A 283,347-nucleotide genomic window follows, 5' to 3' on the forward strand; every position below is an offset into this window, starting at 1 on the left:
AAGTGATCATTTACAGTCAACACCATAGGTATGGCTCATTTTACCGTCTCAATTAGTTCACAAGCAGTTAATCTCTGTGGCATGCAGGTATAAGCATGATACAGTACTGGTGAAGCAAAAGCAGAGAGGCTTTAGGCAACAGAACAGGGCTTGGTTGTCATTGAATGTCAGTCATTGTTATCTGTGGGCCAGCAGATGAGAGAATCAATACTATGTGCCTTCAATAGTTCCCTACGGTACACTCGCAACTCTTTGACAGGTCTGACACGTCTATAATGCTCAGAAAGGCTTTTTGTCTTATTACCCAGAGGACTACACACAACATAGCCCAGAAGTAGAGACAGTATGTCTGTATTAAGACAGATAGTTTTTGTTCTTAGTCTGTTTTGTTCTCAATAAAATAAATTGTTCAACTTCATGGAGCATGTAATGGAAATTTTGGTCATATGCATAGATGTATGTGTATGAAATCTATAATCTTCTATGTTCATTGGTAAGAGACAGGAAGGGAAGATAATTAAGTTGAGTTCAAAGGAATGTGAGGTGCTGATGGCTCTGTGGGCAGCTTGCCCTGGGGGATGGGTGAAGCATCTTATATGGCCTTCTGTCCTCTGGTTACTGTAAGGGGTCAATGAGACAGTTGCTCTGAACTTTGGCTAGAAGGACTGTGTCCTGTTTCATTGTTTGTGTTAATTAAAAGTATTGTTTGAAGATGGTCACACAAAGGACAGTTGACCATTTGACTGGTCAACCCCTGTGGCTTTATTATCTACTGGTCTGGAGAGAGCTGTGACATCAAAGAACTTTGGGACACACCGGAGATGTATTGTTTTAAACTGTCACTAAGTTGAGTTAGCCAATCACAGAGTTTGCTACATTGATTGATTGACCTTATAGAATGCCATTTGATCTTAAGTTTATATAAGGCAGTGCATGTGTGATGGTTGGCATCACTCTTGCGAACGATTTGTGGCTAGCACACCCTTCGTCGAGACTGATCACAAAGTACTTTGTTTAAATCATATGTAATTGTATAATCTAAATAAATTGTATTAAAACCATATCCCTTGACTATTCAGATCTACACAGTGCCACTCGAATTCTTCCTTAGCAAGCAACTGCAGCAAGGTACGCATCATTTATCATGTGGATTGGTGCTTGTGCTGTGTTGTGATGTGAGAGAGATAGCAGACAGCGTGTCTGCTGCCAAACAACTGTAGAATGATGACGTCCCCTGACAATCTTCTAAAAACGAAGCCTGCTTAAACTACGCAATAGGGGACACAAGGCCTCATGTCTCACAGCTCTACGCCTGAATACTTGCCAGGGAAATGAGCCAGTACCCACATTTACATTAATTTCTAACCATCCTTTCAAGAACGTACACCTGGGATAGCAATTCCACGAGAGGAGATGAACAGGATGCTTGGATTTACCATACTGAAGCAGTGTCTCACAAAAAGATAGTTGGTCATGAAGAATACAAATCTATCTTTGGTTGTTATTGTGCACTTTATGCAATTATGCAATTTTGAACACCAAAAGAGCATGACAGTGTATGTTGTTATTTTCTTCTGGCAAAACTAAATCTAATGTTGATGTACGTAATATAAACAATTAGCTAAGGGCAGTTATCGGAGACCAGTTGTGGTCGAAACTATAACAAGCCTACATGTACATCCACGCCACCTGTCATGTTAACTGACCAGGGGGTTCAGACAAACACCTTTTTCATGTTCAAAATTTTCCATTTGCCATTTCCTCATTTACCCCCTGCCTGTTCTGAGGGGAGGTGAAAGGGGTGCCTGGCTCAGGGACTCTGCCCTCTGCACATCAGTACTTAATTGATTCCTCTCTCTGTGGGGAGGAAGCGCACATTGAGAGTGACGGGGGATTAGCTGAGACTGGTGGGATGACAGACTGGTGGGATGACAGAGTGAAAGGATGACAGAGTGAAAGGATGACAGAGTGAAAGGATGACAGCGTGAAAGGATGACAGAGTGAAAGGATGACAGAGTGAAAGGATGACAGACTTGTGGGATGTCAGAGTGATGAGGTGACAATGATGGAATGTACAAAAAAAATCTACTTTAGCAAAATATGCAAAACTATAATTATCCTGGAGCAAGACACCTTACAGTTTGTGTTCTGAAAGAGACAAGCGTGTGACTTTCTCCTGCAGCAATTACATAGTGGTTCTGGTTGTGTTGCTATGGACACAACACGATGCCTTTTCCTTCATTGTGGCTGCCTTTTGGAAACCCTTATAGAAATGTCGACAATCAGTGAATGTCATTTCTCCAGCCCCAAGGCTAAATTGCTATATATTACTGGTGACCTATTTTTGATTCAGCAAACGATGATTCTCCTACAGGTGACAGCAGCAAAACAGACTAGTATTATGATTTTATATATATTATAGTATGTATTATTTATAATTGTTAACTGCACAGTTCTGATCTGGTAAAAATGAGTCTAACCAATATTTGTATTTTTTTTTTTAATGCATGATCATGGATTATTAGTATTTTGTAATATGTATGAACACTCACGGCAGTGGGGATTTTACTTAACATTTAACATTTCAGTTGAATTGATTGGACTTTGTGTGCTGTGAGAAATACACCGTAAACCTTTCTGGACTACTTATTATGATACACTTATCTCTGACACTAAGCAACACATCCACTTTTAGGTAAAATGTCCTGCCAAAGTTGAGTTGCTTAGTTCAAATTACAGCACAGCGTTGCCGGTCTAATTTGATTGTCTCAAGTTCTCTAAGGTTGCTCTGATGATAATACTGTAACTACAGTGCACTTATTTCCCCATTGAATGCTAGTCATTGCTTATCCATGTCTCAAGACCCAATGAAAGATATGCTGCATAAGAGATGATGAGAATAAGTGCAAAAATGTGCCCTATAGGACATTTACATAAAATACGTGTAATCGTTTTTTTTTTTTTTTTTTTTTTCTTACCCTGTACAACCATCACCATCTGATTATTGATCTGGGTACATTTGTATTCAAGTCTTTAGTGGCGGGTCAGACACCAACTCATGACTATCATTATAATCGGCAGGGTGAAACAGTGAGCTCCTCTTATCATGGACAGCCACCAAGGGCATGAAGGATTCTTGTTTACAGACCGCCACAGAGCCAATAAACTGTCAAGAACCAATAACATACCAAAGGTTGCTTACCAACTCCACAACCTTTCCCCAATGACATACACGTACCCCACACCCCAAATGTTAAAGTGTTCATTTAACACCAGGAATGTTCATTTTACTTGTGTGTTTATCTAGGTCCACTATCAGGAGATGGACCTATATAAACACTCTTGTGCATGGTGTGACGATGTTTTAGTACTTAGCTTGAGGAGCCAGGCTACGTGGAGAGGCAGTAGGGACACGAGAAAGCCCCTGGATACCCTCGTGTGTGATCATAACACCCACATCTCTCCCTCAGCTGCCAACAACCTGCCAGATTCCATCAGCTCATGTGGAACACATGAGAAAAATACACCTGAAATTCATGCTAGTTTTACAAGCAAGAGACAGTGCAGCCTTTTTTCCTGTGGCACAGAGTAAAACTGATCAACACAAATGTAATACTATTCAATCCAATAATCCATGAAGCAGATATGATTTCAAGTACAGAATATTTGAATTAGTAAGGTGGGTTCTTTCTTATAGGGACTGCATACAATACTGGCTGCTGTGTTTGTCTAGTTAATGGCATACATCTAAAATTGTAGGAAATCATACTGACAGTAGAACATATATTTTTATACTGTGCAAATCATTTTCAACCCACATAAACTGAAACCCTACAATCCGATAGTTTGGTTCTCGACCAAGACAGTCTCGTCCTCTCCAATCTTTTGATGAAAAGCATGAACAGTAGACATAAATTTCAATCTGCACATGATAAACTCTGGGGTAGACTATCAGACGTGTAATATACATCTGTTAATTTCCTAGTATGAGCACTAGATGGCAGCTCAGTTTTAATAATCAGCTAAACTCTAATTACTGTAACAACTACAAGAACATCCCATTTTTTCTTTAATTCACGAGAGATTAGACACTACACTACTTTTGATGTCTGTATAACACTGATACAGTTTGTAGTTGGGGGGGACTATCGTTTTTAACACAGACTTTTACATCATTCTCCATTAGTAATTCTTTGCTCCATGCTTGAGGCTTGCGTAGATTTCTTTGAAGTTGAACCACGAATAAGGAGTGTGTCTGATTGTTTCCTTGATCTTCAGTGTTCAATGAGATTGTCATCCTGAGCTGTTTGTAACAGGTACACGTTGTTCCCTGCAGACAGCAGTGGAGGGTCTGCTACTCTAGCAACACTTACAATTACGGTTGCAATTACGCACACACACACACACACACAAATCACACATTTCAAGGCATTACAGATGGGCTTTAGATACAGAAATGTCTTTCAAGAACAAGATAACTGTTAAAATGAAAATAGGTATGAATAAGGGTGAATTAGCATACATCAACGCTACAGTGAAAGCTGGCAACCCTATTACTGTTTCATTTCAAAAGTGTATTTTGTTCAAATGAAAAAATGGCTTTAAAACCGACATCTATTTTGCTGCAGTGAGATTGGATTGGAGTCATATGGAGACTGTATTGTGACTGTTCCACTTTGTGAGTTATTAAACACTTCTAATATGGCTTATGCAATTTAAGAAAGCTTTCTCGGATGGGATCATTTTGGGGCTTTAGAGGATCAGTTAGCATGCAAGCGTTAGGCTGTTTTAATTTTCCTCATAGTTTGCTGTATTAGCACAGGGGCCCAATGTAAACATGAACCAAGCCACGGAAGAGGAACCTATTTTTGACTGAATAGTCCCTTATCTGATTTCCTTTATTCAACATTTACTCAACTTTTCAGTGTTATACAAGTTCTTATATAACCTGTTTTTTAAATGTTAAAGTGAATGAATGTGAAGCTATGAATAAAAATGAAAAAAATTGAGTATCAAGATAAGGAACCGAGCATTGTGAACCTGAAAGTTAAGTGGAAACAACTGTTCAAAGGGGAAGTGAGAAGTCCACACACTGCCACACATGCAAAGGTGCCACCTTGTGGTCCTGTTCGGTCCACCCTTGGCAGGGAGGCAGGATAGTGTTGAAGTGTTGATAGTGTGAACATTTAACTTGTCTAATATTGCATCTTCGTCTATTTTCAACCATCCTTTGACCTAAATCTGACCTGACAGCCAAATGTGTTTAAAGGGCCAGTGGAATCTCTTAGAGGCTTTACACATTTAGTTTTACTTGGAGAACTTCCCAAAAGTGGAATAAATGTGTTTGTAATTCTACTCCTAGTCCCACTTATCCACTTTACGTCAGAGGGCCCTACCTATTTCACATAGCTGGCCAGGCACCATCCAGCGGCCCCTGGCCACCTTCCTGTCTCCCTTTGTACGGCTCCACGGACCAATAATCTCAAACAGTAGCACTTGTTTCTCTTTCCCCCCACGAGCCCTTTTTAAGAGCCTTGTGTTTCTCACTGCTAATTAGTGTTCTGACCAAGGAGCTTGGCAACTGTGACACTGTCACCTCAGGTCCTGCACAACCCAGGGCTCCGACCCCAAATCAGGGTGACCCAAGCATGTGACATATTTGGTGACTGTTTTGGACGTCTGTGCAATGGAACTCTTCTAATTACTGGCTGGCACGCAATAGGGTCGTTAGCCAGCCGGACGAATTAGCAGGTTGCATGCGAAGGACTTGGGGTCAAGCCAATTTGCAAAAATGGTTTGGTAATTTTCTTTTTTTTCCCTTTTATATTCGCTTCCTCTGTCTACACTCTGTGAGGGAGGGAGGCATAATCAGAGTTAATCCTGTTAGTAAAACCTAACTTTTGTTAGAGCTTTAGCCTAACTGACTGAACATTAACACAGTAGCTTACATTAACAAACACTGATGCACATCCCAGGTAGCTTGACTTGAGTGAGTGGATTTACTGTCTTACTTACTAACATATCAAGATCATTTTTCAATGCAACATTGTTTTCTCTTTCCATACTGCTGATTTGTTACTCATAGCATGTGATCCCTGTGTGGGATTCCTCTATGAAACCTTTATCTTGACTGTATGTGGTTGCTGGGACATAACAGAAGAGGGTCTAGAGCGGGGATGTAGGTTATACCTGAAGGTACCAGCCAGTCTCTAATGGTGCCAGAATAGGAAGATTTCCAACTGTGAAGGGCAACTTTTCAAAGAGGACAATTCTTAGAAAATAGAGGATTGATTTAATAAGGAATGGTAAATCTAGATTAAAACATGAATGGCCCAAAATGTGAATAACATATTGCCGGCTTTGCACTTATCACATGTGTCACATATGAGACATCAAGATATTCTGTATTAATAGACTTATAACTGTAGTATAGTTCCAAGAATTAGCAAGTAACCCTGCTATTTATGCCTTATCGCATTTGACATTTAGAAATATTTTTGGAATGTTCCAGTTAAGTTGTCAGACAAATCTCGGTGATCGAGGCCTGGATGTGGTGCTGGGGTGAACAAATGTGAAACAAATGTTAATCCTCTTTGACTGTGAGTATTTATCGAGACCACGGGTGTTTCCAGACTAGGATCACCTCTGGGTGTTCTTGATCAAATACAAGTTGGGTTGTGAATCAATCAATCAACCATTGACTTCCTGCAAACACTAGAGGGCACTGCTAGCCAGTTGGGTGATTCTGCATTTAACCCATTACAAAGTATACTGTAAGTACTGTAGGGCCCATTGAAGTACCAAGTATTTCTTCACACAAGTCAAATCAAGTTGGAGAAAAACTGGCATAAGGTGGTGGTTTTTATTTAACCTTTTGTTTGTTGTTTTTGCTTGTGATACATGCTGTGCTATAAGTCATCATCAACACAAACAAGACAACTGCAAAACGTGTCAGTGGCCAACAAATAGCCTCCAGGAATCTGGAAGGGTCTGTTAGAACACCATGACCTCTCCTTGCCCGAGGTAAGGTCAGAATGTTCTTCACACGTCATTCAACTGGACTTGAGCAATCTATCTTTGGCTTCTTCTCAGAAAGGCATCCTTCACCAAAAGAACATGCATCTGGGAAACCTCACCTCTCCGTTTAACCCTTTAGGTCTTTTGGAGAGTCTTTTTTTAGTCTTTTGGAGAAATTCGTTATGTAAGAGCTGCCCTCTACATGATGGATGTCCAGTATGACTTGTCAAATTTGGAAATACATTTGATATTCCCATGATGGTGACAGGAATATCATTTTTGTATCTATAGAATTTGTGATATCATACAACATACCTACTGTATAGAGAGCTAACATTAAGCGGTTGACATCTCAATGTATGTGCCATATTCCTTCAACTATATGAGTAGAGCATTGCATTTGCATTTAGTCATTTAGCAGACGCTCTTATCCAGAGCGACTTACAGTAAGTACAGGGACATTCCCCTCAAGGCAAGTAGGGTGAAGTGTCTTGCCCAAGGACACAACGTCATTTGGCACGGCCGGAAGTCGACCTGGCAACCTTCATATTACTAGCCCGATTCCCTAACCACTCAGCCATCTGAGAGCCTGAGGGTTCTCTGGCTTTTGTACCGTGCACTGGCTGTATATTTGATTTATAATGCCTAGTACCAGTAAGTATTTTCTAGCTCTGCATTTCTGTCCTATGAGTCAATACCCAGGACACATAGGAACTCTGTGTCCCAGAGTTCCTCAGGTTTCATCCAGACCTACCCCATGCTGACTTCCCTTAAGAGCTGGACCACACCACTCTTAGTCCTCTGCTGTGATTGACAGGTCAAGGGTAGGGACCAAATAGTAGCTTATGTGTTGTCACTTTTTTATTATACACTTACATGTTTGCATGTGCAAACTAGAAACATTTAGCAGACTTGCTTTACTTCACTTTATGTTTCCAATGGAGGCACTCACATTCAGTTAGATCAAAGTTTACTGTGAGATAACTTATTTATTAGCCTCACGTACACAGTTTCTGTGTGCAAACCAAAATGTATAGCCATCAGCTGTGGTCTCATCGCGAGGCCAGAAGAACCTGCCTGAAATGTCTCGCAGAAGTGACTGCATGACAGCTCAGTGACAACAACTTACAGCAGTCTGGGGCTACAGAGGAGTCCCCTGAAGGAATAGGGATCAGGAAGAGGAGAAGGAAGAAGAGAATCACAGAGTATGGTCTTACCTTAAAAGGCAGAATCGGTGGTCTGCAGGGCCATAACAGTTGGAATGCAGCCCGCTGACCTGAACACTCCATTTTGAGATGGGAGAAAGGGGCTTATGTCAAATCCACATTGTGTGCGTGCGTGTTGCAGTGGATTCCCTTTTTCATGGTCTCAATATTGGCTATGGACAGTAAGATGAAGTGATCATTGCAGGTAATTGCCAACAACATGCTGTGAATTATTCACAGTCTAAAAAAGTATGGTTATAACAAAATATGAGCCTCCATTGTGGAGTTGGTGTCTCTCATTTCAGAAGCTATTCCATACATGCTTACAGAGCACACTAAGTTGATAACTATCTCACCACTCCACTTTGGGATTTAGAAAGGTGACACTGGGGCCTTCTTTACAGTAGTCCAATAAGAGTGACTGAAGTGTTGCTGTGCTCAGTGATTGCTGCCGAAAGGGGGGTGAAGGGAAAAGAGAGCAAGTGATGTCACTCTGGCAGGATTTAAACTATATTTATAAGTGGACACTTCCCCCTGACAGTCTACAAACCTTCCTGTGGTTTGGCATTGGTTGAATTCTCCGGATGGATTTTGAGGAACCATCTCAAAGAGCAAAGATAGAAATACCTCCACTAATATCTGAATATAGGCCATCTTATTGGACAGACTAGGCCTACTTGAATTAGGCATCTGTTGCCCTGCAGATGAGCAGAGCAATTCAAAATACTGCATGTCAAAATATAGCTGAGGATGATATTAGAATGCATCACATGGCCAGAGCTGTCTGTGCCAGTCTCTTGCTATGCCTTTTGAGGACAGTTCAGATATAGTCCTACAGTACTGTGCATACATTACCTCCCTCTGATTCTGTCACATAGCCATTCTGTTTGAATGTGGGATAGACATGAATTATTCATGCAGTTTGCAGTGTGAGGGATGTCATAAATGAAGCAGATTAGCTGGCAAGGAAGAGACATTAAGCACGACTGCCGCTGTGTAGTGTCTCACCAAAGCCTTCTTGTATTAATCACCATGAGATGACAGGTCTACACAGTGGGGCTCTCTGTGTGTCGAACTGCAGCCAGAACTTGATGGTACAGTGACATGCGTCTGGGTGAGATGAAATACAGGTCATGCAACATTGGAAGCGCAATGCTCTGTGAAATTATAGTTCTGTTGAGTTGCGCCACACACTTGTAAAGTCGAGCTTGTGCGTTATGGCTGATGCGATGGTAAAACTCTCACATTTAAGTGCTACTGTACAGTTCATGACTATGGGGCTGGATATGGCTCAGTTTTGTTTCTTCGGACACGTCTTCATCGATGTCAAGGGTTCTTGTGTATTTAAGTGGTGCTGTTGTTTGGGATGTTTTGGGGAGGGCTGGACAGTGAGATCCTCCTCTGGAATGATGTCTGGTTCTCGTCTTGAAATCTCGCCTGCAATCGTGACACTGTTCCAGAGATTGACCTTCGACCTCCAACCACCCTCAGAACAGCATCCACGTGCCAAAGATACAAAAATCCCTCTCCATGGAAACATGGAGCAAAACAGTCATCAACACTGTACGGCTGCAAGTGTTCATGGCCTGGATACCACACTGCCCGTGTGCTCGCTTGTGTCTGCTCTGCGTCGCTCCTCTCTCTCCTTCTTTTCATTGGCCCCCCAGGGCCAGCATACCACGCTCTCTCTTTTGTTTTTATCAGTCTGAGGTGAGCCTGGGGTTTCAAAGTGCTGATTTAGCAGCTTTTTAGGGAACACTTGATCCCAGCCTTCATGCTCTTCATCCCCATGCAAACTCTACAGTACACTACCCTGACCTGACTCCACATCCAGGCATTACACTCTGCTGTACGTCCACTTCACTACAGTAAACAATATCTCTGTCTCACGTCTATACCACAACCATAGTCCCTTTCCTGATTGGACAGTATAGGAGTCAAACATTTCTTGTAGTTTTCCCACCTGAATAAATAGAGAGCAGTCATGTTTGGGTTCATGTTGTGGCACAGGGGTTACGATGGAGAACAAGAGCACCTTTCTCCTCTTAACTGTCTGCTGTCTGTATCGAGGGCCAGAGAGCAAGGAAATGTCCTGTTAAAGTTTTCCCCACGTCTGCGCTACCCGGCATAGCACCGCTATGAGAGGCTTTCTTAGTATTACCTCCATGCAAGAGACAGTGTGCACATTATTCTGGACTCTGGTGGAGCTGGGTTGGAAAATTTCCTTAGGTTTGAGTTATGCTTTCTTTGGCACCCGCGGCTACCGGACAGAGCTTATTCATGTGAAAGCTGACAGCTACACCTTGCCTCCGGATACTGAACTGAACTCCCATGATCTCCAATACAGGACTGCTTGAATGTGACTCTGGGCTGTTTTGCCTGTTCTATGGTATTGATGTTTTGAATTATAAAAGTAACCAGTTAGCACATCTTTTGTGCATTGAGATGTTTAGTATGGAGTGATTTATGGGTTACCATGGTGTCTTCCTATCTAATGTATAGAGTTGACTGTATGAGTTGTCTTTTAATGACAGAAATACTGTAGCTATTGGTAAGTTCCCACAATGTTTGCTCATGTTTCCTGGCCATGTGTCTTGTAAGAATCCATGGGATAAGTGAGGGAGTCAACATATTTATCCACTCGTGCTCTGCTTATTCCCAGCTCAGTGCCACAGCATCGCCAAGCCACAGCAGCAAATTCACAGAATTTAGTCACTTAGAAGTTGCTGTTTTCACACAGCGAGTGAGCAAGCAGTCTGGGTAAATGACAGGGGACCAGGTGGGGCCAACGCCCCTGCCGCCTCTCTCTTTCCCTTTGGTGGGTCACTAATCTGACTAAGCCAATTATGATGCCCCCTGTCGTTCCGGCAGCTAAAAGACTGTTTGGCTCCCAAGCAGTCAAGTACGCCAACATGGGGAAGAAATCCTGAATATAGTCTATTGTAGTGATCACCATTTCAGAGGTCAAAATTCAAGCTGAAAACAATCAGGGAATTCTGGATGGCGAGAGAGAAACAATTGGGGACATTGTTGTGGTGTGTCATATGTCTGTGGGTGTATCACAAGCCAAATGAGTCCTTGTGCTGCCTACTTGCGGTTTTCTGTTTAGTTTATGATATTCAGGGGTTTTCAGGACAATTATTCTGTGGTGATGAGGAACACCGAGTTCATCCAGGTCAAACCCTGGCCACCTTGGCCCTGGCCCTCTTCCGATAAAAAAAGCTCCAACCATGCTATTTTCAACCCTGCATCTATATATAGACACGCAATCTCTGGCATTCCCAGTTTTTTTGGGGTCTCTGAGAAGTCTAGACCTCCAGATGGAAAGGGCAATCTGGGGAAGGCGACTTGCTGTAGCACTACAGTCTAGCTGTAGGTTGGGGTTGAGATTGAAATCCTGAAAACTGAAAGGAGGTAATGATGGAAAGCTCAAGTTTTGACAGTGACGCCCTTTTACCATTTGGTTGCAGAAGAGCCACATGTTCAAGAACACAATGCTTCACTACTAGAGGATAACCACAGAGAAAAACATTTCAGCAGAAGTATTGGCACTTTTAAAACCAGATTCACATAAATTTGATCTAAAGCAGTTATTTAATACATGACATATGGTGTGCTTTCAGCTGTAATGTGTGTGAATTGGTTTAAACCATTTCTGGTATTTCCTTGAAGAGTTTTCTTCATATAAGCACTTAGAACATGAACGTGTTACATAACATACCAAACTTTGGGTACATTATTGTCTGTAACCAATGCTTGCCAACTTCACATACGTAGGCCCTCTGAAGACAGTCTTCAACTCAATGACGTATCATCCCAGGTATAAACACAGTCATTATCTCCAAGCCAAGGTTTCTATTACTCGTTTTTAGAAGTTCCAGATATACAGTGTGTGAATCCTATACCCTTAAAAAAGGGATTTTCCAGAGACGGAAGCCTCTGCTAGTGCATGTTGGTTCATGTCTCTGCTCACATCTGCTTCCGGCTTGTTTATGGACGTGGTGAGGTTTTGATGTGAAGAGGAGACTTTTACCATATTGATAAAATGCCTCGACAGAAATGAAGTCAAACACACTTAAGCCTTTGCATGTGAAATCAGTCTGCAGACACGAGCACAAATGTTAGTGCGGCATGTGGAGAGCACAGGAAGGTCAGTCCTTCGGGGGGTAAAGAGCCCTATATGTAGGCACGGGCAATCACAGCTGTTTTGCCCTTTCAGCCTGTTGCATCAACACTGCTGGGTCAACACCTTTTTATCGCGGCAAGACAGAAGAGAGGGCCCATCCATCTCCTTGTAAGTTTTTAGTTTGCCTTTTACAGCCCCCTCCACATACATCCAAGGTTGATAGATGAGTGACTCTGAGAACAAGCCCCTCCCCTTCCTCTCGAAACAGCTGATTTATGTCCGGTATCGGACGCTTGTTCTCTGTAACTGGAATGCTGGGAATTTTAAAGACCCCCTCCTCTGCTTGTCCTGTCCACACGCAAACAAACGGGCCAGGCGCCTGCATGGGCGAAATAAGGACTGCTATCCCAACAGCTCTTCCACTGTAGGGCAGAGTGGGAGAATGTAAAGAATGCCTGAGGCAAGACAGAAAGCCATTCTGTCCTTAGCTCTGTCTTTCAATCTATCTTGACCCCTTCTCTTCTCTGTGCTTGTCTACCTCATGGTCTTTCTGCTTCACCTATCTGCACTCACATCCCCATACATCCTCTCTCGCTTAAAAGTACTTTTCATTAATTTTTCTGGAGTGTTCTGCTTTTCCTACCTTTGAAAAGGAATAATGGGACAAAATAAGACAAATGTATTTATTCGTGCCACAAAACACAAATATATGCATAGGATTTTTTATCGGTTTAAAATAGTATGTGACGATATAATAATGTGAGGAACAAAACCGTGCTTTTGCTAAACACATTACAAGTCACACAAAATGTATTAACATTACAGGGAAAACTGGTTGTGTATCAAAGCAAAAGCAACCACAGAACACACTCTAAAAGTACCCTTTTCAGGTCAAGTTAAGAACATAATACTAGCCTTTAATCTTAATTTAATTGCGAAATCAAAGGCACAATGGGTGTGTTTTAGCACTGACTCAATAGCACATGCTTCACTCATGCCTGCCAACACAAAGGAAAAACCAGGTAAAGCATCAACACTCCATGGAGGCAATAATTGTTTCTTGTGTTCAAAGTATTAACATAAGGAACTCTGCCTATTTAGCTCATTTTCACCCCAACGATATGCAGGCAACGTGTCCATTCTTTCTCTCATGACAAGTTCATATATATCCCTTTCTCCTTCGCGTCTGTACACAGCACTGATCATGGCCTGCTCTTGGCCTTGGGATTGTCCATGATGTTGAGCACATCGTCCAGGATGGACGGCCCCAGATCCAGTTCGAGAGACAGCAGTGACCCTGTGATCTGGAAGAGGGACTCCTGTGACGCACTCTTTTCCTTGGGGAACTCAAAATCCAAGTCGCATATGCGGCCCTCTTCCACCCCACTGTCCCTGTCCACCCAGTCTCCGTTGCAGTCAGACATATCTTTCTCACGGCACAGAGTAATGTCACTGTTGAAGCTCCCATAGCCATTGCAGTTGCCATTCCCGTTGAACCCTCCATTGCCATTGGAAATGTCATTGTTCTGCCCCGTACCATTGAAGTCTCCATTGGCATCATAGGTCATTTTAGGGCTATCTTTACCAATAACGTTTCCATTGCGGATGTTTTGGATGTTGGTGTTTTCACCAAAGTTCCCATTCCCATTGTAGACACCATTGCCTCTGCTGTAATCATTGAAGCTGTTGTTGTCTTTGCACATTCCACTGTTGTGTATGTAACGGGAGGGTGGCTTTTTAATTTCGTTTTCCACATTGTAAATTGTATTGCTTTTTTGAGTTGTTTTCATTGATGGCTTCTCGGGTTTCTCCAGTAGATCAAGCAGGACATCAGGTCTCAATTGGTTGCCGGTTGTTTTGGGGGCGTGGTCACTGCTGAAGGCCTCCATGGAGCGCAGCAGGGCGTCCATCTGCAGGATTTCCAGTTCCCCAGGGCTGTCTGTGGCCCTCATGGGAGTCGTAGGCCCTATCATGCCCTCCAGTGGCTCAGCAGGAAGGGAGAACATGGTGGTGGATAGGAGGGGCAGGGTGAGAGCTTGGCATCCTCCGATGGACGGGAGGGAGATGGCGTTCTTCAGAACGGGTGAGGGGGTCTCTGCGAACGAGGCGTCGGACGCACTGTTGGCTCGCAGAAATTCACAATGGGGGCTGTACTGAGGACGGGCCATCTCGCCTTTGCCAGGGAGAAGCTCAAACTTCCCCTGAAGGAAGGACATGTCCCCAAAGGCATCCCTCTCCCCACCCCGGCCGATGTGGATGGTGTGGCGGAAGTCCCCCAGTGGAGGACTGATCATGTCTGGGGAGAGGATGTCTCTCAGGCGACATTTCCTGCCCTTCTTGCTGTTGATGGGTTTCAGGTAGATGGGTGCTTTGGCTGGCATTGTTCTTGCTATTAAACTCAGTGACGCTTGAGAAATAGCAGAGGGTATTCCAAAACAAGGGGTTGGGAGGTTTTGCCACTCAGAAGATCGCCAAAGATGATAGAGTCACATTCTCAATGTTAGGAAAGCTTTGTGTTTTCCAATGATTGCCTCAGTGTGATTGTAGGGGGTCAACAGGGGGTTTCTTTTCTGAGGAAAGAAAGAAAGGAAAGCCAGAAGTTAGATTCTTTTTTCCAACACACAGTAAATAAGGTACACTGTTTGCCACATACACATCTAGTATCTAGAGTGCACTATGCTTCTGTGGCATGTTGCATGCAAAGATGCTCACGCAAATGTAGCAGTTTACATTCCACCCAATATTTATGTGACAAACTAGAAGTCAGCATCAACAGATTTTCCAACATCTCCCTCTCTTTCTTCCACACTGATCTGCCTCTAGAGCTCTATGCTCTCATTCCTTGTTCTGCCAGATAAAGATATTGAGTTACTGACACAACGCTGCAAAAATAAACCTTCCAACCCCCAGGAGTGTCCTCATCCCCCCCTCATCTTCATCATCCCCCTCATATTAATCATCTCCCTGCATCTGGAGAGAGTAAAGAGAGAGCCAGCTGAGGGGACAGGCGCGTCATGCTGCTGGAGCTTGGCTTGAAGGGCCAGCTCCTGCACTGGCTTCAGCTCCACTGATGAGACTCTTTCTCCCTCCACCCCCAGGCTCCCCTCCACTCCACACGTGCTAATGTAGAACAGCTGGACGGCAGATTGGGTGAAGAGAGGCAAGAGAGCTTTAGTGGGACCAGAGCGAGGCAAGCGATAGAGGAGAGGGCTACTGCACAGACACGCACAAACACAGAGGGTGAAGGAGAGTGGGGGAACATTACAGAGTAGGGGTTGGGGTGCTTCATGGAGGACTGACACAGATTACTGGGGTGTATTTTGAAAATACAAGGATAAAGAGGCTGCTTGGACATGGAATTGTATACAGTGCCCACCAGAAATGAGTTCCAACAAAATGTGTTTCCAAAATATTTTGTGACCAATGTTCTTTTGTGTATGTGAGAGTTTTTTTTATCATGCTAGTAGAAAGATCAATTAGGATGAATTTGGAGAGGGAAACAGGATAGAAAGGGTGCTTGACAGAATTTATCAGCTTTGGAGAAAGGGAGTCGAGGATGAGTGTTGGGGGCAGGGAGAGAATGAAGCAATGGAGAGAAGGGAGAGTGCTTGCCCATTTATAGACTTATTTACGTATAAGAGGTCTGTCAGTAGTGACCCTCTCTCACAGAGTGCACCGCTGCACAAAAGTGCCTGGGCGGCCAAGTCCACCCAAAAGAAGTCGGACTAAGGAAACATCCACATTCCAGCTGCAGCAGAGCCCAGCCACAGCCGACACACTCCTTATCAGAGCCCTACGAAATGTGGCACATTTCTCCGCCGGACACTTTTAGCAGGGCGTGCCACAGACACTTGAGTGCATATTGGTCTGGATTACAGACCGGATGTCATGGTGACTCTGAAAACAGAGAGAGCATAATCTTTTCCACAACTCATAAAGTCAGAGTTTTGTTGTTTGAGTTTTTGAATGGTTCAGAGAGAGAAGAAGGGATTTTACACAGCCTGCGCTGCGTGGACTGTACTACAGGCATGTCCAGGACCTGCCTGTGGTACATTTCCTTATTAAGGGATGGATGTATAAATCGATGAGAATAGGTTTTTAAACTCAAATTGTCCTGAACGTTATCGAGAAGTTGAGAACATGGTGGCAGTATACTGTAGTACTAATAAACTTGTCAATACTAAGTCGTTTGCTGCTAAATATACCCATGACACACATGATGGAAGGATGGAGAATGTGTGATTGTGTTGAACAGCAGCATGGCTCTCCAAGGGGCTGTGTGTGTTTGAGTGTCGGAGTGAGTGTTAGTGTTTGGATGAGGTGCTTTACTAGGCTTGTGAGAGATAGCAGTTTGAGCGTGTGCCATGCGTGCGAGAGAGGGAATGTGTTTGTTTTGTTACTGCTGTTTCTAAGCGTATGCAGGAGAGAGAGAGAGAGAGAGAGAGAGAGAGAGAGAGAGAGAGAGAGAGAGAGAGAAAGAGAGAGACAGAGAGAGAGAGAGAGAGAGAGAGAGAGAGAGAGAGAGAGAGAGAGAGAGAGAGAGAGAGGGAGCCCTAGAGAGGCTGCTGCAATGCTGGCCAAGGTAACAAAAGAGAAGGGATCCACTGGATTACAGGATTGGACCACTTTTACTTTTTGTCTCATTGTTCCTTCCTCTTTCCTTGCTTCCATTTGACCTTGGCAGTTGAAGCACACTGCAGCTGTGAATTGGGCCCCACGAGCAAGTAACAGGGCCAGACAACAGCCAAACCTCCCGAGCCAGCCTCCCATGAGTATCCACGTGCTTTTGATGTGCAGACTCCAGTCATGTCATTCAATCCGCCTAAAACCCAAACTACACAAGGTCACTGGAACAGACAGCAACAGTCAGACATGTCTATTGATTTTCCGCCATCTCTAACATGAAAAAGGCAACCTACGGTGTCCAGGAAAAACCAATAACGACCTCCTATCCTCATGGGGCCTTCCAAAATGCACAGCTCATGTGTTACTATGGAGGATAACAATGTTTTGAAATCGATACTATAGATGAAACCTTTTGGAATTCTCCATCCAAGCTCAGCTCGCCCACTTCCTCAAACACCTCCCACAGCGACATCTGCGGGGCATCCCACCCAAGGTCAACAGGTTGGGACTCATGAGATGTCAGCTGGTGTAGGGAAAGGCTGACCTTTGTGTCCACCATCCTTGTGTTCTCGTTTGGGTTCATGTGGCAAACATGATCGGAATGTCAGAGGCCACCAGTAAAAAAACAGGACGCTGAATGCTACTCATCTGACCGTTCGCTACCCTGCCATCCTCTTTGTGAGGCAACTGATGATGAAACCGTGGTTCTGTCAGTTCATTGGCCAGTCACACCAGTCAAACTAGCTGCTGAATGAACCCATCTGATCTATGCTTTGCTGATTTCCAGCAGTACAGTACAAAAATAAATCTAATTACAGAAGCATCTGGGGGGAATGCCTTAGGCCGGCTGACTCCTACTTCATCTTGGTGAATGTGTTAGAAGTTGAGCAGGTGTTTGCTGGTCTGTCTCGAACACCAAAGGCCAGATTTACACTTGTGATTTGGAATGCGGCCCAAAAAGAGCAGGGGGAGAATGGAATTGGCACGTGCTCCGTGCCCCGGCCAGGCCCAGCCCATGACGCCTCTGCAGAATGCGGACGTGGATTTCATTTACACCTCCAGGGAAGGAGGGATGCAGTGGCGCCGACCTCACAAGTGCTTGCTGAGCAACCATCCAACCAGTCAGAGTGCTGGATAAAGTCACTGGGTCAGCTGTGTATGTGCGTGTGTGTGTGTGTTGTGAGATGAGATCCGGAGTTGCTTCAGACTCTTAGAGCAAAGATGGTGCTGAGACTTGTGTCATAATCGAGGAGGTTATGAGGGGGGGTGGGAGTCTGATGATTAAAGACTCATTGCTCATCTCATCTTAATCGTCTGTTTTGGAGAGTCCTCCCCTAATCAAGAGTCACGTGCGGCCTATCAGCTTATTCTTAGAACAAGTGTAACGGTGTCATGGTCTAAATAAGTGCAATGATGACACCGTGCAGTTAGGTCTCACGATACACAGAAAGACACAATGGGCAGGGATGGCTAAAGGACAAAGACGTTGGTTCGAGCAAAGCAACTGCTACAATTAGGACCAAAATAAACTGTTACTATCCACCTAACTATCCAGCCTTTAAAGTAATTTTGGCCTCACAGCATTCCATAGTATTGACTCTACCTAAACTGAGTGACAGTTCCATCCATTCAATATCATGATGGATCATAAATCATTAATACAGGAAGGCATGACAATAAACTGAACTCATAACTGAACCATTTCATACATAATGCATTTTCAACCTGTAACCCATAACCCCTCTCTGGCATGTCCATGAATAGACCAACGACCCTCTCTTTTGGGCTTGTTATAAAAAGATGGAGCACATACCACAGAGAGTAATGGTAGCCTTACAGAATGGTCCAAGCTGTTTTGTTACATAAAGAAACCTCAATTATAGGCAAAGTTCTTCCTCCTGGGGCCTAGTGGTGGGCTGGAAGCGTAGGGAATGGCATGGCGGAGTGTGTGTTCTCCTTGACTTTCCCTCCGCTGTGCCACCCCACCCCTCGCACCCAGTCACCAAACGCCACCCACTAGCCTGAGCACTGCTCTCCAACTGTCTCTCAGTTGTCCTTGGCAGAGAGGGGTGGGGGACGACGACAGGAGGGAGGGAAACCATATAAAAGCATATGAGACATGAAGGAAACGTCAACACCACCGCACATGGGTGATGGGAAGAGCACCGACGCTGCTCACTGGTGAGGTGAACACAGAGCAGGCTCGGGAGACCTCGCAGCCAGCGGGAAGCCGGACTAAAAATGCCCCTCCACCAAAGTGGCGGAGGTGTCCGGTTGCCCCGAGACGCCGGCTGCTTGTCATGTTATGCCAAAACCTTCGCTGAGCCAACATGTTGAATACATTTTGCAAACGGTATATCTTGTTTGGCACGTATTTCTCACCTGAGTTGTTAACGCGCACATATTGACACTATTTATACATGTAACAGGACAGCTAACCCAGCAAGCATTGCATCTAGCCAACTAACTCATACAAAGACAAGCAGCTCATCAATGAAGGTAAACCAGACCATCTACTTAAATTCTAGCACAAAATACTGAGGTAATGTTCGTTCTCACTGCAGGGAACATAACCGTTCTGCTATCCCATACCCATTGTCTCTCACCTTGTAGTGCAGCAGAGATGATCTCCGGGCTCCAGGCAGTAGAAGTTGTAGAACAGAGCTGTGAGCTTGGCAGTCCTAGAGTCCTAGATGTGGAGATGGTGACTGTGAGATGTAGGGTTTTCCTTTTTTGCCTGTCTGACACTGATTTGTCTTCTGTACACGTTTCTGTGTGTAAGTATGTGTGTGTGTGTATGTGCGTCTGTGCGCGTCTGTCTGGTAGCTCTGTTCTGGGGACTTATACCGGACAGCTGTTTAGGAATTCCACTCAGACGAGCTCTAGTCCTCTCCAGAGCAGTCTCCTCCTACCCTTAAACTCTCTCTCTCTTTTTCTCTCTGCCCCCCCCCCTCTCTCTCTCTCTCTCTCTCTCTCTCTCACGCTCTCTCACTCTGCTCTGTCTTTACAGTCTGTCTCTTCCTCTCTCTTTACAGTCTGTCTCTTCCTCTCTCTTCCTCTTTCCTCGCTCTCTCTCTTATTCTGCAGCACCTGTGCCTGTCTGTCTCCTCCCTACCCACAGATCTGTTGGTTGAACCCTGCTGTGGATCCTTCTTGGTCCCAGGTCCTCTCCCTGGTGGGCCACTTCTCTTTCCCCTGGGTGGGCAGCTGTCGGATGGGATGGAGGCCGGTCAGGAGGACACTGTCTGGTTCTGGGGCTTGTCTCAACAGCTATTCAACAGTCCTGTGCTGTGGTGAGGTAAAGACGGTATGCTGCCGCTCTGTCAGAAATCCCGCCTCTCCAAAACAGGGCTGTCTGTGCTCTGAGTCCCCTTCCCACTTTCTCGTGCTCTTTCTTTCTTTCTTTCTCTCACTCTCTCTCTCTCTCTCTCTCTCTCTCTCTCTCTCTCTCTCTCTCTCTCTCTCTCTCTCTCTCTCTCTCACTCTCTCTCTCTCTCTCTCTCTCTCTCTCTGTCTCTCGCACCCTCACACACTCGCTCACCTTCATCTGACAAAAGCTGTCATGTAAATCTGAAAGTTAAACAGCAAATACTTTATTGTCTCGAGTCAGGGGGCTGTCTCTGGCTCATTCTCATGCTCACGCTGTCTCTCTCTCTCTCTCTCTCCTTCTCTCCTTACCTTTGTCGTTCACACGTTCACACTACTCCACCCCCTCGTAACTCCCCTGTAAAATGTTGAACATTCTCACGCTGTTTTCCTTCACTATCATCTGAACGCTCTTCACTCACTGCTCCTGAAAATAGTGTCTATTCCTCCCACATGTGTTTTGTGGTTAACATGGGCTTCATGGCTGAATTAGTTAATTACTGCAGAACACTGCAGTACTGCAGCACCAGAGGACATTCATTAATTGGCTGATGGGCAACACATGAGATTCTGTTTAAGGAGACAGACTTGTGTGTGTATGTGTGTGTGTGTTTAATTGTCTTCTCTGTGGTCAAGTGGCAGGGGTGACCATGAGTTTCACTGTTACTGTGTAAAATCTGACACCCTCCAGTCAAGGACATAAGGAACGTGTTCCACAACATTAGTAGATTATCATGCGGCTCTTCACACCCTGCTCCATTCTCCCCCCAAAAAAACCTGTCACCTAGGAAACCAGCTCTGCTCCACTGTGACGTCATCGGAGACAGAGTGCGAGGGAAGGAGAGAGAGAAGGCGGGTGAAGCAGGGTCACAAAGAACATTGGTGTGTTTAGTTTGTGATTGTGGAGAGTTTGAGTGTTTTTGCAAGTCTACATTATACTGATATTCCTGTCATGTTGGATGTAAGCTGTGTCTGAATACACTCTTTAACACTCACCACAAATTCCCATTCCTCTTCTCTAAATGTGACATGATCAATTATTCTCCAAACCTATTAAAAAAAATCTAATGATGTCTTGTGAGATAGATCTGCCAATATACTGACTTCTTGAGAATAATGTGTATTGCATAAGAGTATTTACTGAAATTATATATATGCTTGTGTGTTTATGTGTGTGTCTATGTGTGGGTGTGTGTCTCTGTTTGAGTGTCTGTAGACAGCTTACAGTTGCAGTCACCCTCTATTTAAGTTAAGCTGCATCATTTGGCACTGTTTAAACAGCAAGCCTTTTAGAATGGTGGTGCAATGCCGCTCCAGGGTGATGTCACTGAGCGGAACACATGGCCAGCACATGATCCCAGATGAGAACGCCACCCTGTCTTCTTCTTTCAAGACACCGTGAAGGAGCGGAAACTCCAGGGCTGGAGGGCTTGCTACTGCACCAACTAAAAATAACTCCTCCCAAACGATAAACTGTAAGAGAGGGAGTAACAGTCAGTCTGTCAGCACAGACTTGAAATTATACTCACACTCAATGTTTTTAATGGGGCTTCAGATTTGCAGATTTGCCGTGTATTAATGTTGTTGACACTGTAGCGTTTTCTAAGCATACTCTCACAGGCAACCGTTTGAATTGAGGAATGGGCTTTTTCCACTGCCCTTTAGTGCTAGTCTTCCCATTTGGCAACATCCTTAAATATAAATATGCCAAACACCAACTTCTTTGAAGACATACTGTACTGCATATAATGCCAGGAATAAAGTTGTCAAGTGTCGTTTGTTTTTTTTCCATCAATGTTATGTTTAACGTTCGTTTAGGCTGTGTTTTGGGAGAAGTTACTTCATTTCATCCATTAGGTTGCATTTGCCTTGGCTAGTATGTTTGTACCTTGAACAAGCAGGCTCTATGTCTGTGTGGTTTGTCTCTGCAGCCCTGTATGTCCTGACTGAACCACTCTACTGATGTCACTTCCCAAAGACAAACACACCAAACACTGGGCTCTCGGGAAGTAAACAAGCCTCACAGGCCCATCAAACTGAAATGTCTCGACAAAATATATTATTCAGCTGTCAAACCTCTTATGTTTACTTAATTATACAGTCCTTACACTTTCCTAGTCAAATTCCTTCATGTTAAATACCTATTACTTTCATGTTTTTATGTCCGGCTCCCTCTATTCCTAGTAATCAAGTCTTGCTCATCCTCTTTACAGAAATACTTGTGATTCTATGAAACCTGGATTTTGCTGAATGAAAAATGACTGCATCAGAGGAGTAGCCTGTTTCTAGTGTTGCAATGAAGCTGCCTAACCCTTTTTGTACAATCTCAGTATTGGATTCTGATTCTGTCTTGACAGCTCATCTACACTCAGACAATCAACACGTCCCCTCCTTTCTGTCTTCCACCTTCCCAAGCCAGCTGCAGAAATAGAAGCACTCACACCAGCCAGAGTGTTAGATTCATTGTTATCACATGGTAACTGAGGGAGTAAAGTTGAGAAAACGGAGGTATTTGGAACAATAACAGAAGAGGCCGTTATTATGGGATGAATGGCCTTTTAAGAGAACAGCACTGAAATAATGCAGATATGTCAGGAGATTACAATGAAAATCCCCCCCACATTCCCTTCCCTCCTGGGGCTAAGAGAAGAATGTTCTCACCCATAAACTGGTGACATTCTTGAATAAAATCAAGATTAATTTAACGAGGACAAAATGTTCTCTCTGTTTTCTTGTTTTCTTTGCCATCTCTGTCTTCATTGTACATAATAGTTGCCTATGCTGAACTGCAGAGTCTTAAGGGCTGATGAAAGGCCACTCAACAATGAGTAATTTTTTGTCTCATCGGACCTGCTCTAAGGCTCTTGTCTACAAACGTTTGTCATGTGAACATTCATTTCCAGATTGATGGTAAACATTTCATTTCATGTTTTCATCTTCACTGGGAGGAACCCATTCTGTGGGTACTGGCCAACTCTCTGAGAGAGAACTAGAAAGCAGCTCAAAGACTTGTGTGGAAAGATGAGGGCATTGTGGGTTGCTTAAACACCATCTTGCTCTGTGGCCATTTTCCCTAAATGATTCTCATGTGCAGATAACGGTCAGGAGCTGTCTTTCAGATCACAGGCGAATGCAGTAGACCACACACTGTGGGGCAGAAGACTTCCGGTATTGTACACAATAAGAAAGATTAAACTGTGACCTTCACCAAAGAAGTAATTGCCTAGACAGCTGTATCAAAATCTTACTACTGCTGAGAAGAGATCAGAGAACCAGAGATGTTTGGAAGGAAGTCCAGTAGGCTTGCCTCAGGCTGTCCTGCAATCAGTTTGTGGTTGTCCGGTAGTACCAGCCCTTAATTGCTCCAAGCTCAACCACAGCACTATCTCTGCCATGGGAACATGAACTGGTGGCTTACTCTTGTCTATATTGATAACTGGTGGTGACAACAGGCAGTGGTAGGTCATAGACTGGAGTCGAATGGAGGCCAAACCAAGACCAGGGATTGATGGCAGTCCAATACTACACAGGCTAGAGTTAAGTAGGAAAGAGAAAGACACATTCTTATTTTCATGAGATAAAGCACATGGAATGAAATTCCTGTTTTGATGCCATTACATAACTCATCCCCAGTACTGGAGTTTGAAAAGGAGGCCATCATGTGACCTCGTACAGTACCAATAACTTCCAATTCTTAATAACAAAGTATTTGAGCGGCCAACCGTGAGATAAAATCAGTTTTTCTGACACCAGTTACAGATGGTTGTTGTTATGTCGTATGTGGCCTGTGGGGTTGATGGAGCTGGAAGAACATAGTGGAATTTCTGTGCCCCTGGTAGGTCTTGATTTATCCTGTGAAAGACATGGCCCCTGTCAGAGCCTGTTTCTCATTAGACTCGTGCTAAAGTCTTCGGGAACATGTTCTACAGCCTAGGAATTCTAAGAATGTACACACTAAAAGGTTATATAATTGTATTTACCTCATCGAATCATCTGAAGAGAAGAAACTGTGAGATTCAGATGTCAGTCTCACCAACAGTCAAGAGTGTTGATTGCAATAAGGTAGATGGTGGGGAAGCAATTGGACACAGGGGAAAGTGAAAAAATAAATCTAAATCATTTCATGTGTGATATTATACAAATGACTGTTTTGCTTAAGTCCAACTCCAAAAACATGCCACATCTAAAAGATGAATGTTTCTTGACCCTGCCAGTAAGAATGCCCTCCCATGACATGCTTCAGTGTGTCAGTTTGTCCGTGCAATCTGATCATATGAGAGCTTCCTGTTTTTCTGCATCCATGATAGAATGTCCATAGGGAATGCATGTCTCTCTAGTTGGGATTTCCAAAAGTCTTATCTGTGTGGTCAGTAAATAAACATTCCAAAGTTAGAGAAAATGACCAGGAGAAAGATTTGGTTTGAACTTTTGGATGTCTGCTGTGTGCCACTCTTGGCTCTCTCATGGCTTTTATATACTGCCCTAAATCGGGAATTATTGTTAATCCCAACTCAAACATAGGGTTACATTCAGAATGTGTTCTTTGCTGTACTGAAGAGTCACTATATTGCTAAAATCACAAAATCACATGTTCCCATACAATCAGACTGTGCTCATAGACTCATCTGCTTTAAATATTGTAGACATCCAGTATCTCATGGTTTTACTCTCAGTGAAGCAATATGCATGTGACATCTGGTGTTACATCCCCATCAGCTTTGACTCACACAGGCTCAACAATTTCTTAGAAGCCATGGAAGCTCCCAGCTGTCACCTAAAAGATGGTGTCATTAACGTTCTTGCTTCAGTAAAATCATCATATTGACTGAATTCATAGGAATGTAGTGTAAGAATACATAAAAAGCGTTTACCAGACTAATATGGGACAGCCTAGTTTCTGACAGGTGAATGTACGTAATATTTCATAAACATCTCTCAAAATTATGAATATTTCTCTAACCTGATATCAGAACCACTAAGCGCCATCTGTTGTGTTGGCACTCATTAGTCCTTAACAGTAAAAGCTATCATCTAAATAATAAACCTGATTAAGAATACAGCTCTCATCTAGAGCTTGTCTTCTGTCTCCTGTATCTCTACCGGCCATCTTCAGCTAGTTTGGTTTAAGACACTGGGCGTTCACTTCCTAGTCCAAAAAGTGATCATCTACTTTACTGTTGCTTTGAAGTAACTGGTGGAGCTGGTTCATGCCCTCCGAGATGTTCTCAATGTGAGTCAGCTATCATTGTCATATTACTCACATTCATTACCACCCCTCCAATTCAAGGTGGTCTATTTAAAGACCAATGACACACATACTCCGACACTGCTTCTAGTGTGACACAGGAAGTGTTTAGCTTCAATTACATTTAGTCATTTAGCAGACGCTCTTATCCAGAGCGACTTACAGTGAGTACAGGGACATTCCCCCCGAGGCAAGTAGGGTGAAGTGCCTTGCCCAAGGACACAATGTCATTTGGGGCGGGGAATCGATCCGGCAACCTTCTGATTACTAGCCCGACTCCCTCACCGCTCAGCCATCTGACTCCCAATTGTGTTGCTTCCACCTCCGTAGCCTCCACCCTTGGTTCTGTCTCGCTCTATCTCCTGGGGGAATGATGGATGTCATAGCTCTCTGCCACATATGATAAAACATGGTCTCTATTGGATTTCTTTGCAAAGATCCTTTGTGAGCAAAACCATGCTTCCATAACGAAGTGTCTTCACTGACAATAAAATGTCCACAACTAACTTACTTCTGAGTCTTCCTGCCTGAACCAGTAGGAAAGGGGAATTTCTGATGGGAAATGTAGGATGTAGGTTCTACCTGTCTGAACTTGCCTGGTGAACAACAGAACATTTAGAAGACCAAGAGGACCAAACCCTGACTCTTTGACAGTGTAGGAAGACAATATAAACACTTTCTTGCTTTCTTGTCCCATTGTCTTTCAGGTTTGCTCAAAGCAACAGACTGATGTGCTTTAAATACAGGTACAGGGGTACTGCGCCTCTGTGCTGACAGTCGGTAACGGATTGGTAATAATTCAGTAGACTTGGCAGACTGAGGGTTTAAAGGGCTTTGAATGCAGTGTGTTTTCTCAGAAGTTCTAGCCTGGTTAAGGGGTTATTGAGGCGACTGTGGGGCTAAGGCACATGCCACAGATACTTCAGCCTTTATTGTATTCAGAGCCACTGAGCGTGTGCAGAAGAATAGACACTGAGCGCGAGCAGAAGTACAGAGACACTGAGCGCGTGTGGTGAAACTGAGCGTGTGCAAAGGTCCCCAGCTCGGAGAGGGAACAAAGGAGCTGACCATGCAAAAGGAAGGGGCTCTGATGGGCAGAGGGCATTAAGCTTGTGTCATCAACACAGGCAAAGAAAGAACTCATTGATTGTGCGTCTGGCTTATAAATGGAAGACAAATAGGCCTTTGAAATCATTTGATAACTACGCAAGATGCAATGAGCCATGCATGATTCTCATGATTAGACTTAAACCATTTCTTGATGGTGTAAGACTCCTCAGTTTTGATGTAATTGTTATTGGCATGAAGTGAACTCTGCTCCATGGACACAAGCAATCAATTATTCAACACCATTCAAACATCACCATAATTAAAGTTAACCATATCCCATCTACCAAGCTTGGAACTTAGTTTAGGTAACTCTCAACATTGGGCAGAAATTTTAGCTGGGTAACTGTTCACAAGGAAAAAGGTGAATTATATGTTGAAGGTAACATCCTAGGAACACAGATTTATGGCCTCATCTGAGAACGTACTTAGAGCTATAGAACATGTGCTGTTGGCTTGGGAGTCAGGTAACTCATGTCAAGCAACATCTAGAACCACAGAATGTGTAGAACTGCGCTCAGAGGCTGAGAAGAGATTGATGTCTGTGTTTGAAAAGTCACATAAGAGGTTGAGTTTATTGTGAAATGGCTACAAAGGTACGATTTATAAGATAATAAAATATAGTAAATCAAAATAGTGGAGGAGAGAATAGAAACAGCACTGAATTTGCAAACGTACTGTAGATATGAAGCACACAGGATGCAGATTGAACATTTCATGCCTACAATCAAATCTTTGATGGGTTGAACTGAATGTTTCGTCAGATGGCTCTGCTTCTATCAGATGATGGGTTCAAGTGGGTAACCTACAGTTCAAAGGGGCAGCAAAATTTAAGATTGCAACCAAACCCTTTAATCCCAGAGTCTAAAGAAAGGCTATCACAAATGGGAGAAAAGAAGGAGCTCACTAGAGGGTATATCTTGGTTCTTCCTCAGGATAGATAAAAAGGAGATATGCACCTTTCCCATGTGGTTTGGATTTCTCCTGGTGGGTTATGGGACTGAGGAACGGGGAGAGTTGTGATACTGGTGCAGGTCTGGTTCCCTCAGCCGACTTGCCTGTCTCAGACCCAGGGATAAATCATGCAGGCAGACACCCCAGTCCAGCTCCATCTGGGCCTACTTATCTGTCACTGTACAGCCAAGACACAGCATTATCCTTTACTGCTTTTACTAGAGACAGTCCACGGAGAGATGTATGCAGCGGTTGAAATGAACAGGCCTGACGCTGAGAGATGAGAGAATGTTTGTGTTAGAGAGTATGCATACCTGAATATTTATGTGTGTCTTTGTGTATATGAGTCACAGGGTGCTTGTTTATCTAGGTGGACATTAAGCAGGAAAAATCCCACTAACGTCCATATTTACTGAATGCTACTCTTTTGAGTCACCCAGGAATGCCGAAGAAAAATATGTTAACGTTATCTAAGTTCCTCTTCAAACAACAACCACTCTGTAAAGAGTTGAAGCACTTTAGAATCATTTTATAGCCTTCTATTTCTTTCTATGTTATATTCAGTTTAATATGTTTAATTCAGTTTAGTCTCAAGAGAGCACATCACATACTGTGTTAAACAAAAGGGACGGTTACATCTTCTAAATGACAAGAATATTCAGTTCTTACCTATGCTTTGTTTACTTAATTCACACTTAATTCCTAGACCATTTCAATTGCCTAACATCTGGCTAAGATACTGTGCATAATGTATTAACTGTATAAATACCTCAGAAAATGTATTTACAATAATTACCATGTATTCAATTGTCCTCCTTCCTCTCTCTCTCTCTCTCTCTCTCTCTCTCTCTCTCTCTCTCTCTCTCTCTCTCTGTCTCTCTCTCTCTCTCTCTCTCTCTCTCTCCTCTCTCTCTCTCTCTCTCTCTCTCTCTCTCTCTCTCTCTCTCTCTCTGTCTCTCTCACTCTATCTCTCTTTCTCTATTTCAAACTGTGTGTAGAACAGCTGGCTTTTGAGCTGGAGGAAGAGAGGCAGAGAAGGAAAGAGCGAAAGACATAAATAGCGAAGGGTGTGTAGGCCGGCCCCTGACCACTGGCATGCAGGACAAAGCAGCCTCCATTCCCCTGAACAGATCTCTGGTTGAGAAATACTGAGGAGCACTCAGCATAGTGGCTAACACGCTAGGTTGTTGGCCTTCCCCTCCCTACTGCTATTCTGGGCCCCACTACCACTGTGGCATCAACTGTTTGAGCAAGACATGATAGTTTACAATTCTTAGTTGTTTGCTAATGTAGAAGCTTAAATGTAATTTATTATCAGATACCGGTATGTCTCACAAAAGCCACATGCAGCAGATATGGTGATTTTGAGCAGACATGACTTCACCTCAGTCTGCAGGTGTTCAACAGAGGTTAACGATTTACACTGACACAAAGATGGCCTGTGTGTTTACGACAACCCATCCTCCACCTTCCCTGAGGCAAGACCCTGTTTGGTGCTCACCCATGTCCAATTCCTGGTCGCCATACCTGAGCAGAGCAGATATCCAGCAACAACCTCAAGAGGGCTGACTAAGACATACTAAACCCATACAGACAGGCATGAACTGAACCAAAGGGAGAGGTAGCATGGAAAACTATGCAACGCTTCTGAATCAGTCAGCATGTTGACGTGGTGTAATTATTGTAATTATGTTCTGAGTCGTGGGTGAACAAATTATTGAAGTATGTATAGGCGTAACATAGTAGTAAATAGGAATATTAAACAATATGTGTACCTTTTTTCAATTTGTCTTGTCTGTTTCGCATGTCCCAAAGACAGCTCTTTAAGCGCCATCTGCTGGCAAAGATTAGGACTTCCAGACTTGTAAAGAATTTGTTGATTAGGAAGGATGGAAATATTTAACAAATTATCTGATTTAAATTTCTCCAGAACATCTAGCAGTCAAAGTAAAGAATCTGGGACATTATATAAATTTACGGAAATCTTCGTAAATTTTATGAGAACTAGAATGGGATTGGCCACTGAGTCACAGGTTTGACACCTATTCATTTTAAATGGACTAAACATGATGGAAAATGTTGTGAGGAAATTCTGAATATAAATGTATGATTGTGCATCCCTTGGGTGGACTTAACACCCAGTCAAAACACCATGCACATTCCAGGAACGTCATTGCGCAAATGGACTGGCTTGAACAAAGTTCAAGGCCAGGAACCAGTTTCCAGTAAACATGTGCTATAATATCACGTCTCATGTAGTAGGCTTTCAATAAATGGTGCTTGCATACCAACGGTGCCCCAATGAATCATTAACCAGTATATTTACAAAAAAATAAGCATCAATTATATAAGAGTATGATGATACAGAAGAAAATGCTGATTAAACTGCTGTAGCATGTGTGTGGGGATTATCTGCTACAGGAGCTCACAAGGGTATATCCTGGTTCTCCCTCAGGATAGATAAAAAGGAGATCTGCACCTTTCCCATGTGGTTTGGATTTCACTTGGTCTTCAGTCATGTGCAGCCCCAGAGCCACTAAACTGAAGGCCTCTAATTCAAACAACAATTGACTATCTAGTCACTGTGAAATGTAGCCGTATTGTGTTCCTCAGCCGGGGAATTGAAAGTCAACTGTTGAGGCAAAGCTTCAAAAGAATGTGTCCATGTTCAATTCATTGCCACAATTTTCAAAGTGAAAAGTATCATCATATCATCGTACTGTATACTGTCCGAATCTATCAAGCAAATGTAATCTTTAGGTCTTCAACCATAGATTGCAATACCACTGATTGACTGAGGGGCAGTGCTGTCTTTGTTCAGCACCACAAACATTCTGTACCTACTCCAAAAATGTTCTCCGACTGTTTCAACATCAAGTTGTAGGTGTTTGCTTCCTTATGTGCCTCCCTAAATTTGAACATCAATGTTTTTTTTAAATGTTTGTAGAATAAACCACACACACACACAATATCTCTTACCCCAAATCTTTTTTGGAAGGTGAAAAGGACACATCACAATCACACCAAGTGCACAGTAACGCGTAATGAAGAAAAAAATGACAGATTAAGCTGGTTGGGGGTTTATAAAGCACAGCAGTGGAGGATGGGGGTGACTGCCATGCCAAGCAGTGCCAAGAGCCTTGGGTGTGCGAGCCATGGAAATGCACATGATGTGACCCTGTAGCAGAGAGACTACTAAGAAACATTATTATATTTATTTTGGTCTGGTGGCAAAGGATACCGGAGAGCGAGTAGTCAGAATCATACTGCACTCCAACATAACAAAATCTAAAACATTAGGTCAATGTTACAATAAAAAAGTACTCATTTTACCACCTGATATACGTTTGTCATATATCTGCAAGGAACGGGATTTACACAGTTTTATATGTTTATTTTGATTATATCTTCTACGTTTCTTCCATATGCATAACTGGCAGAAAACAGTACACTGTAGCTCAAGAATGGACTGATACTGTGATAGACATCACCGGAATTGTACTTCTTTAAAGGCACTCAGAGATACATGCTGATGATAACGTGCCTGCTGTTATGCAACACCAACTCCTTCCTTGTGGCTGAAAATGTCAATGTTCTGGCAATACAGGTTAGGAACGCTAGGGTGGTTTTTCCCTCATCTGAGATAGCCTGTTTCGTGTAAGTTGTCAAAACCTCCATAGGACTTTGAGTGGGAACAATTTAAACTTTGCGGTCTCCCACCAGGTGTCTGATAGCAAAGACTGACTTCACCCTATTCCTTGTCACAACAGCAAGGAGCCTATTTCTGTGCACAAAGCAAATCCAAGCCTGCTTTTCTCTTTTCCTTGTGTGGATGGAGTCCTTGGGCAGCTGCGGTGGGTGTATAATAGATCAGTGTTGATAGTGGGCCCTTATCTGCAGGTTTTGACCTGATGGGAGCAAGGCCACGGCTGGATGGTTTTCTTTTATCGTTACGCCTGTGTCTGTGAGCCCAGGGGCGCTGGCCAGTTGGTTTTGAGGCAATGCCTATGGGTTGTTCCTTGTCCTGCTGGGAGAATGCAGGCTGTGGGCTGGAAAATAATACTCTTTACTTCAAACACTGAAGAAACTGCACGTAGCTATCCTAGCATCACCCATGGGAACCACCCCCTATCCCACACCAAATCACTGTTCTTAGACTTTCCCCTCCTCTGCAAAGTCAAGTAGACCCTTTTATTTATAACTTCAACGTAATATTACAAACCACATTGTCTACACTATTAAGTTAAGTATGTAAAAAAAAAAAAAAAAAGTTTAAAAAAGTTTTTAAAAGTTTCCCTTTATCTTCAAAGGACAAAACAGGATGTAGTCACTCTGTGGTGCACTACATTGTAGTAACTGCTGCTGAAATGTTAATATTGTGGTCTAATTGTCCTCATTCTCTGAACTAAAGTGATGTAACAAATGTTAATCAAATGTAAATATACTAACGTTGCTCTAGACAAAATTGGATAAATGAAAGATAAGAAGATAGTCATGGTTACACATGCATGAAATACTTTATAATTTTGTTTTACTAAAAGATAAAGCCAAATAGGAGAGCTCCACTAGCTGTCTACAAGTTCAAGGTTGATCAGATTATACGTGTATTTGTGTACCTTGTCTGCATACTCTGTAAAAAAACAAAAAAAAACAAAGCTGTAAAAGAGAGACAAACATTCCGGAGGTGAGTGAGTTAGCATTACTTTTTGCATTATACATTACACGACATTACATATTTTTATTCCTAATCTAATAGTGATGTTTTTTTATGAGCATGGTCATTTCAGATCTAGGATAAAGATCTCTTATAGGCTACACTGCTAAGAGTACATTTACTATGTGAGTGCACGGTCAAGTAAAAATAATAATACAATTAAAGTACTTTGTTGAGAGCTAGGGCTGTTTTAAACTGTCACAAAGGTTGTGGCACAGGTAAATGATTTAGTCCAGTGAACTTTAGTCTTTCAGTTAATAAAGGATTATGTGGACACATTTGTGCTTGGCATCCAGCACCTAAAGCCAGCTTTCCGATTTACACTGCAAAAACTGCATGTTAAGGAATGTGACTGCTGCTTAAGCACCATCCATTAATATCATCTTTGTATTTGTATTTTAACTATTTTGGAAATTTAGTTTGAGGAGATTGTGATAGTGCGTGTTTTCAGACAAACACTGAGACTATCTGAATAGTACCCTTTAACATTTTGGACGGTTTGGTGTATATTTCTGCTGTCTAATAATTGATGTTCATCTGAAAGAAGATTACCTGTGTGCTCATTAGCTGATGTTATCGGAACGTTTGAAAAGAATTGAGGCGCCAGGCAAATCTTACGGAATGTTTTGGTAGTTGCACCGAGTGCTGTCAAACTGCCTTAAACGGTACTTTGAAAGCGAAAGGTTTTCCCCAGTAGGAGCGGGCTGCTCTCCACCCCAGTAAGGTTTTCGTCCGTTCAAATTTTAGGCTTTATTGTGAACATATTCGTATGACGAAATACATATTGCTATGTGTCATGTTATGTCATTGTTTTGAATGTAAGCGGTCCTCCCTGGCAGAGATGTTGCTAGTCTAATGTCCTAGCAAACCAGCTAACTCGACCCTTTCAAGGTCTGGCTCTGAGATTATTCATGCAGAAGTGCTGACATGCCTGTTTCTTGACTGTTGTAACATGTCATAAATTAGCTTAAGGAACCCCATTCAGTGAAACTCATTGTGACTGACAAAGTTATTTGGCTAGCAAACAGATAAGCCTCATTCGAGACTGTAATCCATTTAGGCTACTAGTAGTGGTGCTAGTAGTCCTTCATAAACTGCGCCGTGTACAACACCAAGAGGTGAATGGAGAACATTACACTAGTAATCCCTCATTAGGTTGCCAATTTTAGATTTGCTGTGGTAAGAATATATAGCTACAATATGTGGTCACCTTGAAAAGTACACCTTAGTTGTGCCAGTGAAATTGATACGCTAATTTAACTGATGCCATTGAATCAGTGGAAGATAAATGATTGCAAGAATGCCAAACAGTAGGAAACGAAGTTTACTCCCAGATTTCATGCACGCTGTCTGTGACTCACTGGTTTGATCAAATAGTACTCTAACTCTTGAGTGGCCAGTGCATGTGTATTGTTTTGTAAGCTGTGGAAATAATTGTACTTCATACGTAGTAGGAATACGTCTTTGAATAAAAGCATAATGCAGTAAGCACTATTTTCTACAGTAAAACCTGAACTGTGAGGTGTACTTGCATACTTGCATTGTACTTGCATTTAACCAAACTCCTCTTTACATCCTAATCTTCCATCCCTCACTTTCCAGGTCTGCAGGATGACCCAGTCGTCAGACCACAGAGTGCTGGCTCTGGGGGTCTTGACTTGTGCAACAGGGATCAGTTTGGCCATCATGCTGTACCAGACCAGGAAGAGCAGACGGAGAGCCTCTTGGCCGAAACTCCACCTCAGTTCCAACGATGAGGGTGGAGTGGGTGGGCTCGTGGTGGTGGACGGCTCTGTCGTCCAGGGGGGGCAGGCCGAGGTGCTGGAACGTCTCGGAGCACTGATGCAAAGTGTGTCGGAGCTGAAGGATGAGGTGCGGGCGCTAAAGGATGCCCTCCCAATGCTGCAGGACCATGTGAGGGATGAGCTGAGGGGGCGTGGCGGGCAGGTGGCTACTGTGCGTAGGGCCAGTCCCCTCCACCGGGCCATGCCCTCTCGCAGGCGGAGAGTGGCAGGGGCCGCGGCAAGAGCCGAGGGTCAAAGTTCAGAAGAGGCAGAAAGCGAAGGGGGGTAAGTCTGTTATGTTTACATTGCATGCAAGTTAATCATTCATAACCTTTGAACATTAAAAAATAGTAAATGTGAAAAAGGACTCTACATCAGAGCTAAGAACCCTGACTTCCATCTGTCTGTCACCCATCTTAGATATCTTTGCTTAATCTTACTATTATTACCAAATCCAAGACAGCTGTGCTTTGGTGATCTAGCCAACTCCACATGCTTGTTCAACACATTTGCCAAATTGACCTGCTCAACCATTATGTGACTTAATGAGAGATATGAGAATATGCCCGCGGTGTGAGAGACTGCTTTTAGAATGTTCCACGACACGCCCAGTCATCCTCCTCTATCTGCAGCCAAATACCTTCATCACACGCCAGGCTAAAATAATATAAACAAAAGCTGTCTTTGGTTATAGTATATGGCTCCTCGTGACAATCACACTGACTGACACAATAGGAAATATTAAAGAAAGAACCGCAAGATATGTAGGTGTCAAATTTCTCCTTGGCTTCATTTTATTCATAATGTCTTTTTGCTAGTGCATTTAAGGAGCATTTAGTCCAGAATCAATACAACAAATTATGAACTGGATTAATTTGGGACAGATTACTATTTATTTCAGTGCATTCAACGCCAAAATTCTTTGTGGTTGACATGGAAAGAGAGAACATGAGGAGGGGTATCTGATAAAACACGATTAAGAACTTGTCCTGGTATTCTCTGGTCTATTGCCCTGGGATGACAATAACCCTGTGTGTATTTAGTTTACATACCTAATATGATTTGCCAAGGGTGGGAAATAACACCACTTCCAGGATTGGCCCGACCAGTGGGAAGGGAGGACGTGTGTACCTGGGTGTAAATCAGAGGTGATTGGGGATCTTCCCAGGTGTGCTCCAGATATACTGTAGTTCCTGTCAGAGTTCTTTGGAACAACATAAACAGCAGGCCAACATATGGCTGCTCTGGGTGTTTGCCTTATCAGTAGTGTATGCTTGTGTCATGCTGCAAAAGTAATTGGCCAAGTTTTCTTTTGGTGTAGGCTATCATATGATTTGTATTGGTTGTTGAGGTCATATGGGTTTACTACATTCCTCACCTCACCTGCCCCTCCCTTTTAGATAGAAAGCCAAATTCTGGAAGGAGGCCGCTCTATAGAACACAGAGAAGCTTGCTTCAAGCCACATCAAATTACAGCCCAGGTTATTACACTTTGAATGGAGTCAAATCACGCACACCTCCTATAATTAAAGAGCCTATGCTTCTGCACTAAGATTTGTTAGAGCAGCAGGGAGAGCTTGGCCCTCGCCCAGACGTACTGAGCTACGCTGCTACCGTAATCCCAGCATCCATCTAAAAAGCTTTACTTGTCTGTTGTGCCGTCTCGGAACTCTTGAAGATCCTAGCGATCATAGATCATTAGTTGCTTAGCACCATCACGCTCTAGCTTACATGTTGTTGTCTGGAGATCCAATTGTTGCCAAATGTAATTGGCAAGACCGTGTGAAGAACTCTTACCAAGCTTTTGTATTGAGAAGTAATCCAAAATATTGGTAAAATTATATGGTAATACCTGGTACTTTAGCCTACAGTTATTGAACAGATCTATCTTTAACTGTCACCTTTTGTGCTTTTTTTCATGTGAAAGTTTAATTCATACAAAATTATTCTAGTTCTTGTAAAGCATGATTGTAAACATTCAGACTGTGATTGGCAAACTTGGCATCAAATGTGCTGATCAGGACAGGTCTTGCTCAAACAAGCATGGCCTAACAGTTCTTTGAAGAGCGGGGCAGAAGTAGTGTCAGCTCAACGCCACAGATCAATGCAAGACAAGGGCTAGTTGAATACGTCAGCTGGGTTACAAAAGTAGCTACTGTACACACACAAGGTGAATCTCTCCCACAGTCAGCGGTGTTTAGTCTTCATCTGTCATAACAGCTTCCTTACAGCTTCCTCCCCAGCCTTACAGGGCCATCAATCCCTGTACATGTGTGCCGAGCTGTCAGTTGGTTCATTTCAAAACGTCTTGTAGGAACTTGTAAATCCTCCCTACAGTTCCCACTGCAGTTTATTCACGTCACGCTGCTCTGTGTAGCTTTAGGACATTCTAACTTTTGTGTCGATGACATTGGATAGGTGTTGATTTAAGGAGAAGACTTTTGTTTATTTAATAAAGGGCATGTCTGATCATCCACTAAAACAGGTTTACGAAGAGAAAAAGGAACTCATTGTCTACTTTTGTATCAAAACCATGTTTTTCAGAACCACCTTGCATCAAAAACGTTTCCATTGACCTTGTTTCGCTGATTTTGAACCCCTCTGAGATCTGTGGTCTACCGTCCCAGCTTGCCCACACAGACCTACCGTGCAACACCATATCCGTGTACCGCTTACCACAGTGATCGTGACCACCCACTACTACCACCCTCCCCCATTATCACGCTTTCCTTTCATTTCTCTTTTAGCGTGGCACTGACACGCTAGGCTCCAGGCTTTCCTTCCACGCACCATTAGTAGGCCTTCAGTCACCTGGCAATCAGAGTACAGCCCTGTAGAAAGGATTCTTCTGGAAAATGAGGTCACATACGAGATGTGTGAAGCTGGATAACTCGTTCCACCTGCAACACTGACAACTGCAGCTCACAGATGATGCAACGCACCAAATGCCAGCCAGTAGTTGGCGAGCCTCGTTATTTCCGTTCCCATGAGTTCCAGTCTGGAGAGGAGAAAGCACCATTGCTGTCCCTTCGCATTCCTTTTTCAAGAGAACCTTGTGTAAGGCCAGTCGCCTATCTTTCTAGTATATCACTGATGGTTTTTCTCTATTGCTTTGCAATCAGTGCAGGTGCAGTCAAGTTGCAGTCATAAGCACCTGTGTGTACATTTTTCTCCCTCTGCCTTGTTTGTGTGTTGTTGGAAAGAATCTCTTGCCTAATGGTCTTTTGGCAAGGTTCATTTACGAGCCTAGGCTTCCTATGCATACAAAGAGGTTCCTTGTGCAGAAGTGATCTGAGGTCACAATGCAGTCTGCCAGACTGAAGGGACGGATCGCTAATCCATTCACTTCCCTGGCAAGTCTCCATGAAAGGAAACTGCTTTCAGCCCCTCTTGCTCAATATCACCAGACAACAAAGCAGAATTCTGGACCATAATCTTATAATGATGTTCCACAGGTAATGGAAGAAAAGTCACAAAGTCATCAATGACCTGGCATAACTTTTTCCAATGGACCAAGTGAGCTAGCGTGATTCGTCCGAAGCTCTTGGAAAAGCCAAGGGTCACTTGGTCAACTGCAGGGGTGCCCGATGCATCCTAATGAGCTGGTGTCTAAGGGAGACCAGAACCCAGGTTTGGGAGTTCCTTGAGTTCTCTCTGCGTTCTCTCCCTTTGAATAGCCCTGACCACAGGCATCTGCTTTATGCTGAATGAGGTGGGCTGAATACTATAAGAATTTTAGAATTCCTACTGTGTACCTCAGATCTACACTCAATACACCGGCCATGTTAAACTGTACCTGCTTTTGAATGCTCAGTGTAGGCTTGAATCTTTCTCCACTCCTGACCGTGTCCCTTCCTACCCGTCAGACTCGTACACCATGCTTGCAGGCTTCCAAGTGGAGCAGGGCCTAGTGTGTTGACTTTTATGAGTCGGGCCTTGTGATGTCTTTTCTGTTAGGGCGGGGAAGTACATCTTGAAATGTTGAAATTATAGGACACACACTCACACATATTGTATGCACACACGTATCCCAACCTGCTTTTCATCCTCTTAACTGAAATGATTCATGGGCTGTGGAATGATGATTTGGAATGTGTTGTTCGTGCTGTAGTAGTTGAGCTGGCTTTCTCACTGTCTACTGAGGTGGGAGAGAGAGAGCGAGCGCGAGAGAGAGAGAGCGAGAGAGAGAGCGAGAGAGAGAGCGAGAGAGAGAGAGCGAGAGAGCGAGAGAGAGAGAGAGAGAGAGAGAGAGAGCGCTGAAAGAGTTAAAGGACAAACGGAATGGCAGCACTATTGAATGAAACCCTGGAAATGAATGAGTGACAAAAAGTGAACTCAGTGTCACAGACACAGTGTAACAGTCATTGTAGAGTTTCGCACGTTTGCCTACCACTAGGTTGGGTTGAGCTGTGGCAATGAAATTGTATAGCAATGGGAAAAACAACAACAATGCTTGATGGAACACGGCAATTCAAGAATGAATGCCCACGGCCAACAAATGGAGGATCCCATTCAGATTTGTAATCCCTGTTCAAATACCTGCAGGTTCAGGCCCTTCTGTGGGGTCACTACACAGACACAGGGATTAGTAACCTGGATTTGCATCCCTGCATTAGCGTACACCAGTCAAATCACACCGATGTTTGTCGATAGAACATTTTCCTGCCATATGTATTTCTGAAGACAAAGGGTATTTCTCATGAATGATCTCACGTGCGGCCTAAACTGAGAAGCAGGTGGTCAGTCCTTTGGAAGGTCAAGTCGGCCTAATTGACACAGACAGAGGGATTAAGTCCAGGTACCAGGACATTTTCCTGATTTAAGTGTGCTTGTCTTCTGTCAATGCGGTGTGTGTGTGTGGATAGATTAGGACATTGGGTCTCGAGCAAACAAGGGCATTAAAGCAGCAAGCTCAAGGAGTCAGTCTCAGTCAGGCCTCCCTACTGGGCCTGCCGGCCACACAAACAAACAATAGGACGATAGATTGACTGACAACTGTGTAATCCCTTGAGAAAGCACTTCCATGAGTGGGGTGTGTCTTCATTTATCAGAGGGCCTCGTATTAAAGATATGTATAAATTGGGCCTGAAGCAATGAAAGTTCCTGCAAACATTCTGCTTGTGTTGCCGATCATTGCGGTGACTTCAAGACAAGACAGCTATAAACTTCAAGACCAAAACAAAGTTACCCTAAGGTTTTCTTTTACAGTATATTTGAAGCTCTCTTGATGGTTTACACGGCAATGGTGCAGTGATCCTAGATATTGTTGTTGGTTAGCAGTTGCTAAAAAACATTCCACCATTGACTAGTCATTTACCTGGCTACTTGTCTCAGCAGTGTTACTGTGTTGCTGCTAGGAACCAAACAGCTAGGGGCTAAGACCAGAGTTATCAGGCTGCTTGGAGCTGAAGGGGTGTAGGCGGGACCTCAATGGGGGCCTCTGGCACCTGCTGGGCCCAAAGCGCATCTGTCAGGAGCCCGCTCCAACACATCCCCCCCAGAACCATCCCTCGCAGACCCGAATGTTCCCTCGACCGCCGGTGACGCACACGCAGCTGCTGCCAACACTTAATGGAGGCCTTTCATGTTTTCACTTTTCTCGATGCCTTTCATTTCTACCTACCCATGTCATTAATATGGAGCTTTTTCATCGCCTCTACTCTAAGTGTTAGTTGAGGATGTTGGTACGCAGTTAAAAGTAATTGAAAAGGGGCTTTTGGAGACCGTAAATGCAGCGCTAATGCGGCACATAGCGTGCCTCTCCATGACAGGGATAAACAAGACGGCTTGTGTTGCCCCCGGCAAAGCCTTCAGGTATCCACGTTAGGACATCAATCGTTCTTAACAACCAGCAAATAAACTAGGCGACCCACTTGTGTAAACAAACATAAATCTGTTTGCGTGTTAACATGCAGTGAATGTTAATCCTGCGATGGCACACGGCAGAGAAGAGTTTGAAACGCTAGGCCCTGGTTAGGACTTGATTATGATTGCTCATGTGCCTTGCCAGAGGGATTCCTCCATTGAGATGTTTTCATTCCACCTCACAAGAAGAAGAAGTTTGTGCCTTTAGTGAATTAGACCTTTGAGATACTCATGTGACCCAAGGGAACTGGTGAAGCCGTGTATTTCTTAATTATTCTCATCTCAAAGCTTGTGGAGCTGCCAGCCCAGGCCAAGGATGTAGCTCAGGGCTGTGAGGTGTGGAGGCAAACCGCTCTGGGGATTTGAATCACATGCACACTCAGTTCATTATCATTCCTCCTCGATTAGCCACCACTACATGTGCCAAAAGGAACGTTTAAAGAATGTGTCTGTTTTCCAGGTACATGACAGCGTTGACAGATTCTGAGGAAGGGGAGCAGAGCGAAGGAGATCAGAGTGGGGAGGAAGAGGTTCCTGTGGATGAGCTGTCTGTGCTCCTGGGGAGGGTTGATGTTCTGCATAAAGGGACAGAAGCCGACAAGAGAGAGTCTCTCGCTACGCTGCTGGAGAAGAAGGAAGAGGTCAGTCACATCCACCACAATGGCCCACTGTCAAGTTACTGTGGCAGAGTTTGCTCCCCAAATGAACCCAAAAGTATGTTTTTTGAAAACTTGTATCGATTTGTATTCATTGTTTGTACATAGTTTGGACGCAATTCTCAGTTCTTATGGCGATTCATTCGTGCCTACTCTGACCTTCATGACATCAGCTCCAACACAGAAGAGAAGAAAGCTAATGCTGAAACTGGTAAATGCACACTCCCCTACAAACCCATGTAGCATACCAAAGATCCCATCTTCCCAAGGAGACCGGAGACTTTCAGGGCGTGGTCCAGCTGTGGCTTTCAGGGCGTGGTCCCAGCTGAGGAGTTCAGCAGTCCACCCACATGTCAGTGTGACAAGGTGAACCCACGTCTGGATATCCCAGTCGACGTCCAGCTATGTGCAGCCGTGTCGTCCATCAGCCACTCTAGGGATAAGGCCACAGAAATCTAGCTGGAACTGTGACTGTGGAGCTTTGGCCAAGTTTGACCACACAGCTGTTTGCCATACACTTGGTTCCTAGAAAGCTCTGTGAAATACATGGTAAATATAATGCGTGTTGAACACTACCTCCACTATACCATTGCTAGTCTTGTATACACACAGTTTAGAGGGCTAGTCATACCTTTGTATGTGCACTCGCACAGTATGACATAATGCTGCTCTGGCACAACAGAAACCCCCCTTAAGAGCTTCTGTAAAACAGCCAGTTCAAGCACACCGGCAGTCGTGTTTGCATTTCTTATCCCTGAGTGCAAGCACCACTACAAAGTGGACAGAGAGCCTTGAAATCGAGAGTTCCTCCAACGAGTTCAAGTTGCTGTTTCTTTGCATACAGTACTCCTGCCAAACACTGTGTCCCCGACAGCTCTTGTAATCAAGCCACAATAACTTTCCACACTGCGTGGCTTGTGTTGCACTGTAACAGTAGGAACCATGAGCACACAGCGAAGGAAGTGCAATATTATACCGCATCATTTTTTTCCTCCTTCGACGGAGACTGTTGTCTGATTGTACTGAAGTTCGGACAGGATTGGCCTGTTCTCTCTGTAATCTTTCCTCATTAATGAGCCTTGAATCAAGGCGAGCCTGGTGCTTTCCGCAAAGGTGCTATTGTCATGGCTCTGGAAACAGAATGATGCTGCTCTCGTCTATTAAAAGAAAAGCCAGCGTCAGATAAGCCAGCGTCAGATAAGCCGGGCATCATTTGAGTACTAATAGACCACGCAGGGTGAGACTGTCACCAGAGTGATGAAAGGTTTATGTTCCTTCCTGGATTCAGTTTCATATCTTGTTTGTTTATTGTCTTATCCTGATTCTAGGTATTTCTGATGTATGTGTGTGTGTGTGTGTGTGAATCCCTTTGTTGTTTCTTGTATTAAAAATGTTAACGACCAGTACAGGTGTGTCATTGTTTGTTTTCTTTATACTGTAATCCTATAGATGTCATGTGTGAAGATTGTGCTGGACGGATTGATATTATCTGGAGATGCCCTGAACATTTTCTCCTTTTATCTCCACATTAGGGAGGAAGGTTGGAGAGGAGGCTGTAACGATGGACCCCACATGTGCTGAAATCCACCAGTGGTATGTCTGTTGTCGACACAAGCTCTTTCCTCAAACCCCTTAATAGCAGGCACACCACAAGGACTATGTATAGCAAAGTATACAACCCCCCCCCCCCTGCCTAGGTTAACCTGGGATAATGTTACCAAGTCATAATTTTGGTGATATGTTGTATTGTAACTGGATCTGTGGTAGGTGGCCTCTCTCTCTTCACAATGCCTGTGTTCTCTCCCAGGACCGAGTTAGAGATGATGGTCACAAACTGTACTGTACTGTGTGGGGTGTAATTAAACCAACAATACAGGGTTCAAAATCAGCTGGAAACAAACTGAAGCTTGATTTCACTTCCCACAAAATGCTTTACACAGCCCCTCCTGGAGTGCTGCTGTCTTTGGAGCACCTTCTTGACATAAATCAGTCAGGGTTGAGTTCAGATCCAATACAGCTTCCTGGTTGTTCTGAGACCTGAGAGAGGCTTGATGTTTGCAGAACAGTCAGTTTCCCCAGGAGAGAGGGTGTTACCAGGGTCTGCCAGGGTTGCAGACTAGGCTTGAGTATGTTTAGATTGAGTTAAAAACCGAAAGAGAACAGTCATCATCACTTAAATGGAGCTACATGGAAAACAATTTCAGGTTTTCCTCTGTACCAATGAGCAGATCTGATAGGTGGTTGTAGCGCTGGTTACATGTCAGTGTTTACTATATGTCAACTTCATAGTAGTAGTGAGAGTAGAGCCTCTACTCTCTTACTCTCTTGGCTGTAGAAACCTGCACAACTCGGCTGTCATCAGTAGGTATTGTTGTGTAGAGGGTGGGGGAGCAAACACACACACACACACACACTAAACACACACCAACATACAGTAAATATACAGGTGCACACACACACACACACATACTTATACATGCACCCATACATAGACACACACACACACACTCTAATAGATCATTTTACTGAAACAAGAAATATCCAAACTTAGTGTTCAGTTTCCTCCAGCTGATATCATCACATCCCCCCCAGGCCCAGGAATGTAAACAGGTTTGGTATTTTTCAGATATCCTGGGTACAACTAAATGACACTCGTCGGTAGTCAGCTGTTAGGATTGCAGATACTATACAGTATTGTTATGGCTAGAGTCGGATGCATGTTTTTTTGAGACCAGTGATAAAGACAGGTTCTCGACAGGCGCAATCCCACCGCCCTGCTCCCCTTCCCTCCATTTTGATTAAAAAGTCGTGTCATCTTGGTTTCTTAGCGATCAAAGGAGAAATCTCCTTGCTTTTAATTAGTTCTGCAGAGCGAGCCAATGATGTGCCTCCCATTTGTATTGGTGGAGGTCCCTCTACTGCATTGCTCATCTGAAACATTGCTCATGTCAGGACTTGACTGCCCATCATACAGAACACTAAACACCTGAATGGGGTACAGCTTCAGTAGATAGCCAGCCAGTGACTATAATACTGCAACACCTTCCAGGCTCTGTGGTTGCCACAATTTAACACTGAAATCGGTGTGACCAATTCACTTTTGTTGTTATGTGGCTAGACTTCAGTATCTTTATATCGTTTAGTGTTTTACAAAGCCTATGCACATACATATTTTCCCCATTGGAAGGGATCCTTGTGAGGGTCATTACTGTATCTCCAGTGCGTGCTCTTGAACACAAGACACAGGGGGTCTACATTTTCTCATGGAAGTGTCCCGGAGTGCCTTGTGCTCTTGTGTGAGTCAGCAGTCCTGTTTGCCAAGCTCGTTCCAAATTAATTTGCGTTAGCTCATGCACATACCACTGCTCTCTGGATATCAAGTGAAAGAGAAGTCTGTTGTTTTAGTTAATTAACAACAACAGCTTAAAACAGCTTAATGCTTAATCCTATACGCACTAATGGAATTTGTAGGAATCTTAAACCACTTGGAGACGGTGGGTTTGTTTAACAGACATGGGGGAAAGTACATCAAGCTCCAGTCCGAGGGAGGAAGACAATGTATTCCCTGTAACTGTTGAAGCACTGTAGCACAGCTGTGAGTCACTTCAGAAACCTACGGCAGTGTAATTGAGCTGCCCACAGCAATCCACACTGACTCTCCTCCAGTGTTTAACTTTTCCCTCTTGCACACATAGTAGAGCTACTTGACAGTTCGACAATAGAACTAGTTTCAACCACAAGAACAATCTACCCAACACAGTATAGTTTGTGTGAAAGGCTTCTTTTAGCAGCTCTGAAGCTGCTGGGGCCACAACATGCTGTAGTTGTATGATGGGGTATCATTGTATGTGTATTTGGATAACCTCAGCAGGCAGACAGGAGGCATAATTGCATTGTGGCATCACCAGCTTTGTTTCTGGGTGCATTTTCATTGATCCTCGTGTTTGAATTTAGCCCATGTAAATCCCCAACGGTAAGGCCCCTAGGCCAGTACAAAGGCCTGAGGATTACTGGTCGGTGCCTGTCAGGAGCGGGGTCAATCTGACCTCTGGGACAGCCATTTTCAACTCCACGCAGGCCTTTGTTGCGGCGCTCATCACTGGTGTTTCCGTGACACCGTTGCATTCTGCTCTCGTGTGTTACTGCCCGCACGCCACCCAAACCTGGTTTGATCAGATGTTCCCCTGGCTCCACGTGTTCTAGAGCATCCGACGGCGACTACTGACGATTCGCACTTTCTCAAGCTGTCAAAAACAGTTGTGACAGACAGTGTCCAACAAAAAAAATCACACGCAAAGCACAATTTGTTCCATCTCCTTTGGCTAAATACATTAGCAAACACCACTCTCACAAACTCCGAAACAGGTTGTCCTGAAACCAGAGTTCCCCCTCTTGTTGTTCTGCTGTTTTTTACCCGCGGCACTGGTTCTCCCTGTCTTTACTTAAATTAGTTCTCTCTGTTTGGATTTGAAGACTGAAATTAATCTGCTTCTTCCGCTAAGCAGTTGACATGTAGACCCTTCACTTATTCGCCCTGTAGACCAGGGGAATTTTTGTGTCCATCGAGGAAGATAAAGAGCAATCTTGTGCAATCCCCCTTTTCATCACTCCTTGCTGCCTCACCGCCACACGGAGAGGAACGTTTGTTATTTCAGCAGAGGGAGGAAAAAAGGCTGAACATGAGAAAGGCCCCTGAGGCTTAGCACACCCTTTCCCATCCCCCGCGTTCTCACCAACCCACTCTCTCTCTCTCTCTCTCTCTCTCTCTCTCTCTTGCTCTCTCTCTCTTTCTCTCTCTCACTCTCTCTCTCTCTCTCTCTTTATATATACTTGTATCAAATGTCTCTCTCTCTTTCTATATATACTTGTATCAAATGTAAACGTTACATAAGCAGTGGTTTCCAATTCTCCTAGAAAGAACGTGAAAAACAGATTTGATTTGAAAACTGCTTGACAAGTGACAGGTGAATGTCTGCAAGTAGGGTGGAGGAGTAGGAAGGGTTAAGAATATGTAAATGTGACGCAGGTTAAACCTAATCTGTTCTCCAGATCAAAAGTAGCCACCATTACACTATCATTACTCCATTTTACCTACATCTTACATACTGTAAAACAGCCATGTACTATTTCGACACACTTTAAAACAGCCATGTAGTATTTCTAAATATACTGTAAAACAGCCATGTAGTATTTCTACATACTGTAAAACAGCCATGTAGTATTTATACACACTGTAAAACAGCCATGTAGTATTTCTACATACTGTAAAACAGCCATGTAGTATTTCTACATACTGTTAAACAGCCATGTAGTATTTCTACATACTGTAAAACAGCCATGTAGTATTTCTACATACTGTAAAACAGCCATGTAGTATTTCTACATACTGTTAAACAGCCATGTAGTATTTCTACACATTGTATAACAGCCCTGGAGTATTTCCTCACAGGGGAACTCCAGCCCTTCTAAAAGACATGATGAGCCAAGATCATTTTGTTCTTTTCAACCCCAGCACCCCTGAATCCACACATACCTCTCATTTGGCACTGCCAGACTGCTTATATGCTGAATAATGATACTAAGCTCACCACTCAGAGCAGGAAAACATGCCCTGTGGTAACCCTTGAGCAACATCCCCCTGTCCCTCACCTGTGCAGAATCAGATCCACGGTTACATTCAGATTCAGACAACTTTGTTGATACCAAGAAGGGCAATTCATTTGCAGCTTAGTCAGTCCCTACAATCAATTTAAAAACTAAACAACTTATCCACACACGTGCTAAAAACTACACACAACTTAAAAAACACTGGTATGCCTCTCAGTGTTCTCCTCTCCTGTCTGCACACTATAGTGCAGAGTATTGCAGTTAATCACATTATATTGACTTAGACAAAGATTTATTGTTTCCCATGTCATTCTTTACACATTGCAAGCTACAAGTGGAGTACTGTCTAGGGGTGCTAGACAGTACCTCCTTCTCGTTGTCTCTTTAGGACATTGTTTATTTTGTCAAGTATTAATGTTAGTATTTCTCAAGGTGCTTAGCCCCCCTCTAGTCAGTTTCTGACCCTGAACACGTTTTAATTCACAAAGTATGTCTCAGGGCTCGACAATAATGATGGCCCGGGGAAAGTAAAAAATAACATTTGGACAGTTAAACTAGCAACTCACTGTCCCAATCGGGCCACTGCAAAGCATTAATTGAAAGAAAAAGAATTGCATTATATAACTTAACATCTTGCATGTTTTGATATCTGATAAATGCATAAATAACTCTGCAGCGCGTGGGGCACACTGTTGGCCAATCAATAGTTGAAGAGTGAGTAGTAGTCAAATTGTAATTTTCTAATCTCAATTAAAAAAAATACAACTGGGGCGAGACACTGAAGTGAAGATGGCATCAAAGGAGAGCTATGAACTCAAACGGAAGCGACTTTTTTTATGGAACTAAGACGCACTGTGTCGTCTGTCGTATGTTACCGTCTAAAGCAGACAAAAGTGGATGTTTTTACACAGGCACCGACAATTTTTGAAAACAATCCCTGACCAACCATGCTAGCAGACAGCACCTGGTTTGCGTGACAGCTAAGCGGGTGGTTGACAATCCATCTTCTGGGCCGTTGACTGTGCTGGTCAGAATTTAAATGCAGATGCCCATCGTGTTATTGCACGACTTATAACAACAGCATATCACTTAATTAAGACGGACCAGCCGTTCGCCTTGTTCCCCGGGCAGTTCAATAACTGCAGCAGAATAGTGTCGACTTATGTACTCAGTATCATACTGATGAAATGCTATGGAAGCTTTTATATTTTAGCATTGAGGGACCAGAGGTTTCACAGTTTCAGCCAGACAGAGTTTTACAGAGATGGCTGCAGATGTCAGCAGGGGAGAGAGCACGTCATGTTTGAGGTTAAAAGTCCATTGTTTTGCTGACTCTGTCTGGCTTTTGAAAACTCTGTCTGGCTGAAACTGTGAAACCTCTGGTCCCTCAATGCTAAAATACCTTTGGTTTTTTTCCCACAGAAAGTGATTTCATTTTAGTTCTTTTTATATCCAGGATGTGTTTAATAAATGGTTAAACATGTTAACAGAATAACATAACTTATAGTCTTTGGTTTTAACGTTGAGCCCTGGTGTATGATTGGCTAGTTCCCAGATTAGGAAAGTGAACCTCAACAAGGTTAGGGTGAGACCAGATAATCATCCATTGGTTTGGTCACAACTAACTGTCTAACTGTTCACAACTAACGTCCAGCTGCTAAGACCATCACATCCCACAACAAGTTTTCATTGGAAGCCTGTCGGCACAACTGAGCAGATAACATCTGAACGTCTGTTGTTGATCTCCCCACTCCAGCGAGTGTCAGCTAGCGGTTCTCTGGCTGCACCCCATGCAGATCTATTAAAATAAACAATTCAGAGTAACACTTAAACAAGCTAACTTCTATCGCCCTGGAGGAGAATTAATGGTAAAGACACGCTTTTCTTTCTTTTTTTTCTTCTTCTTTCATTTGCAGTTTTTTTTTTACCACCCACTTGTGGAATAGCATACAGTAAGTGTGAACTTGTCTTCAGTGTACATGCTTTAGCTATAGCCAAGGCTGAAGCTATTAATCTAAAACCGTCGGATTGGACAAATACAGGCAAATCATGTTTTTAAAACAAGTGTTTCTTAGTTGACTTAACTGTAGACACAGCCCAGTCCATCACACTTTTGTCTTTTGGGCTTTTTTCTTTTGAATATCAAGCAACACACACCAATCTACCATCAGTGCCAATAGCCTCTTCACTGTCACATGAAACCCCACACACACCCCACCCCACCCCCCTTTCCTTTGTACAAAAGGTGTTTGTGTCCCGCTGTAGTGTTTGACACTGAGTACCAGCAGGATTACAGCAACCTTGTTGTGAAAGGACTTTGATCACCTCACCACAGAGCCCAGCTACCCGCTGGGAGCTGGTGGCCAAGTCCCCCTGTACACAGGCTAGTATTATCTACCCCTCAGTCCCTGACTGGCCCTAGCCACCCCTCATTAGTCATTTGGAGGCTGATCTTATCTCTGATGCAGTTGTGTAACGAGGAGGCTGTCGGGGGGGCGGGGGGGGGGTTGTTGTGGGCGTCCAGCGCCTCTGGGTGGAGTGTTGGTTAGTGACCCAAGGAATGGGTGGTGTTAGGCACCCACCCCAGTGCCCTACTCTCGGCTCACCCTCTGTTACCACTCCTGTGGGAGCGAGGTCGAATTACTGTACAAATCTGTATTACAAGACAAGTGAGGCCATGACTGTGTGTGCTAAATTAGAACACTTTTTTGTCCTACTTTTTGTTCATTTCCCTCTCAAAGTAACGATCACAGGCACCACTGTGTTTGTCTCTTTGTTTAAAGGTATGCCATCATGTGTGGTATCATGGCAGAGTATGAGACTGTCCAGAATAGGATAAAGAATGGTTACATCTTTAAGGTAAGTACTTTTGACAGTAACCACACTATATGCATCTCAACTGATCACTTATGCCAGCTGAATTTGTAAGAACTAATAAATACAAAATGATTCATGTAAGAAAGGTTTTGTTTTTGACGTCTTAACCCGTTTAGTCTGTCAGATATGAATGATTCTGTGCACCATTTACAAATGAACAGAAACAACTGTGCCTGTGCACACAAATGAGGACAGTGCTTCTATGCGATACAGGTGTTCAGTGCCCGTGGGCTATTCAAACTACTTCCATTCTGCCACTCACAAGCTTTCGGTGTCGGTTGCATAACGCCGTCGTGAGAAGAAACGGCACGTAGCATTTATTTTAGCTGACAGTCATTTCCCAAACACTGTTTACCTGCAAGGCCTAGCATGTGAGCCGTCTAGGGGAACAAACAAGGAAGGAGGGTATGAAAGAAGAGAGAAAAAGACTGGGGGGGGGAGAGCAAATGGAGATTTCATGATAGAGACCGAGGGAGTGTGTGGGGCTTTCGTGCTGTCGCGTGTGTGAGTGATGATTGTTAAATACCTGCGATTGCGTGTAGATGGACGGCTCCTTTTATTCACAACCGCTTTTTTTTCTTTCCAGGAGCATCTAGATAAAGCCATCGAGCTGAAGCCTCAGGATCCCATGTCCTACTACTTGCTGGGTCGTTGGTGTCATGCGGTATGTGTTCTACCCCATAGACAGAGACCACTGCACCAGCACACCTATTATACTTAATGTCACTCTTGATTTCTATATCGTTTTTTGAATGGCTCTGCTATTGGCCAAACCCCAGATTCATTTGCACCGTTTAGCTATCCCATGGCGTTTATTTGCCCTCTATGGTATTGTTAGCCTTAAATGCACTTTTTCTCCCAACACAGTATGTTTTATTGTGTTTCTGTCCAATAATGTTATACGAAGGTGAATCTAGAAGTGTTGGTATATCAGTACCTTCCTGTTCAACAATGTTCTTCTGTTGAAGCTCAGGCAGCGGCCTTGTTAAAAGGCTGCCGCTGATGCCAGGGCAATACTACACCTGCAATTACAGGTTGCTATTATGAATGGGAGAAGGAAGGAGCTCTGCGTGTGTTTGACCCTGGCCAATAATCTTGTTCCTGGAAATGTCCCTGTGGAATAGAATATGGTGCCATGGTTCGCGCGCTGCTAGACGATTCTCAACTAAATTCACTAAATGTCAAATTGAGCATGTCTGTAGAGATTAGAAGCTTTTTCCTGTTTCCTGTTGTGTCTTCTAGGATTTGGAACTGCAGCCTTGTTCATCAGTCATACTTTTGTGGCTTTTTTGACTCTTTTCAGGTGGCCCAGTTGTCCTGGATTGAGAGGAAGGTTGCAGCTACATTGTTTGGGGAGCCTCCAAGTGCCACAGTCCAAGATGCTCTGGAGTACTTCCTCAAGGTACTTTAATTCACCATGCTGTACAGAGCACACGGGTACAAACTTGTACGATTTAGGCGGTATATACTAGACACACGGCTTCTGCAAACCTTGTCCGTCTTCCATTCAAACATACCTATAGCATAACATACCTGAAAAAAATATGTTCCAAAACCCCAGGTATTTAAAAGATGCTTCATCTGTGTGTTCCGTGCTTCATATGTTTATATAGAGAACTAAAATTGCTGCTGGCCAAGATTCCCCTTCATGCCTTAGCCTCACACCTTGTGTATCTCACCAATCTATTGGATTGAAGTGGTCTGTGTTGTGACTTGTTCCTCTTGGCCACAAGGAGAGCACTCCTCAGAGGCTGTGTCTCGCTTCCACAAACACATCCTGATGGTAGCGACAGCCTAAAACAAAAACCCTGCAACTCAGGGCTCAGGTGTATATAGTACAGGGGCTACTTTACCAATTGTGCAGATAATGTAACGTTTACGGGGTGGGTGGGATGGGGGAGGTATAACTGTTAGTAGATCTGGAGAGCTGTTGTGTTCCAGACAATTACCTTTCAGAACCTACCTTAACTTATTTTATGAATTCATGCATCAAAGTGTGTTCTGTACAGTTTTTATCAACAAAAAGAAGTATAATAAGGTCATGTATAACATGTGTTTTATTTGGGGATTTTTTTCACAGGTGGAGGAGCTCAGTCCCAAATATTCCAAACTCAACTATGTGTTTTTAGCAAAGGTAAGGATTTGGCATACTTTTTTTCTTTCATGCCTTATTGGTCAGATATGTAAGATACCCTGTTGTTTTCCATGGACAGTAACACAGGTTTTTTGTGTGGCCAGTGTTACAAAGACCTGGGTCAGAAAGGCCAGGCTAAGAAGATGTGTGAAGCTGCATGCTTAATGGACACAGTCTCCAAAGAGGTATGTAGTGACTTACTACTGCACTTTGAGGCCAAGGGTCCATATTTTGGACACAGTGCTCCATATGCAAGTTGTTTCTCTGTCTTATTTCAAGGATGATGAGGCACAGAAGGAGCTGGACTTACTTCACCCATCGCTAGGTTAAGGACTTTGAGGACCAAAGGCTATATGTAACTACCCACAAGACCCTGAACTTCCATGCTCTTTAAGGGAACCAAAAGTCTGTCCTCAGTAGCAGTATCCACAGGGACCCATGTGACAGAGGGGGGACAGAATATTTGCAGGTGCACTCTGTGAGTGGAGGTGACTGAATCAGCTGTGTGAAGGATCACATTATGTACAGTCTCCAAACACAAAGGTCTATCGCTGTTATCTGGAACAAAGTTTACAATGTCTCATTTGTATTCATCTGGTTGTGCAGCAAACAATAACATACTTGGAGTTCCAGGTGACATCTTTGATCAGAAACTACAATTACCTATCAAGGGACCTTGAGGTAAATTCCGGCACATTAAAGCATAATCAATTTTATTATGTAGCTAGATCACAATTCTAATGGAAGGTTTTAACTGTCATTTTACTGTTTCCATGTTGGAGTCCCATATCATATCACCAACACATATGGATGCATATCAAGCAAGACTGTATGACATTGATTATTGCACTGATCTTACCTGCATTGGCATGCTCTACAGTGTGTTTTATAGATCCCAAAGTTCCTCTTAACTGTCTGGTTTTGACTAAATTATATTCAAGTCTTCTTGTTCTTTCTCTTTCCATGTCCTGTTTTTGTTTTGGCTGACAAATAATAACTAAACCACTTTAAACATCAATGCCCAAACAAGACTGCCACAATGGCCACTAAATTACCCAGTATCCCCTATCTCTGACATCCTTTGAAACATTGTCATTTTTAGAAAACACCTGAAAAGACTTCAGGGTCATAGCAAACTGTCTGTAGTGGAGCGACGGGTCTAGTACCCGTCTAGGGGAGATCTAGACTTCTGGACGGTTTCAGTCTTAACTGATATCATGGTGCTGTACCTTGTATTCCAACAGCATTCATTGGCGTAGAAATTGATAGTGATTTTGATACGATATTTTTTTATTTTAAACTTTGGATAGTGGATTATGTATGTCAGTTTAACGTTGATATCTTTTAGGATTATTTTCTGGTCAAATATAATATTTTGGTTAATGGCTGCTGATAAGTTAAGGTTGTATAACCTTGATGGTGTGCATGATGGTCCTCCAATTTAACATTATGAATGATCAAATGTCTTGCCCGCTGTTATTTTTTCTGTTTCAGAAAAGGCAATTGATTTTGTTTTTGTCTTGACTTATACTGTTTGTTGTGAAGTAAATTATCTTCAAAATACAAAAAGGATATAATAATATAATCTAATCAGTACACGATGTAGAAATACTACATCACAGACACTACTACTCAATGGCAGTGGTGTTTCTCCTTGCCATTTAAGTCGATAAATATGTGCAATCCAGATATTTGTCGCATGTGGTCATTAAACAAAATACAATCCTTTTAACAACAGTTTCCAACTGTTTGTGTTTTAGCTGATGAATTGTCCACTTGATTAAACCAAACCAACCAAATATTTAAACTGGCTTCATACCAAATGCAACAGAAATGTGAGGAATTTAAACAAGTTCTGACTTGAGATGAATGTTCAGTTTTATTTATAAGCCCACCTTACTTTTTTTGACAGTCATTTGGAAGTTGTCATTGGATCAAATCAATTCCTAATTCCCGCCAGTCTGTTCATGTTGCAAGGTATCTTTGGCAGAACCATAGACACAAGTGTTTACTCAGAGCTAAATTTGAATCAGAAAGATTCTTGTAAAGGTTTTTTGCCTCATATTTGGACCCATTCCACTGTGACTAGTTTTTGTGTGTACTAGCTGCATTAAAGTCAACTATCACAGCAAATGCTGGACTATGAATTCTAAGTTCTTGTGAACTTTCAGTTGTTCTTCAAAACTCATTGTTTTTCTTCTGCTGCAGCTACTGATATCTGAAAAATTGGGAAATTAAAGAGACCAACACGGACAGGGCTTGTGAGCTTAGAGAGTGAAGTATTGCTGACCTTTGATGTAACAAAATACAATACTAATTACTGTACCTTTTCATATTGTGTTGTATGTGTACAGCCAGAGATCTGGGTTTCCTTTGTGCCTGAGCTGGAGCTAGGACCAAAACCAACATAAAACTGAAGAACCTGAGCTCTTTGCCCACCCTCATTATTCCAAAAGAGAACAAGAGAACAGGGGGAGTCCTCGTGAACCCCTGTGGCGGGGGCTAAGCAGGGCATGACAAATGCTGGCCAGTTGCCCGGGTTTATCCCCAGGTCAAAAACATGGGTATAAGCAGATTTCTAAATGGGAAAAATGTGCCAATCTTGAAACATTTGTTAAAAGTCAATTTCAGTGTATCAATTGTGTGTCTGCCTTCACTATAAAGTATTTTTTGACAAAATCTAAAATCGCTGGCAGGACCTGTAACCTAGAGGTGAGGCCTACCAGGACCTTCAACCTAGAGGTGAGGCCTACCAGGACCTGTAATCTAGTGGTGAGGCCTTCCAGGACCTGTAACCTAGTGGTTAGGCCTACCAGGACCTTCAACCTAGAGGTGAGGCCTACCAGGACCTGTAATTTAGTGGTGAGGCCTTCCAGGACCTGTAACCTAGTGGTGAAGCCTACCAGGACCTGTAACCTAGTGGTGAGGCCTACCAGAACCTGTATCCTAGTGGTGAGGCCTACCAGTTTGTGTAACCTTGAGTTGAGGCCAAGAAGGACCTGTTAACAATATACTTTAGTAACTACTGATGGGGATGACATTGTCAGGCAACATTCCGTGTTCAATTCTCACGAGTGGCTTTATCTCAAATGTTCACAAAACTAAAGCTAGCCAGCTCCAAGGCTCACCAAGATAAACAGTTAGATAAACGTGGCAAAAGGTTTCTACTAAATTCTTCAAATTTTTCTTCCCACTTGCTCTGATACTTACTAAAATACACTGATGCTGTGCTAATTGAGGATGTTCTTAATTATACTACCAATCTTTCTTTGACTCTGTTGGGCAGTATGTTTTATACAGGATGCTCTACTGCCATAAAATGCTGTTTTTCACAGTTACAAATTAGAGAATAAAAGTTATTTATTAAGTGTTGCTATACAGTTTAAAACAAAATAAACCTATGTCAGTCTGTTCTGTATATAAAAAAAACATAAGAGAGAAGAGCAACCTCACATCATTGCAGTAGAAAGCATGCTTCTATGTTCTATGAAATAGAATGCATATTTTGTAACTGGCACATTAAGTTGAGATTCAATTTTAGGGTTACTGTTTACCCAACAGTTCTGAAGAGCAGCATCTTGCACATTTAAAATAATTCAAAGTGTAACATACAATCAAAAGTAAGCAAAAATGATGAGTACTGTGTAATAAAAATAACCATCTCTAAATATGACTATATACAAGATAACACATCTCATAGATCTGATATTAGTTTTTAGATTAATCAAATGTAAAGAGCTAACAGTTCACAGAAACCAGTAGCATTCACAAACCGTACTAGGGGATTGTACCCTTGATCTATCCTATCATTGCCTTTGGGTTGTCATTTGAAAGTAGAAGTTAGTTAACATTCAAAAACATAGGTCATATATTTAAACTAACAGGGAACTAATAGGTATAACAACAAAGCGCTGTAATAACGTAATATTGTACTACACATATAAATGTGAATTGAATGTACTGTCAAATCTAGAATAATTGCATGTTTTATTATTATTTGTATAGCTGCTCAGATAGGCCTAGAGTATGTGATAAATATACCTATGCTATGTATTCATCAAAAGCTTATTTGGTCCATTCTGTTTCTGTTGTTTTGTAATGTAATGAGATATGCTACAGTTACAGTATAGAAGTCATGGGCAGGCTCGGACTGGCCGCCGGGAGAGTTGGGAGATTTCCCAAACGGTCAAACGGCCGCGGCATAATGCAAACATTTTAATAATTATATATATATATATATAATTATTAATTATCACGGCCGGTCTGTGTTTCAAAGTCACAGGCCGTTTTTCAGTCCCAGTCCAGACCTGGTCATGGGTGTCAGTTGCGACAAAAGGAACTAATGATTTCACTGACATTCCTCTGTTATATTTACAAACCATTTTATGGGGAATACATAATAATAACAATTTTTTATCAATCACCGTAAAAACTAAGATTGCAAAGATTGTACAAATGTTGTACTACCACACAACATTGTATTCTGCAACACTTCTGATCATATCTCTAATGTTAAGATTTAGTCAGCTCCATGTGAGCCTAATAATGATATATGTCTCCATTCAAGACTGAAGATTGACATTTTGTGTTGGCATGATGTCAGCACTACACATAGTGAACAAGTTTAGGGGGAAACAAGCATAAGGACAGAATCAAATACATGCTAATGCAACTAATGCATGCTAATGCTAATGCTAGAACTTTTCATTTGATAAACAACCTATCGTAAACTGTAGTACTTTAGAATCAGGGTTTCCAGTGAATGAGATCATCCAGCTTAACACTGAAGAGTAGATCCTGTACATCAGGTAAAATGCAGATGTGTAAGATATGTGTTTAACCTGAGATATTTGAGTCCATTATTACATTTATGAGCACATTTAGACATTGCATATTTTTCCTTATCCTTAATGAGCTCACTTAGCTTAACTATAAACTACCTGATGGCACTCAAGGATGAAACTGCAGTTAATAAGACTACTTCATTGTCCTTCAACCTTCATTAATTGTGATGCGGTCTTCTGTTATCTTGGCCCTCTACATACGGGCTACCTGCAGACCTCATCCAGAAGATTCATGTTATCTCGTAGCTTCACTGCCACAGAGTAGACTTGAGGCTTCAGGGTCAGGCCATATATGCTGTCCATGGTGACCGGCTTGTCTGGGTCTGCACTGAAGTGGCACTGGTGGACCAGCAGTGATGTGAATAGGAAGAGCTGCATCTTGGACAGCTCCTCACCGATGCACCGTCTCTTGCCCATTGAAAAGATGAGCACGCTGCTTGTCAGGTCCTTGTTCAGGTTCCCATCCATGTCCAGGAAGCGCTGGGGGTCAAAGGTTTCTGGATCGGCCCATGTGTTTGGGTCATGGTTGATGGACCACTGATTGATGAAGACCACTGTGTCCTTAGGGATGTTGTAGTCCATGATGGAGGTGTCGGTGGTGGTGCTGTGAGGGATGGTGAGAGGCACAAAACTGGTAAAGCGCATCACTTCATAGATGAAGGCCATGACATAAGGCAAATGAGCCTGGTCCTCGATGACTGGCAGCCGACTGCGTGCCACCACAGTGTGCACTTCCTTCTGGAGACGCAACTGCAATTCCGGAAACCTTTAACGTCAAAGTAAAAGTAACAGATTTAGAAATAGGGATGTATTTTGATGCTCTATACTTAAGCCGCACTGTAGACTTTCAAGCTTTTTTTAATGTTCTTGTTCAGTTTCTGGGAAAGTGTTCATGGATTGTATAAAGACGGGGAGGCTCAAATGTATACAATGTATCGACGTGACGTGATGTCTCTAATGGGTATGAATCTGATACAGCTGTCTGTCTTTTCTTATTTAACTACCTAATTTATTCCACTGAAATTCAACAGTAAAATTCAAACATGAAGTGGCTCAAAATGACCATCTTTTCTACTGTTATAATGTTTCATCTAAGCGGCTTTCAACTGTTACAGCAGAATACTGTTCTACCGAGGTATATGCACGGGTGACGTACAGCCCATTTCATTTTAGTATAGATTCTTATTGACAACATACCTCACGAGAATAAGGACGATCCACTGAAGTGCGGTTGACAGTGTGTCTTGACTTGCTCCAAAAATATCACCTATAGTGGGAGACACGTAGTCCTTCCAATGAGGATATAAATCGTTCGTGTTACCGCTGATATTTTTAAATGCCAGAATGAAAGCATCTGTCATGTCCCGAATTGTGCTTAAATCAATTGTCTTTCGGTGCTCGACTACTTTCTCCACGATGAAAATGCCGAATTCCCGATTTAGAGCCTTAAAATGATCAAATATTGTTTTGATTGGGTTGGGAAAATATTGAAGGAAGGGCATCACGTCCACAATGCTTCCAGCCCCCACTGTTTGGCTGAATTGGTCATTTCGTCCCACCACTTGCTGAAACTCAGCGTCGTCGTAGGAGTATCTCTTTCCAAAGCACACCGCGCTCATTATGTTAGCCGTTGATACCACTAGATATGCAGCAGGTTGGAAATATTTTTCTTCTTTGGTCTTTTTAATGAACAGTTGAAGCAGCTCCCTGACTTCACAAACTAGGTGGTTCTCAAACGCTTTTTTGGTGTTTATATTCCCTGTAGAAAACGTCCTTACAGTTGACTGAGCAATTTTTCGATGAATTTTCCACCACTCAGTGAATGTGTTAAAAGCAAGACTATTGCCATTCGAAACGTATTTAAAAGAAGTAAAGTCTGGTCTTCCCGCAAAATCATGTCCTTTCTTTACAAGCGCCTGTCTGATTGCGTCGCCGTTCAGCACCACCACGGTCCGGAGGCCGAGTTTGATTTGAAATACATTCCCATATATCCGTGACATGCGAGAGAAATAGAGGTGAGGCATGTTGCCTATCTGTGCAGCATTACCGATAACCGGCCACGGGAAGGGTCCTGGCGGGTGGTGTACGTCCCAGTACTGCCGAATGCATCGCCATAGGTAAATGGTAAACAGTGCAGTAAAAGACGCCAGTAGAATAGCTTGTGTTGATAGGCGGTTGACCTCCTGAAACAGAACTAGTACGTTCATGATGAAGCCTATAATGAGTAAATATAAGATGTCAGAAATAACCAAATATCTGTATTTATATGACACATATCTTCCATTCTGTCAACCTTTTTTTGTTGTCTGTTGAATGAATAAAATGTCAAATGTAATGTAAAAGTGCATTTACAGGTTACAAAAAGTCAGATTTCGAAGTGTTTTACAGGGGTTATTATTAGTATTAATAATATTCATATAATTTTAAGCAGAATGCAAACCATGCTAGACATCAAACAGGCAATTATGAGTACAGCACCTTGCAGTTAGCCTAAGTTGCGTCCTTAAAGAAAGGCTTTGGGCTTTGACACAAAGTTTCTTAAATGCGAAGATATTGTGTCTGATTAGATATTCGACAATTATTTTGCTGTTTGTAAAAAGTGTATATCCTTCACTTGAATTGGTAACATTTGACGATCGAGATGTCCGATTCTTCTGTTCTCATAACGGATTAATAAAAAGTATATAGCCAGTAATTTTCCAATGTCTCGACAACCATCTTCACCTAACGTATCGCAAAGTTCCAGGCGCTCCACTCGTTCTCCACATGTAGTCTATCAAACACCTGACAGCCCTGAGTCAAATGATTTATCATAAACAGAGGAGTGTTAAATAGCATCATTGACCGTCACCGTCGTGGTTTGTTGTAATGGGTGGGTTGCATAGTGTCAGCCCCCTCAGCCCCGTTACCACCAACGACTCTCTCCCCCCCCCCCCCCTCTCTCTCTCTCTTTCTCTCTCTCTCTCTCTCTCTCTCTCTCTCTCTCTCTCTCTCTCGCTCTCTCTCTCTCTCTCTCTCTCTCTCTCTCCCTCTCCCTCTCTCGCTCTCTCCCTCTCTCTCGTTCTCTGTTCTCTCTCAGACAGTTGTACTTTCCGACAAGCAGCTGCACAATACTGTCCTCGTGGAGCTTCGTTTTCAAAATACTTGCCTCTTCCTATTGCAGTTTCTGTTCAATGTCTCTTTAATAACAAAAATGCATTTAAAACGTTTGCATATGTTTGAATGTAGGCTAGCCCCCTTTTGTAGAAAATTTAAGGTACAATATGGCATACACAATCTTTGAGCTCAATTGTAGGCTTATGCATTTGGTTCATATTATTTTTAGCACATTGTTTATCATTATTATTATTATTACTAGCAGTGTTATTCTATTGTAATTTGTATTAATAATGAACAATTATAGTTTACAGTTGACATCTTAATTATTTGTGTTATAACTTCAAACGTTATATGACCATTAAATAACTGAGCCAACTGTGATTGAAATGTAATACGGAGGATATATTTACAGTTTTTATTTGGTTAATTTTTTAATTGGTTGTGACAAAATGCTATGTGCAGTCATCACTGTTTATTTCGTTTATTTCGTGAATTAGCCTACAGTCAACTAGTAAAATATACAAGGATATGGCTAAAGCTATGGCGTTTAGCCAGCATTTCTATTCAAAATCCACAATAATATTGCCCCATAGGCTGCATGCATCTAATCCACGCCCCCCCCCCCCCCCCCCCCCCCCCCCCCCCCCCAAAAAAAAAAAACCCGAATAGATCCTATTTAAAGCTAAATATGTTGTAAAATGTCTTCATTTCTTTTTTCAAGTTATACCTTTCTCTCGTATGCACAAAGACCAATCTTTTTTATTTAGTAGGTGATATTTGATCATGTGATGGGAATTATTATTATTGTTATCAGGCCCTAAAAACACATAGGTCTATTGGCTAAACACATCAGGCAATATGTGACCCACGTTAGCCTACACAAGCTAGCAACCATAATGTCAAGACGGCATTCATTAAAATGTTTGGCAAAATATAGCCTACTTTACCATCATCTTTAAGCAGTTTTATTTTTTACAGAAGAAAAATTTAATAGCTGTTATTATTTTCCTTGCCTGTGTCTGACTAATTATGTTTGTCTAGATAGAACTAAAATATCGCTTAATGCGAAAGAAAATCCTAATCCCGTGTAGCGACCTATATTGAAGCCTGTGTAAAGTTAACTTTACGAACATAGGCTACTTTTACAGAATATTTTGTATGAAAATGTATGAGGTAAGGCATGCAATGTTGTTCACAGCCTTCTTATTTATAGAAAGCATCGTCTTTCTATAAACACCCAGCATCAATATTAATTTACACAAGCATGAGCTCGGTAGGGCACTTGTTAGGACTTGTTGAGGATTTCAGTACCACGGACAGCGCATACGAGATAACCTCTTCTTTATTTTTAACATGGATTATATTACCTTATGCTATTTAAAACCACAGCCATAAAAAAATGTGTATAGATAAAATGATTGACTAGTGTGTACATTAACTGTTGGGCATGTGCCCAGTCAGCATAGCCACACTTAATTTTGCACACCATTCCATGAACCTTGTATAATTAATATACTCCTACAACTGGTTTAAAGTGGGCCGAATCTGATTTACAAAACTAAATTTCCTCGTTGAAAGTTTGGGCTGCATTAACTTCAACCTATGTGTTTTATAATTACTGTCAATGTTTATACAGTATATGACACCCTCATGATACCTCGACAATACCTCACCTGGTTAGACTATAAATGCAAGTGTAATAAATATGTGATTATACATTTATATTACATTTAGTCATTTAGCAGACGCTCTTATCCAATGCGACTTACAGTAAGTACGGGGACATTCTCCCCGAGGCAAGTAGGGTTAAGTGCCTTGCCCAAGGACACAACGTCACACGGGAATCAAACCAACAACCTTCTGATTAATAGCCCAACTCCCTAACCGCTCAGCCTTCTGATCCCGCACTATAAACACTATCTGCAAGATTTTAAAATGTGATTTGAGTCTTAGAAGTACGTGTATCAAAATTGGATTAATCAGAAGCCCTATCAGAACCCTTTTTATTGTCAGACATCATACCCAACATAAAAGCTTCTTTTGGAGGTCCAGTAGATTTAGTTATGGATTCAAATCTTGAATCCTGAGTTATTAAGAATAAATGAACACTTACTCAAGTACAGCCTTCTATCTGTACTGGTTCTATGGAATTCCTCCTGGCTTGGTGATTGTGTGCCAGCCTGTAGTGTTCCTTTGGTAACGGCACTCATAAGGGCGGAGAGAAGTAGATAAACACAGACTATCCCCAGCCCTTGTCATTGGAAAAGCCCATTCTTAACCTCAGTAATTGGAACTACATCCACACACTTTTTTCTTTGTTGGACTCAAGACTCAGGAAGTGAGCTGAACCATGACAGAAGGTTATGTGTGTGTGTGTGTGCTTATGAGCTGGATTTGGCCAGCTCTGCTCAGTCAAACTGGTGATCCTGAACATCTGCGGTCATGAGAAAGGGTTCATGTGGCAAACAACACAGTCAAATCCAATTCCGAAGACACATTCTCCTTTGACAACCTTTCTCTTCTGTACCTAGTCCGTTTAATGCACTGCAATCTAAATTAACATTTAGTTTCAAATCAAACTCACTTAAGCTAATTACATTTTGAAATTCCTCACAAAGAAGAAGAAATCAGGGTTCCACTACAACATTTTGTGATCTCCCTTGGCACCAAGCTGTGTTATATTGACATCTGTCAGCATCTCAGTGTCGGGCAACCTATATTCATGAGGTCAGGGACAATATGCCTGTCTGTGGACCTTTTCTATGCAATGAATCTTGACCGACTTAAGCATGCCCAAATAATCTATGGGAGATAACTCTTTCACTATTGACTTAATTGTAAAGCTAGAAATGATTTAAAACACATTTTTTGACTATAGAGTACATAGTCTTATACTACATTATCTTGTGTCCCTAGACAGCAACGTGGATTTTGGTCACGTATGCCCTCTGATGGACCGCACAGAGCTCCTGGTTCTTATATTGTTATCCTCTGGTGTTGTGCTCATTTTGTACTTCCAAGCCCTTTAGCTGACCACGTCCCAAACTGACAAACACCAAAATAGAACACTGCAAATGCTTTACTTATTCAGAACTTTGCATATCTGTTACTTGCAAAATCTTTATTATTATATATATTATTACTGCATAAGTCTATTCAGCCTATGGTCTGCACCTCTCTGTATCATCAACTGTCTCTAGAGGAAGAGATCTGTTACCGAGTTGCTTTTTCCAAGGTTTCCAAAAGAAATTCTTCCAGGATTTCAGTTTTCCCTTCCCTTATCATCCTTGAGGGTTTTAGGTTGGGTATAGGTGTTGGGTATAGATCTATGGGTGTCTGTGTATCCCTCCGTGACGTTGCATATAAAGAGGACGGTAACAAATAAAATGTGATGTGAGAATGTATCTTTAGGGTATGCTTTTCTGTACAGTAGACTAGACAGTTCAGGCAACTGCTGAAAGCTAGAAAAACACACAATGGGCAACAACATCAATGATACAAGAAAAGGCCCATTCATTGATTTATGTAATTAATTAGTGGAACTGTTCACAAAGGTGTGTACTTTTCTGCTCTCAGTTGGCTTATCTTCATCTTCAGATTGATGCTGTGAAAGTCTGGTGGAGATAGACGACCTGAGAGAATGGCCTTAGGCTGTTCCAAACATAGAGAGCAGTCACGCAAGAGCACTCTATCATGAGAGTGCGTTTTGAGGGGAATTCTGTTGACAGCTTCACTAAAATGCAACGCTGCGTGTGGTTTGGAATTGCATTGCTTACTGAGTGAAGTGTGTGGAATAGGTTTTGCAGTCAGCATTTAAAAAAGCATCTGAACACATCACACCAGCTTGGTACGTGACTTCAAAAACATCCCATTTTTCAGTGTCTACTGCATTTATTCAGAAGAGGCCAAACCCGCAGGCCATATAGGCACTGTGTAATAATGTGTAGTGACACACAGGTTATAAAGTCCTTGATACATACCAGTGCCTATGGCATATATTTGTCAGGCAGACATGACCACTGAGTAATGTGCAATCCTACATTTACATTTAGTCATTTAGCAGACGCTCTTATCCAGAGCGACTTACAGTAAGTACAGGGTACAGTACAGTACATTGCCCCCGAGGCAACTAGGGTGAAGTGCCTTGCCCAAGGACACAACGTCATTTGGCTTGGCGGGGAATCGATCCGGCAACCTTATGATTACTAGTCCGACTCTGTCACCGCTCAGCCATCTGACTCCCCACCATTCCTGAGGCCTTTCAGGTTCACGCAGTATGACATTGATCAGATATACTGTACTGAAGCCATAAACCAGTTATGATCTTGTGTATATTGAAGAACATCGGACACAAATGTTAACCAGAATGCTGAAGACCTGTTACACATACCTGAGGATGTTCTTCGTGCAGTTTTATTTCAATACAGGGCCCAAATTTATTCATGGATAACTACTGTTCTGATGTAAATGAGTGGGTTTACATATGACCAGGTTAGTTACAGTACAACTGTGATTGGAGCACAACACCACGGGATGATAAACCCTGTTCTTCTCACAAGTTTCTGAAATGTACGCACACACACACATACACGTGCCTTACTGATACAACAATATAAGAGTATCTGTCGGTATGGATTTATCCTGCCTTTCTCTGATGTGAGAGGTGAAGTAACCTGACGCTCTGAGGTTGTTTGACTACCAGGCGAGTAAAGCATCCCTTGGTGTGACTCAGCAAGGGTTAAACATAGAGGCATACCCTGTTCCCGTGGCCTGCTCTCTCTTACTCCTCATTAACCGAATGACCTCTTTGACTCCCAATGTCAAACTGCCCCACAACTACACCCTCCCTCCTGCTCCCCCCCAGACACGACCCAGAGAAGCACAAATCCAGTGTTTTGCTGAAACAGACAGGAAAAAAAACCTCAAAGTTCATGAAAAGGGAACCATGCTAATGAGTGTTAGTATCCTAATGACCTTGCGGATGAACTGAGTGTTCATTGAGGTATCTCTATGTGAGTGGTCTTTTTTGTCTGGCCAACTGCTGTTGAGGCCCTTTCCAAAAGCGTAGCCAGCAGCCCGTGAAGGCGTCTCACTCCATCCCCACACTAAAAGGGCATTTTCCCTCTGAATCCTGAATCCGATTTGTTGTTATTTTGAAGGAAAGCCATTGTCACAAGTCTGGGAAGGGCAGCTGAACTATTGGTACTTTGGGAAGAATGGAAGCCCGTCTGTATAGCGCCTGTCAAATCGCATGACTGCGCTTTCTGGGTAAAATTGACGCATCCTCACTACTCCTTTTTGGTTGCTGTCATTGTTTTTATGTCTTATTTAAAGAGACAAATGTACTAACTTCATGTAAAAGGTTTCGTCAATCAAAGCAAGAAAGAAAAAACTCATAATGAGTCTAGAGATATTTAGTTTTGTCTTGTGTGACCTGACAGGGGACTGGATATATTCCTTGTAATCACAAATTACAATTGGCCTGTACATAAATAACTGTCCAGATAATATAAAACAATTTGTTGTGTCAATTCTAAGATAGATACAGGATGTGTATTTTTCGGCTTCAAACCACATAGCATAAACATTTCCTGTGGTTGCGGGAATCTTTCAGGCATTTGAACACTGGGAACAGAGCTGTGTGGAGAACCAGGCTTTCTGCCCTGCTTCTCTACAAGATGACAGTGTTGCTATTCCAACCCTTAGGAAGTCTGTCATTAAAAGTCACTGAAGCTTAGCAGCACACCCCCCCTTCTGTTGATCTGTTTCCCTTTGTGAGAGGTCAGAGGTGAAGCAGCATTCAAAGACAAGCAAAGCCTCCCCCGTACCCTCTTCTGAGGCCCATCTTTGTGTTTTCACTAGCAGGTAATGATGACTGAGCGTCACATATGATGGGCATGAGCCTGCAGCATGCTAGTCACGCGAGGTGTATTGTCTGCTCCATGTTTCAGAAGTCATGGGGCACCTTAGCGTGGCTCAGCATGGTGTTGGACAGTCATTTGTCCGACTCTAATAACACCAGCTTCTTCAAAGCGATTTCTGAATGCTTTTGCAGATCTCTACCAACTTTTACATTTCCTGTCAAGTTACCTTTATTGTGTGTACACAAACAATAATGGATCGCCTCCAATTCCATGAAACCCTAATGATCAACCCATTGCCATTGAATACATTTAATTCATTTGACATCAAGTTTTACCTATATGCTTCTTTTTACAATCTCTGCACAGAGGGGACCCAAAGTGTATATAGAGTTTAAAAGTTTAAGGTATTGGGAACAACCTGCAATAGGCCTGTCAGACTGTTCTCTGGAGCATTAAACCGTGACTTATCTTGCCATTCATGCGAAAACCAAGAGTGTATACAATTTGTTGCCACACAAACGCAGAATGAACTTAGTCTTTTTTCTCTGATTATCGTATTGTCTATTATTGGTTCTAAAAGAGACTGCAGGAATTATTCTTAAATAAACCTTTAGGACCAAATTTTGTCTCAACCACTGAGGACATGGAGGATTATGTTTTCCAGTGATCATCTTTTTTCTCACGATGACTCACGTGTGTCAGGGTGTTCCAGTATGTCTCGAGGCTTGCGTGACTTCGGCACACTGGAGGAAAGAGAAAAATTCCCCTTAAAGAGAAAATTCCTTGACAGTCTCTTCTGGGTCCCTGCATTTTTCAGTGTCTTGTTTCATAGAGGGTTTGGTATTTCCTCTAAGCTTTTGGTTGCTGTTGAAACGTCATCAACGGTTTATCCAAAAGTCTTGTGGAGGGGAATTTGTTGAGGTTCTGGTTTGTGTTGGTCTTAAAGCTATTGTTAAGGTTCAACCTCTAAGATGAGGGGACATAGTAATAAGTCAATTAAGTTAAGAAAAAGTTAAAAAGTGTTTTCAGATGACTGTATGTCTTTGACCCGTCTGAGATTTTTGTGTCCATTAATTTCTCTTCTCTTATTTCTCTTCTCTTATGAACACAGTGTGAGAGATACCCGGCGGTCATTCTTAGAGGCCGTTTTAATTGACAACTTAGTTTAGTTAGTAAAATTGCAATCAAGATATTCTAAATGTTCAATAATTCAAAGCGTCTCTCAAGCAGAACTTTCTCACTATGTTGCCACAACATCAGCAGAATGTGACAAGTGTCAGGTAGACAAAATGAACCATGAGGTTCAGCTCATTATGGCAAATAATTGGGCTGCATTTGTCCTATCTGGGCACAGACCATTATAATATAATATTTTAATATATGAAACAATGTCCTAAAACAATAAACCAACGTACAGTATTTTAGAAAACTGGTCCTGCCAAAATGTTCCTTTCGGAGATGATTACAGTATTTGAACAATTAGTGTAAACACTGCTGATTTAGAGTAATCCAAATTCCTATTGTCCATTTTATGTCTTAAAGTAATTAGGGTGTACATGTTTACAGATTTCAGGAAGGCTGCAAACTGTTATCCCTGTTTACGGCTCCAACAAGCTTCAGCCCGTAACTACTGTGTAATGTCATGTTGTGTGCAGTTCTGCTGTTCTAACTTGTTACTGTATGATGTAATGGAATGTTTGAGGAAGTCTTAAAACCCTCATGCTAACAGAGGGGTGTGTTAAAGGGAAACAGAATTATAGTACCAAAATAATGTCCAACTGTCTTTTGTCCAAGATTCTCTCCATCTGTATACAAAGATGAATACATTTTCTTTGAATGACCGTACTCAACGTATTCAACAGAGCCTTCCTTTGCTGAGAGCTCATCTCCAAAATAAATGTGGATGTTTCCATCAAACGAAAGGCCAATTTAGATCCCATCAGCGATCAGCCACAGTTTGAGTTTCCTAACCGTCAAAGCCACAAAGACGGCCATGCTCCAATAATCTGAGTAGATCTCTAATGAGTTTTCTTTATTGTTTTGGTCTCTGTCCTGCCCGTTGCTGGAGCCATGGACTGACAGAAGGAGCTCTGTAGGCCCGCCTGCCAGGAAGACCAGTACAGCTGTCCTCCTAGGAACCCCACCAGAACTAGAACCCATTCACCTACCTACCCCAAAAGAATGCCACACACCCATCTGCCTTACCCTGACCCCTAGAAGTAGGTTCAGATTTAGGTTCAGGTTTCTTGATTTGTACCCATAAGTAAATATGGTGTATGTTTCCATTTCAGTTTTTAATGACATTTGCAGCAGACATGAGTTTGAGCAATTATGACTGTTTATGACATTTACACTCTAGCGGGTGATCTGGCTGCTTCACTCGTGTTGAGTGTTACCGTGTTGTTTTGATTTTTGCATACATGTTTAGAGCCAAGTGGGTCTGGACTGGGACTGAAAAAAGGGCCGGGACTTTGATACGCAGACCGGCCCCCACCTTGTATCTTTATTATAATATTTTTTATTTTTTTTTGCATTATGCCGCAGCCGTTTGACCGGCCGTTCAGGAAATCTCCCAACTCTCCCGACGGCCAGTCCGACCCTGGAGCCAACCGTTCCGTTCCCTTGCTGTGGCAGTGGTTGCTAAGGGTTTAACAAGACGTCTTGAGTTGTGCCAGGGTTGTTCAGGGTTGTTTTGTTTTCGCAGTTGAAGAGGAATTAAGATGGGCTGTCATGGAGTGGGTACTCCAGCATGTAGGTGAGGGCTGGCCTGTCAGTTTGGATTACTTCTGTCTCAGCAGGCTTTGATGTGTGGTGACAGCAGCAGATAACTTTGACACGCTGAGGAACCTACGCTTCCTTTTTGTGTTTGGATTGGCTCCTATAACTAAGAAACAACCCAGAGAAATGCTGTAGTTAATTCTGTGCATGCATGCATAAGTGTGTGTTGGCATGTTTGCATGTGTATGTGGGTTTTACCATGTGAGATCTTAGAGTATTTGTAAATGACAATGTGACTGAAGTGTCTTTCAAATTTTGGTCCAAGTCTAACAATGATAAGATGATAGAAATTGAGTTACAGCAGGAGGGCAGTTATACAGGAGACGGCTTGGGCAGCAAAGTTTTCTACAGTTGCTCATCACTGCACAGACATTTGGTAGACATTTGTCACTCTGTGAGATATTTGTTTGGGAATATGTGACCCAGTAGATGAGCACATTTGTGTGGATTTATGAATGGTATGAGAGACAAAAAAAAAATCCCCTTCCATTGATAAAATCTTGTGTTCTGTAAAATGTGACTGAGTGCCTTTTATTACAGACAGGCCCATTCCATTCTTTCTAGTTTACATTCCTTTATGTAACCAGGTAATGGAGTGTGTGTCAGGCTGAATGGAACACCCCAAACTGGATTGGCAAGGTTTCAGCTGTAGGAACACACGAGAACTCTGTAATCTCCAGGCTTTCGCACGCAAACACGTACACACACAAGCCAGTACACACCCCTTTCTTGAGCTTGTACTAGACAGACAGACTAGGCAGTTATCATGGCATTGCTGTGTTTATAAACAGTGTTAGAAATTCTGTTTACTGTGGAATGTTGACAAAATAATTATAATATGGAATGTAGGCTTTGTTCACAAGCTTATGCTTCGCTAAATTAAATTAATAATGTGTGGTCTGTTGGTGAATGTTTTTTTTTTTTACTTGGGCAAGGCCCTGTTCCTGGTTCCTGTGGGAGAGTTAAGTAGAAGCAGTGTGCATAGATGTAAGGTGAGCTGCTGTTGAGTTATTGTTTTAGTACAACCCTTTCGTGTGGCAGCTCTGCCCAGACAACTTTTTGTTGTACTGTCTTGTCACAAAATGATACCACGGGGGAGGGGAATATGTGATGGAAACCAGGCAGAGACAGTGACGGATCTTATAGACAAAGTATGTTTAACTCATGACTACTTTTGGAAACCATAACACTAAATTCCACTGGATATGTCCTGAAATAAATGTGTTTTATTCAAATAAATGTTGCTCAACACTTGAAAAATGATTGTTGTATATCATAAAATACTGTTAGAAAATTGTATTAGGTGTTGTGTTTTCAAATACTATATGAAGCTCTTGTGTAACTCTTAACAAGTTGTGCTGATTGTACTGTTTGCGAAATTTTTCGCAAAAACAAATGAGTGTGTTATTTGTATTTTGAGTTGGTTGTTTACAGCTTGGTGAATCGAAACCGCACTTTTGATTTTGACAAAGATATTCGTACAACAATTGGCCTTTAATGTATCCTTCCTGTCCTCATCTGTCCATTGTGGCCAACAGCTACAAGGTGGTGGTCCACATGTGGATACATTAATGTTAGCTCAAAACAAATTAACAATCATTCTGCAAGAGAGAGAGTGAAGGGTCAACTGCTTATGGAGAAAGCTCTGATTCCATATGTGAGACGGGGCACTATTTTCCAATCCAATCCTGAGCAATCCATCTTCCCAGCAGGCCCACAAAACTGTAACCACTGTCTCGGAAATACGTTGTCTGCATAGAACACTTATCCAGTTAATTGAATGATTGCACATACTGTTTGCAAAACACAAACAATGGTGTGGTTACCTAAATGGCAGACAGAAATAACAGTCTGTAAGTAGGCCAAGAAGGGTTCTCTATTTACCTGGGGAGCCTAGCTCTCTTTTCAAACTGTTGGCAAACAGCTTGAGTTCGGATTAAAATTATAATCCAATTGAAATCTTTGTTTTTGCCTTTATTTGTGCATTTAGTATTTGATCTTCAGAAGGCTTTTTACAGTGAGACTCAAAGCTGTCCTCCTCAATGCAGTATTGGATGTGTGATTTAAGCCCCTCAGTAATTACCGGCTTGCTGAAAGTGCCATTGACAGCTTCCCATTGTGGTGTGTAAGCCTCACCATTCCTTCCTTGCGTTTTGAGGAGGGTGCAGAATTCAACACATTTGGCAGGACTTAGTGACAGACCTTTGTTTTCATGTGTTTGCGCGTTGCTAATTGATGTCAACATTTCAAAATCATCTGGGATTGTTTTTTGCCTTTGCACAGATATTTGTGAGAGTTTCAAGACATAGATCATGCAACATCAGAAAAATAGTGAGCCCTATTAAGGTTGTATTATTCAATTGTTTTGGCTTTGCTTTGATTCCTTAAGTCACATGCCGTTGGCTCCCACTATGACTTGTATAGTATGTAGTTTCCTACACCATCCCTCAGTTTGGCCAAACAAAGGCTCTTGAATTCATGTTTAATTAGGGAATCGACCTCAAATCATGGCAACCCGCTTTCTTATTGAAATTTGAAGTTTGTTTAAATCTCCACATATTGTGACAGGGTCTCTGAGACCAATGTCCTCACTATAGATGGATCAATCCTTGGTTTTATTTAAAACTATTTAGACATATTGGGTGTGTTTCTGTCCCACCCAGGAAAAATGCTGACATCAACTGGAGCTTGACTTGAGAGTGTGACAGAGATTTGTTGTTTTCCATCACAGCACTGCTGGTCCTGGGCAACGTGTCTGCAAAGCAAAACCCTACTGACGTACATTACTATATTATGTATGTCTTTTCCGCATATTGAAAATCCAAAGTTGTCCCCTTCACTTTGAAAATAATGGTCATGGCAGGAAATTGAAATGGTAACAGATCTGCTGTAGGAGATGTGAATTTGACAGGGAAATCAACACACACACCTTTTTCGCCAAACCTACACCTCAGGAAGTGTAAAAAACTTTGTGGCAAGGAGACATTGTGTAAAGAACATTGTGGTGCCATTTTGTCTGAAATGATCAACATTACATCCTACTGGTATTTTGCTTAGCACTAAGCTATGTGGAAATGAAAAATAAAATATGTCCTAGATTAGTTTTCATGCAACCAGTATCATTTTCAAGGCTGTTTCACTCACGCAACTTTGATAGCTACATGCAAGAGTGGTGGCAGCTACACGCAAGAGTGGTGTCAGCAGCATTGGCAGATGTCCAAATACCGTATGCAGCAGAAATGATTGGTTGTGTGTTCCATAGCCTAATTATAGAGCTACATGACATTGTAGTTTTTGTGTGGTAACACACACCATGTAAATTAAAGTTCATGTAAAGTTCTATGTTCATGAAGTAATAACAGAGGTTTACTCAATATGACACGAGACATACAGACAAGTCTGACCAAGCAAGAGGCCTTAATTATTATTTGTGCAAAAAAAAAGAAGGTATACACCTCCATGGACTGGGTCATCATTAGCTCACCTGTGAACTGTGCCTGTGGGCACACAGCAACATATCATTACAGTCTCAGTAGTCATCCTTAGTCATGGGAAAAACGTATCAAGAAAAACCAAGTCTATACACACATACATTTTTGGTAACTGACATCAGGCTGTATCCTCATTTTTGTATAATTTCTGATGAAGCCAGTGTGTTATGTTCCTATTTTGTGCAGGCTTTTTGAAGACTAAGGCCTCTGATCAAGCATGCAGAATCATGAAACAATGGAAGGTTTGGTAGACTATATCACAAACGTTGTGCTCTTTCTTTTTCAAATATAACATAGAATTGGATATTTTGACATTGACCTCGGGAGGAAATCATTTAAAAGGTCATTATGACAACCTAGAAGAGAGCAAGCAAAGTATTACCAGTCATTTGATCCACATGTTGATAATCCACAACAGGTAGGTGTTGTTGAACTAGTCAGACTCTACATTCTCCACTGTTTGGTGGTCATACACTAGAGACACAGGTGGAATTGTTATATAGAACCCAGTGATGAAAGAAGTAAATTGAGGCTCATTGGAGGGGGCCTCTTTGTTAGCCATGGCAAAAACAAAGGTTCCCTTCAGGTTCTGTGGGCCAGGTTCCAAACAGAGGGAAACAGAGGTCCTGTTTCCATCGGGCAGGTGAGATAAGAGAGCCAATAGCCTAGACCATCAGTCCTCTTAAGGGATGGAGACATCTGTTGACAGCCTTATCACTGCCCTGGGAGGATCATGAGATAGACCAAGCAGAGTCCCTGGGACATCTAGAGGAATGTACCAACTGGAGCTAGGACCCTAAACCCCTCTTGAATGGCTTCTCTCTTGCTCTCCACACTACAGACTTCATAGTAAAGAATTTATTGTACCGTAGTATTGAAAGACTCTCAATGGAATCAAGAGGCTAGGAGGTTCAGAATGTGTACAATCTTTGATTTCATACTCATAGGCAGACAATACGTTTTTTCACCAGTTTTTCCAGGATTTGTATATTTTGAAGCATGCTTGCTTGCAGCACCCTGGTAACTAAATCCAGTTGATCCCAATTATGCAATGGCATAAGCCATTTAGTCACTCCTAAAAGGAGGATAGTTTGCAGACTTTTCCTCTTGCCAAAATGGAAAGGATAGAAGAAATACTACTTCAAGCGTGGACGAGCACTCCTTCTCCAGCAACTATACACCATTTCGCATCATCACATTAATCCATGTATGCATTTTTCATGGACCAGCTCTTTCCAGATGTGTGTGTGTGTGTGTTCCACTTCAGAATAAATGGCCTCACAATGATATAATCAATGGTGAAAACCGCCCACAAAATGTCTACCTCCTTGTCTCCAACTGCAGTCAGATGTCAGGCGTGTGACACACATCCACATGGAGTCATGTCTGTGCTCCAGGCCAAACCCAGACTCCTTACAGCACCATTCTTGACACTTGGCTTGTCTAGGAACCCCCCTTCTCTCTAATGACTGAAAAGGATTCAGACGGAAAGCATTTGCACAAGTGAAACGTAAAACTGACACACCATCTCCTTGCCCAGCCCAGCCCCCCTTCACCCTCCTCCATCTACCCTTCCATATATCAATGATTTGATGCATTGAATCGATTTACACATCTTGATCCAATTACAGTGTGTAAAAGCAACTTTACTTGATACTGTGTGTTTTCAGATCTGGAGTCCTATAGGTGTAATGGGCGTAATTCACAGCTACTCATACATAGATGGGTAGAAAAGAAAGTGGGAGGCCTTATCAACTGGTAAACCAACAGCGAAGAAGACCTTTGATATGCAAATAAACCCCATTAACTAGCTGCACAACAACATGTGAAGTATATTTCCATAGCAAGTGACTGTGGTCTGTTGTGCGTGCCTGGTGGGTTGCATGTGTAGGTGGGGAGTGTGGAAGCCTCTGAGACATGCTGTACACCTCATCCCTGTCTGAACCTGTCCCAGTCTTGGCCAGTCGGGCCGAAAATTGTGCCCTTGGGATGCAGTGATGTGATCCTGTACCGCTGGTGTTACTCTTTCCTAAAAACTGAAACATCTCCTTCTCCTGTACTTACACACCCCTTGACCATGTACAGGACACTCTTGATATCCTGCTTAATATTTTGTGATTTACCGGTGAGCTTGCTTAACTGAAATGGGCTAAGGGAAGCAGAATGTGTTATCATGCTACAGTTTTCCAGAGAATAGTTTAATAAAATGCAATCTGACTGTTTCTATTTATTATCTTTGAACATATCTTATGTCTAATTAATTGTCCCTCAAATCTAACCATCAGCAATTCCCTCCTCCCAATGTCCTCTCCTTGGTTGGAGTCCAGATCTGAGTACACTGAGGGATTACAGGCTGGCTGTGTGCAGTAGACCAGGGTCCCTGGGCTGTGCTCCATGTGACCACACATATTTGTACAGTAGGAGAGAGGGGTTATCCCTGTTGCTGTCTCTATGGTTCAGTGGTTGGTCAGGAGAACTCGACTGTGGAGAACAGAGAGAGACAGAGAGAGAGAGAGAGAGAGAGAGAGAGAGAGAGAGAAAGAGAGAGAGAGAAAGAGAGAGAGAGAAAGAGAGAGAGTGAGAGAGAAAGAGAGAGAGAGAGAAGGAGAGAGAGAGAGAGAGAGAGAGAGAGAGAGAGAGAGAGAGAGAGAGAGAGAGAGAGAAAGAAAGAAGAGAGAGATAAAGAGAGAAAGAGAGAGAGTTAGAGAGAGAAAAGTAGAGAGAGGGAAATGGAAAGAGAGAAGGAAGGATATAGATAAGCACTTGCAGTCTGCCAGACCTCTCCGGGAGGTTTATCTTGTGACGAGTAACCTCAGTTTACAGATATATCTCCTATTTACATTAGATGTTATAAAGACGGGATATCACTGCATCAACATACAGTAGCTCTGTTATACAACCACCTGAAGAGACTGACCTGCCCCGGATGATTTGTTTGTGTGTACGTGCATGTTCTCAGACTCCCCAAGTTACCCTGACAAACAGAATTAGCACTCTTCTATTGACTGTGGTTCATACATTCCCCTGCCCTTGATAAAATCTCGTATGTGTGCATGTGTGTGTGCGCGGCCAGTGTTTGTACGTTTGAGTGTATATCAGAGGCAAGCTGGTTTGATCAGGACCCTGACAACAGGAGGTCAACAGAGTGCATGGATACGGTACAAACAGTTGCTTCACCATTCTATCAGAAAACTAAGTAAGATATCATGGTGATCTCAAGCATATACAATTTGCAATACACAACATTTTTTTAACTGTACTTACTTGTTCTTTAGTTTTTTTTGATGGTCTGGTTGATTGGTGCATGATGAAAGACATTCTGATGATTGGGCTACATTCAGAAACTTGCATAAACCCCCTTAATGCTAGTTGCACGAGCCTGTATAACTGATAGGGTTAGGGCAGGACTGGAGCGCAGATAGGGAGGGATGAATAGAGGGTAGAGGGCTGAAGGGCACTCAGAATTGACAACTGCCTTCCCTCTACAAGAACTGTCATCTAAAGCCTGGAATGGCTACACAATCCGCTGAATCCAATGCACGAAGCTTTCCACTTTACATTTAGTTATTTACATTTAGTTATTTAGCAGACGCTCTTATCCAGAGCGACTTACAGTAAGTACAGGGACATTCCCTCCGAGGCAAGTAGGGTGAAGTGCCTTGCCCAATGACACAACGTAATTTTGGCACGGCGGGAAATCGATCCGGCAACCTTTTGATTACCAGCCCGACTCCCTCACCGCTCAGCCATCTGACTTTGGTGGGCTCCAGCCTTTCAGGATCACTGGTCCCTTAGAAGGGCCTTCAGATCCTCACCTTGACATGGCGTCACCACCAATGAGAAATGTACATGGTCATTTACCCCATCTCTGTTTATTTTTACTTCCAGTAACAAACAGCACCTGTTCTTATCACCCTGATGACCATGACCTTTTTGTCCCCAAACCCATGCCATCTCAGTGGCAGTCCAATAGAGGGAGATGCATAGGCATAGCCAGAATGTTCTAAAGGGGGCATTGTCTGAGGTGATCTAGCAGTATTATCAGTTGGGGATGGGGGGGAGTGCCCGTGTAGTTTAGAGATAGTGTGTAACTATGCAGACATGGCCACCCACAGAGGTAAAAGAGATTACGGTAGTGTCTGTCTGCAAACAGAGGACAAAAACACTGGGTACTAAAATTCCTAGTGAGGGCTCAAATATGACTTATCATACTATTTTTACAGGAACTTCGATTTCAGGTTCATATATGTATCTCAAAACCACTGTTTATATTGCTGTTTATAAACCTCTTTAGACAACATAAAGCTTGGGTCAACTTGCTAGAATTGTTGGTTTATGTAGTCATACATTTCCTTCACATGCAAACTGCAGGTGTGGTTCATTTCTAGTACTGCCAATCTCTTTGCCTTTCAGCACAAGATACTTGTGGTATTGTTTGTGTGGCTTTTCAGGGATTGGTATACAGCCAATCATCTTAGCTATGAGAAAGATCCACGTATGAGAGAGATGTGTTCTATGATTGAGTTGAGGTATGGCAAAACCAAACAAAATGTTAGCATGCAAACTTTTGGCACTTGGCCAGGTGTGAGAGCACGCAAAGCACGGAAGAAAATACTGATGGTTACATAATGTACATGGATTGGTGGGTGTGTGTCTGTGTGGTTGGAAGATTTAAGTTTAGCAGTGAGCCAATACTTACAGTACAGTCATGTTTAATTGAGGTTATTGAATTTATTTTAGATGGAGCATTGCTGAATGGGCACCCATAGGGGGAAGCCACCTGCTTCTCTATTTTTGCAACATGGCATGAAAAGTAGGCCACTAACTTGTTAATGGGTTGTCACAACATGAGTGTTTGTTATAGCTATTTTAGTTCAAGATTTACAGCTTCTGGTCTCGCTTCAAGTCTATGTTTTCAAATGACACCGGTTCCGTTTCGTTCAGTACTGCTTAGTCTCTCATACTTTTTTGTGTGCGTGTGTCACACAAAAAATAGAACAGACACTGTTAGTCTCAATCGCAGTTTCCATATTTGATACATTAACGCCCTCTAGGGGAAGTGATTATGGTTGCTTTCTCCTAAAACCATAACACCCATAATGCAATATTCAACGTATTCCCTTCCCTTCCGCATTGTGCATTGAGTTTCCGATTTTGTTACACGTGATTCATTCTTATAAACCATCACCAATAATATATGTAGTCTGCAAGAATGGACCGTAACAGTTTAAAGGCTATATTGTTTGATCTGGACAACACGCTTATTGACACAGCGGGAGCAGGAGTGGTGGCCATACAAAAAGTAAGGAGATAAATATATAAACATATAAGTGCAATTCAGAACAGAGCCTGCACACTGAACTACATACAACACCATTGACCACCAACCTGTAATGGAAATGCTAATAATGTACCATGTCCTTCCACAGACAAGTGAGCTCCTGAAAACCGCTTTGGGCCAAAATGACCATTGCACTGATGATATCTGTGACAGGTTCAAAAGGAAGCTTCTTCACGAGACTTTTGACGCTGCAGAGGGAAAGACCATTGATGAGGTGCGTGTCAAGCATTGGGACGAGAGTATCTTGGAAGTATTGAGTAGCTCATACCCTAGCCTGGGACACAAATGCTATTACCTCTGGAAGAACACTCGCCTGGAGCTTCTAACCTTATCACCTCCAGTGTGTAATCTACTGAAGGAGCTGAGGACCAGCTATAAACTACTATTGCTGACAAATGGAGAGACCCAAACCCAGAGAGAGAAGGTGGAGGCAGTGGGGTGTCGGGGATATTTCGATGCCATAGTGGTGGGGGGAGAGCATGCAGAGGAGAAGCCCTCGCGATCCATATTTACCCACTGCTTCACCCTGCTGGAGGTGCAGGCTCTTGACTGTGTGATGGTGGGTGACTCTCTGTCCACAGACATCCTGGGGGGCTTCAAGGCAGGGGTCCGTGCCACCGTGTGGATTAACAACAAGGGTGGCTCGCCACCCAAGGGTTTAGTCAAACCGGACTATACCATTTCCAGTGTGTTAGAACTACCAGACATTCTGGCTCATTTCAAACAAGGCTCTTGAAAAGTACCCGATATGGAGAGTGCCAAGATTAATATAGTCCTAAAATATTTTCCCCCAATAATCTGTGTGGTGGGTGCACTCAGACAATTAACACTAACATTCCTATTCTGTGGGTGGGTGGGTGAACAATTAAATACAAATAAACACAGGATTTAATTCTTAAAAAGTACTATCAAACTTTGAATTCTTTATTACAGTACGTTATTGTTTAACCCCCCCATGTCCCATTCAAGATGCATCATCCAATCATAACTTAGTCTGTCGTGATAATACAGTGTCTCTTTCTCAACTCTTAGTCTAACAATCTGAAAACATCTTGTCAACATAAAACACTGACAGTAATAGCACAAACTTTTTTTGACTTTTTTTATGCTGAGAAAATACCATAAGAGGATGCAACATTATTCCAGAATCTAATGTTTATACTAACCAACAAGTCCTACTCACATTGTAAAATAAGATAAGCATTCTGTGAAAGGCACAGATATGCATAGATGTGTGTGTGTACCGGTGAAAATCACTTTACTTCCAATTTGACTTTGATATTCATGGCGGCCAACTCTGCTACAAAGTACCGGAAGACATAAGGCACAGACACAGTGTCGATGGAGTCGCTCTTGCCACACAGGGTGCAGACAGTCTTACGGTGGCGTGTTGCCGACCAGGATGGTGGGGGCTTCTCCAGCAGGGGCGACAGCAGGCTGCCGCAGTCCACACACACTTGGGCCACCGAGCGGTCCGAGCAGTTGAAAAGGCGGTCGTGGAGCAGGAAGGAGGTCCCGTGGGCCAGCAGAGCGTCGCGCTCCATCTCCCCGAAGCGAATGCCCCCCTGGATGTTTCTCCCTCCCACCGGCTGGTTGGTCACCTTGTCTCTTGCCCCCGTGGTCCGCACCTGGAACTTGTCGGACACCATGTGACGTAGTCTCTGGTAGTAGACCACGCCAATGAAGATGTCTGCCTCCAGCTCCAGACCGCTCAGGCCGCTGTAAAGGCGCTCTGTGCCGTAGTGGTTGTAGCCGGCTGCTCGCAGCATGTCCCCAAAGTGCTCCAGTGCCGAGTGCTCCTCAGAGAAGGTGAAGGGCGTGGCGTCGTGGGCCAGGCCGTGGAGGGCGCCGGACTTGCCGGCCATGCTCTCGATGAGCATGCCGATGGTCATACGGGAGGGGAAGCCGTGGGGGTTGAACAGGATGTCAGGGGTCATGCCGCTCTCTGTGAAGGGCATATCCTCGGCGGGCCACAGGCGGCTCAGGATGCCCTTCTGACCGTGGCGGCTGGCAAACTTGTCGCCGATGGTGGGGTTACGTGGCACCCGCACAGTTATGCAGACACGCTTGAAGCGCCCTGAGCCCGAGTCGTTGCTGCAGACCTTGATGTTGTCTACAATACAGCTCTCTTGACTCCTGGCAGACATATGGTAAACAGCGGATTAAAGAGCACATCACAACAAGCATAAAGAAATACATAAGATGAAGCATTTAAATAAAAATAAAAAGCCTCACTTGTAGAAGTTGACAAAGCCCTGGCCGGTGTTTAGGTTGACGTAGCTGTAGAAGGGGTCTCCATAATGTAGTAATGCCCCAATGGGAGGGAGGCCATCATCGTCCAGTTTATCCATCACCTTTAGGTCTCCAGGTTTAACACCAAAGACCAGGTTGTTTTCCCCCTTCATCTTCTCAGCCAGGTCCACAAGCTCAGTCTTGTACACACTGCCATATGCAAAACCTCTTTCCCACGAAGACTTGTTCAGGATCTGCAATGAAAACAGGTATGTAGCATTTTTGTCTACAAAAACACACTCACAGCCAGGAAATGGAAGACGAGTTTGACAAGCGTCTCACCATAGCATCCTCCATGTCATAGCCAGTGTAAGAGATGACAGCCACAATGGCGTTGGTGCCAATGGGGTAGTTGTCCATGTTGTAGTGATCATACATTAAGGGCCTGACCAGAGGGCTCTGGGGGGTCTGCAGGCGATACAGCTTGTTGTCAGAACGATCCTGGAATGAATGGAGGGGGAAGCCCATGGTCTGCTTACCTGGATAGGAGACACAATTTTATAGCCTTCAGATGACTTTCTTTGACTTACTGGTTAACAATACTACTCCATGGGGAGTGGGGAAGCCTTACCCATCTGACACTGGTACATGTTCCTGGGACTCTGGTTGTGGTCTGAGTAAGGGATGAAGTTGGCGACCACACTCAGCATACTGTGGGGGAAGAGCTCCTGGTGGGTTGTCACGCCTGGCTGTATCTCATCCTCACTGACGCCCACGTTGATGTACAGCTGCAGGAAAGGGAGAGGACCACCCTTTTACAGTTGTGAGCCCCAGTCTAGGGATGCTTTTCCATCAACTACTTTTGCAACCACACGGCCATAGAAGTGCTACTCCTGCTGCACCTGTTCAAAGGTGCCAATCAGCTCCTGCTTGCCCAGCGCCAGGTTTCTGACTGGGCGCACCATGCGGCAGGGTGTGGTGAAGAGGAAGAGGCCAGGGTACATGCTGGCCTTGCCCGTCTTAGGAACCAACACAATCTCCGTCCAGGGTGGGATCTTCTTCTCTTTCAAGACCTGCAAGAAGTTTGACACTATCGAGTCACATCCCACATAAGTCACTGATGGGTGCTCAGTACATCAAACTTGTATCCCCATTTTAAACATGTACTGTAAGTAATGGGCTTGTGACGCTCGAGGTCTTACCTTAAATCTGCGGAGAGAGTCTGCCAAGATGGGCGCCAACTCGCTCTCAACCCAGCCCACCATGGTTCCATCCAGGACCACGGGGTAGCAGTCAGAGAAGGCCTGGCCCGGCGACCCATCCACAGGCGTCACACCTGGGTTACAGAGGTGCAAGTTGTGGGATTCTGAGCATTTCTTCAAAACATTAGACCTCCCACCTTAAAAAGCTCAGACACAACATTAGGGGAAAAAGGTATTCCTGTGGGATTTTTACGAGACAACTACAACTGTGGCACATCCTCTCATAACCTGTGTATCACAAGTGGTTATAAAAACCGATGTTTTGATACTCGTTTGTTTTGTCACTCACCCAGGGAGCAGAGCAGGGCTGGCAGGGTAGTGGTAAGGTAGGATTGGGCCACAATCTCACAGTGTGCCGTCATGTGGTTCATGAGGCCGCAGGGCTCCCCGTCAGGGGTGTGGACAGGACACATGAAGCCCCAGGACTCAGGCAGCAGCCGACGCACAGAAGTGGTCCTCATCTTGGCGAAGGCTGCACCTCTGTGCACGCAGCGGAAATGAGACAGGTAACGGATGAAGTTGAGCTTGTCGGCCACCACCGACAAGCCTGTGTCCTGGAGCATACCCAGACCTGAGGAGTCAAGACGTACACTCAGTCACAATGCAGTGTCACACATCCAAACAAAACCAACAAGATTTTCACACATTGCACAGATAATCTATTGCAGACACTGACATACAGACACAGACCTGTTTTTGATGTGAGATTCCCTGTGGCCAGAAGGTACTCGAATGCCTTAGTGAGATCAGTGCCCTGGTTGAACATCTTGATCAGGTGGTCAGAGCTCACCATTCCAGTCAGCCTGTGTGCTCTCTTTTCCATGGACAGCTTTACAGAAACCAGCCAGGAAGCCAACTTCTCCTGTAGCCATAAAAACAATGATGAGATTAATCACGTCTGCTGATAGACGTGATGGTACACAGTTTAACACCATTGTCACCAACCATCTCCATGCCCACCTTCATGAACATGAGGTAAAGCCGTCCAGGCGTGAGAACCTCATGACACATGAGGCTGTCAGGGTTCTCCTCCATGCACTCCTGCTTGGCAAATGTGAACAGCTTCCTGGTCATCAGACACAGCATGTAGAACTTCTCCACATCGGACTTCAGGTGGATGCAGATGCATTGACTGGAAGCAGGAACAACAAGATCATCAACGCGTTTGTCCTCTGAGAAAGAAATAGGCTCATCACATTTGACAGTTTTGTTCTAACGCTTACTCTAGCAGGAAGTTTGCACACTGCTCGTGGGTGTTCCACTCTGGAAGGTTCATCTTGACCCGGAATCTCTCGCCAAGATAGTTGAGGACCTTCACCTGGGTGGTACAACCCTCCTCCATGACCAGACGCAGCATCTCTGACACACAGCTCTTGTAGAAGGAGTTGTCTTCTCGACCCTTGATCAACTCCTGGTAGATCTGAAAGTCTGTAAAATTCACGAGCGCCTGGGAAACATATAATGGTCACGTAGTTGATATCCAAATGCAAGATCAGCAATATCGTCGACGTCATGTCACCATTCATGTAAAAAGGTGCAAGTCACCTTCAGTGCAAAGCCCAAAGGCAGGAAGAAAAGCTCTTTCTGGTAGATGAAGTTCAGCATTACAGTGCCGTTATCCAGATAATGCAGGTTCATGTTGATGGCAGTGTGCTCCTCCTTTACACAATGCATTGAGATACCTTAACACAAATGTACACAGTTACCCTGGTGGCATCCTTGGTAGTAAATCACAACATACAAAGTAGCTCATCTATGTTGTTTTCTTTTAAGCATTAAATAACTGCCAGATACTTACCATACTGAGTGTATCCCTGGCCTCTGCTCTTCCACTTTGGTCTTGACATGGCTATGGGGTAGTTTCTCCTCGGCATAATTAGCATACGGATAACCTTCTCAATGCCATTCACTATGAAATAGCCCCCCATTTCCTGTAGGTATAAAAGAATACGAGTAAAATCAATCATTTCCAACATTATTTTAGAAGGGATTGATTAAATGTGATAAGTATGCACTGGTATAAGGTCCAGGCCTACCTCAGCCTCTTCGTGGTGCTCAATGAGCTCTTTGGGGGACAGCCCATGTAGGTTACACAGCTTGGACTTCACCATTATGGGCACTTGGCCCAGAGACTGTTTTATAATACCTTTAGGAATCCCATTGACAGACCAGCTGACATCTGCCTGCAAACCAAGCACAAACAAATATATGTGGTGGAGAGAAAACCGGTTGCTCTCCAGGAACAGGGTTGGAGACCCTTGCCTTCCATTGACGACTAAAGAACACTTCAAAAACATGAATGCGCAGGTCACGCTTACCACCAGTTTACCCCTGTAGGAACAGCGTCTGCCCCTGCATTCTGCTGGGAACACGTTCAGGTCTCTGCAGATGCTTCCTTTGGCAACCGCTGGCTTGTAGATAATGGCCTCAATAAATGCAAGACTGATCCTGTCATTTTTGTACGTAAACTCCAGTGGAGGAATAGCCTAAGAAAGAGACGTGTCATGTGTTTATGTCAGCTCATCTAGCATAACTGCCAGTTTTATCAACTTTTCATTGGCTGCTTTGACAGCACTGCACCCACGTGAGAGCTACAGTAGCTAGCTAGCACCACCAACCTGCACAGCGCGACACAATCCATCCGTGACTGCCTGGTCAAACGACTCGATGTGGGCTTTGGTTAGATCTTGAACGGCAGCATGTTGTTGCGTCTTTGGTTGACCAAAACCTGGCTCTGTCAAATTCTTGAGACTTGGGGCGGTCGGTAAGATACTCCACTTCGTTGTGTAGTCCATGCTCACTCTTGTTTATCACATGGGAGTAGTGACTTAGGAAGTGAACTGACAGGAAGTTAAAAAGAACACTAATAGTCATTTAAAGGGGCCGCACCTCGTACAAGTCTAACTCTATGGTACTAGTGATGTGTCGTTCGTGAACGATTCGTTCATTTTGAACGAATCCTTATAAGGACTCGGGAGTAACGAGTCCTCTCAACGAGTGATTCGTTCATTTCCCGACTCGGTCTTTCTACGAGTCTTTGGATCATTTTTCACGTGACCTGCATAGGCTCTGTAGCTAGAGGAAACGAACGATTCGTTCCTTTCCCGACCCGGTCTTTCTACGAGTCTTTGGATCATTTTTCACGTGACCTGTATAGGCTGTAGCAAGAGGAAACGAACGATTCGTTCCTTTCCCGACTCGGTCTTTCTACGAGTCTTTGGATCATTTTTCACGTGACCTGCATAGGCTCTGTAGCTAGAGGAAACGAATGATTAGTTCCTTCCCCGACTCGGTCTTTCTACGAGTCTTTGGATCCTTTTTTCACGTGACCTGCATTGTATTTTTTAGTAGAGGAAACAGTTTCCTTATTCCCTTTCGCGTGGCCGCTGTTTTAGTAAGACGTGAATGAATTATATTCGCTCAAGTCATCATACTGACTGGTTTTGTTATTTTCACTCTACATTTACACCTACAGTTTAGTGCAGTGTTTGACGTGATAATTAAATGCTAGTGTGATAATACATGACCAAATCATACAAACTCATGATACATTATTTTAATGCAGGAATTTATTTTGAAATAGTATTTGCTGGTGCACATGTCATGCACTAACCTACAGTGGACGTATAGGGGCTATACGTCCTTTGCAGTGGACGTATAGCCCCCAATCCCCCCCCCCCCCCCCCCCCCCCCCCCCCCCCCCCCCCCCCCCCCCCTCCTGAAATGAACAAATGACTCGAAAAAAGATTCGTTAATTTTACTGAACGAGATTCAAAGAACCGAATCAGTAAAAAGAACCGAACTTCCCATCACTATATGGTACAAGTGCAGAGGGGATATATAAATTGCCGTCTATGTCAGAACATCTATCAGTAGGATTTAATTTAAATTCATAGATTGTTAGAAGTCAGTTTTCGAATAATGCGCCTATTATTTTACTTTTTGTTGCTTAAATTATTACGGAAATAAGTCACTTTGTCTTTAATATGAAAAGAAACATCAAATCACCCACATTAGATATTTTTTATTCTACATGAATAAACAGACAATCAGGTTTTCGTGCAAGAGTTTGATAAAACATTAGGAAAACACAACATAGCATCCCTCCGCCTTTCGGTAGATTCACTAGAGGTTTTTAACCTTTAATGTTTTTAACACTGAAAAGAACACAAATGGGACAAGAAAACAGTGTCTTATTCACAATCAGTTGTTTTCTTTGGTAAATAATTGGATTACAGAATATACCAAGTCACCACTGTCCGGTCAAGCAGTAAATAAACATTGTATGAAGATAAAAGCTACATCATGAAGGACTTGAAAAACAATTAACAGCTACATAGGTTTAACAACAGTCAAATTCACTTCTTTCCAAACAATCAAACAAATAGAAGGTGCATCTTTATGCAAGAGGTCAAATTCTTCTTTAAAACATATTAAAGAGTCAAGTCCTGCTAAGGCACCTCTTCCCTTTGATGGCAAGAATTGTAAATTTGATAATAATGCTGAGAATTTCTTTTGGACATACATTCCCAATAATGTGCTGAGTAGAACCATGTTCTTTTTATTGTTTAGCAAAATATCTAGAGATATGTTCTGTACATAATCTACTCAAACATTCAATCACAATTATGCATTTCAAGCAATTGTGTCCCCTGATCATGCATTTTAAATAAATGCCGTCAGTCACACTTGCTTGTCCTTCATTCTCAAAGAAAAAAAAAAGAAAATAAAATTGGATATGTGCCAACAGTGTCCCTCAAAACATAATGAAGCACAGACTCAAATTGCATTATCCTGGGACAGACGAAAAGTTGGTGGAAAAGGGATAAACCTAAATGAAAACAAACTGAAAATGAACTAAAACAAACTCATGGGATTTAAAACTGTTACAATGCTATTAAGGCCATGTACAGACTATGTGGTCAGATGGTACAGTGTTCCACAGTGCAACTTGAACATACAGGACTAACAAGCAAAATTATATACTGTATATAACCAAGCATGCAGGTGAGTAACTGAACAGGCTTTCAATAAATTAACACAAAAAAATACATAATTGCTTTGACATACAGGTTTTGTGGTTAGTTTTGCAGTATTCTCCATTTATGGTATCTCTCTACCTCAAAATTACTAACTTTTTACAGGTCACTATCATTATTAAAAGCACTTGAACAGTACTGCAAAGCTAATCCATACACGAGAAGTCTGCAGAATTACACCAATCTATGTTAAAACAAACACATTTGCAGTTATTAAATAAGCATTAAATGGATCTCTTAGAAAAAATTAACAAGAAAACAACAAGCTGCCTCTAGGCAGCTCTTTATTAGCAAAGAACTTTCAGTACACAAGGCCAAAAGGGTAAGCAGTCCTAATTGAAATAGATCAGCACAGGCTACTACTTCATGCTTTCACAACATGCCGTCTCTTCTAAATGGATAGAAACCTGAGGACAGAATTGGGAACTTCATACAAAAAAGAACACTGACATAAATGAAATGTATATCATTTTATGTAAGACCTAAGTTACATGCCCACTTTGTAAAGAACAAGCATTAAAACAAATCCGATAAACGTACTGCTTAGCAACAATACCTACAGTAGAATACCTACACCTCTCTCTGACACGTCACCCAATGATATGAGGTTTGCCTTTTTATAATGTCTGTTATGGTATCATCATACAGGGAAGCGGAATGTTTATTGCAGTGCTAAAATTTGTGGGTAAAACCAATAGATTTACATACCATACATACTCCGGACCAGACCACACATTGATACGCACTTGGCTTCCCGACAGCACACATAACACACACAATAGCAGAGGCAAGCGATAAACATTTTGCATCTTTTAAGGAGATAGAGATGTAAGGCACTACAGTCTCAGAATAGGATGCAACTCTGAGCCTCTCTCTCCACCAGACCCAGGGAGACCCAGTGGCAGCATTAGGGGATGGAAAGACTCCTCGTCTCATTCTGGAATCTTCTAACTTATCACTCTGCTGTTTCATCACTCGCCTCAAAATCAGCAAAATCTCTACAAACGTGTACTCTGGGTGGCCAAGGGGTTAGGGAGAAGAGAATACGGAAGAACAAATCAAGAGGTACCAAAAGCTGTCCAGATTCCCAAGCCCATGGGACCTTTCAAGGAGAGCATGGGAGTTTGCATGGGATAGAGGGTAGAGATTTAGGCTATTTGTAGAAGAGAACAAGGATTTTGTGTGCTTACAGTCGAGTGAAAGGGCCCACATGGAGGGGCCCTCTCAATTTCGGGGAGGAACAAGAGGATGTTGTGATTGTTGAGAAGGAAGGGGAGGACGAGTAGGGGGAAGAAGAGGCTGAGGAGGAGGAGGAGGAGTCACTGTTCAGGGTGAAGACACTGGATACTGCTACATCCACAATACCCTGGCAAAGCTCTGGATAGAGTTTCCTAAAGGAAGAAGCAATAACAGTGTTGTCATGGCTGTTAAGAAAAGCAGCTAAATCAAATACGGTCAAAAGACAAGCAATAGAAATCCAAATGATATATTATCCAGCATGCAAAATCAATTCAAAGGAAACTTTACACTTCTCGTATAATTTAGGTTCACCAGGAAGTCGAAGCTAAAAAACATAAAATAAAATAAAAGAGCCATAGAGAACACTGGCAATATTTTCAAAATAGATCTAAGGGGCGAACTCTCAGTGGGGAAACAAACAAGCATGAACAAACAAACGAAGGTCTGACTAGAGTATGATCCAGGACTCAGGGTTAATTTGATCTCATCAGTGGTTTCTTTACATCAAAGCTTGCTTTTCTAACGCTGTGATGAAATTGAAATAATTGTGCCTGCGGGATAGGAAAAAGGACAGAAAGGAGGACAGAAAGATCTAAGGAGTGGTACTGACTGTGCGCAAGCCGGAGCCCCGTTGATCTCGATCAGCCACACCTTGAAGCTCTCATCCAACATGAAGTCAAAGCCAAAGAGCTGGAAGCTCTGATAGGACAGGTGCTTGGTGCTGATTGCTGGTTCAATACATGACAGACAGCTCCTGATGTTGGAGACAGGATCAGAGGTACAATACAATTAATCACAATCAAGCAGAAGTACAGTTCAAGAATAAAAAAGGACATGCAAAGGACAGAGGACTAAGGACTGAACAATTGATAAGGCTTGTAGCCTCAATCCAGCTGTGGTATAGATGAAAATGGAAGTAGGCTAAGAGAAAAACATACTTTATGATTTGCTTGATCTGAGGTAAGATGGAAGTCTCCAGGGCAACACTGTGAGTGGAGAGCAGGTACTGCCTGAACTCGTCGAAGAACATTTCGTTTCCTTCCTCGTAGCGGCCATAGTTATGAGAGTGCTCCTTCTGAATGCAGTGATTGGTCAGGTGGCTGGTCATGTCCTGGAGGTTGGAGCTGTTGTAGGGCTCAGAGGAAGTCCGCAGCACACCTTCTCGGTAAAGGTAGATGTTGTACTGATGGTCTACGAGCACCCAGCTCCTAACAACATCAAATGTAATGTATCAGAAACTTTACTATCCTGCAGTATTAGCTTCATAAAAATAAATAACAAGAATACCTTACCTGATGTCAAACTTGCGATGGCCCGGCTCAAGAAGTAGTGGCCTCTCTAGATATTTCTGAATGACGTGAACTTGACCCTGATTATCAATGTATTCCAGCAACTGATTTGCATCATGGGATATAAAAATTCCAGCACCTGCAATAACACAACCAATATAACCATTAACCGTATTTTACATTTAGTCTCAGACACAATATCGCCCTCTCTAATGCTTCCTTCACTTGCATTGAAAATGTATCAGAAACTTAAACATGAAAGAAGTATTAAAGTAGCATTGTAGTTTACCTTTTGCCCCAGCAGATGACTTGGCAATCCACACTGTTCCGTCTCCGCTTTCTTTTTTTGAGTGATAGGAAGCCAAGAAGACCTCGCGTTCATCCGTCTTTGGGTTGCTTTTCATGTGGCTAATCCCATTAGTCGCAGGAGCAACAGGAGTGTTGAGGTTGGTTGGATAGATGATGTAAGACTCAGGGAACCAGTTGCATGAGTCTCTCAATTCTGGACTGGTCTTAATTAATCTGTGATGTTGAGAACAAGCACCAATCATCTAACACCAAACTATTGACTATTTTACAGTGACTGTGATACTTTTCACACAAAAAAACAATCCTTAGCTAATTTGATTCTATGAAAATACAGAAAAGCCTACTTGACTAATGATGCCTTGCGGCACAGCTTGTCAGCTCCCCTGTAATAATTCACCAGTTGCATCAGCCCGGGTTCATGGCCTGGGGAGAAAAACAATGAAATTAAAGTAAGATAAAAGAAGAAAAGCTAAAATATTAAAATGAATAGTTTACAGTGCACATGACTTGACAAATATGTAAATGCAATACTGTATGCTTGACAGAGCAAGGTCTGGGGCTAGGCCTAGCTTTAATAAAAGGTCAGTGATCAAGGATGCAGTACATTTGCCTCCAGAATAGACAATGCAGGATGGGAAGAATGCTTCGAAAATTAGCATATGCCTCCAGCAGAAAGTTCCACCCACTGAAAGTGGTCTAACTTATTTTAAACGTGACATAAGGCAAGGCACACTGGATTTCGTCTCTAGTATATCACATGACATCATTCAAAATTAATTATTTTACCAAGACGTCCAAACGGCAGTCTGTTCCTTTCGCCCAACATCAAGTTGAATCTGGGATTGTCCCTTTTCAGCCTCTTCCATTGTCCAGTCGAGACGAGAATCTTAGAAACTTCAGCGTAAACGCTACTGTTGTCATCACGAGCGACAAATGTATACATTGTAGAATTCATTATGAACTATAATGTTCTGTCAGATAAATGAGGACAATAATTTCGATATTCACCCACTTCTAAATCATTGGAAGCAAGCTACGTGGGTCGCTAACCCGACTATCCAACACTACAGCCTGGCGAGGGGTTATCTCCGCAGAAGTCTGTGTGGCATGATGATTCAGTCATATCCAGTTTAGCTGGAAAATACTGAAAAGGTGTCGTATAACTGGAAGTCGTGGAACAGCCAAGTGAATGCCAGAAAGCCTAAAGAGTCATTGTAAATACTTAATATTACATGACAGACATGTTCACTCTTGGGTACCAAGATTAGGGTGTGCCTGGGCTTCTGGGTTGTCCCTCGATTTTAGATCCTCTGATTCCACACAGACACAGCTCAGACAGTGAAGACTGTGCTAGTGTCGGGACGGCAACTGCCTACGCAAAACAAATTAACTGCTTTCGTATTATCTACTTTCACAGATAATCATTTGGTTTGGTAATTAGCACATAATAAATCTACTTAAATGTGACTGTCTTCCATCACAGGCTCACCCCCGTTCCTTTCTTTATTCTCCGCAGCTGTCATCCTCGACCGTCAGGATAAACAGGAACTTCACAGGATTATGGTAGCTGTAGTTTTTATCGTCTACCATTGCTCCTCTGGATAACGCTTATAAAAATACTTTCTTTTATAAAAGTTTCCCTTTGGTATTTTTCAAACATTTGTATTCAATATCAAACGTTCATCACAATGGTAGTATCGTAACAATGTATTTAATAAGATTAACACACATATTTGATACTCAATATCCCATCAAGCCTAGCGTCAGTTTTAGAGGACGGCTATATTTTCCTCATTTCATTACTTTCGCCGCTAGGTGACGTAGTCAAGTCATTTTGGATTTAAAAACGTTTCTGTGCTGTGGATGTTGCATTTGTATTGTTAATTTATAACTTATAGTATAAATAAATAAAACAAATTGATGCATACGATATTTGCAGTTAATCCAGTTATGCTTTGACGTGAAAATAGAATTGGGTGTTCAATAAGATTCCCAAATTGTTGAGTGCACCTTTAAGATTAATCTGGCGGCAAATTTAGTGATCTGAATGACAGCCTGACTCTTCGTTAGAACAACGTTTTCCTTCTCCTAAAATATTTCATATATGTTGTAAGGACTTTACGTTGTACGTCAATCCAACTCTCTCGAAGCGAAGGCATAACTGGCTAAAGTACCAAATTGCAGGATCTTGTAGAAGTTGGCACACTGGTAAGCTAAGCTAGCTAGCGTTAGTTACTTGTATAGCCTACGGTGTGAAACCAGTTTGCCAGCTAGTTGCTTGGTCAGTTCATGATGAAAACAGCAGTGTCGCAGATTAGTAGCTAGCTGGTTATGCTACAGTATGTTGCTGACAAATGTATTCAGAAAGACTGTGTGACTCTTGTTCAAGTTTTCATGGACTGATGAAATGTTGACCACACATACTTCCAACGTATTCTTACAGGAGTTTATTGTTTGCCTGGATGCTTCTTGGGTTATGCATTGTTAATGTCTCCTGTCCCCACTCCTTATGCAGGTTGGAGCACGCCAGGCATGAGTGGTCCACACCTGGGCGAGTGGCAGAGGAGGTCCTTTGACATTTCATCTGGCACCTGCACACCTGAACAGACGGCAGACTCCTATCGGGCACATATCCTCGCCATTCAATATGCATGGGCGAGTTCCCAGCTCTCTGAGGCGGGCGCAGACAGCCTGCTCAGGACCTACTCCGAGCGCTATGCCGCAGTGCTGGACTCTGACGACCCTTGCACAGGTCTCAACAACTATGCAGAGAGTGCTCTGCACCTGGCTCGCAGTCAGAGGAACCACAGCGACAAATGGGAATCGTCCCTTACCAAGGCGAGTGTGCTGGAGCTGCCGTGCGTGCAGAAGATGATTCAATCTGGGACAGACGGTGGAAAGTCCCTTGTGGTGCCAGCAGATGTTAACATATCTGTAGGACAAGACAGTGGATGCAGCTCCCAGTCTCTACCCTCTACAGAGACTTTGCCCCTACTATTCAAGTCCACAGGACCCCCATTGCCCATGGCTGAGGGAAGCAGCATTTTTAGCCATCCACTGGGTGGTGCTGCAGACAGACCAAGGGGCTTTGACAGAATCTTGAGTAATGCCAATGCCTATGCTTGTCCACCACCACAAGCTCAGTCTCTATTTGGCCAGAACTCCCCAGTTTCCGTACAAGCAAACCCAGGCCCCACAGCAGGCTCACACAGTCACCAGTCTGCCTTCTTCCCTACCTCTAACTCCTGTAAGAGGAAGAACTTCTACAGCTCAGGTGGGGATGGGGGCAGGGAATCTGGGAGGGGGGCATCTAGCGTCCAGGCAGTGTCAGACTCACGGAGTGGTACTAACTTTAAAACGGCGAGGGAGAAGTTCATTGTTGACCAGCAGAAAAAACATTCCCACCAGACCCAGAGAGCTCAGCCGCCAGGTATGGCAGCTGCCATGAAGAAATCCCTGGGAGCCAACAGGCCACGAGGGACCTTCTCTAAGTTTGTGTCCCCTATGCCAAAGCAGGACGAAGATGAGGGTGGACCCTGCAACAACGCGGCTCAAGAGAGTCAGGTTACTGATGAGCGTCTTAAAAACTTTGAGCCCAAGATCATTGAGCTTATTATGAGTGAAATCATGGACCACGGACCACCTGTGGCCTGGGATGACATAGCAGGCTTGGAGTTTGCGAAAGCCACCATTAAGGAGATAGTAGTGTGGCCTATGCTGCGACCTGACATCTTCACTGGGCTCCGTGGCCCCCCCAAAGGCATTCTCCTGTTTGGGCCACCAGGAACAGGTAAAACACTCATCGGGAAATGTATTGCTTGCCAGTCAGGAGCCACCTTCTTTAGCATTAGTGCTTCATCGCTCACTTCAAAGTGGGTGGGCGAAGGGGAAAAAATGGTAAGAGCACTGTTTACCATTGCCCGCTGTCATCAGCCAGCAGTCATCTTCATCGATGAGATTGACTCCCTGCTGTCTCAGAGGACGGATGGGGAGCATGACTCATCCAGACGTATAAAAACAGAGTTTTTGGTTCAGCTGGATGGAGCAGCTACCTCCGCTGAAGACCGTATCCTGGTGGTGGGGGCCACCAACCGCCCTCAGGAGATTGACGAGGCTGCCCGTAGACGCCTTTCAAAACGCCTGTACATCCCCCTCCCAGAGGCTGCTGCACGACGACAGATAGTGACCAACCTCATGGCTCAAGAGAAGAGCCAGATAGGAGAGGAGGGGTTAGAGAGCGTTGTTACAGGAACAGAGGGCTTCTCTGGGGCAGATATGACCCAGCTGTGCCGAGAGGCAGCGTTGGGGCCCATACGGAGCATCCAGTTATGTGACATGGCCACCATCACAGCTGACCAGGTGCGGCCCATCCTACACTGTGACTTCCAGGAGGCTCTGAGGACGGTGCGGCCCAGTGTGTCACCCAAAGACCTGGAGCTGTACCAGGACTGGAACAAGACTTTTGGATGTGGACGTTAATCAGGGTTGCAACATGGACTGTTGTAAATATTTAGTGGTCCCTCCAACTCCTTACTTATATTTAATTGGACTTATGTCTTGAATATGTATTCGAGAATGTAAAATGATAATTTTCATCAATAAAATCTGCACACAAACAAAAAACTGTATATAGTACTTTTTTTACATTTACATTTCTGTGTAGATTGTACATGTTACCAAGTACATTATGACCAATCTGAAGAAGTTGTAATATGTTCCTAATAAAGTTACTTAAGAATGCACAGTATGTGGTGTGTTCATGTGGTGTAAAGCTACGGAAATGTGGCAAAGTTTTAGTTAGGGATGGGTGGGCTATGGAGTAATACAGCATGTTCCCTTTTCACTCCAATCTATCCTCTGCAAAGACAGTAGTTGCAGTCGGTCTTATAGTGTATCAGCATGTTTGTCATGCTTATGCAAGTATGTCAACGTCTTCTTGTCATTGGTATTCATGAAAGGCTTACTGAAACAGACTCCAACTATTCCAGTTTTTTTGCCAGGATCTGTTTTGCAGCATGGCAGGGGAAGTTGGGCAACATGGAGTATATCCTTGTTGCCCACAGATTTGCCCTTGCACAGTCTCTTTTCCTGTCACGCAACAACAGGAAAATGATAACGAAGAGGGCTTTTGAGTATATTCTTATAGCTTTTTATTGATACAGTAGCTACGAATTTAGGCAGGTTTTGGTATAACTGTATGGCAGAAACTTTGGTATCTGGCAGCCAAGTCTTGGTCCTTAGATGAATGAGGAGTTTTCAACAGAGAGTTTTAATGTAGTTGATCTCCTTTTATGTTGAACGCCTCTGGTCATACACTGCTAGTGGGTTAGAGGCAGACGATTATAGATTGTGCGCACATGAAATGAAATTGTCATGTAATTTTTATGAAACAATCTTTGAGAAACTGGAAGACCATGAAAAAAGGGTTTCATTTATTTTTCATCTTTTTGTCAAGATGCTAATTAATATTTCAGAGTTCTGTGGTTGGCCACAGTATTGAAACTTTGTTGAAGACGCCAGCAATGCAAGTAGTGAGCATATCCCCCATGGCTGGTGGAAGAACTCAGAACAGCAGGACTCCTCCCAGGTGGATCTGGACAGATGCATAGCATTCCTCTGGTACTGGGATTGGATGCAGGTCCAGATTCTTCCACAGTGGAGAATATGTCCACCTAACACATATTTAACACCTCAACTTCTCAGACAAAGAGTGATAAATGTTAAAAACCTGAGCTTTACATGCAGCTGTGGTATTACTAATGCACAGAGGGAATTATCCTTAGCCAAGACAATATAAGCTGACCATCAAGCACACAGTAAACATGCTGTATTTGCCATGTATCTGTGGGACAAATTATCTTATGTAACTATAAGATTTAAGTTTAAGTGACTACCCTGCAAAGATTCCTGACCTAAAACCCATCAAACACATTTGGGATCAAATCTAACGCCATATGCAAGCCAAGTCCAATCACCCTACATCAGTGCCCAACCTCCCTAATACTCTTCAGGTAGAATTGAAGCTAATCCTGCATCCATGTTCCAACGTCTATTGGAAAGCCTTCCCAGAAAAGTGGAAACCAACTCCATAGTAGTGCTCATGATTTTGGAATGAGAGGTTCAACAAGCAGGTGTCTGTGAACTGAGCTGTGTCCTCATGCTATTGGCCATATAGTGAACATTGTAGATCGTTTACCCTCAGTTCAAATGAAGTTCATAATATATGTAGTCCAACCACATCAGACACTTCTTTCTTAAATTAAATCATAGTTACAAATGGGAAGACATTTTCCCTTGATCTGAGACCCTGGACATAACCTGGCATGGTCAAATAGGATCCTCCCTCTTGAATTGGTGAACTCTCTGATTCTTAAATGGTGGAGTATTTTAGTAACTGGCCGAAAGGGGAAGTGAGATTTGGGATTCTGGCGGGGTGTGAGTTTGTTGGCCGGATTATCCCTCTCATGCAAATGTCCTCCCTCCCCTATTAGGTCCCAGTGAAGCGTGGGGGGGCTACGCGCTGGCCACAGCTGCTTCCCATTTCTGCAGAACGCCACAGCCGCCATCTGGACGAGACCGTCGCTGCGCAGCCCTGATGAGCTCCTCTGCCGGCCTCTGTGTCTCTCCAGGCAGGCCTGGTCCTTTGAGCCCTGGCCCCAGCCTCATGCTCCACTGCCTGATCCCTGCTGTCCCATCTCTGCTGCAGCTGCCTGTACTCCTCTGTGTACTAGCTGTCCACTCGCTTGCTCCGAGAGTCCTGGCACCTCTCACTCACGCTGGTCCTTTGGGTGATCGAACTCCACTAGGTCCCCTTCTCTGTGTACAAGCATTCAAGCCCTTGATCTGTATGCAATAACACTGTCTTTTTGTGTTTTGTGTGTGTGTGTGTGCATATGTGCGCCAACGCACTTATGTCTGTATAAGATACGGAACTTTGGTTGATTTTAATTTCATGGGATATGTTTCAGTATCCAGACCTGTTTTTAATTAGTGCTATTTAAATAATAGTGCTAATAGTCTTTTGTACTTATTATTAATAGCCAGACTAAAGTTTGGTTTTGAAACATTGTCCTTTATTATTGTGTAGACATGAAATTGTATACATATTTACTCATATTCTCTATCTCTACAGTTAATGATGGAGCAAATCCAAATCATCAATCTTTTGACATTCAAACGTACAGTATATATAGAACCACTGAGTAGTCATATATTCATTATAATTCAAGGTTATCCAAACCACCTGTATGTTTTAGAAAATGTTTATTTTTTTACATGAGTGTGAATGTCAATCACTCAGAATCTCAGTTTTTTCTTGACAGGTAAAAACAACACCTTGAATAACATTTTAGCTTAATGATCTCTGAAAGTTTCAGAAAGTGAACTTAGGCTACAAACTACATACCTATATTAGTAACCTACTGAATTAGGTTGTGTGTAGTTTGAGGTATGCTCCACATAATTCCAATCTGAATCAGTGTCCCAGGAATATCTATAATTTTATAAATTGTCCATCCATAAACCTAGGAATATCCTAAATTAAAGTATCTTAAATTGCTTTACAGTAGTTTCCAGAAATCTCCGCTGGACATTGTTACTTTGTGCTTCTTTTCTGAGGGTGTTACAGTAGAACACAGTACAACCTTGTCCAGGCAATGTCTAGCCACATGTACTGTAATTAATTAGTAATTGTACCATTGTTTTAGTAATCATAAATTAAGATGCAAGTACTCTGTAGGCTTTCCTGTATATATTTTAATATTGGTTAGCATGGAACTTCTCACATCTTCAAATGTACACAATGTGTGTAGATTTGTGCTGGCCAATCATTAGACATTTTCAAGAACAAGCATTCAGTATACTTTGTATATGTAAAATATCGTTTATTGATATTTTGCAAGCATAAATGAGTCAAACAAAAAATGTAAACACCTCAAAAAGACCTGTTGTAAAAGACTGCAGACAAAAATAAACATCTTTCAGTGAACAGTGGCCACCTAGGTATTTAAAACTCAAGTCCACTGAATACATTAACGAGCTGAAACATGATATATGTTTTACGATATAGGATACCTGGACCAACTGCAATAAATTACAAAAAGAGACATGCATTTACACAGCATAAATAATGTATAAAATGTAATACAAAAGAACAAGAGGTTATAAACAAACTAAAAGGGTACTATATAATCTCCAACAGTGATGTTTACTGTAAACCTACAAACATCTTGCATTTAAGGTTTAGAAAATGATTATTTAATAACAATTTGCATTTCAAGCAGTTCCTTGAAAAATGAATTTAAGATGAGACAATGTTATTCTTTTATTCACAATTACACAACTCAGTTGCCTGGGTACACTGTGACATTTATACATTCTAAACAGGTTTTCGAAAGGTAAATGAATGTATGAACAATACAGTATGTGACATGATACCTACTGCTGAGGCACACAGATTTTGTAGGTTCTCTTGAATTCACTGAAGAATAATCTTAATACCCTTTTACTCCACTAAAAAAGTTGATTCTCAACTTAGTTTTCTCTGAAACATAGTTTTGTCTCAATCATGCATCATGAATCATGTTGTTGAAAAAACACTCAATTCAAAGGGTATCTGAGTGGTTTTTGTAGGGTTATCCATGATCTGTGTTTGTGTGTGCGTGCGCTTGTGTGTGCGTGCATGTGTGTGTGTCCATCTCAGTAGCGATGCTCCCCTCGCGTCATGTGCGAGGAGAACTCGTAACGGTCCTGACTGCGGTGGCCACAGAGGTTGCACTCAAAGGGATCTCGGAAGCCGTGGCAGCCCATATGGATGGTGTACATGACGTGGTCCAGGAAGAGGACACGGCAGTGTTCACACCGGTACGCCCTTATCTGTTCCCCATCCCCACCCACCACCTTGAAACACTCAGAGACCATCTCCATGTTGGCCCGTATGGCCTCGTACTGCCGCTGCTGCTCTTCTTTCACCAGGGGCATGACGCCATTGCGGCCCCCGGAGGTGATGTGGTTGGTCAGGTAGATGAGCCCTGGGCCCCCAACACCGGCTCTCTCTTCGTTGTTGCTCTCTGTGTCGGTGGAATCCTGGCCGCTGGGGCTGGGAGAACCATCCTTCTCACTGGAGGCCGACTTGGACTTGGACAACAGCAGCAGGTTCTCTGCGGCGCTGTCTTTAGCTGACAGGCCATGGTTGGCTGTTGGGCCCTCGGAGGGGGGCTTGTGGAGGGGGAACATGGGGCCCGTGGCCACGTCAGAGGAGGAAGCTGGGGAGGTCTGCACCAGCGGCCGCAGTGACTCAGCTCCCAGGTAGCTGATGGCGCTGTTGATAGCCTGGTCGATGACATGCGGCTGCATCAGCTCCCCCCCACCGCCCGCCTCAAAGGAGAGGTCCGACAGACGCTTCTCACCTGCAAGAAACAGAGAGAGAGGATGAAAATTACACCAAGGCTGGCATGTGACACAACAGGCCCTGAAATGTACATCCACACAACATCTTATTTTGACTGATGAGAATCCTCACTTTATGTTTTTTCCCCAGTAATTCATGGAATTACTGTGATGTTTTGTTGTTTTTGATACACTTGAAAAGTTTCACTTTCTTTTTTCCCCGGATAGGGTACTATTAAAGGTGCATGCTCTTCAGGAGCAATCTAAAACAATTGTTTTCTTCATAAAATAACCCGTTTAAGCAATTATTTTGACACATTAACAGCATGAGCATGATCAGATGATGCCATTTTAATACACAGGATGTACTTCTGCAGAGCCAAGGTGGCAAAAAAGTAATGCAACTTATGTACATACAACTTTTTTTTGTCCACAAAGATTGCTCACACTTTCAAATAAAGGCTATTGACTGTACACAAAGAAAGCAAATTTTGGCCCTTACCCACAAACTTCTGTGGCATAGTGCTCTTACGTTTAGCTACATTATTAGCTAGTCTGTCTAGCACCAAAGCTCTGTCAGATCCCGTCTGGGTTAAGTCTTCCCTCTGCTCATTCTGGTTGCTTTCTTCCTTTACTACTGGAAAGCAAGACAGAGAAGTAGATTTCAGAGTCAAAAGATTAGAGAATCTGACCCACTAAAATGTTAAAATTATGTGTCATGTTCTTTCATTGAGCAGAAAAGGAATGACTGATTTTTTTTTATTGAATGTGTCAAGGTAATTTTGAAAAGTGCTTGCCACCAGCACAACCCAGTTGTACAGGTGGAAAAGAAAACCCATCCTTGCATTGCAACACTCATCAACAGTTTTGATGATTACAGTACAAGCAAAGCAGGAGGATCAAACTCTGTATTTACAAACATATCTTGACAAACGCTTCACTTTCTACTAAACTCATTAAGATTCATAAACTCCAAGTGTATTTAGTGTTTTTTTTTCTTCTTTTTTTCTTTCTTCATATTTTAGACATTCAGCTATAGTCTTATTTTAAGATGAATTTCCCAAAGCTTAGTTCAAATATTGTTACATTCTTAATAAAATAGAAATTAGAACAACACAAATGAATAACATAAAATCTGACCTGTAGGTGGAATTAGCAATTGCAACATAGTTCATACATTAAAGTTGCTGTCATGGAGAGTGAGTGTAGGGTAAAGTAGGTCACCAGTGGAGTGTGGGTGTATGTGTGGGTCCTGTGCGTCTCTGACTAACCTGTATAGATGCTGTTCTGCAGCCCCATGCACTCGAGGTAGTTGTGACAACGCTCCTTGTGCTCCTCTAGAGAGCTGCGCTGCTTGTAGCTCCGCCCACAGTATGCACACTTGTGGGGTTTTCCAACTGCAACAAGATGGACAGATTCAAAACTGAGTTCAATAAGTCAGGGGTAAATTATTAATTTTGATGACATCAAATCCAGCAATAAATCTAAAGGATAAATCATACACGTCAAACATAACCTACCATGGTGCCAGTACTCACCAGAGTGTGTGCGAAGGTGGCCTGTTAGGGCATCCCTCCTGCGACAGGCGTAACTGCAGAGGTGACACTTGAAGGGCTTTTCCCCCGAGTGCAGCTTGATGTGGCGAAGCAGGTTGCCTTTCTGGGTGAAAGAAGCACCACACTGGTTGCACTGGAATGGTCGCTCGCCTAGAGACAAGGAACAACACAGAATATGCTGTTAGTACCATCAAAGAGTGCTTACATTACAATGTTGAACGTAAAGTCTATCTGGCCAATTTGAATTCAAATTTGGCAGGTATTAATAAAACAAATGGTATTAATGTTGATGTAAACATCTCTTGAATGGGAATATTTGGTTACTACATTTGACAATCATTCTGTAGTAACGAATCTAATGTGAACACAAAAAATATAAATTTTTTAAAGAATCGCATTGTTTGTGAGTTTGTTTACCACTCAAGATTTTAGCTTAGCTCAACAGAGAAGCCCCTGACAATAATCAGTGAGGTGTAGGGCCATTGTCTGAATCCTACTCTGCAGAGGCACGATCTAAACAAACACCCGTCTCCCCTATTGTACCACTGCCGTGTGAGTGTGGGGTCACTGTACTACACGAATCCCAAGCACCAGGACATCCTCAATGATAGGGGGGACTCGGGGCAGAGCCCAATCAAACAGTGTGAGAGGGTTGCTGAGCGGAGTGACACTCCATTTCCTCGTGCTCTCTCTGCCCCTGTGAGCCGCCTGGCGCTCTGATCGAACAAGAGCCTTTCAGACTCAGGCTGCCAGCTCCGTAATGCACCACTGCCTAGGTCAATTTGATCTGAAAATCTCATTTTTTCCTCTTCTTCGTCTCTAAAATAAGAGCCACACATCACAATGCAAATTCAACCTCATTTGAATAAAGAGAAGGAAACACTTTGTGTTGAGAGCCAGTCTTCCTGATCAGCGCTTCTGGAATAAACCAATATCCAGCCTCTCCGAGTGTTGTGGCATTCTGTGAGAACGTTTTAATATGCCTTTTTTTTTTTTCAAAGGCACCCATAAAATAAGAGTCACCAGTGAAGCAGCAAAAATATATAAAAAAGAAAACTCATTAAAAATGCATTTCAGGAGCAGAGACTCACCACTGAATATTTTCTATTTAAATAGGAGGCACTTCATTATATCTTTTATTATATATTCTTTTGCATTTACATGAGTCTAGTGTTCCTTTCTTCCATTTTGGGTTTCATTAGTTTCTAAAGCTTGGCAGTTAAGTGCCTTTTTGAAAAGTGTTCCCCCCCACTGGTTTGGGTCCATTACAATAGAATATCAATTTTGAAATTTAAAAAAAACTTTAAGTACTCTGATAATTGTAATTTTCTGAAGATTCCATTTAATTGGTGAATATGTTGTGTTTCAACTTTAAAATATGGAAATGTATAGAGTTTTTAGTCTTAAAAATTGATCTGACAAATGTATCAGAAGCTAAGACCCTATCGGGATAACCTGAAAAAAACAAAAAAGATAATTACTTAATCCTCAAAATATGTTTCACATTTGTTTAAGGTAAAAACAATCACTCATTGGGAATATGTTATTTGTATATAAAACTGTACTTCCAATCTTGACATCTTTTTCAACAGGATTCCAAGCCAGATGATACATTCCTCAACACAAATAGTCACATCTATCACGTAAGTGAAACCTAACCAATAAATGATTTTAAGATACCTGCTAGTACAACTGATCTTTCTTAGTGAAAAAACTAAAAAGGTAATGGTAAGTTAAAGTGCTGCCTCCATCAACCACTTATTCCTACAAATTCAGTTCAATTTGACTGGAACGTTGCGACTTAATAGTTGTGCTTCTGTAGTTTAATGGATGTCAAAGTGAGAACCCCAAAACTGAGGGATTTGCATCATCATTGAACATCACCAAATACACTTGTGGAATAGATAGATAAATGAATAAACAACTAAATAATCAGTAATGACAAATTTACACAAGACTTGAATCAGTAAGCTGTATTGTTGAAAGGAAAAAAAGGAGTGAGCCAGACCAACCCTTAGAATGTTCTAGAAAACTTTGCTGTCACTTCCTACAGGACAGAAGCCACAGTAGAACGCTTTCTGCTACTTCGACTACTCCACCACTCACATACAGCAACTCCCTGTAAGGCTAGCAGTAAGCATGGGGGCAAAGGAAGGGGGATAAGTATCGCAGATGGCTTACCAGTGTGGCTTCGCTTGTGCACCATCAGCACATTGGGACCAATGCAAACTATCCCACAGATATCGCACTTGAGCTTCCCGTTGGGCAGGCGGATACCCCCCGCCGAGGAGTAGGCCTTGCTGTCATGGCCTGCGTGCGAGCCGTTCACTTTGGCCCCCGAAGCATCGAGCACGCGCAAGTCTTCCGCACCCTCCTCCTCCTCGCCATTCATCTCACAGGCGAGCCCATTCTCCTCGTCACTGCGAGCCTCAACTTTAATATTATAGGCTGGAAAAGAGGGCAGTGGGCCTGTTTAGAATACGAGCATGCTTCTGGACAGCTGTACTTGACTATGATATATAAGTGCATGATTGTACAATATGTCTTAATGTTATAAAACCTATGGACGATTGTTTAAATGGTCATTTTATTTGGGGAATGTTTCGATTCCCTTATATATGTATATTTTTTGTCATGTTAGTCTACGCTATTGTTTAACGAACAAGGAAATCAGCTTGAACTGGTAAATAGTATCAGTTCTTTTCAAAAGATGCAATTGAATGTGTTCATATTAAAATGACCTATATAGTGACACTGTAATGGCATAGTGGTGTAAAGCACATCATCGTAGTGAAGTACCATAGCAATGCTTAAAGCAATGACAGCAATGCCATACAAGTGATCCTTCATTATCTATAAGCAAGGAGATCTCACTCTCATCATCACACTTCTGTGAAACAAATGACAGCCAGATAAACAGGAAACAGAGACACAGGAAACAGTGTGAAACTAGGGACAGCAGCGGTGTAAACCAACAACAAAGTATGGTAAATGCACACCCGAACACACACAGAGAAATACAAACAAGCTCACAGACACACATAAATAACCCCCAAACAACAATAAAACATTCTTCTGAAATTTAAGATCAAGGAAACTTTCGGATGCACATAATCATACCCTAAGATGTCTGTCAAGTGTTACATGAAGAAAGGATGACATATTTGTAGTCAATTTGTTGTATGTAAAACGTTGTATCTATGTCCACTTAAGTTAACTGAACTGTCCTAAGGGTCAATCAAATCATACTGGGGACAGATTTTATTCTTATCACCATAATGAAAGGACAATCCATAAGTAAGAACTGTGGGTTCCCTATCTTGCAAACCCAACTACTGGCCTGAGGTTTGCATGCCATGGCGGTAGCCTGATTTCCTCATGTCTCTAACTTTGTTTGTACAAGTTAAGAGGAAGAAGTGGAAATAATGAAATATAGGAATCTGAGGAAAAGGGGAAGCATTTGAAACAGAGCCTGTCTAACTGAAATACTAAGAATTATGGAGAAGTGACAGAAAGGGAAGCATATACAAGGATTTGTAAAACAGTGTAACTGAAACAGGCTCTTTGTGGGAAGCCTGTTTTCTCTAAAACAACAAGGGAACAATGTTCCCATCATGCATGATTCATCAAGTAAGAGTGCAATGGACATGTGCGTGTATGTGGGAACTAATGTAAAGGGGAACGAGATACCTTACGTAGTACTAACTTTGTCCTACTGAAATCAATTTGGCAGTGTTTATCATCAAATAAATGTCCCAATAATTGGATCTGCTTGATTGGCCTGAGTTGTGTCAGCATACGAACACATACATTTGCTGCAAATGTGTGATGAAGAGAACCTAAACAACACAGTATTTTTATCAGCAGAAAATGTAACAACAGGCAGGATACAAAATCCAGGACTCGACCTCTTGTTACATGGGATGAAGAGGTCACTGGGGACCACAGAAAGACTGCACACTAGTTAAATATGTCACATACAACTCACATTGTCTTACTAGATAAATATGGGGTGCTGGACACGATTAAAATAATGTTTCTATTAAAACTGTATTATCATCCTGGATCTTTCGAAAAACATAACTGCTGTAGATGTTACCCGATTTAACAGTGCCTGAAGCTGAGAAAAAATGTACTACAGATACTATACATAACTTGGTTCTTGTTTCTGAGAGCAGTTATTTATTCGCTTAAAAGAGCGCATTGGCTCCAGGTATTTACAGCCGTGTGTCAGAGTGGTTCTTTGGGGAGAAACTGCACCTTCAGTGGTCTATGCTGACCCTGGACTTGTCCCTCTCAGTCCCTCTCTGACCCACACGCTAATAGCTGCAGTAGACAGTGCTATTGACCCCTGCCAGCCATACAGAGGAACTACGAATACCAGGCGGCAACTTCTCAGGGATATGGGGAAGTTGTGACTAAATAAGTGATGGGAAGAAGAGCTTTTACTTATCATGTTTGTCACACAGTAACACATCCTGATTTTCTCGTTTTGGGAAGCGTGTCATATTGCAGAGGGAAGACAAACAATGAAACACCATTAAAATTAATTACAAGATGAACATATATGTATGAATGTTAGAAATTGACTTAATGAGAGAATGAATGACCATAACTCAAAACCACATGGAAATGTGAGCTTTGGAAATGCCATAATCAACTAAAGGATACAAATTAGCGAAAGAACTTCACACAATGTGTGTATTGTGGAAGTTAAGAGAGCAAGTTGGAGGTTCCTGTAAACTTGCTACTGTGTTCACTGCCTTAAAAATACCTCAGTGTGCTAGCTAGGCTGGGGAACCACATATGTGTCAAACCACTCAACCCCAATGCTACAAATTGTCGATGACAAACATAAAAAACTGAGTGCACTTTTCCTTACTCTTTTTTTTAACTGTGCTTTGCAGACACCGAAACAGCAACAACTGTGATAAAGGATAGTCCATGCATTACTTACATACACACATAAATAGTATCAGCAAAAATATACATGACTTGTCATGCCTATACATATGGTACGTAAATTTGATACACTGACTGGATTGTTTAGAGATACCAATTTTCACCCATGAAAAAAGTGGCCTTGCTTTCGGGTGTCGAGCTTCCACATTATGGCTCCCTGGCCCATATTCAGCATCCTTAGCTCATCAAGGCCTACGTAGTTCAGGATCCTGAGAGATAATTATACCTCCCTGATGCATTCGGGGGTTTATCAAAGCCCCAGTGATGCAGTGCAGATATATAACAGTCACTTCCTCTCGCACTGGTGATTAGATCTGCAGGGAGTCTAGAGCAACACACATTCACACCCTAACACACGCACAAAACCATACCCTCCATTACCCTTCTCACACTTGCTTTCTCACATACAAAAAGGGCATTTCAGCATTAATACAAAACCTACATAGTCTATATCTTAAACTAATTATTGACATATATTCTTGCAAAAGCTTCTGCCCACACATCCACAGGGTTGCCTACTTAGCTGTCATGACCCCTCAGTTGTTACTTCTCCCTCCATGCTCATAACTATCTGATAAATGCAATTGTTAAATTAACTTGGAAGTTGTAAGGACACTCAAATCAATCATATTTGGTTCACACAGATTACCAAGTTTTGTTCATTGTTCCCAGGAAATCTTGATAAATATTTGCGTCATTTGTATTTCAGTTTTTAGCTTTGATAATGTCACTGACTCATCGCAGGTTTAAGAAGAGTCATAAGGAGAAAACAAGGACCGACTGGCTGAACCACAACTGCCTATATCTGCTTCCATGTATGTTCCTTTCTCATCCAGATGGACTGAATGAAGTCAAGTAAGTGTCATTTAGATCAGGATGTACATGTAAAATCTTTCGAAAGAAAACTTGCTTTCATGTCAAATCAATTCAACAAATGTTACGGAGACTTAACAGCGGGGAGTCATTGTGCCATAAAAAGGACTATACCAGATCCTCTGGAGTTCTAAAGTCAAAGTCTAGTTTCTAGAGTTTAGAATTATGTTTCACAGTGAGCTTGAAGGAACATGTGAGAATGATGTTACAGAGACAGCTGAATAATACTTCATGTAAAGAGCATTGGTGAGGGGTGGAGATGACTGTGTGCGCTAAAAGTACAACAGTTGAAGAGTGAAAGCGGCAGTGAGGGAGTGTGTGCAGGTGCATCGCCTGTGCGGTGGTGTGTGAGTGTGTGTGTCTGTAATGATCTCCGAGTTTGGCTCTGCTCCTGAAGACTTTATCTCCAGGAGTGTTGAAACTGCCTGATGGCAAGTTGTTCTTAGGAAACTCTTGCACATCGTTTTTTCTGTTTCCTGTTGCTTCTTACTAAGTGAAGCTTCTTCATGACAAGATTGCAGTGGCTGCCCACAAGTGAACACTGGAAGAATATTCCAGCTTCATTTGTCAAATAAACAGATTTTACTTCATCTTCATGTCAGGACAGCTGTTATATTGATGTATTTACTTAATCGTCATAATATCAATGGTATTCCCTGGTTTAAGGTTTTACTACATCATCTTATCAAGACTCATTAGTCATTCCTTAATTTTAAGTATATCATTAACAGAACATGGATGAGAGGGACTTTCTTTTCTAATGCCAATGACCTAAATTAATATTTTTCCATCAGTAACACCAAGGGATTTGTGCCACTGAATATCTCCCATTTGACAGGAACATATAAGTTATTCAGAAGGGGCAAATAAGTTAAAATAAAGGAAAGCTAAAATGTCTATTTATATTATTATTGTTTTAGTTTTCATTCCATTTTTGTATTGCTGTTGTGGATATTATTACTGTTTGAGAACAACCTTTTATAAGGTTATGCTGATAAAAATGCAGGTATTGACTTCAGGAAATAGTGGTGCACAGGGCAGTCTAGTTGTGGGAGTATGGTGTGACTGTGAGAGGCTCAAACCTACAGAGAGCAGCTGTCACTCACCTTGCAACCCCTTGTCCCTGTTGTTCTGTTGGTGGGCGGAGCTGGCAGACAGGTCCTCTGGAACAAGCATGGCCTCCTCCCCATCCTCAGATACCTCATTGGGAAGGGGGCTGTCCCTGCCTGGGAGGAGGTCCATCAAGTACAATTAATCACTCACCACAAAATGGAACAATTCCTCAACTTAAAAAACTAACTTGATCCACTTTGTGAGTCATCCGTTCCAATGTGCATTAGACTGTGGTCTCCGTGTTTCAGTGTGGTGTACCTGGCATTTGGGACATCTCGTGGGCCTCCTCCGTCTCCATTCGGTGCAGGTACTCTAACAGAGAGAAAGGAACATGTAGGTGTGATTCAGATTAAGCAACAAACAGACAGAAAATACTGTTTGTCAGAAAAGGCAAAGCCAACTAAAGGGGTTCCCTTTTCTCTGTACAACTCTGTCACCCAAGTAAGATAACTCTTGTCTCATCTGCAGACACACCACTATCTTCCACATTACATTACAAAGAATTACAGACATTTTCATTACGAGTCTTGACAGAGAGGCTTGGGTAGAAGAGTGGCTGGGCGTAAAGGTGTGGGGGGGTGGTGGGAAGGGGGGCTGTTTGGGGTTGCTGGGAATGAGCTTTCAGACCACATTTGTTATTTATTGTTAATTTCCTGCCACGTAATCATCCAAAAATGCAAACTGACTGCCGCAAAATTAAGCAGAAAATTAACTGGCCCCAGGTCACTGAGGATGCGGGTGTTTGCTGTGCCCAGCTGATCGGCGCCCGTGTTCACTCTAATTTACTGAGCATGCATCACTGAGCCCGCGGCCCGAACACAGACGTGTGTGACTCCCAATCAGAAACAAAGAGAGAGAGGGAGGGAGGAGAGAGATGGTGTGGCAGTGAGAGGAAGATAGAGAGGGAAGGGAAGCAAGTCAATGAGTGTGCAAGAAGGGTGAGATGGGGGTGGGGGGTGAGAGGAAGATAGAGAGAGATAGAAAAGGGAGGGGACCATGACAGGGAGTGTGTGAGAGGGGCAAGACAAAGAAACAGAGTGAGGTTGGACAGGAACAGAAAGAGAGAAGGAGCAGGCTGAAGGGCCGGCAAAGTTACTTCTTTTTTTTCTGTACGAGGCAATTTAGTGAGGAGCGCATCCTGGCCAGGCCTGCATATCTGAGGAGTCACCAGTGCGCGTGGCCCCATTAATAATGGATGGCCCTCAAGCCTGCAGCAGATGGGCCCAACAGCCTCAGCCCCAGCTCCACCACTTCAAGAAGCCCTTGGTGGAGCCCCTGCCCAGCCCAGCCAGCCACACAGGGAGAAGTGAAGCTCCCTAAAATAGCGAAACAAGCCCGAGGGAGAAGGGGAACCTAGGCCTTCCTGTTTTACTGACAGATGGCTCCACACATTTGGAACAAATAGTGGGAAGCAACCAGACCCTTCTGTCGCAACGCACAATGTTGTGCGGAGCAGAGACTTAAGTCAGATGTTTGACAGCCACAGACACCCAGGGCCCAAGTGGTAGAGGAAGAAGGGGCAAAGGTCACTGGTGCAGATGATTTGTAAGGCACAGAGGGCATTGCGTGCCACTATGTTGAAGGAGAGGACTCTGTGCTGTACCACCATTCTTAAGCATCTGGAGTTGGGAGGTCAGGAGGGGGTGGTATTCTCATGTGCCCTTTTTTCTAGGCAGATGGCGTGAGGGGAAATAGCGACAGTGTTTGCAGGGGGCTGTGGCAGAAGCAAAACATTAATTCATATATTCAACCACAACCCAGTTGTGTAGGCATGTGGAGAGAAAGGTGCACAGCAACTTTCAGGAAGTAGATTATTTAAATCCAAATACAGCATTTTCAGTTTTTGTCATAGATGACTGGACTACAATTAAATGTTTAAGGCGTTACATAAAACATAAGATGTCTTTACTGTATGGTAGCTTTTATTCTATTGTTCAAGATGTTGTTCAGCTTTTATTGTACATTAAAGCTTAAAAAAATGTTGTTTAAAATGTCATCAAGTAAAATTGTATTTGTAGATGCTTTTTAGAGACAAGACGAGTTTTTGGTTATTGTGACATTGCTGGTGTTAGCTTCTATAGTAAAGGGTCTTAGTATGCTTGGTTAGGGCAGGAAGAGTCTTGGCCATGGGTCTGAGTTTTCTCTCTTTACAAGAAGAGACAGGAAGAGGGTTGTGGTATAACACTCTTAGTCCCAACTCAAGGGTGTAAGTGTGTGTGTGTGTGTGTGTGTGTGTGTGTGTGTGTGTGTGTGTGTGTGTGTGTGTGTGTGTGTGTGTGTGTGTGTGTGTGTGTGTGTAGGAGGGGTGGATTAGGGTGGGGGTGAGGGGGCTGCTCAAATCAGGTTGCAAACCTACATGAAGGAGCAGGGTGGAGACCAGAAACAGAGCAAACCGTTAAACAGTCAGACGCAGAGGACTACAGAAGAAGACTTTGGATACATGAAGGAATTTGGCATATGTATTCATGACCAAATTAATATATAAAAAGGCTATCCCTAAATGTGGATCCCTAAAAAAAAAAGTTTAACTGAGTTTGAGCTTGAAAAGAGGGTATCAACATACAACATCCCACTTCTTCAAAGGGGCCCAGTCCAATGAAGCTTATACACATGACAAGTTACTAAAGCAGAGCATATTGGCTTTAGACAGCATGTTGATACTTTTAAATTGATATATTATTATGATATTTTTAAGAATATATGTGTTTAAAATGTTTTTGCTGTTACCTATTTTTGCTAGAAGTACAGATAGAGAGTTTTGAAAGCAGGTTGGGAATGTTTTATTTAAAGTTTAAATTTGATCCATCTACATATGTTAAAAATACTGCGAAATTCCCTTTTACCAAATACTTGTAGATTACTTCATCTGAGTCATGGCTGTTCCTTCCTCCTAAAACCATCTGTTGTAAGGCATATCCTAAGCCAACACCTTGTTCAATCCATCTAACAAAACCACAAAATGAAACCCTGCTGTACTTGTGCTGTACATGCTGTTGTCATAACTAAGATTAATTAAAATCACAAAAAACAATCAGTGACCCACTTGTAGGTTTTTAATTAATATGACTGAATGATTTCCATACTACCTCTATCCATTTAACGGATATTTTTTATGAAATGTAAGATGTAAATAGGAAGATATTTTAACAGAGGTGAAAGTTCTGTGGGAATAGCTATAGAAATTATAGAGGCCTTAAGTTTCCTTAACGGGTCATATAAGTTAAACAACATTCATTTGCATTTGACACACTTCACCAGTCTGGTATTCACAATCATTTTAATAACTGCCTGTCTTCTTCTGCCCCCTCCTATTTCTTTTATCACTGACAAGGAAGCTGATGCCTCCATCTAGATGTATTTGTTGTACCTTTTTGCATTTAACACGAGTCCGTTATGTGATGTATGTAATGTGATTAAATACAGATTGATATTTTTCCCGAGAATAATTTGTTATTCAAGCTAAAACACTTTACTTATGTTATGCTCTAAAACCGAACTTGAAAACTGAAAACTATGAGACGCAGGCAAATGTCGTCTAAAAGTCTGCATAGGGTGCCTGTGTTAAAAATTAAAAAAAAAGTCTAAACATGCACCAATAAAAAGGGAAATTACTTTGGGCATATGATGCGTTTCTCCTATTTAGCAAGTATTTCATGAGTGCTGTTTCATGGAATATTGTTTGCTACTCATCTCAGTTTCACAACGGAGCAAAACTATAGTGAGTCCTGCCCACTGAAAAGTTATTACAGTATCAACACACGGGTTCAGATCAAACCAATCAATGACTAGAACCGTGGATTGAAAGCATCAAAGAGTAGCTAGTGTATTTTATTTCTACAAAGAAACTTTGGGTTACAATCACTCTGACTAATTATAATCAACGATATAGGTCATTTCCTGGTTTTGTAAAAGATGTGCTGGCTTATGTTTAATAATCATAAATCTTTTAGTGAAAGTTTGAATTTAACTCAGGCTTAATGTATAGTTAACTTCAGAAGGATAAAATCTATAACTTTGAATGGAAATATTCTGGATGCGAATAGTTGCAACAGGTGGCCTGGTAGACAAGAATTCCGAAACTGATAGTAGCTACCCTATCCAGCTATCCTGTACTAAAATAAATCAAAATAAGCATTGCCTTTTTTGACAACAATATTTGTTTTTAATCAGAAGTCAAATATTAAGGGAAATATTTATTGTTTTCAAGTGCTGTGCTGCTTATTCCCACATTTCCAAGGAGAAAAAGTAAGGAAAAATAGGAAAATATTCCATTATTTTGCTAGAATTAACATTAATCTTAACATACTTTTTTAAGTGATCACACTACGTATTAAAATGTACACGCAGAGCACTCATATTTTTTCTTTTTTTTTTGCAAAGTCCGTTACATCCGCCCTACTGGATATTAGAGACGCTCGCGCACCTGCTCCGATATTTGGATAATGTTTTCCATCAAGGTATACTTACTGTTTTTATATCAAAAGTAAGGCCTTTTGTTGTACTATACAAATATAAACAATTTAAAAAAAGTTTTGTTTCATTATCAGCGTGGAAATCACTCTACCTGCTATTCCTTGAGTTTGCAATATGAAGTTCTTCCAACTCTCCCCCGCTCCATGTGCAGAAGTTCGAAGCGCCGCGGCAGCACCATGGAACTCTGCCCTCGGTCCCTCCCCTCTCCACTGTACTTCCTCGTTCCAGCCCAACATTTCTATGTCTCTGTGCTCGAGTGAGACATTTTGCTTGCTTTTATCCAGAGGCCGACTCTGCTCAGGGAGTCGAGGCACCAGCCCTTGGCACTTTCTTTGTATCGTGCCAATAAAAGCTGACACCCAGTAGACCATTACTGGCAGCCATGCATGAGATGGGATGAGGCGCGCGGGAGACTGGACCATTCATTGTTTATTTATTTCTTTCTGAGAGGGATGGACGGGGACTCCTCACTTGCATATGGGCAGCTTCCCCTCTGTCACCTGTTCTGGGACGCTAGACCAGTTCTGATTACTCTGACACATAACATGTTTATAATTATCTTTGATAGTAACCTATTATATATCCCACTTTTGCACACTATGACGATATTACCGGTTTACAATTAATCTGTGTAAAATTAAAATATCATTCCATTACTTGTGTTTGGGGGAAAACAATTCCTTTTGTGATTCAAACTTGAATTGCATTTTGTACTTTCTTTCAGCAGCTAAACTGAAGGATAGAATATAGTTTAAACTCTGGTCTTCGGGTCTCAGTAAATGGTCATAAACCTTGAAAATTCCTGTATTCCCTTATCTTTGCTGTTAATTGTTACTGTTGTTGCATATGAACATAGATACACTACGGCCAATTGTATACGGACAATGTTCAGTATACTGACACCTGCTTGTTGAACCTCACATTCCAAAATCATTAGTATGGAGTTGGTTCACTTTGTTTTTGATAACTGCTTTTACCTTTCTGGAAAGGCTTTCCAATAGACAATGGAACATTGATGTGGGGTTCTCATGATGAAACATGAAAAAACTTTGTGTTGCAAAGTTTGAAGCACAGTTCTCAAGAATTACTTTGTATGCTTTAGCCTTAATATTTCTACCAGTAGAATTAAGGACTCTAGCCCAAAACCATGAAAAAACAGCCCCCATTGTCCAAACAGACAGACAAAACATGTTTTGTTGAGTTTGGTGTGAAAAACTTGACTGACCTGCACAGATCCCTGACTTATGTACCATCAAACACATTTGGGATAAATTGTAACGCCATCTGCAAACCAGATCTTTTCACCCAACATCAGTGCCCAACATCCCTAATGCTGTTGTGGCTTACGGGCACACATTCCCACAGACACACTCCCAATATCTTGTTGCAGCTGTTATAGCCACACATGGGGGGGCAACTCCATATTAATGCCCATGGTTTTGGAATGGAATGTCCAATAAGCTGAAATAGGTGTAATGGTCAGGTGTCCACACATTTTGGCTATTATGATCTATTTATAATATCCATAAACTGATCATTTAAGGTCAATGTGACAATATGACAGAATAATCATTTACACAGTTTCAAAAACTTCAAAAACTTGAGGACTTGCAGAATAATATGAAGGCAGTGAGGATACAGACAGAAAAAAAACAGTCTTTGCTCTAACATTCATATTCATTTAAGACAATTCTGTTAAAACTCCCCATGCTCCCTGCCCCGTCCCACTTCAACCCACCTCTACCACCACCACATACTAACCAGAAACAGAGCCAGCCATTATACTGGAGGGCCTATTGACTGACCAAATGAATACTTTTCAGTTTTGTTCCGGTAGGAATTCATTCAAGTGCATATTTAACTACCTAAATCTTAACTTGTTAACGCATTGGTGTATTGCAGTATTGAGTGCACAGATGCAATTTTGCTTCCAATTATTTTTTGAGATATCATTTCTGGATTAATATTTATGGAAATAGTCAATAAATGATGAGTTATATATCCAGTTTAATTTATATAATAGACACATTTCTCATTCATGTACTGTCATTACATCCTAAATGAAGTTTCTGGTACAGTGAATCTTTTCTGTAAGTGCAGTGACAAGACTTTTCTCCCAATGCTCTGTGTAGATGCTAAGTCACCTAGTCTGGGAGGCAACCCTTATCTTTACACAAGCACAACATTCACAGGCAGTTGGTCTCTGTGTAAAAGAGGAACTTTTGGCAAGAGCACTTTGGTCAGTTGTGTCCTCATGGAAACATGGATTCCTCTACGTTTTCCCAGTAGTCAGACATGGTACCTGTAATTGAGTCCGTGTATGTGTAAAGTGTGTCACGGCAGCTTAGAGGGCCCTTCTATAGGCAAGCTCCTGAGGCCAGGCTGAGGGAATACTGGAGCAGAACAGTGACTCAGCAAAACGTCCTCTCCAATCGTTAGCAGCAGAGTTGCATGGCCTTCCCAGCCTCAGAGATACCACCATATCCCTGTGACACAGCATGTTCTGTCGCTGAGGACACATGAGGCAAGATCAGGACACATGGACAAAACATGCAACAGTTAAAAGACCAAGGCATACAATCATAGACAGTCCAGTTTGGCAGGTGCCTTTTTTTGTGCAATGCCAGTACTTAGGACATTACTCTATATTCCAAGCATATGAATTGTCAGCTACTTATGGAATGACCAGGAAACCCACATCAGCCTGTACATAAAACATTGTTGTCTATTGTGGAAGGTTCAACCCTGGGTGACACATGTTGTAATTAATATCATTACCCGGATTACATCATAGCAGCATCATGCAACCTAGCCAGTAGACTAATGAACAATGGGTTTAGCCCGTTTCTTATTTCATGGATCTTTAAGCAGTATTCACACTTTCAAATCTGGAAGCATGAACAGCATGTATGCCTTAATTGGTTTCAACACCTTAATAAGTCAAAGACGTTCAAGACTGGTAATCACATTAAATAGTCCAATTTATCTAAAAAGTCAATTGGAAACTCTTTCTTTTGGAATGCATTATACTGCAGGATGTCAGAGTAAATTAAATTCCCCTCTGCACACTAAAGCATCAATTTCCTTATGGTAATTATCTGCTGGAATGGATGTGTCACTAGAAGGAGTCAGGCATGCTTGACATTTACCCTCTTTATGGAGAAACGAAGAGTAAAAATTAAGATGAGGGAGAGAAATCAATCTCGGGGCCAGGCAGCCATTCAGGAGATCCTAAAGGATAGTGGCTGAACCAATCATTATTGTGACCCTGTATTGAAAAGGTAGCCAATAATGAGATTCAAGCCATTGGCAATGAGATGGGAAAGGGGGAAAAAAAATAGGGGGAGGATAAAGCACAAATATAAATATGATAGCACTGAAGACACATGACAATGCCAATTATTTATTTCTCGAAGTAGGGGACGTATCTTCTGAGTAAACAGTTTCCATAGCTTTAATGAGTATCTTCGGGACACTTAGCTCTTTGAACTTAGTGAGGGAAGTAGACCTCAGCAGACTGCTAGTCTGATTGTTATCAACCAGTGATAAAACAACATTCTTAAATAAGTCTGTACTGAAATTCATTTTTGTTGCTGAGAGATGACAGAGTCTTGTGAAATTCTATCATTTTACCTCTACATGGGGTCATGACATTCATGCTGTGTTGTGTCCTGGGTTCCTAAGAGAATGGGTCAAGCATTTGGTGTTGGCTGGATCAGAAGGGATTGTTGTTACCACATGCCCATGCCAGTAGCCCCACAATCACTTGATAAAGTCCTTCCGCTTTTACTGAAGTCAATGGGTTAATGGGATGTGTGTGGAACATATATTACAAGTTCTTATTATAAATCTAGTATAAACATATCACAAATATTTTCAAGAGGTTAATGTGGACTATTTCAAAATCTGTTCTGGTGAGATGATTTTCACATAGAAGAGGAGAGACAGGAAACTAGCTCATCCATGTTTCCTGTTAAAGCAGGAAGCTGCACTAACTCTGTCTTTAATGACGAAACCACAGGTCTAGGGTAGTGCATGCATTAGGCATGCACTTCAAAATGATCTTGATCAACTAAATAAAAATGTATCTTCAAAATGAAAATGTATCTTCAAAATAAAATCTTTGTGTAAATTGTTTAATCATTCTTGTCGTGTTCTACAAATACTTGAATTGGAGCAGTTTTTTGTTTTCATTTATGATATACTGTATAAAGCTGTATATGTGTACTACATACAATAATATAGTCTCTAAAGTATTACAATAATGTGTAAGTAAATGTGCTGCTAGAAATCGTCTGTTTTGTTTCGTTCGGTCTTTTCCTCAAACACATTTACATTTACACACCTTAAAACTGCCAAACACACACACACAATGTATTGTATATGCATACACACACAGTATTTACCAAGACAATGACTGCAAGATCTAAGAGCTCACAAGCCCAAAGTCACAAAACCACTCATCTAAATCAGGGAAATTATGCTAATAGAGCATCTCATTATTCGCAAACTCACCCAGAATCCGTCACTGACATCACATCATTATAGATCTATTCATAAATACAGATTGAATGGCATAGAAGGGTAGCTGGCACCTTCAAAACTTTCTCATATGCTGTGTTTAATATTTCTTCATGCATTCTCCAAGTGCCATTAAATGAGAAACACTGGTCGCTTCGGCTGCCGGAATGGGTTATGAGGGTGGACAGTGGTTACCATTTTGGAAAGAGGTGCAGTTCGACCATAAGCAGGAACCCATGGATCCCGAGTGGCCCTGTGCAAGCCAATACATGAGTAGTTAGGAACATAAACAGTATAATTTTACAAGAGTTAAAATGTGCTTGATGCTGTCCATCCATTTAGACTATACTTTATATAACTACTCTTTTCTGTTAGTAAGAACATCAAGAAAACCCTGGTTTTAAGAGCATACAATGGCCACAATGAACGTTGGGGGGGATAATGAATCAATCCAAAAAACTTGTCTTTTTCTGTTTCAAAGGAAAAAATATGGGAGGCCAGCTTAATCTTCAGAGGAAACAGATCTCAGAGGGTGTTGGGCACCAGGAAAATGGATCTGGGTTGTGGAAACCACGATTACCACGAGCTGCTCTGGATTCAACCATCTGGAGAGAGGTGCTCCAAAAGTCGGTAAAATTCGCTCAACTGGGGCCCAACTAGGAAACAGGTTTCCACATACTCAACAGACACTCAAAAGTCCTGTCCCTGGGGGACTGTTTTCCTCTGGTGCTCTTAAAGTATAGTTTAGGAGTATGTATGATATATATTTTCTATATCATAGAAATGTTATATTGCCCTATTCATACTCATTTGATTTTGTTTGCTGACGTTTTCCAAAAACAGAAAAATGTAATGGAAGACTAATTTGACATTAAAACATTTTAACACCTCACTACATCTATATCACTGGAGCCATGAGTCTGGTGTAGAGATAAAAGATAATTTCTTCCTGATTTTGTCCCACACTTCCCTCTGTCATGGTGTGTTTCTGCTCCCTCTGAGCCAATGTCACCCACTGTTGCAATCACAACAGATGTCATATGTCCAGTACAAGGTGTCAAGGTGTTTTATTGTATCCATTCTACCCAATTTCTTTCCCAAAAAATGTTTTCTCAGAAGCTGAGGAGAGCTGATTTTATGCTATTCAAAAGAGCGAAAATTGATTTTGAGTTAACCTGCAGTCTTTAATTTACAAGCAATGGTCTGTGCAGCTCCTAAAAGCTAGTACATTTTAAGGAAGTATGTAGTGGATACACAAAATCTTTGTTCCATCGTGTAAATTATGCTAGGGACATTTTATCTGCTATTTAATGAATGTAGTTTTTTGTATTACGTAATTGATCCCCTGTGAAAAGTCTAACACTATCTATAACAGTATGAACTCACCACTACAATGAAGTAATGTAGTTCAACCAACCTTTAAAATACGTCAAAGTGGCATGACTGCATTACTCCTCCCCATCACATTAAAACTACATTAAAACAATAACATGCAACTGCATGATGGTACTACTTCAGAAGTCCAATAATAATTCACTTATTTAGCAAAAGGGGAATCAACCCAGGCAACCATTTACAGCTCCGGTAATCTTTAGGGCTCAATCGTACCCCATGCTATTTTAGTGCTCAGTATGCCCTCTAATGGATTTCAGTGGTAGTCCAGTGTGAATAAAACCATTTACTGTCAGATAATTGTTCTACATATTTTTACCATTGTCAAACAGATGGGGTGGTGTGTTTGGTCAGGGTCATGAACTGAGCAGTACAAGTAATAAAGACTGACCAGGAGTTGTGTGCAGAGCTGGGTAGAACTGGGAGACTAAAGCCAGAGTTTAGAGTAACGTCGTAGTTTGCCTTGCCAGTGTAACCAGGGATAGTAGGACGACTGCCATGAACAGAAGATAGAAAATAAGGTTCATACATTAACATTGAGCACTGGGGAAATACATAGAAATGTCCTTAAATCAATCAGGGGTAATATATACACTGTATGTCCAATGGTATGTGGACACCGGTCTGTAAACGGACAACTGCTTTTTGCTTTCATTCCAAAATCTCAGTTTCTATACCTGTCTTTGCTTTCTGGTCTAATCATCCAACATCAATGCCCAACCTCCCTAATGCTGTTTTTGTTGAATAGGAACAAATTCCTACAAACACCCCAACATTTTTTGGACAGCCTAACTTGTTTTTCTTTCTTTCTGGGGACTGCCCACAAATGAGGCAGCAATTGTTGCCGCAAAGGAAATGCCAACCCCATTGTCAGGAGTCCACACACTATTGGCCATGTAGTGTATTACTGAGTAAGCCTGATGAACATACATTATACATTAGGTTAGACACTGGTGTTGTTTGTGGTCATGTGTATCTTACTGTGTGGTTGGGGTGTAGGGAGGTAAGGTGGTCCTCTGCATAGTCAGGGGATAACAATCTTGGTCCACGTTGTCTATATCATCAATGTTCTTAAAGGCGACAACACCACTGCAAAGATACAGAAAGGACAAACACAGTGGATCTAGTTCAAACTCACAAACAAATATTATCCAGTTATTTGAACACGCTGCTTACCTGTATAGTGGAATTTGGCCAGATTTTGGACATGGACTGGTGCTGTGAATTAAAACAAGATCAAATCTTAGAACATTATCACAAAATGCCTTATTTTTCACACATCACTTTCTTGGGACAATGTGTGACAGTTTGCATGAAGAGTCTTTGTTACAGTATTGAGATGCATCACAAAGTTCAAAGGACTCACAACGATATGGGCTTCCTGACTTCATTTTTAACTCGAAGCTGGTGTCTCTTCCATTGGGCTTCAACACTCTTAGAAAGAAGTAAGGAGGCAAAAGGTTAACAATACTTTCAGTTCTGTCAACTACATATTTAACATTTGCTTTTTCAAGACAGCCACTTGAAATGATATGACTGTAACTCAATCAGTGTCACTGGAGAGAGGAATATATCAATCTCAATTTTCAACTATTACTCTTTGCTGTTATGTGTATTGTTATGTGTACATGATCCCACCTGCCAAAGTTCTGGTTTGCTGTTGTAACGTTTAAGAGTGAAATGTTGATTCACAGGATCTGCCATTTTCTCAAGTGTGGTAGCTGGGGGCTTCAGACGTTGAGGTAACTTGATGTCCCAACGAACATCTTCAAAACTTCTGCAAGTCCATATTTGAGAGCCAAATGACTCATCCTGCACTCTCATTATATACTAGATACAGGTTAGTTTCAGATCATTTCTATTAGACTGTTAGAAAGACATTACTTTATGATGTATTTGTACAATATTATACATACAGTAGCCTAGATTAAAATGCTTTGTAAATGTTGCATTTAAGGTGCATGTAATGTGTGCATGTAAGGTGCACACATAATCTTAAAAAAGAAAAGGACCCACCTCTGGGCTGAAGAGGTGTAAATGAAGCGGAGAGCTGCCTTGTCGATCCACTGAGTCGGACCTGACGAACTGACATCCTTCAAAATCCATCACAAGTTAAAATGTCGAATAATTCTTTAAAGGTCGTTGTGCAAACTTTGCAGCTCATTGTAATAATAAATAACTATAGAAAATGTACTAGCAAAAACTAAAATGTTGGCCAAAGGGACGTAGGCCTACCGATGTAGTCTCTGGTCCAGGGGAAAAACTGAAGAACTTCAGAGGACATGGAACTTTGTGTGGCGCTGGCCTCACTTTTGCGTGGCTAGTCCATCCTATGACGACATTATACTGAAATTCATTAGACCTGAATTATTCTACAACACAACAATTACTTTATAAGACTATACGAATCCACTCGTTGGAGGCTTAATGTTGTATATTACAAAGGCCAACTTATGTATTTGGCCTACAGTTGGCCTAGTTGAACACAACGATCAGATTACCTCCAAGGTCTGCTCTCAGGGCAGAATCAATTTTTTTCCTTGAATTCCATGCCTTATCTCCCGACAGGTCACAAGGAACAGCTGATGGCCTCGCGGGTGGCGTATGTGGTATATCTCTGTAACCTGGAGGGACCCGTAAACCAGACGGCACATGATAGAAGTCTATGAATCTTTGTCTACCTTTGGTTGCCAAGTCTACTTCTGCACCAGCACTTAGATGACCAGAGCACGGATCTATTAACACGACTTCGTCTCGCAATGGTGCAAGTGGTGCGTGACTAGCAGGTGGAAAGGCCAGTGGATTGAATTTTGAGAAACCCGTCCCAGTTGTCTGAAGTAAACTTTCGACGTCATATCTTGCCTCTGGGCCACGCTCGTAAGGCAAGTTCATTTGACAACGAACGCATCTGTTTGAACCAACTCGGTTTGCATTTGCATTCAGTAGTAGTCTGACCCGGTGTGAATCCGCAGAGGACGTTGGATCGCACACTTCAGTCATGGCAGCCATGGACCGAGTGATTGCGTTGACATCACTGATTAGGGTTCGTTTGAATGTTCCAGACTATGACGAAGTAGAAGGAAGGTATATGGGGCATACTCGCGTCTTTGGTTGCCTGGATACTGTTGGCTGTAGGGTTCAAATTACTGATTGATGGCAAGAAGGGTATCTGAGACAGGCTACTGTATCTAGAAGTCTGCTACACACCACGGTTCGCTAAAATGATCACTCAAGAAAAAAAAATCTGAAATGTGGAATTTTATAGTGGGTGTTGTGACATACGTAGGCTACTTTGCGTCAACTTCCACTTTATTGCATCTGCATCTGTATAACATCCGCGCAATATCTTAAAGTGGTCGCTGGAGGGAGCTATGGCCTAGCATTCTAAGTTGCTGCTGCGGCAGGCTACTAGCTAGTAGAGCTAGCAAGCTCAAGCTAGGGTACAGCAGAGCCATAGAGAGAACCGTCTCTTTCTCTCTATGGTATGTGCTGTACAGTACCAAATGATACTTGGTACTTTTTCACGGGGAACTTTAACATTTTCTGTTTTCAAGGATGGCAACACTTCCTAAAACGATAACGAAAGGCTTTTCACTGTAGCTATATGCAACTGTGTGTCAAGTTATATTTTATATTCAAGGTTGATGTTTCTATATTGGCGCTCACTGACCTATGTTTTTAAGTCACAGTCATCATTAATTAAATCGGAATAGAAACTCTACAGACAACAGCTCGGTTAGAAATGACTAGAGCTAGATCTGGTCTTCCGGTTGCGCTGACTGCAAAGGACTGTGCACTGGAGCAAATGTCATATGCAGTGTGCTTCAGTGCACAGAATAATAAGGGATGTTTGTTTAAATAGTCAACTCCACTAAATGTTTCGCTAAATACACGGACAATTATTAAGTAACCAATCATATTGTACAATTATATTAATATTGTAATTGATTACAGTTTATTTTATAAATGTACACAATGGTGAGATATTTACAGGGAGATGTCAGTGATGATGTTGATGTCTACTGAAGTATGAGTAGCTCAGGCCGTCATTAGCTAATGTAAACATCTCAAGTGCTATGTTAAAAACTGCCGTGCTAAAATTAGCCTAATTAGAATTATTCTGATAACTGAGTGCTGTGAATAACACTGACTCCCACTCACTGTTCCTTCACTGGGGGATATTTCCAATGACTGTGAATTCAGTATAAAGCCTCCTACACTTAAGTTAGCATCTTACCATTACTATTTGTACCTCACTTCTAATTTTTAATCACTGAGAGCCATTCAGTAGAGCAATGGTGTAGCGTCAGTCGTATTTGCCAGAGCATACTTGTAGTGAGAAATGCTGTGGATGGCAGTTGCTCCAGAGATCTAATGATTTATTGCATCTGCAACCCATTTAATTACTCCCATATCAAAATTCTTGGAACTGTAGCCTGTTGTTTTCCAATTAATCAAGCTTTTTTCATTTATGTTGAAAGAATTTCCCCCTGCCCCCAGATGAAAGTATTTTTGGCAAGGACATGGGTATTTCTGGAGTGAGAAATTATTTCCGTCAAAGCAGTCCTTGTTACTGGATTCTCTGTTATTAGTCAGCTTGTCTGCCTCTCCTCTCCTCTGCAGTCTCTGATGAAATTATTTAAATCTCATATCTATCCCTATGGTGCCAGACCTAACACTGCTGTGCCGCTGCAAGTCATTAGAGCAGGCTGCATTCATCTGGAAGAATATGCAGCTTTGGATCGTAGAGCTTTTGTGTTACAGAGAGTCATTAAAGCAGTGTCAGGATTTCAGTGTTGTTTTTGTTTGTTGTTGAAAATGTGGATGGAAGACGTTCCTTGGGTAAGGATTATTTTGGGGATATCAGCCAAACTGGCTGGACTGATTGTGACCCGAAATTACATTCCAGGATCAGACTCGAAAGGGGAAAGGGAGAAGAAGGGAACGGGGGGGGGGGGGCGGGAATCACCAGATTCTAAAGTCTAAAGCCACAACCTAAAATAAACACACTCAGGTTCTTTACTATAAGTAGGCTACAACTGGAACACATTTATCTAAAGTAGGCCTGAGCTAACTTTAATTGAAGAACAGTTGGAGCCATGTGAAAAGTTAACATGTCAAGAAACTTTTTTTTACTCTGCTATTGGTGTATGTTTCATAGCAATAAAGTTAAGTTCTGTTTCAGAGTGAACTATTTGACTTTTTTGAGTATCTGTTGATCGTTGAGGTACAGCCTGCTATAGGCCTACTTATGACCATCCATTTTGATGCATACTGCCCATAAGCAAATACTTATGTGGCAAAAAGCTACAAAAGTGACCACCCACCTATGCTTTATGCATTTACTACTTTCAAAATGTGTTGTAAACCCATGAAAATGGATTGTCACATTTATAGCTTTTTGCCACATAAGTATGTGCTTATGGGCAGTATGCATCACACAGCCAACACAGTGAGAAATGATCAACTGCTCCATGTACATTAGCATGGAGGGAAATGTAAGTTTAGTAAACTGGGTCTCATGCTGGGTAAAGCACCTCCTAGCAGTTAGAACAATCCAAACAGAATGTTGAGATGAACCTCCCATGATCACCAGGGGCAGTCATGTCCTCTGAGACTGGCTGAGGGCTCTGTTGTGCCACTGCTTCTATGTCCTCAGTCTCTCCAGCTCCATGCTTGTCACACTCAGTTAGCTCAATGGAGTCATGAATATGCCGCTGTACATTTTTCATGAGGGAGGTGGGGGCGAAAAATCAGCACTTTATAATACTTCTAATATGGAGCTTTTCACACAACCCTGCAAACCAGTCTTGAAGCTATCATGATGCTGCATGGGCAAAATGCCTACTGCAAACAGTGCCCAAGGGGAAATATTACAGAGAATCAGCAGAATACAGTATCAGTCCTTATGATGACTATAAAGACTGTTGCAAATACACAGATATCAGGGATCAAACGATATTGACTCTCTACTCCTTTCCAAATACATGAGCGAGGGAAGACACTGAGGTGCGCCTAGCTTGGGGATTGTATTGAGTTACATCATGAAGGCTCATCATCAGACACATCAGTTATTTATCAGCAGAGTCCTCTCTCCCAGTACAAGGTTGTGGGAGTCCAACATGGGACTGAGACATGATTTGGAAAACATTATTTTTGGCTTTGAGGGGAAGGACTCCATCTCTGTGTGACGGGTATGTAACAGACGTGGTCTTGCAAGTTCCGTCAGAGTTCTCCGGACCGTGTTCATCCTTCACAGAGGATCGAACACGCCAACTCTGACTTCCCAAGCGCCACCACTACCAGCTACGCCAAAGAAAAGCTAGCTATTCAATGACGCGGGTGGCCTGTTACATACTTGAGGAGTGAGTTTCACCGATTCACACTGGCTACATTCACCCCTCTGAAACTCACTCCGGCGGTTAGCTGACACTAACCTAGTGAGATCCGGGTCATGGCACCAATGTGACGGGTATGTAACAGCTGTAGCCACACTCCGTAATGACAAGGCTTGTTTGCCACTCACTGGGCTCGAACGCACAACCTCCGACTTGCCAAGCGTGAGCACTACCAACTACGCCAAAGAAAAGCTTGCTATTCAATGATGCGGTTGGCCTGTTACATACTTAAGGAATGAGTTTCACCGATTCACAGCGGCTACACCTGCAACCCAATGTTGACAGTTATCCAGCCTTTTCATTCTTGTCAACCAAATGTTAAAGAAAGAAAAACATAAAACATTTGAAAAGCACACAATCATACCTACAGAGATTTTTAAAAGAAATCTGTTTAACTGCCAGAAAGGGAAGTACTCTTTTAATAATTTGATTTAATCTCTGCTCACAACAATATATTTAGCCTTTTCTGAAGGTGGCACAGATGTAAAAGGCTCTTTAACTCTGGTCAGGCTCTTATATCTGCCTGCTATAATGCAACTCTGATTTTTCATTTACGAATAAGATTTGGCATTAGACCAAGAAACACTGAAGGTAATGGACTTTCTCTGTAGCTTAGAGAAATGGTCTCCCCCGGAGACCTTGACTTACATTATTAACTAACTAACGCTGTCATGTGTGTGTTGTGTGTATATGTATATATACAGTATATATTTGTATATGTGTGTATATACGTATACACATACAGTATATGTAATCAAGCTGTGTTTGTTCCATTGGACAAAAGCAGAAATGATCTGCTTTTAACTTTTTCATTTAAATGTTAAATAAATATTTTCATTAAATTGTCTGAGTTTGAGCTAAGAACCTATAATTGCTGTCACCTATCTACATATAGTCATTTACCAGACGCTCTTATCCAGAGCTTTCTCAGAGCTATCTGATATTGACATGCTTTGGGGCAGGAGATCCTTTAGACAAGGTGCCAGGTGTTGTTTGGTTTCCCTCTGATCCCTTGGTTGGTGTTAACAGGCAATGGACACAGGAGGACCATGGCAGTGACATAGTCCTCCAGTGACGTAGATTAACTATTGGTCTACTAATGCATGCACTGTGCACTCTGACAGCCTGTATCAAGAGTTGGATGATAAATTACAAAAAAGAGTCTGTGGAAAATGAAAAATCCCCAAGATGAATGGTCTGTTGCAAACACAAACACTTGGTATTCAGTAGGGTAAAAACAAAAGCTGCTTTCTTTATGATAACACAATCCTGCCATCTGACTGTCTGACAGCTAGTTATGCAGATGTGCGTATCAAAACGCTGCTCTCCTCAATTGAACCCCCCTGGAATGCATTGAGTAATCAGGTCACACTGGAGTTTGCTGCCTCTCTCCCGGATGAGACAGTGAGATGGCGTCCCCTGGAAGTTAACTCTATCTTATCATTTACCTACCTGCACTGAAACTGTCTATGATGGATAGGGCTAGATAGAATCCTAATCTAGTCTGTTGCAAATGGGAGATGTGTTTTTCTCCCTTCAGTGTGCCCTGTATTTATTAGTGTCGGATGTTGATTTAAGGAGGTAGAAGGTTGTGTGTTTCCAATAACCCAACCATTGGGCTCAATTGAAGTCATGTTTGGAAGTTGAGACTTTAAGGTGCATCTCGAACTTTTGCCATGGCCCATGGTAATGTATGTATCAATGATGTTGGAATTGAAACACAACTCTCACTACAGAGACTGTCAAACTAATCTGGAGCCAAGTGCAGAAATGTGAAATTGTGAAAATGTGAATGTCTGGCTGATGGCAGTGGAGGAGATATAATACCAAATCTATAAAGGACAATTTCAGGCCTTAAACTCTTGGGAGCCCAGCATTCAGTCATGAAATGAATCAGTTAGATTGATCAAGAGGCCCTGTAATCACATGGGAATGTTACATGACGCTCAGATGGGGCATTGCAGGACCAGCATGGTTGGATCTAATAGATTTGAACTGATGTGCTTGGAAATCATTAAAGAAGGAGCAAATAGATTTCTCCAAGCATTTTACCCACATTTAGCAGCTGTCTGATGACATCAAGGTACTGTACTACACAGTGTATCAAGAACAAAGAGAATGACATGAGTCAAAGACACAGATATGTAGGAACTTGAGATGAATGCAATGATTTTATTTATACTTGTACTGGTGGGTGGCCATGAAGTTAAGGTTTGTTTTATTCGTATTAGTTATAATGTAGATGATATGATTTAATAAACATTCTATGGTATTCCCTGAACCGCCTACACATGTTGCACACGTTAGTTATTTAAACTGAATCCCAACAGAAAAAAAAATCTGTGGACATGGCTGGCATAAACACAACTACAAATACAGCCCCAAGCTCCTTTAAATATCCGCTGCAAGCATGTTCAGAGTACAGCAATGTTACGGCTCATATACTGAAAACTGACAAGTTGCATGAGATGCACTTCTACCATTTTTCTCAACAGACTGCCTAGACACATCTTGGCATATAAAAAGGCTGCATAAACATGTTCAGGCCAGTCTGTTGAAAATCCCCCAGTGAACTGAACTCTAGTTTCTTCCGATAATCTGCAGCTATCCAATGTCCTTTTGATTGAATGGATATAAGAGCTCCAGGTCTCCAATAATATCTTGCTTTCAACACCAGTGAAACTTTACGGTAATAGGTTTTATTCAAAAGAAATTGACCACTATTGTGAATGTGAGTTGTTCCTACTGCTGGATTATGAAGCTTTCTGGGGTAACAAAAAAACGGAAATGTCTAAAAGTAATTCAGCTTTAAAATGCATGGCTACCAAGCAGAGATTTAAGGAATGTATTCTAATATTTGTATAATGATTCTCTTCATGAACACTTGACGGCAGTAATGATGCTTCAGACCCTGCAGGCACTGACTGAAATGGCAGTAATGCATAATGAATTTCATCATTTTAACATGGTGGACATAATAGACACAGACCATATTTCTGAACCATGTATTGTACAAAACTAGGCCTTTATTGTTAATGTCCTGTTAGTAAGATTAAGGTAATCTCACTTGGCTTTCTGAGGCAGATGTGTCCAATTAATTGACTTTCTTTGAAGGGAGACCAGTCAGTCTGGAAGCCAGACACTAGGAATATTTTTTCAAGGCAGGAGATACATTTATTCACTCTTCAAGTATGTAAACAAAGATAAACATTTCTGATCACATTCTGATGTCTTTTTAGCGACATGTTCAATATGTCTTTAGTGACACCATTAATCATGCTACCCTCTCCGTTTCAAAATACGAATTATACAGTACATCCAAAGTTATAATCAAGTACGGTCTGATTGCATCCACTGCAACAGTACCCTCTACACAGCAAGAGCTACTGTGGGACCTGGAGTCCTTGGAAACACTAGACTACAAGACCATATTCTCTCCCCTTCTCCTACACTAAGAGACAGAAAGTGTGTGTGTGTGTGTGGGGGGGGGGGGGGCACACCCTTAGCACAGTTTATTACCATTATGTACAAAATTATTAAATGAGCATTTGAAGCATTTCACACACACCTATACCAAAGCAATAAAATAAAATAAATATTTTGTAAATTTGAGATTTGACTGCATGGTTGTAGTATTCTATGGTAAAAAGCTGCGGTGGGTTAAGATGCTTACGTGTGACACTGCTTCCCTGCTGCTATCTTGAGCAAAGCACGTCATGTATGTGCACGCAACCAGTCCTATTTACCTCAATCCTACAGGCTGGCTCAGAGGCACGTCTCACTGCTGGAGGCACAGAGTCGTTGTCTGGCAACCCTTGATCAAAGAGTGCTGCTGTGTGACCAGCACGTTAGGGAGTACAGCACTGAGAGCCAAGCTGAATAAAACCCTCTATAAACAAATCCCCATCTGCATCCTCTGATCATGAAATGTGCTAAACTGTTACTCTAACAAAAAAAACAAGGATTGTTGTGTCTCTCACCTGTGGTGCAGAGGAGTATGTGTTCACCTGTACTAGAAAGCCTGGTGTTTGGACCTCTGCCATGGATATTAAACCCTCACTGTTTCTCTGATTAAGACCAACTTCCTTCTGTCTTAATTGGCATGACTGAAGCATGGTAACATTTTGAACTGACATATTCAAGTCAGCTGACCTTTACAGACTGGAATTCCAGCAAAAGGAAAATGTGAATCAATGTAATTGGGGGGCTATGGCTACTGCTTATTCATTCTATTGGAAATAGCACAGATACAGCTTTTGTCCTTGGGCAAATATGGAAATTCTCAGTTTTCTATTGGGCCTTGTCATTATAATGCTTAACTGGTGCACATTCATTTGCACAATTAATAAATGATCTGACAGACTCTTGACTATAAATAAAATATTTACCAAAAAAACATAAAAACTGTTTCCGAAGCCAAGAGTAGCAAAATACCGTATTTGCATCAATGAATGTTTTCAAAATAGAAACTGGGTTGCGCAAAGCCTGCTTGGTTCAATGTAAACATGCTTTGATTTCTGAAATGTCAGCGCAGTTACAGAAAGGGGCAAAATAATACTTTTTGTGCTTGAACTGCTGATCTTCTCGTCATTGTCAACCTTTTTTGTATGGATTCAATTAAATCAGCAAGAATGGAACTATCTTGAATTAACATTTGAACACCTGTAATGCACAGGTGGTGCAGTATTTATTTTAAATGCAAGTACACCATACCAAAATAACTGCTTACAAAATGCACCTCAAATTAAATCACATTGATACAAATATCAAAATAAAAAACAGTTAATCATTAAACAGTCGAGTAATTTCCTAAACGTTTTTACATATTTATGTAATCAATAAAGTTTCTTAATTGTGTTCTCAAGTGTTTGCTTTTTGTTTTACATCAGATAGCAAGAGTGTAGTCTTCACTTTGGTGGTATAAGGACTTGTGTCACATCATGTAGGAGTGACACCTGTTGACAAAGACAGCTGTAGGTGTTCTATACATTCCATGATGTGGGCTGACCTTTGACCCCATATATAGCTTAATAAAATACAGTGCCTATATAAAAAATATGTTTTCACTAATTCAGAGTTTTTCTTATAGATGTCCATAAATAATTTCATACATACATAAATAGATATTCTGTACATGGATTAGAAATGTTCTTACAAAGGTTTATTCAGTAGTACATGTGGTACTAAATGCAGAGATGGTCCTAGTGTGGGGTTCTGACCCTGCTGTCCGGTGGACTCCAAAGGCAGCGTGTTGCGTGGGCACTAAGAGAGCACTCATGGCTCAGGCCCAACCCCCCCCCCCCCCTCCTCCCCCCTATCCTCCTCCCCCTCCCACCCCCCGAGGCAAGTCTCTAGCTCTGCTGGCATTCATTCTTGCTGCAGGTGGCCTGACGCTCGATCTGCCACGTGCCCTCCTCGTACGTGCAATAGCAGATTGTACACTCGTCAATCTTGACCTCTCGTCCAGCTGGTATCACTGCTGTGTCCGCAAAACAGTTTGGCCCTAAGGAAAAATAAAGAGTCATGTTCAATAAGTCTCACTTACTCTAATTAAGTGCTCAGCAAGCGCAGTTTATTCTCTTTCAAACATACAACCTTCACCGGACTATATTGTACTTATTAATCATATATGTTCATTTTGGGACTATCTGAATATGTTTGAGTGGGCTAGGAGGACGAACTTGGTTAAAATGGTGTAAGGCTGATGCAGAGGGAGTTGCCGTGTTCACCTGTTTTCTATGACCTACATTATAACCTACTTTGGTTCTCCAAAGTGATATAAGGGGCAATTGTCTCAAGAAACTCCATCTGTCATCCACCACTGGCAACATTTTATTCTCATAAATCATCCACTATCTCGGAAGCACTCACAGAAATACAGAGCAGAAACTCCTCCTAAACATAGGATTTAGCTGGAAACGAATCATTAATTAAACAAGGGTTTCAGACACACATTTGTGGTAACAAGGTGCTGATAGATTGGTGGTCTTTCATTTGCACCTAAGACATATCATTGGACGCAAACGCCACATGAGAGCCTGTTGGCACATCAATCAATGTGAACAGTTTGCAGAGGCTGTCAAAATGTCAGCACTCACACATTTATAAGTCTTCGGATGAGCAGAGACTCCATATGAATAACAACTCATCACATGCATCTGTCACACTTGATTCATCAATTGATTCAACTATTAACAACATACTGCATCACATATTTCAATTTTCAATGTGAGTTGCACATATTCTGTTTGATAATGACTTAACCATGATTGCACAAATGAGCAAATAATCATATATTTTAACAAAATTAATAGGAGAAATGACCTCAAGAGTTAATGTTATGCAAAAGCCTGTCAACCACTTACACACAGATGATTTGCATGGCATCTGTTAATTTATGCATTGAGTGTGCTAGTGTGCTTACTCATTGCTGTCACCCTATTATTCAGCGGATCGCTTCAACACCCACCTTTTTAGTCATAGTTGTGTTAATACAATATCCCTATTCTCTTGGACAGCTTCTATAATTCAGTAGACTACCAAGTAGCTACCATTATCCAGCTTCAGACTGAGAAAGCACAAACTGACATTCCTTAATGTGCATAATGGTGCTTCAATCAGCCGATGACTGATCAGCAGGGTTGGACAGTGAAAAGGAAATAGTCATTTGCACCTGTTGCTCTGCATTGGTTGTGAAAGATAAGATGGTGAGACATCAGGGACACATCCTTATCATTAACACTGCTGTCACACCCATTGTAGGCGAGCGCCAGAGTAATGGAAACCGCTGAATGGCTGGAAATCAGTTATCTTAATGCAGTTCTTTAGTACACATGCATTATGAATGCTGTACTGTAAAATTCCCTGGTTTTGTGAAAAGGCTAGGTGGAAGTGCTTTGAGAGGAGAGACTTGGGAACAGTGATTTGGCAATCGCATGAATCATTTACTGTTCTACATGTCACACTTGATGAGTGTGCAGTTAGGGCACTAATATGAGCTGGACATGTTAGTGGCATGTTCTTAAGGTGGTACAGTCAAGGATTTATTGCCTATAACAGCGATTTGGTATCCTATTCTGATCTCTTCTCACAAGCTCACTATATTCCCATAATGTTATTTTAAGATGGTTTACTGAATGAGGTGTGTTTATCATGCAAGCCTATTGTCTTCTGTCTACAATCAGGACAGTCCAGTGTGCCTCAAATGGATAATCAATCAAACCTACCGGACAACTGGACATACACACTCCTGCACCTTTCAAAGTGTACTTGTATTTTTTGCAGCATTTGAAAAGGCTCCTCTATGAATATTTTTACCTCTCTCTACCACCCTGGTTTTAAATGAGATCTTGGTTCCCTCTGGCAGCAAAGCTTCTTCCTCTGTGTTGCGATATTTGAAGTGCTTTTGGCTCCGGTTCAGGCTGTTTATCACAACCTCCTCAGATTAGTGTCGACCCCAATGTCTGAGACTTCAAGAGCAGCACTTGTTTCCTCATGCGTTGCCAAGGCGATGGCCCTGCATGAGCTAAGGTCGAGAGGGAGGAGCTAGCACTGAGGTAGAAAGAAAATGGAGAGCCAGCATCAACTTCTCATCTGGCTTTCTTCTCGCGTTCTTGGAGGCAGAGACTGTGCCACTTTTTTTTATAACATTGTGGTCGAACCACAAATTTCATTCACACTGGTCTACAAAACATGTTCATAATAATATATCCAAGTCTAGATTTATTGGTTCTGTTTACATTAACAGGTAAAAGATGATGTGAACCTGCCTTCATTCACTGAGGTGACATTCACAGATGTTCTTTGATATTCATGAACAACTGTCTAGGGTGGATGTTAGCGATACCTCTCCCTTTCATCCCCCCACCCCTCCTGGCTCTTCCTCAAGTGTCTCCTTTTATAAAGCCTGAACAACACATCTGAGACATGTTGCTCAGCCACAGCAGACAAGGCGCTGCATGCCGAAAAATCCCTAAATTCAATCTGCATAATTGATAAAGTTATCAAACTGCATAACACTAACCTTTTGTCATATGCCTTCCCACAATATGAATAGATAATATTGATGGCTGATGATTGTTGGATTTAAAGAATCCAACAATCAAAAGAGAGTGGCATTGACATTAAAGGTTTCTATGACGGGTTAACTCTGACCTCTTTTCTAGATGCCACAGAGTTCTTCTGAACTCCTCCACCAATTCTGAGGTACAATCCTGAACTGTGATCCTGGATCTTTGAGTCTCTTCTCCTGTCTCCTCCATGGAGGCCATTAGCAAGGAGAGAGGCTTTGATGTTGTACTTCAGATGTACCAAACTCTCGGGAGGCTTCAACAGCTGTCTGCTCCTCAAACAACATCTGCAGATCCACTAACAACTATTACAGAAGAAAAGTTTGAAACAACCTCAAATAAATGTTAATTACTTGGTGAGCAACGTGTAACCAAAACGTGTCCACATTTGAATAAGGAACCTCTGGAGTTGATTTAAATGACATTTGAGTAATGGAAAGACAAAAAAAGAGATACATTTGATCAATATAACCCTGAATGATTCATACAGGTGTTTGGAACTAAACATGTGTTCATGTATTTTATTCTCTCTGATCATTAACAACATCAAAAACACTCCAACCTTAACAGTTCCATCAAGTCTACAGAACGGCCCTGGGTCAATGACATAAACATAAAGATGGTAACTTCAAGGCCTCTAATAATAGAGCTTCTAGCAGAAACAAAGTCCCTTTTAATTCTGCTGGCATGGAAGTGAATGTGCAACATTACCCGATACAAGCAAAACAAATCTATATTGGAGCTTGATCCAAGAACCAAAATGGATATCCAATATGCTGACAACAGTTCTTGAATACATTCCAAAAGAATAAGAACGTTATTTACGTCAATTACAAGTGGTCAGCAAAAATGCCGTAGAACAAAATAATTAGACTATTATGTATATACTATTCTGCTCTACTTCACTAAAGCACTGGATTACAGATTCCACTTGCAATAGTTTCTCATTTATGCTCTCATTTATTATAATATATATATATATATATATATATATATATATATATATATATATATATATAAAATGTGCTTGAAGGTAACACTTCCCAATTCAAGACATGGTAATCTTATGGTAATGGGAAACGGATTCTGCATGGTCTTGATTCATCTTAAAACCATGAATCCTTATTGCCTGAATGAGCACATGGATTTATTTGGATCCTTGAATATACATGGATCCTCTGCTTGTGCACAGCAGCATGCCTCTCCTCCACAGACCCACACCCATGAACATCGAGCCAGACTAGGGAAGATACTGAGTATTGGTCAACGTGCACTGAGAATCAAACAGTCTAGGATCAGGGGCAATTATCCGGAAAGGTAATGCTCCCCTTGAGTAAGGCCACACCTAATTTACAACAGTAGTTAATTTCCCAAGTAGCAGCTAATCTTGTTTACTAAATAACACATACTTTACATTTGTGCAAGAGCAGAGGTGCGGTTACTATGGCAGCATTTGAGATAAATATCCTGTTGTTGTTTTTTATGCAGATTACATTCCTCTTATTTACAGTAAACAGGCCACAGCACATTGGTGATACATATCTCTAGCCATCATTCTTTTTGCTGAAGGAGGCAACGTTGCTGACATTGCCATGTTGAATTACAGTCAGAACGAAAACAAGGAGACACAATCTAGGACATGCTGTCTGAAATGATCTGAAACACATTCAAATAATCCACTGTGACCCAGGGAAGTCCTGCTCAGACAGGGCCAAGCTCTCAAACCAGTGGGATCTCTCACACAAACCCCAGGAGTGGAAATCTACCCAAACCAGAGAAATACACATCAGAGGTGGATCTGAAGCATATGCTTGCAGTGGAAACATTTGTTTAGGGAATTTGAGAGGTAATCTTATTAAGCTCTACTGAACATACAATAATGAAAGGAATCTAACTATAAATAACATGTTTATTTCCAAGTTGCTGTTCAAGTGATGCCTTTGTGACTACCAAACATCCATTGCTGTTTGCATGCACTCACTGAAATAGACTGATGTAATGGTTGAATCATATCATTGCTGATTGACATCTTTGTGCCATGTGTGATCTGATTTTGTGTTTAGCTACTGTATTTGGACATAAACCAGGTGTACTCACCAGTCTTACAGATGGGACAGCACTGATCAGGCTCATACTTAGGGTCCACACACTCTGTCAGAGGGCAAGCTGACACTGAACACAACACTTCTCCACTGGGCTCACAACGGCATTTCTCACATGGAGACACCTAGGCAGTGGGAGATGTGCATTTTATAAAACACAAACACACGTCTGGCTGACTGTTATAACCCTAAATGTTTGTCTTACAGCACTGGGAAGTTCCATATTACAAAACTTTATTGGAAAACAAATCTTTCCTTTTAGGGACATACTGTATGAATGGTGGAATAATTGTAAGAGTACAATCAAGAGAAATAGGGAAAATCTGTCTGCTGTCTACGTGCTTAATGGGAAATGGAAGAAGGATGTTTCCAATTTCTTCGCCTTGTGAGAAGACTTGTACAATTGTTTGTTTAATGAAGCTTTCTGAGTTTGAAAGTATACAAAATAAAGTGGAAGGCAGCCAAGGTTGATAAAAAAAACCCTCGCGAGACATCCCTCTTAAGAGGAGCTGTGTCAGCAGGAAGCTGTATTTTGTAGCCCCTTGTGACTAGGTGCGCCACCCTTAACCTGAGTGCAGAGGTTTATCCTAACCACACAGCTCTGGAACGGATTGCAAAACGGCAAGTGCTGCCGCATGGCACTTCAGTGAGAAGTGAATCAGCTGCACCTACTGGACCACCCAAGAACACTGCAATCAACCAGCCTTCCCTGCCTGTTGCTTTGGTTCTAATCCCTGTGGAAGCTATTAATTTGTTTCCCCCCTTTTACTCTCTCTTTTTTCTTTCCTTCTGAGAGAGCAACAAGCTGGGCTTCAATAGCTGCTTGTATTAAGGCGTTTGGCAAAAATGAATCCCATATTACCCACAGCCCCCTGGTATGACCCTAGCAGGAAAGAAGATAAGCATTAAGTAGTGACATAATACCATATAGCAACAACATAATGCAGGGCTGATATTATACTGTAGTTGTAAAAGGAGCTTTTTACAGAAATACAGAGATGAGCTATATCAGGTAACATAAGGTGATCTTAAATACTGAATAGGCCTACTTAAAACTAAACTGAGTGTATCATACTGAATGTAGAATCAGTAGATTTAGCCTCTGATCATATTCAAGCTTTTGTGTGAGTGAAGGAAATGCAGACATTGCCGTTAAAAATGTGCTTGCTTAGTTGCTGAACTCCAAAGTAGCACTGCTTCTGTGTTTGCTAGATTAACTCCATTATACCCTGTATCCCTTTATTCTTAGACAGAAGCAGTTTCCAAATGTTATATTTTGAACAGATTAAGAAAGAAATGAATGGTTGCAGTTACAAGCTCACCTTAAACTCCTGTAGAGATGCGTAGATTTTGCCTCGAAACTCACAGTAGTTTTTCTTCTCCTTGCACTGAGGGCAGCACTGGCTGGTATCAACCCTGATGCAGCGAGGGTGCACTTTGGGACAATCAGGCTTGGCACACAGGGGACCCTCATCTGTGCAGAGGCAAGGGCACGTGGAGGGGCCTGGGGTGAACTGCTCGCCGATGGCGAACACAAAGCCACTCTCATCCATGCAGCCTTTCCCTCGGTAGTCTGGGTAGGCATACTCATCAATCGCATCCAAGGAGAGGTTGACATCACTGGTAGGACCCTCGTCTATCTGGTTCAGGTTGTCCTCGTCTCCAAACTGTTCCAGGGACTTCTCTTCCTGGGCCCCTCGTTTCTGGTAAAGGGAGCTTGGCCTTGACCTATTGACTGAGGTTCTGTTGACCTCTCTGCTGCCCTCCAGGCCCAGGGAGCCAATCTCCTCAAGAGAACTGTAGTTCAGTGGCCTGTTGGAAGTCTCCTTGTCCTGCTGTTTGTCCTCCCTGGCTTGGGTCAGTACCTTTTCCAAACGTTCCCGGCTGGCTGACAAGGGCGCAATGGGGTTGCACTGAGCACCGGTCATCAGGAACCACAGAACAAAGAGAACTTCTGCTGTCATGGCAACAGAGAGCAGCATATCTCCCCACCACCTCCGAGGTGGGATGACACCTTGGCTCACATAACACACTTCACATCTCAGGTGTGAGCCAGTCCATCTGGAAAAATAAGATTAAACCAGGATTAAGTCCATAGCATTTTGTCAGATTTGGTCAGCCACATTTAGTCATTGGTGTCAACACCATCGGCTTTAATAACACTCATCACCAAACTGTTTGTCAAGTCACAGAAAGCCTACAGAAGGCAGTAGAGAGAGAAATGGGTTTCCAGAAGCGTGTGGATTCACATGCCCTATGTTAAGAAATCAATATGGTTTCTTACTCTAACACTACCTTCTATCAATTGCTTCCAGCAGTGACAGACTGAGAAGAAGATGGGTTAAAAATGGGGCTGAGTCTAACACAAACTCTTTTCTTGGAACAAAGAAGATGAATCAATGCATACTTTTTTAAATGAATGAGTGAAACTGTATATAATAGAGAAGAAATTGATTAGTAAATAGATCACAACTCTTTTTACGCATTTATTGAAGCCAAAAGTAAGTACCAGAAGATGATGTATGATGATCAGTGACTACAGAACACAGACTGCAGTTCACAGAAAGACAGATATTTCGTAATGGCTCCAATTTAGCCCTTGCATTGGCTCCAAGACCCCTCGCATTCATTATTCCACTTGGTGTTATATTTAAATGTGTAGGTGCTTTATGTTTTTTTTTGTTAAAATGTACTATCCCCAATGCTTCATAACATGGGACAGATCAAGTGTCCACCTAAAGCCAAAATTGAAGACTATAGCCTAAGATTTCAGCTAGTATTTCAGAGTTCACTTACAACATTGACGTGAAGAGTACATATATAGCCTGGTGTGAAAGGTACTTTTATGTTAGACTGACTTCAACTCGAAATGTAGCTGTAGACTTGTCCGGCTCATTTAGGCACAGTCCATTCTGTATTGATTAATATGTCAACTACATGAAACTGAATTTGTTTTCATTAGACAGGGATAGGTAACACGGTTCAACAACTGGTTTCCAAATGATTCTACGAAACATAAGGTTTATCGATACTTAAAGCTGTCCGTGAGCATGTATCTGGGGATTAACTAAAAAGGATCAATATGAAAAGAAATGAGTCGGATTCTGCAGTCTACCATGCCACCTCAACGTGATCAATGTGGAGAAAAAGGCTAGATAAATTCCAGCTCAATTCATTTCAAATCTGAACATGAAAACTAAATGTCACTTCATGCATAGCAAGGGAAACATAACATCTCTGTGAATTCCAATACTTTTCAGAATGAAAGGCTTGAGTGAATTGAGATGGGAATCTGTCTTGCCACATTGCCACACTGGCAGTAACTGAATGGTGGTTTATTTGAATTGCTATGTTAGAGGCTGAATCCTTAGAGCCAGAAGGTGAATGCGCTGCATACCGATTGCAGCAGAAAGAGAGAGTGCCAGAAAAGCCCTTATTAGTAAAAGGACATAGTTTGGCTCTGTTCATCCTAACCTTGCTATCTTAACAGCAGTTACAGCCTGTTAGAGTGCTACTGCTGCAGCCTGTCCTCCTTTTCTCTAACTGGACTGTGTGTGGCCCTCAGGCAAGTCATCATATCCTAGGCTCACGGTGGCCACGGCCTGAGCTTATCTGTCTCATTAGAGATGGATGGTCAACTGAATGTGAAAGACGCCAATTTTATAGCATTTAAATTGCTACTTTAAATCACTGCTATCACATTTTAAAATTGTAATTAGTCATCTCTAATTACATTTTCATTGAGAGCGTCTTCAAGAGTTAACTACTTTTGTATACAGTGTTTGTTTTGACACCGTTTCGGTCACTACTAATAACGTTTGTTTATGGGTGGAAAGATCTCACCGCAAAAACAGATGTCTTGGGGGTCCAGTTTAATAACAACTTGGTGAATACAGTGCTTTTAGAAGACGTCCACTTAAGTAAAATGGTTTCTAAGTTGATTGTTATTATATATTGGTTGACAAATGTATAATTTTGCAACTGATTTAATTAATCAAGGGCAATTAAAAAGAACAACACCATTCAGCTCCTTGTTCAGTGTCAGCTAATATGGTTCACCCATGGCGGGTTGCCTTTATTGGGTCAACACCAGTGTAAATAGTGGCAATCTCACTCTCTCTTGAGTGGAGTTCCTATTTCTGCTGAAATATTCTGCAGCTGTCAAGAGACTAATTCTTCCAATTGTTTATTTATGACATTGACTTGATGTAAATTGATGTCAATGAATAAGCATTTTGAAGTTGAACTTCAAAGCTGACCAGCATTATAACAGAAACTGCTATCATGACCTGCAAAAGATAGATAACCGCACAGCCAAGAGCCATGTCATCTCATAGAATTAAGGATAATCTTCTAAATTAATTTATGACATGAGCAATGCACTTCTCATGTTTACTATACAATTTAATGTTGATCCCTAAACATAATGTATTCTCAGAGTGAAATGCATATCTTTTGTCTATGTGCTTATAATAATATAAGAACATTTTTTTTATGTTTTTTTTTACCAGGATGAATAATCTCCTCTGTACAGATGACATAGGAGCAGATCAACATTTCGCTTTGAAGCAAGCTTCATTTAGTGACAATGCAGATCAACAAAGATTAAACTGAAACCCTTGAGACAGTAGTGGCTAGTTTGACAGAGTTAAAACAGCATTGAATTAATGATCCTTAACTTGATGAGTATCAATTTATTTAAACAAATTAATTATTTGAAACGATAAAATCCAATTACAGAAATAAGAATGACCATGTTAATCTCCAAGACATTCTAAAGCTGCCAGGAAGTGAATAAATATTGCTTTGGGCTGTCTAGAATAGAATTGTATCCCTGACAGTGATACAATCTGATGACCCATAATCCAAACAGACACATAAACATAAGACTCTCCCATTAAGTCAATGTGTCAAAATCATCAACAAAAAGTAAAAATGTGTTGCAACCCAAACACCTGCAGGCAACAAATACTGTGTGCCATTCTAATGACAGCCAGCATCCCCTCTACCCCCACCCCCACCCCCACCCCCACCCATTCGTACACACACACACACTCATATTGTATTTGGGGTCTATGTATCCAACGTGTGAAATGTGCACTTTGTGCAAAAACAGCCAACTTTACCAACTTTCCAAAGGCACTGAAACTAGGTTATCATGGCAACATCCTGCAAACTGTGCCTTTTAATAGAAATGCACGTTGATGCATTAGATGCTTGGCAGTTAAATAGTCAACATGTGATCTCTCAATCAACACACATAATTATACTTAAATAAAAAATAAAAATGTGATTAACAAGTTGAGATGTTGATGATGGAGATTATTACGGAGATGATGATAATGATGATGAACGGAAACGTGTTTGCACGAGCTACATTGCTATTGCAATTACAAGATTACTGCAAATCGGCAATATACTGATGTATTTTTCTTTGTGCATCGTGTATAGGATACATTTCACATTGCCAGCACCTGTAGCGACGTTGACACATACTGTAGTACGGATATCAGCATTTGGTAAGGAATCTATTTAAATGCATTTAAATGCTTGCTAATAAGTTCCATTAAATGCATTTTAAACGTTAAATAACCTATATACAGTGTGAGAAGAAGCTCAACAGCTTTTGTACATGTACATGTTTTGTAGCATACATGTTTTTGTAAGATAGGCTACACAATATAATCATGCATTTACTGAAATACCCCTAGGACTTGTCCTGATGTGTACACTACATGTTGCGATTAATTTACCGTTTACTAACGGTAAATTAATCTAGGCTGATCAGATGATGATCTGCTCTAATTTAATCTGACATTTGAGGAACATGCATTTAATATTGAACGCATTTTCAGTTTTCAAATAAAGTTGTTAAACAACAGGAATACTACGTGAAAGCTTTATAATTCAGTACCTGTGGTCCTCCAAATGTACCGGTATCCGTTAGTTGACTGTTTGGGTTGATGTAGAAGTCAAATAAATGAGCCTCACATTAAGGATGAAAGGTGCCCACGAGAGCAACAAATAATCACTACTGGTAGGATATCTGGCGCGTATCTCCAATAAAGTAGATCTAGCTCCGGTAATCTAAGAATCTACCGCAACTTGGACCTACCTCGTTCGATGAATGCTACTGAGTAGCGAAGCAGCAAACGCTTTTCCTTGTCTATATTGTGACTTTATTGTAAGGGAGGGTGAAAAAAAACTGTTGAACCCTACGTCACATCCAAGGAATCAATGAAAATGGGACCGTCGACTTGACCACTAGATGGAGCAAATGGTTACTGGAGTGAAGAGAACATGGTTGACGACCACTCGCTCGTTAGAATATAACGTTTTAATATCCTAGAATAAGAAAAAAAATAAAGTAGTTTTTTGTGCAAACAGCATCTTTACAGATATAAACCTCGTGAAAGGCACACAGTCTCACATCATACATCTGAGTAGTGTACAGCCAAATGTTCAGGGATTTAGAACAGGGTAGGCTATGTCTGTGTGTAAACCTCTTGAAAATGTGTGTGTTGATCATATAATTCAAAAATGAGGTAAATTAAAATCTAAATTTGGTACTTTATTCAGTAACATTTTAAATCTCTGCTCAACTTCCTCTACTCTTGAAAGATGAAATCATTAATGTAACATTAGCGAGAGTCTGTGAACTAATAACTGCTCAAGGCACGCAGCAGAAATGGAGCAGTGTAACTCCCCCACAGTAACCCTCAGGTTGAAATGTAACCTCTCACTGTCATTATGTTCCCATCCCTATTAACTATTGATTATCTCCAACAGCATTTTAGACCTTAATGTGGTAATGTCCCAATATTGGTATTTTAGACATGTACATAAAGAGCTTTGTGCTTTAATGGGTTTGGACTGTGAGTGAGAAATTTCAAAGTCGATAAAGCTTTACTGGGGAAAGGGGCATTTAAAATGCAGCAGGCAGGAAGCAAGCTTGCAGTGGGGTATGAGACAAGGGGCAGAGGAGCAGGAGCCACCTATCTGGCCATTAGCGAGGGCCATGCCTCAATGGGTTCCTGTAGCACTTGTGAGGAAATTCTAAAGGATGTCTTGTGTTGAATATTTACTGAATGAAGGTCACACTAAGTTCATAGAAAGTTAGAAGTAAAGTCAGAAAATATTTTCCCTGACGTTGTGAAGCACTGTAATGTTAAGGAAGACACTGCACCCCTTCAACAAAAGTAAGACGAGATACAAACGTTCCACCCCAGTAATTCCATCCCCATGTCTGTTTATAAATTATGCTAAGGGACATATCACACAGCGCAAGTAAATTGAACATGGAAAGTGTCCTTTGTTTTCCCCTCTATATCTTGTCATAGTATTGCTAGTTGGGTCCAAGGTTTAAAATCCACAAAATTCAAGTCTGCAAAATCATGGTCATGTTGGATTAGTTTTTTAAACGAAGAAAAAAAACGGACTTTCATAACTAATAAATTATTGATGGGGATTACAGAATGATTGAAATGTTTTTGCACCCTGATTATACTGTGTAGTGTAGGTTAAATACAGGTGGGCTATGCCATGCAATGTAATATGCTGACTCCTTTTAGTTGAGTATCTACATAGTATACATCTAAAATGTACTATTATAATTTGAATTACTCTATTTTCGTAAACTACAACATTGTTCAATTGTGCAGTGCAAAACAAATAAAAAATAACACTTTGTAATCATAAAAAGCTCTATTTATTCCAAGGTAATTCTGCATATGACAAAATGTAACAAATATGGAGAGCTCATTACCAAAACCAAGGGTGACACTGGCTACAAACACAAAGACATATTTTTGTTAGAATTTGTTCTTCATCAACCATAGACATTGAAAGCAGATCAAAATATGAAGCATTGCAGCAACTCAATTCATATGGATTTTAGAGAATAACAGCTACAGGAGTTTGGCCAGTCCAACCCTACATGATTATTGTGTAGAGTCAAATCCACAAGAATCCATGTGGCTTTAGGGTAATCCCGCCAGAACTGCAACTGTGAAACGCTACTACAGAACACCCAAGCCTGCTACCACTGAGGAGAGCCTATTGAGAAAGGACAAGAGGAAATATGACAGAGGAACAAGGGAGTGGAACAACTGTCATTAAAGTAAACTTCACAGTAATTACTAATTTACCAGAAAAATGCATCAATACGTTCCTGGAAAGGTAGAAGTGTAATTTAACATGACACTGTCTGTTCTAAAATCTAAATGACTGGTTAACTATTTATACCAATACAAAATAAAAAGTACTTTGAGTAAATTGTCAGTACAGCTCATATAAGAAAACGTTTGAGCTAGAAATTCCATGAAAAATTATTTTTGTAAACTTCAGTGGGACACAATTCAGGCACATAAAGAAGATCTGCTGTGCTTGTTATTATGCTGCTGATGAGCTTCTATAGTCCCTGTGCTCTGCCATGCCATACATGTTCATGTCTATATAAGAGAAATGCTTGACTTGACATATAATTGCTTTTCCCTTTATTATGTAGGTCATAGATTTTACCTGTAGCAGGTAACAAAGCATTGCCCTACTGACCTTAATATGCCGGTAAGTATGCAATTAGTTTCCGACTGTCTCTCTAGACAGTGCTTGTAAGATCAGTACAAATGAAACATCGGTTTGTGTTTGCAGTTGAAACATGGCCAATACAAAGACCAAGAAAGCTTGTATATCAATACGGCGCAAACTTTTGGCGGTCAGATTTTTTCATCCCAGCAGTTTGGATCTTAGCGGTGTAAGGGGATAGACCTTGCGGTAGACCAGAGGCTGGGTGGACTGCCAGCACAGGGAGGGTTTTCATGCCAAGCAGACTGGAGACAGGGACAGCATAGTGCTGTGGGGTGGGGATGGCCGGTAGGGTGGAGGGAGAGTGGACGTTAATGGTGTTGGGGGCTTGGGTGGAGGCAGCCAGGACAGCCATAGAGGTAGGTGTGGAGACAGTAGGAGCAGATTGAGAGAAGCTCATGTTGAGGTCAACAGGGTTGCCAGCGGAAGCAGTCTGCATGGTGTATTTAGCCATCTCTAAGCTGCAAACAAATACAGGGAGATAGCATTGTGGAGAGGGTTGGAGGTGGGAGGATAGGGTGAGATAGGGGTGAGCAACAAAGTTAAAGAGTATATCCATGGAGAAGAGAAAACAGGCAAGACATGGGGGGAAATGAGAGAAAGGAAAAAACAAGAATCAAAGTAGGAATGTTATGTGTTAAAAAACACAGACAATAAAACAAAAGGGGATTTCATGCTGTTATGAGAATGGAACAATGGACTGTCAGGGAACTGAATGTCAGTTCCTGAACGGAACAATTCTAGTTCACTTCAATATTGACTACTAGAGCCCAGATCCGAGGATTCATGGATGACCTTATTGTGGGTAATAGGGCGGGTCTTACCTGGCATTAATGAGGTACTGAGCCACACTGATGCTAGCTGGAGAGCCTGTGATCGTGACTTGGCGCATGGGGGATCCATCAGTGGTGCTGGCTATTTTGATGTGAGCTCCTGATACTTGGCGAATCTCATTGATCTTACTGCCCTGTCTGCCAATAATGCAGCCAATGAACTAGGGGGAAAGACAGCAGAAGTAAAGGACATATATGGAATAAGCTTTATCACTCTTATCTAAAGGCAGCATTTGATTTGTTCATCAAAATAAGTAATCAGTTTCAATTTCTGTGATTTGTGATGCAAACTCTCATACAGATTAAGAGAGACATACGTCATTAGGTATAGCCAGCTCTTGAGAACTAGTGGGGATAGAGGCATCCATTCCTGTAGAAAGAGACATGAGATAGTTACTAATATACAAATAGTTTTAAATGTTTGCGCTCAAGACATGCACTGAAAAATACTAAAGCATCATCATCCAGTCCTTCTGGTAACAGTAAATGCCTAAATTGTAAATTGACATGTAGACATGGACATTAATAATAATATAATTACATATTTTAAACATTGTTTAAAAAGCCATACAAACTGGAAATAAAATGTCTCACACAAATTTAGAGACCATTGCAAACTGCTAATGTATCATTTGACATGTTCATTCCACAGCAGAAAGGTTTTCACAAACCTAAAATCATGTCACTAAGTGCTTTTCCTACATCATGGCCAGACCACAATTCAGCCTGTTTGCTCAAAGTCATTAGCTTTCCCATTGTTAGTTGGCAGACAGAGATCATGGAATGGTTGGAGCTCAGGGACGGTGCGGAGGATGTCAGAGACACAGGCGAGACATGGCAGAGGTCAAGGGGAGGTTTTAGTGAAGTGAGAGGGTATGAAAAGAAGGTTAGGGGGAAAAGAAACTCAGTAACCCGGGACAAGAGCTGCTACTAAAAAAAGTGTGTGTTCATTGTGTGGTGGTCCAGATAGGAGGTGGATACTTTAAGGATGTGTTTTTGTGTCTCTATACATTGTCTCATTGGGTTCTGTTGTTATGTGAAAAAACAAGGAGCAAAATGTTGGGAGACACTAAAAGGAAAGGGGTTCCTCTCTGAAGCAAAAAAGGTGTTTTTGATGGTGTGATGAGAGCAGGAGGACAAACAGAGGGATAGATGGACTTCCCCAGGGAGCCTTGGGTACGTACCAGGGAAGGTAGGGTTGCTCTGCCCAAGGGAAGGGAGGGGGATATGCTGCATAGCCAACTGGTGAAGCTTGGTCAACTGCAGGGTAGGAAGGAAGTTAGAACTAGCCAATCATGGATTATTTCAGAGGAGCTGACAACTACAAAACAGAGCCCATCTATCATTCAAACACAAAGATAGGTTTCAAAGAGTGTGCGCGTGTGTGGTTCTGTGTTATGTTTGGAAATAATTGGAAATGTTCCTTCAAAATAATGCTGGCTTCTGAAGGCGTTATGTCATAAGTGCATGTGAAATTATCAGCAAGAAGGAATGTGTGTTTCTGTTTACTGGACAAATATTTGCCAACATTTTTTTTACAAAGTAGGCTGCTATATTAGTCATTATTAAATACTATGGTTTAGGGCTGTGTTAATGTTTAATCCTTGCTGAATTGGGTGCACCGAGGGTAAAGTAGTGGCCTGGAAGGTGGAGGGCAGGACAGGGGAATAGGAATAGGAGTCATTTGATCAGACAAATACACTTACATCTTGATGGGGGAAAGCATACTGTCCTTGAAAAGCAAAGGCCTGAAAAGCAATTCAGATTCAAAAATGTATATTCCTTTTTATCATTTCAAAATATGCCACATTATCTCTTGAATCAATATACTGTAGAAATCCATGATCTTCATTAGCGCTTAGTTGACATACTGAAAATATAATTCAATGATGTCCCATTTTCAAATAGCTCTTATCTAGATCCATGGGTTCGATCCACCTAAATTTTTATAAAGGTCATCTGTAAAAATGTTGCCGTGGTTAGAATGTTCAATTGCGTAAGCATATGTGTGACAGTTCATAATGTAGCATGCCAACGGCAAAGGGAGAAAAGGGTTACAGTCCATGAGGATTTCACATGACAGCATGAAAGGGTTTGTGGCCATTTGTGTTGTCTAGCACTGAAGACCATTGAGGCAGCTGGATAGGAAGAAATGCTTGCTCATGCTGCTTTTGTCTACACATCTATTTCAAAAGTTCTGACCCAAGGCTATAGACTTGTATTTCATCTGTCTGCTACAGCGGTTCCACCACCTCTGGCTACCTACAACCTTATACAAAGGTTTCCTTATTGGAAATGCTCTCATCTCCCTCTAGTGGTGGAGTTGTTAAACATTGATGTGAAAATGGTTACTGACATAAAGCTGGGATCAATTTAATAAATCAACACTCAACATCATCAAGACTAAAAGCTTCAATGTGGCTAATTATTAAGCATACATTTTGTAACTGTTAGATAGACAACAATAATAACCAACAGTGGCTAAATTAAATTGGTACTCACTGGTGCGGAGTGTTGATGTGCTAATACTGCATGGTTTTGTCCCGGCGGAGCCTTAGGACGGTATGGGATAGTTGCTCCTTTGGGTGGTGACTGGGAAAAGTAAGGTAAAATATAGTCATGTAAGTACTTGTTCATGTAAGTAGGTCTCAATAGTTTTATATTCGAGAATGAAGTAATCCATTAAATGTCATTCAAAGTGATACAAATGCTTACCTCCAGCATAACAGAGCAGATGTGTCTCACACACTGTGTAATAGCCGGAGGAGTGCCTGAGATGGTGACAGCTCTTTCTGTGGAGTCTGGCAGCATATCCCCAGCCACCTGCACCTGGGCTCCTGTGGTCTAAACACCATTGGAGGAACACGAGAGAGACAAGACCTTCAACAAGAATGTATTTGCTTGAACATGCGGGACGTCTGTGATATTGACAAATTCAATTCTGTGCATGCGTCGATGGGGTGCACACATAAATAGTTCCCATTCACTCAACAGAGACACCAAGTTGTTGTTCAATCCCTGCAAATAAAAAACATTCTGCTCCCCATGTATGCATGTTTATGACTCTTACATGAACCTCTTGCATGGCAATTTGCTGAAAAAAGATGACATTAGACATGACAACATTGAGTACATGAAACAGAAGACCCAGAAGATATGACACCTACCTCTCTAATCTCTTTGATCTTTGAACCTCCTTTGCCTATTAAGGAGCCACATTGACTTCCTGGAAACACCAGGCGAAGTGTCACTGGCGGCTTACTCGTTACTGTGCTGTTTGTCATCGCAGCTGTAATATCCTGAAATATATTAGTATATTTAAACGATTGAGTGAAACTGTGATCCAAGAATGAACATAAAAGTATTCAGATCAAATTCCAGTGCCACTGGTTACCTCCTCAAACTTCTCTGCAATCATGGAGAAAGCTCTGAAGATGCCTTCAGTTGGTCCAGTGATGGTGACTATTCTCTCTGGAGAGGAACCCTCTGAGATGTTGATGCGGGCCCCACTCTAAAAACATACATAAAGTTTACCAGACATCGGCATGAAGACAGGATCATTTCATTTTTTAGGACAGATGTAACATTACTCACGTCCTCTCTCATCTTTTTGACAGTTTCCCCTTTCTGAAAGGAATTCAATAGATAGACAATGTGAGGTAGAGAGAATGGCACAAAGATACAACTGATTATGCACGATAAAATCCATATACCTTTCCAATTATGCTTCCCACTTCCTGTGAACAAAGGGACAACAAAAGATGAAAGGAAAGAAAAACATTTCAAAGTATGAATTATTGTTGCTCTTTCAAAGTGTGCATTTACCTTGCCATGCATCAGGAGTCGTAATGTGAGAGTAACATTTAACCCTCCATCTGAGCACACTTCCTCCTTGTCAGACATCTTTACTTCAAACAAAGGTCTTGAGACTGCTAAACTTCACACTAAATGCTCTGTGAACACAACCGTTGAACCATTTAAATCAATTATTCCATAATCAAACAGATGTACTGTATGCCCAAATGAAATCAATCACAATAATTCTGTAGACTACACTGTCAATTGTTCCTACATACAGGTATAGTAAATAGTTCCATCTTCATGGTAAAGACCTCTTGTTGTGGAGCTGGTATTAAAACATTGTAGATGACACAGTGGTTCCAGTAACCTGTGTAAAATCAGCATGACCACTAATGTTCTCTACACATGGGACTTCCTCATTAGTTCTGGCTAAGTTGAACTTGTGACTCTTTCAGATAACAACTAAAGGAGCTGCTTGTGCCCATCGGGCCTAGATCAAGTGATGTCTGTGTGACCCTCTTTAAAAAGAGCTTGCAAATATCACACTGAGAGAGCACAATGTCTCACTGTTCACTTAGCGTAATTTGTCATACTTGCAATAGCTATAGTGGAATCTCTCTGAACACAACACATACAAAAGTGAAGAGATTCCATAATCTGATGTGGGATTTCTCCTTTATACAATCCATAATTCAATGTCTTCCTTCACCATGTAATTTTGCTGTACACACTGCACAAATATGTAGACAACAAAAAGCGTGATGCATGACTTTGACTTTTTCAGTTACTTACATCAACTAATGGAGGAAGATAACTCTCTGCCGCCATGCCACACCTAAAAAAGACGTGAAATTAACACACTGGACCAAATGTATTAGACAATGACAGAATAAAAGAAAATGTGGCGCCTTTTTCTCAATACAATCCTTACTTTCTTATATGTATGAAAACAAATATTTGATCAATATTGAATTTCCTTTAAGCAAATGTTGTGCATTCTAAAGGTTGTCAATTTAAAGCAAGAATGTCTAGAAGCTCAAGTCTATTTACAGCAAGCAACGTAAACGAGTCACTATTGACCATGCCAGACAAACTAGAAGACCTTAATCCAGACAATGGTATTAGGGACTTGAGGTTGTAGACGAGCAATGGGATAGAATGCCTGACAAGAGTCTTCCTTTCTCTATGGCATGATAAGGTTACACTAAATGCATCAAATAAACAGAAACATCACAAGCCTAATCCTATAGGCCTGGATTGGTTTGCTTAATGCTAAGACCCTTTTGACCCATTTCTGTCACCTCTAGCATGTCAGCACCCACTCAAGACTTCAGAATATAACATCACCATGATTTCAGATTCAGATTATCTCATTTAACATCCCATGCAACTGCAACCAAAATCATCCCCTGCCAAAAAAATTATGTTAATAATCCTAATCATGATCAATGAAATGGAACATAATTTTTTTGTAACCCTGGTTTTGAGAACAATGAGACGGAATTTGATCATTAACGTTTAACGTTTTAGAAAAAAGATTACACAATATTGCAGCAAACATTTAGAGGTATGCAATTACTTTAAATAGACTATGTTTTGTGATCTCATAAACATAGGGCCTAGCGCTTGGTTACATCATAGTATTACATAGTAGTAACAAATTCCTTTCATAAAATAGAGGCAGATTACGGCACTGTATCTAAAAATACATATTTTACAAAACCCTGGTGAAAATGGGCAGAAAACAGATTTGACTTTCACAAATGCAGTTTAATTAAGTCAACTGAGCAGAAACAACTTTTCAAACCATATATTTTTCTTCTATTTATGTTTATTTGGAAAACTACTAAACAACATTCACAATGATGATCTGACCATTGATTGCTCAGTCTAGTGGTTTAAGTGTACTTCAACTCAAGGCAGCAAGCTACCAAGACCACTCTGCCTTAAGGTGAAGGTCTGAGATATTTCAGCCCCACTTGAAAGTTATTTAAAACCAATGATTAAATATAAAATGTGTTGAAGCAAACCTCTATAGCAGTCTTCTCTGACACAATATTACCAAGAGCAACACATCTATTTGAGAGCCATAATCCTGTTAGTCCTGAGGATTGGATGGCCTGTAATGTGACAAAAACAGTTAGCATGAAACACTGACCTTCTATTACAGTGAAATGGTCCCTCGTCTCTCCCCTTGTCTCTCAAGAATGAATAGTCCTCTATTTTACAGTCCTTGTTAAATGTTTGCCCCCTTTGTTGTCAGTTATTGCACAGAGAGTGGACAGATGGCTGCCTGTGCCCTCAGACCGGCTGGAGTGAGGCTGGCTTTGCTATTAGTCCGTCCCCTAGCTTAGCCCAAGATAAGCCTCTACACAGGGCAAGTGAACCCGCATCCCTCGCCTAATTCTCCCTGTCAGTGCTACAAGAGAGGCGGTCTTCAGTAGAGGGATCTGCTTGATGGTGAGGCCTGAGGGCAGGGCAAACTGTCTCTTCGTCTGGACACTAGCCAGTACAGATACAGTGCTAGTTACAGCCACTAAGGAAAGCTATGGAGGTATATTTTCTGTGGTCAACAAAACCAACAAACAAGCCAACTACAGTGGGTAACCCAAAGGGGTCGGTCTGTGACAGTTTTTTATACCATTAGCGTGCTAACCTTTTAGACTCTTTAGATTAAGTGTGGCTCTAGTACTAAAAATAAATCCTCCATGTCAATTTTTATTTAGTTCAGAAGAGCACTGGGCATGCCCATCAACAAAATGAGGGCAGAAGTGTACAATGAAGTGTTTAGTTATGTTTGGAATGACACAATGTCTTCATGGGGTGCTTTGACCCCTCTCTGCCCCTCCCCCACGCCAAGCTCCTCCACCCAGTAATGAGGCCATAGTGGACACAATACAGCACTCTGCACCAGAGATGCATTCAACTGAGATCTTAAATTGTAAAGGGAAATGAATCAGCGAAGCATAAGTGGCATATTTAATTACTGTTCACTGCAAGGAGACAACAACATCCTTTGTTAGATTCATGTCAGTCTCTTTCAGACCATGTGCTTAACCTTCCTACATAGAAAACAGGCTGCAGGCTCCCTCTTCATAGCAGCTTTATGCTGTGTGGGTGTATTGAAATAAGACAGACCATAGGATATCTGGATAGGGCTACATGAGTGGCTGATGCAAAGACAGACATTTTTAAGTACATTTACCATTTATTTCCATCTAGAGGAGCTGTGTCCTCATATCCAATAGAGACCCATCTTGTAGTATTATAGCCACAGGCCTTCAGATGTCAATTCCATTAGTTTAGCAATTGGTGATATGGATTTATTACTGTCAAGGCTCTCAAATTTTATACAAAGTTTGGCGTGAGATTAACATACCTGTCAACGTTTGGGTAACCATACCCTCCCGGGAGTGTGTGTGTGTGTGTGTGTGTGTGTGTGTGTGTGTGTGTGGGGGGGGGGGGGGGTGATGTTTTCTGATTGGTATTTCACCCTGTGTAAGTCAAGACATCTATCATCTCAGTATGCCTGCGCCTCGTCCATTATATAGTGGGACAAGTGATCCCTTACTTCTCAGCGTGAGACATGGCTGGAATCTCACAGCGAATGCGTGAGACTTGAGAGCACTGACTGTTACTGTGCAGCAACTAATATTGTGTTTATGGAACTTAACTAATTTATTGCCCCCTACCGAACCTCCTGTAGTTTCTAAATTCGATTAAAACAAGTTAAATCCTTCGAGATACACACACTTCAGAATCGGACAGATCGATGTTTCCTGTTTAATGTTGATGGTTGTTAAAATAAGGAATCCATGTCCTTCTGAAAAGAGGAACTCAAAGTAAATCGTTTCGATACATTTCAACTCGTGAGCACCAAAGAGGTGGGCCTGTGGGTGGACTTCGAACTTTGTAAAAACCACTGAAACACTTCAACACTTTACATCATGCATAACAACAACATGCAGGAGAAACAGCTGGATTTTTCAAAACTATGCACGTTTGACAATTACAAGGAAGTCTGGAAGAAATACGGTTACCCAAGTAACTTGTCTGATGTGTTACAACAGGACTTCAGAAGGATTAAAGGTACACTACTGGTGTTACCGATTGTTGCTTCAGCCCATTTCTTATCGATATGGGCCAATTTTTTGAAAAAACATTGGACCAAACGGCTACGAAATATTTCTTGGAGGGGAACCGTTTTCCGACTCGTTTTCTATTATCGTATGCCAATGATCACAACGCTGTTTCTTACATAAAGATGCCGTTTTACACTTAGAAAAATATAGATGTGTAAAATTATTCCATCCCATGTTTCACAGGAATAACTTACCTGGATCACGCTGCGGCCACTCTATATCCTGAATCGCTGGTGAGAAACTTCTGCCAGGATATCTCCACAAATGTGTATGGTAAGACTGTGAAAATAACCTACCTTTGTATTGCAAATATATTTCAGCTCTTACTACTAGTGAATTGCTCTTGTATATATGTTCACAAGGTCACTCACTAGATGAATATATGGGTCTAGCCTTGTAAACATTTCAGACACGAGCCTATGACACTATGGGATCTTTTAATTTAACAGAATGTTTACTTCTGGGCTTTTACATTGTCCTCCATAGGCAACCCTCACAGCCAAAACCCCAGCAGCAGACTAACATATGATACAGTGGAGCGTGTCAGAGACAGGTATCTTTATTGCCTTACATAGCAGACCTTTACTCTGAATGTCTCAGCTAACTAGGATAAGTAGTGAGTAATAAGAAGTGTAAACTCATTTTTAATGTCATTTTTCTAAAATAGACTTTCAATTTATTTCAGGGTATTGCAGCATTTCAATACCACATCTGAGGAATACTCAGTGATTTTCACTTCTGGCTGTACAGCTGCACTCAAATTAGTGGCTGAGAGTTTTCCCTGGAGGTCTCCTACTGCAACAGAGGCAGGGGGCAGGAGTCAGTTCTGCTACCTGACTGACAACCATACCTCAGTGGTGGGCATCAGAGCAGTGACTTCAGCACTGGGAGTAGTTACTCTCCCTGTCTCACCACAGGAAGTGGAGACGAGAGCCAAAGATGGGCCACAGAATAAAGGCAATGGTTGCCAGACTCCACATCTTTTTTGTTATCCAGCTCAGAGCAACTTCTCAGGCAGAAGGTATCCACTGAGTTATGTGAAAGGCATCAAGGCAAGAGAGCTCTACCCAGCAAGTGACTACCAAGGCTTGTGGTTTGTCCTGCTGGATGCTGCCTCCTATGTCAGTTGCTCTCAGTTGGACTTGCAGGAGCACTCTGCTGACTTCATTCCCATCTCCTTCTACAAAATGTTTGGCTTTCCCACTGGTTTGGGGGCTCTGCTGGTGAGGAATGATTGTGCAGCCTTTCTGAGGAAGGGTTACTTTGGAGGGGGGACGGCTGCAGCCTACCTAGCAGGCGATGATTACTACGTGCAAACAACAAACATTTCTGACAGGTAGAAAATTAGATAAGTAATACATTTATTTAATTATGATGTTGGATATGTTTACAAACGGTTAAGTCTATTTTACTTTTTCTTGGTATAGGTTTGAAGATGGCACTCTATCTTTTCTGGACATCATTTCTTTAAATCATGGATTTGATGCTCTGCAGACAATTACAGGTATTGCAAAGCCATAACATGACCCATTATTCACACTAGATTTGTCATCGTGAGTACACAGTTAAACAGCAACCTTTTTATTTTAAATGTTCTGCTTCAGGTGACATGGACAAGATCCAGATGCACACATTTGGTTTAGCACGCTATACCTACATGTTGCTATCCTGTCTTCATCATAACAATGGTAAACCAGTTGCTCAGATATACACTGCCAGCGAGTTTGAGAATCCAAGCACGCAAGGACCAATCCTCAATTTCAACTTGATTGACTGTCACGAACATACCATTGGATACTCCCAGGTTAATTCAAGTGGTTCTGTTTTTATTCAGTGGCACTAGACTGTATTTTACATACAGATATTATCACCAAGTTTAGTCAACAAATATTTCATCTAGTAACAGTAAACATGAATGCTTACAAAAATGTCATTCCACTTTCTGATGCATTCCTCCGATATCTTATTCTGTTCAGGTGGAAAAGCTGGCGAGCCTTTTCAACATCCATGTGCGCACAGGTTGCTTCTGTAATATAGGTGCCTGTCAGCTTTTCCTTGGTACATCAGATCAAGAGGTGAAGAAAAACTTACAAGTGAGTCATGAAGTGTGCCTTTTATGTACCTTTCACTTAAAGCAGTGAAAGGTACACAATCATCAAACATGGTTGTGGTCCTATTGTTTTCTTCACTGCAGTGCAGGCATGAACAGGCAAAAGACCATGATTATAACTAATCATACATTAAGGGGGGCCACAAGGGGGTCCAATCTTGTTGTGTCCAATCCAATCATTGTAAAATATTTCATATATGTTATATATTATTCTTATTTGCTTCTGCTATTTACCTCAAGGTTGGTCATGTGTGTGGAGATAACATAGACCTAGTGGATGGCCGACCAACAGGATCTGTACGTGTTTCCTTTGGCTACATGTCAACCTTTCAAGACTGCAAGACATTCCTGAAGTTTGTGGTAGACTGCTTTGTAGAGAAACCTGTAAAGATGGATCAAAAGAGATGGAAAAGACTGAAATCAGCCACTTCCTTAGAAGACTCCAGTCCAGATCTGATTAGCAGAACGACTGAGGAGAAAGTTGGAAATGTTCACAGAGGAGCAATAAATGTCACTACAGAACCTTCGGTAAACACTTTTGAAGACAATGCCACAACCAAGGACACCAGGACCCATGGGAAGGGCCTCACTCTGGTGAACATTTACATATATCCCATCAAATCCTGTGCAGCATTTCAGGTCTGTACGTTTTTCTTCTCTGTATTGTTTTCTGGGCAGTCTGTAAATCTTCCAGGGAGATTACAGTTATCTGGAACCTTCAAAATCACATATCTTTCCGACTGCTAGATCCTTTAGATTGTATTTCAAGAATTGCTTATTGCACTGACATTTTCTTCCACAGTTGTCAAATGTTTGGTAACCAAATGATAGTGACTTAACACTTTATCTGTCTAAATATCTTACTATTTACAAAGAGTTGTAAATGAATGAACAAGGTAAAGATAATGAAAAACTGAACATTTCATTCTTGGTTACTTATAAAGAATAGTCAAGAAGTACAAATGTAATTTCCATGGACTTATTTCCCTCTAATGTACAGCATGAGGTAATCAAGTCTTAACATGGCGTACAAGAGTGTAAATCTTCGGCCTTTATATAGTGTACCATAACAATACTATAACTCATTATACACTTTAAGTCTCTACCATCTTCTAACCATCTCTAGTTGGATGCTTTGTGCTATAGATATAGAACTAAGTAATGTCCACCAAATGACCTAAAACCTTAGCACTGCAGGTCCCAAGTGAGACCAAAATGCACAGTAATAATGTGTATTGGCCTAGCTGTGTCGTCATGGAGCTGTGTGTATCATTTGCAGGTCTGTGACTGGCCTATGGGACCTCAGGGGCTGCTTTATGACAGAGGCTGGATGGTGGTGAATGGAAATGGAGTGTGTCTGAGCCAGAAGAGGGAGGCACGCTTATGTCTTATTCATCCTCAAGTTCACCTTCCCTCAAACACACTCCACCTGCATGCCTCAGGTTAGATGGTACATTCTATTTTACAAAGCTTTAGCAACAAAGATGGATTCTAATTATACATTTTCTGTGTCAATGGTCTTGCAAAAAAAAGTTGTTTTTGGTTGTAAGGAATGGATTCAATTTCTGTTCCCTTGAATATCCCCAATGAGACCCTCCAGAGAAATAAGGTTTGTCAAAGCAAGGTCTGTGGTGACAGGTGAGTTAGACTTTTTATCGTACAAGATTTTATAATAACTTTCAAGTCATTGCAGTTATACTGATCATTCCTATACCCAAGGGTAAAGACAGTGGATTGTGGCGAGGAGGCAGCATCATGGCTATCAGAGTTCCTTGGACAGCCTTGTCGCCTCATTAGACAAAGTTCTGATGTAATTCGTGACATGAAAAATGGTATTGAACAAGGTGCATTGAATTTTAGTGTCTATAGAAATGGATCTGTTCAGTTATTCCCCTATGTCCTATGTAATTGATTTTGAAAATGATTTTGGCTACCCCTGCTATTAGGCATGCCCTCTGCCCTCTCATTGGTGAATGAAGCCCAGTATTTATTGATCAACCGTGCCAGTGTTGAGTTGCTTCTGAAACACATCACCAGCAGGTACATAAATCAGTTCAATAGACCATGTTAAGGCAGACAATAATCAAAATAGAAACCTGTTTAATACATAGTTTGTTTATCTGTTATATGGTTTGTTTTCACTGTGATACAGGCAGGAGAGCACTGAGGACCATCCGTCGTTCAATATCCAGCAGCTCATTGGTCGCTTCCGAGCCAATTTAGTAATTGATGGGATAGAACCCTTTGAAGAAGATGATTGGTCACACTTGATTATTGGAAACACTCAATTTCAGGTGGGATTTATTTTGAATTGGATCAGACCTGTGTGACTGATAAACAACAAAAATGCTAATGACCATGCTTATGGTTATCTTAAAAGGTAGCAGGTCGATGTGGCAGATGCCAGGTGATTGGGGTTAATCAAGACACAGGTGCAAAGACCAAGGAACCTCTTCTGTCTCTCTCTGCATACCACAAGGGAAAGGTCAGGAAAAAACTGTGTTGACGCAAATACATCTCTTTCTCTGTCTTCTCATACTTTAATAACTTGTCTCTTTTTGGCATACATATTTTGTTCCATAAACTCATACTGTTCATTCTCTTCAGGTGACCTTTGGTGTTTACCTCAACCATCAATCACAGGAAAATCCCACTGAAGCCTATACTTTAACTATTGGTTCTTCTGTAATGCCTGATATGTTAAAATAATGCTATTATTATTCTATATTTTCTTCCACACATTTGTAGTGTCAATATTGTCAGCGTTTGACTTCAACATTGTAATTTTTTGTGTGTTGTTAATGTTAATAACACTTTAAATAGTTGTTAATGTTAATAAACCTTCATGTGATACAGTCATACCACAATGCGCTGTTTTAATGTGAAAATTAGTAGAGCATACGTTTCATGTGTTTCTTTTCTTTTTAAAGTTAGCTAATGTTAATATTTCGTTATATCTCGAGTGAAGTACACAAATTGACCGTACTCAGGTGTATCGTGTAATGCCATGCAAATGGAGAAATACATTCCGATTTAGTCTATATTTAGGTCATAATTAAGTGGCGAGTGTGTAAAGGTGGACTCCAAAAATCCTAGGTACATATTATATGTAGGATTTGCAAATCACAAAGGACTACCTTAAACTTTCATCCATTCGATTTTGCATCATTTCCTTATTGGTTGATATTGATTCATTTGGGTTGTAACTGCAAAGATTACGTCCCAAAGACGCAGTCTATTCATAGGCAAACCCATTGCATGGTCTGAGTTTCAACTGTTGTAAAATTGTAGTTTACAGCTACACATTAACAAAAAAAGCTGATAGTTGTTAGTTGCTGAAAAGTCAAAGCAAAATGAGGAAAAGGACCAGTGACCGTGTCGATGTTTCCAAACCGTCAGGCTCCAAGGTCCAACCTGTGGAAGTTGCCTCATCAAATGTGAAACCGTAAGTATGCTAAATAAATACTAGTTATTGTTTTTAAGACTCCTCTTTGGAAACAATGGACACAAAATGAATTAAACTAAGTGAGCAAATATTTAATTTAGGAATAACGTGTTCTACCTCTCTCTCTCCCCAGCTCCAGCTCTTGGTTGTGGTTTAAAAGAGGTTTATTGGCACTAGTTGTTTTATACATTTCCGTGCCTTTAATGTTGCGACTCTCCCCTGACTTGCTGACACATGTAGTATATTCCCACAGAAGTAAGATTTTAAACATCAGCCTAGTCTATTAACATAATAAAATAAGAAGACGTAACGGAACCCACTGAGTTTTGCTCCTCTCTTTCAGTCAGGGTCCCATTCTTAACTGATCTCAGCCAACCTGCTGAACTTTCTCTAAATCATACTGTGAACCTGTACCTTTCACCTGAAGAAGGAGTATCACTGGGTGTATGGTGAGTTACTACTTTATGATGAGGCTAATGGAGAGATTATTTGGTCCATCTTGCCTACTGCTAGGCTAATAAACTTAAGTGAAATGTAATGTTGTGTCAATTTGTCACCAGTGTGCTCTATTTAAATTTTCAGGATGTAATCCATTTCCAATGTGTCATTTTACTCAGGCACACAGTTCCTGAAAATCAGTGGAAACAGGCTCAGGGGAAGGACTTGGACTGGTATCAGAGCTCTTTGGGAGGTGGAAGTCCAATTGTTATTTACCTCCATGGAAATGGAGGTACAAGGTATCAGGATGATTGTAGGCCTATTCTTTGCTAAACATACTGCATATGATAGACATTGCAATACTTTTTCACACTACAGGAATGATAATTAAGTAGTGTTAGTTACTTATACAACTGTTTGTGATCTTTGTTACCTATATCTGTGCTCTTTATGTTCATTCAAACAGGGCAGCAAGTCACCGTGTGGGACTAGCTAATGTAAGCGACTGCTTTTTACAAAAGTCAGTTTTCTACTACATATTATAAGCCTACTATTTAAAAATAAGTGATTTATCCGCTGCTACGTCCATAGGTTCTGAGTGCAGTAGGTTACCATGTTCTGGCTTTGGATTACAGAGGTTGGTGAATTCAATCTATTTAGTGAAGCTATTGTATGACGTAACATGTTTTTGCTTGGTTTGATACACTGCTCCAAGATATTTCAGATTTGTCCTGTCGTAGGGCTGCCACTTAACTATTTTTGACCTCTCCTTCTGATGTTGGTTTCCATCTGACTGGCTGCCACCTTGTGGCCACACTATTTCATACATGAGTTGTGTAGCCATTGACATTGGAAATTCTGTCAGGATTTGGAGATTCCTCAGGGAAACCCACTGAAGCTGGACTGACTACTGATGTCCTTCATTTGTATCAATGGGTGAAAGCCCACAGCGGTAGCAGTCTGGTCTTAATTTGGGGACACTCCCTTGGCACTGGGTCAGTGGTAATCAATTATTTAAAATTAGGCAAATGGATGATCAGTGTTTTCTGGTTCTGTATTGAGAGCTTTTACACATTTTCCTTGAAAAGTCCATACCTGGAACCTTACCTTTTACGCATACTGAATTGGTATAAATGAACAAAGGAGATTGCCCTGGCTACCACTACTTGTCTAAACAATCGAAAAGGGCCTGAAGTAACTTCCCCTAATGCACCTCCTTATCTTAATGCAGAGTGGCCACAAACACTGCAGTCAAACTAATGGAGAATGGTAGGTACAGAAATTCTACTTACGTTATGATTTGGGTTTTTTTCAGTAACAAAATGGAAAGGCATCACAAAAAAATGTTAACAACCCAAAACCGAACAACAGTCATAAATTATCATAATATACATTTCCCGAATACTATTCTTCTGATAGTGAGAATGTAACTACATTTTGAATTTTAAAGGGGTGGTGGTTGATGGTGTGATTCTTGAGGGTGTATTCACAAATATTCGACAGCAAGGTGCCCATCATCCTTTCACCTGGGTAAGACACAGTATTTATATATGTATATATTTATAAAAATATGTGTATATATATATATATATATATTATACTTATTCAATTATATATATATATTATACTTATTCAATTATATATATATATATATATATATATATATATATATATATATATATATATGAATACATAAATATGGGTTAAATAGGACTTGTTCCAATTCTAATGTCATCTGTTTGTTAACATATTTTATATCTTTCCACCCTTAGTTTTACTGGAGGTTTCCAGGCTTTGATTATTTTTTTCTGGACACATTGTCAAAGAACAATGTTATCTTCCCTAATGATGAGAAGTAAGTAAATTGCACGTTTTTTATTCAAACTCCGCCCATTTGCCTGTTTTTGAGAGGCACATATAGAAATCAATTCTGTATATGATCCATATACCATAACATGCACCATTTAAAATATTGTTGCAACCTGAGGAAACGGTCATGCTATTTGTTGACAGTCTGTGCTGATTAGTGCAAGGGTTTATGGGGCTGTTAGTTTTCATTTAATTATGTTTTCATAATGCTGTGTTCACGTTTTAATCATTATTGTGTTTCATGTTGTATGGGTTTTGGTATTTGTATGTCTAGGAAAGTGTTGGGGACTGTTTTGTAATGTCACCATGACCTACTTTGGGATGGGAATTGATGACATCTGGTCAGTTTACCGGTTGAAAGTGTTAATAAAGTGTTAATAAACAGCAATCCTGTCGTTTAAGGCATAAAGGTTTGCTTAGAAAAAACTGAGACATCTCAGTCCGCATGATTGCTTCATGCCAGATTGTCACAATATATTTTTTTTTAATTCACCCTGACTTTGAAAATAATTACATATTTTTTTTTTTGTATAATAATATTTGTATCATTGTTGGTTTTCTGTCTTTCTGCAGTTTAGAAAAAATAAGGAGTCCTCTATTAATTCTTCATGCGGAAGATGATCACATAGTCCCTATCCACATGGCTGAGCAGGTGAGATGAACATTTATCAACAGAGTCTTCATTTTTGTCTTCTATCTGTTCATGTTTATAATAAGCATAATTCTAAGGCTGAATTAGCCTCTTTTCAAATGAAACTCTCATATCAAAAACTCTGATATTGTCTAATTTCACAACTGCTACTTATTACACTCCTTTAAAGCTGTATCAAATAGCGCAGAGTAACCAGAACTTAAAGAATCATGTCAAAATGGTACCATTTAGTGGATCCCTTGGGTATAAACACAATGGACTATACAAAGACCTTCACCTGCCAGACATAATTCGGTGAGAACATTTTAAAGTTTTAAATGGTTATTTTAATGCTATGCATTCCTGCAATGTTCGTAACTGTTTATCCTTTTCACAACAGGGAATTTGTTCTGTCACTGTCCCAGTAATTCACCAGTGAATACACAAGACTCATCAGATATCACGATTCAGGTGATTTCAGAACACTGCCTGTTAAGTATTGCTGCACGGTTTTATACTACTAGGCAACCCCTATGTATCAGTGTCATTGATCACCAGATTAAACAAACTTTTAGTAGCCACTTTTAGTAGTCAACAAGTTACAGCCCTGAAAGCATTCGGATTCAACTTATTGTTATGCTGTGTAAATATGGTTGAGAATAACATGGTAAAACTGCAGCCCTCTTCTATTGTTGAAGGAGTTTGGTGTGTCTGGATGAAATACCAAAAAATAATTAAAGTGTCGTCTAAACAAATAACTTATCATTAAAAAAATTCTGAGAGAATGCCTGACTCAAGGAATTTGTTTATATCTTATGAAGTTCTGTAGAGTAACTGTTTCCGGTCTTGATCACTGGAAAACTCGGTTTTCAAACGTTGCTATGTACATAATCAACCTATTTGTTGTGGCGTGAGTTAAGTCCGGTTTCATAAAATCACTTTACCAAAGGTAAAACGACTTAGTTCAAGCAATCAGATGACGTGGCTGAAGGTGGCGGACAGCGCAGCACATTTGTTCAAAAATTCAACAGCTTTTTCAACGTTTTTTCCTTTGGTTGGAGGAGACATACCATGTGACATAATTTCATCAATCAGGAGTGAGTGCGATTGTAGAGTGTGAGGCATTTACGCCATTTGCGTCTGCAAGCATCCTAAAAAACTGCCACTGTCATACAACCAGGAAGAAGGTGGGATAGCCCTAACAAAGCTAACATCCCAAATCTGTGTAAACTTTCCCCGAAAATGATGGGGTCTTCCAGATGGAAGATTGCAGTGATGGTCTTCTCTATTGCGGGGCTATTAATGCCGGTCGAATCTGATGAACACGAACACACGGTAAGAACAGTAAGAACATTTGAGGCCGATTGCAAATGGGAAGCCTTGCGTGTGCCGAAATAATGGTCAGTTTTAGCTATAGTTAGCTACATACACTCGCTTGATTGTGATACTGGCAAAAGTATCGGTATATCGCCAGCTAAAGCGATGCAATTGGTGACTTGTCACATCATACGTCTACAAAGGGTCAGTGGAAACTGTTCTGCCCTAACTGATTTGTTAGCATGCTAGACGGTAAGCTACCTCGGTCGGGTTACTGAAGCGGCAGCTAGCTAACGACAATGTTAGCTGCTAGATAGCTAACTAGCTAGCACTGACAGGTAGAATGTAAGGATTTCGAAATCATCACAGATTTAACCAGATGCATGCACATACTCACTTGTAGTTGCTTTAGCTACATGGTTTAAATGTTGTCATTAAATCAACTTATTACGTTAGTGGGCAGAAGAAAACTACTGTAATTAGCAAGCGCACAATGTGAACGTCAGTGCAAGAAAGCAACCAGGCGTTCGGGTCTTCGGGCCTCCCTCTCAAAAGCCACTGCAGTAGCCCAATATTAATACATTGTGTTGTGTGAGGAAGTTGAGTGCTTCTAACGGTGGTAGGTTTACACAAGATAGTCTGTTTATGATGTATAGCCATAGACGCATCAATTTCTTTCAGGTTTGTCAAGACAAGTTTGTGTAGCGACTTTACAGGTTGCTTGCTAGCTGCAGGAGAACTAACACGATCCAATGTTATATTTGCTATCGTGACCATACTGATTAAAAAAACAGGCACTCTAAAGACAATTTTGTGTTTACATACATTGAATAAACGGTTGCGTGTTTGACGATATTAAACATAACAATTCTGTAGCTAGTCTACCAGTCAATGCATGTTCAACAATAACTGCATTTAGTGTTGCCATACATTTGAAACATAGAATATTTAATCATTTATAATGACCTAAAAAAGTTCCCAGTATTTAAATCAAGAAATATAAAATAGAATATAGTTTTGTCTGAGTCTGTACAGTATACTATAGTTATTATGGATTGACTAACATGTCTTCAAGCTTTATGGAACCAGAAAGACAATTGAAACGGGTGCAGTATGTGTATGTATTTAATGTTTTCTTTTTTCAACAGTACATAGATAAAGAAGAGGTGGTTCTATGGATGAACACAGTGGGGCCTTACCATAACAGACAAGAGACGTACAAGTATTTCTCCCTACCCTTCTGTGTGGGCACTAAAAAAACCATTAGCCATTATCATGAAACACTCGGAGAGGCACTGCAGGGAGTGGAGTTGGAATTCAGTGGGTTAGACATCAAATTCAAAGGTATCTAATTTTTCACCATGAAGTCAGTCTTTACAAACTTGCAGTAAATGTATGTCTTATTTACATGTCTTATGCAGAAAATCATTATTGGAATCCATCCCGTGGGAAAAGGTTTCTTATTTATATGCCGTGTGCTATTTTGTGTATTACCGCATACCATTGTTTTTCTCTCAACAGATGAAGTCATGCAAACCACATACTGTGAAATTGAGCTGGACAGAGAGAAACGGGATGCTTTTGTGTATGCTATCAAGAACCATTACTGGTACCAAATGTACATTGATGACCTACCTATTTGGGGTGAGTGATGTTGGATTACAGGCCTGTAAAGTTACAACCTACCATTCCAAGTTTTAACACTCCTTGTATGCTCTTGTATGAGCTTATCTTAACCTTTTGTTGCTAGTGGTTGACATAGAACATTGATGAACATGATACTGGTGGTTCTTGTGTAAAGCTGATTTAACAATGGTAGCCAATGAAGATGAGTGATTTTGTTTTATAGATTTTAAGTAGGATTTAACTATGTATGTTCCCTTTTACATGGTGCAGTTTATTGCATTGATCATTTAACATACCAGTGCCTCATTCTCCAAATATTTCTCATATCTGAAATAATTTCTTACTTTTAGACAAAGTCAATCAAAAGCCATGACCAATAACTCTTACATTTATATACAGTAGCAGCATCTGTTAAAAGGGTTGGATATTGTTCAAATTTTATCTATTCAAATTCTGGTTTAAGAAAAGGATAAAAGACAATTTTGCTTTTTTGTTTCCTTTTGTCTGGCGATAATTTAACGGAGAGGCAGTAGTAGGCTACACACTTTTTGGCTTTTATATTTGACACCAATCAGCCTGTAGCCAAGTGAAAGGCTCAACTGGGGGAGAACACGTGACAGTACAGAAGAAACCTCTTGCATATTAGCATTTTTTTTCTACGGGAAAAAAAACACAAAAAAATCGTAATACCCTTCGTAATAAAGTTAAGAACTGAAGTGAGGAATTGAAATGTGTGTGTCTTATCAAATCCACGGGTATTGGAAATTTGGAACCGGTTTTAAAATAGAACTGGTTCTCGATACCCAACTCTAATCTGTTATTGAACCAGATGTTTGTGAACTGAAGGTGGGTCTAGAGGCCCTTGTCTAGTTATTACATACAATTGGAGTTCAGTACTTCCTTATGGTTTACTCACTGAGAATCAATATAGACTTTGGCCCTAAATCCATTTGCTGTGTTTTATACTAGCACCTTACTATTACCAGTTAATTCAGCATTGACTGTGTTGCAGGAATTGTCGGAGAGGCAGATGAAAATGGAGAAGACCATTACTTGTGGACTTACAAGAAACTGGAGATTGGCTTCAATGGAAATAGAATTGTTGATGTCAACTTGACCAGTGAAGGCAAAGTCAAGCTTGTTCCAAACACAAGAATTGCTATGTCTTATTCTGTAAGTGTTGTTATATTTCATATTCATTGTGTAAAATGGGATGGTACCACATGGCAAGAAGTCACAACCATCCATCTCATCATAGGTGAAGTGGAAGAAGTCCGACGTGAAGTTTGAGGACCGGTTTGACAAATACCTTGATCCATCCTTTTTCCAGCACAGAGTAAGTTGCTTTTTCACAGTGACATGTATGTAGATACTCAGCCTGCCAAATATCTGCTCCGCTGTGAAATCTAGGAAGGGTTTTGATATCTTCTGAATGTTAATAACATTTGTAAATGTATTCTTCATTCATTTATTATATAGATTCACTGGTTTTCCATTTTCAACTCCTTCATGATGGTGATTTTCCTGGTGGGCCTGGTATCCATGATCCTGATGAGAACACTCAGGAAAGACTATGCCAGATACAGCAAGGAGGAGGAGATGGATGACATGGTAACTGTGTTTTTTATAAACAGTACTGATGATTGCATATTATTTGCAGTAACAATGTCAAATCCTCCTGTGTGTCATTGGGCTTTGATATAACCTGATGGTATAACTTTGTATCATAGGACCGGGACTTAGGAGATGAGTATGGGTGGAAGCAAGTCCATGGAGATGTGTTCAGACCCTCCAGCCACCCCATGATCTTCTCCTCCCTCATTGGCTCCGGCTGCCAGATCTTCTCCGTCTCCTTCATCGTCATCCTTGTGGCCATGATTGAGGATCTGTACACAGAGTGAGTCATAAAAACAATGAATCAAAACCTTATGGACGCTGTATCTTACTCCTTACTCTTGTATGAACCCTGTGACATACCATTTATCTCTGCAGGAGAGGATCCATGCTGAGCACAGCCATATTTGTGTATGCCGCCACCTCTCCAGTGAATGGGTACTTTGGTGGAAGTTTGTATGCAAAACAAGGAGGTGGGTTGGTTTCATATTAGTTCCAACGTGCCAAACCTTGACTTTCCTTTGAAAACATGACAGTTCACACCCAATTAAGTGGACCTAACACCTTATATATTCATGTCATCGTGTAGGCAGGCGATGGATTAAACAGATGTTTATTGGAGCCTTCCTGATCCCAGCCATGGTGTGTGGGACAGCCTTCTTCATCAACTTCATTGCCATCTACTACCATGCCTCCCGAGCCATCCCCTTTGGTACTATGGTGAGTATTAAAAGCCAAACCCCTCCAGTTATGACCATTGCACAAACTGCAAGAAGCCCATTTAAATGAACCAATCCAGGGAAAGTCAACGTGGAATATTCACCAAACATTTAGAGGAATATTTCCTCGATGCTCTCATCAATTTATCTGCTACTTTTCCCTTCAGATTGCTGTTTGCTGCATCTGCTTCTTTGTAATTCTGCCACTAAACCTTGTGGGGACCATTCTGGGAAGAAATTTGTCGGGCCAGCCTAACTTTCCCTGTCGAGTTAATGCTGTGCCCAGACCGATCCCAGAGAAGAAATGGTACGATAAGACGTGTTGTCATTTGTTTGAGTTTTTGTTTCATTCAAACTTTAATCTCAAATAATGTTATATTCATGAGATATGACCTTTTATTCTTTTATTGAACGTATATATGACTATAAATGACAGACCACGTCTTCCATGTCATTTTTAGGTCTTATGAATGCAGCTTTGACTTTGAATGAATTCAGGTTACATGTCTATGCAAAACCAAATTGTGGTCAATAAGAAATGAACACATTGTTTTCAGGTTCATGGAGCCGGCTGTCATTGTCTGCCTTGGAGGAATCCTCCCATTTGGTTCCATTTTCATTGAAATGTAAGCCAGTCCTACACCTGTCAATAGGCTATGCAATTCCCAACATTTACAGTATTTTAGACATTACATAAAGAAATGTATATTTTCTGCTCACCTTTCAGGTACTTCATCTTCACTTCATTCTGGGCCTACAAGATTTACTATGTGTACGGGTTCATGATGCTGGTCCTGGTGATCCTGTGCATCGTGACTGTGTGTGTAACCATTGTGTGCACATACTTTCTCCTCAATGCTGAAGACTACAGGTGGTGAGTGAAGGATCATAATTAGTCAATTTGCTTGTCCCACCATATTTACATTTACATTTAGTCATTTAGCTGACGCTCTTATCCAGAGCGACTTACAGTAAGTACAGGGACATTCTCCCTGGGGCAAGTAGGGTGAAGTGCCTTGCCCAAGGACACAACATCATGTGTACTGGCCGGGAATCGAACTGGCAACCTTCAGATTACTAGCCCGATGCTCTACCGGCTCAGCCACTTGACTCCCTTGCCATTTAAAATGGCACTGCTATGTGCAGATTAATATCAATTCATCAATAGAGGATTGTGTGTCTTGCAATTGAATGTTCTGTGTCTTTTTCTTACAGGCAATGGACAAGTTTCCTCTCTGCTGCATCCACTGCTGTTTATGTTTACATGTACTCCTTTTACTACTACTTCTTCAAAACCAAGTGAGTTCAACTGAATTTTCCCTTATTTCTTGCATGAAAAGTAGTTATTTTGTATTTGTACTGGTAAAGCAAATATTCTGTCTGTTAAAATAATTATATTCAATCCCAGTGTTTTATTTTAACTGTAGTTATTGTTGTTGTCTGTAACTAACCACTAAATCCTCCCTGGCTGTTTCAGGATGTATGGTCTGTTCCAGACATCCTTCTACTTTGGCTACATGGCTGTGTTCAGCACTTCCCTGGGAATCATGTGTGGTGAGTTCTGTGGACCCTTATTCACTTAATTTCAGGCCCCCAGACTGGCAGGGAGGTGCCAAGTATTCTAGCTGCATTCATGATTATTATTCATGTCTGGGGTTTAGAGTGTTTTCAGTAACTAAAATAATTTTGATGATTCAGTGTCTAAAAATCATAATGTACCTTACTTTTTCAGGGGCTGTTGGGTATATGGGAACAAGTGCCTTTGTGAGGAAGATCTACACAAATGTGAAAATTGACTAAGAAGCAAGTTACCACAGAGATCCATGGATCAGCCTAGAGCTTTTCCCAACTGAAGCCGAGGGCACAAATAATTTTTTTGTTTGCAGGAAGAGATTGTGCTATCTCACTTTGTACAAATGTAGTTTTCCATTTTCTGAATGAATTTCAATGTCGCAAAATGAAATCCACCTTGATGAACAAGAGTATGTTTGCCGACAATACATTAACTTTGGTTCTGTTTTTATCGACTTCTTTCAAACAATATTGTGGAGAAAATGTAACATGGCTTCTTAAATCTTTCAAACTCAGTCCCACCCAACACCGAGAACACAGATCTTTATTGATGGTTTAGTCTAGCTCTCTTCAGTGAAGAGGCCGAAGTGTATAGAAAGCCTTTGTTCTATTGTATTAGAATATTGGAAAGGTGGGTTTGCGTCCATGCTCTGCTTTGATTCTATTTTGTATTACGGAGTCACTCAGAGTTCCGTGTTGTTCATGTATGTTGGTCTCCACATACAGCTACACCCGACACCTTTTCATAAAATGTTCATCCATGGTAAATCTGGATGTTATTTGCAGAGTGGACACTATTTCCACAAACTGAAAATTATATCTTAGTTCCCAAATACAGTAGTGGACATCCATCCCAGCTAAGGAGAAATATTTTAGCTCTGTTGTAGTTAACTGTACAAATAAAAGAAGTAAACCAGTAAAAACAGGATCAATGCTTTTGAGGTACAGTTTAAATGACAGATTGTTTTAAATGGATGTTTGATGTGATCCAATCCCTGTTTAGTCTTATGTTTTCTTAATGTTTGGGTTTGAATGAAGTCTACTTGTAAAGATAATATATGGATAGGGGGAAATGTGTATATAACCTTAATAATGTACCTTTAGATGTAGATCCCAAATGTATTTTGGTTGTACAGATTTACTACAGGGTGTTTTTTTTTATGAATCATTCAGTTATAAACAAAAACGATTTTGGTTTGGTGCGTTGGGGATGGGGTGGGGGGCATTCTTTCATCTTGCCTGAACTTGCATGAACCTCTCATTAAATTGTATTTTCTTTGCCGGTTATAGTTTAGTCGTTTTTTTTTATTCCCTGGTGCGTGCATCTCTTGTGCTCTAGCAAGTTCAGAAATTAAAGGCAAGTTTTGTTGACTTTGCTCTGCTTGCAGAAGAGGTGTATTGACACTTCTGTTATTTTGGTTATGTATTTTATTTAAAGCTTTAAAAGGCTTTCCATTTTTGGTCAGCTGTTTTCTCATCTTTTGTTACCATAAACTGAAACATCATTGTGAATGTCAGATGGAATGAGGCAGTTGCTGAATTTCTGCATACTGTACAAAGTGAAATTTATGTACACTTAACTAGATGTTTTCATAGCTACATACAGTGCTGCAGAGTGTTAAAAAAGCTTTTTTCCATTTTGTTGTGTAAATACAGTATGTTCCTTGTATGAGAAGTGGCAATGCCTTTTTTTCTAATTTCAATTTTTCCCCTCACTGAAGTTGATTTTGGCACCTCACGTGTACCATGTCTGGCATTTTGAACCTGCATATTAACTTGCTGTAAAAAATAAACAAAATAAACTTGTTTATGTACAGGGGTTATATAGGCATGGTTTATTAATGAGTGTTATCAGGCACCGAATGTTTGAACCAGTCAATTTTTTATACATTTTCTTTCTTTAAAAGCCAGACTGTAAAACACTAGGGGGAGGGTAGAGACATTGTATGGTCATATTTTGAAGAACAGAATTAAACGGCTGGGATGTATAGATATTTCATAATATAATTCCATGTAAGAGGTCGGCATTTTTACAATTTAGACCATAATCGGAAAATCCAACAATGCATCTCAATTTGCTTGGATCTATAAAGAATTTAACATGTATATAACAATTACAGACTATTGAAGTCTTAGCATTCACCCACTGATAACCAGAAGAATGAGAGTAACTTAGCCAAATAACTCCAGTCATCTATTTGCATACAGGTAGCAAGTCTTGCACTAGCCATCCGAAAACCTGAAAAAAATCTTAAAAGGTGCCGGTTGCTCCTGCTAGGTTGTCACAAAATACAATGCATCATTCTAAATGTATTTCGGTCCACATTTGATTTCAGTTGTGGGATGGGTGTCTAGTTAACTTTTTCAAAGTACTCCTTGGAACCATCAGGGGTGGGCTTGATCTGAAAGACACATGAAACAATATTGTAAAAGGGTTTTCAATTTGTGTAAGGCTGTGGCAGAATAGCGGCTGTAGGTCAGCTGTGTTCTCACCGTGGGGGAGTCTGGAGTCCAACTTGCTGGGCACACTTCACCATGGGTCTCCACGAACTGGAAGGCCTTCACCAGACGGAGGGTCTCCTCTACACAGCGGCCTACCGGCAGGTCATTCACACTCATGTGCTTCACCACACCGTTAGGATCAATGATGAACAGACCCCTAAAAAGAACAATGCATGTTTCATCCGAATGTGTCTTTATTGTTGACACATTAACTTAAATTGCATCAAGCTAAATGCTCTACCTCAGTGCAATGCCTGGACCCTCTAGAAGAACTCCATAGTCTCTTGAAACCTGTTTGGTGAGGTCTGCCAGCAGAGGGATGTGGATGTGACCCAAGCCTCCAGTCTTCAAATGGAAAAATTACCAATTAGAGAAATACTGTTGACATTTAAGTCATTTGAATTTTCAACACGTACCAATCTAGGCTCTGTCTCTTCTAATGCTGTGAGATGTGTGTGAGTTAAAAGTAAGCACCATTCTGCTTTTATCAACCAATATGTCTGCCATTTAGGATGATGAGGTTTGATGATGGACTGGTTCTCAACATACCTTACGTGGGGTGTTTATCCATGCAAGGTGAGTGAAGTGAGAGTCCACAGACACACCCACAACTTCACAGTTGACGTCATGGAACTCATTGGCCTTGTCACTAAATGAGATGATCTCTGTTGGGCAGACAAATGTGCTGAAATGGAAAAAAGCTGCAGTTAACATACCTTAACATACACAGACATCACGCACTTCTGCAGATAAGTCAACAGCACTCACAAATCGAGGGGGTAAAAGAATAGGACCAGGTATTTGCCCTTGAAGTCATCTAGGCTCATCTCCTTGAACTCTCCATTGAGGACAGCTGTTGCTTTGAAATGGGGTGCATGCTGAGTGACAGCTGGAGCCCACCTGGAAGGGACTAAAGGAAAGATCAAACCAAAAGAGTAATCACTCGCAGGCCTACTTCTCTAGCAATATACTAGTTTATAAATATACGTATACATTTAAAAATGAATGTGTCATTATATGTGGGACATTGTTGGCAGGTGTCATTCCATACTTACTGGTTGAAAAACTGGCTTTTTTAAGAACAGGAAAACTAAGACTTCCTGCGGTGCCATTTACTAATGATGTTCCATGTGGACAGGTGCCGACTTTAACTCCTGTAGCAACCCTTGCCTAACGCCATGAGTGACACAGATATTGCATTATGGTCGAGCATTACTTGGATGACTAGACTGTTTCTAAATGTTATCTAGCAGACTGTATACTGAACAATGTGTATTTATGTATTTTTACTGAGACACAAATTAGAAGCGGAATTAATTCAACAAACGCTATCTTACTGCTTACTAGCATTAGCAATTTGCTGCCTGCCATTAGGCTAAACTTGACTCCGTTAAGAAGTAATTGTTGAATGGAGCTAGATATGCGTAAACATCTGATATCATACGCAACCAAAATCAACTGTGACAATTACAAATAATAACAGTCATTATTACTCCAAATTATACTTTCTGGTGAGTACGATAACTTACAGAGGTCCTCAGTAATCTTCCAATGGTGGCTGCCATTTTCTGCTATGACAAGAAGAAGAGTTTAATGGAGTTGTACACATCATACACTTGGTTTGCGCAGAGGGTTGTTGAATAACGTTGCTATTTCGTAAAGCTGCGCAACTTGTATGTTGACTTGACGCTCATGAATCTGATGTAAACACGCCCACTAATCACGTGTTTTTTTTCAGGAAGAGGTTTGTAAATAGAGGTTGACCTCAAACACATGTCCTGCTCCTGACTAGGACCCCACTGAACAGTTAGTTGTACTCCCGTAAAATAATGCCATAGGGTTATAAACAGCCAGAGAGTTGGCCAAAAATAATCAATAAAGATTGGTTGCAAAAATGGATCCTAACTTGCAGTATTGGAAAAGCCAAGGCAAGGTAGTTAACTTGCAACACATTTTTGGCAATTTGGCAACAATAGCGTACAGTGTTCCGAAAGAAACATTTTCGGCTAATGTCTGGTTTAAATGTGCATTCTTTGGCAGTCGTTCTTCAGTCGTTTACGCCTATGGTTTGATCTTCTTGATCCAAGTTATTTGCTCTCCTCCGACGTGAGTATCCTTACTGGCCCTGTTGATGGATTTCTCACCGACACATGAAGTGGCGTCAACCAAATAGTTGAAATCATTGTGTTTTTTTAGGATGAAATAAAAAAGGCTCGTGTCCTCATTGCCAGTGGGGGAAAATTGCCGAATGATAACACGGTAATTAACTGTTCATAGTTTAATTTAACCACGCATTTTGTGTCGTTATACTGATTAAATTAAGTTCATTATCTTGGTCTGTTTTTTTTCTCTAGATAGTAAATGCATGGAAGCTTTCTCTGGTAAGTGATGATAGTTCATGACCAATATTTATTTATTTTGATTATTCGTGTAATTTGTTAGAAATACATTGATGTGTAACTGTTTAATAGTTAAATGTATTTATCAGTGCCTGTATTTGCAGTCTTCTGTTCATGCTGATACTGGTGCTGTACTACCAGTTGTTTTTCGTCCTCAAGGTATTGTAGGAAAAACCTCCAAGTATGCTGCATTTATTGAACTGGATTCTTACTAAGTGTGGTTGCCTAATTAAGATGTACTAGTGATGCTTTACTGTGCCACTGCTGCATTATGCCTGACTATTCTATATATTCTCCCCAATATATATATATTTTATCATCAGCACTGTTTCCTATATCAGCCCCTTTGGTAAGTAACACTTTTATTGAAGACATTTAACTATGAACTCAGCTGTAATATCTGAAGAATAACAGCTAACTCTGCTAATGTGTTTTCCATTCTTTAGATTGTGGCCAGTTTTTTGCCACATAGTGGAGTTAAACCGGCTCTGTTTTGGCAGGTGAGGAATCTACTGCTGATCATCTATTCCACATATAAAGATAAACCATAAAATCAGCCCAGTTTTTTAATAATCAAAACATGCATTTTCTAGTTTATGTTGCAGAGTTACAATGCTGGATTTAATTTTGCTAACAGAAACTCATCAGCTGAGCAGGTACTATTTTTTTAAATCAAGATGTCCCACTGTGTTTTCCTTGTATTGTACCATGCATTATATTGATTATGTTGTCTCACTGTCAGGGAAAAAATACTGCAATGAAGCAGGTTTTGTTGCTTGTTGGATCAGTGGCGTATTCAACATGTGCAGGGGTGCGTACAGCTTGACCAAGCTTCAATTTATTTTATTTTATGTATCGTATGTTGTCCGGTCATTTGTCCACTTCTTATATTAAACTATTTGACACAGTATTGTCAATAGAAGGGTAGAGTGGATATCAAATGCCTTTGGTTTTTAGTGTTGTGTAATGTGTAATTGTCATGTTTTTTTTTAGGCAATTCCACAAATAGTTGTACAGCGCCTTGGCGTGATCAACCCACCTGCACAGGTGTTTTTTAGGTCAGTATTGCCAGTGCCCCTCTCAGGTAAGTTCTTTGTATTTATGTAAGAAACTCTTTTTAATCCACTTATCCCTCAAACATGTTATAACTATACTGGCAAACAATATCTGACACTTCCTTAATTTTGAGTGATATTAATCTACTGACTGTGTCTTCATTATGGTTGTAATCTTCTAGTTGCCCTGGCCTACTTTAATGTGCATGTTGTCAGAAGTGAGGAGTCTGAAAATGGAATTCTGGTGTTTGATTCCAATGGAAACGCTGTTGGTACCTCCAAGGAAGCTGGAGCAAAGGCAAGCGAAGATCATTCAAGTTAAATAAATAAAAAAACATGAGAATAAATGTTAAAATGTTACTTTTTTTTGTTTAGGCCGTGCAGGACACAGCTCTGTCCAGAGCTATACTTTTAGGCACTACGGCAGCTGTTCCTAATCTCCTGGTGTTTTTTTCAAAAACGTGAGTCTTTCTTATTATGTTAACAGCTCTGTAATTCTGGCACGGACATAGCTATTATTGTCTTGTCTTGCATTATGATATAAAGGCATTTGTTTACATTCTCAGCATATCAGATTGTATATATTGCCTTTAGCCTTTCATAAATGTTATCTTTGGTATATTTTAAAATGTGCTATTTTCCTGTTATTTCAGAGCAAAACTTTTGACCAGTAGGCCTCTGTTGGTTGCCCCTATTCGTCACATCAGCACTGCATTAGTCCTTGGCTTAATGATCCCAGTATCCTTCAGTCTCTTTCCTCAGCTTGGAACTGTAAGTCTTTGTAAGTCTTTGAGAACTGTTATATGTGCCACACTGGGGTACAATCCTCAATATAATAATTTTTGTTTTACAGATTAAAAGGGAAAAGCTAGAAAAGGAGTTGCAAGCTGCTACAATTGATGGCCAGCTATTCTACCACAGGGGGCTGTGAGGAAGGATAATAAAGGCCTCACATCAAATCATCACCAAACTCTGTAGACTGGGTAAAAATAAGAATCACACCAATGAAATTAAGACACCGTTTATGGCTGCTTTGTTTACCTGATAAATACATTTGTCATATTTCCCAGTAACAAAATGATAAAGAAAAAAATGGATTGTTGAGTTATGACACTTGCTTTTAATAAGAAGACATTACATTTTACATTATTGTTACATAATGACAGCTTGGCATCACCAGACCAGTTGCTAATGCGTATTAGTTTGGAACCTCTCAATTAATCTTCGATTTCTTTGAAGGTGCGTTATAAATGGGTGCAAATCAAAATGCCTCATGACGCGATTGGATACAAGCGATGAAATACAATTGTACAACAATTAATCTTTTAAGATGTTTCTCGTGTTGGCAGGATTGTTTAATTCTGTTATTGCTCATTATTTATTTGTAAGAAACATGCACTAGTAAAGGGCTGGAAAAACATGAACTCTTTGAACAATCTTCGGTGTCCAATAGTGTGATATGCTACTTAGTAGTAATGTTAATACATATTATGCCTGTAAAATGTCTGAAAAATACAATAACTTACTACTAAAACAATTATGCACTTACATATTGGACTGCTTCTTAGGAATTGACACATACAACTTCTGGCAACAATTGTAGGATAAGCCATAAAGAAACTTGGCACTTTTGTGTTCTGCACAAAGCACATACCAAATTTCATTTTTAACAAAGAATCATAATTGTAACAATTACAAGCAGTGAATAAGTGATCAACAGGTTGTGTGATGATTAGATTGGTTATGACTCTTTTGTCCATTTACATTTCCAAACATTACTTAATGTATATAATTGTAAGAAAGTAATGATATTGCATACGGTATGCAATTACCAAATATGTAGCAAAATATGCATTATCCATATATTTTGTAAAACATTTCTATCATAAGATAATCAAAGGTATATGGAATGTTTAGAAGTACATCCTTGTTTTCAAGACTGTCAATTTCACTGCAGTGTTGCATTTCTGTGCTTGGGGGACTAGCAAGTGATTTTAAGCATGAATGTTGCTCTTACCACAGTGTAGGCACATTATTATTACTCGAATGATCAATGAAATAGCCACATTCCACTATGACATCACTTGCACTAAATACATCAATATGACTTTCTAAGGATCTGCTACTCTTCTTTGAAAGCTGAAACATCATATTAGCTTGTATAAGGAATTCAAGAGTTTGGAAAGAAAAATGATGTCCGTAGTACTTGTTCACAATGCATTCTCACATTGACGAATGCCCATGCTGATATTAGGAGACATTGCATTCAGTAGTTAAGTAAAGGAAGACAGATGGTCATATCTTCAGGAGCTGCTCAGCAGCTGCCAGGTGAAAGAGGAAGTTCTCAGTTGCAGGTGGGAGGTGATGACGCTTTAAAGTGTCCAGGGTGATTTTTGAGTTGTCCGACTCGTCAGCAAGGGCCACAAGATTGGTAAGGATCTCTCTTGTCTTCACAGAAATGTCCTGAAAACAAAATTAAGTACAAAATGAATATATTGTTTCCTAAAATATAAAAATGCCACAAAATGCACACAAAACATACTTTAGTCCTGTCAAGCAGTGTATAGAACCAAAGAGATTATAGAATATTATTTGTGTGAAATGTCACCTTGATAACCTGCCCATCTGTTCTGTCGGCATCCTCTGCTGACTGAACAATAAATTGGCCAATGTCCTTGTGCAACTTCCCCATAGCCAAGGCTTCTGTGGTGGGAAACTAGATCTCAACACAAAATCCTGTAACCAGGGTCTACTAGTTCCAAAAGAAACCTCCATAGATGTACTTCTGGATATCTGAGTCTAATCAACTGATATCTCCATACAATAAGACGTTATGGCTAGTTAGGAGCTGACTTGTGGATAAGTTGGTAAACTTTATTTGTTTTAGGGCACAGTCACAAACCTTTGGCATTATGAGATACTGTGATCTCGCTGTCTGGGAGGTTCACATACACATCAAACAAATCGGTTCTGTTGCTGACTTCGGAATCAACAAATCCTGCAACATATCCTACACAGAAAGGGAGCATATGGGTGTATTATTACTTATTTCCCTCAGTATGTTTTTTTCCAGGATCCAAATGCAGATCGTGGTTTATCACTGAGCACTAGGACTCTCCAATAATGATACCCATTAACCTTTCTAACCTGTGCACATCTTCAAATCTTCAAGCTCAATGTCACTCAGGTGGACATAGGGGTGCAGGATGGACCAGTCTTTTCGGTGCCACATCAAGGCTGGAAGAACTCTAAATATTAGAAATAATTTCTCATTAATTTGCCAATAGGGACAAAGTAAACATGCAGAAAAAAGTGTATTTTAAGTCCATGTAGTCACCTTGTGAACTCTAAAAGTGCTTCAACACGTGGATGATGGACCACAATCCTTTTCTTCAGCATAAGGGCTGTGTACAGTATGATGGTCTCCATCCCAAACTGGGACACCACATCTGAAATGTAATTACATCAGATGTGACTATTTAAGTATAGCTGTGCATTTGAATCTCTTTCTCTGTTGATTTGATTTGGCTCCTTGAAGTGGATTTAATTGATATTTTAATAAGTGTGATATTTACCCTTAATTGAGCCTGCAGAGTATGCCTTTCTGACATCGTAATCTTTTATAAGAAAGGAGCCATTCTCATCACTCTGGCAAATGCCTTTGGTGAGGACTGCAATGTACCCCTCCATCATTTTCACTGGGCTGCCATGTTTGATGTACATCCTGACAAACAGTATAATAGTCATGAGTGACATTGAATTTGATTTAAGCTGTAAGACACGTAGCATAAAAACTGGTGTAAGCTTTACCTGCATAGTACTCTGCTGAATGCTGCATACTTTTCAGGGTTGAAGTCTTTAGATGTGACAACCATTGAAAAATGGGTGACCTAAATGCAAAAAATGTGTAAATCAAATATGACATCAACAAGTAAGTAATGCGCCAAGTTGTTATCCATCTGTGTGTAAAACCTAGGTACTTGTGTATGGTACCTGTGTGGCCCTATACTGACCTTTTTAAGGGCAGTGGGTTCTTGCACTTCGACAGTGGATATGTAGTACCAGGTTCGGCAGAACTGGCCAAAAACAAAAGTGTGTAACCCTTTTCTGCCCTGTGTCAGACAGCACTTGCTGAGCAAGACCTCCCGCAACTCTGGTCTGACTGATGGGTAGCACCAAACCCACAAGGTGTCTGCGTTGACATCCTTCTCTATGAAAGGTCGAAACAGGTATGCAATCACTACACCAAATATTTTTCCCGATAAACAGTCTTATTTAAAGCTTGTAACATTTTTCATTAATCGAATGGATGTGAAAGTTCTATCACATTGTAGTCATGTGATTCCGACTGCAGAGCTGTATAGGCTAAATCAGAATTCTGATTTCGTTTCAACACGCATCAATCGTTAAGGTATTCATGCTTAACAGTAAACTTTACCTTACCAAAATCCTTACCAATCAATCCAACACTTAGCATCAGCTGTGCCTCAGGAGATGCCATATTCCATATGGGAACAGTATCTAATACAGGAGATGTAGGAAGATGATGTTTTAGGGTAGAGCTATCTAGCTGGCTTTTAACTCACGATGAACGTGATTGTCAACACCCGCAAACTCAAATAAAAAGATAAACGTATTTAATATTAAAAAGTTTCCGTCTTCCTTTGAACACGAATTGGTGCAAGTGATGTAAATAAATTGTAAATATAGCTCGTTGTCCAACTTTCTGAGTCCAGCTCGCCTTCCTTCTTCCTGAATCTGCTTCTTCTACGGTAAATTTGAATTTTTGAGTTCTACGATCGCATTTAAACAAACAACATTTTAAAATTGTATAAGGTGCCCTTACAAAGTAATACACATTTAAAATGTGTCAATGTTGACATTTTAATATATGGCACCGAAAAGAACACGAGATAAACACATGACAATGCCGCTTTCTGGTCAAGAAGCTATGCTTCTCCCTGCTGTAGTAGTGGTGTAATAACAACCTAGATCCAACATAATATTAGGTAAATTAACTCTAACTCTAGTACACGCACAAAAGAAATTACAATCCAACTCACGGACCTTAAACTATATTTATTCAACAAAAACAAAGCGTTTTAACCTAGCTGAAATAGCATCAGTAAACGTAAGGGTACAATATAAAAACACCAAGTTATACTGACTAACCTAACCTTAAATTCTAGAATTAAAAAAAAATATTTGACAATCTAGTTTATATACATCTAGCTCCCCCAACGCATACCGGAAGTCCACCACGGATGTAGGCCGCTCACGAGGCAGTCCTTTCCCAGGAGCTTGTCGGAACGGGTGAATGCCTGGCGCGGATGGACTGGTGAAATAAGTCAAATTCACCTAAGTCAACCCAGCACTGTGTCTGTGATCAAGTCATAAACATGCCGGCATATTTTCAACGACCGGAGAATGCTCTTAAACGAGCAAACGGTAAGTTGAAGGACGTTACTTTAGACACGTCAACTTAGCCAGTTAGCCTACCTGACATGCATTGTTGGAAGGCTCGTGCCAGGATGTAGCTAGCTAGCATGGCGGGGAAGCCATGTTGCACTGCTGCTCCATTGGTACAGATTAATTTAGCTAACTAGAAAAGCCATCCACGCCTTGACTGTCCATCCCTTTCTCCCACCGAAAATAATTAAGACTGCATTATTACTATATCTTGGTGACTAAAAGCCTGAGTAGAATACATATCTTAAGGTTGTTGCGAAAGGCATAGACAAATAAACTGTCAAGACGACTGTTTCTGATGAATGACGATATGAGAACAAGTGTATTTAGTTGCCAGCTAGCTAGCTTACCGGTAGTTGGCTGCCATCTTGCTCGCAAGCTAACGTTAGCAAATGTTACATTGTCAGCTCAAACTGCTGGTTTATCTAACGCTAAGTCAGAAAAATAAAATAGCCGTCAGTTAACCTTCATGTCCTGACTTGTAAAACTGAAAAGTAAACTGGCAGACTGATATTACTTCTGACTGCTGTTATAGACCATATGGTATGTGAACTGATGTTTGTTAATCTAATTATGTTATTTAATTGTTAAACTTGGCGATGTTGGTCTTTATAATAATGCCAGTGTATTTACAGAGTTTTTGGAGGTTGGTAAGAAGCAGCCAGCTTTGGATGTTTTGTACGATGTCATCAAGAGCAAGAAACATCGAACATGGCAAAAAATCCACGAGCCGATCATGCTCAAGTACCTGGAGCTCTGCGTGGATCTGCGCAAGAGCCACCTGGCAAAGGAGGGGCTCTACCAGTATAAAAACATCTGCCAGCAGGTCAGTGAAAACTCACCAGAAATGCAAGGTTATGTACTCTTTAATTCTTTGAGCAGAACCTCAACAATAATATTTTGGGCTGCAGGTGAACATCAAATCCCTTGAGGATGTGGTTCGTGCCTACCTGAAGCTGGCAGAGGAGAAGACAGAGACAGCTAAGGGGGAGTCTCAGCAGATGGTTCTGGACATTGAGGATCTAGATAACATCCAGACACCCGAGAGGTGCATACAGATAAAGGATGACTAATCACCGATAACTCAATTGTCACATAAGACCAGACTTTTCCATGTATTAGTACTGATTCAAGTGTATTACCTTAACTATTTGTCACACAAACTGTTGCCAGTGATGGCGGTGACGTTGTAAAACACTTACGTATCAGCTCAGTCCCGGGCCGTTGTGTGACACTGTGTAGTGTTAACACAATGCGTTTCTCTGGTGTGTATCGTCAGTGTGCTTCTGAGCGCTGTGAGTGGTGAGGACACTCAGGATCGTACCGACCGTCTGCTGCTCACGCCGTGGGTGAAGTTCCTCTGGGAGTCTTACCGCCAATGCCTGGACCTGCTGAGGAACAACTCCAAGGTGGAGCGTCTCTACCATGACATTGCCCAGCAAGGTAAGAACACTTTGTACTGAGATTCTTGGTCACAGCTTGTGTTAATATCTAGCAATATAGCATGCCTTTTTTAAACAAAATAACAATGTTTGAATTTAAGTTTTTTACTTAAATTAAACTGACAATGTAAGTTGTGGAGTGAAAAAAGGGACATACAATTTCAAAGTAGAAAAAAAAAAATTGCCCTTTAAATTATTAATTCACTGTAATAAACCCTTCATGTACGTCTCTGTATGTACTCTACAGCTTTCAAGTTCTGTCTGCAGTACACTCGCAAGGCTGAGTTCCGTAAGCTGTGTGACAACCTGCGTATGCACCTGGGACAGATCCAGCGCCACCACAACCAGAGCACAGCCATCAACCTCAACAACCCCGAAAGCCAGTCCATGCACCTGGAGACCCGCTTGGTGCAGCTGGACAGTGCCATCAGCATGGAGCTCTGGCAGGTCTGGACATAGTGCAGGAACCTTGGTCCTCTATTGTTACAGTAATGTTCCCTGTAATGATAGCAATGAACACGTGCCAGCATTTGTCAAAGATGTCGAGTCTTGTTTGTCTAATAACTCACATTTTCCTCTTACTATAGGAAGCTTTCAAGGCAGTGGAAGACATCCACGGGCTGTTTGCCCTGTCGAAGAAGCCTCCTAAACCCCAGCTGATGGCCAACTACTACAACAAGGTGTCCACTGTGTTCTGGAAGTCTGGAAATGCTCTGTTCCATGCCTGCACCCTTCACCGCCTTTATCACCTTTCCCGAGAGATGCGCAAGAATCTTACTCAGGAGGAGATGCAGAGGTATGCCAGGATTGTCCAGATGAACAGCAACGGTTTTGTGTTGTATGTCTACTGATGTAGATCCGCCCGCTATAACTCTCTCTTCCTTCCCAAGGATGTCCACCAGAGTCCTTCTTGCCACCCTTTCCATCCCAATCACCCCGGAGCGCACGGACATTGCCCGCCTTTTGGACATGGATGGCATTATAGTTGAGAAGCACCGCAGGCTGGCCACCCTTCTGGGCCTGCAGTCACCACCAACTCGACAGAGCCTCATCAATGATATGGTAGTCCATTTGTGCTCTTCATGATAATGCACATTATCATGATGTTGATTATTGAAATTGGTGTCATGCATTCAGTTTGTGAGCAGCCGTGGCCTATAATCATAATTAAAATATGTTCAGGACTTAACTGCCATAGGGTACCATAAGACTTGGTTTCTTTTGATAATACAAAGCAACACCTGTCTGCTGCGTTTCATATGTGACTTTGGCATAGTTGATAAAACAGTTAGACTTTAATATTAGCTTGAAAAAACATGGACTACCAGTTGCTGTTTTCTTGTCTTTATTAATGGGTGGTTTATATTGTGGCGTTTACTTCCAGGTGAGATTCAATCTGATGCAGTACATTGTACCTGAGGTGAAGGAGGTGTACAATTGGCTGGAGGTGGAATTCCATCCACTGAAGCTGAGTGGGAGAGTGACTAAGGTAATGAATGGACTATGGTTTTTGGACAGTTACAATATTATGACACATTAATTAAACACTGTAATTTCTTACTTTGTGGTATTGACATTTTTATGCGTTAAACTAAAGGTGCTGAACTGGGTGAGAGACCAGGCTGAGAAGGAGTCTGATCTTCAGCAGTATGTACCTCACCTCCAGGGCAACACCATCCTCAGGCTCCTGCAGCAGGTAATGTTTGGTTCTTTATTGAGTGAGTGTTATTGGGTTGTGAAGGTGCTTAACATGAGCATAAGAGTGACCGTGCCTTATTTGTATTTTTTCATATTGTAGGTCGCTCAAATCTACCAGAGCATTGAGTTCAGCCGCCTGGCTTCCCTGGTTCCCTTTGTGGATGCATTCCAGTTGGAGCGCTCCATTGTGGATGCTGCCCGACACTGCGACCTGCAGGTACAGTCTTGGAGATGGAATTACATTACAATGATAGTCATACACATGGATACAACTGGTAGTCAATATGGGAATCATTTTACTGTTACAATATACAAAGTCAATATTTCCACCGTTCAAATACAACATTAATATACATTTTCGATCTATGGCAAACTGCATATTTATTAGAAGACAATTTCCCCGTAGGTTCGCATTGACCACACCTCTCGAACCTTGAGCTTTGGTTCCGACCTGAACTACTCAACCAAAGAAGACTCTCCAGTGGGTCCTTTCCTGCAGAACATGCCCTCAGAGCAGATCAGGAACCAGCTGACTGCCATGTCCTCCTCCCTGGCCAAGGCCATCCAGGTCATCAAGCCTGCCTCCATCTTGGTGAGCACATATCATTGAGTTTACGCACAGCTGGCCAAAGGCAGACAAACTAAGCGGCTGCTTAGGGCCCCTGTGGCCACCAGAGGGCCCCCAAGAGCACATGAAATTAGCTTTATTTATTTTTTTAATTTACGCCCCTCTGCATCACCGAGGGGCCCCCTCAATTCTGCTAAAGGCCCCATAAAGACTGGGGCTGGCCCTGCACACACCCATATACACTGTTGAGAGTTAAACCTCCTCTAATGAACTTATCTCTACTGGATTTGGCTCAAGAATACCCGTACCCCTCCACCCTTGATGCACAAGTGTAATCGAGTCTTTCCAATCATTTGCAGCAAGAACGTGAGGAGCAGAGCCAGCAAGCCATTGCGGCCTACCTGAAGAACGCTCGCAAGGAGCACCAGCGCATTCTGGCCCGCCGGCAGACCATCGAGGAGCGCAAGGAGCGCCTGGAGAGCCTCAACATCCAGCGGGAGAAGGAGGAGCTGGAGCAGCGGGAGGCGGAGCTGCAGAAGGTGCGTAAGGCGGAGGAGGAGCGCCTGCGCCAGGAGGCCAAGGAGAGGGAGAAGGAGCGCATCATGCAGGAGCACGAGCAGATCAAGAAGAAGACAGTGCGCGAGAGGCTGGAGCAGATCAAGAAGACGGAGCTGGGAGCCAAAGCCTTCAAAGACATCGACATCGAGGTAGGACGCTCCGAACGGTTCACGCGGTGCTGAAATGGGTCATGATAAAAAAAAATGGAGACGGAAGAGGGGGGGTGTTTAACATTTTCTTTTCATTTCCACAGGACCTGGAGGAGCTGGACCCAGACTTCATCATGGCCAAGCAGGTGGAGCAGCTGGAGAAGGAAAAGAAAGAGCTGCAGGAGCGGTTGAAGAACCAGGAGAAAAAGGTGAGGACGTGAACTCAACAGAAAATCGGGGGAAAACGCATCGACGGTCCAGTAAAAACCTTATCCGTAAAGCACCGACCGTTCTGACACGTGGCTGGGTCTTTTCAGATTGACTACTTTGAGAGAGCCAAGCGTCTAGAGGAGATACCTCTGATCAAGAAGGCCTATGATGAGCAGCGCATCAAGGACATGGAGTTATGGGAGCTCCAGGAGGAGGACAGGGTAAGGAAACACTGGGAACCCAACAAACTAAACTCAATCCATGACCACGGTAAATGCTGATGTCCAGGTTTGTGGGTCCCTGTCTAAATTGTAGATCAGCAACATGAAGGTGGAGCGTGAGAAGGCTCTGGAGCACAAGCAGAGGATGTCCAGGATGATGGAGGACAAGGAGAATTTTGTGTCCAAGATAACAGCTGCCCGCAGCTTCATCTACGAGGTAAATGCGCGATAGCCTCGCATGCAGTTTGTTGTCGTTGTTGAAAGCCCCAGATGCTTGAGGTAAGGCGGCGAGCCGTTTTCAATTCCGTCGCTCTTTTCTCTTTCAAGGAAAAACTAGCGCAGTTCCAGGAGCGCTTGGTGGAGGAGAGGAAGAAGCGCATGGAGGAGAGGAAGAAACAACGCAAGGAAGACCGCCGCAATACTTTCTACCGCCAGAAAGAGGAGGATGCCCAGCGCATCCATGAGGAGCAGCTCAAAAAAGGTACTGAATAGTGGGCCATTGAATGGAACTTTGCATGATATCTGGGGCTATGTTATGTATTAGTTTGTATAGGATTGCATGTACGCTTACTCACACATTCGCTGTTGGTTCGTGCCACTTGACTGAGCTCGTATTGTCCCGCAGAGCGCGAGGAGGCCGAGCGCATTGAGCAGGAGCAGCGCGAGGAGGAGGAGAGGGAGTACCAGGAACGCCTCCGCAAGCTGGAGGAGCAGGAGAGGAAGCAGCGTGCACGCCAGCAGGAGATCGAGGAGCGCGAGCGCCGTCGCGACGAGGAGAGGAGAGCCCCTGAAGAGAAACCAGCCAAGGTACATCTCCCCCCTGCCAGCGGCTTGTTTGCTACACCTGAACTGTATTTGTAATCTAGATGTAAAATATCTTCTTCTTTTTTTCTTCTCTCCTTCAGGAATGGGCAAGAGAAGAGAAGGAGGAGGGAGGCGGAGGAGGAGGAGGAGGAGGAAGTGGTGGATGGAGGAAGCGCACAGAGGGTGAATCCGAGTGGCGACGACCTGTCCCTGATAGGTGTGGGATTTTTATCTTGCAAAGCATTCTGACCTGCTCGTGTTTTTGATGCAGCAATTGCACTAGTTGTGTTTGTCAGAGTGGCTGTAATACCCATTTCACAAATAGGAATATCCTGGCGGGGAGGTAAAAATGCTTGCTCTCTTCATTCATATAATGTGGAATGAATGTAACTGCTGATTAGCTATTAGTGATACTAGCGTTACAGTGAATTGTTCTGATACATAAATGCACAGGCCTAAGCCTCTCACCTGACTGTGATTGGCAACCTCAATGCAGGGAGTGGAGACAGGAAGGCCGAGAGGAAAACGACAAAGAGGACAAGGAGGCCCCTTTCCGGAGGGGAGGAGACGTTCCCCGCCGGGCCATAGAGGAGCGAGCACCTCGGCGCGCCGTGGACGAAGAGAAAGGCCCACGTCGCGCCATGGAGGACGAGCGTCCCGTCCGCAAGGCGCTGGATGAGGAGCGCGGGCCGCGAAGGGCCTTCGATGAGGACCGCGCCCCCAGGAGAGGAGGGGACGACGACCGTGGCCCCCGCCGTGGCTTCGATGAGGACCGTGCCCCCAGGCGCGGCTTCGATGACGACAAAGGTCCCCGCCGAGGCATGGACGAGCCGAGGGCTCCCCGACGAGGGGTGGATGACGACTGGGGTCCCAGGAGAGGAGGAGACGATGGGCCCATTGGTGGAGAGGACGCCAAGCCCTGGAAACCCCCTACCAAAACCGGTATGAAATGAGTCCTCTTACTCTCAACACTTTATTGACATTTTCACTGATTTTATTGAAAACCTATTGAGCGATTTGTGCTAGCTTAATACTAACTGTGTGGTTTTACATAGCATGTATTGGTAATGGGTGTTGCCATCGTCCCAATGTTTACCCGAATTGTGCGGGATCAGAGGTAGCTCTGGCTCCAGTTGCTCCAGGTGGTTGGAGGGAGCGAGAGAAGGCCAGGGAGGAGAGCTGGGCCCCGCCCCGTGATGGCGGCCGCGAAGAGGCTGGAGAAGAAGCAGAGGAAAGACCGAGCTTCAAGGAGCGCCGTCCTCCTCCCAGGTGAACTACCACCTTGCTCACTGGAAGAAACCAGAATTTGCTCCTACCAGCATTTGCTCCTTACAACATAGACTTGTTTGAGGGCTCATAATGATGAATGTGTCTTTGGATATTCTTCTTTTCAGAGACCGAGAGGAGGGTGGTGGAGGAGGAGGAGGAGCCTGGAGAAGGGCAGGTACTGATGAGGCACCCAGCTGGAGGGACTCTCGCCGTGAAGAGGCTGGCCGAGGAGAACGCCGTGAAGAGGCTGGCCGCGGAGAACGCCGCGAAGAGGCTGGCCGCGGAGAACGCCGTGAAGAAGCTGGCCGCGGAGAACGCCGTGAAGAAGCTGGCCGCGGAGAACGCCGCGAAGAGGCTGGCCGAGGAGAACGCCGCGAAGAGGCTGGCCGAGGAGAACGCCGCGAAGAGGCTGGCCGCGGAGAACGCCGCGAGATAGACCGCAGGGATGACCGTGAAAGTAGAGCCCCACCCAGAGAACAAGAGGAGGGTGAGACTGGTTTAAAAATTGGTTGAAAATTCTCAGCAATGCTTGTTTTCCTTTCTAGTTTGTATTGAACTGATTTTAATTGTGGCTTATTTCTGCCGAGAAGGCATATTATGACATATTACCCAAGTGCCACACAGTACAAAATATCTCACAACTATGTATGCATGTTATTGCAAATAACAACATTATTATTTGTCTGTCACGCTAATCTTGGAGTAACCAGATTTGCGGTGCAACAGCCACCAGGTGGCCCTATTTTACCCTTGCTGATCACATGACAAAAGTGCTCTCTTGCAAAACTTGTAATGTAGAAAATACTAGCTGTAAGAATTTTGCTTTTAACGGTTTGCATGTTGACAACCCAGGAGGCTCTTGGCGTCGTCCTGGGGACGAGAAGAGGGAGGAGCGTAAAGAGGAGGCTCCAGCCAGACCCAGGGAGCGGGAACGTGAAGGAGATGGAGAGAAGAGTTCCTGGCGTTCTGACAAAGATAAAGAAAATCGGCGTACCAAGCAGGAGACCGATGATGATGGCTGGACCACAGTCCGCCGTTGAGCCCACATATTTTCTGGCCTTTTTTTCCAAATGGCACACAGGGCAAATGTATTTCTTGATTTCCAGCTATTAGGTATAAAACATTGACACAAGCTTAAATATAAATACTATGGCATAGCAGATACTGGTAATTGTTAAAACTGTCATCTCATCAACTATGACTGCCAAATATTGTGTAATGTTTAAGCTGCTTCCTAACCTTTTCAACTAGTAGTTTAAATTCCATTTTGATGTGCATGCTTAGGGTAATAAATTGGTCTTACTCAGTATCCAGTGTATGGCTCTTATCATAAAGCATTCAACCACAATTGAAACGATGTGTTGCATGTGGACTGATAAAGCATTTATTAATAAATAAGTTTTGCTCAAACAATATCCTCTGGTTGGTTTTCTTTCAAACGAACTATACTTAATTTGATGGCTAATGGCCTATGTGTTAACAATAGCTACCCATGTTTCATTTATATCGTAAATGAGTAGTTCAATGAGCTATCAATATTTTTCTCTATAACCATGATTGTCGTATTCAATATGGAGTGCTGGTATTCGTTAATAATAAGCAACTCAGTTGTAAATCCCAGACCAAATACAAGAACAGAATAGGCCACCAATGTCACTAGTGTGAATTTAAACGATTTTCACATAAATGTGTGTAGGGTAAAGATTTAGATGCCTTGAGAATGAATGTATGCAGACGACCACAGGGCCACACACAGGCATGTTTGCAGCGACGGTGGTGGGTACTAAACTGAAAATAACTGGGCAGAAGACCTAATTCAAAGAGGAATCTGCAGAAGTCTTAATTATTTAAACCCACAGGCTTTAATTAATGATAGCTTTATTTTCTCTGGGGAAAATAATATTTATAATATTGAGTTGAAGAAATTGCTAAATCATGTTGACCGAATATTTGATTTTGGTTAGGTTCATGGTTGCATTTCCAACATTGCAGAACTATTCTGGACTTAAATTATTATAATAGAGAGAAATAAATAAATTTGAAGTGTTACGCCATCATTTGAATACTGACCCGATGCGCATAAAGTGTACCAACATGTAGGTAACTGCAAATCGGCGTCTTAACCCTAGTTATATTTTAACTGGTCCGAACACCCTCAGCCTAAGTTACGGGCCTATATTTCTGCACTTCTGCCATTTGTCCACTAGAGGTCAGTAACACATCATGGTTTGATAGCACGACAGCCCTAAAGGTGTCAAGGATACTGCAGCAAACTGCAATGAAAATGTAAAATACGGCTTAGAAACTTACAGAATATAACTGAAAATAATATCAACCAGTCACTTTCTCTGGATATTTTAGCAGGATCGAGGCCTAGGCTAAAGTAAAATAATTCAAAAAAGAGCAACCAATAGGTGCCGCAATACTGAATCTTGCAGCTAACTCACAAAGAGCAAGGAGACAAAACAGATTGAGACAAGTGTAGCCTATCTTAACATTAATTAAATATTATTTGAAACATATTCTTTATCAAACATTAATCCACTTATAAATCAATAGCCTAAATCAAATATATTTGCTAGCGAAAAGGTTGATAAAGTATTTTAAGTTATAATTGACGATTGACGCCGCTATTAACCTATTAATAGTAGGTAGGCAATAAATACATTTTTATAGTAGACTTGTATTACTATAATTTATATAAGCCTACTAAGTTATTGTTATAATTGCCTATTTTGCAGCAGTTGACGCAAACGTGGTGCAAAGCTTATGACTCTATAAAACGTCTGACATAAGATGGGCTATAATATTAAAGATAAACAGGCTAGCCGGTATAACAACAGAACAAGACCAAATGTCCAACAGTGTACCCATGAGGCAAAGCTACCAGGCAATCTGGCCTACAAGTAGGCCTCAATTACTAATGTTGGGGTATGTAACACAATGTTGAACTTTCAATATTCCATGTGATGTAGTCTAAAATTCATTTTAGTTTTAGGATATATTTTGCTATAGAACATTTCTCCTTGGTTATGACCACCTTATGTGTTGTAATACAGTTAATGCTCAGGCTACTTAAGTAGCTTTTGACTAATCTAAACTTAAGCCAATATTTTGGGGGCTACAGTGTACTGTATACAACTGGGGTGAATGTGGTATAATTTTACAAATTGTTATAAAACAACAACAACTGTAAAACTAATAAGATGCATAATAAGGTAAACAATGCAGGAAGAAAATATGAAATGCAAATAAGAATGTTACAATGTAACAGTAGGCCTAGTAGGCTGCGGCCTACGTGGTAATAAGACTTACTTGGCTAATAATCTAGGCGATAATGTTTATAATCCAAATTGGGCTATTGCATAGGCTAAATAAAATGTACATAGGCAAAACATTTGTGATATTAATCCAAGCATTGAAGTCGTCAAAAATATGGCCTTTACAGTTTCTCTTTGGTTGACATAGCATGGCTGGCGTTGTTGAATGAACCAACACATTTGAACTCTTTTATTTATTAGGAACTATTTAAAATATCGGCTACTTCGATGTAGCTACAGCCTATATGTGACCAAACTCATCAGTGGAGACAACGCATTTGAAACTATGGCATCCGAAGGGACTTTTAAAGTAAAATGTTATATACATATAGTGTATGATAGCCTATTGACTTAGCCTACATTTGAATGCGAATTAAATAAACATCACGACCATCCAATAGATTCAGTATAGCCTATACGAATCAATATTTTGCCTAATTAATTTCAATACCCAAACTAAAAGCTCCCGGATAGACAAAATTAGAATTAGGCTTAGAATTAAAAAAAATCATTTTTGTAATGACTGAAACCAAACAACACTATAGCCTAAATTGTACATAAAGTCAAGTGTGGAATTAATAAATCCACACAGACGGTGTATTCATATGACTAGTCAATGCATTAGTTTCATAAGGTATTTACTAGCTAAATTTGCCATATAGATCTAATTTATGAAGTCGAATCTTCAACGGACTTATCCTATAGGAAAGTGGCAGTATACTGCTATTTTAAAATACATGAGGGAAATAAGGGCTTCGACTGTCCTCAGGCCTCGTCGGTAGACATAAATGCAAACGTAAGTACCTTGAGCTTTTCTACTGGTTCAGCTGAGTATGTTAAATGTTCTGAAGATCTGGTTCTGAACGAATCCGTTCCGTTTTGCTCGAGTCCGCCTCTCTGTGCCTGTTCCCATTGACGCACTTAAAGACTCTTCCCTCAACCTTAAGGCGAGTAGCAGCGACCAATCACCATGCCATTACAGGCTTCAGAGGAAGCTGTTTATGTGACTCCAGCGCTAATTAGGCTCATGAACTAACAAATCGCTTGCACAACTGGCGAGGAACCGATCACATCCATGGATTGTCTGGAGCAGTCGGCTATCTTTATGGCGATTTGTTGATACTTTCGGCTTCTATTCTTTCTACAATCCGTTTCAGAGTTATTTATTGCTGACAAACTTTCGTCTTTCTTCGGTGTGGAGTATTTTCTAGCGAAAACGCCTGCACCTCTTCAACTTAAACTGGGGAATTTTGACTACCAAACCATGTTTCAACCTACACCGAAGAGGTGTTTCACTATTGAATCGTTGGTAGCGAAGGATAATCCTCTACCGGCGTCGAGGTCCGAGGAACCCATTCGACCAGCGGCTCTCAGCTATGCAAACTCGGGCCAGATGAATCCATTTCTTAACGGCTTTCATTCCAGCGGCAGGGGCGTCTATTCAAATCCGGACTTGGTGTTCGCTGAGGCGGTTTCACATCCTACAAACTCCGCTGTCCCAGTGCATTCAGTACCCCCACCACATGCTTTGGCTGCTCACCCTCTTTCATCCTCACATAGTCCGCACCCTCTTTTTGCCAGCCAGCAAAGGGACCCCTCAACCTTTTACCCATGGCTAATACATAGATATAGGTACTTGGGACACAGATTTCAAGGTAAGAATTAGTTTCCACTTTTACGCACTTATTGGGCTATAAAAAACTTCACAGTTATTAGAATGTTCGACATTGACGTTGAGTTCAAAGTAGGTGAAGTCAAACTGAACACCCGATTAGATTGTGTTCATAATTCATATATATTTTTTAAATTAAATTCAGAGTTGACTGTTTTTCGTTTCATATTGCTAAATGAGAAATGAACATTTGAAATGGATGCCTGCAAATGACAAAAATCGATGTAGCCTAATTTTTTTGTAATATTTAAGGAAGAACGTAGGCTATAGGCCTATATGCTTTGACGTAAATTAAAACTGTGAATTAAAATAGCATCTAACAATTTCACTTATTTTTCGAAAGTTTGACCTTTTACATTTTTTCAACACGCGGCCTAATTGCACAATAGCCTACCCAAAGGATACCATATTTTATAAACTGTTATTGTGTGACTGTTTTAGGTACTTAAAAATAGGCTACACAAAATAGTTCGTTTGAAGCATGTGTATCCTTATAGTTCAGTAACGCTTTGCGGTGGGAAGTTATAGCCAATTCATTTAAATTGCGATAATTGGAGTTTTAATTTCTATTTCTCCCATTGGTGTTTATATCAACACATCTCCCCTAAATATTTATATATATATATATAGGATATATTTATATATATATAGTCTCTCTCTCTCTCTCTCTCTCTCTCTTTCTCTCTCTCTCTCTCTCTCTCTCTCTCTCTCTCTCTCTCTCTCTCTCTCATATATATATATATATATATATATATATATATATATATATATATATATATATATAGGCTATGTGTGTGTGTGTGTGTGATGTTTTTATAGAATATAAAATAAATTAGGCCTATAATGAAATGTGTGTAAACATAGCCTCTTGTTTGTAGGCCTATTGCTTTAAATAATACGAGATTTAAATGTAGGCTAAGGGGACATTGGCAATGCTTCTTCTGAAACCAAATACTGATAGGCTATGTCCTATCGTTCACGCGTTTAAGCTACAATGCGATGGCTTGTGTTTTGTGAGCGAATTTTGAAACGTCAGCCTACATTTCCTTGGCGAATTTGTTGGCTTCTGATGGATGGTCAATAACTTAACCTGAAGCACACCTTATATTTAGCCTATGATAAGTTATCTTTTGTTTAAACATATGTGCTTAATTCACAGTTATTTGTACAAAATATAGGAACAATTAGGATGTTGTCAGTTGTCTTGGAACTTTCTATCCTACCTAAAAGAGAAGTGGCCCAGGCTAAAGCATAGCCTAGAATGCACCTGCTCATATGGTTATTTTCACAATGGAAATCATCCGGCGGTTTTAATAAAAATCCATTCCAATTTCGTTTTCAGGAAACGAAACCAGCCCGGAGAGCTTCCTATTGCACAATGCACTGGCCAGAAAACCCAAAAGAATTCGGACAGCTTTTTCACCCTCGCAACTTCTGCGGCTTGAGCACGCTTTTGAAAAAAACCATTACGTCGTAGGAGCCGAAAGAAAACAGCTTGCACACAGCCTTAGCCTCACAGAAACTCAGGTAAGAATATTATCTTCATAATAAACACATATACTCCGTCAATCCACATGGGTTTGAATTGAAGACAAATTAGGCTGCACCAAACATAGGCCATTGATTCGACTTTAATTAAGATAAAAATGTAGCCTAAAACTCACGAATATAGCCTATGCACAGAAAGCCTTTCTGAATAATCAAACCACATAGGCTATAGCGGAATGCAGCCCCCCTAATATACAATTTTGTTTCATAAAAAATATTTTGGATTTTTGGTTGAACAGTGAAAGTACTGTTTTTGTGTCCCGGGGTAGACCACACTATCAATTCCACAAGCGTATCAAATTCAGCAGTGTCCATTAGTATAGGCTACATTGACGTGTTTTGGATTGTCTATTGTAGCTAAGTGTTTGCTAATAATTATATGGAAAGAAATAGTAAAATGGGTTGGTTCTAGAGGATTTTTATTTTATTTATGTATTTATTTTTGCAACCCGTAGTTTCCGAGAGACTTGCATGAAAATAATTGTGACCCATTCACCATTGACCCGAAGGATTTATGGATGAAACCCATGATGATCATAACCTCGTTTTAGGCAGGGTTGAATTACTTTGTTATGGGGGGAAGGTTTCCATTTAAAATGGAGGGCAACTAACCAGTTAACCATTTTAGGGGATCTACGGGATAGCCTAGGCCCTATGCTACTTAAGAATAAGGCGGACTCAATGAATTTCCCGAGACATATTAAGATCGTGTTTTAGCCTATCAGCATATGGATCAGTCGATGTCTATTGTCCCAGTGTCAGTGCTGGTTCTTTTATGAACGGACCCTCTTAAAAGGGTAGGAGGGAGAAATGAACCATCACCTACTTCAATTAGCTGACTGAAAGCACATTAAATGCACCTCACTTGCAAAGCTGACTGACGAATGTGTCAATAGGCCTATGCAGCCTGGACGTATCTGAAATAAAATAGCCTACATTTATGAATCTGTGTATATATAATATGTATTTCGGAAATGTGAATTTCTACAATTGTTAGGGTATCAGGCTGTCACGTTTAAATAATTATCCTTTATGCAAATGATTATTTGTCTATTGTCCCAAATGTAGATAATGAAAGTGTAGCCTGCCTACCTTAGGCCTACAGTAGACTATGCACTTTGTTGACCTACATTAGGCCCACCAAAACATCCATGCCCTTTACAGGCATGTGTGTTTAACCTAGGCTATATAAAAAATGTCCAAACGCTTAAACGCTTAAAAAAGTATTTTTTATATATAGCCTACTTTTACCGCATGAGCTACTCTGCACCGGATAATAGGCTACTCTAGGCCATGTAAAAACATCATAGCCCATACAAAAGACAATTGTTTCTTCTGTTAGTTTTGCATTGACTTGGGTAGTGGAAGTTTCTGTCAAAGTCGAATTTATTAAAAAAAATCGTATTTATTTTCTTTAGGTAAAAGTGTGGTTTCAGAACCGAAGAACCAAGTTCAAACGCCAAAAGTTGGAAGAGGAGGGTTCGGAGTCACAGCAAAAGAAGAAGGGAACCCATCACATAAACCGATGGAGACTCGCAACTAAACAAGGAAGTCCAGAGGAAATCGACGTCACGTCAGACGATTGAAAGACTAAATTGTTTGAACATGGGACATCAGCGTGTCGTGAAGGATGACATGGATAACGATGTTTAAAGACAGAGAGAGGGTAAAGCCAATGTCACATTTCGATTCTACGGAGATCGGCAGCTGAGGGTGAGATAGATCCTATTGGTGGCACTGCTGTCACTACTATGGTTCTGTCAATCCGTATCAAATTGCCTTGGCAAAAGTGATTGACAGTGTCGCAGTCCACCTGACCCCTTCCACGCACCAACCCACCACTACAATTTCACACGTATCACCCAAAAATGTATCTCCAATTCACATTGGACATTTGCACTTCTGAAAGTTAAAAGTTTCCACTCAAGATACCAAAATACAAAACTGTTTTTGTAAAACTTGAAATGCATGGTAGAATTTCTGGTAGTTGTTTTAATTTGACACATTACTAAAAAATAACTTGTTTTTACTCTATTTTCAATCTCAGAGATGTTGTGCTTCTTCCTTTTTACAAAGTGTGCAGTCTTTTAATTAATAATTCTCGTGTTAAAGTGATTGTGAAAACAGTATGAAGTAGCGGTGCTGCGTTATAGTGTTTTTAAAGAAAAGAATAATTAAAATTAATTTCAAAACTTTATAAAAGTTTATCATACCACAGATAAAGTACTTTAAAGGAAGGTATCAGGACATTCCTTTAATCTAAAGCTTTACCAAGTATCCGTTATTCTGGCCCTAGCATTGTCAGGTCTTGACCCTCCCATGAGAGTTGCCACGAAGGACTATTACAGAATTGACAGCCGTAGAGGCGAGAAATCTTCAAGCACTGAGCGTATTCCATGTACAGAGATACTAAAAGTTAATGTTTCTGTTAAACCCTCTTTTACCAGAATGTAAATACTTTTGTGTTTGTGTTAAGTTTGCTACAATTTTAACACAAAGTATACTTCCAAGAAGTATGTAATTGTCAATATTTTGTCAATAAAGTTTTATCAATATGATACATGAGCATTAAAAGCACAGAGGTTTGATTCAAAACAGTTTTTCGAGCATCTTTGAAGAGGATCATGTCACAACAAGCTCTTCAGAGTTTCTCCATTGTTTACAATTTGGCCACTAATCTTGGTTCCATCTAAGACCTAGATATTTTTGTAAGTCAATCGCATAATAAGACGCCCATGAAACTATGACAGTCGTGTCTAGATGGTACGAAGACGCTGGTTTTAACAACAGACATTTTCTGTGGCAAGTGGTTGTTTTGCATGGTGCAGTCTGATAGGCAGCATTAATCAGTTTTATTTAGGGGGACCAGCGTCTGGTCTGTTCAGGCTACAAAGAGTCCTACGATCTTTTGTGAAAGTGCAAATCAGTTTAGGCAATTATCATGCGAGTAATATGAGGGGAAAAGGGGTTGCATTGCCCAGTGGTCCACTTTAATCTCTTAATCCGTGGATCCAAGGGGCTTGGTTGGACATAATTTAGTACAATCTGACTACCCCTCACGTTGCGATAAGAGAAGGTTGCAATGTGCCGCAAAATGGGATCTTTGTTCAAAATCTTGTCTTGCACAGACATATAGGCTACACACGCTGCCTTGATCGCAAACAAAATAATAACCAAAATTTGTATTTTAGTGTGCTTGTGTGGGAAAATGAACGTGGAGGTTATTGATTTATTTTGTTGACATTCTTTAACAAGTCAATGCACAGGGTTAAAATATTAATTGAACCAACTAAAATAGCCTAAGCCATGTGCTATAATCTATAATGTATATTACATTAGCCTCGATTCATCTAATTTAAGACATTTTATGATGCGAGGTGTGGTGTTTGTTTCTATAATTGTTTCACAGCTTGAGAATTCGCTTTTCCAAAGAGGGGGGACGTTATATACAAACTATGTATGGGGAATTTAAAATCGGCCCATGGACTATAACAGCAATAAAAATCTTCAGAGAATACCATTAGCTTTGAAAAAACCCTAAAAGCTTTATTACACACCCAGCTTTGAAAAAAGGGGATTAGAAGACTGAAAGGGTCCCACAATAGTTAGAAGAAAAGGTTTCATGCTAATGAGGTTAATGCCCTTTGTATCTCCGGACTCCACAACTTCATTACTCCTATCTCGGGCAACACCGAGCGGCTCAGAGCGCGCAATCCACTCGAGCTTTTCCCTACCCTGCCTAAAGAAGGATTTGATAGCAGTCCTGTTCAAACTAGATAATTATATCTTTTCAAGTTGGAATTAAGATAAAGAAAGTGCAGAGAAGGCGGTGAGCCTTGATCCGCTGCAAACAAATTTGGCGCACTTTCTCCCCACGCCGTGCCTCAATAGGCAGGACTGTCCCCTCATTATGGCTGCATGGGTCTCCTTCTATTCATTTTTCACTCGTTTGATTAAATGAGCTATGCTTTTGAATTCAACGACAGATAATTGTATGAAACGGAATGAAATATATTTTACAGTACCTGTAATAGCTGTTAGGGGTATTGACCAAGTTTGTTTTATCTATACGCCTACATGATGGTTGACATTACAGTGTGGGCTACATTTGAAATTTGAGGAGCTTGCGGGACAATGCAAATGACATAGATTATAGAATAACTGTAAGTCTTTACAGCCCATACAACATCACATAGGCCTATCTCAATTATGTTGAACATTTGAATTTCATTCTATATGTAGGCCTATTGGCTTTCAAATACATTTCGGCGTATATACCCTAGGACTTCAGGCACATGAAGCTGTTGAGATCCTTAACATATTATTTTGATGTAATGTTTTTTATAATTTCCCTTTATTTCACATTTTTATCATGCACTGAGCCAGATGTAAACAGCGGAAAAGGGAAAAATCATGTAAAACTGGAGTGCACCTGTCCCGAGAGAGACTAATGAAAGTAGCCTATGTTTCCGAAAGTTTCTTTCAGTTACACAAGTGTAGGGACTTGTGACCCGCTTATCTAACCTTGCAATGCGTGCCCTCTCCGGGGCAAAGGGTTTTTATGCGTTGTCCGCTTATGGAAAGGCAAACTATCAATCATACCTGTTTCTAATTAAAGTGATCGTACCTATATATCCTTTAAAGGCCCCTCAATGCTCACGAAGTGGCATTTGTATTTTGGTTCTGAGTTTGTCCGTGGCTCATTAGCTTACCTGATGTGAAATGATTATACATCATTAAAAATAATATCCTATCAAATGACCCCACTGACCCAAAGCCAGCAATTACTACCTTAAATTAGGAAATGTCCGCTGACACCAGTTTGCGCAAGATAGCATGCATGGAGTCCTTAGGAATGTTGTCCATTATGCGCATCCAATGAAAGCGCTTTGAGTTTGGAAATATCTTACATGCGTGGGTTGTCCTGCATGTGCATGACGCACTGATGTAAATCTCTCCTTTCACCTTTCCGATACATTAGAACATGATACACAATTGGTTTGGCTGATATGTTGTTTAAATTGTAGTTTTAGATATTATAACCTTAAAAAACAAAGTTGTAAGCAAAAGTGTGCGCTTTTAGACTAGCACAGGCAACGTTATGACACATGCATTGAATGCCTGACCTTTATATCATCACCTTCCAGTCTATAATTCAATCTTTCTGAGGTGAGCTTCTACACGCACTGTCAGAATCTGACGTCAAGACAAACTTGATCCATCCCGTTTACAAATTGAGTCTGAAATTGATCCTCGAAACGAGAGAATGAACCCTACACAATTCCCTTGGCCTTGACATAAGGTACAGCAATAAATATACAAGACTAATGAGCAATTACCATATAATCACCCTCCAAATAGCTTAGGTCTATATAATAATGAATTAAACATTCTACTGTCTCATATTCAGTTTCTCTCTGTATTATTAACGAGAGAACGGCAATTGTGGTGTGCGGTGCACTACTATGATGAGATGATTATGTTTTCCAAACACAGCCATTTCAATTTTTCCAATGCTTCAAGAGCAGCTGGTTTTAAGCCGGATCGAAGAACCATAGCCCGACGACTTTTTAAATGACACTGACCAGTCAGTCTCTCTCTCTCTCTCTCTCTCTCTCTCTCTCTCTCTCTCTCTCTCTCTCTCTCTCTCTCTCTCTCTCTCTCTCTCTCTCTCACACACACACACCACACACACACACACACACTTGACACTGTGAATACAGAAATCAGAATACGAATGCTACTTGTAGGCCTACACCATAAAAATAAATTGCATTCGATAGACTGCGTGCAGATATCTGAGAGGTCTAATGACTGAACATGTATGATGGCGCAACTTGCATTTAATATTATAATATATTTGTGTATTGTATTATATAACTAATTAGTGTGCTTTTATATACGTTGCCCTTACATAATACTTCATATGTAATACTTCATCAAACAATGTACATTTTGTGAGGGTTTTCATTTGTGAAATCATTTGTGAAATTATTGTCTATGGTTTAGATTAAATCCCAGATAAACTTTCTTACACAAATAGTCAAGCACGCACGCAAACACACACATGGGCGCACATAACACACTAACACACACACACACACACACACACACACACACGCACACACACACACACACACACACACACACACACACACACACACACACACCCACACAAACACACACACACACACAGATCAAATTCATGAAGAGCAACAGTTTCCGAATAAGAGAACCTCATCGACATCCTCGCCGCCAAATACAGAACAATACTACATGTATATAATTTGGGGCGTAAATATATATTGAAAGCTATTTGCGAGAGTTATAATATTCTCTCTCTCTCTGACAATAAAACGTGTATCATAATGGTTATGAACGGTTTTCACAATGTTAGTAAACACAGGCTACGTGAGTTAATAGTTGAGCGGCACATGGACATTCTCTATTAAACTTTTTACTTAAAATAAGTTGTAACGACATGTGGTCTAGATGGGATCTGGAACTCACTGGGAACAACAGTGATAAATTGTCCATTTTATAATTAAACATTCATAGCTTTTCGTTGAGATGGGAAGACAGAAACTTTTTCCACCTGTAGACGTCTCTCTCTCTGCCTGTCAGTCTCGTGTACATGGGCTTGTGGCCAAAGACCCGCAACATGCTTCCAGAGGAGTCTGAGTACTGCTCCAGCATCTGCTTGAACTTGACCAACTCAGAGCAATTTCTCGCGCTACAAGGCCCGATAGGAATGCTACAGAGTGCATGCCTGTACGCAGGTAAGTAAGCTCAAAATCAATAGCACATTTTGTACTCTTGTAGTTCATACATATCAACAACCTAAATGTGTCATGTTTGGGATTTTTTATGTCGGTGGCCTGCCAAGGTAAATTCATCAATTGTATAAAGGTCCTATAAGATTTCAATATGCCCATTGTATTTAATATTTTTAAATTCATATGAGTTTATCATATTCTGATGGTGCTAATCGTTTAGTCAAATAGAAGATTATCAATCCTTACTTAAATTTTTTGAATTCAAAAACATTTTATGCAGATTACATTCACAACTAACATTCCCCTCTTTGCACTAATGTGTAGCATATGGCCGGACTGTACACCTGATAAAATACCTCAGGGGCCTTGCAGTTTGGAAAATCCTCAATTCGCTCCCTAAATTAAACAAACAATAGCCTCACTAAATATATCACATGTGCTTGCCAAACTGTTTTGTCTCACTTGACCTGCAAGTCCCCTCCCACATCATCAGCTTGAATAAGTGTATGTGATTGCTGACAACAAAGGGCCAGGTTGGGCCATAAACTCTTGGATGCAAAAACATTTGTCAGAAAATGCACCAATAATGGCATATAAGTAGTATCTCAGTATCTACTTCTCATTGTGTAAAAAAAATATTGTTTTGTCAGTCTACACAAAAAATACCCAATTGAATAAGAGTGGCCAAAAATGTCCTTTTGTTTGCCAGGAGTATGTTTATGGATGGATATGAGTGGTCATGGTAACACTGGAGCTTGTTGAAAAGCTGAAGGACCAGCACAATGTTTTGCCACTTTATTTAAACTATCCACAAGTGAGTGGTGTTGTGGCATTCCTGGTTTGGCAAGATACATTTTTCAATTTTTGTGATCAGTTTGTTTAAAATAAAGAAAAGTAATATGTAGATGCAAATGGTCGCATTAGAATATATGTCGATTTTGCTATTTGTTGCAAAACCTCAACTGGTCAATTGACAGTACTTTGCATTACGGTGAATCATTTGATTCTGATAGGTTTGGGGTTTTGTAAGGGTTACAGTTAGGCATGCAACTCAGAGTGGCTTAGGGCACAGCATTTGGTTGTTTCATAACCCCAAGTATCTCAGAAAATCCATCCAAAAGCTTAGCAATTTTAACCTATTGAACTATTCAGAAATTCATAACAGTTTACCAATTTCTCAGTTGCACAAATGGTTGGTTTTTCAAATACTGTGCTGAGCATGCTGGATGCATCTTGATTCACTGCAGCATGAGAGGCATTGGCCCAGTACAGACATGGACATTTTCAGAACCCTGGTGCTTTTGACCAACTTTGAGAGGGCAAAGGGATTGAGACAAGTGGTCTGGCTGCTAAAGTAATATCATGCGATTGATGCTTGGCAGAGATAGATGTCGATGGACTATGCAGGATGTGCTGCTTTGCACTTTGTCAAGTGTCAATGTTGAAAGGACAGTTCATGATAAGGAACATGATGAATTCTCAAGAAATCGAATGTCACTACTTATGAAATAATTTACTGAAAAAAATAGCTTACTCTTATTTTTTAAAGACAGTTTGATGATCAATTTTTGGAATCCAGTCATTGATTGACAGTCATTGGTATATGTATTCAGCAGCACTAGTTGATGGATAGGTGTTTATAAAGATAGATTGTGCTGACTCAGCCATGGAAAGGCATATGGCTCTGGAGGACTGAATCTCATTGATTTCCCATAGACATCTAAGTGGGGAACACTTCATTGAGAAGAACAGACTGCGATCTGTCTGTTAAACTAATATTTGTTTATTAGCAGACTACTTGACAGTTGATGAATAAATGGACTGTTAGAAAAAGTTTTAATAAAGGATCTGCTAGAGGAAGCTCCAGGTAGGTCATAGCAAGGCCAGGTAGTACTCTATGTCTATAGGATTTTCAGTGTTTGAACAGCATTGCATGCAAAATAGATGGCTTGTTGATATCAGTCCAATTGTGTGATGAGTAAGAATGCTTGGATCTTAAAAACCAAGCTGATGTTAGAGTATTATTTATATAGCTATAACGGGCACCTTAGCAGTGCCTCAGAAAGTGAATTAAACTAAACAAATTCTAGACAATCATTCACATACACTCTGCAATGCTCTACATCCACAATCTACATTGCCAAGCTTACTCATTGAATGTGAGGGACACGAACATTGTCTAATGATCTCAAGTAGAGTTTCCAAGAGGACCCTCTAATTAATAAAAAACACAACTCATTTCAAGGGTTTTATGTAAGCTTAAGGTGAAATAATGACTTTGCTTTTGTAGCACTATTCTCAAACCAAGAGGACTTTAAAGCTGAAACAGCAACGTTTTTTTGAAGCATAACTTGTCTCCAGGTTGTGAAAAAAACGTAACTACATTGCCACTATTTCTGCAAATTTAACCCAACACATTAAAGTGAAATGGACAGATGGCTTTCGGTTTTTGTAAATCATAACAATAACCAAACCACCATTCCCTCTTTTATCAATTATATCCAGGATAAAAGACATACACTCGTATTAGGTTAGCATTACTTTCTTTGCATTTTTGCAAATGAATTGAGGGAATGTTGACATATTACAGTTGCTTACAGTCAGAAAGCAGTGTTTTCATTCAAGTGTCTCAAACATCATTTGCATTCCTCCTATGAGTGGGTCTCCTATGTGTTGATAGGAGGTTAATTGCTTATAAGTTTATAAGTGCTTCAGGTTGTTTTGTATTTGAAGGTGAGGACACAGCAAATCAGACCACTTCACACATGAAAGGAAGTGGCTCTGTTTGATTCTCTGCACCTCTCTTACCCTGGTTCTTGCTGTCCTTTTAGGGGACTCCAGAGGCTAGTTAAAAGGTGTCTGATTCTCACCATGAATCTAATTAGATCTCTGACTGAGATCTTAACATTTTCTTGAGAGAAAAAAAACTGCACAGAGGAAAAAGGTGTTAAAACACCAGACCTTTTATTCTCCTTCATTGCACTCCAGGCCAACCGATCCCCTACCCCCTTCTTTTCCAGAGAAAAACAAAGTCCAGCAAGCTAATGAAGTTTGTAATTAAGGAGATTCTGTCAGGCTGAATAGGTAATTAGCACATGGTTTCTTGGGGGTGTTAAGGGTCCAGGCTCATCAGAGCAGAGGCTGCATGTATGACCAGGGAGAACACCCTTTCAGACCTCTACAAAGGGGCCAAGGGAAAAAAAGAAAAGCAGGAGGGCTCGTTTTCACCTGCGATGACTTCAGCTCTCCGGAGTCCACTTTGGGAGAAAGGGTTTTCTTGCTGTTAGGTAGGTAGATGAGGTAGACCTCTAAAACATAAATACAATTTGAGAATTTAGTTCAGAAAGACCTTTGATGAACTGAAAGCAAAGCACAATGCTTTTTCAGAAGCAAAGATCAGTGAACGGTCAATTATTTTGATTTATTTGATTTATTTCAAGATTTTAGACCATAAAATAAAAATATTGTCCCAAATGATATACAGTGGTAGAGTATGAGGCCATGTAGCTTTCATAATATAGCTTACCTGCTGAAGAATTGTTTTGTAAAATGTTTTTTACATGAACGTTGTACACTGCTATGTGATTGACCATACATTCCAGAGAATTTGTGATGTGAGAATAAATACTATTTGTAGACATTGGATGGAACCAAGCAAGCAGCTGACAGACAGGGCAACTCTGTGTTCTTGTGGAAGACGGTTCCATTCTAATTATCACGTTTACTTCAGATTCGTTGACTGTGACGCTGATAAAGGAAGTTCACCTGGCCTCAATTAACTATATTTATCTCAGATTATCCCTCCATATAATTTCTGCTGCAGCAAAAAGATAATCATTATAAAGAGCCACGATACACAGGATACATTTATTTTATGCCAAAGTGACATCTCAGAAGATAGAAACTTGAAAAACAGGGCTGTTAAGTTTGGTATGACTGATATGAAAGAATGGTCTTTATCACTAATTTGCTTGTGCTGATACATTCTTTGGCTTTGCTGGGCACTGCAAAATATATTTGACATTACTACATCTCCAGCATTTCAATATTTTCTTTTCTATTTTCTGTCACTAATTGTAGATTAAGCTGCACAAACAGGTAAAAAAAGTATAAAGGCAATGGATGGCCTGGGGATCTCTAGTTTATTGTACTGCCCCCCGCAGTGAAGAACAAACAAAGTTACTACACAGGAGATCAGAGATGGCTACAGATTGCTCTATTTCCATGGGGTGGCCAAATTGATGTATCTCCTTGATACAGTAGAACTGCTCTCTTCTCTTATTAGTAAGGCTCTTTGATCTTGGGCTCACCTCTGCATTCCTGAAAATCATTTACACTGTTTAGACTGGAAGTGTCCTGCTGCAAGGCACAACACCTGGGTTTTGAACCCATGACCTCACAGCTGAGTGTGCTCACTGAAGCCCTTCTGCCTCCCGGTCAGCATAAGGATCAGCATGGACAGACAAGCCCAAGACTATTCATTTCCTGCTTTGCCTCAAACCATCCTCCCTCTTGAAAAACTCTACCTGTTTTCAGGTGATATTATCAAAATGTCCAATGTATGACCTAAGTCACATCAACACCAACACACACCAACACACACACACACACACACACACACACACACACACACACACACACACACACACACACACACACACACACACACACACACACACACACACACACACGCATACACACAACATCTTATGTTGTCACAGCAGAACCAGTTTAGCTGGTTTACTGTGAAGCAATGACCAAGGACTGTGTAAAATGTCGAGTGTGAGGTGTAGGCTACATCGTTTTAAACTGTACCTTCGACATCTGTATAATGATAATAATAGTAATAATGTGAGAAAGGGCAGGGGGCATGGACATGGTGAAGCGTCTTGTCTTGAGAATGGGGAATGTTGGCTGGACTGCCTGTGTTTTGCTTATGTTTAGCAGGTGTCTGTTGTGGTTTGACCTACATGGAGGATGTTCTACGTATGCTGCTTCCTCACACATTAGTTTCAGCAAAATTGCTTTGAGTGGGAGGTGTGCCCTGCCCATCCTTCATGATCCACAGTGACCCCTCTCTTTGGAGTGCTGCAGGCAGAGTTGGAGATAAAGAAGCTGAAGAACGGTTTTAGGAATCCTAAATATTAGTGGCAGTAAATCAACGCACATGGCCTATGGGTAGCAATTATCTTTTTCTCACTAATAAATCCCTCTGGTCCTAGATAAGATGGTTTTGCATCACGGCCAATAAAATAGTCAGATACCGAGCTTGAGATAGGTGAGGTTTAGCCAGTAAATGATGGCTAAGTAGTATACTGTGTCCTACTTTAGATGATATGAAGATGCAGGCAAGAGCTCTTATCACCTCTCATCACCATCAACACCTACCAAGCACGATTAGCTTCAAAGTGCTTTGAATGTTGTTGCCTATAATAGGTGGGGAATGTTCCTAGAAAATGTCATTGGGGTGGATAAAAAGTAACACAGTGAATGATGGTGGAGGTCATTGATCTGATAAGAGCATTCTTTGATTTATATCTGCTGCAGGTCAGTGTACTCAGGAGCCAGGTTGAGATGTATAGAGCCTTGTACTGTTTGATCCACAGATCCTTCAGCCAGACTCAACGCATAAATGCCAGTGGCAACAGAGTTACATCATCTCTTAGTTACTGTGTTCCTTTGAGATTACTGGTCAACAAACACAACCTGTTTAGTTAGGAACAGTACAGTTTTCAAATGGTTAGAAAAGGAAAAAAATATCATATTACGGTAATTGCATAACCAACATTAATGTTTAGCCACTGTAACGTGGCCATTGGCCATTCCAAAAGCTGCACATTAGATCAGGTTGCATGGAGGTGTTGCTTCCAATGGGCTTATAGAAATAATTTACAGAAAAAAAAACATTTTCAGTCATAGATTATAAAACACATTCAGGCACAGTTATTTCTTCTACGGGGCTGGACCCCTATTTTTTTGTAAAGACTTAAGTTTAACCTCATTAAGCTTTCTCACACACTAGATACATAATTATCCCCGAGAGGACAGCCAGCACTAATACAAATTAGAAAGATAATTAAGCTACTGAGACTGGTCATTGCATCTCCCTGAGCATGTTACAAAGAGGACCATTATCTAGAATTAGAGCTTTTGTTTACCATCACAACAAGAGCCTTTTACCAGTGGCCATGGCTGTCAGAAGCCTCATATAAACCTTAAAGTGACTTTATAGGTTAAAGTTGACTGGAGTTCCGTGGTTCATATAGTTAGTCTAGCATGGGAAAAATCCCATGACAGGTGTTTCAACTAGCAAAGGCAAAAAACTGAGAAACAATGTCTAGTAGAATGACTACGTTGCTGTGGTTCAGTGAGAGAAATGTAAAAGATCTTGTTCATCTCAGACAAGAGCCGACGGGCACTCATAAAAATTCTATCTAAATGACAATTCACCTTTGCTATCTGAAGTGCATCTGGTCTTTATGTAACAAGGCAATTTGGTGCCTCAAAAGTCTCACAACTACTTCAAAGATGTTTAAATGCCTCCTCAAGGTAAGGAAATCATTCCTCTTCTTGCCATTACAAACACTCACTCCAACGGGAACAATAAATGTTGGTTATTCCTACATTCCTCTTAAGATTATATTACACCTGAAAAACCAAGAGACACTTGTGCATGTCAAAACTAAAACCTCAAAATCTACCAACAATGGACTCGGACTCCCCAGTGCACCATCTAAACTTAAATCATGCTGTCCTTTTAGTGGAAACAGAGAAACGTGTTGACAGATACAGTGCCAGTTTACTTGTTATTTATAGAACATCCACTTTTTTCATGAACATTTCAGACAAATGTATAGAAACTGCTACGTATCACTTCACCTGTGCATGCAGCTTTAACTTAGCCGGTATGAAAGTAAATATTTTGGTATCATAGAAAAGAGAGAGATAGAGATATGCAAAAATAAAGAAAAGAGAGAGAGGGTGGGGGGTGGGGCAATGAGAGGAAGGGAGATTTGTGTGGTTTAGTGCCAGGTTTGCCTCCTGTGGTTTCATGTGGTTTTATGCATAAGAACCTTGCACGTGCAGTGCTCTAAGTAAAGCATTGATTTAAGAGGGTCCTTCTTCGTTCCACAGCTTTAGCAAAACAAACCCCTCTGTTTGGATAGACCCGGTGAGCAGCTCACTGACCTGAGCAATGGGTCAGTTTGAGTTAGACCCCCGTCCCCCCCTGCCTTCCCTCGTGTTGTGCAGAGAGGAAAAGGGAAAGTGTTCTTTGGGGCAGGACTGCCAGGCAGGTTAAAGGAGTTGCTCGGCAAAACAGGAAGCTGACAAGAGAGACAAATGATAGGTCTCACCCAACCAAGGGGTTTTGGTAAGGGTTGATCATCTATAATTGCTCCAGTAATAATTAGAAAACTCTTTAAATGATAGGGCTTATGAGTTGAATTTAATTCTAAAATAGAACTTGCCTCAGGCAATTACTTGAACACTCAAACACTCATGACCACACTTCGAAAGTAATTGAGTGTACCTAATTTTCAAGTGCTCTCTCTTGATTTAGCATTAATTTAGATGCTTATGATCTGATGTATCTGAGAATTATGGCACAAAGTAACAACGGTGGTCAATTTGTTACAGCTAAATGTGAAAATATGAACAATAACCTAAGACCTCTTACAGTTTGTCAAGAGAATTACTCTCACTTTGAATCCACGATTAAAAGAAATATGAACTCATTCTATGTTTTTCTTGAACACCACAGAGTTAACATTGTGAGAAGGAAAATATCTGAGCCAATGCTATCTATTCACCTTGTACAGTTAACTCAACAGTAACTCAGTGATAATAAAAAAAAATCTGGACAGCTTGATAGAGAGTTGGAGAGAGAAGGTGTGTGTGTAATAGAGAGAGAGAGATACTCACACAGGAGAAGCAGCAGTTTGGCCAAAGGCAAAGATAAGCGTAGGTTTGGACAATGGATTGAGGCAGACAATCAGTCAACGATCTGGTGCGGTGTTTAGTGGTGCTTTGAGATCTGCTAAACTAGCCCTAATTTCCCCTGTTGTTGAAGATGTGTGAGTTGAGGTGGAAAGGGGCAGGATGAGGGAAAGAGAGCCCTTTGGTCTGTCAGTCCTGAGTTAATCTGAACCTGGGGCAGCACGTTCACTTTTGATGGAGGCCAGAGATAGGACTGACTGGAGGAAGGAGGGGGAGGAGGATGAAAGATCACCCACACCTGCGAGGGGCTGCTGAAAGTTACAACTCACTCAGAAAGGGCTTTCTACGACTGCTCCATTTGTCAAAAGCGATGGAGTTAACAGAGCAGAGAACTGCACTCTGTTTCTGTTGTTACTTGGCATCCATCATGTGTTCTTCTCACTGCCAGGTTACAGCAGCCCAAAGTGTGTGTTTAAGTAGATGGTTAACAATGATGCGTCTCTTGACCTGTTCAAGTTGAGTTTGAATACAAATACGTTGCAGGGTGGATTAACGCATGTCTTGTATTACACAGTTTCATGGAAGCATGGTAACAGGTTTCCTTTAATAAGACAGCACAATGACAGACTTGGATTGTGCAATTCTTTTTTTTTTGAATAACACAATAACATTGCTGGTGTAGTATGATTCACTTTGACATATATTTGGATCAGAGAAGTGTCTGATTTGCATCGTGTTTCCACACAGAATGAGAATCAGAAGTAATAACATTGTTGCTGTGGTTTGATTAACTGTGACTGGTATTTGGACCAGAGAGGTGTCTGTCTATAAACCGCCCCTTAATACTCTTGGAGAGATGAGGAACCACCCTTCAAGGTTTGCCCTCCCTGGCCTAACTCTGCACTCCTTACACTATAAAACTTTTCTGTGCCATCACCATAGGCTTTTATTTGTCTGATAAAGCAGGCAGGATGAAACACCCCCTGTTAGCCATAAAATACCCGGGTACACATCCTGCTGCAAGCATACTGCAACTCCCTCTCCTCTAAATATACCTCTGACCGTCACTATATTTTAACGTAAAGGTTAATTTACAGCCATAAGCTCAGAAGAATTTTTCTGGGTTTTCACCGACTTTTAAGAGAAGAGGAACATGAGGTACGCAATGGGACGGTTAGCAAGCGGGGGGCCCATTATGATGTCTGAGAGGGTGAACGCTTGTGGGGTCAGCTTGATAGAGCTCCTTTATGAGTCTGAGTCATGTGGAGCTGCAAGTGCAGTATCCCAATAGAGACATCAGGCAAAAATAATATCTCTCTCTCTCTCTCTCTCTCTCTCTCTCTCTCTCTCTCTCTCTCTCTCTCTCTCTCTCTCTCTCTCTCACACACACACACACACTCTTTCTCCCTCCCTCTCTTTCTTTCTCTTCCTCTCTTTCTCCCTCCCTCTCTCTGTCTCTCCCTGTCTTTTATCTGGCCTTGTCTCTCTTCGCCAGGGTAACTCTCTTTCCTCAGCTGGCAGCTCAGACTGTGCCGGGAGCACAGCACATCTGGATCTAGGGGTTCAGAGTGAAGGATGGTGAGAAAGAAGAAGGGTGTGTGCATCTGTTCTGTGAGTGTGTGCATGTTTAACTGTGTGCTGTCTGATCTGTGTGCATGTGTGTCTGGTCTGTCTGGATGTGTGTGTGTGTTACGTTGAATGTGTATTTGTAAGAGAGAGAAAGAAAGGGAGATAGAGACCAAGAGAAGGAGAAAGACCAAGAGAGAGAGAGAGAGAAAAAGAGAGAGTGAGAAAAAGCAAGAGAGAGAGCGAATATGTCTGCAGAGTAGAGGTACTTTTTTGTGAGAACTTGGCTCTCCATAGAAAGCACTTGTGTTCACTGACAATGCGGTTCCATGTGGCAGGGGAATCTCAGGTAGAGGTATACTGTAGCTACTCCTGAACAAGAACATATGGAGAAGCACAGCCTCATAAAGATTGTGTTCCTGTTTCTCTAGGATCCTGCTGAGACTAAAGTAACTGCTTGTCTAACTACAAATGTGCCCTCTGAGACAACAAATCTGTTAATGATTATCTTGAATAGAAAAATATGTATTTTGTTCCTAACTGTTTGGTTGTGCATGACAAACATTGTGTATATTTGAATGTATAAAATGTATAAAAATAGAACTATTCTAATCTTACCTAAACCAATGTCAATATATAATACTTATATTGTATATAGTCTTGTTTGAGATTCTATTTTTACTGTAATGAATAGTTAGTTGGTATCTCTTAGTGCCAAATTTGATGTGCCAGTGCCATGTACTTTCTTTTTGAGACCACCAACTCAAGCATGGAATGTTTTTGTGGAGCGCGGTCAGGATTCTCATGCTTTTGAATTTATACTTGCAAATCCCTTTCCATATGTTTTACTGTTCTCCTGAACATCAAGGCCCATTGAGTCTGGGGAGTAGATCAAGAATTCAAGCCATCTTTGTGCTCTCTCTCTCATTCTAATGAGGCACTGTTCAAATATAAACAAGAGAATTGCACACACCATATATAAACAAAAGGGGTTTGGAAATCATTGTCTTTGATGATTGTGCTAAAGTACATGCACGTTGATGCTGTTAGCTGAGGGGTTGAGGTACTTGAGGGATAAATGTGGAGACTGGAAATATAGGAAATTCTTCCCTGGCTGACGTCATATAGCCTACTCATGACAGTGCATTGTTGTTGTTGATGAGCCTTTAACTCTGTTTGCATTTAGAAATTCATTTAAAAATAGAATGTTAGAAGCCAGCTTATGTCAATAACTATTTATGATCCATGTTATTTTATATGACACTAACTAGAACTACAATGTTACAGTAAAAGCGAATCAAGGCTAGGGGTCATTTTAAGGGTTGAATGTGACTAATCAGTCTCAATAGTTCTTAGCCCGAAAAACCTCGGTGACTTGTCCACATTGTTCAATATATACACCCAGTGCCACATCTATTTGATGATTGGAAGGAACATGAAGGTTCAGTACATCCGCCACATCAGTCCAAATAACACCTGGTTTCACAAGACTTGGTTGTATTAGGAAATGGTGGGAAATCTTCACACTTTTCTCAACAATATATTACACAGCTAGCTAGATGGCTAGCTATCTCTAAAGCAGAAAAAAGGTGACAATGCTAACAAGTGTAAGGGTCTGAGAAAAGAGATGTGGCAAAATCCCATCTCTAAGAACCAGCTAACTCTCTACTCCATTGGTCCTGGCCCACATTTATTTTCAAAGAACATTAGATTCTATGTTCTAATGCTGCTGGACTGTTAACTGGAGTCACCAGGATAGCAGAGGTGTTGCTGGGATATTTCGCCACATGGAAGGCAAGCCAATTGTGTGTGCAGCGGCGCCATCTCTGCAGGGATTAGGGGTGTCATTAAGTGGCTGTGAGTCGCCATCGTGGTCTGTGTCCCTGAGCCTCCCAGTTACCTCATTAAATCTGCAGGAGCTGGCCTTTATCTCAGCTCTCACTCATTAGGCTATGATTGGTTAATGGTATAACCTTCCTAACAGCACTCATGCCAACCACAGTTCCATGCTGCCAGCATGTGGCCCCTGACCTGGGCACTACACAACCAAATCACTTTTATTCACCATTAATAAATGGCGAATACTTCTCCACCCCACACAATTTTTTTACAAAAGTTTTCTTCCTGTTTACTTACTGACTTTTGCCTATTCTGTTTCATTGTTAACACAATAAAGGGTGAAATCAAGGCATCGTTATAATTTTTTGTCTTCAGTTTATGTATTTAGCTGTAAGCCGTAAACACGTTCTTTCATTTGTGATACAGGCTTCCTTTTGAATTGTGCCCTAACCCTCTCGACTTACTTCTCGGCACAGTGACAGCTCTGGGTGAGAAAGTGGTCATTCAGTGTCTGTTAAACAGCATAATAGTGTGTGGACTTGCACAGCCAACTCATCTAGACAGATATAGCTCTTATTCCCCAGCTTAACTCCCCTTGCTGCCATCACCTAATGACTAAGTATGTGTAATAAGGGCCAGAATGGTAATTTCTCATGAGAAATTGCCAGATAATAGGGATCCCTGCTATAGCTTTAGAGTTCATTAAAAGGCTGGTGAGTAACACTCCAGTCACCAGGTGCTGTGTATAGCAAATTGGATCAATTTGTTCTGTTCTGACATTGTCATCACAATGGTCTCAACTACATGCTGCGGCAACATTGTAGGCTACAAAGAATGTCCTCATACTGAATGTAATATTTTACAGCGTGTGTGTGCGTGTGTTAGTGTATCTCTGTGTGTTAATTAAATCTACCTAAAGGGGACTATAAATAACCCCCTTACTCAAGAAAAGATTGTGTTTGAACACACCTCTTCCTCTGATTGAGTTGACAGTAAACTGAACAGAGGAGGCAGAGGTGTGTTCAAACACCAACATTTCCTTAGTGTCCCCCAGGCCAGACAGAGACTCCTCTCCAGACAGGGGAAATGGAGGGTGGGGCAGACTATAACGACAAGCCCTAGTCCTCTTAAACTCCACCTTTGTGAACTTGGTTAAAACTCCTTAAGGCACACACTATTATAGGCTTGATTTGAACGTGCCTTTAGTCAAACAACAGTATTTGTTTGCATCACTAAGCTCCTGAACAAAGTATTAGACTAACTGACAAATTATGATTATTTGTTTTATGACTTGTATTGATGGTAAGTACTCAAAGAGGGATTACTTTGAAAGGTAGGGTGGGCAAAACTCCCAAAAGACCCAGAACAGAACAGAAACCATTTTAGCCCTGAAGCAGCGGGGAAAATGTGTGGTCTCGGAAACAGAATAGTACACTCATGGATTTCAGGAATTATTGTTCCTAGTAATTGTAAGCATTTACATGTAGTAGATTTCCTCTTGATTTTATAAAAATGTGAAAGCTTAGCACTATACCCACAAGCTAAGAGCAACAGACAGACTTACACACACACACACACACTTACACAGTTGAGACATGCACAAACACTTTCCCAGGTGCTCACGCACATAGCTTCATTCGATATTTTACACTATTTCTGAACACGGAACTCTGCTCATGTATTGTCATACACCACCTGTCTGGTAATCTATCAAGAATCTTTGTGAGTTTTACTAATCTGAAATATGAACCAATCATCGACAGTCTATGATAATAATCAACTCTTGCATTGATAAACATTAGCTGAAGTATATAACACATTGCCAGTTTCTTCTACTCCTAACCGTGTAATGTGACTCTCATTTCAAGGCAATTAAGACAATCTCACTTGTATTTTTTTCAATTTAGATACCTTTTCATTAATACAGTAGCGATAAAGTAGTTAAATCTAATTTCTATTCCTTGAATTGAAAATTTCAGAATGTGATTACATCTGTAAATCAAGCTATTTTCTTGGGTTTAACTTTAGTCATGCTTTGTAAAATGATATGGCCAGGAGCACAGCTGTAGCAATAAGAGAAACTTTCAACAATTGGAATATTACACAGAGAGGTCACTGCAATAATTCATGATAACATTATGTTTCAAATATTGAATCCGGCAATTGCTCAATCTTCAGAATAAAAGTTTGTATAGCTGGCTGAACTTTTTGACTCTTGTTCTGCATGACGATTGTGGATGGCATAGCATTTTGCTTCTGCTATTGAGACGCTTAAATTTGTTATTGGCTGTATTGACATTACCTGGAGAGCCGTGGCGATAGAAGAGAATCAGAGCCACAATGGAGATCTCTATCCAAGGGAACGTTTCAGACAGAGGGCCTTTAAAGATCAAACGGTCAGTCAAATGGTTGGCAATCCACACAATACTCCTTTTGATGCTTTCTACTGCCTCTCGTCAAAGGTATTGTTTTCATATTGCCATGAAAATGTAAACATTAGGACCTGTAATCAATTTATGCATTTTCTGATTGCTTCCAGAACAGGGTACTTTTTTCTCCTTTCTTCAGTTCAACACAGAGTTACATCAATGACCACTCAGAACTTTTCGCATTATAGAAGCAAAATGGTGTCCACACAGACCAATCCACTGAAACTGTGTTGCTGAGACAGGTAGAAATCTTCACAAAAGTAACACAAGCCATACCCCTTTATAACCATGTCTTAAACTTCTAACAAGATACATAGATCTGAAGATGTATCTAAAGATTTGATCTTAACAATAACCATTCCATCAAGGACCAAGTATGGAGTGTTTAAATAAAGAGGTAAAATGGCCAGAAAAACGACACAGGTCTCCTTTGCATACAATAATATGGGGGACACTAGAAAATACATTGCTTTAATACTTTATTTTAATAACATATTTTCACTCCTGTGACAAATAATTATATCTATGAAATTTAACTATAAAAAAATAAATTATGCCAATTGCTTTCAGTTGGACAGACACAGGCATCCATGACAGAGTGTACCTCACAATGATTCTGTTAAGATTAAAACTGCTATCGTTTCACAAATGATGCCTCAAATATGAAAGAATGTCAAGGATTACCGTGACGCATGCCCAATCACTTTCCTAGAGAAATTATAGGAGATTAATCCTGAAAGTCAGAAAACATGCTGCTTATTAAATCAGTTCTTTTTTTTGGTTCTCAGCCTTTTCATGGGTGGTCAACTGTAATCAGTTTATCCGTTTATAATCAGTCTGGCTCCGTCAGGGTGTTAAGACATTCACTTTTCATTTACACAAACAGTATAATAGTTTCAAGGACCATTTAAATTAATCCAACTTGCCAGTTCTGTTCGGCCCTTTGCAAAAAACAAACCTCCCACTTTTAATCATAAACCTATACTTTTTCTCCAAAATAGGATTTACCCACAATTCTCTCTGTCCATATCCTTTCCTCTACTTACAGAAAACACACACCCACATGAACAGACATATTCACATATGCACAAACACATGCACACTGCACATACACACACACACACACACACACGCGCACACACACACAAATACACACACTGCATAATTTATAAAGCCTAAGCTCTTTCAATACTCCAAAATGCCAGATAAACTTTTCTCATTTGCCCCTAATTTGGTCACGCAAGATAATGCCAACATCTGAAGGCTTTTTAAACTGCTTTTTAAAATGCATTCCTGAAAGGAGCTGGCACTGGCACCTCTGCACCTTGTCAGCTCCCATAATTATTTCCAATCCGGAGCTAGCCCTTAATGTGCTGATTAATCCCGGCCTCTCCTCGCTGTGAGATGCATTCAGCTCCATTAATTTTTCAAAAAGCCCTCGCTCTCTTTTCTGGGAGCCCTGCAGATGTCAGGACTGTGGCGGAGAAAGCCATTAGAAGTTAACACCTCCCACTCCCCAGGGACTGGCATGGACTCTCCCCTCCCTCATCTTAATGCCAAGCACCCGCTTCAGGAACACCAGCTGCCAAGTCTGGCATTCTGTGAACCCGGACATCACCAACAGCACCCCCCCCCCACCCACCCACCCCCCAAAGAACACAGGCTTAATTAGAGTTGGTAGAACAAACCAATACTGGCAAAGCATGCTGTCCTGGTTTGAATCATAGTCATTGATGTCATATATCCCTGACTCCATAATCTGTTGTCATATCAACACAATACTGTTTTACTTTGTTTTCACATTCTCAGAAGGATCTCGATTATAAAAACTCTTCATTGCTACTGCTATGGCTTCTTTTTGAGAAGGTACTTGGGAAATTGTCGCCAAAACATGCATCCTTCAACAGTCAAAGGAAATTCTAAGAGGTTTGAAATCTGTGCTCCAGCCTCCTCTTGCTCTTCAGCTTTGTACAACTCCCCTTCTGCAGACTGGTTACAAGCTGTCCTCATTGAGGAAATCCCCCCCTTTAACCAGCTTTTATCTGCCGCTAGGTGGGTGAATGGCGAAAATTAGGATTCCTGGAGAGACTTTGGATGTAGAGAATAGAAACAAAGACTTCCCCATGTAGGGAAACGATGTCTCTTTTTCCAGTGCTTTTCCCTTTCATCCCAAGGGCTCCAGTCAGACAGAGGGAAGGAGAACGAGAGCACATATAATACCTTTTAAGAGGCTGCCAGTTCTCTCCCATGCGATAAGCTCTGCTTGAATCACAATGGAGTTTCAGGACCTCAGCGTCACCCCACTGCAGGCCTTGAGACACATTCTAGCATCCACAACAACACCATGCAGGTTGCTGCGAAATGTTGCACTGCAGCTAATTAGCTATGGGAAAAAAGTCATTCACATCAGTAGGTTGATACTCATGATTACTGGTACCTCTAAATCTTATAGATTTGATTCAAAACATGCTTGGATTCCAATGCTATCATACTACATGCTTCAGAACTTATTAAAGAAATAGCATTTTAAAACAAAGTCTGTTCTCTTTTTTCCACATTTGGGTTGAAATGGGATAGATTTGTACCGTGTTATTGTGTTCTTGCATAAAGAAGTCTTTCTCTATCCACAAATTAAAGTTAAATTGCCAGATTTCAAGAAGAAAGAATCCCAGTAAACTCTAATTCTGTGTTGTAGAACAAACTCACTTTCCAAACGTCATTCAACACATTGAGGGTATGATATGCTATTTGTATACAAAACCCCATCCAAAAGCAAACTTGTATAAACAAAAACAATGTCAAATACACACACCTTTTGAATGTTAATGAGACTGAGGTGTTCGAATGTCAGAAATCTGTCTGGTAACGATAACAGTACAAGCCGTGTTTACGGCAAGCTCGCTCCAGCTCCTAAAACCCAAAGTGCAGCCTCATTTACGTGCTAATGTGGGGAGGCAGATAAAGGACGGAGGAGTGATCACACGCCATGTCAGAGAGTCACCCTTTGAACCATCCCTCATGTGAGTGAAGAGGGGGAAATTAAAGAGCCTCAGCAGGTTTATGCCTTTCAAACAATAACACCCTTGACACCTTCAGGACTCTGCATCTCTGACAGAGGAAAGGTGTGCATCCGTTGCATCTTGGAGAAGGTAGCTATGCATTGGACTAGTCTGTGGTTCGTTCCATCCATTTGGCATTTTATACTAGTCTAAGAGTACTTAATGATACACGAAAGACGAGGTCTCTAACAGGACTTATATTTACATTAAGTAGACGCTCTTATCCAGAGTGACTTACATTATGTACAAGGAACATTCCCTCGAGGCAAGTAGGGTGAAGTGCCTTACCCGAGGACACAACTTAATTTTGCACGGCCGGGAATCGAACCAGCAACATTCTGATTAATAGCCCGATTCCCTAACCTCTCAGCCACCTGACTCCCTGACGTACAGTAAATGCCATTTGTGTAATTTCTATGGCTCTCAGAACAGTAGGACTGTGGTAACAGGGAGCCATTTAGATGTGTTGAAGTTTTAACAAACCCAGACTGGTTTTGACTAATGTTCTCAGTTATCCAGTGACCAATCCCTACTCTCCACACACACATGTGCGCACACACACACAGACACACACACACTTCAACCATCCGTTAACAAAAGTAACATGGCTGGCCACATTAGAGATGTGGTGTTAACCATTTCCACATGCTGTTGAAATATTACAAGTAACGCACCTGTAATTTTTCCTCTATTCACTAGTATTTGACATGCTTGTTTAGAGTCACTGTTACAGAGTCTAAAACGTTTGGGACGGCCTCTGGTCACAGTTTGATACCTACCTCCACCTTTCTTCCCCTAGTGCTTACACTTGAACAGACACACATTGCACTGACACAAAGGTGTTTGCAGAACTTATGGTCACAGTTTGATACCTACCTCCACCTTTCTTCCCCTACTGCTTACACTTGAACAGACACACATTGCACTGACACAAAGGTGTTTGCAGAACTTATTCATATCATGCAAGGGTATATTGTAGTACAACCAAGCCAAATAGGCTTGTTTAACCTGGCTATTGAGTAATCCAGCTCATATAGGGTCGGCTCTCACCACTGCGCTGACAATCTTCTCTTCACTCATGGGTAAGATGTGTTGGAATCGTTAGACTCATAATACACCTAAAGCAGTGCCATGTAAACATTAGCAGGGATCATTGTTTGATGGCAGTGGATAACTTACTGTATCAAAGTAATTCTATGAAACCTGTAAATTGTTTCAGTTTTATGTTATAGTTGAAAATATGCTGACTTTACATACATACAGTTGACTTAAGGATCATCGTGCTATGTCATTGTTTTTATGACCTTTTCAGGGAGCCCACATAAAAAACAACAACAATAAAGGAAACCAAACCTCCATGGCTTGAGTTCAGAGAGAGGGCAGCCTTGAATGCGACAGAATTGCTTTGAATGGTGGATCGGCATTGCAGGAATTTTTTAATTTCCTGTTACTCAATAATTCTGCTCTCGTTAGGTCCTTGGACAACATCCTGTGCTGCGTGTTGTCTGATCAGCTCAATCCATTGGACAGCCTCTGGGGGAAACATGCTTTAATACCCTGCCATTGGTTGTCGGCATGGTGGCCCTCTGTGACCTGCCTACCATGTGGAGGCCACGGGCCTAAGGTCTGGGAGCCAGTGTGACAAGGCCCCAAATCTGTGATGTCACACACAGGGGATGTCAGCTCCACCCCACCCCCTCAACACGATTATTTCATCCTCTGGGCCCTTTATGAGGTCATGGTGATAAACTCGAATGATTCAGCTGTCTTTTACTGAGGAAATAAAGAAAACAGTCACATGAGAAGCAGAACGAAGTGAGCGGTAAGTGGTTTACAACAGGGGTGTTGACTTCCAGGCCTGCAGGGCTAGAGCTGGTGTGTCTGCTGGAAATCTTCCCCTCCCTCCTCCCCTCGCTTCCTCACTCCTGCTCTCTCTTCATGGCAGTTTAGGGTCAAATAAATCACCTGCCATCACAGGTGCTGACCTGTTGTTTATTAGTAATCGCCTGAGGACAACCTCTGAGAGGAGGGGGGAGCAGCAGGAGGTTGGAGGAGGGGTTAGAGGGCTTAGTCTAGGTTTGAAAGTTGATTTAACCAGCCCTGCTGGGACAGTGCTGTTTAAGTGATGACCAGCTATGAAAGCTGACAGGGAGGGATGTCTGTTGGTGTCATAATTGTCCCGCTTATTGCCTAGGCATGGCCATTATGTGGATCAAGCAAACTACTGCATTCCTGCAACAGTCCATTACTCCTCCCCAAATTGGCTTTTAATATCATATTAAGATCAACCCCAAAAAAGTACACTGCTTCTTAGAAAATGTTTCCTACGACCAGACTCACTATTGAGAGCTGAGAATAAAAAAAGCAATTACTATAAGCAAGTATCAGGTTCAAGCACTGCTGACAGGACTTCATGTCATCAGTGTGAGTTGAAAAGGCAACAGTCAATATTTGTATCAACTGAAACAGGCTTGGGTACAAATGGATTGACAGCAAGGTCTTATCTTTATTTATCTCATAAATTACACTATTGTCTCTTCCCATTTGACTTACTCCCCTGAAGCATATAGGCGTTTAGCTTGAAAGAGAGCAAAGCGCTGGAGGCCTCAACTGAACACTGGCAGAACCACAATTCAACAGTGACACCTGCTTCTAGAGGTAAGTCAACCTTAACATTTTTAAATTAAAATAATGACTGTCTAAACATTTATCCACTCTGTTTCTGTGTACATACGCTTTTGTCTAGACAGTGTGTTGCGGTAAAGCTGGCAAAACAACATTAGCCTGCAAGAGCGGTGCAAAATATCGGTATCAAATGATGTCATCTCCCCATGTAATGTAAAGCTAAGATTGAGCGCGATCAATTAGGATTTGCACTGGAGCAGAAAATAGCTTATGACAGTGCTAAGGTGGAGGAATGTATGAAGAAAAAAAAATCAACTTTGACTCAGACACACTCTCTCTCATACCGTAAAAGGTTCACTATGTGGCCAGACTTCATGCATTTCCGTGAAGGAAACTATTTAAATGGTAAATAAAAGAAATGTGTACATTTGTTATACTGAGATATTGAACTTTTCATACAATTATAATTTCAATGTTTTGGTAATGGTTAAAAACGTCTCGCTCACAAAATGCTAACCAAATTGAAATTCAGATTTTAATTTTTGGGCCTACACAGTACACAAAGTTGACTTCATACAGGCTTTCAGACCACAGTGCAGACCTTGCTGTTATGGTGTCTCATCAATTACTTATCCAAAACATGCTTTTGAATACCATTGGATTTGTTGTTTACTTTGCCCCCCCCCCCCCCCCCCCCCCCAAAGTGTTCTATGTAACCTTTGGGATCAATTCATTACATTTTCCAAATGTACTTTAAAGCCTCACCTACAGCACATTGAATGTAACGGTCGAGGGATACGGGCTCCACCCTTAGTTTCCTCATGGGACTTAAGAGAGAATTTCCTTATTGCTGGTCACACCTCACTGGCTTCAGCAACTCCAGGTTACATTGGATTGTATGTGACCAGTAGGGCATACCAAAATCAAGCCCTACCCAAACTCCCACACTCCTCCCTCCTTCAATCTCCCATCCCTCTCTGTACTAGGCAGATTGGCCACTTACTGCCCTGTACCTCCACTGAGTAGGTTCCCACACCCCATCACCCTGACCCCTGGGCAGACATTCCCGTTGTTCATAGCATTTCCTGAGTTCAAAAGAGCGGGAACTTGAAAACACAACAACAAAAAATTATGTGTGGTGGTTGGATGCGTGGAGAAGGAATGAGACAAATCCCCACCAATATCCTACTGTACCTTCTGGGGGGGAAGGAAGCTGTGGCTCTGCCCTGCTCCAAGCGATGTCACAGAGATTTGTTTGCAAAGAAGACCCTCAGCAATCCAGTTCTGACATACTGGGGAGTGTTTGGTTCACAACCATTAAGTACAATTTGACCACACAGGTAAGTGACCACAGTTGTCTCCATGTTTTGTACATCCACAGGCCATCACTCTGTCACAATCACGACACTTCATTGTCCACTCAGGAGAGTAAAACGTTTGATGTGAATGACCCCTTGAATGTACCATACAGAAAAATACAATTTAAAGTCTCACTATAAAGAAATAGATAACAAGAAGATCAAACGCATTTCTCACTCCTGTCAGTACACAAATGGAAACACACAAGAGGCTTAAAAAAAGAGTGTGAAAATTTGAGTGATTGTGTACTGCAGGTCATGTCGATTGATTGCTCATGTCTTGTTTGTTGTCAAATAAAGGTTGGGACCCAAGAATTGATGGACAGGTTTAATAAACCTGGGAGTTGAGATGTCATCCATGGGTGCTGCCTTGGGCAGGGAAGGTCCTGTAGATGCCTAAGGATTCATGGGCTATAATGTAACTCTTTGTTCAAGGTGCTTCAGAAATGAGAAATATGTTCAAGCTTGACATCTTCTTGTAATCCGAACCTAATGAGTGTCATGAACCAAAGACAATTCCAAACACTAGGCATCATCAGACACTTTTGTGACAAAATGCCAATCCAAGCACAGGTGTAGTTTGAAATTGTTTCCCCAATGTTTAAGTAATGCTGTCAATGTTTGAATGTCAGGGCTGAGATACCAGAAATTATAATTCGGTTAATCTTCATTCATCCGCATCTTTGTAAGTCATTGTTGAGCAGTGATTTTTCTCGCATGACATGTTTCCCAAAGGTTGATTCATGTTTGATGTTATGAGGAACACATGAGGAACATAATGCCCTAAGGAAAGGATTAGGGTTAGGGCGAGGTCAGAATCAACTTAGTTACATTACGTGACAACAAAGATGTATACAGACACTTCTTAAAAGGATCTTTATTGCCCTGTCTGTTTATTTATCAGTATGCATTACAATTATCGATCAATATGTTGACCTATTTTACATGCTCCAAAACATGACTTATGTTTCTGTATGGATTATGCGGCCACAGGCTCTTCCCCTCCAGCTTTTTCTATCTGTGCTATTTAAGGGGGAGGGGGGGAGGAGGCGGGTACACTTTACAATGCTAAATGCTGTTAATCCTGGCCCAAGGCCTTAGACAACAGAAATACACATTTGCGGCTGCCTTAATTAGCGGATTTTGGAAACAAACAATAACCCTGCCTTAGATAGAGATGCTGGTGGAAAACAAACAACCAGTGGGCTTACTGATGGTTATCTTCATATTCCTATGTCTTCAAGAGACTTCTCAAATATTGAGGAAGTGCATGTGTTGTATCAATTTCATGAATCCCATAAAACTCCATGAAATGGGTTTGTCGACCCGTTAACAGGAAAAGACGGTTCGCTTGTGATTGAGAGATACAAGTCTGTCAGTGGAACAAGGTGTCTCTGTCTAACGCACGACGGCTATTTCTCCAAGTACAAAGATGCTCTCTGTTCTCATCTGGCCACCTGAGTACTGCAGCCTGCCTCCTGTGGAATTGATTATATTTTATGAGTCCTAATTGTGAGTGACCTGCCTTTTGGTGGTTCCAATTCATCTAGGGGAGAGAGGGTGGCCTTCCTTCTGATTGAGGCAGCTTGGCTGATCAGCGAATGCTGTTGTCTGACCTCCACCTTCACAGGACGGTTAGGGACACGTCTCAAGTTCGTCCTCCCCTTGGGTGGTATGGGGCTCAGCTTACCTCCACCTGTCCACTGGGGCCACGCTCTCCCTTCACCCCTCGCCCTCCAGATCCTCTCTGTGTGTCCCACACCAGACTACTTAACATACCCCACTGAGGTCGTTTTACTGCTGTTAAACAAAACGTTATCATGGTTTACCGACATGCTCCTGGAAAGGAAACAGGCCTCCTTATTATTGTAGCAAATAAACAAGAGGGAGGACCTTGTGGTTGGAGTTGAGTTTATGTTCTTTAGTGTGGCTTGATTTTAGCATTGAATAAACTTCCACTTTAGCTCTGGAGTTAAAAGTTTGCCCACAATGGGGCAATGCTGAAGAACCTTTTCTTTGAGTCCAGTGGCTGTTTCTTTCTTTAGGTCGTAACATTAGAATGTGATTCTAACCTTTTATTAAAGTGCAGATTCCTTGTTGTTTACGTAACCCCAAAATGACTTCAGAATCACATTTGTTCTCCGTAGGCCGTGTGGTGGAAAATGGCTGCCACATGACCAGTCCTTCTTTGATGCGATAATGAAAACAAATGAGTGTAACATGATAATATATCGGGGAGGACAGCAGTTTCAAAGCTGACATGGTAGGGAATTGAGGTGCAACCAAGGAAGCACTAAGCTATGCTTGTCATCACTCCCTGTATGGTCTCCAGAGGAAACTATATATGTTGTTGTTCTCAGAAAAAAATTCTCTTAAAATAGATTAATAGGAAACAACAAAGATGTCTCAGGACAGTCACTAACATTAATGCCAGCCAAAACTAAATGACCTCAAAACAGAATGCTACATTGAATACATTTGATTTGTCAGCACCAGTGCACAAATGCTAATCAAGCGAGCTAGGAAAACATAAGAATACTACACAATATTGAATTGGACTAGCAGTTATTTACATACTGTAGTGGTTTTCAAGTCATGATAATGATGCTCTTAACATTGTGACATGACCCAATTTTTCCAATTCACATATAAGGGGGGAACATAATCCTCTTTATTTCCATAAACATAATTTATCTTCAAACAGTCAGTATTACCTACCATTTAGGTAGGCTCCCTAGTTATTTTACACAACCTCACCTGTTGTTCTCATAAGGAAATCAATGCCTCTCTCTGGCGGTATAATAACATTCCCGCAGGAGAGTAGCAGCTTAATTCACTCTTATCACTTTTGGTTGTCTGGCTTGGAGTCAAGCTGGGGTCCAAGAGGTGAAATGAGTTTGGCAACCTCAACTCCAGGCGCGACAAGAGAACACACATCATGGTACAGTTAGTGGAAAAAAGCAAAGGAAAATTGCCTGCATAAGCAGGAAAGATAGAGTTTCATCGTCATCCCACTAAAAACGCACACTCGTCTTTGGCAGACTTCAAACACTTAATCGGCAATCATTTTTCAATGAGCCCCAGAGGAGCACATTTTAGTGCTCCACCAAACAGTCTGCTGCTTTGTATTCCCTAATCCCTCACGGTTATGCATCATGGGGAGCCAGTGGTCATTTCCTCACACAGAGGTGAACCCCCACCTCCAGACAGACACAGACAGCACCACTCCACTTCAGTCCTCAGCCCTCTCTCTCTCTCTGCCTCACACACATCATCTGTATTCATCAGGAGAAACTCGGTTTCTATTGGAGCAGCCCTCAAATAAAGATTGTCTTTTGATCTAGAGGCTGGACAAAATGCAATTGAAACACGATACCATAAATGGCCTTCTCATCTGCCTCGTTAGCTGCTATGAAGAGGTCTCACTATAGCCTGTGGGTTGGGCCCTGCCCCTTCTGGCCTCCCAGACCTATCACACATGTGACTGCCTCACTTCAGAGACACCCCCACTCCCCCACACACATACACACCCTCCGCCCTTAACCCCTGCCTGACTCTCCAGCCCCCCACCTTCTCCTCAAGTTCAACAATTTAAGACGGGGCACATGGAAAAATTAAATGTGGGGAAGCCAATAATCTAAACAGCACTTAACCTGGCCGATGGAGGAGCGTTTTTGTGTGATGAGAAAATCTCCAGGCTCCCACACCGTCTCATTAATGAGAAAAGATGAGCGTTCCCCACCGCAATTAAGAGTCAATCTCCTGCATTAACTCGCCGCCCCCCGGCCACACACACAGCACAAAGACAACAGGCCGTCCCCTGTCAGTCATTTCACTGGGGGTGATCAGTGTGAGAGGCTCAGTGAAGGAAGCAATCCTGAGGTAGATTAAATGAGACGTTCTGTCCTTCTGGGTTCACCTGGTGAAACTGAAACCATGGGGAATAAAACACTGTCAGGATCTGGGGAGTTAGTATGTTTTTATATCAATAACCTCTGTTTTTCTTTTGGGATGTCAAGTCTCAGGCATGATAGTAATTTTATTATCAATGCAACAGTTGAATAATGAAATGTAATTCATCATGCGCATGAAAACAATTCTACTCCCAATATGCCAAAACCCCTAAGTTATATATTGCATTGAGCTTGCTGGTGTCTAGGTAATGAATCATGCGTTGCTTCTCTTCAGCACACAAGGCAGTCTCAGTGATGTTTGACACTATTTTCAGTGGTATTATATCTGACTCAAAGGCAGGCTTGGAAGGCTCACAATTGTGATTTGAACAGCAAACATAATTAAGTACCCTAAGAGCAATATTCATCAAATGAGATTACCGCGACAATCAAAAGGAGCAGAATGCCATGAAAGGTAGCCTGATTCTCAGCAAACAGACAGCAATATTTTAAAGAAATCACAGCAACGTGACATAAACGTAAAAATGTTTACTTCAGGAAAAAAAAAAGGTAAACATGTGATAAACACAGTACCTGCAATAAAGCTGATGCATTATGATGCATCATCAAGAGGGATTCCTTACAGCACAAGACAGCTCGTAAGGCCTCATGAATGTTGTCTAAACTACAGTACTTGTGTCTGAGAGTGTGTGTGCTTGCGTGTGTGAGTGAGGGGAGTAGAGATGGGTGAGGGAGGGGGTGGGCATAATGAGTGACATATTGTGAAATCTTTACCTACAAAGCAGAGTCTTCTTCCATGCAAATGAGACTTCAACTCCCCCTTGATAAGGATCTATTTGATGGGACACAGGCGGAATATAAGGCCGTTAATTCCCTCATTAGTATTCCACAGAGCTGATTGGCAAAGACTGTGGAGAGCCAGCCAGAGAACACGTCTGCAAAACCCAATATTGATTTGTTTAATAGTGTCAGGGAGTCAAAAATCACAAATCTCCTGTCAATTGTTTATGAGGCTGTTTAGTGGGGCAATAGATAGCCCTCGCTTAATTAATACCTCATTACGGAGATGTGATTATATGCTTGAACTGTTAATTTAAAGACCTCAGTAAATGATGTTTTTTCACATACATTGAGGGAAAATGTGATACCTGAAGAATTTGAGTGTGTTTGTTGATCTGTGGCTTTATGTTTGTTTTATTGCCCTTCAAAGGTTCTGTCTGTGGGCTTGCTTAGATAATCCCCCAAAAATGTGTTAGCAAGTTTTTTTGCTTTTTTTTTACACAAATGACTCATATTTATTTTGGCATGGTTAAAGGCACACAAAGCACAACATAATCTGTCCAGAATGAAAGCCATTTGAATGTTCATTTCAAATATCAAATTACAGCATTATAATACAATGGCAAACCACAAATCTTGCACAATGACAATGCTTAACATAAACAGAACATTCTGAACAGATTTAAAGCAGATGGCCATTACCTAATATTGACCAACAACAAACAAAATCACAGGCATATTATGGATCAATTCATCAGACACATGCACCATCTGTTTCAGCACATTAGGGAACATTAAAATCATCATACATTTGGAGGAGCAATCCTCCCAAAATCCCATGAAGAGCAGCTTGCTAAATCTATGAAACGTGTGGGGCTAAGGTGGCTTCACCTTGCAGAACACACATGGCTGATTTGAAGGGCTGCCTATTTAAAGGCCCATAAAGAGTGTGATAATGGCACAGGTTTATGAGGCCTCAGTCCAATGAGAGGGGCTGTTACTACCGGAGCTTCTGTTGTTGTTATTGCCACTGTTCCTCGATGGCCACTAAAGCGGAAAAATGGATCCCCACTTTGGGCTGAAATATGAAGCTGGGCTTATTTTCCTCTCTTTCTCTTTTTGTGTGAAAGGCGCCCAGGCATTTGCCTGCATGGTTATGGAGTTAAACGCTCAGCGTTCTGGCTAGGTTTCCACACGTTCTCCCCCCATTTCATTCCCCCTGACAGGATTAGCAGCTCTCCAGTGTTAGAAATACATTAAGTGGACCTTTGCAGCCACTTATTATGCCTGATTATGCAGCTGGAATGGGGAAGGTAGGCTCTGTTTGTAGTTAAATAACTTCTCAGATGCTTTTTTTATAGCAACAATCTTCAAAGCATGAACGGGTCAGCAGCTCCAGCATAAAGCTAAGATTGATTTCCACCCTCCTATTCTTTGTTCCCAGGTTTTAAGAGGACAGGTTCTACTAAATTAGTTTGTCCGTGTTATTAACGGAACAGCCAATTAGACTCCTATAAAGCAGTGTCGTTGCAAGACAATACAGATACACAGCCTTCCCAAGCACTGAGCAGAGCTGGAGGGTCGTCCGCCGTTAATGAAATAGTTAACGTATGTATGAGTAAAGATAGGATTAAGTCCCCATCTGAGCACCATGCCATCCGACAGGTATGATGTCAAGTCATTTGAAATACAACAGATAGTCTCAGCAGCTGGCTATTTTCCCCTCAGACTTAAAGCTCAACATAAAGGACCAGCAAGTGATGCATTCTGGGATCCTTTCTGGATGAAGCAATACAGAACGCAGAAACATCGTTCGGTCCAGCCCCAAAACGTGCCTAATGTCGGCTCCTCTTGTTTTGACAGCTGGGACTAAACAACCTGAGAGTATTTCGACCTAAAACAAGTGGACAATTCAGCAATGGCTGAGAAACTTTCCATGAAATCAATAGTGAAAGTGAGATTGACAGGGTAGGGAGGAAAACACAGGAACATTTACCAAGAAAAAGTGAACATGTGCTGTTCGGGTGTGTTTGTATGTCTGTTTGTGTGTGTGAGCGTGGTAAACTAAGAGAAAAGTGGCAGTGAAAAAGCAAGAGGGTGACAGAGTGAGAGAGCTGGAGCGTGAAAAAGAGGCAAAGAGAAGGAGAGAGATTCTTAAAATGTGGTGATGGTGGTGATGGTGTAATGCGACCAAACAATCAGTGGAAATTATAGGGAGGCTGTACTGTCAAATCTAACAATCCTTGGATTGAGGCTGTCCAAAATTAGAGAACATTTATTGTGCCTCCAATAACGAAACATGATCCATTTTCCTCTCTTTTTCTCAAACATTTGAATTATTTTCGGTAAAGGCAGTAACATTTGCCTTTTTGTTATTCCTTCATTATCTCTGACAACGTAAATGAGTCATCAAACTCAAAAGCTCCCTGAGGTTAACATAGACCCTGGGCATGAACAGATTGAAATCATGGACATTTAGGTATTGGTCAAGTTCTCCAGACTGAGATTTCCAGTTAAGTAGGACTCACTAGTGGGAAAACTATAGTAGATAATTTATACTAGGCCATTTCCTGACCCTCTGGATAAAGATCCAATTTATGGCAATTATCCATATATATATTATATATATATATGGACGTTATGGACATTATATATTATGGACGGTACTAATACAAATTAGTAATACTGCCCGAGGTGATGAGAGCGAGCTAGAAGAGACTTTCTTATTATCATAATCTTAGCCTTAAAACACTAGCTAGAACTGGATTAGGACTGGAAACTAGTTTACACATAATTCCATTGTAACAAAATAAAGTAGAAGTGATCTGATTACGGCGTAGCACTCGAGCAGTGTGGTCGAGGTGATAGGACGGGTTAGCTTTCCGAGGGAGAACAGCTGATACAAGTGATCCGTTATTTCATAGGGGAGAGGTCAGGAACATAGGGCCTCTACACATCACACACCTCAGGCCATGACCACTCACCGACTCCCAACTTAGCCCCATCCCCGGCCCAGCCCAGCCCACATCTGGCCCCAAAGACCCAGGACGTTTTCTTTCCCTGTTCAAAATGCACCAGTGGTTCCCATTTAACACCTGTTCGCCCTAATTTCCATTCTGGGGGACGCTGTGGATTTCAAATCATTTATCACTTCCCAAAGTGCTTCCACATGTGCACTCCTTTTCCTAGTGTGCAGGGTTCCTGCCTCCGGCCAACCTTTTCCAAACGTATTAAAATTCAGTTGGGCCCAAAGAAGTTCAGACACTGATGTTTCATTGTGGTGATGTCTGGTAATTATTAGTCCAAATTATGGTCCCAGCATGTGACTTGACAAGGTGGACTCCATGCTTAAAAAGAGAGATGGGGCAGGGAGGTAGGGCTGAGGTGTTCTGTCACGCTTTTAGCACTTTTTAAATGTGTTCCCCAACACTAGGATGTCAGTCAGACTCAAACCGTTTCGCCACCGTGGAAACACTTCTGTGGTTAGGGACCAAAGAGGCTCCACTGAGGCCCACTCTGGGGCCAGTGGGTGAAGCTTGTGTCAAAAGCACTACAGTGTGAGGGAAAGACTCCCACATAGAGGTCTGATGAACAGTAATACTAATTCCAGTCCAGTTCATATTCAGGGCCATAGTTCATTCTGAGAAACCAGGATAAAATCTCAGACTGGAAAATGATTTGAATGAAAGTGAAATCAGATTATGTCTTGGGGCTGTGGTTGAGTCTTAAAGCCACTAAAAGCCAATGCATAATTATCTCAGATTTAAGACCAACTTTGCCAGACAGAATGCAAACTGCCCTAACTATCCACATACACTTTGACTTAATTCAATAAAAACAACTGGTATAAATCTGAAAGGCTAAAGGACATTGAAACAGTATTTCACCCCTAAGAAATATATTTAATGAGTCCTCCATGCATATGCCATATCCATGATGTATAAAGCACATGATAAATAAATGATCAAAATTGTGGCTCTTATTAGTGTTAAATCTTAGGTGAGGAATTGGGACTGCGTTAATGTGCACAGACAAGCATAATAAACTACAATACAAATTTGTTGGGGAAAAATTGATGGGGTCAAATTAGATTTAATTAAATCTGAAACTGCAACATTTGTTGTTTACTAAGTGTGGTTTTGACGCATTTCCTCCATCTTTGAAAGGGAAATTATTTGAAACTGTACTGTAAGTGTTCTTAATTAAAGCAGGGCTGTGAAAATGTGCGCTAATCAGATACGCTTGGTAACAAAGTCCATGAAATTACTAATTAGAATTTCATTAAAAGGTACTGCTTTATCATCTGAGGAAATCGTAACCTTTAAAATGCTTTCAGGAAGGCAGTGTGCCTTTTTAAATAGGGGAAAAGGGAAAAATGGTTGGCTTTTGATGTAATATCTCATTTAGGATTTGAGCTAAATTGGACTATTTAAACATGTCATTGTTTTGAACGTAATTTATCAGACTAATTAATGACAGTTATTGCCTGGGTTGGGCGGTTGACAGAACACCAGACTCCTGCAGGAACAGATCACAACGACATTGTTTTGCTTTGATGAAAACCGACTTTAAAGAAACATTTTCCAACATGCATGTCTATTAGATTTTTAGTTTCTTAATAATAATTTTTTGTGCAGTTTGCTAGAGTAGTTTCTAAAGTGCAATGTAACATTTGACATGTGGCATAGGGACGCATCCATGTGACTCCTCCTCCCTAATTACAATGCCTGCCTTTAGTCCTCAGTTCTGGGCAGGTTGTGTGAGTTAAGGGGCTCATATGTCAGCACTCAGGCTTGTTTATCTGAATGACAGAGGAGCTGGAAGAAAGGACAGTCTGTTCATCTGCTAATGACTGGTTGATTTTAGACCTTACGCCATTGAGGTGACTCCTTTCTATAGACCTACCTCATAGTGAAAGACTGACTGACTCCTCAACTGAAACAGTTCGCACAGAAATGTGTTCAAGGTAGATTGATACCTGATGATGTTTTAGTGGTTGCGCTCAGAAGTCTGAGGTGAGTAGGGGTGAAATGTGGAAAGTAATACTGTATGTCTTCTTTAAGGCATGATGTCTGCAGATGTACTAGGTCACTGTAGATTGAGGGGATGGAAACCTAGCTTTTTTATTAAAGGAGGACTATATACGTGTCACCTAAACAAAAAATTCACAGGCGAGTGTGATTGTAGCTTCATCGTCAGGTTGGTCTGAAGTGAGGTGGTAGGTCAGCACACATGAAGAATCCTGCCCTCCCTCCGATCTAGTCTCATAAATGTCAGTATGTAGCAAAACAAGGCATGCTGGGAATGCAGCATTTTGATTTGGCTTTTGGGCTTCATAAATCTTGATCTCTGCAATACCAAGTGTGATGGTAACACTGTGTCTAGACATATTAGTCTTAGTCTCTACTTAGTCTAAAGTTGGCATAACTTAACTTTTCAAAGCAGGCTGATATGAACAGCACAAAGATGTAGACATTAAAATGTTCTATTGAAGTTAGTAAATTACATGCAGTATGTAAATATATATTTTTATGAATAGTGTAATATTCTTACATACGTTCAAAATAAAAAGGCCTTTCTATTTTATTAACGATGGTGACAGTATCAAAGACACAGGAGATGACTTGCAGCAAAGGGCCTGGGCTGGAATCAAACCCAGGCCACTGTGGTAAGGTACTTTGCCTCTGTGGTATGCCTTTTCATACAGTGAGCCACCAGGATCCCCAAAATTCAGATTATTTTAAGGGTGGTTAGATTACTTTTTTTTTTTTTTACATTTGACCCTGTTAGAAAAATCTACAAAGTTTGTCAAAAATATAGTAGTAATTTAGAAGGATGATTCAGTTGAAAGATGATGATGATGATGATGAAACTAGAAATTCAAAAGTGATTGGCATGGTCACTTTAGTTGATTATGTGATGCCTGAGGGGCATCAATACCATTAGTTTGATTTGCAGTACACCCTAGTTCCACTCAAGTGGAAACTCATTTGCACCTCTGTATGGGTGACACCTAGGCATTAGCTTGTGAGTGTGTCAGTACTTGTAATTAAGCCAGATGGTCAAATAACCCTGGAAAGACTGTTAACAAAGTGGGATCAGAACAAGGTCCTAATTCCCCCCTCTATTTCAGAGGGAAAGCCAAGTGTACCTGTGTTCCTCAGGCCAATTCCCTGTACACGTTGTTACAGAGGAGTTGTTATTTTGCACATGCTTGATTTTGCATTATTAGGGCTGTGAGTACAATTATGTCCTATTATTATATACTGCTGGGAGAGGAAGACATTTATGAACATGTCTCTTCAACAGAAGATATGACCTCAAATGATTTGTAAAGAAGCTTGTTAATTACTTGTACTTAATCTTTGTTATTAAGGGTGGTGATTTGACTGACCTGCAATCATTACCCAAAATGTCAAGACTTTTAGGTCCCTGGGTACCTAAATGACCTAAGTTTGCTAAATTATATTGTTACTGCACAACAAGTGTGCATGTTGATTGTACGGGATTACATATTTCCTATGCAGAAAATGTAACTAAATCGGTTTATTGTTCACGTCATTTGTTTTAGAACTTAACATACTTACTATATAATACATTACCACTCCATGTTTTCCCACTCCATACAGTTTTTGTTAAATATTTACTCAAGTGTGCCATTTGTGATGATAATTCCTGAGATTGAGTAAGTAGAAAGACATGTGCTCCATGCTGTGATGTGTGCTTAATACAAGATAAGGAAAAAATGCCCACATCTGACATTAAAGATCCTACAGTATAATTATAATTTACTGTTGGAACATACACTCTAATAGTATGTTTGGTAACACTGTGCAGTCACTTTCCTTTTAAACATGATGCTACAGTTCATAATACAGTATGTAATTATCCATTTCCTGAAGGTGGTGGGTTGCCCATAAATGCCATGAGCTTCTGTATGGGTTTCATAATGTCTGTCTTTTTTTCTCCCTTGGCAGTCACTCGCTCAGACTGACTCACCAAGCTTATACTGTAGTTCCACATTACCGATTTACCCAGCTGGATCCTTACCTAAGCAAATTAAGCAGCTTGATTGCAGAAACGACAGTCTGTAGTGTCTACTCTCTACTAATAATGTTCATGGGCATGCTACTGTATGGGAAGAACAGGAACTCCTGTAAAAGTGTATACACACATGATGTGAAAACCATTCAACAACAGCAGTATTGAACTCACATGAGGGTAATATAGGATCAGGATCCGTCCTAAAGCTGTGATTTCTTCCATATCACAAGCTTTCCTCGCATTAGAGTTATGTAACTGACCAGACTACAGTTGTGCTTCCATCAAGGCTGCATAATTTAATTTAGCGCAGGCTTCCACAGCAGGTCTTATCAGTAGCCCTCATCCCCATAGACAACCGTGAACAGCTAGGTGCACATGATACCCACATCTCAATTTTTATTCTAAAGCCCAAGATTACAGAACCTAAATAAACATAATGAGTACAGGCAGTACTCTTGTTGATCATGTCTTATCTAAAAATATTCTTAAGAGACTCTACCGACTAACTGCTCGATTGGCCCTCTCTTAATGATACTACAGCACAGACACATAAAGAGGGAGGCAGTGGGTGGGGATGGTTGGGAGGGAGCGGGAAAGAGAGAGAGAGGGAGGGAAAAAACATTAATTATTAGCCCCAATGGGATCTCTTATATTCTGTCTAGCCTGGACAACACCAATTATTACAGCAATTATTATGCTGGCCTATAGCACAGGGTTGACTAAGCTGCCTTGCCATCTGACGACTTTGTGGGATGAGGGGAGCTGAGGAGAGGCATGCTGAAACCAGATAACTCATCTCTCCAAAACCCTCTTTTATTATGCATGGATGATGGGGGAGATACAGCCAAAGAGTAATCATTTAGTCTGCAAATTTCAACTCAGCATTACTGCAACCCAATCTTCCTATAGATTAATGTCTGTTGTGTGTCATCTTTAGGAGGGGTAAAGGGGCACCAAAGAGATAGTAGATGAAAGCAACATTTTTCATATTCCATGTTCTATCTTTGCTTTTAAAAGCCAGGCCCTAACCAGCCTGATCCACACCCATGATCCTATAGGGGGGAAAAAACGGAACCTTATATTCACTTCCCGAACAGTACTTCCTCCTCCTTGCACCTGTGTTCCCTCCCCTTGAACAATCTGGTAAGACTATCAGACACACATGAAAGCAATAGCTCCATCTAGTTTCAGCCATACAGCTATCACCTATGCTGTCCCATCAGATCAGCAAAGATAAATTAGGAAGGGTGGCTAGAAGGACATGAAAGTTTGGCATGAGATGCATCCTTGACTCTTGGCTCCATTCTTCTTTATGATCCTTTTAGACAGGATAACTTGTCTCCTGTTCTATTTCTGGGACACTGTCCCTGTCCACCCCCTCCTATGGTGACAACCCTCGCCAGAGCATCTTAAGCACACATGCCGCTCTTCCCTCCAGCCACTGTAAAATCTATCCTGACAGCCAATGAAAACAACACGGATGCTAGCATGTTATCTTGACATGGCCATGTTAAGCTTCGCTCTCGTGATGCTAAATGGTCGTCATAAACCTTTTAAGAGCTGAGCAGTCTGATGTTGGCTCTCATAAAAACATTATGCTGTGTAATATGTTTAGGCTCAGTGAGGACAGAGGAAACCACTGCCTGTCATTCCACCATACTCAAGTCAAGCACTTTAGTTAAACAATACATCTAAATACTGTCTTGGACATTTTCTGTTATGGATTTGGAGATTCTACTCAAGTAATGGACAGATTTGTCATCTGCATTATTTCCCCACATATGCGTACCTCATTTAAAAATGTACCTTTGAATACATTTTCTTTCCCGTGCCTATTGTCTGAGTTGTCTTTGCTTTTCTGGGGTATCAAAACAATTACAGTCTCCTGTATCTTGTTTAACAAGCCCCTGGTATGCTAAGAATGATTAGATGGCGGGTATTACATAAAGAACCCATCTTTGGATTAGTGATGAACACAATGAATTCCGAAATAAGTGGAGGAATACGTACATCCCTTTCATGGAAGACGCTTAGGTGATTGCTGCCACAAGAGGATTTGTCAGCATAACACAGGATCTCAAACAATAATGTGTGTGTGATAGGACACCACAGAACACGTTTGTCATGCAATTCCAGGCCTGTTGTGAAAATTGATTTCTCTGTCAAATGAATCATTCCAGAGCCAAAAGAATGGAAAGTTGGACACTGATGATGATGGTGATGATGATAATGACAATCATCATCATCCTCATCATCATCCGTCATCAACAAAGACAAGACCATACTGATGTAAATCTCCTGTCTCCAAACGAAGTGCCTACTGCTGTCCTCTCCAGCAGAAGCTTCATTTATTTACAGAGGTGTTGTGTTGCGCCTTAGACCCTGGCACACAAACCCAGCCAGGCCTCTAAGAGGAGGCCCTGTCATTGTCACTGTAAGGTGTAGGATAACAGCTCTTGAGCAGGTTGTAATTAGAGTGGCTGAGGTGTAATGAGGGTGCAAGATTCCCCCTCTTGTGACCAGTGCCAAACTGGACCCGGACGGTAGTGGCACACACCATGGACTGGCGAGCTCGCCAGAGAGGTTTGCCACCTAGACAGGTTTCACTCGGCCTCTTCTTCTGAGCTGGACGGACTTTCTCTGAAAAGACAGAGTCAAGAACCGAAGCCACAATACTGAGGGCCTGGATCCAATTCACTGAATATTCTCACAATACTCTGGAGTGTTTGATAGGTTTACAACAGGTGGTAATGCTAAACATCTTTTACAAACAACATCAAATAATAATCAAATAATGAATAATGTACGGTATATGATAGGTTGTGAACTTGATGTTTTCCTAGATTCGTACCGAAACGGCTATGTTTTGGCTAGCGTGAAGGGTAATTAAGGAAGAATTTGAAGTTTTAACTCTCTCGTCAGGAACTCCAAATTATGTCTGCTACAGTTTAGGACGTAATTCCATTCAAAAATATTTTCTGCCAACTTTTCTTTTCCCATAGTAAGTTGTGTTCAAATGAAGTGTACTGCCCCCTCCTCTCTGCTTTTTTTTAGCACTCTTGGCAAAACGAAAACTTCTGTCAGAGTCAGATTGAAATTTATATCAGTGTGTCAGGCACAGGCCAAAAATGATCTTACTCCACATTATTTTGATAAGTTTGGTGCCAGAGATAGAGAAGAAATGGAGGAGAGAGGGAGGAAAATACCCCACGCTCCATACACTAGATAAGTGCAGAAGCCAAGATTCCTCTCACTACTCCATCAGTAAGCTTCCAACCTGACCCTAAAAAAACTTTAGTGGGGTGGCTGCCTCTTTGCATAATATCTAGCCCCTAGCTGCACACTCTTTCCAACTGCACACAATTTTCTCAGGGAAGACATAATCGATCCCTCAGAATAGTTTTGAACAACAATACTTGACAGAACAATGTTTTGCAATCCAAGGTAAGAGCAAATCAAGAATGTGTACACTAAAACTGAGCCATGGCTCGGTCTGTCAGAAGCTACGCCTGGATTTCTACTATGAAACTGATCATTAGCAACTGTAGTTAAAGTTGAATTGAGATTTTATCCATGGTCATGGTTGTTCATAGTGTTTTTGTCACCATATTAGAATTATGCTTCCAGGTGTCATAAATATAACAGACTGGAAACTGTGATTCAGAATTAGAATTTCTCAATATTCAGATGTCCATGTAAGTGCGTGTGCATGTGTGCCTGTTTTCCACCAGTTCTCTAAGAAGTTCAAAGCAACCATTACAACACACAATCAAACTTTTAAATTAGTTCATGAACAATGTTCCGTCACAATTTTGGGAGAAAACACGGCTCAGGAATCGTAATGAGAAAGAAAAAAGTGTTATATAAATAATGTGTTGACAGATCATTTTCTTCCCTAATTTATTTATTTTTTAATGAACAGAAGCCTTTATCTGTGGCTGAACCACCACCATGAAATTCCTTTCCAGCTTCTGTGTTGAGTCAACCACAGTCAGGCACATCATAGTTACAAGAAGTAAAACCTACTGCACACATTTCAGCTCATTACTAGTGCACTATAGAACAGTGCACAACCCCGACATAACACCCACCTTCCTTAAAAAATATGGTAGGGACAGAACTAGTGAAAGTTTAAAGTTATGACATATTATTCTAAATAGAGATTAGATAGAGTATATTAGATAGAGTTAAATATTAAGAACTGTGCCACTAAGATGTAACATTTCCGTCAGGTTCTGCAAACGCATAAATATATGTTCTTACACAGTAATACAGATATATAAGAGTTTCTTGGTAATTAAATAATCTGTTTGTCTCCACTATATGGTTGCCACAATGATATCTCTGTGTCTGACAAACTGTCAAGTAGAGAGGTAATGTGGAAGCTATCATGCTGTGAACCAGGCAGGAACAGGCGTTTTACTCTCCTCCTGTCAGGCAGGAGGGAGCAGCCCCCCACTGGCCATAAACTCCATAATGTAGGCCATCACAGCAGCTAGCCCGTGTAAGTCCCACTTCTGAGGGGATTCCAAAATACCAGGCCACCTCTTTCATTTCCCCCCGCTCGTCCAGCAGCCGAAAGAATGTCAATACCAATGAAAGAATGTCTTGGGAAAATGTCGAGCGGATTAATCAACACCTGTACTCCTCGGGTGTGGATTTGCAAATGGCAGTAAGACTAATATAAACTAAACAAAGACAGACCAGCCACGAGACAGAGCACCCTCCTTTTTACCATTAGGCTGATGGAGTGAACAAACTTTAACGTAAACTGCTGGGGTGTGACTGGAAACCAGGGCAAAGTATTTGTTTATCCCTCATCCTTTTCCCAGCCTCTGTGAGGATGTAGGTGCTTCAGGAAGGAAGGGTTAATGTGTACAGTATGTAAAGAAAACAAGGATGGGTTCAGCCACGCACAGGGTTGTGTCACACCGAGGGATGTGACAGGTTGTTTTATGGATGGGTTGGGTAGACAGCATCACTCACAAATTACTGGTATGAGTCATGTTCAGTATGAGATCAGGTTCTTCCAAGTGATTTGTCAATGTCTACAGAATGTAGAGTGTCTTGGAGAATCTGTGTTGGCATGTTGAGAAAATTTCATTGTATCATTGTAAACAACTGCAAACTACTAAAGTTTAGTGTACAAAGGGTACAAGAAGTGGTACTACAGGACCAAGATACAAGATCCATCCTCTAAAGATCTGTTGCTGTTTCTAATAAACCATGTGCTCTGTTGGGCACTTTGTGTCTAATGCCTTAAATCACTCACTGGTTTATTGGTTGAACACATCAAAATCTATTATTTGATGAAGCATGTAATTGGTCACATTAATTATATTGTTACCACTTGCCATACATTTAACATGTAGCATTACATACTTTACAAGAAAATGTATGTTGTCACTGCTGGTGGGAATAGATGAGATTTGTCTGATTGGATTCACTGTGCAATTGTGTAATTACTTTGCCAGTAGGAGACCTGTAATCATCATTAATGGCATGATAATGTAATTGACGTGGCTGATACATGGAACAGGTGAACTCTTATGGCATAATTTCAGTTGACGGATTAGCACAGGACTTGAGAAACAGTGCCAACTGTTGGTGAACAGCATGAATCATATCTCTGACAATTCCAACAACATTGTGGATTCTGTAACAAACTCATGAGCACTGTATAAAATGACAGGATAAATTGGGGGCAAACTAATTCCATTAGCAATTATTATGCAGAACAATTATTATGTAAAACAGTATTGTGTTGAAATCAGTGAATTGATGTGTGCCTTTTTTGTTCTTTTGCCTTTTTTTTACCAATGTAATTACATAGGATATAGATCAAAAAAAAAAAAAAAAAATTAACATGAACTTTCACTAGGTTTATCTTCAGTCTTTATGAAGGTAATGAGGCTAGCTCCGTAATGGTGTTTGCCTTGACAGAAACACTCTTGAATATGTTGGTAATGTGGCTATTATCACACTGATTAATGATAGTAAATGAGCAGACCTGAGCTCTGTCTTTAACACATAAGCTATATCACTTACACCCAATTGCCTTTTCACCTGTGTCCTGCTGAAGGTCAGCGTGGTGAGAACGTTGAACAGAGACTGGCCTCCCCCGCATTTGCAGACGCAGGACCCATCTTTCCTCTGACTCCCCTGGTCACGTTGCCTCACTATCTATCCCTCCCTCGACAGAGGAGGATCCTACAGCTTTCCCAAGCAAGGTGCAGCCACTGCCCACCTCTTCATTGCTTGCACCTGCTAAAACATTTGAGGTATTTGAGCAGCAGGGCAACACATTTGCTTTTCATTTAACCTGCCTTTGGAGACCTTTGAAGTACATAATGGCAGAGCAGCAAAGGTTTCTCCCCCCCTTAATCATTTACCTAGTGGAGGCGCGTTCTCTGCAGCTAACCCATCAAGCGTAAAACGAGGTTGGCCCGCTTTTTCCTTTTCTCTCTCCCCTCTCTTGTCTGTCCCTCTCTGTGTCTCTATCTCTCCCTTTGTATCTCTGTCTTTGTCGCTCTCTTTTCTTCTGTCTTTCTCACCTCTCCTTTGGTTTGGTGTATCTACACAGTTATTCAGTGAGCTTGTTATGTGAATGAGTGAGGCGCAGAGCCAACTGTTGGTTAAATTTGCGTGTGAAAGATTTGAGAAGATGGTGTAGCTTGCTGCTTATTGATACAACATGGTTAATTATCCTTAGCATGCACTCATGGGAGAGTTCATTGGCGTAGGCTACACAGCTTTTCATTTTGTGGAAGATAATGATCCTTTTGTGCCTCCATGACAAGAAACATGCAAAAGATCTGTAAGTGAAGACGAGCTGGGAATGGAGCCAAATTTAACATAACTGTTTAATCATCTTCAATGATAATAGCATACGCTGTAATTTGGGCCTGTGTATGCCCTTATTAGACAGATGGGGCTTTGTGTCTGTGTGGTGTGTGCGTGTATGTGTGTGGGGGGGGGGGAGGTGGTATGAATGTAATTAATATAATCTATATGCCTAATTGTAATTTGATGAATTCCTTTTTGGACATTGACTAAACATTTCTAGAGACATATAATGACATATAATTTTGATTTTCAAACAATGCTCTAACCAAATTTATGCTACAAACAAAATAATCCTGAGAGTGCTGAGAAGAGAAAATAAATATAAGAGGATGATTTGTGCTCACCATTCCTTAGTGTTCTCAGGTGCAATCACTGTCAATCACTTCTTCTCACCCACATTTTACTAGGACCCTTAAGTGCTTCCCCTGAACGCTCAATTTAACGCAATCCTTGTACCACTTGGATTATTCTTCAGAGTAAAAATCCAGCAAAGCACCCAACCCCTGTCCATAGCATCTACTACTGCTTTAAAAAGGGAATGGTTAAGGCAGGACTACATGTCTTCTCCGATTGCTTTTCGGTAACTTCTGCTCATCTAAAACTTGAAACAGAGTTCAGAGTTACAACGTCCTAAAAGACGCTGAAAGTCAGAAGAGGTATCTCAATAGTGCTGCGGTCCCCCAAGGTGCTGTCTGACCTTTACCCTCTGGTATTTGTTTGTGTTCATAATGCAGAACTCCCTCTCTTTCGGTTATGTCAACCAGAACTAAAGGGCCCGTTAATAAGGGCCAATCATCCTGTTATCTATAAATCCTGAATAATAGGGAAAGGGGAGAAAGATGAAAAAGGGACATGGAGCTTAAAATCAAATAAATCACACCTGGATCCCTGGTAGAAACTGGCACAGCGCTCCTTATATTACACTCAAATTACTCCATTTGTTCTTCAAGATATTTTAATCCCGGCTGACCTCAAACTTCCCATGAACCAGGGCCTGAACAAAAGGCCGCCCACTGTCCTCGCAGTAAATCTGTTGTCTCCCTTCTGGGCCCTCAACCGGGGATCATAGATCACCACTGTGCCGCAGCTTGCTTCAATTTACTCAATTAACTCTGGTAAAGCAGTTGTAAGTTCTGCAGATGTTGGTTTATTATCGGGGCCTAAAATGTACAAGTGAGTTCAGGAGCCCGGGGTTGTGGCAAGGTTGACACAGGGGGAAGGGCAATATTTTCTCATATTCACTTCCTGTGAAGAAGGACAGAAACAATTATGCCAACATACAGTATGTCCCTGCTGTGCATGGAGGAAGGTGAGAATGTTGCATTCTTTGATATGGAAGTCTGCTCTTGCATTTTTTTTTTACAAACATCATGTCGATGTACTCAGAGAGTCATGTACATTTTGTCTGGAATTCAAGTAAGTTGAGTATTTTCCATTCAGACATTCCCTAGTGATTAACAGAGGTGTAATTGAGCCATTGGAATGACAGAGGGCTTCATTAAGGATGAGCACACACCAAGTAAATGATTTCCTATGCTTTAGCTGTTGGACAACCCAGCATCTCTGAATGAAGTGTTCCTCTAAAGATCTTAGCCACATGAAATGGCTTAGTCCCTACCAGGAATCATTTGCAGATGACAAACCTCAAGAGACTGGCCGTAAATCATTATTGGGATATTATTGCAATGCTCACAGTTGTCTCATGACCTCGCACCAAAATATTTGTAAAATGTAAATGCATATTTGTCTAGAGCGAGCTATCGGAAAATCTGCAATATGATAAAACATAAAACATTTTTGTCTCCAGCTAACCTCAATTGGATAAATCAAAGTAAAAGTGACGTGAGGAATGTAAAGTATACAGTAAGGAGGATGCTAATATTAAACAGGTGTGGTTACCGTCACCATAAAACATTCTGCCGACACCAACCATGTGTGCCCATATATTTCCTCTGTTGGTCATCTACATTTCAATTAAAAGCAGCAACACAGGATGACATTCATGGTGCTTTAAAATAAGGTTTTGACAAATTATTTTCCTCTGTCAAGGTAATATGCTAACAGCAGGTTAGGCTGTTACTGAGAACCCTTATCTTTGGCTAGTGGGTGGGACAGGACAAACCAAAGTTATTTTGGGAGTCTCAGCTCTAATTTTAATGGCTTGCCAGTTGATTTTAATGAGAAGAACGTTGCTTAAGAAGAAGTAGCCTTGGCTAACTGGCCTGACTTCTAATTCCATGGGTCCTCACACATAAATCTAGCTTGTTTTGGAATGGTATTAATGGGCTGATTTTCTCTGTCAAGACTTTTACCAACTTGACAAACACCCCAATCCTTTCAAAGGTAATAGATTTGGGTAAGAGCTAGTCAGTTTTAGAGATAGTTTAACAGATCATTTTTGGGATCTATCATTTCTGACTTCAGCCATGGTTTATATTTAACACACCAATTAAATTCTGATGTGAAGGAAAACATGGATCTGCTGCAGAATATTTGAGATTTTATTGATTTTATTGAGTACATCAAAGATTTACTATTTGGGTGACCCCAGTACATTATATTGGGATGTTTAGCTCTTGCAATAAAGAGGTTATGTTTCCAGAGCATGCACTGTGAAATTGATTAACTCTATGCAAATATACAAACTATGAAATGCAAGACATCGGAGGAGATAAGTATTAGATATTTTTCTCTCCTTTGAATTATGAAATGTGAAGCCAAGTCTTAGGGGGGGTAAGTAGGAATAAGTACTACAATAAGTAGGAATTCACTGCTAATGATATTCCCTCTGGGAAGAATGTAATTTATTCAAGTTAATGCGCCTTTTTTCTGTTCAAGGTATATTCCACAGAATTACCAAACAAATTTAATTGTTAATCTATCTGCATTGAGACAAGCCACATCTTGTTCAATAAGCTCTGAGTCAGCTTGATCCAATTATGCTAGAACGGAGACATTTGTAATCATTCGCCATCCAACCATCCTTCTTATCCCCCCCAACCCCCCAAACCAACAAACGCACACACACACAAATACTGTACACACACTCAAAAACACCCTCTGTTAGACAGAAAACACAAAAGTTGGGCTTTGGGAACACAAAGGAATACAAATGTTTGAAATAAAATTGAAGGAAAGCTGACCCCAAAGAGGGGAGGTCAAGGGTGTTGGGGTAAGGATTGTTAATGGCATTCTCACCCCTGGGCCTCCACTAATAGGTTTTTGAGAGGAGGACGAGGCCTGCTCATTTCTTCACCGTCTTCATTGACAGGTCCTCAGGGAGCGATATGGAAGTATGGAAGTGTAATGAACTTGTTTGCCTTTTCTAAACCCCTTGCTGTCACCTAAATCACTGCTGCAGCACACTAACCATCATTCCTTCTTCCACACAGCTGTGCAGTCTAGCTTAACAGCAGCAGCAGCAGCCAGTACCCACACCACTCAAGATAAGTTTGCATTAGTATCGCCATGCACGGTTCATCATGTTTTTACCTATTCAAGTTGCATGTTTTCAGTGTTTCTGAACAATACAACATAGCTACACAGTACGTTGACTTGTATATTGCACATTGCAATTGTGTAAAATACAGAATTCAAAAAGACTTGTAACACAATGGAAAACATACATGGTGGAAAGAAAAGCGTGCTAAACTTTATGCTTCCTTAATTTGCCAAAAATGATGCCCTCTGGCCCATTGTGTGTGAGGTGTCAGGTTACAGGGGCAGGATCACAACACTGGGCGGGAGAGAGGGAGTGTTCTGGAGTGTCATGGACATGCAGGCCAGCAGATCTGCTCTTGGTTAGCTGGATAGATCTTTATCTTGGGGTGGACTGGGACGGCATCTGAGGTATTCTGAGAGGATTGATTGGCAACATTCCACTTGCCCTCTCCACTTGGCCTCCCCTGTGCCCCTCTCATGATGTAATGGTGTTATCAATTAGCCCCATTAATTTACCAAAAACAAATAAGCACCTCAGTGCGCCTCCCTTTGAGCATGTGGTTCTGATTTCCTGAATCTCTATCAGTGGACGCTGTTAGGTTAATCCTTTAGCCAGAGTGGCCTGCTCATGAGAGGTCATGACTTGCTCTCCTTCCCTCCCTTTCTTCCTTTCTTGACTGCTGTCCTGAGGTCTGTAGCCCCAGTGTTGACACTGCACCCCCTCCCTGAGTCGCTTATGTTTGCTTATCTTTGCAAATATCTTTGTGATCTTAAGTGGGGCTGCAGGCATCTAGTTGGACGTTAGTAATTGGTTTTCTATTGCCATAAATCTCCTGTGGGTATTTTGTAGGACCTCAAATCATTCTTCTGTCTAACAGTCTTTCTGTCAGTGGCTCCTCTTCATGTACTGTATGTTAAAAACATTCTTTCCGAAACAGTGGCAGGACTTTTATAAATATAGTTAAAGTACTTTGAAGCACTTAAAACATAACACATAAAAGATCAGAAGTACGACGGCAAGACCACGACCCAATCTTTTGACTCCCAAGCATAACTCTATCAAAGCAAACTGCATCACATAGAGTATCACATGTAGCATACTGTAACAACTACACATGACACATGAATTCAAGATGACATACATGAAGTATACACAAACACACAGCAGTGCCTTGGTATACAGTTTAAACAGTCAATAGTCACCCTATGGATTCTTTTTATCTACAGAGTATTAACATGAAGTGTAAACACATCAAACGGAGCCTGAGGAAAGTTGACAACCTCCTCGGTGGAGCCCAGAAGCTCCCAGAGGAACTGTTCATTGGTTAATACTCGACCCCTGCTGGATATTGGAGCTTTTCCCCCTGTATCTCCGCAAAACATAAACCCTGGCCACAAAGGCTATGGAAAGCAGGCTGCTTTTGTATACTAATAATGAGGTTAAGACTGACGTCCTCAGATTAGACCACAACGTCTAGCTGTATGGTTACACAAAGAGCAGAAATGGACCCCCTTCTCCTGATTGCAGAGTGGAGAAGAATAAAAGGAGCTTCTGATCATTTGATTCTGGCTGCTGCTGAAATAATTCACCACAGTCTCGGCCAGCCAACCCAGCTCTCTTTGGCCGCTTCAATCGAACATTGTTAGAAGTACTTTTTTAGCAAAAGGCAACGTTTTTTTGTTCTATATTTCACAACTTGATTAGAGTGTGCCAAAATCTATAGTCCATACTTAATAAATGCTTTATAACATATTCAAAAAGCTTTTCTAAACGTCCTTTGTAGATCAGCTCAGGAGGAAGGCATGTTTCTTTTAGATACACATCTATTGATCCATAATCAACAGAAACATCTGATCAGGTTGTCTGTCCTTTATCTTTCTGGTAATACTCTAAATAATTTATATTTTGAATGCTAAAGCTTCTTGTTGACATAACACTATGCACAGTTGAGTTCAAGTGAAGCTAAATTACCAATGAATGCCCTGTCTGCAAGACCACAAGATTTTCTTGTGGCAAGACTCAGATAAAGTGTTCTGAATGGTAGCGGGAGGTGGATGGGTTGGGGGGTTGGAAGCCAGGGTGTGTGTGGTAAGGGATGTTATGGTCAACTACCACCACCTTCTAATGGCTTGTGGAATTTGGATTAGTAAGTGGCTAACTCTTCATTTTCTTATGTAGATGTCTCTGTTCTATGATTCTCTGAGTGGTGACTCACACAGTTAGCTGTACCCTCAGATCACCAGGGCTCCTCTCTAAAGCACTTCAACCCCCTGTGTTCCTTTGTAAATCATGCCATATCATTTTTTTCAAATAACTCTGTCTATGAATTCCCAAGAAAGTAGACAGACCCTTAATGCGACTTTATACTATTCTAATTGAACTTGTTTATCACCCAAAAGCCATCAGGGGGTGGAAATAGTAAAACAGTTTATCTCGATGCCGATTAAATTAAACAGCAATGATTTTCTCCATGACAAAATCTTAATCTAGACTCCTGTGTTTTCTTGATAGCGGAGCATGTGTTGGTTGTGTGATTGCTTCCCTGCCTATCCTATTTACTTTAGACTCGGGGAACACCAGATCTCGCCTTGTGTCTCGCCTGTCTCGCTGGTTGCCATACAGTAATTCCTGAAGAGAAATCAAGGACCCTGAAGCGTGTTAATGCTCACATATTGAAGTCTTACAGCATGGTTAAGATCCAGGAGACTACCTATGAGAGAAACACAGATAAGAAGGTGTGGACAGTGATGTGAAGTGTCTTCAGTGCATGTTCCTGTAATATTGCAGTCAAACACTTCAAAGGTCATTTGGCTGCTCTTTGGACTTTGGCACTAAATATTTAGAGCAGCAAAACTGTTTCTACTCTTATTTATTAGAACCAACTGTTTATTAGGTTTCAGATACTGTTCATCAAATCAAATCAAATGTATTTGTATAGCCCTTTTTACACGCAAGCATGTCACAGAGGGCTTCACATGCGCCCATAGAACTGCCCCTCAACTGTTCATGTATGGTTCTGACTTCTGACACATGGTTTGAAGATATTCCCCCCCAAAACAATATAGGTCCTTATCACTATTCTAGGCCATGTGCATCGTGGGATATTCTCTAGACCAAGTCTTGAATTTTATAGGACATAGAACATGTTCATTTCTTTCACACCTTATTTAGTCAAATGGCTGTATGCCTGATAGATGTCTGTTATGTCCCTACACACTATTACTTGTTTTCTGGTTCTCATAAATACACAGCTGCATGCACTATCTGGGAAATGGGGGAGACTAGAATGTTTCTTTAGATTTATATGATGGACCTGTTTTCAACCCAGCAGTACTGCTGAACGTATGCCATGGCATTTATTAGTATGCTCTTGAAAATGACCAGATAACATTTTACGTCAGGGTTGGGTCATACCGGGCAGGTGGGGTGTTTGAGGAGTGTAGCGCTTCCTGTCAGGTGTGTGAGTAAATCTGTCATACACTCCCTGGGTAGTTCCCTCATTCAGACTTCCCACTTAGAATGAGAGCATTGAAATGAAAGTCCCCATCTCAGGGAAATCACGATGTACTGAAAACATTGTTAATCTTTCAAAACAATGAAGAACTATACAAGCATGAAATCATGTGCATGCAAATTACATATTTTTTGCCATAGGGAGTTTTTTAATGGGAGCATGTGATGGTGAGGCAGGTTAGCAAAGACACACAATAAGCAAAGAGTACAGCCACTTCTTATCCCCTGATCTCTGGAGGGCCTATGCTAAACCCTACCAATGAGTACTTGTAAAATGTCTGTTGGTGAGCTCTGTAGTGGCTGGATAAGCGAAGAGGAAATCTAGAAATAAATAAAGTGGATTAGGCACTCTGAAAGCTCCATCTTTGCCCTACAGCCGGCTGGATACCTCTCCTGTCTGTATGATAATGCTTTTGTCAAGGCTCATGACCCAGTTGGTACAAAGCGGGAAATTACGTCATTTGCAAATGTGCTTTCATTCCATGATAGTGTATAATTGTACAAATGAAAAGAGATTATCTCTCTAGTCCTCCAAAAACAGCCATACAGCTTTATAGGGGGGATTGGAAAAAAGTGATAATTTGCCAAAAAACCCATGGCACGAAAGCATGTACTCAACCTTGGGCCCAGGTTATTTTAAGGGAAGCCAATCTTTGATCAGCCAAGCTGAAATGGCTAAGATAAGTGGGAGCTACATCTCGCGGCAGGACCACGCTCCAGTCTGTTATTGCTATTTCCTCCCTGGTTTCTCGAGAGCGGTAAATAGCTGCTACCCCCACCATTTCTCTTGCGCCCCCTCCCCTCCCCCTTATCTCCTCCCCACTTTCTTCTGGAGATCTCTGTCACTTTAATCCACAGAGTCTGCCGCTGGTTAACAAGGAAATCCTGTGTCAATTATCACCAACCACTTCCTGCTGGGAAAGCGGTGGGGAATCAAAGGGGCCTGAGAGTCTTTCACACCAGAGAGGAGCAGTAGGCCTAATTAAATGGCCCTTGTGTCCTGCTGACTGCTGGTGGCCGGGTGACAGATAGCTCAGTCCAACGATAACCTCCTTTAGCTGCTGATTGTTTTGATAGGGGAGGCAGTGCCCACTTTAGGTGCCCAGAGGTTGGCCGATTGTGATCCAGGAGTCAAATTCAATTCAAGTCCGAGAAGCAGAGCCTAAGGTGATGGATGAATACTTAGGTATCCATGTAAGTGCAGGGCAAATGTGTGTGGTAGATCCAAACAACACTGATAACCGATAATACTGACAAAGACAGAAACACTCCACAAGAACTAGGCTGGGGTTTTGCTTTCCAGAAATTGAATAGGAATTGAATAGGTTCTTGTGTTTAGTAGGCGGTAGTACTTTGATCCTGTATGTATTTTCTTTATTTTCACCTGTTGGCAAGCAAATTCACCTGCCATTCTGGTTCTGTTTAATTGACTTAAATCAAAAGAATCGTGTTCATGAACATAAAATATATCACTTAGGAATTTCTGATTATATTCTATCTTTATTTCAGTATTCCAAAATATACTGTGTGAAAAAAAGGAAGCAGGACCATATATGCAATACTCAAAATGAGAATTCTTAGACATCTTTCAAGTGGTGATCTGTGAAACCGAAACTCAAGGTTCAAACTGGTTTTTATCACTTTCATCATCATAAAGGGTCAGAAAATCGGCCACCTGCTTACCTTGTAGTCACCACTTCACTCATACCTGTCACTTACAGGTATCTGGTGTTGCCTGCATAATGTCAGATTATGCTATCACCCAGAGTCACGAAAAAAAAAAGTGTATTTTGCATCCATTCATTAAAAAAGTTAACTGCTGAAGAACTTCCAAGAATTATCATTTCAAATGGGATTTATGGTAGTCCATGATATATATACTGTATGCTCGTAGGACTGCTAGTTCTTGATAGCACTGGTAATTTAGGGGCTGAAATGAAATAGAAAGAGCATACATGTTACTATATTTGCACAGGCAGCACACAAAGATAGAAATTTTATGTTTTTAAATATCTAAGATAAACACTGCACACATGAAGTCCTCAGTTGATCTCTTATCAGATAAAAACACATTTGTTTTAATATGGGAGTCAATTTTACGTTATATATTAGTATATCCAAATTCTACTCCACAAAACCAACAGCTTCGTAAAATATAAAGCTTTGTGAGTTCATTACTGCTCAGTTCCTGTAGAGCAGTCCCCTCTGAGTACCTAGCCCACCTTTACATTTTCATGTGGAGGAACGGGGATGCAGGAAATCCAATTTACTAACAGAGCGACATCATCTGTTTGGCCGTTTATCTCTGACACACCACCCCTCAGTCCAGTGTTGACAGTACATGATATTCCATTAATCTGCCTAATGAAAATTTAACCAGTGTTATAAACAAATAATTGTCCATTATCCTCTCAAAGATCCCGAATAAATTACTTGGGCGTTTTCATGGCTTCTGAAAGAAGAAGAAGCCGGCCTCTCCTGATTGATGTTGGAATAAATGCAGGGCCCGCTCCGGCGCTGCGAGTGGGTCTCGGCTAAGCCTGTGATTGACTTAATGAGAGTCTTTGGGGTGAGTAAATGTTCCAAATTGCTCAGTCATTAGCTTTTGCTCGGCTGTCTGAAGATACCCCCGGATCTGCAGCGCGGGGCTCTCCTCTTGTACCATTCCGCCTGCAATTACATTTTCATTTAGAGCAAACCTCTGAAGTCCGATAGGCAGGCCCCTTTTCATTACACTGGCCTCCTTTTTCTTTTTTATCTAAATGGTGTGAAATGTCTCTTCATTTAGACCAATTAAAGTTGAAAAAGACTGCGCTGTAATGAATTATCATACAAATTATTTACTTAATGCCACAATCTCACTCCCTTTCTCCCTCTCCTCCTCTCTCATCCTCCTCTCTCTCTGGTTCCAGGGATGCAGAGAGTGCAGGCGGAGTGGGAGTCTGGTGAGAGCTAGAGGACGTGGTGGGAGTCCACACTGGATCTGCTTTGAAATGGAAACGTTCCTCCGAAAAATGGTCTCTGAAGCTATGCTAGTGGTCAGGTTAGTGCTAGCCGAAGCCTTTGGACACAGGAGTCTAAAAGGAAGGAGCACCAGACAAATGAACAAAGGGAGAATGTCGTCAATATAACTCTCATTTCAGGAATTTCATTTCAAGAGATGTCTAAGCTCCTGTTAATTAAGGACAAGCTTATGCTTTCAAATTAACTCGTTTTAATTGAGGGAGCCATTTTTTTGTCTGCAAGACGGTGTGGAGAATGTCTCCAGTCTCCTTCTGGAGGCTGTTGGCTGAGACATAAACACTAGGAGAGTTCAGAACTATCACAGCAGCCCCATCCAGTCCACTGGGAGTGTCTCTCTCTATCCCTCCACACTGGGATACAGACTGCCAAAGGCTTCTCCATTAGACACTGCACCTTCACACCAGCCTGTCAGCTCATATTCTTCAGTCACAATGCATGGCAGCAGCCAATATGACCACATTTGGGTTGTTCTATACCAGCCTACACAATAGAGTGAATGGGGAAACAGTATAATATTTCTTCAGATGCTCTGGTTTTGCGTCAGTCTGAATAGGAGCCTGGTAACATTGGGCAAAGCGGGTAAAGCTTAAGTGGCTTGTCACCATGGAGACTGCAGCTCCTGCTCCGTGCCAGCGCAGTTTTGCCAAAAGCCCCAAGATGAGGGTGCAATGGGCGGGGGCCACCAGGGTGTCCCCGTCCCCCCCGTCCCCTCCAACCAGCAGGCCTCTCCAAAGAGGAAGGGAAGTCTGGCTCAAGACGGAACCCAGATATGGCGCTTTAGGCAATATTTCAACAACTCTGGCTGGTGCATCTGAGAAGACTAGACTGGATGAATTACTCTCAAGTTTTAAAATGATGTCCAAATTATTTGGGGAAAAGTAAACTCAGGAGGGGTCAAATTCATAGGAGTGTCAACGTGTTGTTAAACTCACTGGGCTATGATGTTAAGTGCTCCATGATTTGCACTAATCGTTTTGAAATCACCCACAGTGCTTAAGTGCAGCTACCGTTTATGTCCACTAACTCTGCTTAGCATCAGTGTCGATTCATTCTGACAGCTTAGAAATACAAATACCGAATTCTGGTACTGATCACCCACCTTTAGTCACAGGTACAGTATCTGAGCAGATAGTAGGCTATTGATTAAACAAATACGGTTTCAGAAACGGTTTCAGAAATATGAATACAACTTGACAGTACATGATGGTACTAACACAAAACCTTTGTTATACATCAGCGATAAATGTTACTCTTGGATTACACGGGGTGAAGTAACAGGGTTACACTGTGCTTACTGAGGTACAAGGACACTGCGTTTCTTTTTCCTTGGATGCAGTCTAGTCTGGTAACAAGCAGCTGTTAAAGAAAGCGAGGAAACACTGCAGTGAGAGGAAATAGCCTTAGATTCGACATCAGACACTGCACATTTAGATCTAGTCTGGATGTCCCATCAACTCACATATGGCTAGACAGGGGGTATTTGCTCACTCAAACACAAAGCTGTCTGAGTGTTGATACCCAAGTGCCTGGTATTATGCATGGCCGTGTGCACCCTGGTGCATGTTAATTGCTGTTTTCTAGCTCTGTATCTTCATGGTTAACAATCTAGTCTCAACAGTGTGTATTCCAAAATCCCAGAGGAACAGATTGCCCTGGTATTTTCTGTGAAAACACTGTGGTTCAACAAAAACAAAAAATCATTTGAACGTGCTCGTTTGCTAGCTGCTTGCCAACTGTGTTGTCATTTTATTCAGTTGCCTTACTGCTCCTGGTTGGAAATCATAACAGAGGAAGTGACTTGCCCTATACAGAGAAACATGATTGAATTTGCAAGTGTAGTTATATTCAGGGTATATCATATGTCAGTCTTCATTTAGATCCTGTGTGTAAGGGGTGCTGGTCGAAGAGGCCCTTCAGTTGTCATATCTCCTGGATTTAGAATAGCAGTTACCATATCTTTCAGTTGTCAAGTGTCCTAATGCAGAGACATGCATTACGATATCACTAGGTGAAGCCTGTCATAAAATATTCTCCCTCTGAATCCTATGACAGGAGTGGTGTTAATCTGGTGACACGTTTTAGGGTGCTTCGTCCTATATGACTCACGAGTTAGATCATTGCCATTGTAAACCTGCTGGATCACATTACCTCCCTCTAACCTCAACACAATGCTTCGGTTTCTTTAGTATTAATAACCAAGTCTCACCTACAAAATCAATTTGAAAGTCTGTATTTGCTCCTGAATGGAAGGGGGAAAACTATTAATTAAAAGTGGAACAGGTTCTTATTTTAGTGGAACGTTGAAAAATGTTGCCTTTGTTGAGGAAAGCCCAGGAGCAAAGCTTTCATTAGCCTACATGCATGGCAAAAGCAATTCATCAACTCAAAAAAAAAAAAAAAAAAAAAAAGAAGAAATTCTCAATGGGCAAAATAAGAGGGATCAACCTCAGTATGCTATTTATGGAGATTTACGGAAGTCTGAGAAATGCTAATGTGATTAACATTTATCTACAACATGTTTCAAAATGGCCCTCATGTCCATATTTGCCTCCCAGATTAAGCACTGCACTTACAGAGGAAAAAATAAGAAAAAGAGATATGTGTAGATATCAAATCTGCTTTGCAGTGCAAGAGTGCACACAATGCTGAATTTTGGGAGAATTCTCTGTCACATTAGAGTAGGATTTCTTCTCTCCCCCAACCCCCTCCCCTCTTTCTAAATATCTCTCTTTATGTGTGTCTGTCCCCAGATGAAGGCGCGGCGAGCAGAGCGCTGCTTTTGTCCTGCCGGAGTGTCTCTCTCGAAAATGTGAACTGTTCCACGGATTAGCTGAGCGGAGATTTATTTAATGCATCCTCGTAGAGTATTGTTGAAATCTATTTTGGGATACGGGGCTTGCCAAGCTCTAAGCCTGGTAATATATGCCTGCTACAGTTTAAGAGAGAAGGGTTCGCAGACCCTCTTTATGTCGGGATCATATGGATCACACAGTCATTGAATATGAAAATATTGAGGATTGGTTGCAAATTTATTGTTTTCACAAAGGCCCATCAAAAGGCTTGTTTCCAGCACTCCCTCCTGCCCTTTATTTGTATGGCCTGTTTAAATATTTGATGTCCTAGAGAATGTTTGTGATATTATCCAGATAAGATACTGCACATGCATATGCCATGAGAGGCCCCTGTTTAAGCTTAAGGTTTCTGAGAGGCCAACAAAGCCACGGATGGAAGAGACTGGAGTGCATTTGCATTTAAGCTCTGGATTTAGGAGCAGCAAGCACAGAACGAATTATAATAATGTATCTCATTTAAAATGCAAACTATTTACCGTTTTTCTGAATTTCCTTCACCATGAAAACATATATTATTGTAATCACAAGACATGTCTATGTTGAGGAGACTTGTGATGTTACAATAACATCCATACATTCTTCTGATGAAATATAATGTTAATACTACTGGTCAATTGTGGTCACTGAAGAATGAAGAGAACTGAACGATTAAATGAACTGAATCGACTGGTTTCAGCATAGCTAAAAGAATACAATGAAAACACAACACACAATTCATAATTTTACTACATTTCCCAGCATGCATCTGTAGGACAAGGTTTGGACTGCTTCTCCTCACAGTGAACTGTGGGCAATGTGACAGCGAGTGACACAAAAGAGGAAAGCCAGGGGGTGTGCAGGAGTGGGGGAGAGAGAGCCGGACAAAAGGGGAAGACATGGGCTTTGCACGGAGGACACGATAAAGCCAGGAGCATTATCGTCAGTGTGAAAGACGGGGGCCATACTTCAAACGGGATTTTCTCTCCATGACAGGATACTCCGCTGACGCAGAGCAAATACCTCTCTGTAGCAGCACATAGCCTAGGGCTTCAGGAGTCTTTTGCAAATTCAACAAACCACAATGAAATGATACAATCTCATATAAAGACACACATGACCACTCTATACAAAATTACGCTTCAATAATTGCAATATTTGTCGGGATCAATTGCAATAAATATTGAACAGAAACACTCTGAAACCATGCTTTAGAAGGGGAATTGTTGAGGTGTAATTTAGTTGAGGAAGCAAGACATCTATGAAACGTGAATGAAATTAGTTAATGTATGGATGAATTGCTTTTGTTACCTCTACAGAGAGACCTGAGCTTTACAAATATGGTTCTTACGAGGAAGCCACAGGGTTCAATCAATTAGTCTGTGATTATTATTACTACTGTTGTTATTACTAGTCCCACCAGCCAGGCTGTTATGGTAACCCTAGACACAGACCATAGGACTAATCCTTGCCCCTTCCCTAACCCTAACCTTTACTCTTTTAATCAACATCATATCGTGAGCAAGGGGGCAAAATATTTACATGTTATTGCTCCCTATGTTCAGTGAGAATTCAGCTACACTCTGGGAATTTTAGATTGAAGTTGTTTGTCTGTGTGTGCGTGAGTGTGTGTGTGAGAGAGATACTCTGCCCTAGTTCAATGGGTGGCTTCTGCTCCTTTGTCTGGGTTGAAAAACACAAGGACATTTGGATTGAAATAAATTAGATGAAGAAAGGCTTTCGGTGTGCATTTCTTGATTTGGGTGTGTAGCTCTGTATTTTATACAGCTCTGCTTTCTACATTAAGGCTTCAATCAACACCGACATAGCTCGTAGTCTCGGTCTTCAAAGCTGTGGCACCATGCAAGATATTATGAGTAAATAAAGGCAAGACAGAGAGGAAAATGTGGTATTCTCCAACCACAGCCAAACAAGTTTATGCTAGACAATAAGATGGCAATCCTTTTATTTTGGTCAATAGACAACCCATCTGTCTTTTCCGACTAAAATAATTGTTGGGGAGTGTGATACGATAATAAATATAAACTGGACGGTAAGATAAAGGAAAGGAATGAAAAACAGTGCAGCGAGCAAACATGATAGGGAGACAAAGATATTTCCTATGCAAAGCTTGAACACAATGTCATGTGTGATAGCGACGGATCCTGTCCAAGTCACACGCAGGGGGGGGGGGCGCACTAGTGAGGGGGTCCACAGAAACCAGGTCGGCCGCCTGCATCTGCACCGCTTCCATTGATTCCGACTCGTAGCTTTGATTTTGTTGATCCAGTATCTTGCCGTAAACCAGGGACACAAAAGCAGATCTCGGCTTTGGGGTAATCTCATTAAGAAACTCTAACCACCGTGTGCAGTAGGAGAAAAAGAAACTCATTCTCCACCATGCCAAAACGAAGGCTCAGGGAGGCAGGTGTAATGTTACATAATTAGCCTCTAAACGGTAAAAAGGAGATTATTGCAAATGGGCCTACTAGTCAGCACATGCAATAGACCTGGTCCCCGAAGACCCACCAATTTAGTGAAGCTAAAAACTCCCCGGGGAACTGATATGTGCAAAAAGAAAAACAGGTTGGGAGATAAAGGTATGGTAATGGGGATTGGTGGTCAAAAGTCTTCAGTAGGTGAAAGTATCACACCATGGTCTTTCAACAACTTCACTCTTTTTGTATTATATTGTAATGATGAAACTGACACAATATACTCAGATACCACACCACTTGGATGAAATATAATAAAACTACAGCTACCAGCAAAGACACAAGGATGGCAACAAGTAAAAGGTGACAGACATATTTTCTTCTTCTTCTCTTCTGTTGGATAAGAGGTCAAGTTACTTTTAAACACATCAAAGCTGCATGGGGTAGAGGCCAGTCTCTGTGCTCCTGCTGAGTTCTTCTGTCAACTATAACCAGCGGCTCTGCCTCTCCCTCTACTCAAAAATGGTTAACAGAAGAATTGATGGAGTCTGTATGATGAGGGGAGCCCACACCTAGTCTCTCACAACCCCTAGACTGGATTACCATGTCAGATTGTTGCCATATGTGGCACGGCTCACCATTCTCCCAATGACAGTGATCAAGTACTACTGTGTGCTGTCCCCATCCATGTAAGAGACTGCAAGTTCTCATCAGAGTTCAACCCTTTAAAAATCTCTTTAGAAAGAGTAACCCCTGCCACGCCAGGGAGGCCAGCCCCCCCACCTTCCTCTACATTTGTCCTCCAAAGATGTTAATTACTGAAACAGATGATTCAAAGCCGTCTTAGGGCCTAACCAGTTAGGAGAAGGAAAGAGGGGCGGCATTTCTTTGTTGCCTCTTCAGACACACTGAAGCATCGGCTCGTTGTTACATAAAGTTGTATAACAAATGAGTGTGGGTCCTTTGAACTGGCTGACCACACAGGCCTGGACGAGCCAGTAGGAGCCCAACATGTGGCAGCAATAAGATAGCCCCTCCCACCACGAGACATGTGGGAGATATCGCTTCTAGCAGAGCTCATTAAAGCTAAAAAACAAATCTACAAACACTGCACAAGTCATAAAGGTTGTAAGAATAGTTATGGAGACCGGACAGGGCAGATCACATGGCCATAGTTGCTGTTCTTTTTTACTGAAAGATCATCAGTAGAAACAAGTGTTGAATTATGCTTGTAGCCCGTTTAAATCAACATTATTTGCTCTTTACCAGTTTTCAAATTAAATGTTACTCTTTCAAACCATTTTGTGTAGGCAAAAACATTTACTTTAGCTCCTACAAACTACAGATGTGGTTTACACTTGTTTTTCTCTCAAACAATGTCTTTTAGTGCATTCAAACCTGTCAATAAATTTAGCTGAAGTTGTTTTTCTGTACGCCTGTCTTAATAAGTGTTCTCTATGCAAGTTTTTTTTATATAAATAGCCAACTGCTGACAGTCTGTTTGAACCACTTCTTAGACAATTACATCCACAAAAAAACATATTGTAAAAGAAAATATGTATATATCATAAAATGTCACAGCGTATTCAATTTACACACATGTATATGACTTCACAACATGAGGCCATGCTTTATAAGGACCCAAGAGTGTATTCACTTAAGATTGATAAAATACACAATAAAATCAAATGCCCACCGGGAAGGCGGGCTTCTTGGTGTAAAAGACATCTGGCATGATTATTTTCAGCTCTTCAGCTAATCCTCTCTAAATGTAAACTGAGGAAAAATGTGCCAAATGGCTTTAGAGCAAGACTGAATTTTGGACTTGTGGAAGATTTAAATGAGTTTTATAGAAATGTTCGAGGCATTATTGGAAAACACAGTGAGACAATTGTAATTAGTTTTCAGCCTGTCACATTTATAATCATTATCCCACTTTTTAGACATGCCAAATTTTCACTCCTGTTCACAATCACAGCTATAGAGAAGCCGAGAACATACAGCGTTTTTATGTTTTGTGCATTCATTACTGTTGCAATGTGTTAGATGTTTGATATGTGGTGTTGAGGCTGAAAATGCATGAGTCGTGTGTGTATGCCATTCAGAGGTGGCCCTGCGAGAGCTACTGTAATCTACTTGTCGGGGTTGACTGCCAGGCATATCAGCCCACACACTTTACAATATGACTTTATTCATACTGTGGATCTGGGAACTGTCTCTGCCCACCAGGACACAACACACCCACCAGCCTTAAGATGTACAAACTTCCTCAGCTTGTGAAAATGCCAGTAGAACATTGATCCATGCACCATTTTCATCATCTTTTCACTGTCAACGTTGAAATTATTTGTATAATAATTTGAACCTAGTCATATCACAGTATATTGACAGACAGACTCATAGAAAGTCTCCTGCTTCTTTATATTATTATAAATGGTAAGAAATAAGTAGGTGTTAGCAATGCAACAAATCCCTTCCTTCTGACTTGGGATATTGAGATGTATGTGACAGAGGTCATAACAGACTGGCATGATTGATTGAGCTTGAATAATGGTGCTTCATGACCATTTAATAAATCTCCAATAGGGCAGTGACCTAAGTCTCGAACACATCATAAATCTATATCAACAAAATTGCAACTTCAAAAAACTCACAATATAGCAAATATGTGTAATTTTGGTGTGATTTTATTTAAGAAATGCATTGAGGTCACAAAGGCAAAGTTCACACATGCATCAAAAGCCACCTGTTGGGCAATTGCTTGGGAAATAATGAATATTCAGAACATCGACAGCTGATTAAATTCTCACAAATCTACAATGAGGAAGATACAATCGATGTCAAGCATTTATTGTATAGCACACAGTTGTTCATGATGCATACTGTGTCCTGTGACTTTTACTGTGTATTTAGTTTCTGTATTATTTATATGACTATTTGGTAGGTCAGTTGGACAAGGATCACATACAGGTATAGTACCAGTCAAAAGTTTGGACACATGGGAAAATGTGTCCAAACTTTTGACTGGTACTGTATGTGACAGTAAGACAATACATTACGAAATACACTCAGCTATAAAATACATTTCTAACAAGGTATAACCAGCCTTTAAAAAGTTTTAAAGCAAAGTATTTCTTAAAAAAACTGACAATCCGAAAAGGAGTAAAATGAATAACATGCCCCACAAATTTGCCCAAAACCTGCCAATGAATACAACTCTAATACATCAGTGAATGCAATCCTTGGACTAATTTGCCAGGGCACTAGAATGCTGTCAGTGCAATTCCAGTACAAGGAGGCATGTGTACGACTTATGACAATAAACTGTTCTGTAGTAGTAAGCAGGACATCCCACACCACACCTACATATGTGCATGTCATGTCATGTGATTTGCTATTATGTTAAAAAGCTTATACATATTGTTTTAAAAACTGGTTAGTGAATGTTATGTAAGTTACATCAAGATTATTCATACCCAAAACATAACGTTATTCTAATTAGTCCAAGTGTTTAGGTAACCAATGGCATAAAAGGTTAAGCTGATAGTTACTGTAAGCATGCACTTTTTTGAGACTGGGTATTCACATTGACAACCTGTCAACCTGTGCCGCTTCTGTCGTGCACCAGCAAAAGGTCAGAGAATTTACAAAAAAATGATGACCAAGGGCCTAATGTTTTTAAATAGCATGCTATTAATTTTCAAAATGCCATTAAAAGTGTCTGCAAGGAATGTTAAATATTTCAAATAACCAATTAATAGCTTCTTAGAGGATTCAGGTTATTTAAATTAGCAAGCAGCTTTCCTCATGTTTTTAATTTTTATTCATAAGATTAGATTGTTTCAGACTAGAGGAAATTACTAGTTGGAGTACTGGACAAAGTGAAAGTGTCTGTTCGTGTGTGTGTCCAAAGCTATACTTACAATGAATGCATCTATTATGTATGCATTGGTTGGCGGTTTACTGAACAAAAAAAAACTGCTTCTTAAAAGTTTCTTAAACATCCATTGATAAAAAGAGAGAAAAACTGTGGTCTGCAAAAGACACAGAGGGAGAAGGGGGGCTTATAAGGGCAAGGAACTCGATAGCACAACTCAAATCACATTCAATCTGTGTACTAAATTGATGGCGATGAAAATAAGACTCTGAGACACAAAAAAACACTTGTTTGCAGATTAATGTATTGAATGGTGCCCTGTGAGGGCAGTCTTTATGGTTGGCCTCACATGTGGGCTTTAGCCCCAGCCAAGGAAACCCTCTCCACTGAGCCTTGCGACCAGTCACTACTCACTAGGTTGTCATTAGCCATGATTGCACTTTTAGAACAACAATAAATTTTAATCTGCAGCACATACAGCATATCATATTCAACGTGCAGTTTATCAAACACAATATTATATTTGTAAACTTGCTCAGCAATGATCATCATTGCTATTGCTCAAGTTATGTAGGTGTTCTTCCACAATGTCACATTTAAGTACTAATATTCTCAAGGAAAAATTATGTGTTTGTTGACTAACAGCATGGATAAAACCCTTAAATATTCAAAATCATAATCTGGTTTAATATTTCCTACAGTTTTATGCAAATGTGGGACCATTAGCATAATCACATTGAGAAAACATGACTTTAAAGTAAAAGATTATAACCTATTTTTTAATACATATATATCTCAAAATGGTATATTGAAATGTTAATGTTTTAAACACGGTGTGCCCTGCAAAAAAAAGAAGTATATTTGCATATACTTTTGGGAATTAGTCATTCCACACTACAAGATACAAAAGCAAGCTAAAACCTCCATGAGGGAAGACATCCAACAGCTTAAATGTCTTAGCAAACATGAAAAATCCTATTTGAGGGCCATGATAAACAACTGTAAACAGTTTCTTTGTGCCGTTTTGCCCATGTTACACATATTCCTCTTTTTTATTCATGGTATCACTTTTCAGCTTCCAAATACTGTATGTGATAGGTAGAAATTAGATTTCCAAGGGAAGAGAGAACAAGAGTTAGAGTAGGACATTACCTTCAGGCATTTAAGTGGAAACGAGGCCTGTAAAAGCTTCGGCGAGATATTGAGGTGGATAAAGATGCAAGAAAGGGCCATTATGTTGTTGAGGGGACTCTATCTCTCTCCATCCCTCCCTCCTTCCCTCTTTACGTCCGCCTTGAACTTGTAAGGAGTTCAGCAGGTCTGCAACTGTGGTCCAGACAGGCCCCTGGAATGCAAGTGCGGCCACTCAAGCCCGTCCAACCTGCCACCGAACCAGCTCTATTTCACTAGGCTAACTTACCTATTCATTTACAATGGGACTTAAACTTTATCTGTCCCCGTAACACAACATTAACTACCAAAGAGCTGGAAATGCATTATCAGCCAGCCCCAAAGCTTGGATTGCTTCCCTCATAAATAAGATCATTATACGAGTGGTAATCCCATTAAATAGATCATTTTGCAAATATCTAAATCCAATTAATAATGTGTTTTCAGAGGGGGTGCAGCAAACACTGCTCTTTAGAAAGCTGACATGCTGTGACTCAATGTCCTTTGTTAGTTGTCACTGCCTCTGTTGCAAGCATGATATTAATAAGTGCAAACTTGAGCCTGAAGCAGTGTAAAAGAGAACAGCGATAAAAGCTTTCCTGCTTCACATGAAGTAAGACATCCAGTGACATTTAGGAGTCCGTTTATCAATACACAGTATCTGACAAAGTTGTCTGGCTGTCATTGCAGCAGGTGCCAGTTGCCGTTGTTTGTAAATGACAAAATCCCCACTAGGACTATCAAACTATCCAGAGATTATTGATATGAAATATACAGTATACTGTACATCCCTTCTAACAATGTGCCAACATAATAAACTAATACTGTGTTTAAAGTAGGCTATAATATAACTTCACAAATCCTCAAATTCCACAATTCCTCTCATGGTGTTACTGAAAACCTTCTTTTTAAATGGTTGTGAGATTTTTTAACAAATTAGCCATTTGTGGGATTAATTGGGATCAGTTGGAATAGCTCTCTATGTTATTACCAGAACTCATCAGCTCTAGTACCCTCTAAGTGCCCTTTAACTTTAGAATGTGTAGCCGCACTAACCAAATCCTCCCCAGGACTCTGAATAGTGGGCTGCAGGTTGAGAACTACAGTAGAACCCACACTTTTATATACCCTTTCACAACAGTAAGTATCAGTATTTGGAGGTAGATGAATTGATGTGTGTTCCACGATCCAATTTACTAATACGTGTATAATCCAATCTAGGGTAGATATCCTAAGCTTTAATAGTGCCTGGAGTTGTTGCTCTACCTTCGAGGAATTCACATCTAACACGACAAGGTTTTCCTGTCTTTTCATGGTTTTTCAATTGCCAGCTGACGCGGTTAAGAAAACAGTGGTGTGGCTAAATGAATTAGTGAGCAGTGCCCCTGGGTAATGTTCACACATACAACTCACTTCATCCTAAATGCAGTAGATCATCTGTAGTTCATTCACATGATGACTGTTGTATCAACAGCTGTGAATCATCCTATCAATGGACTTCCTATGGCAAACCAGAATTCCACTGGTGTTTGTATCTTTGCATAAGTCTGTGTGTGTGTGTGTGTGTGTGTGTGCGTGTATGTGCGCGAAGGTATGGTTCCTCTGGGGACTGAGGAGTTAAACACTTTGGGACAGCGTCCCACCAGATCATGTTCTGTGATGCAGTCTTGGAAAGTGGTTCACGCATAGCAGCAGACCTCTCTTCAGCATCCTAATGACAGTATAATTAGAAGTATCATTTTGGTAATTATTCTTTTCATCTGTAAAGAAGTCTGTAAAGTAGGTGGGTAGGGAACTAGGGTTTGGGGTTGCCAGGTTCCCTTCTTGTAGTCCCCTTTACCTGTCTAATCTGCCTCTCTTTAATGGACAGATTTAATGAGATAATGAAAGAGAGAGAGAGAGAGAGAGAGAGAGAGAGAGGAGGGGAGGAGGGGAGAGATAGCAAGATAGATGTGGAGATTGAGGTTTGCCCCCCCCCCCCCCGCCTCCCCCCTCGCAAGGTCAAACACGAGGGGTTAATACCTGGTGTCCAACACAGCACCCAAACTCCGCTGAGCTCATCACACTAATTAAACAGACACACATCCTCTCTGAGCTCCGATGGCCAATCGCTGCCAGCTAAAAAAGCAGCCCATTCATGGAGGCTGGCAGGGTGTGTGTGTATGTGGGGTGGGCTAGGGAAATGCTACCTGGCCTTCCTCAGTTTGATTAATGTGGGGAACAATGGTGCTCTTGTGGGCCGTCAGCCCCACTCCACTTGGTTCTGGTTCACGGCTCTAGGAGAGGGGACTGCATGTTCCAAACTCGTAGCCACTTGCAAGCCACCCGCAATCTGTTCCTCTCAGCCACTCTCCCTACCACGTCTATCTTTTCACTAACTTTGTCGCGGGATCTGTCAACAGTTGTCATTGCTGTAGTAGAAATATTAAATCAGCTTTGCACATAGTGTTTTTATTATAAACTTTATTTATATTTTCTTACCTACCCCAGCCATATCTTATCCTGTGCAATTTGTATGTCTCAACTTCCAAATTCCAACATTTACAACGTACATGGAGGCTAAAGAATGCTGTAACCCATAATGTTGACCATCCTTTCGTCTTGCCCTCGGCATATGACTGACAGTGAGCAATTACATCTCAGCGATAAAGATGTCATCATCAAGCCAGGCACTGACTGCATAATGCTATGTGTGTCAAAGCTGCCTCAACATAATTAATTACTGCACTTCTTCAGTTTATAGAGACTCCCAAAACTCAATTTCAAGCTCACTGCCTCACTTGTATCAAAACAAGGAGATAAATTGAGCCACCTGCATAAGTATCCTAACCCTGACGACTCATTTCACTTGCTAATCAAGATCATTTTCCTCCAAAAAGTGGGTCCACAAAGGTTAGCCAGATTCTATCCAGTCTCAGCTTGATGGGTCTTCATGCAGCTATGTGACACTTGGAAAACACTGGAGACTTTCCATATCATTTGAGGCTGGAAAACGAGCATGTGTAGCCCTAATGATCTGAGTCCATATGGCCAAAGAAGACTGTGCTGGCCACATACTCATGGCTGTTTGGAGAAACGCTTCACAATTATCTGCCCTGTACTTGTGTTTGAAAAATAAACCCTGGTATGTTCGCAGACACGCTGCTGCTGAGGAGCTTGGTCTGTTGGCCAAGACTGGGAACTGACCGATGACTTGGGTCGACAAATATTTTTTTTTGTAGAAAATGTTCTACATCATAGACAGTGGTAGACTTGTAAACATTAAAACATTATAAATACCGGCCACCCGCAGTACAGAACTGAGAGAGAGAGAGAGACAGAGACAGAGACAGAGAGAGAGAGAGAGAGAGAGAGAGAGAGAGAGAGAGAGAGAGAGAGAGAGAGAGAGAGAGAGAGAGAGAGAGAGAGAGAGAGAGAAAGAGAGAGAGAGAGCTCTTCAAGTTATTATTGGTTTTGAGTTGTATGGTATTGTAATCCTCTCTGGGAGCCATTTTGTAATGGGGTAAATTATTATTTATCTCAGATTAATTTGATTAAATACCCTTTATGTCTCGCCTACTGTAGAGTGCCCGTGGAGCTTCTCTTTTTGTATGAAGAAGAAACACCAGTTTCTTTATGTAGATTAGAGCATTGTAATTAATTGGTCAATTGGCTAATTGTTCTGTTCCTTAATTATGCACCAGAGAGAAATAAGTGTCTTCACTAAATGACCCTTTATTAATGTGCAACACACTAAGGTGCCGTTTTATTGCTTAATTCAAAGCGTACAATGATCACACACAGACACTTTTGGGCATGCACATGGTCACAATAAAATACATGACAACAAAGCAACAAATGTAAGCCATTGATTTGATAGCATTGAATTCCCACCATTATTTGGATGTTTTAGCTGGAACTGAGAAATCCTGTCACCTGTTGTCAAGAGAGAAGGATTACACTGACTATAATACACACTGTGAAATGACAATATTCACATCAGATTGTAGGGCACAGACTTGTAAGGCTTTACGGAGATTAAATACAACATGAGGGGTAAAACGTGGAATGATATGTGCATTGTACTGGTTATATTTGGCTTCATTCACCTGTTGGGAACAAGGGAGTCTCAGAAGTATTGAACTTGGGAAACTGGATATAACTACGGTACGGCTTTGTGGTATTTTGGCAATGTAGTTTGGTACTATGACCATTATCCAAGTTGTTGCATGTTTGCATTAATATTGATAGATGGAATTGAATAGACAGTATGTGGTTATATATCTCAATGTATCCCTATATATATGACTGCACAATTACAAAACCTGGAGTGTTCAAAAGCCTCACTGTAAAACAATAGTTTTAAAGCTGGTTCAGTTCTAAACGTCAGTGTATCCATCACAGTATTATCCATGGAAGCATCACCATTTTGACTCTATATGAGAGTAGACTGTAGGGTTAGACACTCAAAGACATTGGCAGGACCCTGAGGCAAATTCAGCCCAAATATACAACGCTTCTACAACCCCTCAAACCTCTGCTTGTTTAGCTGTTGGCACTCAATGTCATCAGTCTGATCCATGCCAGCTGAGATGAAGTGTGCCCACAGAGTACATACTGTGGCATCACTACCGGCCCTCCTCATGCCCTCACCTTGTCTACCTTGGCACTTTTCACATTTGATGGAAAAAAATGACACACTGTAGCTGACAAGTCAAGTGCCAGACAGCATATTTATACATCTTAATGAGCAATAATGAGGCCTGGTACCTGCCAACTGTCTCATGCCAGTGGAGCCAAGCTTTGACTGTGTTTGTCTGTTGTTTGCCTGTCACTAATGTGAAATTTGTTCAAACAAGAACATGAAAGGACTGTTGTTTAAGTACAGTACATAGAAACAGTATTTGAAAGGACTTTTGTTTAAATACCTATTACATTGGTAATGATCATACATCTAAAAGTTCCTTAAGAAAATATCCACATTCTTGATGGATTTGGGAGATTTGAGAGAGTACTGTACTGTGTGTAAACAAAAACTTAACAGTTGTAACTCACAGGGGAAACGTACAGGTTGTGACATGCCTCTTATTTACACAAAATTATAAATTAGCCTTAGATGATTATTGGTTGCTCCTGGCATTTGACATCTCTCTGATAGTCTGATTCAGTGGACCTGTTAGGACATGGTGATGATGGGGGGAGGGGGGAGGCACACAGTTACTCTACACTACAGACAGTTCCTCTGAGATCTCTGTGATTCCTGGCTGTGTTTGGTTGCAAACACGTTTAGATTTGCCAATGGCAGGTTTTCGCCCGCAGAGAGACATGTGTTTCAGGATGGGAATGGAAACAAAGTTGAATGGATTTGTAAAATACAGCCATCCATGTGACATATGAATTTATGGTTGGGTAATTCCCCACTGGAGTAATTTGGCTGGTACATCTGCAGCTTAGCAGAATTCCAGCAGAGCTTTCCTAGCCTGTGAAGTCAGGAGATGACTGATTGATTGATTGTATTACTCCCAGTTTAGCCTATGTTACTGAGCTCACAGTAACTTATAATATGATCTAATGTGAATTACATCTAAGCTGTGAGCAACCTGTCTGTATAGCTGGAACAGCAATACCTAAATACTACTTGGAACAACATGGAATAGTAATAATAAGAAACTCAAGTTTACCTCCCCATCAGTGCATAGTTTTAACCTGGTAGTTTTGTCCTGCTGTTTGGCATGTCATGATACCTGGCAAGAGCCATTACAGATGACAAATTAGATTATTAGCTTACAATTCAGTTTCAAATTGGATTTCTTACTGTTTTCACTAATCCCCTGCCCCACTCTTGTTGGTGCCAATTACAGGCTAAAAAGACAGCATTATGTAGACTGTGTGCACTGTAGCCAGCTCAATGAGACTGCTCAAGTTTCATAGCTTTTGGGTGATAAGTCACAGGCACGTGCTGGTCAGACAGCGATAATGAGAGTGGTCGCATGCCAGCTTGCTGGGGTGTTTTTTCTCCTTTTTCCACTTCCAGAACAACAGCGAGTGGTTGTACGAGTTCAACCTGTTCCCCACAACAGTTACAAAGAGGAAGTCTGGATCTGGGATGCTGCTGCTTCTGTCAGGGGGTGTGGCAGTCCTGCATATCCCTGACAGGAGCAGCACAAAGCATGTCAAAGGCCTCCCCGAAATCGGAACCACTGACCACTCTAACTGGATAGTCTGAGCCTGCTGCAAGCTCAAACTGGTTTGACATAAACTTGTCATCATCACCTTTACCCATAAGAGTAACTATAGATATTCTATAACTACACACACATTTTTATAGAAATCTCAATCTTAAATCTGAAAAGTGATCCATAACATCAGTGTAAATTTTGTGTGCATATTTTAACAGCTGAGGCTAATTAAATGTAGTTTAATAGTAAGCAGTTGCCAAACAAACCATCAGAGGACATACAATTTAAACATACATGCTATGAATACCCTTTGTTCAGATCACTAAGCAAATATACCCATTTGGTCACTTCAGGCCTGTTCCCCTGTACAGACAATTGATCTCTGGCTTTGGCATGTTTTCCATCTGTATTCAGGGTGTCATCTGGCTTTGTTAACTTCATCCCAGACGTGTGGCAGCCATTAAGGGTAGACAATAGAGACACAATGCCGACTACTAGGGTCTTCCCTGGAGTGTGCAGTGCATTTGACACCTGATTTATCTGGAGCGCCTATTCAGATTAGACTACTATCTAATATAGGAGAAAAGAGTTGGGCAGGGTCTGGGGGGTGTTAACCTTGACATCTGGCCCACTCTCATTCACCCTGCTTGAGACAGCAGCTTAAATACAGGTCTGCTTTTCCCCTCAAAAGGACCTCATCCATCTGGTAAATTTCAACTCACATAAGGTTCTCTACGATTGCCTCGGGCATCTCCATTCATGGACGCGTGCAAGATGACATAGATCCCTGGCTGAGACGCCCATCCATTTTTAAAGGGGAGTACAGGTGACCTGTATGTGGCCCCCTCTGGCACGCGTGTCCACACCAGCACATGCGTGCTGTCCGATGGGTACATGTCCTGTTACCCATCCGTGCTGCTCAACTTCCTAGTCCCTAACACATGTTTTGGAGTTTTCACTCAAATTACAGCAATATGATATAATACAATGAACTAATTGCTGTAAATTTAGTAGGTGTACAGGGAACGTGTGCCACTGCCAAACAATGACAGCGATATGTGAAACTCTATCTGTTGATGAATGTGTAACGATGACAATGAGTATTTCAATTAGTTCAGGAACACAACAGCTGACACCTACAAGGTAAAGCCTGATTACACATGTATTCATTTTTAATGTTTTTTTTTTTTTTTAAGAAACAGTGCATTTTCCCTGGTAAGGATGAAAATGCAATTAATCCATCATTACTAAAGAAGACAAAAGGACCCAATTGCCATTCAACCTCTTTATGATATTAAAAAGTATACTCCAGGCACAGAAGATGTCAAGGCATACTTAATCAAAAATAAAACAGCATGTAATAATAAACAGTAATGTATTACTTAAGCCTACTGCTTAAGGATTCATATAATCAATGTGAAATATGCACAATATACTGTTCATTCACATGTCACAGCCTCTTTGCATAGGTCAAGTTTATACAAACAACATCAAAACACTGGTGCTAATGATGCGGGATTATGCAACTTAAACAAGAGTAAAAAAACTAGAATGTTGTGATGATTAATCTTAAAGGTATATAATGTATGTGTAACAACAATCTTGGATGTCTTATCATGGAAACTGAGTTAATCATTTTAATTATATAAGATCTTTTATTAGGCCTTCCTAATGTCCCTTAAGACTGTAGTCTAGTTACATGTGAGAGCCGTTTGTGTGCTGAGGATCTCATCTGGGTGCTGGACTGAGTGACAGGGAAGAGGTAGTGTTTTAAATCGCAATGTGGAGATGGAACCACACCCACCCTAAAAAGGTTCAGCCAGAATACAACACCAGTGTTGCTTGTCCCAAAACATTTCACACACACTTTCTGTACACATAGGCAAATCAGAGGGGCATTTTAACAAGCAACCCTGCCACTCACAATTGTCTAACACCACTCAAGTCTTTTTCGGGAAAGGCATGTGAAATTCTCTAGAACAAAACTAAGAGCCTCTCTTAGGGGTAAGTAAATAGAAACTAGAAACAAACCAACACAAAAAAGCTCTAATAATAATATGGCATTGCAAATTAAGCAGGCCCACAGACCTGATAACTATTCTTTGCAGAGTTTATCAGGCAGAGAAAATCTCCTCTCACATTACAAAAAGTAAGATTATTAATGGAAAAGACAAGGCAGGTTTACTTTCAAGAAGTACAGTGTATTTATTGAACAATACAATCATCTTGTTTGTGCCTTTTGCAATTTTATCCAGTGGATAATTGGCTATTCCAAATACATTTAGAACGTTTCTCCATACCTTCATCTATGTTATTCCATGCCACATGCCTAAAAAATAACAATTAAATTTCGAGATGGTGAAAGGACATCAGTACATACATACACTGAATGTTTCTGAAGTAGTAATGCAAAGCAGTGCCAATGCCTGGACTTCATATAACCTGCATTTGTGCACCATAAAATATCAGGATAGAAATGACTATTCCATAATCACAATCATCATACAGACTCACATACAATTTTGACTTCAACTCAGGATAGCCATCTCTTCAACTTTTGAACTATTGCATATGGCCAGACAAGTGTCAGTGTTTCAAACTTTTTTTTTAAATGCTTTTACCTTCATGAATTACAATGCAGCACTTCATTGGTCTTAAGCTTAGGTTGCATTTCAAGGAACAGCACACTGTTCTTTGAAAAAGAAAAAAATCCTGTTCCTAGTATTTTACAATCCTGATTTTAACAAAGTATTTTTACAAAAGACCTTGGTGAAAGAACAAGGAAGTGGGATTTTAACTCACTAAACAAAACTAGAAAAGAAAGCGTTAAAGTCAAAAACTAATTTGCATTCAACTGTAGTGCAAAATGATCATGTCAAATATGTGAAATCTAACAGAGTCTTAGTCTGCAATAGTCTGCAAACAGATTTATGAAGTAAATGACTAAATGTAAATGTAAATGACTAAATCTAAGTATAATTACACCCTGTGTTGTGCAAGGCCATATTAATGTATTAAACAAGACATATTACATTTTAAAGGCTAAGTAAAGCACAGACTCAGGAAGCAAGTTTTTTTTGTAACAGAGGTCATTGTGTAAGCAGCTTACCAAGAGACTACATTTCTTAACTGTGATACACTATAAGAAATGACCAGTTTCGTAGGAAATGTTGTGCCATGTTACAAGTCACATCAAGTAATTTTCCCAGTGTTTTAACTACCGACAGATGCAATGAATTGTGTCAAAGCCAATAACTTTCAGTGGAGGACTAAGAATAGTGCCAGCTTTGTAAAGCTTTGTACAAATCTGCTGAACGTTTGACAACCAGTATTGTTGAATATCAAAATATGTACTGTAAAACCAGACCTGTGTGAGATAATAGATAGGTACACAGCCCTAGTTTGAATGACATGAAAATAGTTTAATACTGGAATCAGTTTACAATCATGTTATGAAGGTATGTGATTAATACTCAATGATATAAGTATGTATTTTCTAATCCTAAACAATTGTTGAGACTATAGGTCTCTCAGAATCAATTGGCTAGGCTAACGTTGTGAAAATATTGAGTGTTCTTAGAGATATTCCATTAATAAAACAGGATTCTAAATAGCAGATTATGCATGTACTAAGAAAGGGATCTGAAAAAGGACAATGACAACAAAAGAACCAACACCTACATAAACTCAGGACTAACTGACCTTGGTGTACACCAAAGAAAGCAGTTCTTAGACATTATTAATGTTTTGGTTACACCAACATTTAAGGCATTATATTAGAGCACATTAATGTTAGCCCAATGTCTGTACAGTAGTTTGCTGAACAAGTAGTTAATTTAGAAACGTAAAATGCATTAATTTGTGGGCGATTCCAGCAGAAAAGGTACAACATTGCAATTTTCAGGTACACTAATATGAAAAACATATTTTTTCATTTTGCAGCAGTGGAAGATGTAACATATAGTACCAATGTATGTCATGACAAGTTTCACGTAAACAAAACATATTTTGTAGAATTCCACAACATTTGTTAGTAAAGGTCAGGTACAACCATGTACAAGCTTAATCCCAATGTGAGGGTAAACCAAACCAAGAAAGTAAACAATAGGAAGACTATAGACAACTACATTGGTCAAACATTTAACTGTAAAAGCAGGAATCTCTCTGTGTCTGGATTATGTTGAGAACTGGGCACTGTATGAAGTTGAAAAACGGCTGGTGTATTGCTCAGGACCCAAGGACATGCAGCGCTGCATGTCACGTTGTTTTGTTGAGCAGTTTGAGTTTGGGAGAAATAAATATATTAACGTGTTCGCTGCATTAAGCATGGAGCCATGGACCTCACAAGCTGCCAAGGGGCATTGCACTTGCATTCGTAGAAAACGGGCACTACAACAGGCAAACGGTCATTGCACAAGTTCTTTACCAAAATTACCAAGTTGGGCTGCAGTACCAGTGGTTGCTAATACAATTTGTGTACATTAATCCAACAGGTTTAGAATAATAAGTAGGCCTAAGTAACACTGTAGATGGCACATCATTCAATTAAAAGGAAGAAAAAGTATATAATATGAAAATGCTGAAAAGGAAATGTGACTTTTTGAGAACCTTGAAATAAGGAATTCATCAATTTATGTAACTTTGACAGAAGACAAAAATCCAGTACCAGTCATCTCTAACAATGACACGGTCAAAACAATTACATGCATGACAAAGTGCTGTTTTGACATTATTGTCCTAAAAGTTGCCATGGTAAGTGGTATAAAACATTCATATGAAGTGAGTCTACTTTTAACATATCGTATTCCTGTATTACTGGGACACAGGTCACAAGTATCTACAAATGTCAATTTAACACAGTAACAGGTTATTCTAGGGTTGGGCAGCAATTTCATGCTTCCTGAAACAAGCTATTCAACAACAACTATGGAAATGGATGCCATGATTCTTTCTGCCTTATACAACATTTCCATGGAAACATATACTCTGCCTACCCACTACGACAAAACTGCACCATGTGAATCGTATTACTACAGTGTCTGTTTAACCGAAGGAACAGGAACAGGCCAGTGCAGTAATGAAAATAGAAGATGCATGATGATTATTAAAAAAAAATGTAAACAATTGATTGACTCCAGCAGAATATTAAGCAAATAGCTCAATTACGATCATTGCACTTATTAATAATTTGTCATAGAAAGCATGGTCCTCATAATAACTCTCCAAACAACAACAAAAGCTGTGATATCATATGTTGGGAATAACAGCTCTTTGAAAGACATATTTTGGTGTACAATTTTAGACTTCAATTGCAGTGCCTTCAGTTTGTTCACAATTCATGCACTCCTTTATATTGGCAATAGAACTGGGTATACTTCAGTCTCAATATAATGTTCACGGTAATAGTCTTTTTCTGTTAAATGTTAAAAATGCAATGCATTACAAAAGTATTCAGTAGTGCTTAGTGGCTACCCTTCTACAACTATCTTTGAACATTTTTAGATATCATGACTGAGGGAGGAAATAGCACTAAAACACATCCACACCTTCTGCATATCAACGCTGTACTGACTACAGCATAAGCCATATGGAATTGTGGGGATCATCTGAGTGGCTGGCTGAATTTTAGTACTAATTTTGCAGTTTGGGCTGAAGTGTAAACACAGTCATTCCAGCTCAGCAGCAATCAAGCACTTGACTGCTTTCTTTCCAGCAAACAAATACCATGAGCATGTGGTAAACATGCATTTGGCTACATTCAAGTACTATAAGAGCATCTGGACTGAAAACCACAGAGTGGCCCTATTTGCTTTGGCTGTAGGGCTATTTGCATGTAACTCCCACTGTCATTGCACAATGCTTGATAGATGTTGACATTGTCTTTTAAGATTTAAATGGTAAATTATTAAATTAATCTGTATATGCAATACTGAAAGGAATTTGAGGAAAGGAATGCAATGCACAGCAACACTCACACATTCAAAACCATGAGAGCTTAATCTTATAACGAAATGAAGAGTAAACAAGGTAATGACTCAGAAACCTGTTGGTCTCACCTGAGATCAATTGATGAATTTGATGACCAAAAGAGCAGAATGCCAAAAATGTAAAAGTACCATATCAAAAAGGCTTGGGGAACACGGAGAATTGCAACCGCTTAGAGTCAAATGTTATACTGTATCTGGATATTATTACCCAGTAGTAATAGTTTGATAAACTGGTGTAAACTCAAAAGAAAATATACAAAATCTACAAATGTATACTGCATTAAAGCAGCTTTAGTAACAGATAAATAACTAAAATAATAGCACAAATTTGGCATTAGTTAATCCAATTTCCTTCCATTTGGTCAACAGTATATCCACAACGCAATCGTAAACTGCTTTGAAGGAATATCACTGAAACAAAACACACCTTTTGACCCTGCTCTTCCATAATCTACTTTTTTGAGATTTTACCAGCTTTCCTTTTTGGCTCATAGGGTGTTCGAAGGATGCTCGGAGTCTCCTCCATGACACGCACAAGTAGGTTATCGATGTAGTCTTCCAGCTCACGAATATGGGCGTCCTTCTTCTTTACCACTTCCTTCTGCTTGACAAGCTCCTGCACAACCTCTTCAAAGGAAAGACTGCTGTAGGATGCCACCATTTCCTGGTTTGTTTCCTACAAGACCAAAAAGGGCCCAATGAACGCAACCTTGATAACTATTGAAATTACAATCAACTTTTTTTTTCTTAAATCAATGCATGTTTATCAGTTTTTCTAGATGGTGTCAAGATCACATCACAAATAGTTATGATTACATCAGCCAATGTCACAGGATTGCATAACATTAATCTAATATTGTTCTCATATTAATACAAATAAATAGTTGTCAAGTTTAAAGAAGAAAATTAAATTTTTTATTTCAATCTCTTTACATTTGAATGCATAACTCATCACCTGCAAAAATGGTCCAAGCAAAGACCATGGCCATCTGCTAGACAAGAGCTGCATATTAAGATTAAAACCTCCTGATAATGGTAATAAAGATAAAAACTGGAATTTCGCTCCATGGGGAAACATCTGAGAGCACATTTCCGGAATAAAAGGTCAGCCTAATGGATGAAAAAACAAAGATGCAACTGAACCCTAAATTTGTTCTTTGGAGGACAAACTGTATAGACTTGTGCATTACAGTATGTCCCGATCTCATTACTGTGGGACAAGGATGAGCTGTTATCGTTTTTAATGAGGTGCCATGTTATCTCTTCAGTGCTAGACATCCTCCCCTACAAAGATACAGCAGCAAAGCCATCACTCTGTTTAAAATAGCTCACTTATCACTTTCCCCTCCCATATATTTCAGTCAAACTATACTATTGGTATTCTGAGTCTACAATATGAGGGCCAAATACCGCTAAACATCTTAACTGCTTACAAATTCTATAGATTACTAAGATATATGCTTCTTGTTGGGAAATACGTTTTGAGTTGTAGACAAAATGGGAAAAATATCACACTTAGAGAGCCTTATGCACACATTAAGTAAGATAACAGATTATTTTACCATACATGATTACCAATTAAGCCTAATGCCAGTCCCTGAATGTCAGCAGTGGTGGTCATGGGGGGGGGGGGGCATGAAAATGACCATGAACTAGGAAAGGGAAGATGACCATTTTTCTGGGATTGGTAGTGAGGAGATAAGGACCACACTTGGCATTCTCCAGTTGTCTCATTACTGTTTCTAATGAGCTCTGCTTTGAGAATCTAAAAGCTCAATCCTTTGAAATATCTCACTGTCCTCCCTCCCCCTCTGTGGCTAATTAGGGCCTGAAAGCAGAGGAAATGGAACTGCCATTTCTGCAAACGCATATTCAGGGGCACATGTGTGGCTTTAGACAACCCTCAACACCCACATGGAGAGGTGAGGAAAGCCATTATCAGCATCTTGTTTCTAATTTAAACATCACTTTGGCCATTGCTCATACTCATTGTGTGTAATTCTGCAGCGTAATCTTGTCATAGAAATATATGCCATACATGAATAATGGGTAGAAAAAGTGAAAACACAAAGGTGGCCAATAATTCCCATGTCCAATACTGGAGGTATTACAGTCAATGTATCTTCTCAACCAAACACTCCAATTATGCTACCAGTGCAATACAACACTAAAACTGACCTTAGAGACCTAGACTTCACACAGCTCACAATTATGAGCAGCTCAGAAATGATGACCAGTGTTTTCAGCTGTTAATTAGTTAAATTACACTGATTCTGAAGAGTATCTTCAAAGATCAACATCACCAGTTGTAATGTCAAATGAGATTGAGAGTACTCAATTAAAAGTGTGTGGTGCAATTACAGGATATGTATGCGCTATACGGGCTTTTTTAAATGTATTTTTCATTCATTTACAATAGCTGCTTACGGCTTACTTTTTTCTTGCTGTAGTTCTCTTTTGGCTTTCGGCCACAGGTGATTTCATCATTTCTGGTGGGCTTTTTGTCACTGTAAAATATGTGTACAAAAACATCAAGTTACCAAACAAACAATCACATTTGATTAAAGGTGGTTTGGTTGAGTGTACAATAATCTTGGCATTTACTGTGCCAACAGCATTGTGGTTCCATCTGCCTCTAAATGACCATTGAGCAACTGTACGGCAGAGGCAGCAGGAAAGATGATGAACTTGAGCCCACAGAAATAACTGGTTAATTGGGTGGTCTATCTCCACAGAAGATCTCATTACTATAGTTCTAAGGGGTCTGTTATCAAGCCTAGTCTCTCTAAAGAGCCACTAACGACACGTTCAACTCTGATAAAATATAACTTGGCCAAATTGCCCACCAACCACTGCTGTGTGTAATGTGTAATGGATGATAACTGGTTAAGTGAAAACACATCAAACACGTCCCTGGGACTTCTGACTAAAATGTCACGTGACATGTAACTGGTATTGACATCTATGTCAATCATTGGGACATGGTTGCTTTTGAGGTCTACCTTGTTTTGAAGTGTGAGCTGAAGGGGTTTGTGTCCCCTTGAGTGTCGCTGCTGAACGGGTTGGGCGAACGCAGGTCCCCAGAGCTTCCTGAACGGCCTCCGCTGGTCTTGCGGCCCTCCTTTTTTCCGGTCACACGTTCCAGCAGGCTGACCTTCTCCTTCTTCTCCTTACGCTCTGCGCGGTCCCATAACTGTCCCTGCTCTCCCTCAAAAGGGTTGCGGTTGCGTGGGAGGGTGGCGTATTTCTGAGGCAAGGTGTCACCTATGTCAGTGAAAGGATCACTATGCTGCTCACAATCCTCATAGCCCGGAACCTCACTTTGGGACCGCCTGTGAGGGGAAGCTACACTCCCTGAAAACAACAGAATATACAATATAAAATAGTATTTTGAGAGTACTGATGTGGCATTATACAGTATACAACATGCAGTGTCCAAATATTTATAATATCAAAAGGCAATAAAAGGTTTTCTTCCAAGATCCAATGCATGCTACTCACCAATTTCCTCTATGGAGTTCATGGAGTCCAGCTTAGGACGAAAATGGGCACCAATAAGGTCTGACATAGAGTGGGCAGCAGAAAGCTTGTGGGAGCCAGCAAGCAAGGGTCTCTTGGCCTTGGTCTCTGGTTGGGTGGGATGTTCCGGAGCAACGGGATGGTGCTGAGGCTCCGAGTCGCATAAGGCAGAGCGAGGCAGGATGGCTGAGGAGGTGTCGGAGAAACCGCTGTCATGCTTCCGACCCTTCATCTTGTCCTTGAGCTTTGAGAAGGGTGAGCGCGGCTTGTCCTTCATGGAGAGGTCAAACATGCTGGCTGTCATGTTGTTCCTCATGAACTGAATGCTGACCTGGATCCGGCCCCTGTCTTTCCTCTTCTTCCCTGGCCTGGAGTCCAAGAAGTACCAGCTGAAATAAGGGGGGAAATGGAGTATGTTGAGGACAAACCAAATTCATACAAGGATAAAATATTATATTTAATATTCTATTACATTGAATATTTTATGAACAATATTTTAATCTTCAAATTATACAATGCCTCGCATGGCTACCTTGACACTGCAAATATTTGTCAACCTCTTTCCCTGACAGTTTCATCACGTATTGTGGCTGTAGACAAGCAACATGCAAGCGAACCCCCAAATTCATTTAAAGATGAATCAACTAGATGGGCATACATAATCTGGAGCTTTTTGTCTACCTGTGTACCATTAAAAGGAATAAAAATACTTCCCTGCAAACTCAATCTGGTGATTTTTTTATTTTGTATAATGTGGTCTGCCCAGGCCACCTCCTGTGTGTTTAACCTCTTTGCTATTTCTTCTGGAAGTAATGGGATTGATGTTTTCCACTGTGAGAAAAGGGGGTGACATTTGCACAAATCTAGCCTCTGTTCAGAACTGCTATGACAAGCAATTGTGAAATTACAAAGGAAATGGTGCAACCCTGCAAATCATACATGCTAATGTGAACACATGCCTATATAGGGTTCCCTAGTAAAGAAACTGTTCACACAAAATCACATTTTGAACATTACTACTACTATTAGTCACTCGAAAATTTCAGCCTATAAAGGAGCACCACCTCTGTGAGACAGTCTGTGATGAAACTATCGACCCAACAGTATGCTGAGACTGCGTGGCCATATTTGTGGTAGTAGGCCTTGCTGGGTCCAATTCCCATACAGTGCGCTGTTCTGAGCACGATCAGGAGCCACAGTATGCCGAGAGGGGGCCAGCACTGTACTTCACATGGGTGTCAAGGCCAAGATAAACCTCTCTGTTGGAACCACAATACTCCCACTCTGCCTGGGCCGCTGGGAAACTCCTCACAATCAACAAACACAGGTGTGCGATAATTAGGGGCAGCCTACTCAGATGTCAAGTCGCACTCTCCTCCCAATGTGTTGGTTTGAAAAACATAGCAGACGGACACCACAACTTTAAACCGCTGCACTACGTGGATTTGGTGGTGAGAGCTTAGGCCTCATTGTCAGTTTGTCAACTGTGTGGGATTATTAGCCCCTCTGCATCCGCTACAGCTCAGCATTTAATAACTACAAACCCTGGAGGTGCATCCACTCCAGTACCTTAAATAAATACAACTATTAACGCTGATTATGACATATCGCAACTCCCCCCTTCTGGTGGATACAGAGGAAGTGTGCTAATGTGTTCACATGATGATGTGCCAAGTGCTAATTGACACCAGATCCAATTCCAAGTTTCTGCTCTTCTTAGCACAAGGTGGCGTAACCCCCAGTTGTGGTTAGGCTACTATAAACTACAAACAGTTGAAGCTAAAATGACTAAAATAACTCTACAGTGTGTCACTAAACAGGGTGGTGCTGGTGCTAGTCTTTTCCCCTTTGTTCCACGACACTGGAAATAGCCTGTGTGTGGCAGACAAAGAATGACTAACAATTCATGTTTAGCCAGCTCCACCACATTTAACTAGCTGTGGCCTTTTCATAATGTCTCACTCCCATGTCCTTAGCACTAGTAGCCTACAAGTTATTGCTGACACTAAGGTTGGGTGAGAGAAACTAAGAAACAATATTGCCAATGCTGGCAACAACTTTAGTGGTCAGGATTTGATCTAGAACAGTTGCAGCACTACCAAAGTTTCACAAGTTGTACTGTGACACATCCTGGATATCATACTAACTCATATCTGAAATGAGTCTGATTCTTAGTCAACATGGCAGTTCTGCTATCCCTCCCCACTTGTTCTCCGGGCCTACATTCTAAGTATGTTGTTACATTAACTTTAGCCAGGGCATGGGGTGTAAGTGAATGACAAACAAACAACAAAAACTTGAGAACAGCCTTGTAACTTGTTTTGTGATGTGTTTGGGGTGGACCCCCCCCCCCCCCCCCCCCATAGAATAGGTACTTACTCTGTTTTCCTTCGCTCCTTGTTATCAAATATTTCATTAAGATTGATAGATTTCTGACCCAAGAATTTATCCATCCCCACCAAGGAGCGATGCATCACTATAAAACAAAGTTCATAGATCTCTGGGTTTCCCTCCAAGAGCAGACCTGGTAGCTCAAAGGAGGCTTCTTCTCTCCAAATAGGGTTGAGTGTTTTCTCTGCCACAGATGTTGAGTACTTCTCTTTCCCCAGCTGAATGATTGTGTAGGCATCATTGGTACCATTCTTGCCCTTAGGTTGAAGATCAGTTGCTTGGAGCACAGTGGCTTGAACATGAGTTGGGAACCACTTTTGGGACTGTTCGGCTAGTGACATGATTTGGATATTTATTTTATCTACTGTTCATGAATCCAATTTGTGTTTGAATACATTTAGTGTTAGTAGGTTATGATTGCTGTGCAACATGTCACTGGCGGCTGATGTCTATGTTGATAGGCCATACAGCTGTAGTAGTTAGGTTATAAAGTACAAACAGTTTGTTATCTCTATCACGACCTAGCCTGTCCCCTTAATACATTGCAAGCCTGTCCCCTTAATACATTGCAAGCACTTTTCCATCATTTCACATAAATCCAAACCACTGCTGTTGAGTAAAACATCTGAAAGCACAAATAGAAAGGAATACATTAGTGTCATATTAGTTGTACTATTGTACTTTGAAACAGCTATTGCAACCTTAATCGGTTAGGATACAATTTCCAATTCCAGCCAGAAGTAGCCTACCAGTTTAACTGTGAATGTTCTTCAAAACCTGGTTGTTGTGAACATCATTCAACAAGAAGTTGCTGTTTAAGATTTCTGCCAAGTATATTGACAACGTTATATTTAGATAATAACGTGGCTTGCTATATAAATGGTAGTAATTTAACCGACCACACTGGACTGTGGTGTAAGCTTTTAGTATCTAACATAGCTAGCCTAGCCTTGCTAGGTTGCTAACAAGTTAGCTAACTAACATGAGATATCATACATACACCTACCGTTGCCTCCGTTTCATATTTTCAAACATTAAGGTACATATTAATTCCTTAAATGAATTAGAATATGTTCAGCATTATAAGCCGAATCAAATTTCATGAACGCTAGCCTATTTCACAGTCAACTGCTGAGCTGTGCTTTTATGTAGTCCAAATACTTCCTACTTTCACACGTGTACGTAACATCCGGTTTCACAAAGTTCACGCTGTACTGTTACCATGGAAACTAAGGTCAGTTCGTTTTTGGAAGGGAAAAATATTTTTGAACAAGTGACTGATATGAATAAAAATGATTACTTTTTCTATGTAAAAAAAAGAATGGTGTTTGTGGGTGCAAAGTCCTGCAGCACGAGTCCATTGACACACTGTACACACAGGCATGAAGACACGGATGCATTTTTTTGTCAAGTCTATCCAAATTATTCGCTCACAAAATGTGTGCTAGTTGTAACAAGATGATGCTGGACACATTTTCCATGCTGGCCTCTTGGGTTTCATCATACCAATAGGGAGAGCTCAACCTGGCTCAGACACCTTTGACATGACTGGGACAGGGAATGGGGGTCGAGTAGACTGCACTTGAAAGAGGTAAATCATACAAACATGGGAACTGCTTTGTCTCTAGTGGGGCATGGAGGTGCAGATAAGGCGTTCATTTGAACGAATACAGACACGCATGTCACCCTACTTGACAAGTACATCTTAACCAAACACACCTGCCAGTGTTGGTTTTATTGTCCTGCCGTGAACAGTGCAGTATGTACATACCAAACTCCTAGGGTTAAGGCTGGGCCATCCATCAAAGCTAAATTGTTACTCTTATCTAGAGTCCATCTCTAAATGAAGTGGTATGGCTAAGTGAAATATTAGGTTAGCCCTACATAGCATAATGCATTTCAGGCTTCAAGAGATGCATTTTCAGCCTGACATTTTGTGACTTGTACAAAAAGCTTGGAAATCATTGAAGAATAATGCTTTTTTTTATCATTTCAGAAGGGGATAACAATAATAAGAAAAAATATGTATGTTATAAATGTTCTCACTGTGTAAAGAATTAAAGTCAAAGGGACATATTATCCTGTATTATCCTGCAAACCCTTGTCATCTTGCAAAGTTGTAAAGCTCCTATTCCTTGGATGTTGTGATCATTTTAAAGTGCTATAGTAACATTATGTAACCTATGATACGTGAGTATCCACTGGCAGGGTCATGGATCTTTAATTTGACAATTTGCAAACACTTTCATCTCTTACCATCCTTTTGGAAAATACTACAATACTCTCCCTCTTGTGGGGATAACATCTTTAAAGCCATTGCATTCCAACATCACCTGTATCCTTTTATTATCTCACTCTGATAGAGTACACACCAGTGTATATAAAACATCAGGTCATAAATTAGTTGCTGTAACGTATGGCCTCAGTTCACTTTCCAGGGGAACAACATTGAGGGACATAAACTGTCCAACATGTAAAGAGAACTTGTATTGCATGGCAGCCAGGTCCACATGTTGAGCCATATTAGACATCCCCTTTAAGGGCCGTCATCTACTCAGGGTCTCTCTCCGCGGTCAGGCAGATGGTTTTGGTTTAGGGTCCTTTCTTCAACACTATACAGGTTGTATTACATTTATTAAACACTTTTAAAAATCTCTGGCTGCAAGATTGTCCATCTGTTGGGGGCAACAGAAAATATATGAACAGAGCATGAAGCATGGTGGGGAGAGGGGAAATCGTTGTGATGGCAGTGCTGCTTTTAATGTGGTGCAGGTCTATGTTTTGGATGGATGATTGATTTAAAAGGCCCCGCTTTTAGCTGAGCGAACATTTAGATCACAGATGAAATTTAATAAAAAAAAGGAGAAAGACACACAAATCACCCTCGCTTTACTCCCTGGAATGTTTTTGTGCACAGGTTTGATATATAGAGGTGCAGATGTGCGACTGGCGCGTGACGAAGAGAGCTAAAAGAGTTGCTAAGCCAGGGTTACGTGTCAACCTGGTGGCTCCCAAAGGTCCTGTTTTAACCTCATGTTTATATGTTTTTATTTAGCTGCAATTTACTGTTTAGTTAAAGTTATATTGTATTAAATACAGTAAAAGGTCAATCAAGGTACCAAGATTTAAGAGCATTACATTCAAAGGTAATTTGGACACAATTACATTTTTTCAACCCATGAGAGAAGATGCTTGTGTAGCTTGCTGTTTGATATTATTTGATATTATTATATTACATTTAAAATGTCAGCAACACTTCCAAACAACTTCAAATTGATTGCATTGAAACATCTCAAAATGTGAATGTAATAATATTTAAATGCAGCATGACAATGCATTCAGTATATTTTGCCAAGTTCCATCCAATACATTTATATAGCTATCATATGCATTAATGGCCAACACATTTGATAGATTACAGTAATTAACACAGCTGGTTCTACAAATGCCATGACCAATGCATGCAATTATGGAGAAAAATGCATGCAATTACTAGGAATGAGATACACCTACTTCTCAAAATTGTATGCTACAGTAATTTCAGTGGTTACATTTACATGAGTTGTAATATCAGCAGTCACTGTACAATTGTCTAACAGGAATGCAGACTACAGTACAACTATTGGAAATCCCTGCTGCATGGCTACACAGAATACTGTATCTTGTTACAGTGTTCTTATAAGGGTTTAAATAATAATTTCATTCTATTGATACAATATATGGTCCCTGTAATAATGTATCATGCATCTTGCTTGGTTCAAAATGTCTCAAGTCCAGTCGGCCATGTGTTAAGCAGCCACAATGCTTGGAGATTGACATCAGTGCTCTGAGGTCATGTCTATTGGGGGCGAGAGAACAGGTGTCCTTCCTGCTAAAGTTTAAATCAAATCTGCAGAGGCCTAAAGGAAGCTTGGCCCACATGTGTGTGCCCTGCGGTCTTTAATAGCTCTTCATTTGATGAAATTATCCATCAATACTACAGAGAAGGTAGGAGAGGTGTGGAGTTCAGAGACATGCTAATGACAAGAATGTGTTGGAGGAGAACTGAAAAACTGTAATTTTTGAATGTTTTGGAGAGGTTATTACAGAGTTTTAGTTACTATGCAATATATTGTAGGTAGAGGGTGCTGGAAAAAAAATGGTCACCTGTTTGTGATTTTCAATACCAGCCAGTTCACTACTACATCTTTGTGAGAAAAACAACCTTGTAAGTTTAGGATAATTAAAAGTTAATTCCACAATTCTCCTTTTTAATTATCAATTATTCTACTAAATACAAAACAATGGTTGAATTTGATGTGTGAAACCACAAACAAATCTAAGCAAATCTGATTAGAATAAATTAAGAAAAAGAAATCAAGTTTCATCAGTTTTATCTTACATGGTCTGACTATACATATTTTTTACATTTGCATTTTAAGTGTTGTATGGAAGAATACTACATTTACATACGAGGTGTATGTTAAAGCTGTGTTAGATGTACATTTTATCAAATTAAATATTTGTTTTACAATTCAAACAAGACACATACCTTGGCTTGAAAATATAAAGAGTGGGATGTATCATTACGTCTCTCTTTCTGTAAAGCTGTAAGCAGAAATGAATCAACTTGCTGTTTTACCAGTTACTACAAGGATCAACGGCCCACTCAGAAGCTCAGTTTGCACATGTTGCTAGAAATATCCGCCTATCATTTCATTTGCATAACATTTGGCACAAATAGCTTTTGTTCAACTGAATTCTTCTTTCGCTTTAAATAGTGTAAATACAAGCTGTGTTTACACTATTTACAGTGTGTTAAAGGCAACAGGAAAGAGAGGGAAAGTTTGTGAAAGACAGACAGACAGATACTTTAATCGAGAAATTTGTCATAACAATTAATGCAAAAAGGTTTATATTTGACTATGAAGCACTATCTAACCATATAATGTGTGTAAGGTCAAAGTTCTGGCTATTGTATATGATACTGTAAGATAATATTATCCTATCAGTTGGTGCAGCTTTACCAAATGGATGACCTTTGTGTGCACTCTGCTAAAGGCCATGGGATTCTGCAAGTATTCACAACCTGGAAGGTTACATTCTACTTAGCAGATAATGTCATGGATAAATTAATATGTATCCCATCTTACACCATGGTTTGCACAATGGATTATGAATATCCTGTAACTCAGACTGGGATTATTTTCTATTTGATGTATCGATTGATTTCCTACCTAATTTAAGGATTTGCTTTTGAATTTGATCTATCTTTTGACCTGTAATAAGGTGTAGAGAGAACGAGTGAAAGAGGTAGAGAAAGAGAGAGAGATGGTTCTGTATGAACTGTTTGCAGTCATCATAAATGTCTCTGGTCCAATGTACAGTACATGAGGGATATGGTCATCTGTCCCAGGAGCAGTTGGTTGAGAGGGTCAAAGAGACAAGGCTGTGCTGCTCTGTCACTATCACTCTTGCTCTCTCTCTGGGACACATCAGTGGCCCTCTAAAAGTATTTCTTTGTATGACCATATTGCAACGGAATCTATTTTCCAGATGCTGTGATCAGGTCACCATGTTTACTCTGTACTTTTGAACTTCACTAGTAATGTTCTCCTATAGCAATGGCAGGTGGATTATTCCACTGTTGCTTACAGAATATTTATATGGGTGAACCATTATTTCAATTAAAAAACTCAAAAACAACCAAGATGTCACTGTAAAGAGCTACTGTAAGTTGATGAAACACTGATTAAACTAAAGTTTCTCACCAAACTTGGTCTTTGTGCTATTATCATGTCAAGCACAAAGGGCACATTCTATCATGGTAGTCTTGCTGAGGAAATGCAGAAATAGGGTTTGATATTTCAGTGTATCCACCACAAAAGGTTACCCAGATGACATTAAGCAGAGAAGACATCTTTGATGGACAATTTGAGGCTCATGACCTTTTGTGACATGTGGTCTTTGTACCCCTCCTATATCCCACTGTATTCATGCACAAAAACAAATGCAGACATAAATACAAATGCATGCACAATCACATACACCACACCAAACTATCAAACTATGACTAACCAATTGGACATTGATTGCGGCACACATGAACAAAATGCAGACAAAGAAAGACCTAATCCTCTAAGCATGAACTAACCCAGATTTAAGACAATAGCCTTACCTCAGTAATTTATTGCAGATGTATGCAGATAAAATGTCATGCTTGCAGTGGAAAGTTTGTGTATGTGTGGCAAGAATTGTCTGATGTTCCTATATACAGTGCTGTGCTGTGTTCATCACAATAACAAGTAGAAAAGCCCAGCCCACTGAATGGAAGACAGGACCTCCTCATCATCTCTTCTTCTTGACTACATTTTGATTAAATATTTGCACCAGGAATACAAATGAAAATGAATCAATAAATAATAATCAACTGTTAGTTTTTTTTACCTTGTATGGGAATATTATATACTAAAGTAAATGGAACCCATATTATTCAATTATAAATTGGTTTAATACTGCAGCCAAACACTTGAAAGAAGTCACGAGAAAATTAGGGTCATGCCTGTAATATGCAAATGTTCCAACAGAAAGCCCAATTTGATGCTTATCGTGTGCCCTGGTAAGAGGTAAGAGCAGTTCAAAGAAAATCAATGCAAAGAAGGATTACATATTTCTGTATTTTGCTAATCATTTAAGAAATACTTAATTGTCACACCCACATGTTGAGTGGATTAGGCATCATAGACATTTTGCCCTCTGAATATATAGTGCATCCACATGCTCACAAGCCATGGAATAGAGTTATGTTGTTGTGTAGAACAAAAATCACTGTGTATAGTTGGCAAAGCAGCACCAGCTCACATTGCATGCTATGTGGATGTCTAATCCATGAAATGCGTGGGTGGGATGATTAACACAGACACCAGCACTGGAAATATGTTTGCTTTGAAACTCTGAATGTGATATGAATATGAAACTATGAATAATTGGCAGAGAATGGGAGCCTGCTTACATTTAGAACTTAAATGCAGTTTATGACTAATTGTGTTAAGTGAAAATAAAGTGCACTTTTGTTCCTGGGGATAATTAGCTTTTTAATGTTGCAAGAGTGATTGTGAGGGCTCACTTGGGCTCCAGCACATTTTGAGTGAGCCCTCTAGTTACCCTTTGGGGTAACATCACTCCTTAGGCCAGAGTACAGTGGTGCTGTAAGGAAAATACGTAATTTTTGCCATTTAGATTTTTGTGAACATCACAAATTGTTTCTGAAAATTACGTTTTCACAAGTAGCAACCTTTCTCAATGAAAAAGAAAAAGTGTATTCAATTAGTTTCGCCACGCTGTATAGTTCCCATAACATTAATAATCAGCAGTTGATTAATTTGATTGCAGTTGATTATTTATAGTTTAATTAACGTATTCAGTGTCATTGTGTAAGAATACAGTTAACATGACTGAATTTAAGTACCATGGGATTACTCCTCTATTGGCCACAAATTTACTGGACTGTGGCTATATTAATCTAGTATGAAGAAAAACCTGACTGGAGAGGACATTTCTGAAGTAAGTATAGTTTTTTTATTGTTTCACTCCTTACTTCCTTACTTCCATTCCACACTCAATCCCCAAAAGTTTGAGCCAGGGTTGGCCTGCTCGGTTGGCCACTCTCAGAGTTTGGGCACTGGGTAATTGGAATCAGTTATTCAAAACATCTCTTAATATGATTTAAATGGTGGGGATTTATTAACATAGAAGGAAACCATTAAAGAGGTTAAAGCGGGAAAGGGAAATTCCGTTTCTGGAGAAGACGACGACGATGAGGAAAGGGGTGGGGGTGAGTGAGGGGGAGAAAGCAATTACTCGATGTAAAGGCCACGAACAGAGCTCCTGCCGTCACTGAGAAATCAAATCTGTCAGCAATTAGGAGGATCTGAGGAGGCCAAGCAGCACTCGCCAGTGGACAATGGGGCAAGGAGAGAGGGGGTTAGCAATTATGAGAGCTGATAGAGTAGCTTTATTTATCTAAACAGCAGGTTAGTTGCCCAATCTCCTCTTTTGTCACTTGTTGCACACGTGAAAGGGGCACCACTTAATCAGAATGGTGTTCCTTGTTGCAGCCAATCTGTATTGAATGCGGGGCAAGAGTTGGAGAGGAACACTTTTCTGTACAAGGCAGACTAAACCATGGGTTGATCTCATGCTCTTGCAATGCTTCCTTCGCTCAAAGAGCTGATCCGGATCCTTTATATTTTAAGCTATTGATTGGAGGATGGAGAAGGGGGAACACTCATCTAAAACATGTACTCAATATCAAAGACTTCAGCTCCTTGAAGGGGGCAAAAGCCCCACG

The 283,347-nt window shown here is 41.1% G+C and overlaps 20 protein-coding genes and 1 long non-coding RNA gene across 37 annotated transcripts; 10 read left to right on the forward strand and 11 right to left on the reverse strand.

Moving 5' to 3' along the window:
- Positions 1-13,017: 13,017 nt before the first annotated feature.
- cdc42ep3 (CDC42 effector protein (Rho GTPase binding) 3) lies at positions 13,018-19,973 on the reverse strand. Its single transcript, XM_047029888.1, has 2 exons — positions 19,581-19,973; positions 13,018-14,918 (listed from the first exon to the last, which is right to left on the reverse strand). Exon 2 carries the CDS (start codon positions 14,727-14,729, stop codon positions 13,551-13,553), a length of 1,179 nt encoding a protein of 392 aa, XP_046885844.1. The 5' UTR covers positions 14,730-14,918; positions 19,581-19,973; the 3' UTR covers positions 13,018-13,550.
- A 37-nt stretch (positions 19,974-20,010) lies between these two features.
- LOC124474038 lies at positions 20,011-23,050 on the forward strand. 2 transcript variants are annotated; one of them, XR_006956769.1, is made up of 3 exons: positions 20,011-20,272; positions 21,129-21,222; positions 21,557-23,050. It is a non-coding gene; the product is annotated as an uncharacterized LOC124474038 (long non-coding RNA). The 2 variants fall into 2 exon arrangements; XR_006956768.1 differs by having other exon boundaries at positions 20,013-20,281.
- Positions 23,051-32,974: 9,924 nt separating this feature from the next.
- Positions 32,975-54,717, forward strand: LOC124473364 (regulator of microtubule dynamics protein 2). Of its 2 annotated transcripts, none has more exons than XM_047028689.1 (11): positions 32,975-33,079; positions 33,963-34,429; positions 40,470-40,650; positions 40,774-40,876; positions 42,198-42,258; positions 49,056-49,131; positions 49,736-49,813; positions 50,453-50,551; positions 51,230-51,283; positions 51,388-51,468; positions 51,563-54,717. In XM_047028689.1, exons 2-11 carry the CDS (start codon positions 33,972-33,974, stop codon positions 51,611-51,613), a joined length of 1,242 nt encoding a protein of 413 aa, XP_046884645.1. In that variant the 5' UTR covers positions 32,975-33,079; positions 33,963-33,971; the 3' UTR covers positions 51,614-54,717. The 2 variants fall into 2 exon arrangements, with proteins under 2 accessions (XP_046884645.1, XP_046884646.1); XM_047028690.1 differs by lacking the exon at positions 32,975-33,079 and adding an exon at positions 33,305-33,478.
- Positions 54,626-59,068, reverse strand: LOC124473363 (cytochrome P450 1B1). 2 transcript variants are annotated; one of them, XM_047028687.1, is made up of 3 exons: positions 58,606-59,068; positions 57,325-58,342; positions 54,626-56,893 (listed from the first exon to the last, which is right to left on the reverse strand). In XM_047028687.1, the coding sequence occupies exons 2-3, from the start codon at positions 58,332-58,334 to the stop codon at positions 56,332-56,334; spliced, it is 1,572 nt and encodes a 523-aa protein (XP_046884643.1). In that variant the 5' UTR covers positions 58,335-58,342; positions 58,606-59,068; the 3' UTR covers positions 54,626-56,331. The 2 variants fall into 2 exon arrangements, with proteins under 2 accessions (XP_046884643.1, XP_046884644.1); XM_047028688.1 differs by having other exon boundaries at positions 57,325-58,310; positions 58,606-59,020.
- Positions 59,069-76,474: 17,406 nt separating this feature from the next.
- On the forward strand, positions 76,475-77,629 carry LOC124474050 (N-acetylneuraminic acid phosphatase). Its single transcript, XM_047029903.1, has 2 exons — positions 76,475-76,661; positions 76,789-77,629. Exons 1-2 carry the CDS (start codon positions 76,572-76,574, stop codon positions 77,434-77,436), a joined length of 738 nt encoding a protein of 245 aa, XP_046885859.1. The 5' UTR covers positions 76,475-76,571; the 3' UTR covers positions 77,437-77,629.
- Positions 77,630-77,774: 145 nt separating this feature from the next.
- On the reverse strand, positions 77,775-83,018 carry polr1b (RNA polymerase I subunit B). The gene is made up of 15 exons (XM_047029902.1): positions 82,813-83,018; positions 82,513-82,680; positions 82,231-82,377; positions 81,993-82,125; positions 81,740-81,876; positions 81,418-81,641; positions 81,155-81,326; positions 80,885-81,056; positions 80,484-80,765; positions 80,135-80,268; positions 79,835-80,005; positions 79,564-79,720; positions 79,275-79,471; positions 78,936-79,186; positions 77,775-78,836 (listed from the first exon to the last, which is right to left on the reverse strand). The coding sequence occupies exons 1-15, from the start codon at positions 82,987-82,989 to the stop codon at positions 77,954-77,956; spliced, it is 3,405 nt and encodes a 1,134-aa protein (XP_046885858.1). The 5' UTR covers positions 82,990-83,018; the 3' UTR covers positions 77,775-77,953.
- Positions 83,019-84,198: 1,180 nt separating this feature from the next.
- Positions 84,199-89,600, reverse strand: ttl (tubulin tyrosine ligase). Of its 2 annotated transcripts, XM_047029871.1 has the most exons (8): positions 89,083-89,600; positions 88,857-88,981; positions 88,415-88,493; positions 88,051-88,283; positions 87,765-87,900; positions 87,411-87,680; positions 87,083-87,226; positions 84,199-86,624 (listed from the first exon to the last, which is right to left on the reverse strand). In XM_047029871.1, exons 2-8 carry the CDS (start codon positions 88,894-88,896, stop codon positions 86,420-86,422), a joined length of 1,107 nt encoding a protein of 368 aa, XP_046885827.1. In that variant the 5' UTR covers positions 88,897-88,981; positions 89,083-89,600; the 3' UTR covers positions 84,199-86,419. The 2 variants fall into 2 exon arrangements, with proteins under 2 accessions (XP_046885827.1, XP_046885825.1); XM_047029869.1 differs by having other exon boundaries at positions 88,857-89,600.
- A 298-nt stretch (positions 89,601-89,898) lies between these two features.
- fignl1 (fidgetin-like 1) lies at positions 89,899-92,680 on the forward strand. Its single transcript, XM_047029295.1, has 2 exons — positions 89,899-90,278; positions 90,586-92,680. The coding sequence occupies exon 2, from the start codon at positions 90,603-90,605 to the stop codon at positions 92,547-92,549; it is 1,947 nt and encodes a 648-aa protein (XP_046885251.1). The 5' UTR covers positions 89,899-90,278; positions 90,586-90,602; the 3' UTR covers positions 92,550-92,680.
- A 3,252-nt stretch (positions 92,681-95,932) lies between these two features.
- Positions 95,933-110,920, reverse strand: ikzf1 (IKAROS family zinc finger 1 (Ikaros)). Of its 3 annotated transcripts, XM_047029689.1 has the most exons (8): positions 110,526-110,920; positions 106,220-106,273; positions 105,955-106,074; positions 101,195-101,461; positions 98,996-99,163; positions 98,729-98,854; positions 97,960-98,094; positions 95,933-97,477 (listed from the first exon to the last, which is right to left on the reverse strand). In XM_047029689.1, the coding sequence occupies exons 1-8, from the start codon at positions 110,854-110,856 to the stop codon at positions 96,768-96,770; spliced, it is 1,911 nt and encodes a 636-aa protein (XP_046885645.1). In that variant the 5' UTR covers positions 110,857-110,920; the 3' UTR covers positions 95,933-96,767. The 3 variants fall into 3 exon arrangements, with proteins under 3 accessions (XP_046885645.1, XP_046885648.1, XP_046885647.1); XM_047029692.1 differs by lacking the exons at positions 98,729-98,854; positions 98,996-99,163; positions 101,195-101,461; ... (1 more) ...; positions 106,220-106,273; positions 110,526-110,920 and adding an exon at positions 98,598-98,722 and having other exon boundaries at positions 97,960-98,091; XM_047029691.1 differs by lacking the exons at positions 98,729-98,854; positions 98,996-99,163; positions 101,195-101,461; ... (1 more) ...; positions 106,220-106,273; positions 110,526-110,920 and adding an exon at positions 98,598-98,722.
- A 3,865-nt stretch (positions 110,921-114,785) lies between these two features.
- LOC124473764 (spermatogenesis-associated protein 48) lies at positions 114,786-119,239 on the reverse strand. Its single transcript, XM_047029436.1, has 9 exons — positions 118,849-119,239; positions 118,583-118,677; positions 118,364-118,440; positions 117,986-118,124; positions 117,714-117,781; positions 117,524-117,565; positions 117,329-117,436; positions 116,739-116,840; positions 114,786-115,208 (listed from the first exon to the last, which is right to left on the reverse strand). The coding sequence occupies exons 1-9, from the start codon at positions 119,237-119,239 to the stop codon at positions 115,088-115,090; spliced, it is 1,143 nt and encodes a 380-aa protein (XP_046885392.1). The 3' UTR covers positions 114,786-115,087.
- Positions 119,240-128,088: 8,849 nt separating this feature from the next.
- Positions 128,089-139,105, reverse strand: vwc2 (von Willebrand factor C domain containing 2). Of its 2 annotated transcripts, none has more exons than XM_047029699.1 (4): positions 139,032-139,105; positions 134,239-134,977; positions 132,912-133,041; positions 128,089-128,248 (listed from the first exon to the last, which is right to left on the reverse strand). In XM_047029699.1, the coding sequence occupies exons 2-4, from the start codon at positions 134,896-134,898 to the stop codon at positions 128,097-128,099; spliced, it is 942 nt and encodes a 313-aa protein (XP_046885655.1). In that variant the 5' UTR covers positions 134,899-134,977; positions 139,032-139,105; the 3' UTR covers positions 128,089-128,096. The 2 variants fall into 2 exon arrangements, with proteins under 2 accessions (XP_046885655.1, XP_046885654.1); XM_047029698.1 differs by having other exon boundaries at positions 138,831-139,072.
- A 1,524-nt stretch (positions 139,106-140,629) lies between these two features.
- On the reverse strand, positions 140,630-148,493 carry zgc:110045 (uncharacterized protein LOC664755 homolog). 2 transcript variants are annotated; one of them, XM_047030017.1, is made up of 15 exons: positions 148,292-148,493; positions 146,926-146,968; positions 146,158-146,285; positions 146,046-146,069; positions 145,927-145,959; positions 145,727-145,843; positions 145,500-145,631; positions 145,048-145,176; positions 144,835-144,924; positions 144,039-144,080; positions 143,517-143,592; positions 142,650-142,702; positions 142,324-142,493; positions 141,582-141,960; positions 141,064-141,546 (listed from the first exon to the last, which is right to left on the reverse strand). In XM_047030017.1, the coding sequence occupies exons 3-14, from the start codon at positions 146,233-146,235 to the stop codon at positions 141,606-141,608; spliced, it is 1,299 nt and encodes a 432-aa protein (XP_046885973.1). In that variant the 5' UTR covers positions 146,236-146,285; positions 146,926-146,968; positions 148,292-148,493; the 3' UTR covers positions 141,064-141,546; positions 141,582-141,605. The 2 variants fall into 2 exon arrangements, with proteins under 2 accessions (XP_046885974.1, XP_046885973.1); XM_047030018.1 differs by lacking the exons at positions 141,064-141,546; positions 141,582-141,960 and adding an exon at positions 140,630-140,971 and having other exon boundaries at positions 148,292-148,489.
- Positions 148,494-149,822: 1,329 nt separating this feature from the next.
- Positions 149,823-155,252, forward strand: mocos (molybdenum cofactor sulfurase). 5 transcript variants are annotated; one of them, XR_006956785.1, is made up of 15 exons: positions 149,823-150,222; positions 150,459-150,548; positions 150,762-150,828; positions 150,961-151,611; positions 151,703-151,779; positions 151,880-152,079; positions 152,252-152,368; positions 152,626-153,024; positions 153,665-153,827; positions 153,936-154,023; positions 154,105-154,229; positions 154,332-154,425; positions 154,538-154,679; positions 154,770-154,870; positions 154,993-155,252. XR_006956785.1 is itself a non-coding variant. In XM_047030013.1 (15 exons), exons 1-15 carry the CDS (start codon positions 150,081-150,083, stop codon positions 155,092-155,094), a joined length of 2,562 nt encoding a protein of 853 aa, XP_046885969.1. In that variant the 5' UTR covers positions 149,823-150,080; the 3' UTR covers positions 155,095-155,252. The 5 variants fall into 5 exon arrangements, 3 of the variants coding, with proteins under 3 accessions (XP_046885969.1, XP_046885971.1, XP_046885972.1); XM_047030013.1 differs by having other exon boundaries at positions 154,766-154,870; XM_047030015.1 differs by having other exon boundaries at positions 154,105-154,217; positions 154,766-154,870.
- Positions 155,253-155,553: 301 nt separating this feature from the next.
- Positions 155,554-159,553, forward strand: si:ch211-117n7.7 (Monoacylglycerol lipase ABHD12-like). Its single transcript, XM_047029266.1, has 13 exons — positions 155,554-155,830; positions 155,964-156,085; positions 156,174-156,279; positions 156,448-156,567; positions 156,735-156,765; positions 156,860-156,905; positions 157,134-157,263; positions 157,500-157,537; positions 157,719-157,798; positions 158,041-158,123; positions 158,711-158,789; positions 158,959-159,083; positions 159,169-159,553. Exons 1-13 carry the CDS (start codon positions 155,739-155,741, stop codon positions 159,194-159,196), a joined length of 1,080 nt encoding a protein of 359 aa, XP_046885222.1. The 5' UTR covers positions 155,554-155,738; the 3' UTR covers positions 159,197-159,553.
- Positions 159,554-159,900: 347 nt separating this feature from the next.
- tm9sf3 (transmembrane 9 superfamily member 3) lies at positions 159,901-167,439 on the forward strand. Its single transcript, XM_047029921.1, has 15 exons — positions 159,901-160,103; positions 161,234-161,429; positions 161,607-161,729; positions 162,724-162,884; positions 162,970-163,047; positions 163,191-163,322; positions 163,442-163,608; positions 163,704-163,798; positions 163,915-164,045; positions 164,212-164,351; positions 164,602-164,670; positions 164,772-164,918; positions 165,260-165,343; positions 165,522-165,598; positions 165,777-167,439. The coding sequence occupies exons 1-15, from the start codon at positions 160,011-160,013 to the stop codon at positions 165,842-165,844; spliced, it is 1,761 nt and encodes a 586-aa protein (XP_046885877.1). The 5' UTR covers positions 159,901-160,010; the 3' UTR covers positions 165,845-167,439.
- prdx3 (peroxiredoxin 3) lies at positions 167,423-169,753 on the reverse strand. The gene is made up of 7 exons (XM_047029928.1): positions 169,648-169,753; positions 169,174-169,288; positions 168,887-169,028; positions 168,668-168,803; positions 168,360-168,463; positions 168,110-168,275; positions 167,423-168,018 (listed from the first exon to the last, which is right to left on the reverse strand). The coding sequence occupies exons 1-7, from the start codon at positions 169,681-169,683 to the stop codon at positions 167,968-167,970; spliced, it is 750 nt and encodes a 249-aa protein (XP_046885884.1). The 5' UTR covers positions 169,684-169,753; the 3' UTR covers positions 167,423-167,967.
- A 103-nt stretch (positions 169,754-169,856) lies between these two features.
- On the forward strand, positions 169,857-172,996 carry sfxn4 (sideroflexin 4). 2 transcript variants are annotated; one of them, XM_047029926.1, is made up of 14 exons: positions 169,857-170,051; positions 170,159-170,224; positions 170,315-170,377; positions 170,473-170,499; positions 170,622-170,676; positions 170,841-170,866; positions 170,964-171,017; positions 171,111-171,173; positions 171,260-171,328; positions 171,511-171,601; positions 171,755-171,870; positions 171,948-172,033; positions 172,226-172,343; positions 172,426-172,996. In XM_047029926.1, the coding sequence occupies exons 1-14, from the start codon at positions 170,013-170,015 to the stop codon at positions 172,501-172,503; spliced, it is 951 nt and encodes a 316-aa protein (XP_046885882.1). In that variant the 5' UTR covers positions 169,857-170,012; the 3' UTR covers positions 172,504-172,996. The 2 variants fall into 2 exon arrangements, with proteins under 2 accessions (XP_046885882.1, XP_046885883.1); XM_047029927.1 differs by lacking the exon at positions 169,857-170,051 and having other exon boundaries at positions 170,209-170,224; positions 170,477-170,676.
- A 331-nt stretch (positions 172,997-173,327) lies between these two features.
- On the reverse strand, positions 173,328-176,752 carry dennd10 (DENN domain containing 10). 3 transcript variants are annotated; one of them, XM_047029924.1, is made up of 9 exons: positions 176,028-176,752; positions 175,586-175,782; positions 175,383-175,462; positions 175,148-175,296; positions 174,910-175,021; positions 174,720-174,820; positions 174,475-174,582; positions 174,181-174,275; positions 173,328-174,035 (listed from the first exon to the last, which is right to left on the reverse strand). In XM_047029924.1, exons 1-9 carry the CDS (start codon positions 176,071-176,073, stop codon positions 173,868-173,870), a joined length of 1,056 nt encoding a protein of 351 aa, XP_046885880.1. In that variant the 5' UTR covers positions 176,074-176,752; the 3' UTR covers positions 173,328-173,867. The 3 variants fall into 3 exon arrangements, with proteins under 3 accessions (XP_046885880.1, XP_046885878.1, XP_046885881.1); XM_047029922.1 differs by having other exon boundaries at positions 176,016-176,752; XM_047029925.1 differs by lacking the exon at positions 174,181-174,275 and having other exon boundaries at positions 173,889-174,035; positions 176,016-176,752.
- A 98-nt stretch (positions 176,753-176,850) lies between these two features.
- Positions 176,851-185,375, forward strand: eif3s10 (eukaryotic translation initiation factor 3, subunit 10 (theta)). The gene is made up of 22 exons (XM_047029920.1): positions 176,851-177,020; positions 177,677-177,867; positions 177,953-178,089; positions 178,321-178,484; positions 178,731-178,930; positions 179,071-179,279; positions 179,374-179,545; positions 179,868-179,972; positions 180,081-180,179; positions 180,282-180,398; positions 180,588-180,773; positions 181,109-181,456; positions 181,561-181,665; positions 181,774-181,887; positions 181,982-182,104; positions 182,215-182,368; positions 182,513-182,694; positions 182,793-182,908; positions 183,188-183,633; positions 183,807-183,960; positions 184,086-184,447; positions 184,813-185,375. The coding sequence occupies exons 1-22, from the start codon at positions 176,972-176,974 to the stop codon at positions 184,998-185,000; spliced, it is 3,921 nt and encodes a 1,306-aa protein (XP_046885876.1). The 5' UTR covers positions 176,851-176,971; the 3' UTR covers positions 185,001-185,375.
- A 2,858-nt stretch (positions 185,376-188,233) lies between these two features.
- emx2 (empty spiracles homeobox 2) lies at positions 188,234-193,069 on the forward strand. The gene is made up of 3 exons (XM_047029400.1): positions 188,234-188,935; positions 190,295-190,479; positions 191,919-193,069. The coding sequence occupies exons 1-3, from the start codon at positions 188,545-188,547 to the stop codon at positions 192,084-192,086; spliced, it is 744 nt and encodes a 247-aa protein (XP_046885356.1). The 5' UTR covers positions 188,234-188,544; the 3' UTR covers positions 192,087-193,069.
- A 72,232-nt stretch (positions 193,070-265,301) lies between these two features.
- LOC124473745 (rab11 family-interacting protein 2) lies at positions 265,302-276,190 on the reverse strand. Of its 2 annotated transcripts, XM_047029408.1 has the most exons (7): positions 276,025-276,184; positions 275,768-275,842; positions 275,007-275,643; positions 272,610-273,016; positions 272,111-272,462; positions 271,543-271,615; positions 265,302-269,784 (listed from the first exon to the last, which is right to left on the reverse strand). In XM_047029408.1, the coding sequence occupies exons 3-7, from the start codon at positions 275,357-275,359 to the stop codon at positions 269,560-269,562; spliced, it is 1,410 nt and encodes a 469-aa protein (XP_046885364.1). In that variant the 5' UTR covers positions 275,360-275,643; positions 275,768-275,842; positions 276,025-276,184; the 3' UTR covers positions 265,302-269,559. The 2 variants fall into 2 exon arrangements, with proteins under 2 accessions (XP_046885364.1, XP_046885365.1); XM_047029409.1 differs by lacking the exon at positions 275,768-275,842 and having other exon boundaries at positions 276,025-276,190.
- Positions 276,191-283,347: the final 7,157 nt, after the last annotated feature.

This window comes from Hypomesus transpacificus, chromosome 11 (genome assembly GCF_021917145.1).
Source record: "Hypomesus transpacificus isolate Combined female chromosome 11, fHypTra1, whole genome shotgun sequence".
Classification (NCBI taxonomy): Eukaryota; Metazoa; Chordata; class Actinopteri; order Osmeriformes; family Osmeridae; genus Hypomesus; species Hypomesus transpacificus.

What these genes read in the sequence shown, in the direction of transcription:
- cdc42ep3 (XM_047029888.1), bottom strand. Translation starts at nt 14,729, where the DNA reads ATGCCAGCCAAAGCACCCATCTACCTGAAACCCATCAACAGCAAGAAG.
- LOC124473364 (XM_047028689.1), top strand. Translation starts at nt 33,972, where the DNA reads ATGACCCAGTCGTCAGACCACAGAGTGCTGGCTCTGGGGGTCTTGACT. An exon ending in AGAATGGTTACATCTTTAAG is followed by an intron (nt 49,132 to 49,735) that starts GTAAGTACTTTT and finishes TTTTCTTTCCAG; the next exon opens with GAGCATCTAGATAAAGCCAT. An exon ending in CTCTGGAGTACTTCCTCAAG is followed by an intron (nt 50,552 to 51,229) that starts GTACTTTAATTC and finishes TTTTTTTCACAG; the next exon opens with GTGGAGGAGCTCAGTCCCAA.
- LOC124473363 (XM_047028687.1), bottom strand. Translation starts at nt 58,334, where the DNA reads ATGAACGTACTAGTTCTGTTTCAGGAGGTCAACCGCCTATCAACACAA. An exon ending in ATCGTCCTTATTCTCGTGAG is followed by an intron (nt 56,894 to 57,324) that starts GTATGTTGTCAA and finishes TTGACGTTAAAG; the next exon opens with GTTTCCGGAATTGCAGTTGC.
- LOC124474050 (XM_047029903.1), top strand. Translation starts at nt 76,572, where the DNA reads ATGGACCGTAACAGTTTAAAGGCTATATTGTTTGATCTGGACAACACG. An exon ending in GAGTGGTGGCCATACAAAAA is followed by an intron (nt 76,662 to 76,788) that starts GTAAGGAGATAA and finishes GTCCTTCCACAG; the next exon opens with ACAAGTGAGCTCCTGAAAAC.
- polr1b (XM_047029902.1), bottom strand. Translation starts at nt 82,989, where the DNA reads ATGGACTACACAACGAAGTGGAGTATCTTACCGACCGCCCCAAGTCTC. An exon ending in CATGTACCAGTGTCAGATGG is followed by an intron (nt 79,472 to 79,563) that starts GTAAGGCTTCCC and finishes TCTCCTATCCAG; the next exon opens with GTAAGCAGACCATGGGCTTC. An exon ending in ATGACATGGAGGATGCTATG is followed by an intron (nt 79,187 to 79,274) that starts GTGAGACGCTTG and finishes TTTTCATTGCAG; the next exon opens with ATCCTGAACAAGTCTTCGTG.
- ttl (XM_047029869.1), bottom strand. Translation starts at nt 89,025, where the DNA reads ATGAATTCTACAATGTATACATTTGTCGCTCGTGATGACAACAGTAGC. An exon ending in CATCGCAAGTTTGACATCAG is followed by an intron (nt 87,681 to 87,764) that starts GTAAGGTATTCT and finishes TGATGTTGTTAG; the next exon opens with GAGCTGGGTGCTCGTAGACC. An exon ending in CAGATCAAGCAAATCATAAA is followed by an intron (nt 87,227 to 87,410) that starts GTATGTTTTTCT and finishes CTCCAACATCAG; the next exon opens with GAGCTGTCTGTCATGTATTG.
- fignl1 (XM_047029295.1), top strand. Translation starts at nt 90,603, where the DNA reads ATGAGTGGTCCACACCTGGGCGAGTGGCAGAGGAGGTCCTTTGACATT.
- ikzf1 (XM_047029689.1), bottom strand. Translation starts at nt 110,856, where the DNA reads ATGGTCCAGTCTCCCGCGCGCCTCATCCCATCTCATGCATGGCTGCCA. An exon ending in CGAGATGTCCCAAATGCCAG is followed by an intron (nt 106,075 to 106,219) that starts GTACACCACACT and finishes ACCTCCTCCCAG; the next exon opens with GCAGGGACAGCCCCCTTCCC. An exon ending in GCACAAGCGAAGCCACACTG is followed by an intron (nt 99,164 to 101,194) that starts GTAAGCCATCTG and finishes CCTTGTCTCTAG; the next exon opens with GCGAGCGACCATTCCAGTGC.
- LOC124473764 (XM_047029436.1), bottom strand. Translation starts at nt 119,239, where the DNA reads ATGAACTTGCCTTACGAGCGTGGCCCAGAGGCAAGATATGACGTCGAA. An exon ending in CTGGACCAGAGACTACATCG is followed by an intron (nt 118,441 to 118,582) that starts GTAGGCCTACGT and finishes TGGATTTTGAAG; the next exon opens with GATGTCAGTTCGTCAGGTCC. An exon ending in AGCTCTGCACACAACTCCTG is followed by an intron (nt 115,209 to 116,738) that starts GTCAGTCTTTAT and finishes TGGCTTGCACAG; the next exon opens with GGCCACTCGGGATCCATGGG.
- vwc2 (XM_047029699.1), bottom strand. Translation starts at nt 134,898, where the DNA reads ATGCTGCTCTCTGTTGCCATGACAGCAGAAGTTCTCTTTGTTCTGTGG. An exon ending in CATCTCTACAGGAGTTTAAG is followed by an intron (nt 133,042 to 134,238) that starts GTGAGCTTGTAA and finishes CCCACTGCCTAG; the next exon opens with GTGTCTCCATGTGAGAAATG. An exon ending in CTGTCCCATCTGTAAGACTG is followed by an intron (nt 128,249 to 132,911) that starts GTGAGTACACCT and finishes ATTTTTCCTTAG; the next exon opens with GGCCAAACTGTTTTGCGGAC.
- zgc:110045 (XM_047030017.1), bottom strand. Translation starts at nt 146,235, where the DNA reads ATGTCTGACAAGGAGGAAGTGTGCTCAGATGGAGGGTTAAATGTTACT. An exon ending in TCAAAAAGATGAGAGAGGAC is followed by an intron (nt 145,844 to 145,926) that starts GTGAGTAATGTT and finishes GTATGTTTTTAG; the next exon opens with AGTGGGGCCCGCATCAACAT. An exon ending in ATGCTTTCCCCCATCAAGAT is followed by an intron (nt 143,593 to 144,038) that starts GTAAGTGTATTT and finishes CCTACCCTGCAG; the next exon opens with TTGACCAAGCTTCACCAGTT.
- mocos (XM_047030013.1), top strand. Translation starts at nt 150,081, where the DNA reads ATGCATAACAACAACATGCAGGAGAAACAGCTGGATTTTTCAAAACTA. An exon ending in GGACTTCAGAAGGATTAAAG is followed by an intron (nt 150,223 to 150,458) that starts GTACACTACTGG and finishes CATGTTTCACAG; the next exon opens with GAATAACTTACCTGGATCAC. An exon ending in ACAACAAACATTTCTGACAG is followed by an intron (nt 151,612 to 151,702) that starts GTAGAAAATTAG and finishes TTCTTGGTATAG; the next exon opens with GTTTGAAGATGGCACTCTAT.
- si:ch211-117n7.7 (XM_047029266.1), top strand. Translation starts at nt 155,739, where the DNA reads ATGAGGAAAAGGACCAGTGACCGTGTCGATGTTTCCAAACCGTCAGGC. An exon ending in GCCTCATCAAATGTGAAACC is followed by an intron (nt 155,831 to 155,963) that starts GTAAGTATGCTA and finishes CTCTCTCCCCAG; the next exon opens with CTCCAGCTCTTGGTTGTGGT. An exon ending in AGTCAAACTAATGGAGAATG is followed by an intron (nt 157,538 to 157,718) that starts GTAGGTACAGAA and finishes TGAATTTTAAAG; the next exon opens with GGGTGGTGGTTGATGGTGTG.
- tm9sf3 (XM_047029921.1), top strand. Translation starts at nt 160,011, where the DNA reads ATGATGGGGTCTTCCAGATGGAAGATTGCAGTGATGGTCTTCTCTATT. An exon ending in ATTGAGGATCTGTACACAGA is followed by an intron (nt 163,609 to 163,703) that starts GTGAGTCATAAA and finishes TTATCTCTGCAG; the next exon opens with GAGAGGATCCATGCTGAGCA. An exon ending in TTCCCTGGGAATCATGTGTG is followed by an intron (nt 165,599 to 165,776) that starts GTGAGTTCTGTG and finishes TTACTTTTTCAG; the next exon opens with GGGCTGTTGGGTATATGGGA.
- prdx3 (XM_047029928.1), bottom strand. Translation starts at nt 169,683, where the DNA reads ATGGCAGCCACCATTGGAAGATTACTGAGGACCTCT. An exon ending in TTCTTTTACCCCCTCGATTT is followed by an intron (nt 168,804 to 168,886) that starts GTGAGTGCTGTT and finishes TTTCCATTTCAG; the next exon opens with CACATTTGTCTGCCCAACAG. An exon ending in GGTCCAGGCATTGCACTGAG is followed by an intron (nt 168,276 to 168,359) that starts GTAGAGCATTTA and finishes TGTTCTTTTTAG; the next exon opens with GGGTCTGTTCATCATTGATC.
- sfxn4 (XM_047029926.1), top strand. Translation starts at nt 170,013, where the DNA reads ATGGATCCTAACTTGCAGTATTGGAAAAGCCAAGGCAAG. An exon ending in GTTATTTGCTCTCCTCCGAC is followed by an intron (nt 170,225 to 170,314) that starts GTGAGTATCCTT and finishes GTGTTTTTTTAG; the next exon opens with GATGAAATAAAAAAGGCTCG. An exon ending in AACCGGCTCTGTTTTGGCAG is followed by an intron (nt 171,018 to 171,110) that starts GTGAGGAATCTA and finishes TGCATTTTCTAG; the next exon opens with TTTATGTTGCAGAGTTACAA.
- dennd10 (XM_047029922.1), bottom strand. Translation starts at nt 176,073, where the DNA reads ATGGCATCTCCTGAGGCACAGCTGATGCTAAGTGTTGGATTGATTGGT. An exon ending in AACCCACTGCCCTTAAAAAG is followed by an intron (nt 175,463 to 175,585) that starts GTCAGTATAGGG and finishes TTTTGCATTTAG; the next exon opens with GTCACCCATTTTTCAATGGT. An exon ending in CTCTGCAGGCTCAATTAAGG is followed by an intron (nt 175,022 to 175,147) that starts GTAAATATCACA and finishes ATTACATTTCAG; the next exon opens with ATGTGGTGTCCCAGTTTGGG.
- eif3s10 (XM_047029920.1), top strand. Translation starts at nt 176,972, where the DNA reads ATGCCGGCATATTTTCAACGACCGGAGAATGCTCTTAAACGAGCAAAC. An exon ending in AACATCCAGACACCCGAGAG is followed by an intron (nt 178,090 to 178,320) that starts GTGCATACAGAT and finishes GTGTATCGTCAG; the next exon opens with TGTGCTTCTGAGCGCTGTGA. An exon ending in GAGCGCCGTCCTCCTCCCAG is followed by an intron (nt 183,961 to 184,085) that starts GTGAACTACCAC and finishes TCTTCTTTTCAG; the next exon opens with AGACCGAGAGGAGGGTGGTG.
- emx2 (XM_047029400.1), top strand. Translation starts at nt 188,545, where the DNA reads ATGTTTCAACCTACACCGAAGAGGTGTTTCACTATTGAATCGTTGGTA. An exon ending in CTTGGGACACAGATTTCAAG is followed by an intron (nt 188,936 to 190,294) that starts GTAAGAATTAGT and finishes TTTCGTTTTCAG; the next exon opens with GAAACGAAACCAGCCCGGAG. An exon ending in TTAGCCTCACAGAAACTCAG is followed by an intron (nt 190,480 to 191,918) that starts GTAAGAATATTA and finishes TATTTTCTTTAG; the next exon opens with GTAAAAGTGTGGTTTCAGAA.
- LOC124473745 (XM_047029409.1), bottom strand. Translation starts at nt 275,359, where the DNA reads ATGTCACTAGCCGAACAGTCCCAAAAGTGGTTCCCAACTCATGTTCAA. An exon ending in GAACTCCATAGAGGAAATTG is followed by an intron (nt 272,463 to 272,609) that starts GTGAGTAGCATG and finishes TGTTGTTTTCAG; the next exon opens with GGAGTGTAGCTTCCCCTCAC. An exon ending in AGAACTACAGCAAGAAAAAA is followed by an intron (nt 269,785 to 271,542) that starts GTAAGCCGTAAG and finishes TTGGTCTTGTAG; the next exon opens with GAAACAAACCAGGAAATGGT.